The sequence below is a fragment of the Tenrec ecaudatus genome, chromosome 7 (genome assembly GCF_050624435.1).
Source record: "Tenrec ecaudatus isolate mTenEca1 chromosome 7, mTenEca1.hap1, whole genome shotgun sequence".
Lineage (NCBI taxonomy): Eukaryota > Metazoa > Chordata > Mammalia > Afrosoricida > Tenrecidae > Tenrec > Tenrec ecaudatus.
Window position 1 is genome coordinate 45,759,903 of NC_134536.1, and position 288,358 is coordinate 46,048,260.

The following is a 288,358-nucleotide window of genomic DNA, read 5'->3' on the forward strand; positions in this document are numbered from 1 at the left end:
AGCAAAACTCTCTGGAAGAGGTGCAGGCAGTGGTGGTCTCCAGCCAGTTGGCACCGGTTTGGCAGAACCAATGCGTAATTTTTTTTGCTGAGTTCAGCGAGCTGGTTGTTAAAATCTCCCTTGTAATCAGAGTTCTCTTTAATGTGGAAATCACAAATTTACATTCCTGATTCTTTTTTGGATTTCATACACATATTCTTTGAGTCCATACTAAGGCTCATGCTGTTTCTAGGTATTAAAAACTTAGACAGAACTATGCTTAATTTATTCATTTCATGAAATTCATTATACTCTTCATGAAATACCACATTTCTATGCCCTTGCACTGGTTACGTCAGTGAACGAGTTACATCATAAAGCATGAAGAGGACACATGCCAAACAATGCCACACTCTCCTTCCTCGGAGCCTTTCCCCCCCAAATTCCCATGAGATATTACGAGTGAATTATGCAGTTCAATAACAACATTGACACAATTGCTGTGAGTTCAGCAGAAGCAAAAGGGTTTTTTCCAGAGACGAATGTAATATGCTCAGAGAAGAGAAGTCACCTGTTTCTAATACCTCTAACACAATGACTATTGTCTAATTGGCCCACCTTGAAAGGAATGGGATCCTAGTCCTGCGGTGAAAAGATGGTTCTGGATAAATTACCCGGTCGGAGGTGCTTGGGTAAAAGTGAAGAAGATTGCTGGTGAGGATGCTGCTCAAGAAGCAATATCGAAATATCTTAAATAACAGTTCTGTTGCTTTTTGGTCAGGTATTATTTAACATTTTAACACTCTTCTAACATCATCTAGGTTTGCGTACCTGTTTTACTGTTTTTATTTAATTATTAACTGCATCAAATAATAAACCTTTCAGAAGATCGTTTCTTAATACTTTAAACAGTCGTTAGAGCAGCACCGCAGTTGTTAAATTATTTGACTTCCCCACTGGGTGCAGCCAGATGTTCCTGATGTGAGGATGGGGAGCCTTCCTCTCACGTACTCTGAACACGTTATCAGGGCGCACCGACCCCCGAAAAATGACACCTAGTTTGGGAAGGTCAGCCCGAAAGAGACAGCTCCTCTGAACATGAGTGGACACAGTGGCAGCAACAGTGAGCTTGCACGTAACGACTGTACGGTGGCAACGGGCTGGCGGTGTGTCCTCCTGCTGCACAGAGGGTCCCTATGAGTTGAGACAGACTGGACATCACCTAACCATGAAAATAACCACTAATTGAGAGTGATTATATCTCTACGTATGCATAGATAAAACTGCTAGTATCTTTACTGTTTAAATTTTTAAAAACCACACACAGACACACCTACACAGGTATAAAGAGAAACTCTCCAAATCATATAACTAAAGAAGAGATCCCACTGCAACTTGATGATTATTACTTGGGGGGAAATATCTTTCTCTTCTCTAGTTTTCCAGCTTATCTAAAACCAGAGCATCTTGCAACTTCTCTAACAACACTAGCCAGTTGGCCCCATGTTGTCATTTGAACTGAATGACATCCAGGTGATCTGGGAAGAATACAGGAGTTTTTAATTGCTAAGAGGACGCTGGGTAATTTTTCTTTTTTTCTCTGAAAAGGGGGAAGGTAGGCCAAACAAGGTTGGGAACCTAAGCACAGGATGCTGTGCAGGTCTCTAGACTCGTGGAACTTGTATTGCACCTGTCCTGACACCTTACATTGGACTTTTCCTTTAAATAAACTTCATTTCATTAAAGCTAGTTTGATTTTTATTCATTTATCTTTCTTTCTTTCTTTTCTTTCCTTCCAAACACATGAACTCTTAATTAAAGAGCAAACAATATTATTGAACTCAGGTAAAGGTGACATCATGAACTTTCTACCAAATTCCAGCTCCAGGAATTCAGTGAGTAACCATGACCTTATCTTAAGTTAATTAAAATGTCAACACATCTTTTTTGGCTTTCTCTAAGAAATGTTGCCATCTGTGCAGCTGTTAAGGTCTCCACTGACATGCATGATCTAGGAACCAAAGTCTTACCTATGACAGCTTCCTCCCCTTTCAGCGGGCCAGGTATGGGGCAGTAGTCACAGTCCCCCCGCCCCACACACTCTCATTGACAAAGCAGCTTTGCTTAGACGCATGGACTCCTGAGATAAGGTGGGAATGTTGCTGCCGGCTGCTAGGCTCTGGTCTCTATTGGATTCTGAAGACAGGTCTGGTAATTAATGTTTGATCTTTCAAAAGGTTTATTTGAAAACATTCCTGTACGTGCTTAGAGAAAAGCCCAGGGCTTCTGACTAACCCAGGAGCTGGATGATAATGAATATCTCTGCAGAGACCGACCAGAAATTTCCTGCAGGACTGGTTTCCCGGAGAAGCTTTGGGGGATGGGGAGATTTGTCCAGACCCCACAACTGTTGGGCTTGTCATGAGTAGCTGTGTTTTTTTATTGACTCTGGGAAATGAGAGATATGTCATCTACTAACATATGGAGTTGGGCTCAACATGCCAGGCCCTTCAGTCAAGGTTGGACTGCACAGGCCAAGTCAGAACCCTGGCCTCCTTTGGGTCATCTGGCCATAGGGGGCAGTCTGCCCTTATGTGTCTTCCGGTTGCTGATAGGAGTCCCTGGAAGGTTATGACCTACTGCCAACCTCTAAAACCAATTGTGCTGTTTCTCAAAACAAACAAACAAAAGACAAAATAGTCTGACCCAGGTGAAATACAACCTTATAGTTCAAGGATGTGTCTTGCATATAAAGTTCTGTTAGAGACAGGTCAGGACAAGACAAGATTTTGATGCCCCGAAGGAACTCTTCAACAGGCCCCCAATAGCATTGAGCTATAAACTAAGGACTGTCCATTCATTCTGGCCTTGTGGAAATAAAGGCTCTCTTTGCTGGCATAAGCGCCTTCTTTAGCAAAATGAAGGGGCCTGGAGGGAGGGAGCAGGGGAACCAGAAGATGGCGAGGGCTTGGGGTCAGCTCTTTCTTGGCAGAATTGCCAGGCCGAGAGCACATTTGGGAAGGGGGCCTATACAGCCCTCAGGTACTTGCTACTTGCTCCTTTCTGTTTTGTGCATTTGATTACCTGGCTTCTCTCCCTGATTAGAATATCAGCTTCTCTCCCTTATGAGAATATGGGGTTTCACTTTGACAGCCTCATATTTCCGAGCACGCTGACTTGTCCTCAGTAGAGATAAGGCGAATCCACAGCTACGATGAGAAAAGGTCCCAGAAAACAGGAGCTTAGGACCCGGGCCTGAATGCCACACTCAGGGCAGAAGAAGGAGAGATGGGGTGTCTACTCTCATAGAGAGTCACAGCCTCGGAACCCCCCGGGGCGGGTCTATTGTGACCTGCGCATCACTGTGAGTCAGTCAACTTGATGGCAGCGAGTTCTAGAGAAGTGAAGAATGGCCGACACTCAATCCTCTCTGGGAACCATCACACCGTATGAGGATGCCTTCACGCTCTCTGGGAGGGAGCCGCCTCTCTCCTCCTTCCCAGGACCCAGTCCTCTTCCTCTTCATTCCCGGCTTAATCCCAGTAAACAGTCTAAGGAATTGCTGTCAGGCTGCCCTGATTGCACACAAGCACCATCTTTGACTTGAAGCAGCTTGGGAGGGGCCCCACAGCCCTGACTACAATCGGGCAGCACAAGCATCTATTGTTCTTGAATGTTTGGGTCTGTCTGAATCATCCCAAAATATAGTTGGAGACTCAGACAAAGGATCTCTTTGACTCCAAGACCATTACCTTCTTAAGGGAAGAAGAATAATTTTGTTTTTCTAAACCACATATTATGTATCTCTTAATTCCTCTTATTCTGTCCTGAAACACACAGACAGGTAACCTGGATAGTCGGAGATTTATTCAACTCACAAGCTAACCAGTGAGACGGCCACCATTTCATGGATGCTGTTGGAAAGATGGAACTTCTGTATCAGAGCCCCACAGAAAGCAGCAGGAGCATCATGATTGGGTTGGGTCCCCTTGGCCCCAGTTCCACAGGCAGAGGGGCCCAGGCAGATATGTCACACACGGTGAGTTTGCTTCAGACCTAAAAAGTTCTAAGCTGAGAATTGGGATCCGGTATAAGAAGCAGTAGGCAAATCTTTCTGCTCTTTGCTCTGGAAAGAGACACTGTTTAATTATCCTAGAAAGTAAGCAAAGCTGACTTCTACTCAAAAGGAAGACACCATCTCTACTTTCCAGGGCCACTCACCATAAAGAGCTTAGGAGAAATCATCGGGGGTATGAGAAGGCTGTTTGTGAAAAGTCCCCAAATGCAAGAGCCCGGTGAAGAACTGTCTTCCTAGGTGGTCTTTTCTCACATTTGGAATGAAGACACCCCGTGATGCAAGATGTTAAGGCTCTTCCTGTGTCCACATAGTTGATAGGGAGAGATCTGAGCACCGAACAAACGCAAATCTCTCCGCTGGCAGAGATGGTGTTGTCAGCAAAGTTCAGAGAGGAACTAAAACACCCTCTTTCTTCCATCCAATGTCCCCCAGAAAGCCTCACAGATGGGCGCCTGGGTGCTTACTAAGAAAAGGGCTGACTGAAGCCCCAAGTCTGTCGTCATCATACCTCGGCCTCTCTACTCTTGGGCCCGGGGGGAGTCCAGAGTGGCCTTGCGACTGTCCATTGTCTCCAGTAGGAGCTGCACGACTAATGTTTATTGCACGAGGTTTAAAACATTCAAGCTATCAAATTGTCTGATGCTCTTTTCATGATGTCGGTCATAGGTGCCCCCGCCCTTTCTATTTTGCTTGTGATGACAGTCATTTAAGCCATTATCACCACACATGAAGTCTACTGACATCTTAGCTACATTTCAGCTTCCTGTCGGCAGTTGCTGTCCTTACTACCCAACCGATACGAAGCCTCAAATGAGTATTTTGAACACATTGCTGTCATCATATAAAAACTCAGTTCAAACGGCACTCCACAGAGCCCGTTGCTCCCAGCCTAAATTAGAACATTCCGATGCCAGCATTCAAAACGTGCTCCAGCGGGTTGTGGGAGGTGTTTACAACTAAGCTGCCAATGACTGTCCCATCAAAGTCTCCAATCCAGCCGGGAAGCCATACCCAGTGTCCTCCCACGTGATCTCCTCAACCCCTGCTTTTTGTCCTCCTTCATTATTCTCAAAGATAGCTGCTCTTCTTCCTCAATTTCCTTCCCAAGAAGCCTATCAAAATGTAAACAACAGGAGAGTCACAAGTGACAAACAGTTTGTGTCACTTAGTTTTTACTAAAATGTTCATGTTTTTCCATTCTGTATACATTGTTACATATAGTCTAAACTACATTTTAAATTGGAGCAAGGCAGTAAAAATATATTATTACAATTAATGTGCATAAAGAAAATGCTTCAGATACTGTCCTGCAAACGTTTATTACACTTCTTAAAATATGAAGCACACACAAGTCTCCACTATTAATAGCAATATTTTCTAAAGCTGCAGTTTCATTTTCTAGCTAAAAATAAAATCCTCCTTGTGATACTCAGTCTGTGAATATACTAATCAGTTAAGTGAAGATTTTACGTTTATCAAGTCTTTTATCTGAAGATGCTTCTGAGGTTTCAGCAGACTTCTTATACTTCATCTCTCTATTTGTTTTTCTTTTTTAATATACTGTTTTGGTGAAAATCCAAATAGATGTTTATTTATTTATTATTTATTTTATTTAATTTTTAAATTATTTTTAAAATTTTTTAATTTTTTTAATTTTTATTATTATTTTTTATTTTTTTAAAAATTTTTATTTTTTTATTTTTTTAAAATTTTTTTAAAAATTTTTTTTAACCCCTCATCAAATAGATGTTTATTAAAACGACTCTATTCTCTAAAGAAAGATTTGTGAGAGACAAAACCTAACTTTGGCTAAAGATGGAAGTGAGACGGTATCACAGACAGAAAGCAACAAATATGTGTAGCTATTCCTTTCCATCTCACTCAATTATGGGCGCAACACAACAGTCAACTGACAACAAGAAACATAGCTCGACCTGAACTGCTCAGGGGAACACATTGGGGAAGGTCCCCCAAATTCAATGCTATATTAAAGACAGTGATACTTATACATTATCCAGTAGTCAGCTTATTACCATGGAGTCCTGAAGAGTAACCAGTGTCAAGTAGTTCAAACCAGCAAAAGGTTTGGGGAGAGACATCAGCTCTATAGTCAAATTTGTGGTTAAGAACTCCTACCATCCTCCATGGATATGAACCTCTGAGAGCCTGGACTGACCTCATTCACTCAAAGCTTCCTGGGTCCCAGGGACAAACCAAGTCTTTAGATCAGTGGTTCTCAACCTGTGGGTCACAAACCCTTTGGGGGCCAAATGACCTTTTCACAGGGGTCGTCCAATTCATAACAGTAGCAAAATTACAGTTATGAAATAGTAACAAAAATAATTTTATGTTTGGGGGGTCACCACCACACGAGGAACTGTATTAAAGGGTCACGGCAGTAGGAAGGTTGAGAACCACTGCCCTGGATGACCTTAAAGATGTTGATTGCTATTTGGGGTGATGGGGATGACCTGCTTGCTCCGTGGAGACAATGATACTGCCCAGGAGACCAGGGGAGTAGCTTTTTTTATAGCAATATTTCACTGGGTGGACGGCAGGAAACTGCTCCTGCCATTGCATTAAGGCACAAGCTGAATTACCGTGCAGGCAGCTGGCCGCTCCCCAGGATGCCAGCGAGATGGCATCACAAACAGACACGCAGCTAGCTGCCTATTTGACAGGTCATCCTATTCCGAGCTTCCACCCTTGGTTTTTGGAGGTCCAGAAATTGAATCTGACCAGTTCATATTGTGGTGATTGGACTCCTGAGTGTTTTCCTATGAATGAATCTCCCAGAAGATTGATTTTCAAGGACGCCAAATATCTATGGCAAGTTCTGTGCTCTGCACTTCCTCAGAAGAAAATCTCCTTGAGAAACCAAATGAAGGTCAAGCGATTACTTGATAAGCATGAAGACAAATAGAGTTATATGATTCCGTGACACTGTAGCGATTAGTATGCGATATTGTAACTACACAGTGTATTACCTGTCTCCATTTTAGAGCAAGAGGTATTTTATTGATTGTACACCATCACTTTATTAATATCACATGCTTAATTCATATTTGTGGAGTAAATTAATTCACATGTGCACTATTAGAATGTCTAGCGGATAACTGAAAAGTCCATGCTTCAAGCCTACCAGTTGCTCCCCAGAAGAAAGCTGTGGCTGTCTGCACTTGTTAAGAGGCACAGCCTTGGACACCCGGCAGGACATTGCTATTCTCTGGTATACTAGGGTTGCTAGGTTTCGAAATAAGCCACCTGGTAATGGATTATCTTATAGTAATGAAATAAAATGACCAAGATATAATACCTGTAGAATAGCCAATGACAGAGAATATTGATCAGCACAGAGAAGTATGAGGGGGTACCCCCAAAGCTGAAACGCCCCCTAAAAATTTATGTATTTAAAATTTTTTTACTAAACAACGTTATCACCTTCAAAGTATTCTCCATTTCACTTAATATATTGCTCAAATCTGCAATTCCATTCTTGGAAACATTTTGCAAACCCATCTGGTAAATGGCTGACAGCTCTCCCCTAGTCTTTTTCTTCATCTCCTCTAAGTCATCAAATCACTGTCCTTTTGTGACCCTCTTCATTCGTGGAAACAGAAGTCACACAGAGTGAGGTCAGGTGAGTCAGGTGTGTGGAGCAAGAGAGGCATGCTGATTTTGCCAAAAACTGGTGCACTCAGATGGCCGTGTAAGCAGGTGCATTGTCATGGTGGCAAAACCAGTCCCTCATCTGCCACAAATCAGGCTTTTTAAAAAAAAAAATAACACACACTGTTATGCAATCTTTTCAGAATCTCTATATAGAAAGCTTGATTAACAGTCAGACCTGGTGGAAAAAACACCACATACATTACGAGTTGGCATTTTCGTCCATTCAGGAAGTTGATGGACGTCCAGGACAAGGTTTGCCGTCAATTGCCATCTCACCTTTTTGAAATGAAAAGACCACTTGTAGACTAGAGTTTTTTCCATACTACTGTCCTTGTCAGTTGTGTTCAACATCCCAACAGTTTTTGCAGCATTTTTCCCAAGCAGGAAACAAAATTTCACAGCCACATGCTGTTCTCTTCAATTGACCATCACAAAAAAACGAGGTTCAGGTGAAACTGCTTTTACAAAGGAATTCACTGTGACAGAGAGAACCTTCCCAGGTGATGCCACTGGGTGGGGAAAGTATGCACTACAACAGCTCCGCTCTGCCCAATGCAGTTCTGTTTTGGTTTGGTTTTTTGGGGGGGTACTCCCTCATATAGCACCTTTACTATCTACCCCTCTATTTTTATCATTATGTACAGCCCACTACGACTCTATTAAGTCCGAAACTAGCCTTAAATGCCCTATCTGCTTGAGTTGGTGTCTTTAAATGTCTAGATTGGTTAAAGTGTAAAAGCTTCTCTGCTTTTGAAAAGTGACACGTAGGTAAATTGAGAAAGATTAAGATGAATTAGGATGTTCAAAATATAGCAAGTGACCTTAGAAAGCTAGTTTCGTTTTATAATAAAAGACATGTATAGCTGGAGTCTATCCAACATTCCAGCAAGCTGAACCTTTAAATATACCTGGGACTGTTCATCATAGAACAGTACCTTGTCCTGTCAGCGGCTATGTTGTATTTTCCAACCTCTGTCAATTTATGTAGTCAGATTTTATCAATACAAGAACACTTTAGTTGATTTTTTGAAAAGACTGTTTTTGAAGTAAGCCAAGGGAACAAGTATCCGAGGACATTAGGTTTTCGGAAATGAAAGCAAGAGAGAAGTTTAAGTTTCTTACAGGTGGTTTGCTTGTCAAGCTCCTCCAGGGGCTGGTTCCACAGGTCAACGTTGGTCCCTCCTGGAGAGTAAGCTGCTCAGACCTGAGCTTTTATTCCTCAGGCACAGCCACATGACCTGCCCCAACCAATGGTGGCTGCCCTGGCGTTAGCATTACAATCACCATCCTCAAAGCCACAGCGATAAACACTAAGTCAAGTTTCAATGCAAAGAAGTAAAATAGTTATCCCAAATCTTCTTGACTTTCTCCTGCCTTCTACATTTCAAGTATAAAATTTAAATATTTGTTAGCGCCTTTCGAATTCAAATAATTATCTGCTACCTTTGAAAGGCATATAGAGGTGTAGAGGCTAAAACCACAACAAGACCCACACCAGTCATAGCCACACAGCACCCATGCATTTGTGAAAACAAAGCAAAACAAATACTCATGAAAACAAACTCTAGCTGATGTCAATGAGGGATGGACTCTGGGGACTTCCTTCTCTGAACTATTCTCACCCTGCAGGAGGAAAACTAATACAAACTGTTGCAAGAATGGGTATAAACAAACCATAATTAGCTAGAGCATCCGGGTCTTTCAATACCCCTTCTTTGCACATCCCCAACCCAACTTCATAACAACCACTCCCCGCCCCGCCCTCTCACACATACATATTTAAATGCGTCTTTCATGGCCTTGGAAAGGAAGTCAAACCTGATAAAAGGTACACCTGCAAATGACACATCCAGTCTTGGATTTTTGCCCTGAGTGAGAAGGGAAAGAAACTCGCGTATTCCATATGAAAACTCCAGGGTAATCAATTATTCTGAATTTGAATTCATTAAAAAAGTAGCATTCACTCAAAAAGAAATCTTTTCATCTTCTTTTACCCATTATGTCACAAATAGACCTGAAAATTCGATCCTTCACTCATTTCATGACCCAAGTTGCCCTGAGACACCCAGGCTATACTATAGCCAAGGCTGTGGGTTTAGTTTCCCATCCCCTTCAGCCCCGACATTGTGCTCTCAGCACCACAGGGAGGCTGCCTTTCCCAGCTAGGTCTTTCCTTGAGTGCCGCTGGTCTTTGTACAGTCCTGGCTCAGCCTTTAGGGTTAACCAAGGAAAAATATTCAAGCTATTCCCTTGATGAAAAATGATAGCTACTCTGACCACAAAGAAGGAGGAAGGCAACATTTTCCCAAGATGCATTTGAAGAAAGGGGCAAATGTGGAGAAAGACCTTCTACATCAACCTGAGCGCTTCACGGTTCTGTCTTCCTGCCATCGAGTCCCTAAGTGGTGCCAACGGTAACACTCTGGGCTGCTAACTGGACGTTTCAAGAGCCACGTTGAAAGACTTGACCTGCTTTTGAAAATCAGCCTCTCGTTCACTGACGCCCCCAAGTGACCTTTCTCCAGGACGGGTCTCGCCTGATGACCTGTCCAAAGTGAGACGCAAGCTCCCGTTGTTTCTAAGGCGCATCTGCCAGGGCTTCGGCTGAGACACGTGACTGTGTCCTGGCCGCCCAAGGTGCTTCTGCATATTCCTTGCCAGCCCCACACTTCAGGTACATTCAGTGATTCTGCAGCCTTCTGTAGCCGTTGCTCATCAACTGGATGTACTTTTGTCCCTTTTCTGATTTCAAAAAAAATTCATTTTATTGGGGGCTCGTCCAACTTTTATCACACTGATTTTTTTTAATGTAGAACTTTTCAAAAGAAAAGATTCCATTTCAATGTTTGTGGTTAGGGCGATGGCAGTCCAGTGTTCAATGTGTTTTCAACACACGACTGAATTCAGAACTATTAAAAGATTGGCGGCGCAAACCATCCTACCAAGTTATCAATGGAATCCATGAAAAACCATGGAAGCAAGAAGAGGCCCCAGTCCTCTTGGAAAATACTTCATAGCAAAACAGAACATTGCAAGTCTGCAAATAAATTGACTGGAAACCAGAGCAAAGTAACCAATGAACTTGAAACTGTATGCTCCCTTTACAGAATGTACCACCTGAGAAGTGTCGCGGTTTAGCGATGGGTAAACTTCACAGTGACTGCAGGTCCACAGCCAGGCGCCTGTGTTCCCGCTAAGCCTTCCCCACTAAAGAGTGCACAGGAATGGCATGGAGACACAGAGCATGTGTGACTTTCAAGAGCTTCCTGTGTTTTCAAAGCATTTCCATGTCGCAATCATGCTGAGGTTTTCATCTTCGATCTTGTATTTCTAGTCTCGTGCGATGTTGCTGCCATCAGGGCGGTAGAGTTGGCTCCAACACAGAGCAACCAGATGGACGTGAGACAGAAGGAGGCACGCCTGGTCCTGCGCCATCCTCACAGTCGTGCCTGTTTCAGCCCATTCTTGCTGCCACGGTGCTGCGCCGTCTTGTCCAGGGATCTCCCTCTTGGTTGGCTCTTTGCTTTTCAACTCATGCCACCCGTCTCAAGGGTATGATCCCCTCTGAGAACTTGTCCACAGTTCATGAGATGAAGTCTTGCCGTCCTCACTTCTAAACCTAAAAGTGCTCAATTCTAGCACCTGTCGCTGGAATACTGAGCAAGCTACTCAATGCCTTCCCCTTTATAGCTTTATTTGACCTGAAATAAGTCTCTCTACATCCAGAAATTAATATGTGACTTTTTCTTGGTTATACTTTTCGTACGAATATAAACATCCAGTAAATGCAATGGCACCCCATGAGGTGCACCTTTCAGAGCACAATGTGACCTTTGTTCGTAACTTGTACCTGAGCCTAAATTGGGGTGGTCCAGGACCACAGGGGGGCCATGCTAAGGAGCTCATCCCTCTGTAAAGCACGGAAACCCTGTGCTGGGCCCTATTTTTATTCATATTCTGTGTGATTGTGATAAAACTGTAGCTATAATCTGGTCTATTCTCCGTGAGGTTCTCTGAATCTTTCCAGAGAACGAATGACTCACGGGGCAGTGAGAGTCAGCAGTGACCGCTAGCTCCTAGTTAGGCAGCATGAAAGAAAATGTCTCTCTCCGGATGAGCCCTGAGCTAGGTTTCAGAGGCGAGGGATGGAGAGAGAGTAAGCTCCTAGTGAGAAGCTGGAGAAGTGGGAAGCTTAGGACTCAATTCATTTTCACATTTGGGGGATTGGATTCATGCTGACCTTTACTGTCCTTGCAGCTAGCAAGGAAGGTAAGATTGGCCCACCATGCCTCCAGTTTAGTGTACATAGACATCTAGCAAAAAAAAAAAAAAAAACACCCAAAAAAGCACATTTTAATTGCATTTTTTGTTAAAAAAAAAGTCAAACCTAGACTACAAACCTTCAATTTGTAGTTCAATAAACCAGTAAGTAGTTGGGGTTTCTTGGTTAAACATTATAAATTTATTTTGTAATCAAGGAAAATTTCTCTCTTACTAGACCAGATTTTATTTCAAGGCAATTTCTAAATTCTATTTGATTTTTGGGGGGTCTCTTGAAGGGCCAGAAGAATTCAGCCATATGACTATGTCCATGTGTTCTTTGTTCTAAAGATGAAGGAACATCATAAACTTCAGCCAATCTTACCATGGAGATTTAGCTTCATGGTCTCAGAAATACTGATCTCTGGGCCAGGGAAGTCTTTGTTGTTTTACGCATGGTAGGATATTAATCATCATACCTGGCCTCTACCCACTCTGAGCCGTAGTCATACTGCAGGTTCGATATGTACTATTTCAGAGGAGATGGTATTACTCTGAGAAATAGTAATTATGGGTGCTCCAGGTATTAGACAAGAAAACAGCTGTTCACAGAGAGTCAGTGGTCAAGTTGAGGTCTCTTATTTTTTTCTCTGTTCAGTTGACCTCCATGTATTCTCAGCCTTCCTAGTTTTGGGAGGAAAGCAACTTCTTTGTCGTGCTTGGTTCGTACTAGATTTCCCTTACAGCATGCATCCAAGTAGGGTGCTGCAGGAGTAGAAGCAGGGTGGCCACTGCGAGTGAATAGAGGTTGAAAAGGAAGGGGGGGAGTTTGCAAGGTTTCCATTTCCAGTGAAAAGATGGAAAATCACTTATCAAACCTTGTCGTCACAGATTTCCAAAGCTACACCCAAGAGGTGAAGGGGAAGGTGCCTGGGAGACAGCGCACAGAAAACTTACACTGCCTCCAAGTGTCAAGAACCTTCCAGTGACAGCCAGGCTGGGGAATGGGGACCCACTAGGAACGAAGATCTTGTGTCTCCAAAGGCAGGCAGACCGTAGAGCTCTCTGGGAGAGCAAACCTGAGTTAAAGATCACTCCATCAGGCAGAGAGCTGGGGTCTTGGCTTGAAGCCCAGGGTTTTGTGACCCTAGTTCCTGGCAGGGTTCCTGCCGTGTTGAACTTCCCTGATCCTGGCCTCTGCTTACATAACTGGAGCCAAGGACTCATTCGGGGCTCCACGGTTTTCCAGTCCCTTGGCTTGCCCCACACTGACGTAGAGCAAGATGTGTGCCAAGTCTTACCCATGTGGCCTCATGTCAACCCTCCTCTGTTGGGATAACATCCTGCCTCCTCATTGCCTTTTATTTCCTTTTTTTACCGTTTCTTGTAGCCATTAGTGAATCTATATCCAGTGGACACTCAAATAAATACCTTTTGTGGACTCTTTGGAACTCAATGAGGCAACCTCTGCTTTTAAAGCTTGTTATTATTGTTCTTACGTGCTGTCAAGTCAGCCCCAACTAAAGGTGATCCATTAGTTGACGCACAACTAATCACTAGCTGGTTTGTTTTTAGAGATAGATCACAAGACCTTTCTTCCTCATCTACCTTAAGCTGAAACCTTTTCTACATAGTCCCATTAAAACTATGGCACATGAGGGTTCTCAATGCAGTGGTGGGACTAGAACCTGGCTCTCCCACAAGAAAGGGAAAGTGCACTGCTAAGCCATCACTGCGTCCCAAGTAGGTTCTGCTCGTGGGGGCCCCACGTGTGTCAGAGTACAACTGTGCGTCATTGGGTTTTCAATGGCTCAGTGTTCAAAAGTGAACTGTCGGGCCTTTTTTCCGGAGCACCTATGGATGCCTTTTCAGGACTCCAGGGACCTGAGATGGGGCTGCCCCTCACCTCTCTCCAGTGCAGTCAACTTCACTTCCCTATGGGCTGCGAGTACTCCTCCGGCAACGGTGCACACATACTGGCTTATATAATCAACCAAGGGCTTGGTGGGCTAGCACCTAAACACTGAGTCACTGTTGTTGTAGTCGTTAGGTGCCCTTGAGTCACTTCTGACCCATAGATCATGTCCCTCTGCACCACAGAGAGAAACACTGCCTGGTCCGGGGCTATCCTCACAGTTGTTCCTACGCTTGTGCCCACTGGGTCAGTAGGCGTCCTCGCGTGGAGCTGGGGCCACTCAGTTCTACGGAGCAGGCCCGGACTTAGATTGACCCTGTGTAACACACAGCAAAGCACTGCAGGGTCCTGCAGCCTTCTTGCAATTGTTACGTTTGAACCCATTGCTACAGCCACTGTGTCAATCCTTATCATGGATCTTCCTCTTTTTCACGGACTTCTTCTTCCCTTCGCTAGAGACTGGTTTCGCCTAATAACGTGTACAAAGCATGTGTGACAAAATCTCACCATCTTTCCCTGTAAAATGCATTCTTGCTGCACATCTTTCAAGATACAGTTGTTCGTTTTTCTGGCAGTGCGTTGTTCTTTCAATATCCCTCATCAGCACCGTCATCCTTTGCTTTCCCTATTGACTGGCCGGATTTCACGTGCGTATATGAGATAATTGAAAATACCAGTGTGGGCAGGCACACGTCAGTTCTCAAAATGACATCTTTGCCTTTGAACAAGGCATCTTTTTGCAACAGTTGTTGGGATTTCTTCACTGTTGCTTCCATACAGGTTGATTACGGATCTAAAGGAAGTGACATCGTTGACAACTTCCATCTTTTCTCTGTTTATCAGGATGTAGCTATGGCTCTGTTTTCTTTATGTTCCAATACAATCTATCCTGAACGCCTTAGTCTCTCATCTCTGGCAGTGAGTGAGCATTGTTGGTTCAAGACTATTCTTTGTTCAAGTATTCTTTGTTTTAACACACAAGGTTTTATGGTCTCGATCTCAGTTTTTCCTTACTCCCCCCCACCCCACCACAATTAGCTATGGAACTTTTTTTTTTTCACTTTTATATCCATTATTATAAGGTCCCATTTCCCCCAAACTTCCCTGTCATAATTCTAAATTTAAAATAAACCAACAAAAACTCCAAACTCACTGCCATTGAGTCAATGCCAACTGATATCCACTCTATAGGACATGGTAGCACTTCCCTTGTGAGTTTCTGAGACTATGACTCTTTATGGGAGTAGAAAGCCTGGTCTTTCTCTGGAAGAGTGGCTGGTGGTTTCAAACTGCTGACCTGCCCATTAGCAGCACAACACATAATCACAATATCAAATGCCTCTGCATAGTCAAGAACACACAAATAACATCTTTCTGGCATTCTCTACTTTTGGCCAAGATCCACCTGTTTCCAGCAATGACTCGCTCATTCCATGTCCCGTTCTGAATCCACCTTGAATTTTTGACAGTTTCCTGTCAATGTACAGCTGATTCCATTTTCAAGTTATCTTCAGCAAAATTGTATTTGTGTGCAATATTGATAATATTGTTCATTTCCACATTCTGTTAGATCACCATTCTTTGGAATGGACACACATATGCATCTCTTTTGTCCATTGGCCAGGTACCCTATCTTCCATATTTCTTGGCATAGATGAGTGGGTGCTTCCAATGTTTCATCAGCTTGTTGAAACATTTCCATTGGTATCCCATCTAGGTTTCCTGAAACCTTTCTTTTTGGCAATACCTTCTGTATCATTGGTGCTTGATCATATGCTACCTCCTGGAATGGTTGACAAGCAGTGTCTTATGGCCTTGAGAGTTATGTAAATTAGAGACTGTGAAGAGAAGGGAATTACTATGATGAAAAAGCGAAATAACTCCAGCAGTTGGCAAATTCAAGTGATATTACATAAGAAAGTCTGGATAAAGCACCTCTCTATTCATACTCATCAAGAGGCTATTCATAGAGAGAACTTGATGGAAATACAAGGGCAACGAGCTCTTAGCCCAAGGTTTTGACAAGGATGGACGAAACTTAGATGTCATCAAGCACAATTACCAATCTGCGTTCAGATCTACATATAAATGAAATAGACATATTTCATAAGATATATACATATATATAAATGAGATGTAACTTTACAAAGCATAAATGAGGGTGGGGCCATCTTTCCTGAAGGTTAGTGATGGGAGGTTCGCTTCATGGCTGCTCTGATACAAAGCAAAGATGGGGCCAAATGTCCTTTGGGATATCCTAGAGACATTTCTTCCCCCCTGACTGACTTAGGAATGTGACTCCACTCTTGACACCAAATCAACTGCTCTCGGTGGGCAGACCCACTGCATAGCGTTTCCCTAATCCATAGAAGACGACTCCCATCTCTTCCTCTGGGTGAGTAGCAAGAACTTAACCATGGCACTGCCCAGGATCTTTCTTTTGCCACTAAGGGGGAGGAATGCCCCTGCTGGATCTGCTACGACTTGCCTCAAGTCTTTAAGCAAGTCTTCCTTTGCTCCTCTGTGCACCTGTGACAGTAAGGGCTTCAGGATGTTGTACCCACATATCTGCTTAGGTACCAAAGGGACGATCGAGGGGGAGAGTCGAAGATTAAAGTCAGATATGGAAGACACAAATAGGAGGAAATGCAAGTTCCATTTTCATAGACATTTGTCATGCAATAGTAACAGACTCTGATAAACACTCATGTATACATTACCCATAAAATAAGCATGTCATGTCATTAAACGACATGTATTTTATATAACCTAACAAAACCCAGAATTCAATAACCACAACATGGCATACACTTCTTAAAAAATAACTCAGTCGTGAACTGAGGCACTATCCTAGATGATAATTATTTACATTCCTTTACTTGTAGGGCAACATACCACAGCTTGCTTTTACATTGGAACTCCAATTAAGCTCTTACTTTATTCAAACATTAATTAAAACTTTGGACTTGCCCCAGATGTTCCTATGGGTAACCTAAGTTTCTGTTGGCTCTTATCATCTCTCTGTGGCAGTCACAAAGATTAAAAATAGTAACAGAGAGGATTTAAGTTAAACTATACAAAGCCCTAAGACCCACAACTCTGGATTCCAGGAAAGCTGATTGTTTCTTGTTTTCCTGGGTCTTTGATGATTCATACCTTCAAAGACAAATTGAAGGCCAACACCCCAGGCAAACTGATATGGAATCTTGAATGTCAATCTTGTGTGTCTGTGTTTTTACATCCCACAGGTAATGTTGAAAAGCACTTCTTTAAAATAACATCATGTCAGATAATGTAGGAGTGAGACTCATCAGGAAAACAAAAGTTTCCATTTGGAATCAAACCATCATCAATCCCTCCTCCTATCCTCCTACAACAAAGAGGACTACATTGAGAGTACCCAGGGAAAGGGGTGGCTTTGGAATAGTTGTGTTATCCTTGACTGATCATTTGTTCGCATCTTTTATGCTTCTATTTAAGTTCTATCTTAGCACAGCAAGCGGCATACTCTACTGTGAAGATTGGCTCTTTTAAAAGATTTTCTTAAACCTACATGGATCAAGTGGCCAATATAATAGTTCATTATGGCAAAAAAGTCACTGTCCAGTGAACAGAATGGGAGGGACAGGAAGGGACAGTGAGGTGGTCCTGAGTGTTCCCTTCGTCCTTTGTTCAGAAATCTCGCTCCTCGGACAAACAGGAAAGGAGCAAGCACACGAAGTAGGAAAGCTTGGCCTTCTGTGGAAGATGTCTGTAGTCAGCAGCACAGGGCAATTCATCCATTTGGTAAGCTAGATGGGTGAAGAGCCAGCTACATGGAACCCACTGGCACTCTTGTATACTTCCAGCATCTATAATGCCGTGCGAGTGGTACCATATATACTTGTGTATAAGCCGAGTTTTTCAGCAATGTGCTGTCCTATGATGTGGATGGCTCCAATAAGCAGAAGCACCCGTAGTGATTCACTTACGCCGGCAGCTGAACTGATAAGGATGTGTCTGTGGCTGCGCTCCGTCTCTCCCCTCTGGTCTCTGTGTTAATTCACATCCTGCATTTCCTACCCTAGGCTTATACTCGAGTCAATCAGTTTTTCTTGTTTCCCAGGTAATATTTAGGTACCTCGGCTTATACTCAGGTGGGCTTATATTCAAGTATATACGGTATTTATACTGGGTAGTTACCTTTGCAGGAGAAACACCGGCTCTCTACTGTACAGAGTTACTGTCTTGGAAATCCACAGGGGCAGTTCTACCCTGTCTGATAGGGTCACTAGGAGTGGCCATCAACTCGATAGCTGTGACTTTGAAAGTTTTGAGATTCCTTTATATTGTCTCAATTTGAAGAAATTATACCATTTGCTTAGTTTTACACATACTGTAACCCAGCGGTTCTCAACCTGTGGGTTGCAACCCCTTTGGGGGTCAACCAACCCTTTCACAGGGCTCACCTGGTTCATAACAGTGGCAAAATTACAGTTAAGAAGTAGTAATGAAGATAATTTTATGATCGGGGGATCAACACAACATGAGGAACTGTATTCAAGAATCACGGCATCAGGAAGGTTGAAAACCCCGGTCGGTGTAACCTTTTCAAATTTTCTTTTGATACAAAGGAAAGACATTAAAGCCATGTTTTGATGGAACTAGAAATGAATGTTTAGCCTCTCTCTCCTTCATTGGAAAAGCCAACCTCAGGGCTCAAAGAAACATATCCAACCAGTGGACAATGGCAGCAGCCAAGCACCGAAGGACAATTTATTCAGCAAAATTACTCACTAGGAAGCAAGGCTTGTAATGTCATTTAGATGGGGAAAAATTTTAATAGATAAAATATAATTGAACAAATAAGTGAAGTAACCCATGTTGTCAGGGAATGGTTCAATTGAACAGAAAGTATTAGTTATAGTTTGGTAGATGATGTCAACCCTCTTATGATCTTATGAGGCATCATCTCTGGGATGGTGACTAACGTGTGGCGTCGGAGACAGCAGGGCCCACACTGCTTCTTTGGTCCACTAACACACCGTACTGAGCGGAAGAGTGCTGCTGTCACACTGAAGGCTCTGCCACACTGACTCCCCATCCTTCTTTGGCTGCTGAAGGGACTCCCAAAGGTCACATACTTCAATATTGTTTTACAGAGAAGGACTCAAGGTCTATGCCACAGGTCCCCAAACGTAGTGGGCCTAAAGAAAAATTAAAAGTGACTCAGCACTTCCTGGCAATTAAAAACTTTTATACCATAGTTTAAAGCCCAGGATAAAGTGTAGGCAGGTGTTTCTGCATCTCCCCCGGATTGTCCCAAGGAGTCCTGGCAGTGCAAAAGGTCGCACGTTGAGCTCCTAACCACAAGATCACTGGGATCCACCAGTCACTCTGAGGGGGAAATGAAGCTTTCTACTCTTGTAAAGACTTCGAGTCTGAGACGCCCACAAGGGCAACTCTACTCTCCTATGCGTCAGAATCGAGTTTCCGATAACCCCAGTGACCCACAGGGGGCAGTATCACTCATTTTGGGAAACACTGGTCTATGCAGAAAGTGGAGCACCCAGGACAAGAGCCTGCTTCATTTAAATTGGTTACAAGTTTGAGAATTCTCTATTTTGACAGCTCTTCAAACCAAGAAAAGCCTATTAATTTCTGCCATTCACAAAACAACAGCTGGTAGAAATCGTCCAGATTATGACCAATATAGTTCTTAGCAATTATTTCCATTCTGGAACTTTCAGTTACTTTGAGCTGAAATATCTTCAACTATAGACTAACATGGCAGCTGTTTTAAAAACAGGGAGTACCATCTATATTAGGGTACTTTGTTTCTAGTCTAACTTGAATATTTTAGTATTGGATGGAAAAATCTATTAAAAGAAGAAAAGTGGTGGGGGAGGCAGATTTTAGGACATTTAGGAGTAGCTATAACTGAACGTTCTACATCTCGACATATTGTTCTGCTGAGTTCTCTCAGCTATGAATCAGTGTTGCTTTTATTTACATTATTTTCTGTATTTAGGAAATACAATCAAGCTCTGATAATATCAGATTTAGAACTACTTTCAAGAATGAAAAGGAAATAACTGTGAGGTTGGTAAAAAGAATCTCATTGAAAATTACCCAAGCAGAGAGAGGTTGCTAACCCTAATCTCCGCTCTTTGTCCCATGTGATGAACTACTGTTTGCAAACACCCACAAAATTAAGGGCGTCGACGCAGATCACTGGGGAAACCAAGTTTAGATTTTAAAAACAATCAAATGAACAGCTGGGTATGACATTATCCCCCCTAGTGGATATCTAACATGTTCCTTCTACAGACTTAAATTAGACTTCTCAAAGATGATCTAGGCAGAGTGCATTTTCTGCCTTCTTTTAAAAATTCCTTACCTAAAGCCATTTAGGTATAGCACATTTTCTTTTCTTTTCACAGAGTCTGAATCTGTTTTTCAACTACTTCTACTTCAAATGCCTGCACAGAAACTGCCTTGACTATTAGGACCTGCCCAAATCCTGGGTGAGGAGCCACCGGTGTACTAGATACGGTAACCAGGAGTCAGAACGAACTCAGGGGCAACCGACCACAAAGGCACAGACATTTCTACTGGTTCTAGAAAATTAATTTAGCAGTTTGTGGTAATTATCATATATGCGTATACTTATTTTTGTTGACTTTGATATAGGGGACACTTTTTCCCATTTGAATAAACTTCTTTCACGCCTAAATGGGTAAGGCATCCAACAATGCTCAGGGCAGCAGTGAAACCAACTGAGCAGCCTTCTGTTTATACCAGGATGACTGGTCTTGTGATTCTCCCGAAGGCTGGAGGAGAGGATTGTGCAGGGCATCTACCACAGCAGGATTGACCCCCATTCCAGTGGCTTCTGGAGAAGCATTACAAGGCTTTGTCTGCAGCTAAAAACGCCTTCAAGAACGCCCTCCACATCAGCTGGCCTCAGTAGGGGCCACAAAATGAAGTGCAACATCTCTGGGTCTGGACTTGACCTCCCTCAGTGCAGCCTCACCAGCCCGGTGGGAATGCCTCTGATCAGATGCCAGGAATGTGGCTTTGACGCAGTTCTTCATTACATTTCAAGCTGCAGGGCGCTGCCCAGTTAGTGCGTCAGGAGGTCAACTCAGTGGGCTGTGACCAGCATTTGTAAAATGATCTATGATAGCAGGAGTCTGGTGGAACAAAATGTATCTGTTTTGTATCTAGCAAGCACAAGGAAGAGTTCGTGAATGTTTCTCCTCAGTTATAGTCACTCTGTCTTTCTCTGTATCTACCTATGAACAAATGTATTTACATATATATTAGAACAAACACATTTTATAATCACATGTGTGTGGATATGTGGATACATGAGGAGCTTTGAAAAGTTCATAGAGAAATGGAATTAAAGACAATGTTATTTTCCACAAACTTTTTGAAGCCCCTTTCTATACACACAATTGCATTTGTTTGTGTCCAGGTTGAAAACCTTTGAGAAACGCAGTTAAGAAGGATATCTAATATTGTTTAACAATGAAACAAAACAGATCCACTGCCACCTACTGATTCCGATTCATAGCGACCCTGCCAGACAGGGGACAGCTGCCCGTAGGTGTCCAGGTCTGTAATCCTCACAGAAGCAGACGACACAGGGTTTTCTGTAAATGGATTCAAACGGCCCACTTTTGGGTGAGCAGCTGTTCTAAGTTTGCCGACACCATCCCAGTGACTCCCTCTTTCCGACAAGGTCAGAGCGGGATAACAGCGGAGGGAGGTCACGTTGAGCAAGACACAGCTGAGGGAGGAAGAATAAGAACTGCATAAGGAAGTCCGACCCACTGAAGTATTCGAGTGTGCCTTCCCACTTGAAGGACAAGCAGACACTGTGGGCACATTAACAGAGAAGAAAGGCACTGGAAAGTTTCCATTTGGCCTCTGGTTGGTTTTATTTTTGTTGGTTTTTTAAAATCCGCTGTGGTAACTTGTTCCAAACCCAGCCAACTGTGTATGTTGGCAGGAAGTACAATATACCTCAGTAACTGTGGGCTACTTATTCTTATTTCACAGGTGATGTCCGCAAACCCAGCCACCTTCTCAACCAAAACACTAAAAAACAAACCAACCGATCTCTATGAATTCATCTTAAATATAAAATGTATCCCCACGCCCTCGCCCCCATCTTGGTCTACCTTCTAAGACTTCTAAAACTTGTTGGTCCTCAACATCACAAAAGTCTTGGTATAATTTCTAATATTTGAGAGGATAGCTTGTTTTCTCCTCTCTGAAGATGTACACAAAAATAAAATGCATCAGAATATTTCTGGATTTAAGCTAAAACACAGGACTTTCGTGTCCTCTGGTAGTGTGTGTGTGTCTCAAGCTCTGGTGAGGTAGCAGTTAGGTGTTGGGCTGCGATCTACAGGGTCAGCAGTTCCAAACCACCAGCAGGTCTGTGGGAGCAAGACTGGGCTTGCTACTCCAGTAAACAGTTATATCTTAGGAGCTCCCAGGGGGGCCCTGTGAGTCAGCAATGATTCGAGGGCAGTGATTGGGTGTTTTGAGTTGGCGGGGTGGGGGGTGAGGTTGTTAGGTGCCATTGAGTTGGGTCTGACTCCTGGTGTCCCCATGGATCACAGAACAACACGCAGCCCCATCTTGTGCCAACCTCAAAGTTGCTCTTCTGTGTGAGCCCACTATTGCAGCCACTGTGTCAATCATCTTGCCAAGGGTCCTCTTTGTTGCTGCCCCTCTACTTTACCAAGTAGCATGTCCTTCTCCAGGCACTGGTCTGGGTACAAGTACATATATGATGCTCAGTGTAGAAAGCTTTGCCACTCAAGTTGCAGCCCATCCGTTCATACATGATGGGGTTGATTGTAAATAATCTGTATTTAAATATCGATGTCCATGATCAGTGGATGGCTGAGCACAAATTCTCTCAGTAATGTACTTGGCTAAGTCTTGTGGTACCTTCAGAAAAAGGACACTTCTGTCCCGTGGGGGGAAGCCCAGGCTAATAACAAACATTTAGCATAATTCAAGAGGACAGATTCATAAATCACTGAGCATCAGCAACAAGCTGATGGGCAGGCTGCCCACATAAAGCAAGTTTCTAGGTGGATCGAGTGTTTTCAGGAAGATCAGGAAAATCTCAAAAACGAATTGAAGGCAGAGAGGTCAGTGCAGAAGGTAATGACAACTGGTTTGGGGGTTTCAAAGTGGTGATCTTGATAGATTTTCTTAAAGGAAACAAATGTATCTCTGGGGCTTATTATGAAGAAGTCGTAAGGAACTGGAAAGCTGCATTCGTAAGAAAAGGGCCAGGAAATTTGCACTGAGGATTGTTTTAACATCGCAACCATCCTGTGAGAATCTTGCTGGACAAGTTCACTTCATCCACCTTCCCACTCTAGCTTGCCCTTTCAAACTTTTTGCTCCCCAGACTCAAAGAACATTTTAAAAGATTACAATTTGAGTGTCTCTTGGATCCCCAAATGTCTGCTGTGACCTGGTATAAATTGCAGGGTGCAGGCTTCTTCAGAGAAGGGTGAGAGAGATTGAAATACCATCTTCTGAAACGTGTCGACATAGCTGGAGGCATGTAAGGAACATAACCTCACATTTCAATATTTTTGTTTAAGTTTTCTATGGTTTGCAGCAATACTTTTTGAATGACATGCAGGTATATGCACACTTTTGGAGAGAATGGATTCACATATAATTTTTCCTGAAATATTTGTATTGTTTTAGTTTTACAGTTAAGTTTATGCAATTTAAAAAGTATTTTTCTTAATTAATATGAAATGAATTCTGCTTATAATAAGAATAGCAAGCGGTATAGGATTAAATCTCTTTTATTTCTAACAATCAGCTGGACTAGCACCTATTTACATAAAGCATATTTCCCAGTGAAATGTATATGCTGAAAAGTTTAACATTCTAAGATCTATTGCTGATTACACTTTAATATTTATTTCTAATATTATTGGACAATAATTCAAGACTGTGATCTGTAAGATGTTTTGAATTTGATTAGATATTTTACAGCACAAACATGACTGACTCTCTGAGAAGTTTGTGGCACTAAGGGGCAGGAAAAGGACATGAGCGTTTATCTGGATTCAAGAGGACACCCTTATTAAATCAGCGTGCTAAGTGAAACACTCATGACCTCTCTGTTTTCCCCTACTACCCCCTCAGAGGTCCATTCTGACTCACGACAACACACCACTACTAAATGGGTTTATCAAGCAGTTCTCCCAGAAGCTGTAGTAGCTATTATGCACAGGTGCTATGCTATTGAGAGTTCCCATTTGTGATCTAACAATGGGCCTCTCCTTTCTGGTCCTTGTTCTTTCTAATAGGAGTGTCTCGGTTGGCTTGTTTCCTCTTTCTCTTCCTCATCTTTTAGCTAGCCCACTTCCTACCAGCATGTAAAATATACTTTTTAAATAAGCATAGTTACCTATGTTTCTATTAATTAAAAAAATTTAGTGTTTTCATTTTAATTTAATAGTCTCTCTTTACATAGGGGGACTTAATTCTTTTTACAATTTAATGTAACACTGGTGTACTTGATATTTTCATTTTTTTTTAAAGTGTTTCATGTTTACGATTTGGTTTGCTTTGTTGGTTTCCCTTTAATATTTTGCTGGCTTGGTCAACTTTCATTCAGTCCTGTTTTTGCTTCATTAACTTAATAATTCTTGTCTTCCCCTCACAAATAGTTGTATTAAAATCTTCTGAAGCAAAATGCCTGAACAGTAGTAATGAGACAAAATCACATCGTTGTCCCTCATGTAAAACCACCGGAGTCCCTGCGGCCTCTCCAGATATGTCGCTCTTCCCTCGCTCTTCCCTGAGCTCAGGGGCCCTCTGGGTGAACGACCTTCCTCTACTGAAGCATCTTGGCAGCTGGCCTCCTCGGAGACTTGGGTTTGGACAGTCTGCCGCCTCCCCGCGGGTGTGAGACCACTGTGGGATGGACACTGTATGTACTCGGCCACTTTGGTTCCCCAGCCGGGCACAGTCCAGGAGGCATCATTTGTCCGTGGCTGAGATCCCAAGACCTCGCTGCTAATTGCATGGTGTCAAAAGGCGTGGCCCATCCATTGTGCTGCTGTAGACAGGAGGGGGCATGCGATATCCCTTTGGAGATGGGGCTGATTTTAGCAGCAATGACTGCCTGACCCTGATGGCTTCCTAGCGCTGCTGCGGCAGCAGCAATGTGGGGACCCAGTTCTCCTGACTAGCTTTGGAAGTCATTCCTGAAGGTTCAACCTCAACTCTATTTGATCAGCAAAACAAGCATTCTGAATCTGTTTAACGCACTCGGTGATCAGCTCCTTCTTGATGCTAACCAATGGCAGATTCTGCCCAACTCTGCCGGCTACTTCTCCCTCCCCACAGCGCCGCCAGGTCTGGCTGAGACAGTAACAAGGTAGGAACACTGACTTTCCACAAAGTTTAATTTTCAAAAAGACCCTCTATATCAACAACCCTTACTGAGCTGTGTTACATTACACAGTCCCCAGTCAAGTCATTAACCACTTGCATTTCACCAACATTTGAGTGTCAATGAAGTTGCCCAAAATTGTGCTACACATTGCAGGTAAACAAAAAAAACAACAACAAAAATCCAAACCGGCAAAACTGCTCCCTGCATTAGCCTCTGGCACCAATTTCATGAACATTTTCCAGTTTTATTCTTACTCACTCTAATGATGTTAAGTTTTTTGTTTTCATAAAAAGTACTTCCTTTAAGATCTTACTGTGGGGAATCATTTAGAGAAAGGTCAACTACATCATCACTTGCTTCTACTCAAGACGCTTCACTAGACATGCCCCAGATGCCTGTGATCGCTTCAGGCATCAAGATGCTGTGACCTGTAACTCCACACTCTCTTAAAGCACGCCTTTCCACGCTGCTTCTGGGCCTGCACTGTTCTCCCTGCGCCTTTACTCTTGCTTTCCAATATTCTTATATGTTTCTTCCAACAGAAGAACAGTTCCTGTATTAAAAACACAAACATGAGTCGAATTGAATTCTACTCCTGGTGAGCCCTATTTGACACAGCATGATTACTCTGCCGAGTTTGTGTGGGTCTCATACTCACGGGTGCAGCCTGCTGGATCCTTCTACTGTAGTACCTCAGGGTGGCCTCCAATGGCCAATTTTTAGGTTTGGTAATCAAGCACCACCCTAGGACAAGATTCGTTATATTGGACATTTCTTTAAAAGGGGGTGGGGGGGCCTTGTTGCTTTGGTTGTTGTGTCTTTCAAAGGGTCTGTTGAAGTCCTGACCCACCCACCCCCACCCCCAGGTACTTATGCAGGTGATCAGACTGGAAAATAGGAGCTTTTAGGGTGCAATTCCGATAAGGCCATATCAGACTGGGTTGTATCCTCATTCCAATGGCTGATGTCTTTATAAGAAGCAGGGGCGTTGGAGACACGCAGCTAAACATAAGGGATGAAAAGGAGATGCTGTCACCTAGTGTTGGGGTGACCTTGGGGAGCATAAACTGTGGGGTCCTAAAGTCAGGAATCTGTAGAGCTATCGACCTCTGATACCTAAGCCAGTTCTCCCACCATCTCAACTCTTCAGCTTTTCCTCAAACTTACTTAATGTCCCTTCTTTCAGTTTTCTCCAGAAATAAAGAATACTTTAAGAAGCTGCATCTAACTTCTGGAATATCATCACGCATTGCCATGGCGGGTTCCTGTTCTTTCTACCTTCAGCCAACTCAAAAACCACCCCCGCACAGCTTTCTCCAGACTATTCGACAGGGTGCCATTCCTCTGCACCTCACCCTCTCTGCGAAGGCGGCTCCCACAGCACTCTGCTCACGGCTGCAGCTCACGACTCCTGAGAAAGCAGCGTGTGCTTTTCTAGCAAGAAAAGTGGCAAAATGCTGGCCTTTAGCTCGGTATACACACCACCCTTCTTTCTCTCTGCCTGTGGGTCCTTTTGATGTTTGCACATCTGCATTACAGAAGTCACGGGTTGCTGTTTAATTTCTTTTATGCCGTACCTAGCTGATGGACAAATATTGGCTTAAGCAAGGTGCCCAGGAGAATCAGCTGCTATGTCTAGCTGCCTTCCTCATGACCTTCGTTCATTATGGCTAACTGGTTTCTAGAAGGTGAAACTGCAGAGGAAATATCAGTGCCTCCCTCTAGCCAGGGATGTCCCCGGTGACCTTGCCCAGAAGAGCAGATTCCGAGGCAAGGACTACACAGGAGCTCACTGGGGAAGGATGATCCAAGGCAAACGTTCCAATGTCTGGTCCCAGAATTGTCCTAAGATCCCAGAGCTGTGAGAGTCTGTCATCAGTTCTCCTGGGAAGCTGGACCTCTGAAAACATGGGGGAAGGGAGAAACCATCCAGAGGCTTGGGGCGTACAGCATGTCAAGATAAATTGATGTGGCCTAGATGCTTATAAAAATCAGTGCTGACAAAAGAGAGTATGTGTTCTGATTCCTCATTGTATCTGCAGCATCTGTGCAGTGTCTAGCACCCAGCAGAGGCCCCTCATGTCTACAAATAAACTGAGAGCATCATAAAATAGCTTGCCCTTGGATCTAGGTTTTCCTCACAGCTAGTGGTGAAGTCTTGGTTTGGTTTCCTTTCTTTGTCTCTCCGGCAAATCGATGTGTGCATCCTAGAGGAGTCCAGCCAGCGGGCCGTTTGAACTCTCCAACTGCGGCGTTGTCTTGCTCCTCTTGTCTGTCTGTTACTAAATCCCCCTGAAGAGCTAACTCATTTTCTGACCTCTTCACCAACCCACTGCTGTTAGAGTCCATTTCAACTCATAGGCACTTTATCCATAGGTCAGACTAGAGCTAATTCTTCAGGATGTTGAGCCTGTACAGCTTTAAAGTTTTAGACGTGATCGAGGAAGAACATGCTCAGCATAAAAAGCTGAAAGAATTGACTGAGAATCAAACCTTGAGTTGAAAAATGGAAGGATCCCATAGGCACAATTGTGACTGCTGAAGAGGCATCAAAAGAAATGCGAGGGGCACTCAGAGCCTGTCTTGAAAAGAATCAGTAGATGTTCAACCACGTCAAGAGGTAGTGTGTGATCAAGAGCCATCGGGGCTGAAGGCAGAAGTTCAAGTGGCACTGAATGTACTAGGAAAAACAAGGCCTGAGAAATTGACCAAATACCAAGTGAAGTGTTTCAACAAGCCGATGAAGCACCGGAGGCGCACACTCACCGAGGCCAGGAAACTTGGAAGACCGCTACCTGGACAAGCAACTGGAGGAGGTCCATCTTTGTGTCTATCCCAAAGCATGGTGGCCCAACAGAGGACAGAAACTATCAGCTAAACCATGAGTACCATTGCGAAGAATGGGAATTCCCCAGTGCTTTATTATGTGCATGTGGAATCTGCACCGGAAGCAAAAGGCAGTTGTGCCAACTAACCTCAGGAAAGGTGTGTGTAAGGGCGGCAGGAGGAAATCTTCTGAGAAGCAGGGCTACACAAAGAAAAACACAGCATCCGGAATGAATGAAGACTTAGGAACCACCTTCTGTGTGCTGACGGCACGCCTTTCCTTGCTCCAAGCCAGGAAGACTTGAAACACTTGCTGATTCAAAAACAAAGGCTAGAGCCTTTAGTCTGGATGGCAACTCAGTACAGAGAAAACACAGATCCTCACAACTGGACCAATGGACGTGACGGATAAATAAATGGAGAAGTGAATAAAACGATCACATATTTTATTTTTCTTGGATCCACAATAAATGTTCATGGAAACACAGTCATGAAATCAAATGACTTATTATACTGGGCAAATCTGCTGCACAAGACCTTTTGAAGATCACGGATGTCACCTTTAGGACTGACCAAAGCCATGGCATTTTTTTAGTCTCTCCAGTGCATGTGACAGTTGGAAAACGAGTTAAGGACAGCTGCAGAAAAAAGCAAGGCCTTGGACTTATGGTGTTGGCAAAGAATCCTGAAGGTGCTGAGACTGCCAGGAAAACAAACCACCCTATTCTGCAAGAAATGGCCAGAATGCCGCTCCTTCGGATCAAGGATGCAGAGACTTGGTCTCATGTACTTTGGACGCATTGTCAGGAGGGTCCCGTCCCTGGATGTGATGCTTGGTAGAACAGAGGGTCAGTAAAAAAGAGGAGGGCCCCTAAGAGATTGGTTGACACCGGGACTGCAACGGTGGTCCGAGACATAGCCACCCTGTGAGGGTTGTACAGCCACCCTGTGCGGGTTGTACAGCCACCCTGTGAGGGTTGTACAGCCACCCTGTGAGGACGGTGTCGGCCCAGGCTTTCTTCATCCTGTTGCACATAAGGTCCCGATGAGCTGGAACTGCCTTGAAGACACATAACAACAGCCAAAGGTTGACACAACCAGACGACATCATCTTACTCCCTCAGAGCAGCTGGAAGTTTGCATCTGCTGACCTTGAGTTTAGCAATTCAATGGCTAAACCACAATGCCACCGGTGGTGCTTCTTTCTGACCTCTTACTATTCCGGCAATTGGCCTTGGCCTACTTATTTATGCTAGCCATTCAGAACATAGCTGATCCTGTTGGCGACTGGATTCCTCAGCGAACAAATGACTTCAGTAGGTAAGTAAACTAAGTATGCCACTGTCCGCATTGCCTGATGAATCAGACTGCAATCAGATTTTCCCCTCTCCAGTTTCCTAAAGAGAGAAAGAAACTGTAGGTTTGAGCCCAATTTTTGAGATGACTGTAGCCCGTCATGTTCCCCTCTCTTTGAGTTCTGGCTTTGTAATCTGCACCTGAATAAGCTCTGTGGAACCTGCCTCCTTCACTCCATCAGAAAGCACGGTGAATACTCGCAGTGGGACGCACTGCAAAGCACTCAGCAGATACAAAGAGCTAGGTAACAACGCGTCCTTTGGCTGTGTGCAGTGGGCCCCCAGAGAAGGAAGCTGGTGTGATTCTGTTCCTTGATTTGATATAATTTTGAGCACAGAAATAGAAAACATTCTTCTTACCTGAATGTATCATTTGAAGAACCAGGAAATAAATAACATGTTTTATACAAAGGTTAAAGTCCCATTTCAGGTTTTCAATGATAACTTGAATTTTCAAGGGTGGGGTAATTATCCTCTCCTTTATCTTTTCTTGTCAAGAAAGAACTGAACTAATATATATAACTATTATTAAAATTACTATATAACTATAATAATTATATTGTAAATATACATTAAATATTACACACCACATTTAGTGGACATATTTTTACAGGCTTTCAGGATGTTCAAAGTAAGTCAAATTTTTACTCAATTAGAAGTGATCGACTCTGGTTGGCATTCACGATGTTCAAGGAATCACAGCGTGGGATTAGTAATTCTCAGGGAAGACCACTTTCATAGAGATGGGCCATTGAGAGGGTAACAGCATAGAGCTGCCTTTGTGGTCCTCCCGCCTGTGTTTCACAAGGGCACCCAGTTGGCTTACAATGTAAAATGTGACTAACGGAGAGTTACAGAGCAATAAACTAGGGCTTTCCGGCAGTTACGAAAGAGGCGAAGTGAACTGGGAAATGCTACGGCTCCCACAGCCTGGATGTTACTGGCTCTTCACCTTACAGAACACAAACTAAGGAATAGCAATAACCGTGGCTAGGGACTCATGATGAACAAGTCGGGGAGAACAGCTCAGGGGTAGGTGGAGAGCAGGGTTCCCCAAGCGGGTGATATGGCCCCTGAGGTTGCTTTATGGCCCCGGGGGCGGGGGTGGGCAGTGAAAGCAGAAATGTACACTTTATCCCTATTATGGGCCACGGTACAAAAGTTCTCAATTGCCAGGGGGAAGGGAGGAGGGCTGCGTGATTTTTTTTAAGGGGGTGGTAGGCCACATCAGTTGGGGAACCTGTGGTGCATTCGGGAGTACACAGACCCCAGGAGAAAGCGACTTCCCGCCCCAACGCCCTTCCTGGACCTGACTGCGCAGACGACCCTGCGTCCCAGGTCAACACAGGCCTCCCAGGAGCCTGATGTTTCCTAGACGCGCCGAACAATGAGACAGTGCATGGTATCGAAAAAACACGATTCATTTTCAATAAACTGCCATCACGGTATTTCCACCCATGAAAAGATCACTGGCATATGTAAACGATTTAATGGGAAAAATAAAAAGGGAAAAGTTTTAAAATGATGTCCAACGAGTTTGCAGCTACCTTGAAGAAAGGTGTGCCTTAAGTACGCATTCGGTATTGTGAGACGTTGAGCACCGTAAATGATGAAAGAGCTCACACTGGCCCAAAGCGTCACAGAGACAAGGGGAGGGGGAAGGGTTTGGAGGAAATTTTAAAACTGGCGATCAACCACTAATACGATGGAGGATTCCTATTTGGCCACGGTGTCGTTTCAGGTTCGTTGTGTAGCAACGGTGCCGATCGCATTTTCGTTTTCAGAGCTCCACAGGCACGTGCGGATGGTCTTCCCTTTCACGCTTCGGGAGGAAGCCTCAGCTGTGAGCGGACCGGAACCAGTGTCTTTGGGCTGCAAGGGTGGCCATGTACTCTACAGAACCTGTAGGCGCAATATTTGACCTCTTAAAAAGCGTTGCTTCCTGAGTAGGAACTATTTCTATTGCTATCTTTTAAGACCCAAAGGGATAAAAAAAAAACCCAATTAGGTGGTGTGGGGCCCCATAGGGTTCCCTTTTGAAATCGTGCGGTTGTGGATATAGTACGTAGACGTTCAAGCAGCCACCAAGGACCCCACCGAGAATCTAGTTAGCAGGTCAACCCAATTGCCGATCCTTGCGCGACTTCAGTTACATTCAGGAGGACACTTTCCCTGCTGGAAAGAAATCTTAGTTACCTAGTTAGGGGATTGTCTCTGTAAATGGTGAACTTTTTTGTTTTGAATCCCAGAAATATTTAGAATTTACTCCTGCACCTACATGCCACATATCTCTTCAATTTATTTTTTTCTCTCAGCATTTATCAGCACCTAGCATACTATATATTCTACTTAGTTTTGTTGTTTACTATTTGCTCATTTCCTCACGTGTAAACTAAATGAGGGGAAAATATTTGGGGTTTTTTTTCTTAGTGTTTCGCTAGAGCCTAGAACAGGGACAAATGGAGCCTTGGTGGCATCGTGAATGATGTGTCGAACTTCTACAACAAGACCAGAAGTTTAAACCCACCAGCATCTCTGCCAGAGAAAGACGAGGCTTCTGGCATCCAATAAGATTACCACCCAGGAAATCCAAAGGGACAGGGTGGCCCTCTAAGAACTGACTTGACGGCAGTGAGGATGTAAACAACAGTGCCCAGCTTAGGTTATAGTTGAAGAAAGAAATTAATGAATGTGAATAAAAGAAAGAATGAACACAACTTACAATCAGTGTTGTTGTGGGAATGTATCTGAATATTTGGCATTCCATGTTACACTGGAAATAATTTGGTCTATTGAGATAGTCTCAGTGTTACAACTATAATTGAAATGTTTAATCCGATAATTGATTTAAATGTATCTTTTGAAGTAGGAATATTATTCAGTTTATAAGTAATATTAAAACATTCAAGAGAATTATGGATTTATTTAATTTTAATTTTTAGATTTATAAGAATTGCTTAAGTATATAATAGGTGTGTTAGTAAAAAAATTAAAGTGGGACTAAAATAAAATTGAGTAAATTAAATTTATATATTACTTGATATCATACAATTTGAATATCATGCAATTCAAAGGTATTTATTTTTAAGCCACTAACATTTGCTAATTTTACTAATTAGGAGAAAGATGAGGATGTCTGTTCCCATGAAGATTTATGGGCAGATAAAGATTTATCCACCTATTTGTCAAGATCAACTCAATAAGAGTGAGGTTGGTTGTTGGTTTTTCATTTTATTAATAGGATGTTCAAGCTGACTTTAAAAGTATAAGCTCTCTCAATCTTTAACTTTAATAAATAAAATACTCATTTTTAAATTAAATTAATTCCCAAATAACCTTTTAAATAAGACATCTGTATGAACCACTGCAATGTAGGGTAACAGGTTAAAGACTGGTTCTGGGGAGAATCACAAGTTTTCAAGACAGAATACCTGAATGTTTGTTCTAGCGCAGGGGTGTTGTTGTTTGTGCCATCAAACCTGTTCCGATCCATAGCGACCCCATATACAACAGACCTAAACACCGCCTGGCCTTGCACCAGCCTCACACTTGTTCCATTGTTGCAGCCACTGTGTCAGTCCATCTCGTCGGGAGTCTTCCTCTTTTCAGCTTCCTTTCTACTTTACTAAGCATAATGTCTTTCTTTGGGACTGGTCTCTCCTGACAAACTGTCCAAAATATGTGAGACAGGTCTGCTTCCAAGAGAGATTTGTTGGTTCTTTAGGCAGTCCGTGGTATTTTCAATATTCTTCGCCAGCACAATAATTCAAATGCATCAATATGTCGTCGGTCTTCCTTATTCAGTGTTCAACTTTCATATGCATACGAAATGATGAAAATACCATGGCCAGGTGTGCCTTCGTCCTCAAAATAGCATCCTTGCTTTTCAAAACGTAAAAGTGGTCTTGTACAGCAGATTTACCCAGAGCAACTTTTGATCTCTTGACTTCAGTTGGCATGAGCATTAGTTGTGAATCTAAGAAGACAAAAATCTTTGATATCGTCAATCTTCTCTCCATTTACTATGTTGTTCCCTACTGTTCCAGTGGTGAGGACTTTGATTTTCTTTACATTGAATTTTAATTCATACAGAGAGTTGAAATCCTTGATCTTCATCAGCAAGTACTACAAGTCATCCTCACTTTGAGCAGGGAAGGCTGTGCCATCTGCATATATTCAATTGTTTGTAAGCCTTCCTCCAATTCTGATGCTGTAGTCTTCTTCATTTAACCCAATTTTCTGCTGATTTGCTCAGCATACAGATTGGATAATTATGACGAGAGGATGCAACACTGATGCACACATTGCCTGACTTTAAACCTGGCAATATGCCTGTGTTCTGTTCCCACTCTTCCTGGTTCATGTGCAGATTCCAAAATTGAGCACAATGTGTCGTTCTCAGATTCCCATTCTTCCCCAGTATTCACAGTTTGTAAGGGCCACACAGTTGACTGCCTCAGCATAGTCAATGAAACACAGCCAATATCGTTATGATATTCTCTCCTTTCTGCTCAGATCCATCTGATGTCAGCAATGATATCCCTCGTTCCACGTCCTCCTCTGAATCGTCCCTGAACTTCTGGCAGCACCCTGTCAATATACCGATGCAACCCATTTTGGATGATCTTAAGCAAAACACAATTTTCTGATGTTCAAGAGGTAGCATACGATGAAAAATCAATGTTTTGGAAGGAAAAGGTTTCCCAAGGACACAGGGATTCCACTTTGAAGACTAAGGTGAGCCTGACCCAGCCCTCATATGTTCATTATAATATTTGGCTTTATCTTCTCGAGCTGACCTTTGACATTTTCTGCTCAGCTTGTTTCCTTCATCAGTTCTTCCATGTGCCTTAGCGACTCTTGGATTGAGTTAGGTTTTATGTTCCTTCATCATTTCTTCCATGCGCTTTAGCGACTCTTGGGTTGAGTTAGTCTCAGAGGCTCTTCTGAGGCCACGTTCATCTTTCTCTGGTGACTGTGTTTATAATGGCATCGAAGCTCTGTCTTTAGTGGTTGATGTGCTCTGGAGCTGTTCCAGAAATGCAGATGGATGGACTTACGGTCATAATTTATAGCTTGCCGACTTGTTTTAATTTTCTTCAGCTTCAACCAGAACTAATATGAGAAATTGATGGTCTGTTCCACAGGTAGCCCAGGGCCTGGGTTTAGATGCTCATGTTGAGCTTCTCCGTTGTCTCTTCCCACAAATGTAGTCAATTTTGATTTCCCTGTATTCCATCTGGAGAAGTCCACATGTCCTTTGTGCTATCGAAAAGGGGCATTTGTGATGAAGAACTCATTGGCCTTGCAAAACTATATTATGCCTGTGATCTCGTTTCTTTTCTATCACTGAGACTATATTTCCTAACTACTGTTCCTTCCTCTTGGTTTCCAACGTTTGTATTCTAATTGCCAATAATTATCAATGCATCTTGGCTGTGTGTTTGATCAATATCAGACTCAAGACAGTCTTATTCTTCAATTTCTTGAATTCTACAAAGTCTTCATCATGAACTTTAGTGATTAGTGCATAAATGTGAATAATAGTTGTATTGATTGGATATTCTAGGTTATATTTGCAAAGATAGATAGATCTTGAAATGTCCTTTTTGATGATGAATCCAAGGTCCTTCTCCTTGATCCTGTCACTCCCAGCACGGTAAGCCAAAGCATTTCCTCAGTTTTTAAAATGGCCAGTACCTTTTCATTTCAGCTCACTAATTCCTAGACTACCATTTTTTTTGCTTTTCATTTAAATTTTTACAACTTCCAATTTTCCTAGACTCATACATCTTGCATTCTAAGTTGGGATTATTAATTGATGTCGCCACTGTTTCTTCTCCTTTTGAATGATGCTCCATCAGCAAATGAAAGTCCTGAAGGCCTTATACCCACAGGCTTTACTCCATCTAGGTCATGGGGTCACCACTACTTGAGACAGCAGCTCTTCCTTAGTTAGGCTTTGAGTGTCTTCTGGCAATGGAACTCATTATCTGCCACTAGCTCCGACAATATTTTGCTTCTTTTGATGAGATTCTCAGTAGCTGACAAGGTTTTCAGCTCTGTCCATAACGTGTTCCATGGATAATTCTTCAGAGGGGGTGAATCCTATTCTTTTTCATGGGCTGTTCCTCCTCTGGAAGCTCTGCTGAAACTTGTTTGCTTTGGGTGACCCTGCTGACATTTTAAATATTGGTGGCATAACTTCTGTCACCACACCAGCACATAAGCCACCATAACAGGACAAACAGGTAGACAAGTAATAGAGGGAAGAGGGGGGAACTTTTTTCTGCCAAGGGCCATTTGGATATTTATGTCATCATCAGAAAGCCATACTGGCCAAACATTTCATTAACTTGACACTAATGTGATGGCTGGATCAGCCTGGTGGTCCCCAGCCCGTTCTAGGACTTCCGTTTATAAGTTATTAACCTATGTTTAAGTTCCCTGATATTCCAGAGCGCTTCAGCCACAAAATGAGAAGACTGCATTGAATCACTTCCAAACTTCTGGCCCACTCTAAATTCTGATGCTATTCTTAAGGCCATAAAATCAATTCAAAATGCAGCAGGAGTTGAGAAGAGAGAGGGTTAATTATATTGAGAATATCAGGAGTTCATTGGCAATAGTCTGGGAGGCGGCTGACAAATTGCAGCTAGCAGAAATCACACTCACTGTGGAACAAACTGTTTCAGAAAGGTCTCTAACACGAGAATTTGAGATCGGTCTCTAACATGGTATTGGAGAACAGAGAATCAGAGGAAATATTCTTGGTGAGCTAGTCATCAAGACTAGTCAAAGTCATCTGCGCTTCAATGCTTATTGTGGCACAATTCACCATCACAAAGAATTGGAAACAATCTAAATTTTCACGGATAGATGAGTGGATTAGAAAATGCTGGCATGTACACACAATTGAGTGCTATGCATCACTAAAAAGCACTGATGATTTCATGAAGCACATTGTCTCATGGAAAGAGTTGGAGGAAATTATGCTAAGCAAAGGTAGCCAATCACAAAAGGACACATACAATATGAGCCCACTGAGGTAAGTAAACTCAGCACAGTAGGTATAGAAAAAAAGCCACTTATCTCACACTTTACAGGCTAAGGTACAGGCAATTGGGAGGGGGCAAGACCAAACCCAAGGATGCACATGTCATTCCAACACAAAGAATGGGAAAAGGGGTGGGGGCAGAAAAAGGAGGGGGGAAAGAGGGAGATATTGGGGGGAGTGTGAGCACAAACCCTTCGAAGCCAAGTCAAACCTTGAGGGCATTGTAACCACATGGAGGAACTCATGAACAGAGAGGTCTACAGGGCCAGCCCAAACAAAGCCAAACTAACACCCCTTCCCCCTAGAAGTGTGTGCTACAGAAACAACCCTAAACCTACAGGTTGGGGAGAGGGGCTGGTCTGATACACCTGTAGAGAAGCAAATCAAGAGGGAAAAAGTGAGAGCGAGGGACTAGACCCCATAGTGGCACACTAAGCACTGAGGATGACGTCCCTGCACGGAGCTGCTAAGACACAGAAAAGACTGTCAAGCTGACCACAGCTCCAGACATGGTGTCCCCTTGCTGGAGCATGCTGCACTAGGAGGACAATACTGGGAACACATGGGAGGTGAGTCTGGTCTCACACACACACACACACACACACAGTGGGGTGAACCAAGAAGGGAACACAACAGATCAGCAATGGGAGCAGAGCAAAGCCACAAAACCCCTGAGGAGCCCCCCAAAATAGACTTGAGGCTAGGAGAGGCAGTTTCAAAACCTCCAGGACCAGTTGGGAGATAGTCATAAAAGTTAGCAGACAGACCTGGAATTATGTACATTTTTCATTTGTTTTTTGCTAGTTCTTTTTCTTTTTTTCCCTTTTTATTCAATCTTTTGTTTTCTTTTCGTTTTGTCTCGATTATTGTTGTTTTGACTAGGCATAGGAAGCAAACCAGAGGAGAAAGCAATGGGACTGATGGTTCCAGAGGGACTTGGAGGGAGGTAGAGGTGGAGGAAAGGAGTGGTGAGCAAACAATATCTTAGACAGAGGAACAAATAGGGAATTAAAAGTAGCAATGAGGAGGACATAGAGAACCTGGTGGTGTTGAAGCAACAGCATTCTAGCTGAGAGGAATTACTATGAGGCAGAAGAAGGGGAGCATAGTGGTGGGGAAGGAGGAAGGTAAAAGGAAATAGGAAAGATCTAGGAAGCAAAGCTATGGTATAAACATAGGTGTTCATTTATGTAAATACATTAACTCATTAAAATGGATGTATTGGTCTATGTACGTATGTTTATATGGCAATATATGAGGAAGTGGAAGGACTTTGAGCCTCTGCTCAAGCCCTCCCTTGACACAAAAACACTTTGTTCTAATACCCTCCCAACACAATCACTGAAGACACAGTGGGTGCGTAAGAAAATGTGGTGAAGAAAGCTGATAGTGCCCAGCTATCAAAGGATATCACATCTGGGTCTTAAAGGCTTGAAGTTAAACAAGTAACCATCTAGCAGAGAGGCAACAAACCCACATAGAAGAAGCCTACCAGTCTGTGTGATCACAAAGTATTGATGGAATCAGGTAACAGGGACCAGAATGCACCCCCACCCCCAAAAAACATATTGTTGAGGACAAGGGGGTTGGAGCAGAGACCCCAAACCCATCTGTAGACAATAGGACATCCCCTCGCAGAAGAATCACAAGGAAGGGATGAGTCAACCAGGGTACAGTAAAGGATCGATGAAATACACACTATTCCTCTGGTTCTTTGAAGCTTCCTCACCCTCCACTATCATGACCCCAGTCCTGCCTTTCAGTTCTGGCTAGACGGGAACATGTACACTGGTACAGATAAGAGTTCACAACACATGGAATCCAGGTCAGATAAACCCCTCAGGATCAGAATGGGAGTATCCATACCAGGATGGTAGGGAGAAGGTGGGGAGGGGAGGAAGGGGGAACCAATCACAATGATTGATGCATAACATTCCCCACTCCACTCCCAACAGGGGAATCAACAACAGAAATGCGGGTGAAGGGAGACAGCGGTCAGTGTAAGATATTAAAATAATTTATCATTTTTAATGGGTCATGATGGTGGGGGTGGGGATGGGGGCGAGAGAGGGAAAAAAGAGGAGCTGATACCAAGGGCTCAAACAGAAAGTAAATGGTTTCAGAATTATGATGGCAACAAATACACACATATGCTTGATAGAATTGATATATGCAGTGTTATAAGAGCTGTAAGAGTCTCCAATAAAATGCTTTTAAAATAAAAGACTGACCAAGAGACCATTTCATCAGTCTGTGGATGACTATATTTCAGAGTTCATAAAGCTGAAGTATCAGCAGAACCCTTAACTTATCTGTTAGGACTTTGGAGGTTCTGCATACCACAATGACAGTATTTATCCATGCTGCCATTGAGTCAGTTCTGGCTCATAACCGCCCAGATAGGGTTTCCAGGCTACAAATCTTCATGGAAGTAGATAGCCTCCTCTTTCTTTTTTTTTAACAATTTATTAGGGGCTCTTACAACTCTTATCACAGTCCATACATATACATACATCAATTGTACAAAGCACATCTGTACATTCTTTTCCCTAATCATTTTTTTCTCTTTTCTTTTTTTTACATTTTATTAGGGACTCATAAAACTCTTATCACAATCCATACATATACATACATCAATTGTATAAAGCACATCCATACATTCCCTGCCCCAATCATTCTCTAAGCATTTGCTCTCCACTTAAGCCCTTTGCATCAGGTCCTCTTTTTTTTCCCCCTCCCTCCCCTCTCCCCCTCCCTCATGTGCCCTTGGTAATTTATACATCGTTATTTTGTCATATCTTGCCCTATCTGGAATCTCCCCTCCCCCCCCCCTTCTCTGCCGTCCATCTCCCAGGGAGGATAGCCTCCTCTTTCTACAGCGCAGGGGTTCTCAATCTTCCTCTTGCCAGGGCCCTTTAATACAGCTTCTCATGTGGTGCTGACCCCACAACCATAAAATGATTTCCCTTGCCACTTCATAACTCTCATTTTGCTACTGTTACCAATTGGGCAAGCCCTCTGAAAGGGTCATTTGACCTCCAAAGGGGTCGCTACCCACAGGTTGAAAACTGCTGCTCTAGGGGAAGAGCTAATGGGTTTGAACCAAACTTGCTTGAAGCAAGCTGTCTAATGCTTACCAACCGCATGACCAAGTGTCCTTTTACAGACAGGCCTTAACAAACAATGCATTACCAGAATTATTATATTTGTATTTAAGTTACATTTCTCTTAGAAGGATATGCCTTTAAATTTCACATTCCTACTGGCAACTTGCTTTAAAATGACCTTTACTAAATTATTAGTATAAGAACAATGATGACTCAAATATTTGTCTCCTCCATAGTATGATATTTCTCTAGGCATTTTCCGCTGGCCTAAATTCTCAATAAAGCTAAAAATACTCTTCATGGAAAGGTCAGTAAAATTTCTAGATAAATGGATTCCTACTCATCAATATTTCAAATTCTAGCAAGCTACAGCACAGAGTTGGGGAGGTAGAACTCCAGGGAAAGACATCTGCATTTTTCAAGTTTAGTTCAGTAACTACAGGCAGCATGTAGAATAATTTTTTAAGCAACTCAGGAATATGAATGTTTTATATTAATCCATTTTGAACTAACTAAGTAGAACAGGCTCGGTACTTTATGATAGGAGATCATGCCCCAATTTATTGTAGCTAAGATGTTTGTTAGTCAGGGTAAAAGAATTCTTTCCATTACGGTGTTTCCAACCTGCAGGTTTCAATTTCACGGTAATGGAGCAAGCTGGTGGGTTTGGACTACCACACTAACTCCCCAATGACGAAACCACAACGCTCTCAGGGCTAGGAGCTTGCTGCTGTTAGCTCCTATGCACTTTACAGAATGAAGCACTGCCTGGCCTTGCACCAGCCTCACAAATGTTCTTGTGGTTGAGCCCATCCATGTAGTCACGGGGTCAATCCCCCTTGTGATGGGGCCTTCCTCTTTTTTTCTGTCCCTCTACTTTACCAAGCATGATGTTCTTCTCCAAGGACTAGTCTCTCCCGACTACAGGTCCAAAGTTCATGAGATGAAGTCTCTCCTTCCTTGCCTCTAAGGTACACTCTGGCTGAACTTCTTCGAAGACAGATTTGTTGGTTCTTTCGTCAGTCCCTGGTACTTTCACTATTCTTTGCCAGCTCCGCAATACAAATGCACTGATTCTTCTTCAGTCTTCCTTATTCAGTGTCCAGCTTTCACATGCATATGAGGTGATGGAAATACCATAGCTTTGGTCAGGCGCACTGTAGTTGTCAACGGAGTAGAAGGTTGTTTATAGCATTTCTTGGGGGGGAAGTGGGGAAAGGATCACCTTTAGAAACATCTGTATGTGCCCTGTTTTCCTCCTTAGCTCCAAGCATCTTCTTTCTCCTGCTCTATTTCTCTACGCCTTATCCTTTGTGACTCTTTCCCCCCTTGCTCCCTAGATTCCCCTTTCCTCTCTCCACATCCTCTCACACACCCTTTCTTAAGAATAGTAACTTAGTTCTATCCTAGTTTCCAACTCTCCTTTGATATAAACTAAATATTATTATAAACTAAATATTAATATAAACTTAAACTTAATATTGCCTTTAGGATTTTAAAAAAACCATTAGACTGAAGATATAGCTTTGATTGCCTTCAGTAAAGGCTGGATATTCCAATGACCAGGACCTACTTTCTACCAAAGACAGTGGGGGCCATAAATAACATTTTTCCCAGCACATCTTTAAATTGAAATAATTAATTTATAATGTGCAAAACAGGAGACATGAACAAATTCTACCAATGGTGTAAGAAGTCACATGTGAATAGTGTCCAGTCATTTAAGCTTTTCAGCTGGGCAACTCAGCTTATACACGCATACAGCCCCTACATGCATCATTTCCATTTCTCAACAGAGTTTTAAATTCTAAACCATTGGCTGAATCAATGACACTATCAATAGAATTATCTTATGTTTCAAGGGGATGACTGATGATGTCTCTAAAGCGAAGCAGAGGCATATATAAACCATAGACCAATGCAAGGATTTGGGGCTCCCACTTAATTCCAGTTGCAATCTAAGAACAATTAGTTCTTATGACACGACCCTTCTCCATGCCCCCCCTCATGAAGCGATCACTGAAGCTAGGGTGCGATAGCAAAATGTGGGGAAGAACCCAGATGGTGCCACCTCTCAGAGAGAATAACATTTGGGGTCTTAAAGGATTATTTTCAAAAAAGAGACATCTAAGTGAGGCAGAAATTAAGTCGACATGGAACAAGCACAGCAGAGCATGTGTGGGATCCAAGAATTGTAAATAATAAAACACCAATCAGCAGGAGGGAACGGGACCAGAAGTTAAATTCTAATCACTCGGTTTGCAAATGACTAGGATGGCAGTGGAAGCCCAAAATCCATTTTCAGAGTTTCCACGTGGAGTATGCCGCCAGTGACTCCCCTCTGACCAGAGGCCAGAGATGAGATTAGCCCCTCTCTCAGACAGAGAGCGTTGTGCTCGGTATGAGTTCGTGCTTTCTGTGTTTCTGTATGTGGAATCAGGATAGGCAAAACTATAGAGACAACAATAGATTAACAATTACTTAGGGTAAAGAACTAGAAGGCAAAGACATTTATAGAGGTATAAACATAGGCATGTACATATGCAAATATATTAATATATAATGACAGGGATATAGGCCTGTGCATATATATATTAAGGATCTAGGAAGCAGACTGACATTGCACCTCTACTTAAGTACTCCCTCCACTCAAGAACACTTGGTTCTGATAATCCAGCATTCTGTGATACTCACCTTCCCAACACGATCGCTGAAGACAATATGGGTGAATAAGCAAATATGATGAAGAGAGCTCATGATTCCCGGCTATCAAAACATATAGTGACTGGGGTCTTAAAGGCTTGAAGTTAAACAAGCGGCCATCTAGTGGGGAAGCTACAAAGCCCACATGGAAGAAGCACACCAGTCTGTGTGATCATGAAGTGTCATCAGGATCAGTTATCAGGCATCAGAAGACCCAAAACAACCACACCGATGAGAATGAGGGGGGTCAGAGTGGAGACCCAAAGCCCATCTGTAGACAATTGGGCATCCCCTTACAGAAGGGTCACAAGGAAGGGACAAGTCAGCCAGAGTACAGTATAGCACCGAGGAAACACACAACATTCCTCTAGTTCTGTAATGCCGCCCGGCCCCACCCCACCACCGCCTCCATCCACTATCATGACCCCAGTTCTACCTTACAAACTGGACAGATTGGAAGAAGCACAGCAGAGCATGCGTGGATCCAAGAATTGTAGATAATAAAATACAAATCAGCGGGAAGGAACAGTATCAGAAGTTAAATTCTAATCACTCGGTTTGCAAATGACTAGGATGACAGTGGAAGCCCCAAATCCATTTTCAGAGATTACAGCTCTGCACACACGGAAACCAGGACAGACAACCCCCAGGAACACTAATACAGTAATGGGAGTAATGATACTATGAGGGTAGGGGGAAGGGGTGAGGGGTGGGAGAGACAGGAGCAACCAGTCACAAGGATCTATGTATATCCCCCGGGGGAGGGGGAAGGACAAACAACAGAAACGGGGGTGAAGGGAGAAAGCAGATGGTGTAAGATATGAAAACAATAATAATTTATAATTTATCAGGGGTTCACGAGGGTGGGGGAGAGGACCTGATACCAAGGGCTCAAGTAGGAAGAAAATGTTTGGAAAATGATGAGGGCAACATATGTATAAATGTGTGGATTGCTATAAGAGCTGTAAGAGTCCCCAATAAAATGATTTATAATAATAATTAATAATAGTGACCTAGGAGCATGTCAAGGGGTGTTCGTAGTTGTGGTAGTTACATAATCTGTTGTCAACTTGAGACTTAAGGGTGAAGGGGTGGAGTTTAGCATGTCAATCAGGTCGCAGTTTGACGACCTCAATGGAGGCGCTAAGGAGATAAATTTCTTACTGGACACATGCTCACTCTCTGTGAGACATTCATGTTGGAAGACACATGGAGCTACGCTAGAGCCATGGAGCTGAAGGAGCCATGTGGAGACCCCTGCCAGTGCTCAGATGCTTCCACTGCCACTGGATCCACAAGACTTTCCACCCAGTGGCCTGTGATCTTCCTGCATTGAGCATCATTGCATGTGTTTCATGAGTCTGAAGAGGAATTTATAGATTGGTATCAGACATATGGGCTAATATTGGACTTATGGACTTGGTCTGGACTGGGCTGGGATGTTTTCTCAATACTCAATTGCTCTTGTATCTAAAGCTCTTTCTTATACACACGAGTGTCTATGAATTTGTTTCTCTAGTCCACTCAGATTAACACAGTAGGAAACAGAGAGCTAACCACAATGCGTATGAGAAGAAACCTTTCTGAGATTGATTGTGGGATGAATGAACAACTCTTCTTAGTATAAAGGAATACTTCATTTGTATGATATGTGAATTATATGCCAATAAAACTGTTTAAAAAAAGAAGTCACACGTACAACCTTGAGTTAACAGTATCTTGTATAGGACTCCACTGATAGTTTCCACCCCTTAGATGTTAGCGCAGTGGAAGCAGTCCCCTTCCACTCCAGCGCTGTCTGGAAGAATCTACCTGGTCTCCTACTGGCATGTCAACCTTCACCGCTCTCCCAGCCGTTGATACGCTGAGCCTATTGTTGCAGCCACTGTATTCATCCATCTTGTTGGGGAGCTTCCTCTGTTTCCCTCCCCCTCTCCTCTACCATCAAGACGGGCTTCTCCAGAGACTGGTCTCCCTCCTGGGGACGTGTCAAAAGCACAGGAGATGAAATCTCAACCTCCTGACTTCTAAGGAGTATTCTGGCTGTACTTTTTTCCAAAACATATTTGTTTGTTCTTCTGGAAGTCCACAGTGTATCTAATATTCTTCATCAACATCATAATTCAAATGCATCAATCCCTCTCTCTCTAAAGTGTAAAAGAGCAAAGATGTTCATTTGTGTGCTAAGGTGTACTTGACCTAAGCCTTGGGATTTTCAATAGCCTCAGAGGCCAGCAAAAGCAGCGCAGTGGATAATGAGGAGCTCATTAGAAGGTTAAAAGTGCATTTACATAGAGTTTTAGGCTTGTAGGTATATTAATACATTTAAACTGGACTTACAGATTTGATTTTAGTGTTATAACTAACTACAGAGCTATTTTTTAATAAAAGAAATTAATTTCTGATGAAACGCTGCACAAAAAATTTATAGACAGGCATTTTGGTGTCACCTCGTTGTGACCTGGTATAATCCATACCCCTGCACTCCCTAGTGACTCCACTGCCAGAGGTGTCGGATAAGTCTGCCATTACGGACTAGTTAGTGGCTACATCCAGACAGGGAGCCAGGCCTCCTGGAGGGCAGCCCAGCGGCTGCTCCATCCAGTCACTTCCTCTAATGTCAGGTACGATTGTCAGAGGACAACAGAAAATAAGCCTACCTGCCCATAGCGGGGGCGGAATTACAATCAGGACATTGCAGACCATTCCTTGGACCACGTGCCTGACTCAAAGCAGAAAGTCCTTTCATTCAAATAACTGAGCCAGACACAAGCTTTGGAATCAAGGGAATAAAGACAAGGAACAGAGCACAGGTAAATGGGAAAGTTGGTCACTCTCTCCTCTCCCTAGTTTGTTTGTTTGTTTTATCTCTGATAACTTACTTCTACCTACACGCAAAGGTACAGCAAGCAAGGCTACCCCGGGAATCTGAGTCCTGCTGATAGAAAGTAAGGGTTGTACTCCATAGTCACAGTTGTAGAAGAGGGTTGGTCTTATCAGTACAGAAAACGCAGGCTTACCTATTCTTTTTTTAGTTGGGAAGTGGAGAGGGAGTGGAATCCATTTTTCATTTAAGTACTTTGTTTAAATGATTTCCTTTCCGTTTATTTTTGCCACTCAGATAACTATCTTATACTGAACTAAGACTTTCAGAAAAACCTCATGGTTTCAGGAGAGACTTGCAAGGCACCAGGAGACTTTCCCGAGACATAGAGAGAAAGAGACTACAGTTGCATACATTCACTCAAATATAGATTGCACCCCAACTTGTGTACAAGTCTGCTCTAGGTCCTCTGGAGTAAGCAATGACCAAGGGGAAAACTATCTCTGACTTCAGTCAACTTCCAGGAGAGGGAAGGGAGGAAAAGATTATAATCAGTAATAATAGTAAGTAAATAAAGCATGTAGTGTGATGAAAGGAACTCTGGTTACACAATGGTTAAGAACTTGGCTGATAACTGAAAGGTCAGTGGTTTCAACCCACTAAATACTCCCCAGGAGAAAACACCGCAGTCTGCTCCCATAAAGATCACAGTTTAGGAAACCCTGAGGCAGTATTACTCTGTTACACTGGGTCTCTCTGAGTCAGAATTGGCGTGGGCACGCAACAATAGCATAGCTCATTAGAAAGGAAGAGTTGCTAACAAGACAAACAAAGCAGGAAAGGCTAGGGGGTGTCTGTGTGCCTCTGTTTAGCTAAGTGTGGGGTGCAATTTACACAAAGGACCCAGGGGAGGTCCATCAGGAACATTTGCAAGGTCTAAGGCGAAGGCCCAGGGAAGGCCCACAGTCTCCCACACAGGCTCCTGCACTGTGTTAACTTCCTACTACTGAGAAGCAAATTACCACAAGCAGCCATTTGGAAGATACGTTTATTATTTCAGAATATCTGTGCGTTTGGAGTCTGGGTACAGCTGATCTGGCTTCCCGGTTTTGTGTCTCACAGGGCTGCAATCCAGGTGTCAGCCAGGACTCACTCATCTGGTAGCTTCACTGCAGAAGGATCCAGTGCCGAGCTCATTCAGGTAATTGGCAGACTCATTCTCTGTAGCCGTGGAACTAAGGGCCCTTTTTTTTGGCTGGCTGTTGGCCATGGGCCACCCCTCAGCTCTCGAAAGCAACTGTCGTTTGTAGATGCCGTCTTCACTGCCTCACCGTAGGGGCTTCTCCCACAAGTCTCTTTACTTCATCGAGCCTGAGAGGAGAACTCTATTAATGTAGCATCATCATGTGATATCCAGTCTCCTCTTATAGCCTACTCAAGGGAGCTATCTCCCTGCCTGCTGCCATATTGTATTGATCAGAAATAAGTCTTAGGTCCTGCCAGCAAGGGATGAATGCCCCTGTCACCTCAGTGTCATGCGTGGATGGAGACCTTATATATATATGTGTGGACACACCTCACCCGTGTCTGCATCAGGATAACCTGGAGGTTGTGTTAAATCACACTCCCAACATTTCTGACTCAGTAGGTCTGGAGTGGGGCATATTGATTTGCATTTCTTACAAGACTTCAGGTGAAGTGTGAACTCTTTGAGAACCAATACTCTGGTGGCTATGGTAAGCCACATCCCCATCACCCACCTCAAGACAGCGATCTCTCCGGAATAGGAAGATCGTGTGAGCATAACCAGCCCATGGAAGGTGTCTACAAGCCTAGAAATACATTGGAGACTATTTGGGGAGAAACTTCTGGTGTTCCTGGTACCCAGAGCCTAGTCTACAAGAGAAGGCACCGGTTTTAGCTGAGTTCATCGCCTATTCACTCGAACAGTAGCCCGGTAAGGAAGGGCTGCAGCACATCCATCTGTAGCAAAGACTCAAGACAGGGTGAAGAACTGTGAAGTGCCTGAAATTTTGCCCCACTTCCAAGCTAACCAATTAGCCTGCTATAGTTTCGTGGATGTTATCAGAAGACACAGACTGCTGGGTCACAAGCAAAAGACAATTTACTCGGGCAGCATTAATAGTCGTTTGAGTGGCGTTGCTATTCTAGTTCCGGCAGCAAGGTGTGCTGAGGGGCAGGTTGCACGCACTGTGGGTACATTACGGAGAATCGCACTGAGGTTGGGAGGCCTCAGTCTTACAGAGGGACTGGTACTAAATCTGTCCACTGGCCCCAGAGGGAGACATTGTCTTTCTTATCTGGGAAGGTAAACAACTCTGCTCCTAAGTTAGACAGTGCCTATCTTCTAATGTTGCCTCTGTACAAACTTTATGACCATATATTGTTGTTGTTAGGTGATGCCCAGTCAGCTAGAACCCAAAGGGACCCTATGAGCAGTAGAACAAAGTAAGGCCAGGTCCTGTGTCCCCTCACAATGGTTGTGCTTGGGTCCAGTGCTGCAGCCACCGTGTCGATCCATCTCATCCTGGCTCACCTTTTCCATGAATTCCCTACTTTACCAAACCTGATGTCCTTCTCCAGGCATTGGCTGCTCTTGATGATAGGTCCAAAGGACGCGGGATGAAGTCTCACCATCATCACTTCTAAGGAGAATTCTAGTTGTTTTGGGTGCTTCTTCTGGAAGACCATGGTAATTTCAAAAGTCCTCACCAGCAGCAGAATTCAAATGCGTTCATTCTGCTGACGTCTTTCTTATTCCTTGGCAGGCTCTCTCGTGTATGTGTGGCGATTGGAAACACTGCAGCATCTTTGTTCTTTAACACTGTAAATAGGCCTGGTGCAGCAGATTTTCACAATGCAACACATCCTTTAATTCACTGACTGACATTTCTACGCACACTGTGAGTCCAAGTAAAAGGAAATCCTTGGCATTTCTCTTTTCTCTGTTTATTACTAGATTGCTTATTGGTCCAACTGTGCTTATGTCAGGTTGCTAGTAAATCTTCCTCCAATTTGAACGTCCCATTCTTCTTCACATGGTCCAGCTGCTCAGATTGCGTACTCTGCATACAGCCTGAATACGTAAAGAAGAAAGATACAACTCTGGCACCACCTTTCTGGTTTTAAAACTGCACAGTATCCCTTCTCAGTTTAAATGACGGTCTCTTAGTCCATGTACAGGTTCTCCTGAGCAAAATGGAGCATTCGAAAATTTCCATTCTTCACAATGTTATTCATAGTTTTCTATGGTCCACATAATCTTTACATTGTCTATAAAGCACAAGTAAACACCTGTCTGGTGATTCTCTGCTTTCAGTCAATATCTACCTATTAGCAATGATCTCCCACATGCCATTTCCTCTTGTGAATCCAGTTTCTTTTTCAGGTAGCTCCCCGCTGATGTACTCCTACAGCCATTTTTTCAGCAATCTTCAGCAAAATTTCACTTATATGTGATATGAATGATACTGTTTGATAATTTCTACATTCTATTGAGCCAACTTTCTGTCTTCCAAATTGCTTGGCATGAACTAGTGAATGCATCCAATACAGGGTAATTTTGCTGAATATTTCAATTGATAATCTGTCAATTACCTAGAGCCTTGTTTTCATTAATATCTTCACTGTTGCTTACAGTTTTTCCTTCATCTCCTCAGTTCTTGAAATGGTTGAATATTGACTTTTTGGGGGGTGGGGTGGGGGGGGTGGGCATGTTTTTTGTATTCCTTCCATCTTCATTTGATGTTTCCTGTATTATACAATATTTTGACTATAGTATTCAATATTGAAACCCAGAGTTTTGATTTTTTTCCTTCAGTTTTTTCAGTTAAAGACATGCTGAGCGCAAGTTCTTATTTTTGCTTTTCTAACTCTAAATCTTTTCACATTTCATTACATTGCTTTACTTTGTCTTCTTGAATGGTCTTTTGGAATTGCCTATTCAGCTCTTTCACTTCATTTCTTTCCTTTGCTTTAACTTCATTCAAAAGCAAGTTTAATAGTCTCATCTGACACCCACCTTGTACTTTTCTTTCTTTCTTGTCTGGTTAATAACCCTTCGCTTGCTTCATGTATTTGTCCCTCCACGCTTTTGTCATTAGCGCTTCGTGCAGCAAATCTGGTCTTGAGATGGTCTCTAAGTTCATGTGAGACAGACTCTCATATTTTGCCTTTCTTGCACTTGTCTTAACTTTCTTCAAGATCAACCTGGACCTGCATATGAGCAATTGACTCTGTTCCCCAGTAAGCCTTTGGGCGTGCTATGCATGATATTGAGCTTCTCCATCATTACTACCTGCTGCTCAAGTTGACCTTGTGTGTTCCAGCTGGTGAGGGGTAGGCGTGTAACTGCCATTCATGCTGCTAAAAAGGAATTTGCAGTGAAGAAATCATTGATCTTGCAAAATTCAACCACGAGATATCCAGCTTTGTTTCTATCACCAAGGACCGATCCTTCTTATTTTTTTCCCCCAGCTTTCACATCCCAATTACCAGTAATCATCAATGAATCTTGATGGCATGTTTGATCAATTTCAGACGGAAGAGGTTGATAGGATTCTTCATTTTCTTCAATATTGGCTTTAATAGCTGATTCTTAAATTTGAATGATAATTCCATTAACGGGTATCCCTTGTAGGCATATAGACAGCCCTGTATTTAAGATAAATGTCAAAATATTATTTTTGATGATGAATGTGATGCTATTCCTCTTCAACTTGTCATTCTAAGCATAGCAAACTGTATGGTTATTTTATTCCAAATACCCCAAATTAGTTCATTTGAGCTCACTGGTGCCCAGGATACTGATTTGTATATGTTTCATTTTATTTTGTGGTGACTTAGAATTTTCCTATATTCATACTTCCTACATCCCATGCTATGATAGCCCACACTTTGGTATCAAACACTGCTCTTGATCTGCAATTCAGCCGATGTAATTCAGCCACTCGCATAATGAGACTCTGGACCTGGTTCTCAGCAATGTCAGCTCTTTTACTAGAGGAGAGAAGGATCTCTTTCGTAGCACAGGCAGAAGCTTTTAAATCTGTTAGTCGGCACTTGAGGCGTGCTTCTGAGGCTCTGAGACCATCCCTCTCTTTAATCACACTTTCCATTGTAAGAAGGACCAGTCAACCAGCTTCCCTATACTTGTCATCCTGACAAAACTCCTGGAAAATAGCAAAGATAAGATCACTCAGAGCCTCTCCTTTAACCAGCACCTCATCTATCAGTGGTGATACTGTAGATATTAGCTTTGATATTTCACACCATGGATTAGTAAGAGTGGAAGATTTATCCATGGCTTTGGGTCTAGAAATAGCATTATCAGTACTGTTAAGACTAATCAGGCTGGAGAGCCAATTTAGGAAGCCCATATTTATGATTTTGTTTCTCTAAAACCACTCTCAGTACCATTGCGTTAGACAGGGTTCTCTAGAGAAACAAAACCAAACGCTAATAATTTTATATATATTTATACAGATAGATAATATAAGAGATAAACAGTTATTAAATTATAAAGCAGTACAAGTGGCTCAGTGCAACACACTCCCATGAGACAGTTGTGAGGCACTGGCAGTCCTTCAAGTCTTGAGGGCTGCCAGATAGTCCTCTGTAGAGCAATGCAGGCTATCCGGGCACAGGCAGCAAACAGCAAGGCAGGTCACCAAGAGTCAGCCAGATGACAGGGTCCGACAGTCTCCAGCTCAAGAGATGTAAGTTCTAATTGTGTGGCAAAGCAGGTCTTAAAGGAACCTCAAATTGCAGCAACACAGTCCATGGGTTAGGTGTCCCACAGGTAGCGTGGCTTGCAAATTGAGGCACCGAACAAGCAAGGCAGCTGCACACTGGTCCAATGATCAAAGAGCAAGAGACAAGAAAGGAAAGGCTCACTGAGTCATTTATCTCTCCGCCCTTCAATTAATCCCACATGTATTCATTGGCCATGTTGGCACAATAAATGTTAAATATCGCACATGTTCTGATTATTGATGGGTGTTTGTAACTGGTTTCTCATTTTGAACAGTGCTCCATCATTAAGGCCGACTCTGCTTTGAGGAGGCAGCTCTTCCCCAGTTTTACTCTGAGTGCCAGCTAGCAGGAGAGGTTCATCCTCTCACGCTGTTCCATAGTTTTCATAAGGTTTTCAGTGGCTACATTTTCAAAACCGAGCCACCTCCTTTCTCTTCCTAATTTGTCCTTTGTTTGGAAGCCAAGTCCCTTGGAACCAGTTTTGTTTTGTTTTTAAATATTGGTGGCAAAGCTTCCAGCATCACAGAAACCGAAGCCACTGCAGTACCACAAAATGACAAAACAAGGAAACTGACACACATACACTTAGAAACTTAGAAACCGACTTCGAAATATAGTTCACAGAAAATTAACTATTGGCATCTTTACTCACATCACACGTTGTGCAGAACCTTGAGAGACACGTGGAGAATTGCCGTCCAACAAGAGGGGTTAAATTGCTAGATCTAAGAGTATTGCCGGACAGGCACATTTGGGCAAAGAAGCAAAGACAGTGAGCAAGCTAGTCAGGAAGCTATCTGGGAAAGATGTGTGAGGAAGTGGATCCGTCTGTTTCCACTTCCGGGAGATGATTAGGAGAGGAGGGCACGGAAGCAATGCCAGAGGAAAGGAAGAGTACAGGTCACACCCTTCTAGATCGCTGCAGGGAATGTCCTTTACCCCGAGTGGGAAGGTGAGCATGGAGAGAGTTTCGAAGGGAGCAGTGGCACGAGAAGTTCTCAGTGGCCACTGTGCGGACAGGAAGGTGAAGGCAGAGCAGGAGCAAAGCAGGGAGGCCAGCTGGCCATTTTCTGCAGTTATCCATGTAGGAAACTTCTGCAATCATCCAGGTGAGACGGTGTTACCCTAGACCAGGAAAATCACAGAAGAAATAGTAGAAAGTTGCCCAATACATAGGGTTTCCGAGATTGTAGTATGGGAGGAAAAACGGTGGACTTTCTTCCACCGAACAGCTGGTGTGTTTGAACCACACTGTTGCCAGCTAGCCACGTAGCTCTCCGCTGTCAATGCCAGCCGAGCTCCACTGAGCAGGTAAAATCCAGTCATCCCCGGTGGGGCAATCGAATGTGCAATGAATTCCATCACCAGGTCTGCTGTAAGTAGCTAATCCATTGACAGGAAGTTTCTTCTGGGGTGTGGCCTGCTTTGAATAGATCTGGATGCTATAGAAAAACTTACTTTCTTTTTGCTAATTCTGATTCCTGCATCTGGCTTCCCTTATTACTTCCAGTTATTTGGGACTTAAGCCTGATGCACCACCTGCCAATCGCCAGCAGTTTGTCATCTCGCTGCTGATTTGGGATTCATCAACCCCTGCAGCTACATGGGTCAGGAGAAGCCTCCAGCCTGACATTTGATCCTCTGTCTTGGAACTTGCCTGCTTCTACAATTGCAGGAGCCATTTTAATATATGTAAATATATTAAAATTAATGCATTTAAATATTAATATATGTCTCTGCTATGGTGGAGTTGTCGAGTGAGCATTGATTAGCCTGGGAGAAAGATGAAACTGTCTGCTCTTCTAAAGATTTCCCGTTTCAGAAACCCTATCCATGGTGGAAATGAGTCCGAATAGACTCGATGGCAGTAGATTTGGGTTCAGATACATATAAAAGGGTCACTGGCTTTGCTTCTCTAGAAAACCCAGCCTAAGCCAGCAGCTCTGAGCTCATCCATGTACAGAAGGATAATCATGGAAAATCCCCAAGTTATACAACAGCCAGAAATTCTGAAATTGAGAGATCTAAAGAAATCCACTCCCCACTCCTATCCCAAATTGTCTTCTTATTTTGAATGAATCACTTCCGTTTCCAGGACTCATGACAAGTTGTTCTTGCTATTGAGCCACAAAAGAAAAATTCATTTAGTAATCCCCAAGAGGCTGAAGAGGAGTTGATATTTTAGATTTAGGGCAGGGAGCAGGTGACTTGTGTAGGGCCCAAATAAGCACTGGCAGTCTGAAGGTGGACATGCATTTCCAGCGTACAGTACATTATCTGGCTGTAACACAAAGAGCAACATGTCAGGTGTCTACCTTGGGCGCAGGACTCAATTTGTCAGTGACTAAGGGGTGTTCTTGGAGATTTGTGGCTTTATTCTGATTTTTTCACTTCCTCTGCATCAAATGCAGCACACCCACCTAAACAACTCACTCTATAAGACACTATTTAAAATGCATCTTTCCTTAGGGATATAAACCTCCCCTTTAGCCAAATGAGATTCATTAAAATGGTCTGCTCCCCCCAAAAAGACAAAGAAAAAAAAAGGTCTGTTCCTTCCCTGGTGCATTAACATGATTTTAATTTCATGCATATATTTAAAATACATGGCATTTTATTTCATAAACATTTAATGAAGAGTAGAATGAAAACATTGAGAAGTATACATTTTGGAATCGTGTGTGTGTGTGTCTGTGTGTGTGTTCTTAATTGCACCCTACAACAGTATATTTAAAAGATAGCTCCACAGAGATGTTGGGGGCATCCAAAACCCTGATAAGGCAACGCCTCCAGACATGGAAGAGGAGAGCCAGCCAGAGCAGTGATGGAAGTCCAGACCCTCTTCTCTTCCCTTGGCCTGAGTGCATGGCAGTTTAATACAGAGACTGCCATGGAGCTTGGGAGCAAAGCCGTTCTCGATGTCTACCAATTTAATGAAGTAGTAGGTAATGGGAGATGATGGGGAAATGTTTAAATGATTCAAATATGTTCTAAAAGAATCATCATCATGTTCACAAGATTCTGAAAGTCTTCTGTTAGTGCATTCAGTCAGCATTGAATTGGATTTAGATCCTACTTTTGGAGAGCAAGCACACAGATCTTATGCTTTTTATGTAAAGTCCTCATTTTTGGACACATAAATACCAAGTGGAATAATGTATTTTAACCATTCCATGTTTTCTGAACTGGCTCTCCCAGCAGTTGTTGGTAGTGCTCGCTGTGACTGAGTTTTTCTTGAATCGTAGGGACCCTACATTCAACAGAAGGAAACATTAGCATCCATAAAGCTTCCTTCTAAATAAGAGTCCCACCAGGATGGCCATGTGCCACCTCAGCAGTTTGAAGAGCCACACAGAGGGAGGACCCTCAGATCTTTGCTTCCAGTTGCTGGACGGTTCAACTCAGAGTGAACCCCCGTGTCTCAGAGTAGCTCTGTGCTCTGTAGTTTCCAAGGCTATTCACTGTTTAGACAGATTTCTGGACTTTCTGTTGGGGCAACTTGGTGGATTAAGAAGCTATAGTGGCACTGTGGTTACGAGTTGGGCTGCTAAGGTCCACAGTTCAAAACCACCATATGTTCAGAGGGAGAAAGACTGGGCTTTCTACCGCCGTAAACAGTTCCAATCTCACAAGGGCAGTTCTACAGGGTTTCTGAGTCAGCAACGATGCAATGGCAGTGAGTTTAGTTTTTGTTTTTCGTTGGTGGGTTGGAACCATTGACATTTCGATTAGTTATTGAACAAGCAAGAAATCATTCATAAACTCCTATATTTATTGAAAAAACATGGCCTATGTCAATTTTATTTATTTTTGTCTTTGGCACTTGCCCCCAGCATATATGGAGAGAGAGAGAAATATTATACCTAAGCTCACAATCTGGTCCAAGATGGGCCTGGAATCAAATCCGGTCTTACTCAATTTTTGAAGCCTCAATTTCTCTGTCTATAGCATGAGTTGAAAATAATGTTGCTCCCTCACTAAGTTATTGATACTGTTTTTGACATGTACCAAAAAGAGCAACAGCAAACATTTACATAGCACATGTGTCAGGTAATAACTTGAACGTTTTACGAGCATTAACTTGTCTAATCCTCATTGTAGTCCCTTGGCATCGAGAATATTGTTATCCCATTTGACATATAAGGGGACACCCCCCAAAAAACAGAAATTTTCCCCACAGCTATGTATTTAAGTTTAAAAAACACCTTATCACCTTCAAAGTACTCTGCTTTACACGTAATACATTTGTCAAATCTTCAATTCCATTCTTGGAAACATTTCGCAAACTCATCTGTTTGGATGGCTGACAACACCTCCCTCATTTTTTCCATCACCTCTTTTATGTTATAGAATTGCTGTCCATTCATATCCCTCTTCATTCTCAGAAACAAAAAAGTCACATGCAGCGAGGTTAAGTGAGTAAGCTGTGTGGGGCATGAGAGGGATGCGTGCCATAAACTGGAACACTGAGATGGCTGTGTGAGCAGAAGCATTGTCCTGGTAGCAAAACCAGTCCACCCACAAATCAGGCCCTTGTTTTTGTCTCACACTGTTACACAATCTTTTCAGAGCCTCTAAATAGAAAGCTTGATTAACAATCTGACCTGGTGGAACAAACTCCAAATGCACTATGAGTAGACATTTGTGTCTGTGTGTGAAGTTGATGGGCATCCAGGATGAAGTTTGTCATCAATCGACAGACATTTCATCCATTTTGAAATGAGAAAACCACTCATACACTTGAGTATTTTACATAGCGCTATTCTTGTAAGCTATGTTCAACATCATAACAGTTTCCGTGGCATTTTTCCCAAGCAGGAAACAAAATTTCACACCCGTGCACTGTTCTCTTAAATCAGCTACCACACACAAAAAAATTTCAAGTGAAACTGTTCATGAAAAAAATTCACTGACCACAGAGAACCTTCCCAGGTGATGCCACTGGGTGCACTAACTCAGAGTGAATTGCTCAATGCATACTATAAAAGCTCAACCCAGAAGAGCTTTTTTCTCTCTTTGGTGGGGTACCCCCTCCTATATTCCATGGCCTTCTGCTAATAGTTTAGCACTTAATGGTTTGTGTCACCCAAATGGTTATTATATCATTTACATTATAAGTTATTAGATCACTGGAAACATGAAAATGCTGTTTCCTTGGGTTGTCTGTTGCTTACAAAATAAGAATCTGAGCCTTTTGTTATGAGAAGGGTAAATTATTCTATTGTTTTGTAACAGAATACCATATTTGTTTACAAAGCATGAAATAGGCTGACATGTAATATAATATTAATAAAAATAATATAATTATATGTGTTTTCCAGAGCTTCATTTTTCCCCCCAAATTTTATCTATTTGCAATTTATAGGTGTGTGACCTCTTCTGACTTCACCAGGGGGAAGGAGAATCAAGCTCATCAGCCCCAGGCTGAAGGAGTTCAGTCAGATGCCTCCACTCTTCTGACCAATTCTGATAACAGTTATCCTTCCCATGACACTTCCTGCTTCTAATTTGGGTTTAGTAATTCACTGTAATGGCCACACAGAATTCAGAGGCAATACTAATCATGACAAATGTTATCAGGGATGTAAATATGGTACTTTGATGAGATGAACATGTTCCTTAATGTAAAGATTCTTTAATGCAATAAGCATGTTCCTCGATGCAAAGATTCTTTAATTCCATGGTAACTTTGAACATTTGCATACATAAGTAAAGTCCAATCGAGAGCAAGCCATAAAATTGCAGCAATTTACACCAACCCACCTCATCAAACATCTTTGGTTGGTCAGATTCCGTTCAATTCTGCCCTAGTCATCCTAGCTAGTTCAAATGGGTACCAGCTTCAAACTTGGGATTCCACACACCTCCCTGTACTTCCAATCAGGTGGTCTCTTCACTCTCTCCCTTAGCACCTCACTCCATAGCAGCCCCAGGGGCTAGGTCAGTGCCTGTGAGCACAAGTGTTCACACAACTCACTAAACTTCTGATCATCCACTCCCTCCTCTTATCTCTCATCTCTAGCCTCTGTGGATCAGATCAACAGTGGGCAATGGAGCATGTCCAAACTCAGCCCATCTCTTTGCTGCTTCTCCCAACTGTACTCAACACATGGTTCCATGTGATAGTCAGTGAGCTGTTTACTAGTTTCTTTTAACTTTTAGTCTTAAAAGGGATTTTCTCTGATAGGCACAAACTTTTCCTGTCTTAATGCATTTAGAAGCAAATCATTTTCTTAAAATTCAAAATGCCAAATGGTCATTTTCCCTCCACTGCAGAACTTTCCTTTGTATGTAAATCTCCTGTTTTCTCAATTTTTTGAGTGTCTGAGTGTTTTTTCAAATCCATATGTCCTGATCTGTCTCCAAAGGTTCAGGGTAGGGCTCAGCTTTCTCCCTAAATCCTCATTCTCTACGCACAGGCTTAACTTAAAATAAAGCCTGCTTCTTCGGGACAAGTCCAAACTCCCTATATCACCTATCTTATCAAGTTAGCACTTAAGGAAATTTACAAGCTCTCTGTAATAGTAACAACCAGCGTGGCTTCCATGCCTGGCTTTTGCCACAAGCCATTCCAGAAGCTACTTTTCTTCCTTCGTTTCTGCCTCTCAGTTATTACAGATAACCACCACCAAAGTAACTTTATTAAAATGAAAAGTTTTACTTTCCATGGCATCTTGGAGTCCTAAGGATGCAGTTCACTCTGGCTCTTCTTTCTGGATGGTATTGAGATCCCCCCAGAGCTGCTGAGATTGTTTCTGTTCTATCCAGCCAAGAAAACAACCAAACTCACTGCCATCGAGTCAATGCTGACTCATAGCACCCTCTGTGGGGTTCCAAGACTGCAACTGTTTACAGGAGTAGAAAGCCCAGTCTTTCTCCCAAGGAGCTGCTGGTGGTTTTGAACTGCGGACCATGAGGATTACAGCTCAACGTATAACAGCTACACCACCAGGGTTCCAGCAAGATGGCAAAATTGACTAATACCCTTGTTAGATTCCCTAAGTTTTATAATCATAATTAACCTAATTATCCATCACAACTGAATTGTATATCTTCTCCTTCCTCTTATCAAGACTCATCAGGAAAAGAGCAATATGTTCATGATCAATGTTCATGATCCCACCCTGTTCAGTGGAGAATACACAGGCTATGGCTGTTGTTATTATTGTTGTTAGGTGCCAACAAGTCGGTTCTATCTCATAGTGGCTTTGTGTACAACACAATAAAACCCTGTGCCCTTCCGCACCATCCTCATTTAACACTGCATTTATGGTTACGGCCATCATTACAGCCACCGTAGGAAACCAGCTCATCAAAGGGCTTCATCTTCTTTACTGCCTCTCTGCTTTACCGAGTATGACGTCCTTTACCAGGGCTAATCTCTCCTACTAATGTATCCAAAATACGTGAGGTGATGCCTTTTCATCCTCACTTCTAAGGAATAGCTGGCTGCACTTCTCCCAATTCAGATAGAAGTCCATGATACTTTCAACATTTCCCACCGAGACCATAATTCAAATGCATCAATTCTTCTTTGGTCTTCATAATATATTGTCCAACTTACACAAGAATATGAGGCGATTGAAAGCACCATGCCTTGGGTCAGGTGCATCTTAGTCCCACCGGTCATGGTGGGAGACACAAACACTGTTAGAAGAGTCATGCTAAGTATTACCCTGCACAGCACTGTGTAAACTGGCTTAAGTCCTTTCTGGAACAAGTTCAGGGTAGCTAAATTGACAGTGAGCAAAGTTCAATGTAAAGCACACATGCCATTCTTCTTTCAGTGAGACTTACAAACAGGTAAGGTTAATTTGGCCTTATTTTATAGCATCCATGGACCTCTGGTAAATCCTCCTGAGAAGACTGTCAGATTATGAAAAATAGCCATCAGAGTAGGTTGAATAATAACCCGCAAAGATATCAGATCTGAATCCCTGAAAGGTGTAAAATGTTGCTTTATATTTAAAAAAGGGGCTTTTCCAAAGGCACTAATATTAGGAATTTAAGATAGGGGGTAGAAGATCCTGGAATACTCTGGTGGCTCTAATGTAATCACTATGATATTTATCAAAGAAAGACAGTGAGATCTGAACCAAACAGAAGTGAAGAACGCAGAGTAACCACAGATGCAGAGAGTGCTGTGATATGTCTATAAGCCAAAGAAGGCCAGAGCACCAGCCGCTGGAAGAGCCAAGGCATGGATTCTCTCTCTAGAAGCCCGCAGAGCAGGTAAGGCGCTTCCAAGACACCTGACATTGGCTCAGTGATGTTGATCTTAAAACGCTGGACTCAGGACTGACAAGAGAATACATTTCTGTTGTTTCAGCCAAGTTTGTGGTCATTTTTAATAGCAACCGTAGGCAACTAAGAGTCATTAGATTAATTATATAGAAGTGTTTCAAGAAAGGGAAAATGCCTTCTAGCATTAGAGCGATTGGGAAAGGTGGAAACAGCCAAATCAATTCTACTTAGACTAAAATATAATATATTAAGAGGTAGTTTAAAAGAAACAGAAAGCGTTTTTATTCTGAAGGGCTATCGTTGACTTCATGATGCTGTGACACTCGTAACCAATTAAAGCAAATTCCTCCAGCACCAGTGAAGAAAACTGGAAATATGGTCTCCCTGTGGCTTTTCCATTCCATACTGTTCTCCAAGCTCTCTTTGTGGATCCGTGGATCCCTGGTTGTATGCTGGGTCGCTAACTGCAAGGCCTGCAGTTTTAACCCCCTAGCTGCTCCTCAGGAGAAAGATGAGGCATGCCACTTCCATAAAAATTTACACTCTCAGACACCCACCGGCGTAGTTTGGCTCTGTCCCCTAGGATCCAAATCAACTCGAGAGCAGTCAAGAAAAAAACCTTTCTGTGGTTTTCATTCTACCAACTTCCTAGAGTATTTGGTTTCTTTTCTGGAAGTAATCTACTCTTTTATAGTGTCAAAGGAGATCTTTGCAGAATTTCACATATGGGAAAGTTTTCAGAACCCTCTGCTGCAGTTGTTGACTTAGATTTACATATAAGGTGCAGAGCAAATGGGTGGTCCCCCTTTGAAATTATGAAGGAGTAGCCCATCAACAGCTGTTTATTTTGACTCTGTTGTAGGTGATTCCCTCTAGATTATCTCTAGAGGTGAATAGATAAAGTCAGTCATTATCACTCTTGATAACTTTAAAGTAAACTCTGCTCTTCATCAAAGTGGAGCCGCTGTGGTGGCATCCTGGTTACACGGTAGGTCATTAACCACAAGGTGGTTTCCAAACCACCAGGCACTCTCGGGAAAGATGAGGCTTTCCACTCCCATCCAGAGGTGCGATCTCAGAAACACACACGGCAGGTGTACACTGTCCTACACATCACACTGAGTTGGAATCAACTTGATGACAGTGAGTTTTTTTGGTGTGTTAAAAGTTCACTCCTTGAGAAGTCACCTATCTTGGAATCTAAGAGGCAGATATTCTTTATGCAGGAAAAAGAAAATTGTGCCAAGTGGAAAACTGTTCCCTTGAAAACAACTATCAAAGTTTTTTTTCAGCTATTAAAGATTTTGTGTAAAAATCTTTTTTAATGGCAACACAAGAGAATTTTATTAGAAACTTTAAGTAAAGTTTTATTGAAGAACGTAATAGCCTGTTGCTTACATGACAGAGAAAGAAAAGGTAGGAAGTGAGGTAAATGGTGTCCATCTGGTTGTACAAGTCGGAAGAGGGAATCATTCCAGACACTCACAAGCTATTTTTATTTCACTTCTTAAATATTGAATCTTTTCAGTTTCCTCCTTCTGTCTTATGACCACCCAAATCAAATTATTTGGAGACCGTTTTAGCTGTCTTTTAACTAGTCCTTTAAGGAGACCTGGTCGCAGAGTGGTGATGAGTTGGGCTGCTAGCCCCAAGGACAGCAGTTCAAAACTACCAGCCGCTCCTCGGGAGGAAGATGAGGCTTTCTACTCCAGAAAAGGTTTACAGTTTTGAAAACTCACAGAGACAATGCTACTGTGTCCTGCAGGGTAGCTGTGAGTCAAAATTAACTGGGTGATGGAGTTTGAGGGTTTTTAGTAAAGTCCTCTGTACTCCCTCTGGCCCCATCCAGTCATTAGGAAGGGAAAGAGATAGACAGGGGTGATCGGAAATGGAGATGAAGGTTGAAGCTGTAGCTTTCCTCTGATAACATGAGCTTTTGAGTTGGCTGGAGTGCTTCCAGCATCCGTTTTCCTCCCCTTGATCTGTGACACCACCAAACATCTGTCCGTTTGTCATATTGGTGGCCTGTATGTTGCTATGCTGCTGGAAGCTTTATTACTATTTCAAATGCCAAAAGAGTCACTCATGGCGGGCACTTTTCAAATGAGCTTCTTTCTACACTACAGCAAATTAGGAAGAAAGGACTGGAATATTAATCAATAGATCATAATGGAAGATCAACAGAGCAGAACAGAATACCATCCTATACAGTGATTGAAAGCACTCCAAAAACAAGCTCCACAATAATGGAGCGCAGCATCCCTAGCGGCAGGAAGCTGGTGCAGGACTGAGCCTTGGTTCTCCATGTTGGATGTGGGCTACCCTGTTCAGGGCTGACCCAACGGCATCTTCACGAGGCGGAGCCAATGGCTTCCTCCCCGTGTCTGTTTCCTTTCTGTAGAATGGGAATGAAGAAAGGAACCACATCATGGGACTCGTTTTAAGATGCAGTGAGTCAACACACGAATGCATTGAGGACAGACACAGGGCCACAATACACGAGGACTCTGACTACTCGTATGACGCTTGCCTACTAGATCGAAACTTGTGCAGACTCACACTAAACTATGACTCCTTTCAGCGCATTGGATGTGCTTTACATTTCAGGCATCAAATAATAAATAAATGTTTATTGCTTTCCTAGTGAAATATGTATTGGCATAGAATTCATCCATCAATTTAAAGGGTGTCATTCAAATGGTTGTTAGTACAATCAGAGAGGCCACCCCCAGCATCAATGATTAAAATAGGTGAAATCTGAATGCCCCTTAACCATCACCCCTCAGTCTATGGATCATACAGTTTTAGAAAATGACTAGTCTACTTTCTGTCACTGTATATTTGCCTTCCCTAGGCATTTCATCTAAGTTAAAGCACACGATGCCTGGTCTTTTACGGCTCATTTCTTTGACTCAACATCGAGTTTTCCAAATTTAGCTTTGGCACAGTGTGTACAAGCCATTATTTCTTCTTATTCAATTCTGGGTTTGATACAAATAGCACGTGCCTTCTGTGTTTGCTTGCAAGCACACCCCTCCCCAGGAGGCACTTGTGCAAGCCCTGCTATGCCAAGTTTTGGTTTACACGTGGCTGGTAAAAATTGGCATGCCACTGTACGGCAATACCCACAGCCCTCCCCAGCCAGAAGAGGAAGCAGTTGTCTGACGCTTCGACTGTAAATTTTATGAAGCAAATATCAAGTCTGCTTTTCCTGAGACAGCACCTGGCAAAGGAAACCACTGGGCTCTTTCAGCAATAAAACCAACCACTACACTGACTCAGTGAGCACCGTGGCTCTCAGCCTGTACTGTGTGGATGAAGGTTTCCTGTCTGCTGCCCGGTTTCTCTGCCTGGGAAGAGATTCCGACCTGACTGGTGTGGAGTCACCAGGGCCAGAATGTAATTCAGACTCTCCAAGGATTCTAACGTGCAAGTCAGTCTGCCAAGCTCCAGGGGTCCTCCTACCTGTCTGAGATGTCCGCCGCCCACCTGCCTCTGCTTTTGAATTCGACTTCTTGTGTCCATCCTTAGTCGCATTCACTTCTATTTAACCAAAGCCCCAACTCACTGCCATCCAGTCTATACAGAATTCTAGCGACCCTCTATGCATGGAACTGCAGACCACAGAGGCAGGGGTTCCTACTCACCAGCTACTGCGTAAGAGAAAGATGAAGCTGCTGATTCCCATAAAGATTTAAAGTCCCGGAAACCCACAGGCCCAGTTCTACTCTGTCATGCAGGGCTGCTGGGAGTTTCCTACTGAGGCAGTGGGAACTTGGGTCTGTAGCTCTCTGGGCAGGCGACTGACCGAAGAGAGCAGCGGGAGGCCCAGGCTATGGGTGCTTTAGGCCCTTCCACCCTAGTCCTTCCTTCAGAACCTAGAGGTTTGCTTCCAGGGGGCGAATGCGCAGGGTCACAAAAGCCCAGGTTTAATTTATATTAAAGGCAGACTACCCTACGGTGCAGAGAAAAGGTGGTGAAGAGGCTCAACTCCCTAACCCATCTCTTCTGGGTGGCCCCCTGGAACCGAGTTTCCTTCCTATGCGTCTAAGGAGTCATCGCCACACATCTCTGCCCCATTCCACAGTCTGTTGAGGCCCCCTTTGCACGACTCTTTCAGGTGTCCCCACTCTGGTCCGGATGTGAACTCCCCTAGCCCCATAAGAGCAGTGCTGTATCTCTGCCAGGGTCTTGCAATGAGGGGCACAGAGGTTGCACTCTGAGCCAAGGAAATCCGGTCTGCGGGGGGGAGGGGTGTCCTGTGGGACAGTCACCCTCCTTTGGCCAGGAAGCCAGAGGCCCAGGTCTCCCAGGAGCCACCCCTCCGCATTCAGCCCCTTCACCAGCCAACTTCAGAGCTGCGGGACTCGAACCCGCGACCATAACAAGAGAGGTCACACTCCTTCCCCACGCCTCCCACGACAAGGGAACCCAACCGACGCTACCTCTGGACCCGGCACAACAAGTCCTTCGGGTGGGCACCCGCGGGCAGCTGGGCTGAGTCCGGGTGCCTTTCCTGCCGAGCGACCCCCCGCCCCCCACCCCGGACTGAAAGGGCTCCTTCACTCAGCCCTTGCCCACCGCCAGCCCCGCGTGGCAGGAGCGGGCATCTCCCCCGGGGGCTCAGGCAGGAGCCGAGTGCTGCCCGGGTGGCGGTGGAGCAAACTTGGCAGCTGCGGGCACCGCTCCGTGATGTGCGCCCCTGACCCGCTTCCTGGGGGCGATCGGCGCCCACTCACCTTGTGCCTGCGCCTCCATCGCGGCCGCGGCTGGCACTTCGCGGAGCAGCTGGCAGCGGTGCCCGCGCGCAGAAGGCAGCCGGCCCCGCCGCTGGCGCGCTCCTCCGGGCCCGGGAGAGGCGAGCGCGGCGCCGAGGGCGTGGGAAGACGGCGGCGGTCGCCTGGGGCCTCTCCGGGGACCTCCGCCCCTGGCTCTCCACCTGGCCGGGACCTCGCGGGAGACGCGCTCGCCGCTCGCCGCCACCTGCCGGCCGCTCTGCGAAGCGCGCGCAGGGCGCCCGCGCCCGGCCCGGGAAGTGCCAAACCCACCTGGGTTGTGTGCGCGCGCTGGTAAAGGAGCGCAGGAGGTTGGACTGACAAGACACTCGTCCAGCCCACAGGTGGGACCTTGAACCTGCCAGCCCGGGAGGCCAGACTTGGTGGCGGTGGCGGTGCTGGGTGCTCTCATGTTGGTACTGAGCCATTGCAAGTCTATGTACCACAGAGCCCAAAGGGGTGATCCTACACGGTCCTTGCAATCCTGGTGCTTCGGCCTAGTGTCGCAGCCCCTGTGTTCAGGTTAAGAATCTTCCCAACCCTCTGCTCTACCAAGCATGAGGCCCTTTTCCCCCGGACTGGGCAACAGGTCCAAAGAATGTGAGAGGGAGTCTGGCCAACTTGGATTCAAAGGACCATTCTGGCTGTGTTTCTTCCAAGACAGATTAGTTTGCTCTTTTGGTAGTCCATGGTACTTTCGATATCCACCGTAACTCTTCACAGGAGTGGAACATTTTTCTCCCGTTTTAAATGAAGTAGTAATTACAGAAGGAGAATAATCAAAAAAGGCCTCATTCAGCTCAGTGATGTGACTAATTAAATCACCCTCACAAAAGAGATATGTCGTTCATATTCATATAATTTAAGATGAATGCGAGACTCCTCTTCCCGCACAGCCTCATCTCGGTTCCCCACCTGCAATCATGTTTCTTTACAACCAGAGTCTCTGCTGCGGCATTTATGATGGAAGGCCACAGACACAAGCACAGGGTACCTTGCAAGAAATGAATTTGCACCTAAGGGCTTTTTCAGCCACACCTTCCGTCTGCCTTACACATCAGTTTTCACTTCGCCTGGGGCAGCTGGGCCTGCCTAGCCATGGGTCCTATGGAAGAAACCAGTATTCATTCGTCTCTGTGGCAGAACAACCCATTGTCTCCACCTGAGCACACAGATGGACCATATTTCTCAGGCACTCTCTTTTCCTTGGGTGTGACTGCATGAGTGAATTTCAGTCACTTCCAGGCCTGGTCAATTACGACTATTGTTTAAATGGGGGGGGGCAAGTCTCAAATGAATCTCTGTGTACCTTTTGTTCTTGCTTCTTTTTGAAATAGAGAAGCTCTAACAAAAGGCAAACGGTGTGAGGGGCTAGAAGATGAAAGGGCCGCCGATGGAAGGCACGTGACCACTCATTGCTCCTGCGGAAACTGATCCTCAGCAACCAAGTGGATTCACGTGAGGGAAAGGCGTTTTTTTGTTGGTTGGCTTGTCTTCCAAACATTGAGATTCCAGCGAGGTGTTAGTTGTTATGGTTCCTACCATTACTCACCCAACTGATAGCAGTCCTTCTGAAAACTTGTGTTTGAAGACACCTGGCTTTGTTTGGAGCAACTGTGTGGTCACAAACAGCTAGGTGCTAACCAAAAGGTCCAGTGGAAACTGCTGTCATTTTGTTTTTATCGCTGCCAGGGCTTTTTTTTTTTTGGGGGGGGAGTTGTTTTTGTTTTCACTTAGTGCCCAGGAGATTGTGGTAGTTGGGCCTAATTTCATTTGGGGAAGATTTCTGATTGGCTCATTGAGGGTCCAGGGCCAAATCTGGACCACTTACAGCCTCACATTTTTTGTAACTGTGTGTGTGTGTGTGTGTGTGTGTGTGTGTGTGTGTAAACATACTCACTGCCATAGAATCAAGGCTGACTCATGGCAACCCCTTGTGGGTTTCCAAGACTGTAACTTTTTACGGGAGTAGAAAGCACAGCTTCTCTACTGAGATGCTGCTGGCGGTTTGGAAAGATGAAGCTTTCTACTTCTGTGAAGATTTATAACCTCAGAAACCTAAAGGGGCATTTCTACCTTGACCTGTAGGGTCACTATAAATCACAACTGACATGATGATGGTTACACACACACACACACACACACACATTCTCAGAGTTATCATGACTGGTTTAAGGCGCCCCCATGGCCCAATCTGGAACATTGAGAGTCAGTCCTGCATCTTTGGTAGCTGTATCACATATAGCATATGTGTATGCATGAACTTGGATGTAGTAAAAACATTATTTCTTAGTGTGCATGACGTTCAATAATCCTTCATACATCCATCCGAAGCGGGTCCCTCCAACTTCATGCAAAACAAGAACAAAACAAGCAGCCATCCAGGCAGCCTGACCCTTGAGGCTTCACGTGCATCAGGGTCGAACCACGCTCCGCGGGACTGGAAAGGCTGTGAGTTTTAGGAAGCAGCTTGCCATAGGCTGGGTCTTGGTTAGTTACTCTTGATTCGTTCATTTCATTTAAATGAGCCCTGTTGGTGCAGTGGTTAAAGCACCCAACTGCCAACCAAAAGGCTGGAAGCCACCAGCAGCTCCCAGGGAGAAGGATCACTGCTTCTGAAAGGATGGCAGCATTGGAAACCAGGGGGCAGACCTCTTCTGCCGGACAGTGCGCTGTGAACCGGCACCAACCTGGCGGCAGTGGGTTTGGGTTGGCGTTTGGAGTTTCCCTGAGGGGTAGCCATAGCCTGAAAGAGAGACACGGGCACAGACTAGGGAAACTGGGCAAGGAATTTTGTCAGGGTGCCTCCAAGACTGCAACGTGATAGGAATTTCTCTCTTACTAAGGACCCCTGTGCCCCAAACCACTAACAGGATGCTGCTGCCCCCCAGGTTCAAATGTAGGTGGTTTTCCCTCCTAACTGCCCTGTCCACAAGCCAAGCTCTAGCGTGCTGAGGGCCAGGTAGTGAGGCCCTACATCCATTCCTGTCCCCCTAGTGGGGGATACTTAGAGGGAGGGGTGGGTAAAACGGGGAGGGCGGGGCTAAAACGCCAGCCTGACAAGCCCCGCCCACCAAGCCAACATTCCCTTCCCTCCAGTTTTCTTTGGAGGCCTTCCTTAGAGAATTTGAGGAGGAAGGCACTATCTTGGTATGTCTTCGTTTTCTATAATCCGTCTCTATGTATTTACTCTAAAAACCGGGTAGTGGTCTGGATTTATTAGTCTATAATTATCAAAGTTGAGGGCTTTTTGTTGTCATTTGGTTTTGGTTTTGGAGAGAGAGGGTTTTGAATAACGGCACTACCTCTGCTGATAGGAACATACATAGATTCAGATATAGATGAAGATAGTTATCTTTATAATGGGAAATGACTTTTATGTAAAATAGAGAGATAGATATAAATAAAAATGTCTGTTATTTGTCTCTTTTAGTGGAGCCTCACATATTTACTTGATTATGGGAAACTCGATCATGTGCATATTTTTAAAATTATAGTCGTCGCCATTAGAATTGAACACCAAGAGCTGGGCTTTTAAATGGCTTGTGGTGATACTGACCATGGTGTGTGACGTGGATTTAATCGGTCAATCGCGTTCAGAGAGCTCTCCCTTGCCCTGGTTCTCTCTAGCCCGGAAATTAAACACCGGGCCGGCTGACGCTCAGCTACTCACGTAGTTAAAAATAGTTCATGACTTTCTAGCTTCAGTCATCTCACCTTCACCTACACTCTGACTCATTTTCCTTATTTATAAAATACTTGAGCGACTCCCTCCTAAATCATCATTTATAATAATGAAAATCGTTACTCGTTCAGAACGACGTGTTGAACATCTTCTCTGTGCCAGGGGTATAAGAAATGCTGAGGTGAAGACCATGCGCTCGTGACCCAGGGAGTCCATGGACTGAGGAAAGGGCCGAATGGATGGATTCTTTATGAAGCAGTCATTGTGTCAAGTCTATGTCAGGGGCAAGCCTGCCGTACCTGTGAGAACCGAGAAAGAACAGAAAGGAAAATGTCTGAGGCTATTTATCTCATCAGTTAGCCGGGTAAGGTGTGAGCCCTCAAACAATGGCTTAGCCAAAGGAGAGCCTTATGGAAGGTGACGTATTTTAAAAGGAAGGCTTTACATTTGATATCCTTCCTGCTTTTCCTTATCACGCATGATGGTGAATTTCTCTAACATCTTGAAAGCGGGGTCAAACAGCTTGCTTTACCCTCTTGGTCTCCATCTCCGTTGCTCCACATGGGAAACACTGTGCACTTATTTGAATGAAATCTTGGTTCACTCCTCCAGAGTGGCTCTCCCTGCCAGATGAGGATGCAGTGAAAACATAAAATGTCCAAGGAGATGGTGCATTCAATAGCCCTTGCCTCACTAGCTCCAGGTCACTAGCAACCTCAGGTGCTCAGGGTGTCCCTAGGAAGCTGCCAAGGCACAGGAAGGAGAGGATGACTACACAGGGACCAGAGAAATATTCCATCCTGATCCAGGATCTCACGAACAGATTAAAAGGTCTATCTATAGAAGATAGGCTGGATAAACTATCCAGAAGAGAAAACAATGGGACCAACGGTTTCGGGGGGACATGGGAGAGGGAGAGGCGGGGGAAAGGAAGTGGTGTTAACAAACCCAGAGAGAAGGGAACAACAAGTGATCCAAAATCAGTGGCAAGGAAGGTATAAGAGGCCTGGGTAGGGATTGATCAAGAGCAGTGTTACTGAGAGGAGGTACTAAAACCCAAATGAAGGTTAAGCAGGATAGTGGGAAAAGAGGAAAGTAAAAGGAAATAGAGGAAAGAGCTGGGAGGCAAAAGGAATTTATAGAGGTCTAAATACATGCATGTACATATATAAATATATTTATATATTATGATGGGGAAATAGATCTATATGCATGTATTTATAGGTTTAGTATTAAAGTCACAGATGGACATTGGGCCTCCACTCAAGTACTCCCTCAATGCAAGAATACTATGTTCTATTAAATTGACATTCCATGATGCTCACCTTCCTGACACAATCTCTAAAGACAAATGTGTGCATAAGCAAACATGGTGAATAAAGTTGATGGTGCCCGACTATCAAAAGAGATAGTGTCTGGGGGCATTAAAGGCTTGAAGGTAAACAAGCAGCCATCTAGCAGGGAAGCAACAAAGCCCACATGGAAGAAGCACACCAGCCTGGGTGGTCACAAGATGTCGAAGGGATCAGGTATCAGGCATCAAAGAACAAAAATCATATCATTGTGAATGAGGGGGAGTGCAGAGTGGGGACCCAAAGCCCATCTGTAGGCAACTGGACATCCCCTTACAGAAGGGTCGCGGGAAGGAGATGAGCCAGTCAGGGTCCAGGGTAGCAACCTTGAAACATACAACTTTCCTCTAGTTCTTAAATGCTTGCCGCCACCACCACCTCTCACACCCACTATCATGATCCCAATTCTACCTTGCAAGTCTGGCTAGACCAGAGGATGTACACTGGTACAGAGAGGAACTGGCAACACAGGGAATCCAGGACAGATGATCCCTTCAGAACCACTGGTGAGAGTGGCGATACTGGGAGAGTGGGGTAGAAAGGGGGAACTGATTACAATGATCTACACATAACCCCCTCCCTGGGGGATGGACAATAGAAAAGTGGGTGAAGCGGGACATCGGACAGTGTAAGATATGACAAAATAATAATAATTTATAAATTATCAAGGATTCATGAGGGAGGGAGGGATGGGAGGCAGGGGAAAATGGGGAGTTGATACCAAAAGCTCAAGTAGAAAACAAATGTTTTGAGAATGATGAGTGCAACAAATGTACAAATGTGCTTGACACAATGTATGTATGTATGGATTGTGATAAAAGTTGTATGAGCCCCCAATATAATGATTTTTAAAAAGTGTATTTAGATTTTTGACTCCATTAGATCCCTCCTCTGAGAGAGAGAGAGAGAGAGAAAGGGGGGAGGGGTATTTATCCTCCTGGTCCTTGGTGTCTACATTTCAAGACAACGGACTATGGGAGGTGTTGATTGACGCATTCTTCCCTGGTATCCACTGTCCAATGCATTTTAAGAGTCGTGGTTTCCCACCACCTGAAGGGCTTTTAAATGTTTGGGGTCTCTAATCCTACCCCCAGATATTCTGATATAAGCTCTAGATAATGTTAATGTACTGACAGGATTGATAACCACTGTTTTAAATTTTGTGCACACAAAGGACTTGGAGCCTTGGTGCTGTAGTGTGTTGCACATTGGGCTGGTAACTACAAGCTTAGCCGTTTGAAACCACCAGCCTCTCTAGGGAGAAAGATGAGGTTTTCTACTCCCATGAAGAGGGACAGTCTTGGAAACCCACAGGAGCAGTTCTATCCTGTCCTATGGGGCCACTCTGATGGAGGGGAATAACCCCAAACACAAGCATAAATGAATCTGGATCAACTAGAGTCACCATCAAACAAGTTGAGGAGACAGTTATGGGAAGAAACACAACCACTTCATGCTTATCCCTTCAAAATGTGTGACTAGTCAATACATTGATTACATGACATAGTTTTTTTAAAATCATTTTATTGGGGGCTCTCACAGATCTTATCACAATCCATCCATCCATTGTCTCAAGCACATTTGTACATTTGTTGCCATCATCATTTTCAAAACATTTTCTTTCTACTTGAGCCCTTGCTATCAGCGCATCTCTCCCACCCCCCCCCCCCGCCCTTCGCCCCCTCCAACATACAGTGTTTACAGTACTGAAGACTTATTGATCAAACGTTTTTTCTCTAGCTTTCTCCAACATTTCTAGACATTTCACTGTATTCATAACTTACCCAGAGGAGTTTAGAAAATGTACTTGACATAATGACTTTGTGCTTTTAGTAGTTGCTTGTCAAGCCAGCTCAATGCTTGGTCAGCCCCCGCAGACAGCAGGCCAGCGGGCCCAGGCTGCTCTGACTTCTAGCTCCCTGGCGTTCTCCAGTTCACCAGAGGATGGCCCCTGAACTTGGACGAGCTCATGTCCCAGCCTTACAGTGAACATTCTGCTATGTGATTGATAACGTTTTAATGGACTAACATGTGGAAGGAGATGGACCGGTCTTTCTCCGCAGGGCATCATAGTCTCAGGCACGGATGAAACTTGTCTACCCTGCTGGCGTGAGACAGGCTGCGGCACGACACGCTTCCAGCATCATCACGGCCTGCGAGCCCGGTCCGCAGACTGACTCAACTTTACTTCTTTAGACTTTGAAACGTTGACACATAGACTGGTTTTTAAATAGCAGTCTCCTGAACTACACTTCATTCTTGAAACATTGTTTTTACACTTCATTCTTTTTCGCCTTCGAATACTTAAATGCAGGATTTCCCAACCTCAGCACTCTCAGTATGTTTTACTGGAGAATTCTATGTTGTGTTGTACTATGGTGAGCAGCCTCCCTCGTCTCCACCCACGGTGCACCGACAGCATCGCTTCCAGCCCAGCCATGATAATAGATATGTCCCCAGATAGAGCCAAGTGTGTCCTGTAGGTCAAAACCCCTGTGGGGACAACCGCCTCACCTATTTCACTCTCTCCGGCAAACCTCTAACTCATGAATAGAAAGGATGGCCCTGCACTTTTGTGTGATGATGGCTATATGCAAACGATCTCTTCTGTTGTTATGTTGCTTCTTGCTCTGTTTTAAGCCACCTACATAGTACCAAGCAGGGATCGTCGGGTTGTCATCAGCCACTCGTTATCTGCTGTCTGACAGGATGACATTGTCAAAGCAAACTCCCCAAAGGGCTTTCCCCTTCACCTAGAGAAGGCTGGGCACGCGAAGGCAGAACCGCCTGCTTGGCTGTGGCTCTGTACGTCGGCATGAACTAAGTAACCGACGTCCTTCCTGATTGGGGGCATGTTGCCGATCCACATCAGCTCTATCCAGGGCTACACTGGCTTTAAAGGGACCAATGTCAAGGGTCTGTCTTGCTTGCACAAAATCAATGGCCATGGAAGCAGCAAACATGAGCTCAAAAGATGGCGTTGCTCTGGGCAAATCTGCTACATTCAGGCTTTCTTCAAGTGTTGGAAAGCAAGGATGTTACTTTGAAGATGAAGGCGTGTCTGACCCAAACCTTGCTATTTTCTTTTGCCCCATATGCATGTGAAAATTGCATATGGAATAAGGAGATCAAAGGGAAAAAATCAGTGCATTTGACTTGTGGGGCCGGTGCAGCACGGCGAAAGGACCCTGGAATGCCAAAGGACAAACACGCTTGTCGTGGAAGAAGGACAGCAAGGACAGTCAGACGTTGTCGCCCATCCTTTGGCCATGTGGCCAGGAGAGGCCGGTCCCTGGAGAAGAGCATCGCGCTGGGTAAAGAGGAGGGGCAGTGAACAAGTGCTACTGACTGACAGTAGCTGTAGCCTTGGGCTCAGGATGGGGACAACTGGGAGAACAGAGCGGGCCAGGCAGTGTTTCGTTCGTTGAACGTACAGTAACTATGGGCCAGAACTGACTCGATGTCGCCTAACAACAACCATGACTATGTTCCCGGCACCGTTTTTTTGGTTTGCTTTTTCCGCTCGAGAAGGGAAAGAAGGAGGATTGAGAGAGCATCAGGTCTGTGGGCATGTGGTTGAAACAGAATGTGAGGTGGTGGTAGGAGAAGGCGCTCAGGCCTGCACCAAGCATTTTATGGTGAACAACTGGTTTCCTTTGCTCTTGCTAGGTCAGCTCCAACTCCTGGTAAGGCTCTTTTCAACAGAGGGAATCCCTCCCTGCTCCTGAGCCCTCCGCCCAGCCGCCATCAGATCTGAACCCAGAGCTGCAGCTGTTCTGCTTGCCCAGGCAGCTGCCTGAGAGCGGTCCTCTTTTTCCTTGGCGCTCTACTTTTCCCAGCGCTATGGCATTCACCCTGGGTGCCTCTTGATAGCATGTGGAAAGTTTGAGACAGAGTCTCTCCGTGATTCCTTTCGGTACTAACATTTGTTAACTTATCCCTCAAAAAATGAAGGGAAAAGAAAATCATTGTCCAATAATCAAAAACTAAAGGCATTTGTAAAAACACAAATACCCTTACCCCCCCAACACACACACAAATATTCAAAGGAATTCTATGGATAATCAACAACAGACAGCCACCTCAAATGATCATGCAAGACTTTATGATGAAGATACCAAAATTTGCTCTATTCTAATATTGGCTCTTTTCCTGCTGCTTCCATCTCGTGCGTGCGTGTGCGTGCATGTGCTTGCTTGCTTGGTCCTAGTGGTGTAATTGGACTGATAACTGCAAGGTCAGCAGTTCGCAACCACCAGCTGCTCTGTGGGAGAAAGACAAGGCTTTCTACTCCTGTAAAGAGTCACAGTCTCAGAAACTCACAGGGGCAGTGCTACCCAGTCCTACAGGTCACGATGAGTCGACGTCAACTCAATGGCTCTGATTTGGGTTTATTTGGCTTTCTTTTATGACGTTTCCATTTTAAAATGTTCAATTCTTTCAGTATCACTGAGGGAAAAAGAAGGCCAGCACAGGACATGGCAGGACAATGGGACCAAGCAGCTCCAAGGGAGAGACGGGGCAAGCTGGATAAAGAGATAGAGGTCTCTACCACAGTGTGGATCTCCTCCTAGCCTGGCTTTTGTCATTTGCTAGAGACTCTCGCACTGACTTTGTCAAAGGTGCAACCAAATGCCAAATCGCACTCTCTGCTATGGAGTCTGCCCGACTCACAAGGACTCTGTAGCACGCAGTAGAACTAACTGCCCTTCATGGGGTTTTCAAGGGTGTAAATCTTTACAGCGGTGGACCGCATCATCTCGCATCTGCTGAGAGTGAGGTCTAACGGCCAATTGTCGTCTCCAGTTGGTTACTGGGTGCTTTAGCCACCGTGCTATTGGCGCTCCCTGAAATATTCTGAACTTGGTTTAAAATAAATTGGACAGATAATACAAAAACAAAACAAAAAAGCACAATTCACTGCCATCGCTTCAATTCTGACTCGTGGTAACCCTAAAGGACGAGGTAAAACTGCGCCTATGTGTTCCAGAGAATGCTGCTCTTTACCGGAGTCGAAAGTCTTGTCTTTCTCACATGAAGTGGCTGGTAGTATCCAACTGTTGACCTTGTAGTTGGCAGCCTAATGTGTAACCACTCTGCCATCAGGGCTCCCGACAGATAGTGCAAAACCATCATAAAAACCATGTGGCAGGTCGATAGGAAAGAACCGCGTAATGCTTCTCTGTAATACATTATTACTGTGTTATGTTGAGTGCAATGTAAACAAGGCTTACACCAGCTCAGTTTAAGTTTGTGGTTGGAAGGAAGAAATAGCCCTAATGAACATGTTGGGATTTTAACCTCCCCCAGAAAACTATAAAACTCAGGGCTTCACGTTTTGATTGTTAAATTTTGCATAAAAGCTAGTAGAGAAAATTTACAGAGCTGTTTGAAGGAAAACATTCTCAGGAGCGCTCTCTCAGAGGGTTTCGTTTTCTGGAAACTTCATGATGAGTGACAGGTGAAGTTAAACTTCTTCATAATTGATCATTAAAGCACAGGATTCTATTTCCCAAGAAAACTTTTCTGCAAAAGTCAGTGGTTAAATACTTACCTTCATAACACTAAATATGCCTGACAACAAATCTGAACAGCTATCAAAAAGATGATGTGATCACATCATGAGCAGTAGAATATATTTAATATATTTAACATTGCACTTGGACTCGAAGAGAATGATTGTCATCTATATGCCTACAAGAAAAACTAGTGAGTGCCACTATTAATCAGACATGCACGAGCCACTAAGACTGTGATGAAAAACATTGAAGAATTCTACCAACTTCTTCAGTCTACACTTTATGAAACATGAACTCAAGATGCACTGATAACTACGGGTGATTGGAAACAAGAGAAAAGACCAGTAATTGGGAAATATGACCTTGAAATAGAAATGTAGCTGGAAATCACATAATAGAATTTTGCAAGACCAATGACTTCTTCATTGTAAACAACTTTTTCAACAACATGAATGGCCACTGTGCACATGAACCTCACCTGATGGAATCTAAAAGACAAGAATAATGGGAAAATACAAAGAAGCCATTCAATAGCATCAGCCTAAACAAGTCAAGGAGTCAACTGTGGAAGTGACCATTAATTGCTCTTCTGCAAGTACTGAGTGAAGCCAAATAAAATGAAAACAAGTAGACAAGAACCAAAACCTGACCTTGAGTATGTAGAAACCACCTAAAGGAAAGATTTGACCAGTTGAACCCTAATGACTGATGATGGAAGAGCAGAGGAGTGTGGGTGGACATCCAGGACATCACACATGAAGAAAGTATCATATACTTGAAAAGGTAGAAAAGAAAGAAAAGACAAGATGGATATCACAAGAGGCTCTGAAACTTGCTCTTGAAGGTAGACTAGAAGAAGCAAATGAAATAAATCATGCAGGAAGAGATCTGAGCACACAATTGCTCACCAAGATAAAGCATTATAATGAGATGTGCAAAGACTGAAAGTAGCAAATAAAAAGGGAAGAACACACAACATATCTCAAGTTGAAATAATTTAAGAAAATTCAAGTCTTAATTGTGACACTGAAGGATTCAGTGAGCAAAATATTGAATATAGACGATAGAAGGATTACGCAACCACAGTACCAGTCCACATTCAACCATTCTGTGAGGGGCACATGGTCACGGACCCAGCTTTATTGAAGGAACTAGTGAAAGACAAGACCCCCGGAATTGATGGAATGCCAATGGAAATGTTTCCAAAAGCTGATGCAGTACTGGAAGCACTTGTTTATGCCAAGAAATTTGGAAGATAGCTACTTTGCCTATGAAGTTTAGAGATCCATATTTGTGCCCATTCCAAAGAAAGGCAACCGCAGAGAATGTGCAAATGATAGAACAAGATCATTAACATCATATACACACAGAATTTTACCGAAGATAAATAAAAAACGATTGTACTAATACCTCAATAGAGAATTTTGGCATAAGTCGAACCAGATTCAAAAGAGGACATGGAATGGGAGCGAGGATTGCTAGCCTCACGTGGATCCTGACTGCGATCAGAGGAAACCAGAAAGCTCTACTGACTACGCCAAGGCTTTTGACGCTGTGAATCATAACAAACTATGCATAGCATTTTGGAAAATGGGAGTTTCAGAACACTGTTCATGTGAAATGTGTACACGGACCAAGAGGCAGTCATTAAACAAAAAGGGGGGGGTTTAAAATCAGGAAAGGTTTATGTCCAGCCCACATCCTTTTGCCAAACTTATTCATACGGCGCTGAGCGGATAATCTGAGAAGCTGGGCTTATGGAGAAGAACGAACTGTTAGGTTGAAGCTCATCAACAACCTGTGATGTGCAGATGACACAGCCTTGCTGGCTGAAAGTGAGGAGAATTTGAAGAACTAATTGATAAGGATCAGAGGCTTCAGTGTGGATTTACAATACAATACAATAACACCATGATAAATCGGGCCCAGATTGAAGGTGTCAGGATTTAATTTTTTTGGATTCACAATCAATGCTCATGGAAGCCCCTGCCAAGAAATCAAAGGATGTATTGCATTGGGCAGATCTGCTTTATAAAATCTCTTTCAAATGATAGCGAGCAATGATATGACTTTGAGGACTGGTGTGCCTGAATATAGCCTTGGTGTTTTCAATAGCCTCATACGCGAGGGAAGGCTGTGCAGTGAAGAAGAGAGACTGGGGAAGAAGTGGTGAACTTGAACTATAGTGCTAGATAAAAATATTGAGGGAACCGCGGAATGCTGGAAGAAAATGAATCTATCTTAAAAGTACTACGAGAATGCTCCTTGAAAATGACGATGTTGAGACTTAATTGCTTAGACTTTGAATATGTTACTGTAAGAGACCAGTTTCTGGAAAAGACAACACAGAAATCCACCCATCACTCTGGGTGTGTGGAGGGACAGTGAACAAGGACGACACTTCGGGCTGGGATTGACAGGGGCTGCAACAGTGGATGCAAACGGAACAACAGCTGAGAGATGGCACGGGGCAGGCAGGGTTTCTTGTGGCTTACACTACAGTGCATTCGATTTGAAGGCATCAAACTTCTTGACCTGATGTCTCAGAAATGATGAGCCTCCTTCACACTTGCCAAAGTGCTTGTAGCTTCTTTCCATTCAAATCATGGTCTATTTTTTATTCCACATTGTGCTCATCTGAGTCAGCCAGCAGCCTCTAGCTGTTTTCTCCTTCAAATCAGAGGCAGGCTATGAGGAGCATGGTCTTTCTAAAACACAACTGTAATCATATCATGACGAGGTTGAGGAATTACAAGCGTTACATCACCTCAGGGCACTCCCCCACATTTGTTCTGTCTAGTAGTATATGTATGGCTCCTAAAATAAACGAAAAATCAGACATTAAAAAAACAAGCAAACAAACCCATCTTAAGATCAAACATGTGGGAGATTTGTGTATTCTGAGTTTTACAGCAGTCTGGCATAAACCTCCTCCCTGAAAGATGGACAACAGAAAAGTGGGTGAAGGCAGACATCAGACAGTGTAAGATATGACAAAATAACAATAATTTGTAAATAATCAAGGGTTCATGAGTGAGGGGGAGTGGGAAGCAGGGAGGGAGGGGGAAAATGAGGAGCTGATATCAAGGGCTCAAGCAGAAAGCAAATGTTTTGAGAATGATAATGGCAACAAACATACAAATGTGCTTGATACAAGGATGGGTGTATGGATTGTGATAAGAGTTATAGGAGCCCCCAATAAAATAATTCAAAAAATAAATAAATAAGACTTTTTATTTGTTTAGCTCACCATTTCCCAAATTTGACCAAAAGCACACACACATGCATAAGCAGGGATGAATGTGATGGGGACACAGATTAAAAACTCCGGAAGCTGTATTCTAAAGTATCTCTTTTAGGGAACTAATGACCTTGTGTAAAAGAAGTTCATGGTCCTCCACAGGACCCAGTTTGTCTTCCCCGGTACATGGCTTACCTCTCTTCATTTCCTGTCCACCTCCTGCCACCACTGACTTATGCTCTGTAATCCAGTTATTTGAAATGACTTTGTGGTAAGTGAATTTACACCTTTTTCAGTCCCTGTTGGGAAAATCCTTTGTCCTTGTCTCCATTAAGTTAATTTCTCATAGTTTTTTTAAAAAATTGTTTTAAAAGATCATCTTCTTTTTAAAACATTTGTTAACCTTTCAGATCATGAAGTTCAAAAAACTTTCCCCAAAGTAAGGCATCCTGGTTGTGCAGTGGATGACACATGGAGATGCGGACAATAAGGCAATGGTTTGAACGTCCTCACTCCCAGGTGGGAAAGGTGCGGCTACCTGCTCCTGCAGCCTTAGAGTCTCAGAGAGCCAAGGGGGCAGGTCGCGGGTAGGTGAGAGTGGGAATCCACAGGATGGCAGGTCGCGCGCGTGCGTGGTTGTTGTTTATTTTTAAGTAGTAAGTATGTATTTTAAAGTAGCTATCAAAATGTATTGTCATCATTAGGGGCTGTCCAGTCGGTTCTGATGTACGGCAGCCCGTGTGCACCAGGGCGAAGCGCGCCGCACCACCGTTCTTTAGGTGAGCACCTTGTGGCGGGCCCGTGTGTCACTCTGTCTCCTTGAGGGTCGTCCTCTTCTTTGCCGGGTTTCCATCGATCACATCAGAGCTTTACTCTACATGGGTCTTCACGTCGATCCGCTGACATAAAAATATTAAATATTTATTTGGCCATGGCAAAAATCAAAACAAAAGTCTGGCACGTAGTGATCCTCCAGAACAGAGCTGAAAGATCCTGCAGGTTCCTGGAACTGTAACCATTATCGACGCTCGCGGTGGGGGTAGCTATTGGGTTGGAACTGAGCGCCTAACCACGGCCTCATCGGGGCTCCTGCAAATCAGCTTGGGGAACACTAATCTAAATGATTGGTTTGTGCTCTCCAACTGATTTAAAATTGCAGTTCCCAATATGAACACCAGACGGCGCCAAATCACCAGAACTTTAAATAATAAGCAAGTTTCTAGGCAATTTACTTACATCAATTTATTCTTCACAATATCCTGTGAAATTAGGTATTTTTACCTCCTTACCTCAGATAATAACAATGAATCACTTTTATTGGCTTTATTTTGTTCTGATTTGTTTACATTTAATGTGGCCCATGTTTTTATATGGATCGTCTCAGCTATAATTTGCAATTACACTTGAATGAGGTTGTATCATATCACTTATTTGTAGTTGAAGAATCTGAGGTTAGAAAGATTGGTTTGGTCAAGTTTAAATGATGAGCCAATTAGTGGTGAGGACTTTTCTCTGAAAGTGGTTACTGTTAGGGGCCACTGAGTCACCTGTGATTCATAGCAACCTGTGGGCAATGGAACAAGACACTGCCCAACCCTGCATCATCTCACAATTGTCGTGCTTCAGCCTGTTATTGCAGCCATGGTGGCCATCCGTTTCCTTGAGCGTCTTACTCTTTTTTCTGACCCTCCATTTTGGCAAATCCAATGCCCTTCTCCAGAGACAATTCCCTCCTGATGTCCTCTCCAAAGGACCCGAGATAAAGTCTCTCCAGCCTCACTTTAAAGAAATATCCTGGCTGCACTACTTGCAAAGAGGTCTAGTTCTTCTGGTAGGGAGCTCATTGCATGGTCAGCATCCCATCATTCAAGCCAGGAAGTCCTCTTGTATCTCTTAGTCATTGCCAATTACCATAGCTCAAGGCACCAATTCTTCAGGCTTCCCTACTCATTGTCAGCGCAATGATTGCGAATGCATACGAAGAGGCTGACCATACCGTGGCTTGAGTCACGTGCATCTTACTCCACCAAGTGACATTTTGTTCTTTACCACAATAAAGAGGTCTGTGTATAAGACATGCCCAACGCACTGAACACAAGCCAAAAACACACTGCCATCGAGTCGGTGCTGAATCCTAGAGACCCGCTGGGCTCAGGCAGAGCAGAAGGGTCCCTGTATGTTTTAAGGCCATAACTCTTCGTGGGAGCAGAAAGAGCCATCTTTCCCTTCAGAGAAGATGGTGGTTTCAGACAGACCCTGCAGTTGCACCCAACTCCGAACCGCTACACCCCTAGGACCCAGGGCAATAACTTGTTTCATGGCCTGGCTGCAGCTTCTTGAGTGTGCATTATGAATCCAAGGGAAGTCCTTGATAAATTCAATATTTTTTCTGTCTACCTAAGACAGCCTCATATATGAGGGGTTACCAAAAACAAAAAAACAAACAAACCAGAATTGCACTGGGCAGTGGGGCTTTTGTAGTAACCATTTTCCCTGCTGGGTGAGCATCAAGCAACTTTCTCTGAGACAGTGAGGTAGTTTATTGTGCCAATCTGGCTGATAAACACATGTGGGGTTAATTGAAGGGCAGAGGGATAAATGGCTCAGTGAGCCTCGCCTTTCTAGTTGTCCAGTCTTTTGCTTTGTGATGGTTACACCAAGGTGCAGCTGCCTTAGCAGTTCCCTGCTTCAGCTGGCAAGGCTGACTTCCTACAAGACATCCCCAAGGAGAAGTCACATGGACCTACCCTGATGCAGCCCTGGGTGCTGGAGCAGCCATGTGGAGACCCCTGCCAGTGCTGAGATGTTTACACATTCACTGACTCGGCTTTTCTCCTGCAGTCGGCATCATTGTGTGTGTTTTGTGAGATGGAGGAGGACTTTGTGGACTGGTGTTGGACATATGGGTTAGTGGGTTAATGTTGGACTTGTGGGCTTGGGGAGCACTGGGTTGGGATAGTTTCTTGATACACACTTAACCTTTATATAAAACTCTGTCTTATATATGAGTTTTTGTGGATTTGTTTCTCTAAAGTACCCAGATTAACACAGTGGTGTCCCCTTGTGAAGGTTCTCTCTGGTCACAGTGCATTTTTTCTTAAAAACAGGTTCACTCAAAGCTCATTTTTTGTGATGGCCAATTTAAGCCCACAGTGTGGGCCTGTAAAATTGTGTTTCCTGCACAGGAAAAATGCTGCAGAAACTGTTGTGACATTGAACACAGCTAACAAGGACAGCACTGTGGGAAAAACTCGTGTATGAGTGATTTTCTTGTTTCAAAAAAGGTGAAATGTTGATTGATGACAAACCTCATTCTGGATGTCCATCAACTTCCCAAACAGAAGAAAATGTTGACTCATTGTGCATTGGGAGTTTGTTCCGCTAGATCAGACTGTTAATCAAGCGTTCTATTAGAGATTCTGAAAAGATTGCTTAACAGTGTACCACAAAAATGGTCTGATTTGTGGCAGACGGGGGACTGGTTTTGCCATCAAGACAATGCACTTGTTCCCACAGTCATCTCAGTGTAACAGTTTATGACACAAAACAGCATGACTCTCTTGGCCCACGCACCTGACTCACCTGACCTCACCCTGGGCCACTTCTTTTTGTTTCTGAGAAGGCAGAGAGACATGAAAGAACAGTGCTTTGCCCACATAGAAGAGGTGAAGAAAAAAACGAGGGAGGTGCTGTCAGTCATCCAAACAGATGAGTTTGAAAACTGTTTCCAAGAATGGAATCACAGATTTGACAAATGTATTAAGTGTAATGGAGAGTACTTTGAGGCTTGAAGATAAGCAAGTGGCCATGTAGCTAAGAAGCAACAAAGCCCCCATGGAAGAAGCACACCAGCCTGTGTGATCATGAGGTGTCTATAGGATCAGGCATCAAAGAACTAAAAATCATATCATTATGAATGAGGGGGAGTGCAGAGTGGAGACCCAAAGCCCATCTGTAGGCAATTGAACATCCCCTTACAGAAGGGTCGTGGGGAGGAGATGAACCAATCAGGGTGCAGGATAGCACCGATAAAACATACAAATTTCCTCTAGTGTTTCAATGCCCGCCCTGCCCCTCCTCCCACCCCCTCTATCATGACTCCAATTCTGCTTTACAAATCTGGCTAGACCAGAGCATGTACACAGGTACAGATAAGAGCTGGAAACACAGGGAATCCAGGACAGATAAATCCCAATATTGAGAGGAGCCGTTGATAGTAGGACCAATATTAAGGGTAGCCATACCAAGAGGGGAAGGGGAAGGTGGGGGGAGAAAGGGGGAACTGATCACAATGATCTACCTATACCCCGCTCCCAGGAGGATGTACAACAGAACAGTGGATGAAGGGAGACATCAGTCGGTGTAAGACATGAAATATATATTTCCTGTCTTGTTCCACATTCAGCCACTGGCCTCATTTTAGCTTCTGGTATTGAGCTCACCATTGTCGCTTCCCATAGAGACAGCCAATGTGACCTCTGTGTATTCCATCTGGAGAAGGCAGTCCACAGGTACAGTCACCATTTATGTTATTGAAAATTATATTTACTCTGAAGAAGTTACTGGTCTTGCAAAACTCTTTCATGTGATCGCCAGTTTCATTTCTCTCACTACGGCCCTACTGCTCCTTCCTCTTTATGTCTAACATTGGCATGACAATCACCAATACTATTGTGTCTTGATTACAATTTTAGGCTGAGGAAGTTGGTAGAATTCTTCAATTTCTTCCTCAAAACCTTTTGTGGTTGGTGCTTCATTTGAACACTAGTGTTATTAACGGGATTTTCTCATATGTGACTGGATAATGTCCTGTCACAGAGAGCGTTATCCTCCACGAGAGATCTTGAAATGTCCTTCTGACAATGAGTGTAAGGTCATTCCTCTGGAATGTGTCATCCCTGGCATAATAAGCCATATGATTATCTGGTTCCAAATGGCAGCACCAGTCCACTTCAGCCCATCAATGGCTGGAATATCCATCTTTATGCCTTCAATTTTACTTTTGATCACTTCCAGTTTCCTAATATTCCTACTTTGCATCTTCTAAGTTCCAATTATTAATAGATGCTTGCAGCCTTTTAGCTCCTTTTGAGTCGTGCCCTATCAGCAAATGAAGGAGTCTAAGGCATTGCCCGTGCATCAGAGGAGTTGACTCTACTTTGAGAAGAGAGCTCTTCCTCGGTCATATTTTGAGAGCCTTCTGACCCGGGGCCTTGTCAGACAGCACTGGATCTGGCCATATTCTGGTATTCTCCATCAGGTCGCCACTCTCTGACAATGCTTCGCTGCCACTCATAAGGTTCTCTGTAGCTCTTTCTGCAGAAGTGGAATTGGAAGTTGAAGAAAATTTAAACAAGTTCATGAGACTCAAAATATGACCTGGAGTCTATCCTTCCTGAATTTTGAGAACAAGTCAAGTGTAGATTTGACTAGTTGAGCACCAATGACAGGAGACCTGAGCTGTGGGATAACATGCAGAACATCGTACACGAAGGAAGCAAAGCAGCAGTAAAACACAGGAAAGAAAGTGGCCATCAAAGCTTGCTTATGAATGTAGGCTGGCGCAAGCAGTGGGGAAACGGTGAAGTGGAAGCACTGCACAGAAATGCTCCAAGAGCAGCTGCAGAAGACAAACTGAAGAGTTATCCTGAAATGTGCAGAGTGGAGCTAGGAAACCAGAAATGAGGAGCAGGCCAGCATATCTCAAATGAAAAAATGCAGGCCTCAATTTGAAATAGTGGAGGATTCTGTAGACAAATGATTGAATGGTATAGGAAGCATCAGAAGACAATGGAATACACAGAATCACTGTGCCCAAAAGGACGAGCCAAAAATTTAACCACTTCAAGAGGTAGTATGCGATCAAGGTAGCATGTGTTTTTGATCGCATGCTACCTCTTGAAGTGGTTAAATTTTCTAAGAAATTTTGAAGTGGTTTTGAAGTGGTTGAATACTCTAGGGAAAAGTCCAAGCTGCACTGAAAGCATTAACAACAACAACAAAGAAAACAGACTTCAGGGGATTAATGGAATGCCAATTGCAATATTTCAACCAGCTGATGAAGTACTGGAAGTATTCACACACCTATATCAAGAAGTGTGGGGCTTGGTTGGTGTGTGTGTGGGGGGGGGGGGGCGGAATGAGCTGACACCAAGGGCTCAAATAGGAAAAAAATGTTTTGAAAATGATGGTGGCAACATATGTACAAATGTGCTTGACACAATGGATGTATGTATGGATTGTGATAAGAGCTGTAAGAGCCCCCAGTAAAATGATTTTAAAAAATAAGAAATTTGGAAGCTAACTGACTGGAAGAGATCTATATTTTTATCCATTCCAAAGAAGATTGATCCAACAGATGCTGGAATTATAGAACAATATCTTTCATCACATGCAAGTGAAAATGTGCTGAAGATCATCCAAACACAGCTGCAGCAGGCCAGTGACAGGCAGCTTTCAGAGGCTCGGCTGGATTTAGAAGAGGTCTTGGAACGAGGGCCTATCATGTTGATGTCTGATGGCTCTTGGCTGAAAGCACAGAACATTGATATAGAGTTTTCCGTTTGTATTTCTGTCTTCAGCTACGGATGTTGTTGTGGTTGTTACGTGTCAGTGAGTTGGTTCTGACCCGTAGGGGACCTTATGCACAGCAGAACAGAACACTGCCCAGTCCTGCTCCAGCCTCACAATTGCTCCTGCTTGAGCCCCTGGCTGCAGCCACTGTGTCAGTCCGCCTCCTTGAGGACCTTCCTCTTGTTTGCGGCCCCTCCGCTGTACCAAACACCATGTCCTTCTCCAGGACCTGCTCTCTCCTGACCACATGTCCACAGTATGTAAGGGGAAGTCTAGCCATCCTTGCCTCTAAGGACCACTCTGGCTTTTTGTCTTCTGAGACAGATTTGTCTGTCCTTTTGGTAGTTCATGGTACGATCAGTATTCTTCCCCAGCATCACAGTTCAAAGGCATTGATTCTTCTTCGGTCTTCCTTATTCAATGTCCAAGCTTTCACAGGCAGTTATAGATATACATGTGCAATTGGAATTTCGGGTTCATAGGGGTGTTCTAGGTTCATTTTTTCTGAGGAAAATCAAACTGTTTTTCTGCAGCAGGTACACATTTCGAATTCTAACTAAGCAGCTGGCCAACACCTACCATTTTGTTTGTTGGCTTCATTGCCATTCTAGGAGGGGCACAGTGGCACCTCATTGCAGCTGTGCTAAAGAAGAAGGTTCCCAATAAGGAGTTTTGCTACAGTGTCTACGTGAAGTGCCTGTGCAAGTGCTTTGCCCTTTTTTTGATTGGGTTGCCTTTTTAATATTAAACTATGGAAGTTTTTATATATTTTAGATCAGGGGTCCTCAAACTTTTTAAACAGGGGGCCAGTGCACTGTCCTTCAGACCCATTGGAGGGCCGGACTATAGTTTAAAAAAAAAACTATGAACAAATTCCTATGCACAGTGCACATATATTATTTTGAAGTAAACGGGGCAAAAACACCCGATGGGCCAGATAAATGTCCTCGGCGGGCGGCATGTGGCCTGCGGGCTGTAGTTTGAGGATGCCTGTTTTAGATATTAGATGTGTGTGTGTGATATACATATACTCTTATGTGTATATATGTATATAAACACATATGTGTGTATGTATTCATTGCTCCATAGGAGTATATATATGTTTTGTCAAGGAAATGGTTCACAAAGTTGTAGAGGCAGGCAAGCTACAAGTTGATGGGTCAAATGATTTGTGTAGCTACAGGGTCGATGACCCCAAGGGTGTCAGAGCAGGTGACATGTCTGGCTGCAGGTAGGCAGGGTGTTGACACTCCCAGGATGGACATGCGATATGGCAGGCACTGACTCAAGTCCAGTGAAGCAGAGGTTGACAACCCAGGTGCAGGTCCAGACCAACCAAAAGCATACAAGCTTATCCAGAGTCTCTATTTGTACTGGAAATAGGTCATACCCTCCGGGGAGCTCATCACCGGGGCTGACGTGTTAGCTGCCAGACCACTGAGGACCCTGGCCCAAGCAAGTGGGTCACACAACCTTTAACTATCACATCACAGACCCTTATCAGATAAATAATTCCTGAACATTTTCTCCCAATCTGTAGATTGCCTTTATCAATTTTGATAAAATCTTTCGATGAAAAAAAGTATTTAATTTTTTATGAGGTCCCACATATCTATTTTGCCTTTGTTGCTTGTACTTTCGTTGCCATGTCTGCAGCTCTTTCAGCGAGGCACTTGGAAAGGACTGGAAGGTCACCTACACTATGCAGTCTAGTTCTTGACTATCTGGTACGTTTCCTGAGTGTACCCAGCCAGCCCTTTTGAGGTTACATATTGGGTTATGTTATTTTTGGCTTAGGTTTGAACTATTTAAGTATGGTAAGGCAGCTACTTCTGATGGATGTATTTTTATGTTTCCCTTTTCTTTCACATAGCCAAGAACAAAAATCTAATACTGAAGCATGTTTATAGTTCTCATTCAAATAAAATGAAGAAATACTTTAACACATAAAATCTCAAAGATAAGACAAACAAAAGGAGAACATCTTCTTTGAAACTTTAATAAACGTTTCCAAATACATAACCAGCTAAATGAAACTATATTTAATCTAAATTACTTCTCTATAAAAGTATAATTTGTTAGTCCCCAGTTTGAAGTGTAGAACTTGTGTGAAAAAGAAACACCTGTACAGAGTGAGGTTTTAGAAAGTATAGAGTAAAGAAGAAACAGTTACTCGCCATCTTATTTGAGTGTAGGAACTTTTTGCATGTGTGTGACTGTGGGTATATAAACTCTAAATGCTAAATTAAAACCATTTCAGTGAAGTATAATTTATGATCAGCTCATATTTACGATAAACAACATGATGAGTTTCCACATATGTAAGAAATCACCATCACTATCAACTTATTGAGCATTGCCAGCACCCCAAAATCAAGAACCCTTTTAAGAAAAGAAAGAAAAAATTATCTGTACCTTAACACCATCGTGTAGTTCGGAAAAGTACTTGGGATGAAGATTGTTATCCTTAATTGGCTTACATGGAGGGGGCGTGGTGATGAAACGATGCCTTTTGAACTGCAAAGTTAGAAAAAGGCACGTAGCAGAACATGGGGCGCTCTGTTTGGTAAAGAGTTACAGTTTCAAAACCCCTAAGAAGTCGTTCTCTTCTGTCATCGGATCGCTCAGCAATGGAGTCAACGAGATGACCGGCGGTTTGGTTGGCTCCCTTGGGAGACATGGCCATTTGGGAATAGATTCCAGGTGGGAATCTCCACTTGGCTGCACTTACTTCCTAATTGTGCTCCGGTATACAACCCCAGCTAAGAAATGAGAGCACTGTGATTTTTCAGGCCAGTCTTAATTCATTTACATAGAAGATAAGCAGTAGCAATAATGTTCTTAAGGGCTCTTAGAAGACACGAGAGGCATTTGAAGCTGGTTTCTAATGACCTGCTAATTGTCCCATCCCGATGTTTAAAGTGTTCTTTAACCCGCTCATTGTCTCCCAGTGGTCTCTTAACAAGCCAAGTCTGCTCTCTTTGCAGAACTAACACTAGTCTAGCAGGAGAAAAGGTTGGTGGGCACAAAGGAAGGGGAGGTGAGAACATAGGATCAACTGATCTTTTTTTTAGTGCTTTTCCTTTAACAAAACCCTCAGCACCGAACCACATAGGACATATTTAAGAGTCATTATGAAGCAACTCGGAGGCTAATGGAATGACTCGGAGGGCCTCTGGTGCTCCAGGAAATTTTGCAATGATGTGTGTGGTGTGCAGTTCACAGAGTCCCTCCTGGGAGGACTGAATGGTCCTAGCAACCGGCTAGCAACATGACTCCCAGCGTGCTTTGAGCTGCCTTTCTTCTGGTTGCTCAGGATTCTGGCTGCTGGCCTCCTGGAGTTCATTGCTGCCGCCTGCCTTCCCTGCAGAGCCAGCTGCTTTTTATGGTCAGAGGAGATAAACAGAGGCTCACGAGGAGATCTATTTCTGGGTGTTGAAAGGGCCTCTGTGTGTTGTTGGCGGAGGAGAAATCACCCCACTTTCCTCACGGAATGCTGGGATGACTTCTCGGGGCTCTCCTCCCCCTCCTCGCACTTCCTGTGCCCAATTTCAAGAATAGATTGGCTTAGAGAAACCAAACAATCTCTTGACTACAGCCTAGGAGCCCTGGTGGTGCCCAGGGCTAAGCACTGAGCTGCTAACCGCAAGGTCAGCAGTTGGGACTCACCCGCTGCCCCATGGGAACAGGATGAGGCTGGTTGGCATGATTTCTCAAAACCTTGAAACCCCCCAAGAGCAGGTTGACTCTGTCCTACAGGGACATGATGAGTCGCCATCAGCAGTGCGCCTATTTTGCTTGGGTCTGTAGAGGAAGCCGAGTTATCCCCCCGCCCCCCCCCCCCACACTGCAAGAACATTCTTTGAGAGTTACTGCTTGAGGGACAGCAGAGACTACGACTGTGTGGCTGCTCTCTGAGCAACATGGAACCTCACAGGCCTTTCCAATGTGGAACTGCTAAAGTCAAAGTTAACTTTGGAAGATGGCAAAAGGTTATGCTGGCGGTGCCAAAGTTCAGACCTACCGTCGCCCAGTCGATTTTAACTCACAGCCACGCGATAGAGCACGGCTGCCCCGTCGGGTTCCCCAGGCTGTCCGTCTTTATGGGAGCCAGCTGTCCCAGCTTTCTTCCATCCATAGGCGGGGAGCTTAAACCACAGAACTTCTTGTGAGCCGTCAAACCGCTTAACCCGCTGTGTCACCAGGACTCTAACCACCCCCCCAAAGCAAACCAGCTGCTATCATGTAGATTCTGATGCGTAGCCATTAGCCACGTGCCCAGTCTTCCCCGCAGCGTCGTCAAGCCTCCTTAGCAAAGTTGGCTTTCTTCCAACTTCTGGGTGGGTTCCGTTCACTGATTTTCAAGCAGCTGTCCAAGGCGTCACCGTGTTCATCATCTAGACGCTCTCTATGACTTAGCATTGGTAGTGCACTATACGAAGGAGACACGCTGGGCTGTATACCATAAAGCCAGCAGTTCGAAACCACCAGCTGCTCCATGGGAGAAACATGTTTTCTAAGTCAGCCTTGGAGACCCTCAGAAGCAGTTCTACCTTGCTCTTGAGGGCCTCTGTGTGTTTGAATGGACTCCCCAGCAGCGAGTTTGACTATCTCAAAGTCTGTGAGACAGCTGGGCCACTCCACATGCAAAGAAGGAACTTGGCTTCAGAGCACCTGGCACCAGGCCACCTCTCCATGCCCAAGCCCTGGAATCCTTAGCAAGGCCTTTACACACCTGAGCTAGGGCTGTTTTCTGTACCCTCCCCGCCCTGTTTCTGACATCTCAGATTCTTGGTTAGGAATGTAAGTCAAGAGCAAATCCCCCATCTGCTAATGTAGCATTATGTGAAAATAATGCTTTACAATAACTTAGTTAAAGGGGGTAGTGGAACCACATGCCAATAAATTATACACTTTAAAGATCTTTTTCACTATTATCAATGACTTAAAGAAAATGCATGAGGCATAATTTTATGAAATATCTAAGATTCATTTTATAAAATAAGACTAATTCCTGAGGGGCTTCTCTGCTAAGGTTGAGGTAAACCTCCCACAACTGATCCCTTCCACTGAGCCCCGAAAAAGTGAAAACAAACAAACAAACAAACAGCGAACTGAACAGGAAGCAACACCAGGCAGATTGTAGAGTCAAAGTGTGCAGACAGAAGCAGCCCACGTGGTGGGAAGTTCAACAGGATAAAGTTTTCATTCCAATTCAGAAAAGTAAACGTATTGTTCAGATTATATTCTAACGAATTAGACCTCACGTTGAGAGCTATTGAGACTCCTTTACATTAGAAAGTTTGCTTTTATTGCAACACAGCCCACGTGGAAGCAACTGTGACGACATTCCCACATTTTCTTGTCTGATGCTGCTGCGCTTACACTGGGAGCAAGCAGCCAAACATTTTGTAAAGGCAGAACTGTACCAGTGGTGGAGTGACTGAATATATCACAGCATGATTTCCCTGTACCATAAATCTGTTGCTGTCCGGTCAGGTCCAAGTCAGGATAGCCCTCTCGGGGTCCTATGGGGTTTTCAATGGCTCGTTTGGGGGAAGCAGATCTTTGGGCCTTTGGATTAGGAACCCATTGTACCACTAGGAGACGTTCAGGCGTCTGGCTTGCCTTTTCTTGTATGCATCTCAGGCCACCGAATGGATGGGACTCAGAGGAGGCTGCAGGACAGTAAAACTGGCCCTGTGGGTCCAAGACTGTAACTCTTTACAGGAGTAGAAAGCTTCACCTCTCTGCCTCACAGTGCCTGATGGTTTCAAACTGCTGACCTCGTAGTTAGCAGCCCAGCTCACAATCCAGTGCTCCACCAGGGATCGTGCTCTAGGTTATTCTGACAAAGAAGACAACATGGGTTCCCAACACCCTGCGGTGCTTTCTGGGCTCTGCCACAGCCTTCCTGAGGGCTCCTACCATCCTTGGGGTGGTTGCAAACTTCCCTGTCCTCCAGCACATTCCTTTCAAGGAAGAGGGCATTTCATTCCTTCAAAAAACATTTGTTGAGCCATTGACACAGTAAATACTGTTCTGTTTGCTGAGCAATCGCATCCCGGGCATTTTAAATTCCCAACCCTGGCCAGCTCACTGCATTCTGATTTTAGAGCGAGGACGCTGAGGCACAAGAGGTTAACTCACTTGCTCCAGGCTCTGGAGTCAAAAGGTAGAGCTTACATGTGTACCTGTCTCTCTCCAGTTTCAGTGTCTGCCGTGTGCTATCTATTGTGTCTAGAGTGTATACAGAGAAAATTCTTAGGGCACACTGATACTAAACAAATCTCGCTGTGTGTTTGAAATTCAAATTTAACTCGGTGCCCTGTGTTTAATATGCTCATCATGGTAGGGAGGACCCCCACATGACCACCAAGGAGTTCACCTGGTGTCGCCTTTTCTTTGTCTTGTGTATTTCAGAATTCATACACATAAGAATCCAAAGCTGCTAAAAGAAATCTGTTGTCCAAGAATCATTATATTTTGTTTTTAAAGACAATGCTATTGGAACAAAGGAACCAGGGAAGGTTGGAGGTTTCCTCCCTCCCTTGGGTTCCTTGATCTCTTCCTTCCTTCTTTCCGATTTGACCTCTTTCCTTCCCTCTGGGTAAAGGGCATAGGAAGGTCCAGGAACTTGTAGCCAAAGTGCCTGGGTAGGTGGTCTGCTGCTTGGGAGCTTGGGAAGCGCCCCGCTCCGGCCGGAGGAGACGCTGGGTCTGAGGACCACAGTGAAAAGGCGCTGGTTAGAGAAGGTGTCAGACAGTTGGCTCACACAAAGCCACGGGGGCTTGACTGGGCCTGATGGAGCTGGAGAAAAATTACACAGTTGAGAGTTTAACTATCTTTAAAAGCAGCTTGCACAGATCTGAATAGTAATCACACTCTCCTGGTTTAGATTAAACATGTGGCTGACCCAATAGTGCAGCACAAATTGGTGAGAGAATTCGAGACAGAAGTCCCCTTGTCCTAAACTTTGACCTAATAGAAAGCCATTGGTTTTAAACGCCCCCTCCTCCACCCATCAGTCATTCCAATTCATCGAGACCCTCTGCGACAGTGTAGACCTGTCCTTGTGGATTTCCAAGACTGTAACTCTTTTCAGGAATAGAAAGTCTCATCTTTCTCCAGTCCCGCCCCCTCCCCCCCAACAGCTGGCGGTTTCGAACTGCCAACCTTGGAAGTTCACAGCCCAACTCCTAAGGACTATGCCACTGGGGCTCCCCAAGTCTTTCCACTAGCCCTACCTCCTATGCACATGCCATGTTTTGTTTTGTTTTTTTAATGACACAGAAGGGGCCAATCATAGTGTGGCCCCAAGACATATTTCATAAATAAAATTGAATGAAATTTCAGCTCATGAATAAGCCACAAAATAACCAAGATTGTTCCGGTGCTTTCAGACACACTGCTTCATGTAGGAGCCCAACCCATTTCCCTGCGTCATTGGTTATCATTCCCTGGGTTCCCTTCTGAAATGGTGGCACTTTAAAAGAACGTTTGTAACTTGTCTCTAAGGTCCCTCAGCCCTGACCCTAAGGGACCGGGAGGGGTGGGCTTGGGGAGGGGTGAATCCATTTGTGAAGATTGTAAGGTTTTCCGAAGTAGCAAGCTGTCTTGTTGTAGTGGAAAGAATATATAGTCTTTGGGATTGGAAACAGATGGGTTTGAAATTCCCTTCTGGCCTCCCTGTCCTCACCTAGAAAATGGAGCGAGTGCATCGGTAACTCCCTGTCAAGAACGTCCCACAAGATAATGACATGCAATCAGGTAGGTGTCTACAGGACAAACTTACTCAGAAGGAAAGTCCTCTCCCCCCGTACCCCCGTCCTCTCCAGGTCCATGTGTGGTCCGTGGTCTACCGTCTTCGCGTTCTCCTGGTCTTTCTTCCCTTTCCGATCAGACGCTCAGCTTATCAACCTGCACCGGGATAGTGAGCTGGCAAAGGGAAACTGTCAGCAGGACTCTCCAGACAACAGGTGGTAAAATATTTTTTTACCTCTTCATTAAACAAACAAGCTAACAGAAATGAAATAAATTCCATTTCAGAAATCATTCCTCAAATTAAACAAACCCGTACTAGCAGGTACTAATAGTGACAACACCAGGATCATGCTGCTTGCCACCCTGGCTCTGCTCCCCAGAGGAGACTCGCTGTGGGGTGGGTTGGTGAGGAGGTCCCTCCTGGGGCTCAGGTTCCGCTGAGGTGAAGGTTCCACTGGGGCTCAGGATGCTGAGCAGGGGCTGGGGGCACCCATCGACCCGCTGTTGCCCCCTCTACACCCAGACCCAGGGAAGTCAGCACCCAGCAATGCCCACCCTGAGGCAGAAACCAGGACCCTTCCCTAAGACAGGCGTCTCTGGACCCAGGACCCAGGATCGCCTTGGAGAACAGTCCCTGGACCCACAGTGCCTTGAGTGAGGGGCCGCTCTGCTCAGGGAAAGATCCCATCGTGGAGCCTGCAGGAGTCTCTTCGGGAAGGCTTCTGCCTGGCCCAGGGCTTCTCTTCTTTAGAAGAAAGCAATCCTGCTATTTTTGTAGTTTTGTTTTTAATGGGCACTGGGGATTAGGAAGAAGCGGAGGCAGTTAAATTAAGAAATTGTATCTCCCTCTTCCTGTAACTTTGCTTTTTTTGTTTTTTCCTTTTCTGTGGAATTCAGGATTTTCCCAGGGCCAGTCCCTGAAGAGGAGCAGGCAGGAACCTGAGCTTGAATGACGGGCTTGCTCCGTCTTTCCTGTGCGACTTCAAACAAATCACTAAGTGTTGCTTAGCTTCCGGTTTCGGTGTGGGTCCCCTCACCTCTGTTCTTCTGCTCTCTACATTTGTAATTTGAGGGTGAGCATATCAACACCACGGGGTCACTGTAAGGATCACTTAGGAATGCATGGGAAAATGTTCACACATTTATGCTAGATAAATATTTGTTCTGCAATCCTCTCAAACACCCCCTCCTCCCCCCTCCAAATGTAATGAAGACGTGTGAGCGGAGTGCACCAACAGCTGAGCTGTTGAGCACAGTACTGGAGGATCAGAAGCCCAGCTTTCCCTTGTCTGTCGCAGTGCACTCTGCTCCTGGCTCCCGTGTACGAATTCCAGTCCGGGGGGTACCACACGTTTGGAGGGAGACCCAGTTGGAATCCCTAGGCTGTGCCATTCCCGGAGCTGACTGATCGTGGGCCGTTTATTCTGCAAGCATTTCAGTGCCTGTGATGTTACAGGGGACACAGGAAGAGCATGGTCCCCCAATTCATGGAATGCATGCTAAAATGGCAGCTATGCAATCTGTTGTTGGGGTGAGGCACCATGGGGGTGCTTCCCTTCCCAGGGCTAGCTCATCTTCAGTGACTGGCCTGTGGAGGCCTATAAAGGTTCGGTCCAGAGGCTTCAATTAAGAACATATCTTGGCAGGGACTTTCTAGCTATCCAGATTCTCAGGAACAGTTGAAGGTTTGGTGGGGACATCGTTGTGGGGACTTCACTGCAGCCCAATTCCTCTCACTGCCTGTTTCTTGCACCATCTCCACAGGTGCTGATTTCGAGAACACCAAATGCCAGAATCGCTCAGCACGTCCAACCTGGGTGAAGCACTCTGAAACTAGAAGGGCAAAAGGAACATGAGAGTCATGGTTTCCATCTCATGTTTGCTTTGTGCACATATTGGGCCAAACATTTGTGGGTAAGGGTGTAAATGAAGAAAATCGCTACCATAGTAAGCCTTCTCTCTTTTCCTTCAAGCCTCCTGCTTGCTGACCACCCTGAGAACTGCCAGAGCCCTGCCATGTTTTCATCGTCCTTGGATCCACAATGCTCTGCACCCACCAGCCCGTGTCTCCTGTGTCCTGCATCGCTGCATGCAGCTGCATGAGTCTGAAGAGGGATCTATGGATCAGTATCAGACTCAGGGACTTGAGTTGGATTGGGCTGGGATGCTCTCTTGATATATAACTACTTCTTGGTATGCAGTTCTTTCGAATACATAGGAATATCACTGGATTTTTTTCTCTAGTCCGCCCAGCCTAACACACTAGATTCTATGCAGAATATGACACCAGGACCAGAGGAAGGCTTATTAGCAATCTGCGATATGCTTGCAGAAAGGAGGGACTGGAAGCGCTTGCTGATGAAGATCTAGGATTGCAACCTTCAGCACGGATGACAACTCAGCGGAAAGAATGGTGTCTGTCACGTTAAATTCCCAAAAGTGACCTCTGGGTGCAGTTCTGCCCCGGCCTCGGCATTTAGCATTGCGGGTATTCCAAGCTTGTGGGGCTCATCGTGGCTATATTTGCATTATATGATAAGTAAGAATATTAAAGATTTTTCACTAAGTGCATATTGGCACTTTTCAAAAGTGTCCATTACAGTTTTTTTGCTTATTGGCTTTTTTTCTTATTGAGTTATAGGAATTTTTTCTCTTTGGGGTGGAAGTCCTTTATTACACATATTAGGAAGCTTCAAAATGTCTGTGGGAAAATGGAATGAGAGGATGGTGGAATTTTTCATGAACTCTTTTAAGCCCCTCATATTTCAGAGGTTCATTTCCCCCTTTCATGGTCAGGGCTTTTTGTGGCCTGGCTAGGAAGGTTTTACCTCAGAGGGTGTTGCATTTGCCTGTGAAGTATTCTAAAACAACCTACTAAATGTTACCTGACAACATCTAGTCTTCTCCACCTTTTCTTTCTCTGCCTTCCATATAGAAGTCAATGGATTCTCTCTAATCAGTATTTGCGTATGGTAGAATCTGGAGATGAGATATTGCTTTTACAATTAGGGAGGCAAAAATGAAACAACGAGAATCATTGAGCCTTTCATATCAATTCATCTAGGTCTCAGAGCACACGGTTTATTAAAAAGTCCCCACCCAACAGTATCACCTGCAGCGTCATAGCCCTGGAGAGAAAAGCCATTTCCTGGGTCCAGCTGGTTCCGTCTCTTTTAGTGGTTTCTGCTTTCCCCGCTTCTGCTAGTCTGCTCGCGAGACAGCAGTCACCAAGCTCAATCAACCTTCCACGTCCACAGCACCTGCCCCTGTCTCTCTCATGCTCCCGCAGGACTGTGGGCTCGATCTCCTCTGCTCTGTGCTCTTTGTCCCCTCCAGGCCCCAGCAGCCTGTTGCACCCCACCTGCCAAGAAGTGGTACGCCCGTGAAGTGATTTTCTTTTCATTCCTGCCACCCTGAAGCGATTGGAAAGAAAGACAACAGCCTTCTCTTTTAAAAACTTTTATTAGGCATTGCTAGATGACATTGCATGATGTGCCAAGCACACCATGTGAGTAAGCAGCACGCCATAGTAATCCATACAAGAAAACGGCTCAAACGGTGACAGTCAAAATAGTTTGATTCCCATGAAAGTTTTCAGCCAAGAGAGATATTATCTCATAATTAAGACTACTTTTCCATTCGAGATCAACCAACCGAAAACAATTTTAAAAGCCCAACCACAAAAAAAGGCCATAGGGACATATTCACAATTCCAAAATTTGACTCAGAGATACAAGATATCCACCTTTCGAAAGACATGCCCCTAAAATTGCTTGCCAACCTTTGGGGTGCCTTTACCGCCAGCAGTAAGTGACAGTGCATGTCCTCAGGAGCGCGACACGGACACACACATCCGCCGAAAATTCTTGAGGTAATAGATTTTTTAATTTTCACTGCTTACAAAAACAAACAAACAAACAAACAAACAAAAAAACTGTTCATTTTCTGGTCCTGTCCAGCAGGACATATCTCTTGGCAGGATTCTTTTTCTTCAAATATTTAAACATATGTGCATATACAACCTGTCTTTGCCATTTCTAAACACATGGTTTAACTATTCATCACACATTCATCGGGAGAGGGTGAGTTATAAACTATAGTACACGGAGAAGAGAACCAAACCAGCATTTTGTATACAGTGAAAACAAAAGGCACCGACCAAAGAGAGCTAAAGAGCAAATTGTACAGAATGACTTGGTGTTGGAAAGCCTGCTGTCACACGTAACTAGCAAACACCACTCCAGCCTCTATGCAGAGGAGCATTACAAAGACAACATTACGAACACAACATTGCCAAGGACAGTTGTAAGAAATGGGCCAGCTCCTGAACTATCACTGTTATTTATTTTTGAAGCTACTTTACTTTTTGTGTGTGTGGTAAGTTTGTCCTAGAAAGATCTATAAAGTCTGCTAGCCATTTCAACTCATTACAAACTTGGATAATCAACATCCTTTTCTGAATTTTAAAGAAATTTTGGTAATAATGGCTTCAATTCCTAGTGTTTAGTGCCTTGTTCTTTTTTAATACATGTAGAAAAATGTTGATTAACCTGATGGTCTAGAGCCTGATGGTCTAGAGATAATAGAGTGGATTAAGCACATAAGTACAGCGTATACACACCCCTCAAAATAGACTGTGTCATTAGCATTTTAAATAAAAGAGAGAACACTCACAAAATGTATGGCTCCGTAAGATAATAAAGTCAGGTGAAAAAATAAGGCACTAAGAACATAGATAAATGTTATATATATACTCTCATCGCACAAAGTATTGTATGGAAGGTTTGGGACTATACATTAGTGCTATGGAGATATAGGAATAAACACTAAGTTTACCTGGCTTTTATTCAACAACATCTTCCATTCTCTTCTGTACCACTGGGACACAAAATGACGGGGAACGTGCACTATGCTACAAGCACAATTCAGTGAAGTAACAGCATGAAACTGAAATGCTGTTGAAGAAAAGTTGATGACTCTAATAAACTAAGAAATTAAGATTTTAAATATTCCCTATATTCTAACATTTTTATCTCCATAGAATTCTTTTTCCTACACATATTCAAGAGATTCTACCCAAGGACATTAATATTGGCCATTTTCTTTTACTTCTACTTTCTCTCAAAATAAATCCATAATGATTTCTTCCATACAGTTTTATGAGGTAACAAAGAATAACACTACTAGTGAAATGTAGATCTTTCACAATATCATTGAAAAACAAAGAAAATTAAAGTCGTTTCGACCAGGTTCATTTAAAACATGACATTATTTGGAAAATGTCTATATATTTCATGGGGGATAAAAATGTATGCAATGAACTGACATAATGAACAAGATCTGGTACAAACTAGTGGTGAAAAAAATCATTTTTAAAATTAAGAAATTGTTTTTCATTTTCTATTTTCACGGGAATATAATTTAAATGAGATATACAATGGTAATTGAAATAGCTTACAATTGTTTCTTAGAAGTACAAGTTTCTGGATATTCAGCAAGCCCAGATCAAATAACCAGTGTTTCTTATTAGCATTTTATATTCTTTGTGGGAAAAGAGAATGTGATTTATCTGCTTGTAATTTTGCAGTAGGATATATGTATATAAATATGTTTCACGAAAGTGTCTGATACTCAATTTTATTTAAAATATAAACCACCTCTTGTGTCTTTCAGTCATGTGTTGCGATCATTTAATTACATTTTAATGCAACTGTTGTTAATGTTCCTTTTACACATTGTTTTTTGTGGTCTCAGAATTTACTAATTAAAATAGCTTTTTATGAGCAACATGATTGTCAGTTCTCACATCCAAAGTCTGTAACAGATTGTCCTTGGCATGGTAAATAACTATCTATAAACCCATTGTTCTAGATTTCATCCAGAATACAAAGAAAGTTGCTTTACTTTTAGAAACATCAGTTTAATATAATTATGATGAAAATGATCAAATATCAAAAGTAAACTACTGCAGGGTCGCCATATGGAATTCCAAAACAGTATTTCTTTGAAGTTGATAAGAAAAAGGGCTTGTAGCCAACAGCTAAAAAGAAAACTTTCTATCAGTTTTCTTTATAAAGGAACACAAACAATGCTAATTTTATATAGATGGGAAAAAATCAGATGTAGTAGAACTGTATTTGGACATAGAGGGAATAATGCGTTAGCAAAAATTCACTTGTAGGATTTGGCTGGATTATTGAAAATATTTCCCCAGCTTATGTTTGATGCAAATCTCCATACATTTGCAGCACAATTTCTGCAATTTCTGGGTCCCTTTAGCAACCAAGTTTGACTCGTCTCTGACCTTTCCTTGTCAAATCCTAAACCGATCCTAAATAATCTTATTTTCTTCCTAGTTGGAGTGTGGTTTTCATCTAAATCATATCAATGAACAAATCGAACAAGTTATATATTTCCAAATGACAGATGACTTCTCAAGAACAAGCCTAATGTCAGTTACATTCAATGCTATCCACTATTGATTATCAAGAAATTCAATGATGTCTCAAAAGCATGAAACTAAATCCAACTCCAAGGTCATATTGTATGACATTTTGCTGAAACAAGGCCATAAAACATTTATTTAGCTACTTTGGATGAATCATGAATGACTAGAGGTGCAAGGAGATGGATGTCTATCTCTCTGGTTCTTCTGTCTAATGAGCCAAAGACAATATTGATCTTACAATATTCATATACTAACTTGTGAAACTTAATGTTAAAGGATTATTAGGCCCAATGAGCCATTTGACCTCATCACATTCATTTATTTCTTGAGAGCAGGCTGGGCAACTTTCTCGCATCAAGGATGAGAAAGTGTTTTAGGCACTCCCAATGCCCTTCAAATTTTCAGGAAAATCAAGCCAAGGTAAATGATGCTCATTCCCAGAGTTAAATTATGGTGTCTTTTCAGTGTTCGAATTTCACATCATTAGAATCAAAGGGTGAGAATTTATTTTACACTTGAGTGAGACAGGATGAAGCCTGGGGATGCTAAAAACAAACAAACAAACAAACAGATAAGGTGATAAGGAAATGGGTGAGAAAACACAAATATGATGTTGAGGAACGTGTGTACCATTTCCCAAGGCCAGACGATGCTTTAGGTCTGACCGATAGAGTGGAGTGATAGGAAGGTGGCAAAGACCTGAAGAATAAAAATATGTTCTAGACTAATAAAGCTATAAAATCTAAGTGATATAAAGTTTAACATACCTAATAAAATACACTTTAAAAGGCAAAAGAAGGTATAGGGAGGGGGGATGGCGGCAATGTTTTGCATATTAAAAAATAACTTATTGCCTTTAAATCCCTATTGTTACTATGCTCAAAACAGCTATTTCCTTTGCTCAAACAAGGAAGAGAGTTTATTGTGCACACGACATGTTTCTACAATTGGCAATATGAGAGGAGAAGGCTTTAGCTAACCTTCCAAATAAACTTTTTCAAAAGTGTCTTGTATTGTGACTGTTACTTCGATTTGGGTGAAGGGAACTCATGTTCAGGCTTCATGACAGTGATAGCCATTCAGTAGGTTACAGTTTGGAAGGTAGACTATTAGTTGGGTCCACTAAAACAGAGTCACAAAAGAATTCCACTGCATTGAAAAGTTTCTATCGCATTATTTCAGATTAATCAAAGAAATGACTACGGATATATATAAGAATGTGATCTTGGGAAGTGATTTCCCAGAGCAGGAGTGAAACACTGTAAATTATAATGATTGTGCACACAGAATGAGTTGGTGCCGGTTCTTGGTGTAGGTTCGAGATACCATGGTTCCGGTTAGGAAGAGGCTTTAAGGTTTCATGAAATAACAAGAAGCAGTCAACACTTTGAGCAGATGTCATTCATCTACTATCTTAGGCAAACATTCCGACTGGGTTGCTCGGTGACGTGAGTAGCGGTTGTTATGTCTCTGTATTGATCTCCAGCACTACTGTAATTTCAGAAATTCCATGACTTGTTTTTCAGGTATGTTTTTCTTGTTTAAAATGTTTCTGCTCCCCTTCAAATGGAAAGAGGTGGCACATTTTTCCTAACTCTGTTATTCCATTTTCTCCATTGAAATATCCACACATCATGAGTTGCCTTAACTTTGTCGATAAGTTACTTAAATGGCACAGCTATTTTAAAGTGCATTATTGAATTTTAAGGCTCTAGCACAGCTAATAACAGACAAGCAAAAAGAAGCTGAACACGGGACACTTTACCTTCAACGACTGGCACAGATGCTAGCCACATACACAAAAGGATAAGCACACAATCCCACGTGCAGACTCCCATCAAGGCCGACGTGTAACTTAAACAGCAGGCCCTGGGAGAACTGGGACCCGACAGAACTGCCTCGTTTTATCAGGACTCACAAGTAGTCCACCTTGGACCACGTTTTTATCACTGTTAGGGGCAAATATTTTTAGCTTTCCTTCTCTGACAGGCTCCCGCCTTCACGGGTTTCATTGTAAAATTAAAATAGAATTGGCATTTGGTTTGAATTTTCTTAATTTTGCAATTAAGAGTATGTCAATTAATGACCTGGGTCACTAACTGTCTGACTTGATCGATTTAACGGGCAGCCAGAAAAGTTTCTTGGAAGGGAGAAGCTGGACTGAACCCTGGGCAGATACAGTCTAAGTGGCCAGCAGCCAGGAAGGCATGGGTCAGCGTCCGTGTTCACCCACCCCCTGGTCTCTCTTCCTCTCCAGTGTTACAGAGAGGTGGATAAAACGAGGCAGGAAGGGTTACCAGAGACCGAAACATTTACGGTGCTTTGTTGACAGTTTGGGCCACTGCAGTAGGGGAGTGATAAGCCACGTTCGAGGGGGCTCTTACTTGGAAGTTGGATCGAAAGATAAAGGCTCACCTGGGCCTCTAGGCCTCGGGAGATGGGAGGTGGCAGAGGACTGAGCATTTCCTGACGGGTACCACTGAATCCTGAGTTACAATTAAAGACAGCATGGTGTAACCGAGTGGTACTTAATGACCTGTGCTTGTTTTCCCGTCTATTCTAGGAGGGCACAACAGCACCAGGAAGCCCACCTGTGGTGGCATCAGGACATCATCTGCGCCGAAGGTCAGCCTCCTCCCCTCTTCTTACCTCATAGACAGATTCCCAGGGCACTACTGGGATTCATTGCCAGCAAACGTCTCCCATGATTCCACATTGATCAACATGCCAGCAAGCCCAGGCTTACCTAGAGTCCAATTTTTATTTTTCTACGATGTTTACGTTTAATTGCTAGCATACTGCTTTTCACTTTCGCTCATTGGTATAATCCAGATCCTCCGCGGAACAACATGCCTGAACATGGACAGTCATTTTTAACATGACAAACATCTTCTGTGTGCTGGACTGTGTCATTTAGATCTAACAAGTTTTAAAACTAAGCAACCCAACATTCGATGCAGTATTTTTCCCTCCTTTAGAGACATCTCACAGTATTTTATTTTTGTTGGAAAAAGAGTAACTTTACAATTTTGGGCAAGGCATTTATTTAATCAAGCAGTGGGAAAATTATCCTGAAGAAGAGGCTTTCTTGACAGATGGATGCATATTCCTATACCCCTCCCCGCGCCTTCTCCAAGAGAAGGCTATCAGTACATTACTCTGATCTCATTCACTGAGAATGCATTAAAATGTGGCTACAAATATCTTATGAAAACCAAATTCAAAAAATCAATGGAGATGCTCACACAGGGCACAAAACTATACGCAAAATATCTTCACGGGTGCCTTGTTTGTAATAGAGAAATGTGTGTGTGTGTGTTGGTGGGGGGGCGACCAAAGTCACTTTGTATTCCATAGGGGCTAATTAAATAAATGAGCACACTGCCCTACGAGGCAGTGTGCAGTAATTTACAAAAGAATGAGGTAATTCTATTTAAAGTCCTATGGTAACGTGTTCACTGATACATGACAAAATGAAAAAGAAGTCGCAAGATACTACGGGTATTAATATTGTACCAGCATGAAACGAATGCACACACAGACATGCACAAGGACAGGCACACACACACGTGCAGAGAGTGTCTGAAGCAACACCTACCAAACCATGAACAGTGGCCACCCCTTAACAAGTAATGGGTGAGTTAAGCGGAATCTGTTCTATTTTACACTTCTATGGTTTGATGTTATTAAAGGAGTTTGTATTACATTTAGAATAAGAACATGTAAAAGTGTTAAGCCTTGGATAAAATGATATTTATGTATGGGCACACATCTTTTTCTAAGATAGTTTCTAGAATTTACTCCAAAAGTAACTTTTATAGTTTCACCTTCAATATTGGCACCAATATAATCTATTTTATTTTCTTCTTTTTAAGACTTTGATAATGCTTAGTAAAACAAAAATTTCACAAGTAATGATTTTAACACATCAGCAGGGAAAGACCAAAATGTACGTCCATGTGTAACGAGAAAAACAAATACATCCTTTTTTAAAATCTATGAATATAAAAATGAAACACCTGTCTATCGCAATGCTCACTATTCTTAAGCACTGATAGAAACAGCCTTCACTGTTTGATAACAGACACCAGAAGTTTTCTAAATAATATATATAAAAATACCTCCAAAAGATAAATTATTTAAAGGAATAAAAATCCCTGAGTAGGCCAAAGACAACAGACACAATAAACTAAGAAAATAGATTATCTAGACCAGAGAGCATATTATTCAACCAGTTGGTATAAATGTATGTGGCACATGTATTCATATGCAGTTAGGGAATATTTTCTATACATACATATGTATAACATACATGTACATATTCACTAAATTTAGCATTATGTTCAAACACCACCAAACTAAGGCCTAAGTCCAGGAAAGATATATTTACAAAAAGTACTTTATAAGAAGAAATACATGGATTTAGGCTAGAAAGTTTCATACTTAGTCTTTACACTAGAGCACCTGGAAGAGCCACTCAATAAATATTTGTTGAATAACAGAAAGACGGGTGGATGTATAAAGGAATGCAAAGATGACTCTTTGAAACTAGAGCATCATTCTTTCTTAAGTTATACTTTGGAATATAGGCTATCTCCAAACCATAAACGGCACACCCTTCTTTAACTGAAAGTAGACAACTGAAAATTGTCTAGAAGCTATGGTATAACGATTCTAGTTATTATCCACAAAAAGAGGAAGCATGCTGGCATTTATCTATGTGAGTAAACTTCATAACAACAGACTTTTTAGGTCAAACAAAAGTGACAAATATTCTTAAAGTCTAAAGCCAAACAAAGAAATACTGTCCGTGTTGATGCATGTTTAATCACATGACCTATTCCAAGCCAGACAAGGGTGCCGACAAATCAACGCTACCTCTACAGCAGAAGGATCGTATTCAGGATTTGGACACAAGTGGAAGCGTTCTTCATGGGGTTTTCTTCTGTCCTGCTGATGAACCTTGGGGATGACAACGAAGGCTTCTCCACTTGGACACTTGACCGGTCCTTGCTCTTAAAGGCTTCACAGCTTTACAAAAACTTCCTGAAAACACTTCCTTCTTTTTTGGGGGTGGGGATGGGGGAGGGGTTTGTTCTCCAAAAAGCAGTTTATATTTTAGATATACCCATGAAAACAGAAATAATTGTTTTTCTCTTTCCATAGAAGATATCAATAGGTTTGAAAAGAACACTTCAGAAAACCCCTTCCAAAGTACTATTTACTTTTATGAACAACTCCAGGATAAATAAAGAAGGGAGTAGACAGGGAAAAAGGCGGGGCATTCAATAATGTCAAATGTTGACCTAAAGCAGAATTATCAGTAATTACAACCCGATAAAAAAGTTCAATGGAATAGGGATTTGTTTGAAGACTGAAGCAGTTCTCCCTATACCAAAGTTGCTTTTTTAATGAACTAATTCCATGGAAAAGGATTTATTCATAAAGTGAAGTGTGCATGCCACTGTATGAGAAATCTGAAAAGACCAAATGCTCTGGGCTTGAGAATTTCCTAAAAGCAGCCGATCGATTTTGTCAGTAGGCAAAGTTTGATAACCCTTGGATGGCATTGCTGAAGTCTGTGTGTGTGCATAGGTGCGATAAAAAGAGAACAAGAAATAGAAAGGACCAACATCCAAATAGCCTGTGTCCTAAATTGACTTTAATTCAGCATGTCACCAGACTATGCCCATAGAGGAACCATCATCTTTAAATAGCTCTATAAACAGGAAAAATAGTGTAGAGGCGTGGAACTAGACAAGCACGAGGTTACTGGTCTAGTTTAACAAAGATATTTATATACACACAGTCACACCCTACACATAGATACCTCAGCAACTCACGGTTCTTCTTATGAATTTAGTTTCATTAGTTCCCTTTTGGGCATTGAGATGTTTAGCAATTATAGCAAATATAGCATCAGCAATTATAATTCATCAGAACGGATGAATTATAGTGTTCAGGCCACAGATGAAAACAGGTGCATATGGTGAACTTCATCTCCGGTAAAATGGCCTTGCTTATTGGTACAGATGGGACCTCAGTTATACACACTGAAGGTCACAAGATGGACTGAAGGGAGGTTCAGGGCTCCAAGACAGTCCAAGCAATACTCAGGTGAGCTCTGGACAGACCGTTCTGAGGGTAACTGATTCTGAATGAAAATATTTTCTTCAAAGAACCACGAAGAAGGTCAAAGTTAGGATACAGATGCTTATAGATTATGAAAGTGACTTTTTTTTAAAGCAGCAATCTGTACTGGGAAAGGGATGGGACGCCATGTTGGGAACGCACCGTAGCTAGAGGCATTGTGGTCTGCAGAGAGCCAAGGGAAGACCAGATGGCAGCAGGTTCCTCAGTGGTTTCCAGGTAGGGCTCACATGTGGGTGGACCCTTCCGCATAGCTCCTACCCAGACCGGCATCGTTCAGATGCATGCATCTGTGTTTTACCAGTGCATACCTGTCCGTGACCGTTTTCTCTGTTTTTTACAAAGGCAATAGATAGGAAATACAAATAAACCTAGGGTTTAAAACAAAGAGAGAGAGATTAGAACTCAACAGGAGGAGAAATGTTTCCACTTATATATTTTCAACTTTCCATTTTGCTATTTGTACATTACTATTGTTAAATAATCCTTACATGCAATACATAAAAATGAAAAGAGAAGAGATACCTGTTATGAAATGTGTTGACTTCTAAAAGATTTTATTCTTTATTAATGATGTTCCATTGGCACGCCCTCTCTGCACTGTTAAGAACCTTAGTGATGCCAGTTTGAACATAGGATATTATTTTCGATCACAACATCAAACCATAACTCTTAGTCTTTCTTAACTCGCTGTCATCAAGTCAATTTCTAGGCACAGTCGCCTACAAGATAAGGTGGACTTGCCCCTGTGGTTTTCTGAGGCTGTGACTCAGTTTACAGAGTAGAAAGCCTCATCTTTCTCCTGAGGAGCACCTGATGGGTTTTGAACTGCTGACCTGTGGCTAGCAGCCAATGTGCAACCCACTCCACCACTCCTTCAAGCCTTCATGATTAGTCACAGTCATATGATTTTCACATTATGATGTCTACACTACAGGTTCAGGAAGCCCAACATATTAGTTAAGAGTCAGGCTTGATTCCCAGTTCCCAGTCAGCTTTGATATCCTCAATTGTAAAACCCAGACAACAATGGTATCTAAAATGGTATCATAAAGTCCTGGCTCACTGCAAGAACTTAAATGCCAGATATAATTATATCTTTTCTGCCTTATTTGCCAAATACGCCTATGAAAAATCTTTCTGCCTTATTTGCCAAATACGCCTATGGGAGAAAAAAAAGGGAAAAATCACATCTGCTACACTGAAAATTGATCAAAGAAACCTTTATCTGACACAATTAATGTAAAATTTGCTAAAGCATTGGTTCTCAAAGTGTGGCCCTTAGACCAGACACATCAACATTCCTCGGGAACATTTTAGCAACGTAAATCCATAAATCGGGTCCTGCCCGAGCCCTAATGAGAGAAACTGTGGTACTGGCTCAGGAAGCTGTGCTTCAAGCAGCCCTCCAGGATTCTACGGAGTAGCAGACTGTGGAAAGCACTGCTGCACGACACGCTGTCCCACTCACTGTACAAACACAACTACAAATCACAGGACCCAAAGTGTCAGTGGTAGTGTTCACTGGGACACATTCCATGTACATCAAAGGGATCTTTTTGGAGCAGACCAAAAGGAGGATCAGAGTACTCAGGAGCTCTTCTGATGCTCCAATCTTACTGAAAGTTAGAACATCTGGGTCCTGGTCTATTCGAGTCTTTCATTAATAGTATTAATGAGAATAATAGTATTAGCCTGTACATAAAGAGTACCTGTGTAGACTGGAAAAAGCGCTACACAAATCCATCTGACATGAAGCACACTCCGAAGGATTTGTGCAGCATGTCCTGGGGGTCAATTCACAAGGCCATGTTCCTCCTAATAGGTCTGTTCCTTGAAAGCGAATATGGAATAGAAACCATGTCCACTTAATCATTTAACTCATATGACTGTACAATATGCTCCTATTGCATAGCATTAAAAAACTGGGATACGCTAAGCATTTCTTACCGATCACAACTGCGATGGCCCCCAGGGCCAATCCCAGAACCAGGAGCAGAGGTGCAACGCACAGCTTCCCAGCTGCAAAACAAAGGGAAAACCATTGAAAGGGCCTTGAAAGCCGCGTATAAAATAATGTCCGCAGTGCCTGTTTAAACACCGCAGTGTGCGCTGCTTTGAAAGACGGCTGTTTATAAGGAAGACTCTCTTTGCTAAGGAAACGTGTCCGATGAATGGGCACATTAACCAAACGTGGACAGCAACAACTTATCCTTTGCAAACAGGAAAATTGCCCCAGGACCATTTCTCTCGGAACGTTCAGGTCACTTCTGCTTGTGAGTTTCCCGAGTAGAGCCTACTCTGCACACAAAATAGACAGCTAGTAGGTGTGACAAGGGCTCCACTCAAACCCACACCTGGAAAAGCGACTTATAAGTTACGGAGCCAAAGGGAAATTAACGTGAACACGGAACAGACTGAATTACAAGCGGCACACTCCGATGGCTAGAGGAAACACTATGGATACACACACAACAGGTATGAGGTATGTACTGCTGCAAGCTTTCCAAGTGACTCAGTTGCTCACATTTTAAAAGGGACACTTATGAACAAGGATACTATATGCTGACGAGGAGGCCGTGTGTCAGCACTCTGCATTTTCCCCCAAACGAATAACTGAGCAGATAGGTAACAATAACCAGTCGCTGCTGAACAAAGTAAGGAGAAAAGAAATAGCACCCAAACTTCGTAACTTTTATTGACAGTAAAACTCTGATCTTCCGAAAAGCCAAATCCAATGCTACCAAGTGAATTCTGACGACAGGACCTGAGAAATAGCCACACCGCGGCATAACCAAAACACAGCTAGAAACGGACGCTGCAGGAGACGCGCCTAGCTGCTCAACGATGAAATGGAACCTGGCTCCACACACTAAAGACCGTGACTTGGAATAACCAATTATACAAAGTTAAAGAAAGCGGAGTGTAATGCAACCACTATATTAGAAGTTTGTCAGAACGATATTAACTTTCGTACTCTTAACGAAGTCTTTGGAGTCAAATTATCAAAAGCATATAAAATATAGTTGTAAAATCTAGCCCCCAACCCATTTCCATCTAGTGTATTCCTATTCCTCGTGACCATACATGCAGTTCCCCCAATGGGACATGCTGTCCTTTCGGAGTGAGGCCAGAGCGGGGACGGGGACAAGCTTGGGGTGCAAAAGGAAGATTTCCACACTTAATGCTGCATCATGAGTTACAGTAGCAACGTTTTTAACCGCCCGGGATTTTATTCTCTGAAAAGGGGGCAGTAGCCAAATAAATTTGGGAACCTATGCTCTATAGGGTTTCTGCAGCTATAAATCTTTACAAGAGCAGACAGCCTCATCTTTCTACCACGGAGCAAGTGGTGGGTTTGACCTGCCATCTTTGTGGTTAGCAGGCCAAAGCTTACCTGACAGCCCCACAGGGGTGCCTATCTCATCCCCAAGATCACTCAAACACAAAGCCTAACCACAGGTTTATACTGATACTTTCACCAAGGAAAAATTCGATTAAGTAATTTTAAATCTCATTGGACAATTCCATTTGGCACCCTATTAAAACTAGGCTTAAGGGTTTCGGAAGCATTGGCTCTCATATTTAAAAGAATCTATTTTCCTTCTGTACATGTGTCTCAGTCTGCTCTTTCACATTCTTTTCTAACAACTTCCAGATACATTACACGTCAAAAGGAAGTCTGTAATTGGGTTTCTTGTGGTCATAATAAATCAGGGTTAACCCCTACTTCTTCCTTGACAGTTTCCTAACTCAAAAGGAAAGCTTGGCTTATTTGAGTCTGTTTACCTCAAAAGCAAATGTTGGTTACACAGCTGTTCGTCGTGCAAGCAAGTAAGAGAAACACGAAGTGAGGCATCAGCGACAGTCTTGAATCTACTGAATGCTGCTGATTGTAGAAATCATGTTTAACTACATCTTGGTAAGGGCTTTTATAGAGAGTATGTAAATGTTTAAAAGCAATGCCACTGGTTTCCACATGCTAAAATTTATTAGAATGTTTTATCTTTCACATAATGTAAATTTACCATTAGCTTCAGTTTTGTTCTAATCAACCACAGTGTGACGTTTCAAGTGGTTCGAGGGAGATTTCAAAGCAGTAATAACCTAGAGACAAAGGTGAAAGCCAAGCCAAGCACACTCACTGCCATCAAGTCAACCCTGACTTGCAGCGACATTACAGGACAAGGTAGACCTGCCCCGTGAGCTTCTGAGATGGAAACTCTTCACAGGAGTAGAAAGCCTCCTCTTTCTCCTGAGGAGTGGCTGGTGTTTTGAACTGCTGACCTTGCAGTCAGACCCCTAAGTGTAACCACTGTGCCACCAGGGCCCTGGAAGAAAGGTAAGCAGACACATACAAATGTTTTAATGAGGTAATTGCAGAAAAATAAACGGAAGCACAAATATGGATGATGTGAAAAAATTATATTCTATATAAATTCCAAATAGGGCATGACACAAAGGTCACACATCTGGGAGGTGATGCTCTGTGCTGTGGGAGAATTGGAGTGAGGAATGAAAAAGAGCCAACGTATAAACATTACACTTGGATAATGAAACGCCTGTTTGTATGCCATAAAGACATTTGACATTCATTCCACTGGACTGCCAGCTCTAAGGTTGGCAGTTCAAAACCACCAGCTACTTCGAGGAATAACTATGAGACAGTCTAGTTCCATAAGGAGTTAGTCTACGAAACGCACAGGGCCAATTCTACCCTGTCCTATAAGGTTGCTATGAGGCAGAATTGCCTCCAAAGCAGTGAGAGTGTTAGTGTGTTCCATTAACTGTCAAATGGTTATGACTCCTGGCTCACCAGGCCATGAGGACGATGTTCCTAATTAGAGCAGCCAGTCCACAGAGAGGAACACATGGCCGCCCCTATATGAGACAGGACGCCCCTCACTGACCCATAGCCCCACAGGGGACAACACCAGAGACAAAGTGTGGAATTGCGCCCGATCTGATCAAGCCACACCAAGGCAAAACACTAAGGGGTGCAACAGAACAGCAAGGGAATGGAGTTGCGATGTCCCCAGGGAATGCTGAAGGTGGACTGTGAGGCCAGGGCATGGAGCCCCAACAGACTGGACTGGAAAACACTCCTAAAGGTCAACAAACAGTCCTTGAACTAACTACAAGCTTTTCTTTCTTGTTATGTTTTGTGTGTTTTTTTTTTTCATTGGCTTGTTGTTGTTTTGTTGTACACTGTTGCTTGGTTTTGCACTGTCTTGTTTCTGTGCATGTTATTATGTCCGCTGGTCTGTCTAAATAAGATAGGCTGGATGAAAAATCTGGAGGAGAAAACAACAGGACTGACAGTTCCGGGGGGATATGGGAGAGGAGGAGGTGGTGGAAAAGGTAGTGGTGTTAACAAACCCAGGGACAAGGGAACAACAAGTGATCCAAATCAGTGGTGAGGAGGGTGTGGGAAGCCTGGTAGGTCATGATCAAGGTTAATGTAACCAAGAGGAATTACTGAAACCCAACTGAAGACTGAGCATGATAGTGGGACAAGTGGAAAGTCAAAGGAAATAGAGGAAAGAGCTAGGAGGCAAAGGGCATTTATAGAGGTCTAGATAAGGACATGTATATATGCAAATATATTTATATATGAGGATGGGGAACTAGATATATGTGTATATGTTTAAAGATTTGGTATTAAGGTAATACTAATACTCCCTCAATGCAAGAATACTTTCTTCTATTAAATTGGCATTCTATGATGCTCACCTTCCCAACATAACCACTGAAGACAAAGCGGGTGAATAAGCAAATGTGGCGAAGAAAGCTGATGGTGCCTGGCTATCAAAGATATAGTGTCTGGGGTCTTAAAGGCTTGAAGGCAAACAAGCGGCCATCTAGCTCAGAAGCAACAAAGCCCACATGGAAGAAGCACACCAGCCTGTGTGATCGTGTCGAAGTGATCAGTTATCAGGCATCAAAGAACAAAAAATCATATCATCGTGTGCTCACCTCCATGATACAATCGCTGAAGAAAAATGGGTGCATAAGCAAATGTGGTAAAGAAAGTTGATGGTGCCTGGCTATGAAAAGATAAAATGTCTGGGGTCTTAAAGTCTTGAAGGTAAAGAAGCAGCCATCTAGCTCAGAAGCAACAAAGCGCACATGGAAGAAGCAGACCAGCCTGTGCGATCACAAGGTGTCAAAGGGATCAGGTATCAGGCATCATCAGAACAAAAATCTTACCATAGTGAATGAGGGGGCGAGTGCAGAGTGGAGACCCAAAGCCCATTTGTAGGCCACTGGACATCCCCTTACAGAAGGCTCTTGGGGAGGAGAGGAGCCAGTCAGGGTGCGATGTAGCAATGATGAAAAATACAACTTTCCTCTAGTTCCTAAATGTTTCCTCCCTCTACCACTATCATGATCCCAATTCTACCTTGCAAGTCTGGCTAGGCCAGAGGATGTACACTGGTACATATAGGAACTGGAAACACAGGGCGGATGATCCCTTCAGGACCAGTGGTCTGAGTGGTGATACTGGGAGGGTAGAAGGTGAGTGAGTTGAAAAGGGGGACTGGATTACAAGGATCTACATGTGACCTCCTCCCTGTGGATGGACAACAGAAAAGTTGGTGAGGGGAGATGTCGGACAGGGAAAGATATGACAATATAATAATTTATATAGTATCAAGGGCTCATGAGGGAGGGGGGAGCGTGAGGGGAGGGGAAAAATGAAGACCTGATGCCAGGGGCTTAATTGGAGAGCAAATGTTTTGAGAATGATGAGGGCAATGAATGTACAAATGTGCTTTACACAATTGATGTATGTATGGATTGTGATAAGAGTTGTATGAGCCCCTAATAAAATGATTAAAAAAATAAAATAGAAAAATAAAATAACATTTACTTCTCGTTAACAAAAGGGTAATGATTAATATGAAAGAGAAATATAATGCCTGATCTATCAATGACAACGTCACAGTGTATGTAATTCAGCTAGCAGGGCTCTGGGATGGATGCTGGTGTCACCGGTCCAGACCACAGCATGATGACTGTGCTGCACATCCTCCGTAAGTGAGCATGTGTAGAAGACATTAGGTGGGTCCAGTTAATGTGAAGACAAAGATGACAGTGCCGCTCTAGTTAAACATTTGAAAGACTCATGACCAGAATTTTGCAATGTAATCGCGACTTCATTTTCAGAAAACCAAAATCTGCTCCCTTATATCAGTGATGCTCTGCCAAGACATTTATATTTTTCATTTTGATTTCAAAGGGAGACTATCTCCTCCACTGTTTTTGGAAAAGCCCTCACTTGGAACGGGTGCTCAGAATTCTCATGGCTCTTAGATTTCTCAGTTCTGTTATCACTACTTGTTTCCCAAAGGAGTATCCTGTAAGTCCTGTCAGATACTCACCACAGACTGACCCTCGAACTAATCTCCTTAAATGAGGTCTCTCTGGGAGGTAGCGGTATTTGCATCCAAATATACTGAGGTTTGAGGTGTGATCTCCAAAGAATCGGAGCTGGCGATATCTCTCCCCACATCGATAACAGAAATTAGTGTTGCACTGTGAGCAAGTCATGTGGTCACAGCCTTCAGTTCTCTGGATGTGGATCTGCATCCGTGGAAAGCGGAAAGAGAAGGACATGTTACATCATTTTAAAAACGGTACAACACTTTTGAACAAGTTTCTAAATAAAATCCTTGATAAGTATTTCTGAGGCTGTCGATTGGGTTATAACCGACAACTGCAATTTTATTTGTACGGCACACTTCCATGTGTTCAAAGTTGGATAAATGCTTAGCACTCAAACTTTTCGCTTATTTTGATCGACACAAATAAAGCTCATAGAAAACTTACTTATCTTCCCAGACACACATCCACCTCAGTGTAAGGTGCAGTGCAAAATGCTGTCTAAGTACATTTTGAGCATGTTGGATCAGCAGGAGCCAGGAAACTTGGGGATTGGAAGAGCTAAAGAGAATTCCTTGAAAGAAGGAATGAATGCAACACTCTTTGAAGATATATCATGGGGGGGAGGGGGGGCGGGATCTCTCGTTACCAAAGGGAACAATTGCATATCGATGTGTGCCGAAATACTACCTGGGCTTCTAAATCTAAGGTGATTTGTCGATGTTTGAAAGACTACACAAAGCCATCTACACCACTAAGCAACTACCTTCCATTGTTGCGATAATGGCAGGTAACTGCAGCCTCGCCTCTAAGGCAGCAAGGCCTTTTATTTTGGAGCCTACCGCATACGCAACGTGGCAGTTCCCTATGCAAATGCCACCATCAGGGTATTGCTCCCGAAGAGATCATTGGATCCTTGACTCGGAACCCCCAAAGACACGGTACATAAAATGGAGCCTCCATTATCTCCAGTGTGCATTTTCTCTTTGCTCAGGTGAACAAATATTAAGGAGAACTTTAAAATTTACCCGCAAAATGATTTGGTTGCATCCCCTCTCTCATGTGATCAAGGAAGTGTACATTAAAACAGGTTGACCTAAAAGCGTGCTCCCTTTTCACTCTACTGTAGGGACTTCAATACATTCAAGTCACACCTCCCTCACTTAGTCCACAGCTCAATATGTGGCTTTCCACCTACTTTCCTCTTTTCCCATCTAAAAATATGAGAAATCAAATATATACATAATGTCACATCAACCGTCCTGATTGTCTCCCTCTTCATGTAGGCTGATGCTATCTGGAAAGAAGTGCCTTCCCAGGTAAACACCGGTTGTTGTGAGTCAGAGCCAATGTGATGGCACCCTCACTATCAACAGCTTCTAGTCAAGAGCACTGGAGCATCATCATTTGTTCAACAGAAGCAAAACTTAACTTTTCCTGATATGGTGACCTCATGCTCTGAACATATATTTATTTTTCATTTTCCTGACACTGCAGGTAGAATGAAGTCCGGTTTTGTGAGGTTGAGACCATATCTAATCTGAGGTTTGAAGGGTTTTCTTGAAGAGAATGATGGTAAATGAAAAATACAAATGAGGCGCTAGTCTGAGAAGGGTTTTTGCAGTCTCCGAGGTGTCAGCTTGTTAATTTCCTGGAAATCTACCCCAAGTCACACATTTTTCTTCTGTTTTGCTGCATGGTTCTCAATGATCTATGTCAGTGGTTCTCAACTTTTCTAATGCCGCCATCCTTTCATACAGTTCCTCATGTTGTGGTGACCCCAACCATAAATTATTTTTGTTGCTACTTCACAGCTGTCATTTTGCTACCGTTATGAATCAGGGGACCCCTGTGAAAGAGTCATTAGACACCCAAAGGGTCGTGACCCATAGTTTGAGAACCATTGATCTATGTGGTCATACTCATTTAGCACAGTAGGTGGCATTAAAAAATTAGAGGTCTTTGGGTCTCCCCTCTACACCTCCTCCTTAGAATCGGTATGATTGTTTTGGGTCTTCTGATGCCTGGTACCTGGTCAACACCTCATGATCACACAGGTTGGTGTGCTTCTTCCATGTGGGCTTTGTTGCTTCCCAGTTAGATGGCTGCTTGTTTATCTTCAAGCCTTTAAGACCCCAGATACTATATCTTTTGATAGCCAGGCACCATCAACTTTCTTCACATTTGCTTATGCACCCATTTTGTCTTCAGCGAACATATCAGGAAGGTGAGCATCACAGAGTGCTAGGTAATTAGAACAAAGTGTTCTTGTATTGAGGGAGTACTTGAGTAGAGGTCCAATGTCCATCTGCTATTCTAATATTTCACATATATGTATGCAGATTTATGTCCCTATCATTATATATAAATATATTTATATATGTATGTACCTGTATTTATACATCTACAAATGTCCTATGCCTCCTAGATCTTTCTTCTATTTCCTTTTACTTTCATCTTATTCCACTATCATGTTCGACCTTCATCCAGCTTTCAGTAATTCCTATCAGCTACCTTGCACTTGATCAAGCCCCCTACCCAGGTTTTCTATGCACTCCTTGCCATTGAGTTTAGATCACGTGTTGCTCCCTTATCCCTGTGTCTGTTGCTCACCCCTTCTTTCCCCCCACCTCCTCATATCCCATGTCCCCTGGAACCATCTTTCCCGTTGTTTTCTGTGAGGACCTAATGCTCAAGGAAATATGACGAGGACTATATTCCCTAACTTATAACAGAAGGAATCTGGAAAGCTGCTATTCCACGGTAGGAGAGCTGCCACTTTGGTAAGTTAAAGGTAGAGTCCAAGTACATCATTCTGCTTTAAATGTTCCCACAGATTCTGCCCTTAACAGCTAGGCTGCCTTCAAGTGAGCACATGGCTGATTCTGTCTCCTTATAGACACAGACATCCTTTTGCTCTCTCTTCCTGCCGTGTCACCCAACCCCCTTCACACCTTCCCCCAATTGCAGGAATTAGGTTTGCTCACTTGTGAGCTCAGGGACCTTCATGTAGATACCACCTACTTTGTGAACATGTACATACTGAATACACATGTCTTAAGGCTACTATAAATGTCCCAAGATAGTAAAGACTCTCTCTTACTTCTCCCAGTTCCACGTGGATCATCAAGAGGAGCTGAGGTGAGCATGCTATACCCTAAAATGTGTCTGACTCCTTTATTGTATTCTCTCTCCAATCCTCTGTGACTTTATTATAATCTTTATTATTACAGTACATTTGCACCTTCTGGCCTTTCGGTTGTTGGAGGATGGTTTCCTCTGACAGTTTTCTCCTTGAGATAATTTATCCTGTCTATCTTATATAGATAACATGAAAAAACAAAAGCCTATAAATAGTTCCAGGTCTGTCTGTTGACCTTTATGAATGTTTTCCTATTGAGTCTGATGGGATGCCAAGCCCTGCCCCTTAAGTCTATTTCTGAGATTTCTTGCGGGCTTCATTGCTTTGCTGCTCTGTTGCATTCCCTTTGGATTTTGCCCTGCTGTCTGTGTGATAGTGGTGAGGGGGGTGTTAGACTGGAAACAATCCCCACACTGTCTCCAGTGTTGTCCATCATAGTGCTTATGGGTCAGTGAGGGAACACCGTGTCCTAGGGTGGGGCTGGCTCTACCTTCCTCTCTGTGCACTGACTGCTCCAAGCAGGAATATCATCCTCTGGGCTTGGCGGGCCAGGATGCGGTTTTCTCTCTCTCTCTCCTTCCCTCTTAGTTTGCTCCTGTGTGCTCTGAGCAGACCCGCCCCTCTTTCTGAGCTGTAGCTTCAGTGCTGTCCTCTGTAGCACATTCTTCTGGGGAGGGGGTTCACATAGCTTGGATTGGGGCTGACAATTGGACACCCCCTCACAGAAGGGTCACAAGGAAGGGACCAGCCAGCTAGGGTGCAGGATAGCACTAATAAAACATACAACATTCCTCTAGTTCCTGAATGTTTCATTCCCCCCACTATCATGCTCCCAATTCTACCTTACAAATCTAGTAAAACCAGAGCATGTACACTGGTACAGGTAAGACCCTCAACACATGGAATCTAGATAAACCCTTCAGGCACAATAAACCCTTCAGGCACAATAATGGAAGTAGTGATACCATGAGGGTAGAAGAAAGGTGGGGGAAAAAGAGGTATCTGAGTGCAATTATCGACATGTAACCCACCAACCCAGAGTTATAAACAACAGAAACATGGGTGAAGGGAGAGTGGAGAGTATAATATATGAAAATAATAATTCAAAATTTATCAATGGTTCGAGAGTGGGAGGGTGGAAAGGGAGGGGGAAAATGAGGTGCTGATACCAAGGGCTCAAGTAGAAAGAAAATGTTTTAGAAAGGATGATGGCAACATATGTACAAATGTGCTTGACACAATCGATGTATGGAATGTTAGAAGATCTTTAAGAGCCCCCAGTAGAATGATTTCAAAAATAGAACAAAAAAGAAACAAGGGGACAAACTCTTACTAAACCCTGGAACCGTTTCTGATTCTTCTTTATATCACCGAACACTCAAGAGAAAACACGCTGGAAAACCAAAGTTTCACTTCGTACATGTTCAGTGGCTAGACTCTGCATTGTCTTTAGTCTAAAAATGGAGATAACAAAGCTGCTTCACACATTTCCTGATAACATGGCAGTGTCACAGGTGACCTAGAAAGGAACGCGGACTAATACTGAGTTAGTGCCTTTTCGGTGCCAAGCATGGAACGTGGATTGGCACCTCTAAGCCCTGTAGCCAAACCAGAAGATGCGCGTTCTTCTTCGCAGCCAGAGTGCGGAAAAGTGAACTGCTCAAGCGACAGTTCAAGTGCATGGAACACACACGTCTCTTCAAATGCTAACTGTGAACCTCTGGGGAAGGCAGAGGGCAAGGGTATTCGTGTTAACAGCAAACTACTTGTGGCAGTGAAGTCCCACAGACCTGCTTTCCCTGGACAAGACACAGATAGATGAATCTTTGCACCTTTTTGCCATGTCGGGCCACATCGTATTTTTCATGATTTCAAAATGATAGCAAAACGTTTCCTACAGGAAACCTATCTTAATACATTGACTAGATGGCACGACGTTTGTTTTTGGTTTTCTTCGCTGACATTTCAATTGCCTCCACATTTCTTGTAGAGTTTTCACTATCACTTAAAATCTGCTTGTAATATTGCTTCGTGGGCTCCTAAAAGCATACTTGTTTCTTTTAAATAATAAATAATAGGTCACCATTACTCAGAATTGATGTCACGCAGTGGGTTTTTTTTTGTTTGTTTCTATTTTTGTTTTTAAGTCTAGCAATCCGGACAAAGATGAAACGTTCTAGTGCTGCAAAGATTTACAGTCTTAGAAACTCCCACTCTACTCTGTCCTACAGGGTCGCTAGGCGCCCGTGTGAGAGAATGTGAGTGAATTTCGTTCGGTCGGGCTGTGTTTCAGCGAGTCTGTCACTATGCTGTACTGGGGCTTGCATGTGGCCGTGATGCTGGAAGCTACGTTACATGGACGGCCAATGCCGGCAGAGTCCCTCACAATGGAGACGGATGTGGCGCTTCTGAACTAAGACGACCAAAATAACCTGGTCATCCACTTTCAAAAATCCTGGGCATTGGGAACGTCATGAATACGAGCGAAACACTGTCTGCTAGGAGAAGGTGGGCCTCCCCTGGAAAGACACTCGAACACAGACCGTGGGAGAGCTGCCGCCTCAAAGTAACGACACATTACAATTTTTTTTTCCTCTCAAGCTTTACTGTGAAGTAGGTGTGGGTTTCTATAATCGGTCATCTTTTCACATTCAGCAACTTTAACAAGTTAGGGAACCCCATCCCCCCGGCTTGCCCCGTTTCTTTTAGGGTTCCCCTTTCGCCCCACCGACCTTCTTATAGGAGAGTACCTCCCTTCTCCCTAAGTCCCGCTGGTCTCTATCTCACCTTCGCTACAGGACCAGACTGTGTTGATGATGGTAGCTGTCGGTGCAGGAGGTTTTGAGATCAAAAAGTAGAGCCTATCTTAATGATATGGATGAAGTACAACTTTGTGATCTTCATTTGCTGGCACGCTATGACTACAAATGAGAAGAACCAGCTGAAAATATTCATTAATAATTGGAATGTGAAATGTATGAACTATTAATCTAGGAAAACGAGACGTTGTCAAAATGAAATGGAACACTTGAAAATTCATAGGCTAAGATTAGTGAGTGGAAATGGGCAGCTATTGGTCATTTTGAATATGGTCTACTACTCTGGGAATGGCATTTTGAAGATCTATATACATGTATGTATGTATGTATATATATATTTTCCCCCAATATGTGGATGCACTTTGAGCTCCCACTTTCCCACAAGCCCTAGCCCAAGGACAACCAGTTCTTATGACACAGCCTTTTCCAATACTCACCCTCCTGAAGGCGCCAGGGAAGATAAATGGGCACTTGATCAGTGCGGTGAGGGGAGCAGTTGGTATCAGCTCTCAGAAATAGTGTCGAGGTTCTTAAAAGCTTGGGTTTCTTCCAGGTCTGTCTTGATTGCTCCAGAGTCAGTCAATTCCCACTCTACTTCATTCCTTGTCAGATTCATGCCACCAAGCAATAGAGGATTAATAAAAGGGTATGTCCTTCAAGACAAGCAACTATTGTGAACAGATTCCCATCAGGGTAATTGGGTACGCACACTGTTGAAATGACTTTGATAAATTTAACATCCAGAAACTTCCTGGCAGCTCCACTCAGGTGCTGATTTAACAGAGCACAGAGGGGAATCCTTTGTCTGCAGAGGTGCAAGGTTAGCCATAAGCCCTCACCAGCAGTGGCAACTTCTTAAACACAATCTTTTGCTGAGATCTCTAAAATGTCTCTCAACTCATTGTCATTTGCCTCAAGTTTCTTCCAAAGTCCCTTCTTCATACGTTTCTACAACTGAGTGAAGGAGTCGCTGCTTCTCGTATTCTTTCTTTTCTAATTTTTTTGAACTTTCCTTTGAGGACACGATGCCCTTTTGCATCGGATGTCATTCCACTTGCCTCCTGATTTAGGATCCTGCATCTTGTTTCCAATCACTTATGTCAGGCCAGACAGGGACCCATCCTCCTCACCCCTCAACATTCTTTTGAGAACATGTGTAGCCACGGGCCTGTCTCTTCTCTGAAGGCTGGATTCTCTGACATTAAAGAGTGGATGCTTCAATCCTCTTGGCTTTCCATATGCAAGCCTGTCACCTGCACATTATAGGTTGTTAATGAGCCTTTACTCAATTCTGATGCCTTATTCTTCTACATATAGTCCAGTTTCTCAAATTAGGCTTTCAACAAATAGATGGAGTAAGTGCCATGAAAAGGTATTACCCTAATATAAACCTTTCCTGATTTCCAACCTTGCAGTATACCCTTGTTCTGTTCAAATGGATGCTTCTTTGTGTGTAGGTTCTGCAGGTGCATGATTAAGAGTTCTGGTATTCCCATTCTTCCCAATGTTGTCCATAGTTTGACAGGATCCACACACGGGAATGCCTTTGCAATAGTCGAGACAACACAAGTAAACACCTTCCTGTTATTTCTGCTTTCAGCCAAGGTCTACCGGCATCTGTCCAGGAGGAAGTACAGCCAGGATTCTCCTTAAGAGCATCAATGCCAAGACGAGTCTCGTGGACTGTAGACACACTGTCAGCAGAGACCTGCTCCTAGAGAAGAAGACCACGTGAGGTAAGGTGGAGGGTCAGTCCCACAGAGGAAGACCTGTGAGCAGGTGGGCCGACATAGCGGCTATTGCAATGAGCTCAAGCATCACAATTGTGAAGAGCAGGCAGGGTTTGGTTCTGCTGTGCATAGAAGGGTAAGAATTGTGGTGTGGGTGCGTATCTCCAAACCGAATCCAGGAGAGGAAGCAGAATTGTCTGGCATGTTTTTCTTGACTGTAATCTTTATGGAAGCAGATCACCAGGTCTCTCCCCCAGAGAAGTGCTGCGTGGGCTCAAACAAGCACCCTTGCAGTGAACAGCCAGCTTCTTAACCATTGGGCCACCACGGTTCCTCTTCACACACAAGGATAAGTGCTAGCAAGTTCAAACTTTTATTTAAAAGTTCCCCGGATCCAAAATTTTCTTACATCAAAATATAAGCATTAAAAATAGGTACAAGAGGTGTATGAGCCCCTAATAAATTGTTTAAAAAATAGGTACAAATTTTTTTTAAATAGGTGCAAAAACCCGACTGCTTTATTCTGTCTTCAATTGCCGTGGTACTTGAGCACACGCGAGCTGAAAGAGGCACCACTGAACGGTAGCGGTTCTATTAGTTAGGGGCATTATTGATTTTTATGACATACACACAGGTAGTGTTCATTTTCTAACTATTTAATCTCAGGGTAGTAAGCAGGTATTAAATTTACTTATTATACAAACGAGGCATTCAATGGGTTATACTCTACATTCTAGAAATTATGTGTCACTACAAGAGTCTAGCTCTTCTGACAACTAAGACTTTAGAATGGACTGGAGAAGACTAGAGAACACAGGCAGCGATAACCACTTGTGGCAAAACGGGTTTCTTATTGTATGTAACTTTTGGCACAGGTTTTTTGTAAACCGCGACAGAGATCCCCCTGCCCTCCCCTCCACCCACCAGTGAGCTCCGAGGCTTGTTACTTTTGTCCAGGCTGATTGGCATCTGCTGGGGAAACTCTACACAACTTAAGCTGTCATACTTTTCGTCTGGCCTGGGCTATGGCCTGTCCTCGATGGGCTCTCTTAAATACATTTCAGGGATTAGTCATTATACTATGTAAATGAAATGGCTAAAGACTGTGCCAGTGAAGTGACCGTGGCTTAGTATGCACGGTAAGTGCCTTGCGGCCCACCTGGAGAGGATGGATCAGTTTGTGGTCCTGATGGGAGGGCTTAACCTTAAAAAGGAGCTTGTAGCCAACTCCACAGAGATTGACAGAGAGAGAAAGGAGACTGGTCAAGAAAGGTGAGAAGAGAGAAGAAACAGACAGCTGGGAGGAAGCACTTAAAAAGAGTTATGACATGGGCCAGTAACCATGCCACCAATATGAGAGGCCCAGGAGAGGCCTTGCTCGGAGTCGGTAGCGACAACAGCGGATGGCAGGGAGGCCTCCTAAGGGGTAGGAGGAGGGATATGTGTTGCAGATGCTGAGAGAAGCCTATCTGAGCTGCACCAACCAGAAGGCTGACCTGCTGGGGCCCAGGGAAGCGCTGTCTACAGAAGCCAAGTGGGGTCTCAGAAAGAGCATGCAGGGCCTAGAGAAAGGCCTGTGTGAAGAGGGGAGGAGGGGCGCTCTCCTGTGCAGGTGAGTCTTGCAGACCTCACCTACGTGCTTCCTGATTCCAAGTTGTAGCCTGGTGATCCAGCTCCCAAGTTGTGCCTTGTTATTTCCTTAAACAAACACTTAGTTGTGAAGATGGTCCATGCGCTCGGTGCGGCCACTGCAGCTAATGATCAGATCCAGAAGAGAAGTAGAGAGTATCGTGGGAGGGATGGCTGCTGTCAGAAGCGGTAACGCTGCCTCATAGGAGTCAGCCTTGGGCTGATATTGATTCTGACCATTCCCCCGAAGTTACACAGTTTCTGACCCTACTCCTATTTACAGTGCCGCTCCAAACTTAGGGAACTCACACATGCTAGAGGCCCTGTGTGGTATATCCTCTCACCACACTTCTTCAATCTGTCTGCTGAGCAAAAACCAGAGAAGGTGGATTATATGAAGAATGCAGCATCAGGATTGGGGGAAGGCTCATTAACCACCGTGGTATGCAGATGACACAGTCTTGCAATCTGAACGGGACGAGGACACGAAGTCCTTGCGGCTGATGATCAAGGACTGCACCCTTCAGGATGGATTCTCGTGCAATGTGAAGACCAAACGCCTCACAACTGGACCAATCATGACAGAAAAAAGACTGACGTTGTCAAGGATCTTGCTTGGATCCATAATCAATGCTCATGGAAGCGGAAGTCAAGAGATCAAAAGACAAGTTGCATTAGATAAATCTGCTGCACAAGACCCCTTTAGAGTAGTGAAAAGCAAGGTTGTTACTTTGAGGACTAAGGTGTGCCGGACCAAAGCCATGGTACTTTCAAGTGCCTCATTTGCATGTGACAGTTGGACATGGAATCGGGAACACAGAAGAAGCATCCCTGCGTTTGAATTGGGTGCTGGTGAAGCACGTTGGAAGCCCCAAGACTTGCTAAAAGGACAAACCAATCTGTCTTGGAAGAATATAGCCAGAGTTCTCCTTAGAAGCTTGGATGGCAAGACTTCATCTGACATGTTTTGGACATATTGCCAGGAGAGACCAGTCTCTGGAGAAGGACGTCATGCTTGGTGAAGTGGAGGGTCGGTGAAAAGATCAAGGCCCTCTACAAGATGGACTGACTCAGGGGCTGCATTGATGGGCTCAGGCAGAGGCACAACTGTGAGGACGGCGCAGGGCCAGGCAGGGCTCCATTCTGCTGTGCACAGGCCACTGTGGACCAGAACCAACGTGATTGCATGTGATAACCTGCTAATATCATGAGTTTTATCACAAGAAACTTAACAAATAAGATCTGGATGGTATTGGAACACAGCATCTTACTACCACATATGAGTTTTCATAGAACAATGTATGTATGATAACTAGAGAGGGGAATAACAAGTAGTAAATGTATTTTTATGTTGCTTTTGATTATCATTATTCTGGTGTTAATGTAACAATAATGATAGGAAAATTCAGAACAACATTTTTCAGAATTCAGCACCACCTATTGCATCTTGGTCTTTCCTTTAAAAATAATAACAAAACCCATAAAAATTATTTTCCTGCCACCTAGAAACAAATGTATTGATGAAGAATAAATAAATGTACCTCATAACCTATTAATTTATAAATATATCAATCACATTTTAAAAAACACCCTAAAACTCACTGCCATTGAGTGGATTCTAACTCACAGCAACCCTATAAAGCAGAACAGAATTGCCCCTTTGAGTTTCTGAGAGTATAAATTAATACAGGAATAGACAGTCTCGTGTTTCTCCCATGGCGTAGCGGGTGGGTTTGAACTGCTGAATTTGTGGTTAACAGCACAATGGGTAGCTCAGTACATCACAGGGGCTCCTTATCAATCACAGTGGTTATATATTATCCCAAGGAAATACATTATTTCCTAGTAATTTATCTATACTCCATCTCCTCTAAAATGGACTAAAAGAGATGTGAGATAGAAAAGGAAAATCGAGTTGGTCAGCTACAAATCAACTAGCCAGCTGTGACTATACTTCTACACAATGCAAGTTGTTTTCACAAGTATTTCTTTTTCTCTCACATTAAGGAAGAGGTGATTCAGGGAGAAAATATCTGAGGGTATCCAGCTCTCATTTTTATAATAAAAACAAAGTTACCTAGTTTATAAATATTAACCTCAATTCTGCTTTAGTAAGTCTATTATTCTGAAAAACACTAAAGTTTTAACAAACAAGAAAAACTAAGCCTAGGTTATCAATAAATGAAGCAGAATATTATTAGAGAATGAGTAGGCAGCCTTTTTCTGTAAGCTAAGCATCTCAAGAGAGGGCAGATGTATACACCTATTACGTTACATTTTACTTATTTTTGAGATGATGAACTATTTCATACTTTTTGTAAAGTACAGATCACATACCAGTAACACATATATGCATCACCTATATTTAATAATGTTAACACACAATGGTTATTGCAGAAAATTTTATTTTCTTTATAGATTTATCTAGGACAAAGATGTGGCTTTATACGCCTATAAAGAGTTACAGTCTCGGAAACACAAAGGGCAGTTCTACAGTGACACATAGTTACCAAGAATTGGCATTGACACAATGAATAAACCGAATGATAGATTTATCTATCCTGAATGCTATACGCAGAAAAAACAAAACATTAAAAATCACACTAACAACAATAACACAATAAAACAGAGAAAAAGCTCATTCAAAAAGAAAGTAGAAAACATTACAAACCAGAACCACAGAAGGAATCACCAGGGGGATCAAATGGCAAGGTGCTGAATTTGAACCCAAGCGCATCTGCAGCAATGCACTTTCTAATGCACTCCGAACAGCAAGACTGCTTTCTGAACGTCGTCAGAGGGGATTCACTTTACATTTATTTCCGTTAAAAAAAAGTGAAGCAAAAACTTCTTAAAGTAATAAACATTCTTTATATCCAGTCTCAGTCACAATAAGTATTGTTTCTTAACTTCAATTTCCTCCTTGCTTTAAATATGTGGTTGTTAAGTGATGTCAAAGTTGGTTCTCACTCCAAGCAACCGTATGCAAAACAGAACAAGGCACTGCCGCATCCTGTGCGGTCCTCACGATCTTTCTGTGAGAACCGCCCATTGTGGGAGCCCCTGGGTCAACTCTCTCCTTGAGGGGCTTCCTGGTTTTCATTCATCTTCTGCTTTACCAAGCACAATGTCCTTTTCCAGGGATTAGGGCCTCCTGGTAACATTCCAAATAACACAGGCGGTCTCGCCCATCCTTGCTTGTAAGGAGCATTCTGGCTGTAATTCTTCCAAGGGGGATTTGTTTGTTCTCCTTGAAGCTCACAGTACTTTCAATATCCCTTGCCAGCACTATAATTCACATGCATCATTGCTCCTTTGGTCTTCCTTATTAATCATCTAACTTTCACATCCATTTGAGGCAACTGAAAATCCCATGGCTTGGGTGAGACACACCTTAGTCCTCAAAGTGCATCCTTGCTCTTTAGTGTTGGAAAGACATTGTGCAGCAGATTTGCCCAGTGGAGTGGGTCAGTTGATTTCTTGACTGTGTTTCTGAGTGCACTGACTGCCAATCTAAACAAAATGAAAGACTTGACAACATCAATCTTTTCTGTTATTAGGATATTGTCTATTGGTCTACTTGTGAGGATTTTTGTTTTCTTTAAATAGCAATACCACAATTATTGGCAAAAGGGCATGAAGGTGTATCCATTTGGTTTGAAAGTGTCTTTCTAAATACATACATAAAGGAAACAGAACTATGACCTCTATAAAACGAGACATTAAAAATTCAACAAAATGAGAAAATGTGATACATACATGATGGCCAGATAAAAAGCACAGGAAGATCTCCTTAGCACCTTCCAGAGAAGGCCCAGTACGAGGGATCTCCTGCCCGTTCTGGCAGCAAGAATCGCAGCATAAAGATAAACAGACCCAGGTTTCCTAAAGTGGGAGAGCAGGGCCATCTGCTGACAGACTGGCTCCCCTGGACCAGCAGTAGGAGTCACCGCTATGAGCCCCACCCTCTCGGCTCAGTCGATCTTTCAGTCCCTGAAGCAACTAAACAAGCCAACCCTTTCACCTCACTGGCCTCAAAGACATAGATCTGCTTTGTCAACTTGGTACCTACCTTTAACTTTTCTTTTTTCTTTCTCTTTTACCCGTCCCTACCTCCTTTTTCCTTGTTTTGGGCTCTGTTCTCCTCCCCCACCATTTATCTCACTTCCCCAGTATAACACATGGTTAACAATCAAAGTACAGGTTTCTCACAGGCAGTTTTATTTTTTACTTTATTATTTTTTTGTTTCTGTAGTTTGTTCAATTACAATATGCTCATATTTTCAGATTCCTTCCCATTTCCTCTTCTAATGCCTTCTGGTGTGGCTGACCCTCCTAGGAATGCCCATTCTCCCAAGGTCCAAAGAGGCAGTTGATATTCTGATCTAACAACCCCCAAAAGGGCTTCCCATCAGCACCTCTGATTGCACCAACACGCCTACATTCACACTGCCATACCAAAATTAATTAGCATCCACACCCGGACTACACCTGCTCTTTCGACCCTCCTCTCCCTGCAGCTCCACTAATGAACCCTTCCTTCCCTTTTTCCTTGTGTGACATATTTCTATGAAACCAATTAATTCTGATTACCCTTCTTAACATATATTTTCCTATTATTTTTACAAATGTGTAGGCATCTCCAGACAGCTGCTTATCATTAATATTATTTTATTTAATTCTCCCTTTTCTTGCCCCTCACCCTCCTTAATTACCCATCTTTATCTCCCTTTCTCCATCTCATTACTATATTTTGCCAGCGCTTATTATATCCCTCCCATGTCATTAAATAGAGCCAAATGCCTCTACAAAACCAGCAGCTCAAATACCAGTAAGAGTTGAGGAAACTGCATGATGATGAGGAAACCGCAAACACAGTAAACCAAAAAATTAAAAACCAAACAATTAAAAAAACCCACCCAAACCCAATTGGGTACCCTGAATAGGAGGCCTTGAAATGACCAGGTACAGAGTTCAGAAGAATGATGTTCAGGTCCTACGAAGACATGTGGGAGCACTTTAAAGAACAGTGTAAGAAACGAAAGGAAAAAGTAACCCCCCCAAATCCTTCAACCAAAGAATTCCAGAAGACAAGCACTGAGATAACAAAATTATCCTATGTGTTAAGAGATCCTCAGAATAGAGTGGAAGAAGAAAATTGAATGCAAAGACAACCACTGTGACTAAAATCTACACAAAAACAAAAATCAAATAACAACCACAGAAAAAAGTTAAGGAACCAAAAGAAAGCATGAGAATTATATGGGATACTATCAAAATAAAAAATTTACTTTTCATTGGGAGTCCAGAAAAAGAAGAACCCAAAAAAATATCTAAAGAGAAAATTGTAGGAAAAAGCATAGAATTGCACTGACATCATAAAGGAGGGGGAAAAACCATTGAAGAGGCTGAGAGAACCTCAGCGTAGCTCCTCAAAAAATGACATCATGACATGACACAGCCAAAATATCCCATTAGAAGGAAAAGGAGAGAATCCCGAGGCAGCTAGAATAAATGAAACGAACAGTCACCTTCAAAGGAAAACTAATAAGGATAAGCTCAGACTTTTCCATGGAAACTATGAAGGCAAGAAGACAATGAATGACATATATGAAAGTCTGAAAGAAAAAAACTGCCAACCAAGAATCCAATCTCCAGAAAAATTATCGGTCAAATAAAAGGGAGAAATAAAGTTATTTCCAGACAAAGAAAAATTACAGGAATTTGAGAAACAAGGCCAGCATTATGAAACTATTTATTAGATCACTATGGACAGAGAACCAACAACAATAGCAGGTAAAATCAATAGCACCAGAAGAGATAACACTACTCAGAAACCAATATGATAAAAGCAAATCAAAATAACAGATATATAAGAACAAAGACATCAATTAAACTACGGGGAAAAGAAACCAAACAAGAACACAGCAAAATGACAGCAATAATCCCGAATATATCAATAATTGGTGAATATCAATGGATTGAATATGGCAATCAAAAGACAGATAGTAGCACACTGGATTAGAAAACAATAATCATCTATATGCTGCAAACAAGAAACACACTTTAAACTCATAGACAAAAATATATTAAAAATCAAATGATGGCGAAAAATCTATCATGTCAATGGCAACCATAAAAAGCAAAAGTAGCAGTATTGAACTCTGAAAAAATAGATTTCAATGTGAATAAAATGAGAGGCAAGAATGGATAGCATATATGATTAAAGGTACAATACACCAAGAACATATACCCTTAACACACATATATGCACCCATGAAAGACCCGCAAAATACATCAATCAAATGCTCAGAGTTGAAAACAGAAATAAACAGCTTGACAATAATTATAAGAGACTTTAACACACCATTTTCAAGGGAAGATAGATCATCAGGAAATAAGCTTAAGAATGATATAGCCAAACAGCTTGACCTCCAACACCTATACAGAGCATTCCACCCAACAACAAATAATATCCATTCTTCTACAGTGTACATAGTACATACTCTACAAGAGGTCCAATGTTAGTCCACAAAGCAATTCTCAACAAATTCAAAGCCATTGAGATCCCATAATCTATTCTCTCAGATCACAGTGCTACAACATTGGAAATCAACAATAGAAGAACAAGGACATAAGGACAGACACATGGACACCGAACGAACTACTACTTAAAAACCACTGGGTAACAGACCCCCAAATGGCATAAAATTAAGAAATTTCTTGAAAGAAGTTATAACAATAACACATAATATCAGAACTTTAGGACACAGCAAAGTGGTTACCAGAGGGCAATTTGTAGCAATTGAATAACACATGGGAAAAAGGGGGAAGTGATCCTTAACACCTACAACAAATGTTAACAAGGACAACAACATAGACCCCCAACAACAGAAGGAAAGGAAACATAAAGATCAGAGCAGAAGTAAGTGCATTGGAAAACAGAAAAGCAATAGGAAAAGGCAATAAGATAAGAGGTTGGATTTTTGAAAGATTAACAAAATTGACAAACCATTGGCAAATGTAACAAAGGAAAAGAAAAAGAAGGTGAAAAGATCTAGAATTAAGAGATCAAAAGGGTGACATAACACAGATCCAAATGAAATAAATAGAACAAAACAGAATACTATGAAAGAAAGTACTCCAACAAGTTTGATAAAGTAGCAGAAATGAACAAATACCTGGAAATGCATCATCGACCCAAACTAAGTCAGGTTGATGTAGAAAACCTGAACAGACCCATAACAAAAGAAGAAATAGAGAAAGTCATCAAGACATTTCCAGCCAAGAAAAGTCTAGGACCAAATGGTTTCACAGGGGAATTCTACCAAGTATGCAGTGAAGAGCTGTCACCAATGCTAGTAGACTGTTCCAAAATACTGAAAGGGAGAGCAAACTCCCAGACTCATTCTCTGAAGCCAGCCTAACCTCCATATCAAAACTGGCAACAAACCCACCCACACAGAAAACTGCACACCAACATCCCTTATGAACGCAGACAACAAAATTCTAGCCAGTAGAATTCAACAGCATATTAAGAAACTAAGTCACCATGACATATGGGATTCATATCAGGGATGCAAAGATAGCTCGACATTTGAAAAACAAGTAATGGAATCTACCAGATAAGTAAAACAAAGATAATGAACTACATGATCTTATCAACAGTTACAGGAAAAGCAGTTGACAATATCTAACACATATGCTGCCATCATCATTTTCAAAGTATTTTCTTTCTACTTGAGCCCTTGATATTTTTATGTAATTAAATTTCATTCTTTTTCATATTTAAATTGCTGATTTGTGGGAAGAGAGACTTAGAGTATAATAAAAAATAACTGAATACTATTTTCTTATGATCTCAACTATAAAAATAAAAGTGTTTCGTGGAGGGAAATAGAATCTTAAAGTCCAACAATAACAGAAAGTTAAAACAATGCAAGACTGTTAAGTCATATGCAAAGAAAAATAAAACCATTTACCTAAAAATGTGTCATATTGTCGTTGATTAGCCCCTGGTACTAATTTGTTAAAGCACTGTCAAGAGAGGGTTATTGGACCAATATAAGCTGACCCCACATGGCCATACCTGAATTATTCACATGTACAAAATCAATCCTTTCGTGGCTAGACACTATTTACACACAATTGGAGGTGGTTGTCAGGGAAAATTTACAACAATATTCACTGATATGCCAGTTACAGGTTAGCTGGAAAAAATGTATCTTAATACAGAATATAGGGTATTACAATTCAATTATCTTGGTATAGCTGTTTTCTGCTTCTTCAAACACCATGAATTTTCAATCTGAAGTCCTCAGGGTACCAGTGTGCTTGAGGGAGAGTGGAGTTTCCGCATCAGGTCTCACTGGTGCCGCTTTGGAGCATGGTGTGCGCAGTGACAAGCCAGGATTCAACGCCCAGTGTTCTATGGCACTTGGCCTGCATCCCTAAGATAAGTCCAGAAACTAGGGCCAATGTGGCGTATTTGGTGCCTATTACCAGGGATACTTTCTCCTTAAGGTCCTTAAAAGTATTTTTAGTCATTTCCCCCCACTTGGAGCTCAGTTCTCTCACTTTTTCTACCAACAGTCATGCACTTGTGCTCCTCCGAGCATGGAGGCGCCCTATCCTCTTCTGATCTGACTAGCCCACCAGTATCCCTCATCCCTCTGATGGGATCAAGGACAATATTAATGGAAGATTTTTATGCCCAAGGGAGATGAACAATAAGACTCTCTACCATATATTAACAAAGAGGTCTCTAAAGGGAGGCACAGGCAGATAAAAAAACAAACAAACAAAACCACACAGATCCAGGAGTGGGTTTCGGGCTCGCATTAGATCCTAGCTCCAACATAAGAACAGTTAGTTCTTACATCATGGCCCCGCTCGATACTCACCCTCAGTAAAGGGACACAGAAGACGTGGGTGCTATGTCAAGGTGTGATGAAGCAGTTAAATGGTGCCCCGCTATCGGATAAAATGGCATGTGGGGTCTTAAAGGCTTGTTTCCTAACAAGCAGCCATCTAAGTGAGATGTCCACTAAGTCCACAGGGGAGACCCACACCAGTATCAAGTGACTGAAGGATTGGAAATCACATAAGCCAAAGTCAAAGGGGGGACCAGTGTCAGAGTCTAAAGCGCGAGAGTCTGGTTTGCAGAAGGATATAGATGACAGTGGGAGCCCACGATTCTTTTTTGAGGTGTCCACAGGTGATAGCCTCCACATCCTGTGATCTCCCTCTGCCCAGAGAGAGGATGGGAAGAACCTGGTTACCAAACAGAGTGCACTGGAGAGATGACTACAGAAGATCCAAATGATAGATCTGACTTGAACAATTAAGACCTTGTCAGTCCCCACTCTGATGCATGCTGGGCCTCACCTGGTCTTCAACATGCTCCTGTATCATTTTGTTTTCTGTTTATTCATATTGGGGTTTATCAATATATTTTTTCATTGGGGGGTACTCTTGAAATTGGTTATGTGTCTTTCGGTTTTTTCAGTATTGGATGAGCCCATAGAGACAGCACGTAGAACAAGGGTTTCTGGCAGGGGGGCGGGGGTGATCGGAGGGCGGGCGTAAAAGGGAGCTGAGTTCAAGGAGTTAAGAACACAGAGAATGAGTTGAGATTGATTGTGGTGGCTATTGTACAATAGTGTTTGATGTGATTGAACTATGAAACAATACGATATCTGTATTAGTTCCCAATAAAATGGCTTGGAGAAAAAAAAATCTTAAAATGGTACCTGAACCCCACTAGAAAGAAAGAGGGTTCTCTACTTCAATGTAATGATGCAGACTGATTCCTTAATAACCCCTTTGTGTTCAGCTATATATAAGGTAATCCCTCACAGACAAAATATAACAAAACAAAACAACTTTTTACCTATTACTTCCAAAGGACACCAGCATGTCTGCTTTCTCTTAATTGTTTACTTCTATTTATTATGGCTGTGAGAAATTATTAGTGTACCTAGTAAACTTTTGATAGTTGACTGTTTTTTTCTTTTTATACCTCAGAGCCCATTTAAAGTTAGAAGATACAATTAGAGTAATGCATGTTTTTATGTATTACCTAAATCCATTCAAAAGTTCATCTATGTACGATGTAGTACAGTATTGTTCATTTGTTCATTCAGTATTCCATCTTAGAGCCAGGCTAACAAATAATTTCTTTTATAGCTTTATAAACAGATATAGAGAGCATTTTTGAACAAAATGTTCAGTAAAATGTTCTAACAGCACTAGATCTCCTAAATTCCCAGTGGTCTTTATTTGCTTTGATATTCAACCATAGCTTCCAGCAACCTGAGTAGGGAAGAGGAAGGATTAAGGCCCCGTTTTCTATTTGCTCTTCAATGGAATAAGAAACAAGTGCACTGAAGAAGTCCGAAGACATAAACAGAGTAATTGTGGATGGGAAAACAAACAACATTTGAGCTCAAACATCTTTAGAGACCATTTGTAAGAGAGTCCAGTAATCAAAACTATTCTTAAAAAAAACCAAACACTTTCTATTGCTAAGAAGGGAACATGCTATTTCAGAAAACTCTTTTTGCATAATATTTGAATGTAAGAACTCGAGTCATTGGTTGGTGAAAACAGGTAAGAGCTTGGTAATAGTGGAAAGGTTAGCAGTTGAAACTCAAAGAGGTGCCCCAGACACCTTCTGCAAGGTCACGGCTTTAAAGAGCAAGTCTCCTCTGTGCACACGGGGTTGCCAGGAGTTAGACTGGGCTCCGTGGAAACTGGCAACAACATCATTATGTCTAGGACTGCTACAGGGATCAGGGAGAGTGAATCTGGACATATTTGTGCTCATAATGGGCTTAAGACTATATGCCTAGAATTTCAGGTTAGTTTGGATACACAATGACTCATTTTTAAAATTCTGATCATTCAAATTTGCTAAAATATCCAGGGAAATAATTTATAGAATCCTGGGTCCAATTTGACAGCAGTTTTAAAAGCATATTTGGGGAAAAGGTGGGAGAACATGTGGAGTACATATACATCCATGTATAATTTTCTAAAGTGAACTCTCAAGAAATTTCAAATGTCAACCAACCCTCAATTAAAAAAATAGAAAATCTTAAGTTTTTTCTGGTAAACGTATTTTTTGCTAATTTTCCTATGAAAATTTCTCTTCTATCCCTGGTTTCTAAACATCTAGATCTCAGTTCACATGGCCATTCTTGTTCATTTTTTAGGATCATAAAGAGAAAAATTGGATACATAAAATATCTAGGACCTCATTTAACTATTAGGTTCCACTTCACCAGATTTCAAAAAGCAAACTGATCATTTAATTTAATTTAATATCATCCTAAAGTTCTAAGCAATGACAGATGAGAGGGAAGAACAATGGAATTCATGGATTCAGAGCCTGCAAATCTGGGAATTAGTAATGATACACGTTGAAACCTAGAAACAGAATTTTAAAACACAGGTACCCAAACTGAGTCTGTCTACCACCTTCTTCTCAAGGAAAAAATAATTACTCAGCACCCTCTGACAATTAAAAGGTTTTTTACTATAGTTCATACTCCAGGATAAGCATGGGTATCTGCTATTGCATCCTCCCCTCCCCCAAGATCCTTCCAGGGCCCCTTAGGGGGTGGTATCGCTCACCTTGGGAAATTGCTATAGAATGATTTTCACACTAGGTTCTCCTTCTACACATACCTCCAGTTTTAAAATAGAAAACTGAATCTTGACACTTTAAATTGATAGTCCCATTAGCTTTGGACATATAATGCAGATAATAATAATATATCTTATTTATATATAAAATCTTTTTATACTAAAATGTTTTCTGCCTAAAAATGGAAGCAAACATTCTTTTTCTCCTATCCACGCATAAAAATCATAGATATAATTAACTTCATTGAGATACAATGTAGATAATTAAAATATATTATATATATAATTTTCCTTTTGTTATAAAATATCCCTTTTCCTAAAAAGGACAGCAAATATTCTTTTTTTCTCCTCTATATGCACTAATAAAATCATAAGTATTGACTTCAGTGTTATAACACTTATCCTTCAGTGAGATCCAAATTACACATTTCTCTCATCTCCCACCAAATGTCGGCTCACCTTGCACTTTGGACATTTCTGGGCGTTCCTTTGCCCATGCTCGATCTCGCTGGCCCAGTGGCGCAATAATTTGTCTCCTTTTTTGTACTCCTTGCAGTTAACGCCTTCATGCCAAGGAGCATGGCACTTAAAACACCAAACAAATTGGCAGGTGGGGCACTGGATCTGTGTAAGGAAGAGTAAAATTCAGTACCGATAAACAGCCTGTTGATTTCTTAAAGAATAAGAATGACAGTGCTGGTAGGATATCACTAACAAGTTATAATCTATCCACATTTATAGTATCTTCCCCTCTACAAGACCGTGCCAACAACGGGATATAAATGTTCTGGTACTGAAGGAGGTCAGAATTCATTTGACAAGATTATACTGGAACTAAACACTTATGACCTTCTAGAAATCAATTTGACCTTAAAAACTGCTCAGACGGAAGCAGAGTCAAACCTGCACACTCACAATGTCCCAAATCCATGTGCTCCGCCTTCTCTTTAATTCATTACGCCCTTGAACCAAACTTTCAAGCATCACATCACTCTTTCTACCAATAACTCAATTCAATTTTGTAAAATGAAGATATTACAGATGTTTCGTTGAATGAGAAACACAGTAACACATAAACTATTCTCCCAACCTTTTCAATGAGAGGGCAGTTCAAATGTTAGCTATTCCTGTTTAGCATCAATCTTCGTAAGGTCAATGATAAAATAACACATTTTAGAAATAAATCAGTATGGTGACGCTGTGGCAGGTTCAAGAGACCTTCACAGCTTCACTATGCGAGGGGTATGAACAAGAGAAAGAGAGTGCTCATTGAAAACATTTGTCTTCCTTTTGGCCCCTGGATGGAAGGTATTTTTGCTAACAGTTGCCCTTACTTTGAGTGACAGCAGAGCAATGTATCCATTCACGGTATGTCCAGTCTGCACTCTCAAACATACGTGCACAGCTTGATTAAAGTGAATTAATACAGTCTCATTTTTCAGTGCATTGATAGTTGATTATTCTACTCTTTTCTTCTACATACTACTTCATATAAATGAATTTATTGACTACATTGGAAAGAACAGTTAGAATTTATTTTCATAAGCTACATATATCACAACTTACTTTTTTAGAAAGCCACTTAAAAAAAAACAGTGGTTTTCATATATGGATTAAATGAGCGGTAATTTGTAACAGTTTGGTTTATAAATCAAAATACTATCATTTTTCACTTACATCAGGTAAAGACAATGCTTTTCCCATGCAAGTATAAAATAACAAAGGTACTTTTGCTTTTATAATTATGTCAAAACAAACAGCATTTTTTCCCATAATATTTAAACAATCGTTAGGTGAACTTATTAACTAAAATTCTGGTATATTAAAATACTTGGACTGAATGTATTATATATTTACATACACTTCTTTCAGTCTCAAAATAAATTCTGCAAAAGTGGTAGAGAAATCACAAAGATGGAGAAGCTAAGGCTCAGAAAGGTCCATTGACCTGCTCAAGAGCACATGGCAAGGACAGGCCAAGGAGGGATTTAAACCTGACTTGAAAGTCAGCATTCCTTTCACTGTGCCAAAATCCTTCCTCGAACTAAGCTGCATTCGTTCTTTGGCAATTAAAAAATTTAAATGTAGACGTCAATAAAGGTCATATAGTGAAGTTATCCAGAAGGCCCAAATTCTAAATTGCGGTCAGTTTAAGGTGAAAAGCCCTCAGAAAAACTGGGAAACTACTTGTTTAGAGAGAGAGAGTGAATCAATCATTCAAATTAACCTTGTCTGTCTTTCTAATCATGAGCAGTAAAATGAGTCATTTGTAAAGTAAGGAGGGTGAGTGAAAGTGGATGAGATCCAGATAATAAAAAAATATAAACTGTTTATTTTCCATGCCACTGAACAATAAGGAGTAGATATAAATATCATATGCAGCCTTCCTTTCAGTGTAATTGATGAAAGAGGGGGAAGACATCTGCCATTGTATCACATGGACCCAAATACTGAACTCATTATTCTAAATCACTACTAGCCTGTGGTATTGTTAAATTAAAAATAATCTTTGGTTTTTAATCAGTGTTAAGGATAATTATATGAAATGAATCCAAGAGTCAAACACTGCCATTGAGCCAGTTCTGAGTCATGAACAGAAGAATACAAGTGTACACAAAGGTGCTTTGAAACTGGGATTCGTGTTATGAGTGTCGGATATTAATGGTCCAAAGATCGTTTCAACCAAGTACTGAAGGGTTACACCATGGATCTTTAATGAAAACAATTAGACACCATCCTAGGGAGAATCAGACATTTGGTATACACACCAGGGCCTCTGGCTTCCCACTTCTCCTAAGTCAACAACTCGACCTGCTGCAGAACCTGCTCGCCCATCTCCCCCAGCAACTAGACTTGAGGACAACCTGAGAGGAGTTTGCCTTGCAAACTCTCGATTGAAGATGAAAAATGTAAATTCATGCCTGAATGGTGCCCATCTCTCACTGAAGACATGCGTGAAAGAATTACTTAGGATTAGAAAAATGAAAGGTCCGGCAGCAACGCCAACAACCTTGGTACCCCCGAGGTGGCCTCTGATTGTTGTCTGAATGCTGGCGTTTCGATCTGAAGAGGCCAGGTGACTCCAAAGAGCTGAGTCACTCTGGTGGCTGATCCGTGGAGCAGGGAACACAGACGTTGACCTTTTGTGTTAGAGGGACTCACACCTAACAGAGCTGGTGTTCCAATTGCCCAGGATGCCTACCCACACACCTGCTGATACTGCTTTTCTGTCCTTCTGACTCCCAGTGGAGCCTGACAGGAAATCTCACTAACAGGAACCTGACCACAGCCTGGTTGCTTAAAATTGGAAAGGGCCCAATTTACACGATCCGATCAGTCAACTGAAATCTTACCCACATGGAACACTCCTTCCTTCGAGATACCTTCACTGTTCCTCCCAGCATATCTAGTATCTTTCTTATCAAACTCACACTAAGCACATCTCCTCTCTGGCACACAGACTTACCCAGGGCAAAAGCTTTGTCTCCTTCATCCCGTAGATTCTAATTTGAGTCGCACACAACTTCAGGCACATGGTGGGCACTCGTTAAATTGTTTGGGAAATGAATGATTTTATGTACAGTAGGTATACACAGAAGCTAGCATACATGAATTCAGAGAATAAAAGAAAAAGAGGGGAAAAAGCCTCCACCAGCCAATATATCTAATTTATGACCAGTGGCTGAGAGGCTGAGATGGCTATCACTACTCCTTAGATAACCAGATGATGTCTAGTAAATAATTTATCCACATGACACTTTGCTAGGCATCATGATTAATGTGCAAAGTCTTCTATACGAGGCAGGGTTGCAAGTGTTTCAAGGACAGAGAGATCAGAGTGAGCAATATGAATTAACTTGCCCCAGAAAACAAGAAAAGTAAGAGAACTTTCTATTTATACTTTTGCCTTCTTTTTCATGTTTTCCCCCCAGAAATCTGGGCTATACTGATACTGACTGACAAGTTAAACCAACCCGATTGACCTAAGCAGATGGTATCTGCCCTGACAGTTCATGCCCAGAGAGGAAATAGTACACAAAAGAAAAACAAAGGCTCCCAAATGAAAAAAACAACAACACTCAAGATAATTATTATTCTTCCTTATATTCCATATACTTATATATATACATATATATTTTTTAAATAAATGACCAAAGTACTACTTTTCAAATTAAAGGTCTAACAGCTATGCTTTATGTGTAACACAAATATATGAGTTCAAGTGTTACCAATAGGATTGGTTTGATTAGAATTTCAAGTTAAGGCAGATACTCAATAATGAAACACATTCTTGAATTCATTTTCTCATTCAACAAATAGGTATTAAGCACCTTCTAACTAGCAGGCGTTAATGGTACTGATTTTAGATACAGAAAAAAGGATGAAAATACTTGTCCTTAAGGAATTTACAAGCTAATGGGGAAGACAGAATCCCAAAGAACTATACAATTCTGTAACGACGGAGCGCATAGAAGCTTGGGCAAGCAGGTGATATAGGACGAAGCGCATAGAAGCTTGGGCAAGCAGGTGATATAGGAGAGGTCTTTCCGGGAGGGCTGGGAGAAAGGGGCACAGAGAAAGTGATCTTGAAAGGTGAGAAGAATGCCACCGTGGCGGAGGTAACACTTCAGCTGGAGAATTCAGCCAAGCCGCCAGTTAGAGGCAAGCAATCTGGAGAAAACCCACTGCCACCAAGCATGCTGACTCGGCTCACTCACTCAGGGCCATCAGGAGATAGCACTGAGTACACTTGCCCCTTTCGGTTTTGGAGATTTTAGCAATCTGCATGGGAAAAGGCAGTCTCTCATTTTTCTACTGTAGAACAGTTGGTGGGTGACTTATTTAATGTGCTTCTTTCTACTGGCCAAAGTCTCTCTCACTAAACAGCCTTTCCCTGCATGGGGTCTGGTAAGAAGCGGGGTAAAGAAACTGATAAGATTCGCTGGTGTGTAGCTTCAGCCAAGATTCCCTGGAGTGTCATATTGCTGTACATAAAATGAGCCCTCTGAGATGTGCAAGGAGGGAACTCATTACCTGCAAGAGCCAGGAGTGGAATGCATTCTCTGGAACCTGCTGGATCCAGATGACAGCTACATCAGAGGAGCAACAGCGAAACCAGGAACTAGAGCAGGACAGTGATGGGTTTTCCCAACCCATGGAGCACCTAAGGCTGAGTGCTTTTGTTCACAGGAGGCAGACTTGCGGAGTGGGGTGCCTCCAGGGACTTAATTTGGGAAGCTGGGCTTGCTGACCCACAAAGCTTGAGCAGAATGCCTCCGGCAGAGTGGTGTGCCCTCTGGGCATTGGTTAGATACCTTGATAGAACTTTGTAACATGTCTTGATAAACCACCCAACTGCAAGCATTTCTCACCGACATTACAACATGTCGACTTCCGTAACAAAGCCCTTCAATCACGAATTTTGTTTGGGAGTTCTGCGTGGCCCTTACAACATTAGAGCCCACAGAAGTCAAATAGAGCCTTTTAATGAAGAGCGTCCAGAACCACCACTCAATGTTGCAGCTAGCAGCCCAAGGTTTCCCCAGCAGCTTTAGTGTAGCCGAACAAAATGCCACTTCAAATGGCTCAATACTAGTCACGGATCCAAATAGTCTCACATTGTTGCTAGTGCCGTCCAGATGGTTCTGACCCACACAGCAGACACTGCCTGTCCTGCGTCATCCTTGCAATTGTTCCTGCGCTTGAGCCCAAGGTTTTGTATTAGGTTTCCTCTCCTCCTGTGTGTCTCCCAAACTACAGGACAGCCAGCAGACACCTTATAGAAAACACGGAAAGCTAAACGACTGTCAGATCGGGGCCTGTCCCAAAGAGGTCAATAGAGTAATTAACCGGAAAATCACATATTTAGGACATTTTTTCAAGAACCAATGGTGTTTTTCTTGGCGAGGAGATCTGAAGGAATGCAGGGGGCTAATGAGAAGGGAGAGAGTCTTGGTGCATTGTTTCATGTATGTTCAAGGGCACATAGCTTGCTCCTTTACAAAATCAAAATTCTAGAAAGCAAGAGTAAGGAGCCCTGGTGGCAAAATTATTAAGTATCAAAAAATGTGTATCGGTTTAACCCTAACACAGCAGCTCCATGGGGGAAGACAGGTCATTTGTCCCTGCAAATGTGACATCCCAGAAAAGCCCCTGGGGTAGTTCGACGCGGCCATCTGGGGTCCCTCTGAGTTGGAACACACTCGCTGGTCCTAACAACAACAACAAAGTAGGAAAGGCAGCAGAGGAAGGGCAAGTCTGACTTCTTCCCTTTCATCGTCTTCCCTGAGATTCACCGCAGACCGGGCTCTCCCTGAATGGCAGTGCTTCTCAGGGCCCTGCTCCCTTGAACACAACCCAAGTGTGGTCAAGGGACCCTTTCCCCGGTTTCCCACAGCACAGCTGAAACACAGCTGAAAAATAAGAGCGAACCTTTCCCAGAGGCTGTGCTTCGAAGGCGGACTAACACGAACTAACAAGACACTGCATATACTTGTGAATAAGCCGAGGTTTTCAGCACATTTTTATGCAGTTTTTTGGGTAACATTAGGTGTCCCGACTGCGATTCAGGTCAGCTTACACTCGAGTATATAGATGGTTCTTTATACTGAGATACAGTCCTTACTCATAAACATAACCTTGTTGACGTCCACGAATATTGGTTCTGACATATGTAACGCACTACGTATTACACAATACATTCACCTCTGTGCAGTTAATTGGGAGGTCTAAGCTTCCAGGGCAGCATGACAGTACTTAGGAATGAGGGTTTGTCCTTTGAAGAGGCCCAGTTCTCTAATTTTAGAATCATCACATCATGCAGATTGTCTTACTCTTAACCCCTGGGGCAAGAACCCCTTTTCAGGATTTATGGACTCCTCCTCTCAATCTAGACAGCAAGGTTTAGAGAACCATCTGACTCTGTTGCTCACAGACTCACTTCTTAATAGATGAATAGAAAAGGTTCTGGAAGGTTCTGCCCTGAAAGGTGTCGTTCATGCACCCTAGCCAAAGCAAGTGGTATCATGTTCCTGTCACCAAGACAACCTATTCGGAACACAGTATTTTTATGGAGAGTCATTTAATTATATGGCATGCAAGAAGAAATGGGAGAGTTCTTCATGATCAATAGACAAGAACAGCAGAGGAAAAAATCTGCCTGAAGGTACCCATGAACGGACGGGTGCTTTCACACCTGGGCTTTTTGGAAATGTCAGGCAGCGGGTCCAGAGGAAGCAACCTCTTGCACAAAGGAAATGTCCAACAAGCGTCTGATGGCCATCTAAGAGGTTTATGGCATGTGTCGTGACCGGTGTTCTACTCCTTTACCGCTCTGCAGGGTCAGTAGGGAATCTGGGAGGGCAGGGATACACAGCAGCCTCTTCTTGGTATAGACGATGACTGGGCCCAGTGGCTAACCCCGCGGTCTGAGGTTTGAATCCATTCAGAGGGACCATGAAAGAAAAGTCTGGCAACAGCGATCTGCTTCCAAAAGTTCAGGCACTGAACCTGAGCCCCCTCGACCATGACACCTCTGCGGCTACCGTGCCTAATCGGCTAAAACAGCCGATGAATTCCAATATTGGACAGTTTGTTAGAAGTCTAATTAAAAATAAGGCCTCCAAAATGTTATGGTTAATTTATATACCAAGCTAGCAAACAAACAATCACTTTAGCCAAGCACTTCATTAATAATCAGCGAGAGAAATACACTCTAAGTAAAATGCCATAGGTCTACATCATCTTTTGAGTGTGACAATTTTTCCCCCCAACAGTGACACATAGAACACAATCTTTATTCTATGCTGGCTTCTTTAAACCAGGCTAGACGAATCCATGTTTATCGCTATCATAAATCTATTCGGGCAGCAACCATTTAAGAGGCTAGGTTTGTTTTCTATGGTGTCGTGACACTGACGACATGTTGAAGCTGAGGAGAATCAGTGCGTGTGGTATGCTAGACGGCCCTTGGCGGTGGGGGTGGGGGGAGCGAGGGCTGCGCAATCGGCTTCTCAGTTTGTTGTAAACAGTGCCGATTTAAAGTGATGGAGTCAGAAGAGCACACCAACTGCATTTACATTGGAAAGCTTCACACGTTTTTTACATGTGGAAACAGATTTTTAAATCCTCTCTAGCACAGAGGCTTAAACATATTTAAAGTAAACCCATTAAGAACAACAAATCTATTGACTTAGTTGAATCCTCAGAGCCATCTTTTAACCAGATGAGGAAATAATATATGTAGAAAGCGTTTTAAGATCTCGACTCAGAGGCCTTTTGCTTCTAAAATCACGTCAAAGGTATGTGGCGTGAATGTAATTCACTGCACTTGAGTATGTGAATTTGTTTCCCTTTGTGATAAGTTAAAGCACCATTCAGTAAGTCATCATGAACGCTATTATTAGTTTTGTCACAAGAAAAGCAAACAGAATATTACCTTTAACATAGTCCCTGTTGATATGCTTGCTCTCCAACTCTGTCCAAATCAACATGAAAATATTGGTGTATGGCAGCCCATGAATTGAGAGTTTAAATCTAGTTTTAATCCAATGCTCTGGCTCACATTTCCCATCTTGGCAATTTCAGCATTTCCATGCTTCATTGAATGTGCTATCTCTTCATAAAGTTTTCCCACTCTCTCCTGTCTCTCTTCTCCTATGGTCTCAGCATTTTCTACCTACATAGGCTATGATTGTTATTCATGCACTGACCCAGAGAATAGTTCCTTTGAGAAATATATTTTGATTGCATATTCTACCAGGTATGGGGCTGGCACATGTTATTAACCTAGGCATGGTCTCCTAGAGACCACGGAAAAGGTGCTCTAAGCAAATACACATCGAAATATACCATAAACTCTCAGATGGAATAAGTAGTATGGAGGAAAGCTATGGGTATTATTAATTTGCCTGTCTCCAGGCACAATATCTGGAGAGCTACAACCTCAACATTTTATTTTCCCACTACTACCTTGTTTCCTAGAAGCATCGATGACCTAGTTGGTTACACATTGGGCTGCTAACTGCAATGCCAGCAGTTTAAACCCACTAACGCAGTGGTTCTCAACCTGTGGGTTGCGACCCCTTTGTGGGTCGAAAGACCCTTTTACAGGGGTCGCCTGAATCCTAACAGTAGCAAAATTATAGTTATGAAGTGGTAATGAAAAATAGTTTCGTGGTTGGTGTTTACCACCACATGAGGAACTGCATGGAAGGGTGGTGGCATGAGGAAGGTGGAGACCCACTGTCCTAGATACTCCACGGGAGAACATTGAGAGTGTCTGTTCCCATACAGAGTTACAGTCTAGGAAACCTGCAAGGCAGCTCGACTCTGTCCCATGGGTGGCTATGAGTTGATTCAAATGCAGTGGGTTTAACTTGTTCCTTGTCCTTGTATTCAGCTGGGGTTGAACTAATAATTTACGGGAACTATTGAGGTGAGAAATTACATTTCTAATTGGAATCGAGCTTATGGAGATAGGATAGTAAGAATTCTCAGCATTATGACAAAACTTTCAGACCAAAGCGACAGGTACATTATGAATGAGAGTCTAAGTTCGACCAAAGGCAAGGATGTCACCATAGACATCGCTCTATTCAGGAATGCACTCGTTCTGTTTGATGTAGTCTGTTGGACAACTCTCAGAGCACACGCAAAGCTCTATTGACTCAACCTTTTGCCAGAGGGGAGCTGTTAGCTGAGGGATGGCAGGGTAACAGGCCATCTGTGGGTTCTTGCTACTGCTTGTCAAGACTCACTATTTACCCTTTTCCCACCAACTAAGTAGGAAAGATTCAGCGAGTAGCTTTCAAAAAAGCTAAACAAACAAATACGCCAAATAAGATATGTTAGAGCTCAGACTTGAAGTAAGAAACACCCAACAGTATTTTCTGCTAGAAAAGATCTATGATACTTTCAAGGCAGTTTAACATATAATATTAAGTATTTCTGGATTGACAGCAGAAGCCATAACAAATGCTCAAAAATCTTGAGCATCTTGAATCAAGATATTGTAACTGAAAGACTAGAAAATGAGTCACACTGAAATAGCATTACAAGAATTTTATCAAGATACAAAACTCACGCTCAGCAATAAACCATAATATAAAACAATGCCAAATTGCTCTGACACGTTAGGCATTAGCAACTACCTTTCTTTTTCGCTTTCTCTTGGCTTTTTTCAAAACCATTTTCTCGGGAGTTAATACAGATATCACATGATTCCAGAGCTCAATCACATCAAGCAGTGCCCTACGATTCCAGTGCATCCGTTTCAAAAAATTATTTTCCTTCTTGAGCTCTTTGACATGAGCTCCATTTTACTCCACCCCCATCACTACCGTGCCCCTCAGAAACCGATACTCTACTTTCTGTCCCTGTAGGTTCTTCAATCCTGATTTAATGTATTGTATGCAGGTACCTGACTTCTCTACTCTTAAAGTTAAGATAAACCACACCACTTTGCAGTGGGTTCTGTTGCGGGGAAATCTGAATTAAAACCAACAAACAAAGTATGGCAAAAGGGAAGAGGCCAAATGTTCGCCAGACAGATGCAGACGCACACTCTGTTTGGAGCGCAACATCTGCCGGCACAAGCATCACAGCTGGGGGGCTGGACACCCAGAGCGATGCTCTCCTTGGCCAGGCAAGAATGGAGAAATAAACTGGCCAGTTAGCATGAATGAATGAAAATGCTGACAATTGCTAGATAAGTACACATTAAACAAAGTAAGAATCTGGGAACTGTTTGAATCACTCCTGTAATGTGGCGCCAGAGAGAATACAGGGAGCATGGCTGACAGATCTTCTTTTCCACAAAAGGAGTGCCAGCAGCCACCGTCTCCAGATGCTTTCCTTGGGCTGACCGTGGGCCTCCGTGCTCCTTCACGCTGAGGCTGCCAGCCCTCACCAAGGGGTTCAACCGCTTTGGCATCAGCCGTGTGATTGTGCATGGAATTCATCCTCTCCTAAGAGCACATTTCCTCCTTGACTTTTTCTCATCAAAGCATAAAGAATTGAGTCTACTGAGTTTGATATCTGGGTCTCTTTGTCTCCAACTTCTCTTCACACTTACAGACCAATTGATATGACATGTTTGTGGAGTCTGACCTGTGAGAAATATTGTCACAGAAAGTATTTGTTCCGTCCAAAATTATACACTCAACCTGTGTGCACTGTGATATGTGATGCACATAATTTTGGTGTTATTGGATGCCATGAGAACTATACTGTTTGATCACTGTCTAAGTGTACCTTGAAACTCCTTCTTCTAGCATACCATAAAAACAGTATTTAAACTACTTACTATTTCTAATCCGTTTTAAAGGCTGCAAATTCTAAAACAGTGTATGTAGGAAGTGGGCAGTACAATGCTTACATCGTTCTGCTGTCTACCTGGAAGTCAGAAGTTTGAGCCACCATTTGCTGCTTGAAAGAATGACAGGGCACTTTGCTTCTCGAAAGATTAAAGCCAAAAACACACACCTCCTGCCACCGGGTCCGTCTGCGCGCACAGGGTTCCCGAGGCAGCCACGTCTTTAGATTTAGTTGTGTGAGCCACGGCGCTGGTTTTATACTCTCCTATTTGCCTTTTGTTTCATTTTCTTTTTTTAAAATCGTTTTATAACTCTTATCACAATCCATACATACATCAATTGTGTAAAGCATATTTGTACATTCATTGCCCTCATCATTCTCAAAACATTTGCTCTCCACCTAAGCCCCTGGATCAGCTCTTTATTTTTCCCCCTCCCTCCTCGCTCCCCCTCCCTCATGAACACCTTGATAACTTATAAATTATTTTGTCATATCTTGCCCTGTCTGACATCTCCCCACATGTATATCCTCGTAATCGGTTCCCCCTTTCTAGCCCACCCTCCCTGTATGCTCCCAGTATCACCACTCTCACCACTGGTCCTGAAGGGATCATCCACCCTGGATTCCCTGTGTCTCCAGAGCCTACCTGCACCAGTGTCCATCCTCTGGTCTAGCCAGGTTTGTAAGGTAGAATTTGGATCATGATAGAGGGGGAGGAGGAAACATTTAGGAACTGGAGGAAAGTCGTATTTTTCATCGTTGCTACGTCGCACGCTGACTGGCTCGTCTCCTCCCCGAGACCCTTCCGTAAGGGGATGTCCAGTGGCCTACAGACGGGTTTTGGGTCCCCACAGCGCGCCCCCCTCGTTCACTGCGATATGATCATTTGTTCTGATGACCGAGGCATCTGCTGTTACGGAAGCAGCCAGCCTCATCTGTCTCACATAGAGCTTCTGCTGGGTGTTGAACCCCCGACCGTGCAGCTGGCAGTCTAATGGCTTACTCAGTGGTGCCGTCCCAGTCACAACCTTGAAAGTCACGTAGGTCTGTTCTTTTCTGTGCTGTATACTCGTTAGCCACGGGGGCCCACTCCACAGCAATGGACTTGGTTGGGATCTTTGTTGCTGTTCAAACGTGGCACAGTCAGTATAGACAGGCATGCACCATCTGGGGGCCCTAGTGGCGGAGCGGGCTACACAGTCGGCTGCTAGCCATGAAGCTCTACGCTACCCAGAGCTCTCTAGGAGAAAGATGAGGCTTCCTGCTCCTGTAGAGAGTTAATGTCTCGGCAACGACAGGGGAAGTCCTTCACTGTCCTGCAGAGTCACTGTCAGCTGAAGTTGTAGTGAGTGATGGATGAGTCATTTAGGTGGCTGGATGGTGTAGTGGGTTATGTGTCGGAATGCTAACAACAAGCTCAGCAGTTTGAAACCCCCAGTTACTATGTACAGAAAGATAATGCTTTCTACTCCTATAAAGACTTTCAGTCTTGGAACCCCAAAGGGACAGTTCTCCTCTGTCCTAGAGGGTTTCCATGAGGCAAAAGGAGCTCAATAGCAGTAAGTTTGTTTTTTCTCAAGTTTGATATTTTTAATGCATTACTTTATATAAGCTTGACCAATATTTCACCACATCTACATGCATAGTCCCAAAAGGTTATACTGAAGATAGAGAAAAAGGGATAGTAGGTATACTTTGCTAAGTGCTGAGAGCCAGTCTATCTCTCATTAGCTCTCCAGTCCCTCAGCTGGCCCAGTCCTAGAGTAAGCAGTATCTATTAGTATAATCACGTCAATTCTGACCATGGTCATCCCATGTGTGCCAAGTGAAATGGCCCCATCGGGGTCTCAAGGCTGACTCCTCAAAGTAAATGACAAGGCTTGTCTTTTAAGGTGCCTCGGTGGGTGGGTTTAAACTTCCAACCTGTCAGCAAGTGGATGAGTGCTTCATATTTATATCAATCAATCAAACAAAATTTACATGAATTAGGGACACACATACACATACATAGGTATGCATATATGCAGTTGTGTGTATGTGTATTTGTATATACATAATAATTTTCTAATTCAAAATAAAGCATTGGGGAAAAATGATAAATTCTAAATTGCATAGTAAATATTTTTCTGTAAGAACACTAACAAGCTCTTCTCAAATGACTTACTTCGTGCTAATATCATTAACATATACATTGTGATAAAAGAGCTTAAAACAATCTAAGCATACTTGAGTCAAAAATATATTACCTCCATATTCAAAACCATCAAGGTACACTAGAGTTAGATAATTTGTAACACCAAAAGGACACTCTTTACACACACCATGAAAGTTTGTGTTGATAGTTATGGCTGTATCAAAATGGCATATTTAAATTAAAAGAGAGGGAGGGAGGGAGGGAAGGAAGAAGGGAGAAAAGGAGAGAGAGAGAGAGAGAGAGAGAGAGTGACAGAGCAAAGCACTTTCTAAGACCAATTACTCATGAAGAGGTTCGGACTGAGCTACAAGCCCTGTGGAGCATCGCGGCGGCGGCAGAGGCTCTGGAGAACTGGATCTGCTCTACCAGCCTCTCCCATACCCTTTCCCCAGCACCCCCTTGAGCACTGCAAAGCACTCTGTGTGGATCAGTGTTGTTTTCATTCATCATATTGAACTCCATTGCAGAAGATGCTTCTCACCTTAGTGAGACCTTTTCTCCGCACCTCCCAACCCCCAACCCAAACCCAGTGCCATGGCATCAGCTACCACTCACAGTGATCCTATGGTGTTTCTGAGGCTGTCAGTCTTTCTAGGAACAGAGAGCTTTCTCTTTCTCCTGTGGACTGGCTGGGGGATTTGAATGGCCAACCCTGTGGCTAGCAGCTGAACACGTTATGCCCTGTGCAGCCAGGGCTCTCTCCCAACTTAGGATACTGCCTAGCATCGCTAGCACTTTTATTTGTTGAATAGAGGAATTAATTGCATTTAAAAATTTTTCACTAGTTCAAACAGGAGCAGAGGTGACACACTGTTATCTAAAAAGAGCTAAGCTTACACTAAAAGAAAGAGAAACACACACAGACGATACAGCCTTAGGATGTATCTAGCATTTAGTAATAACAGTCAATGAGAAAACTTTAAGTCCTTCATGATACTCTCTCTAGTTAGTCACCCAAACCATACTTACTCAAAATCATAGCCAATGTATACTCACCTTCGGCTCTGGTAAGGGGGAGGAAGCCCATTTAATGCCCACCACAAGATGGTCTAATTTGGCTGCTCCCATCCTGGCCATTTAACCTACAGCTCTGGTGAACATGCTTACTTTGTATTTGCTTTCTGATCTGGAAGGGGTGGGAATGTGTCCTTTTCTCTTGAAGGTGGTAAAGTGCTTGCACTGAGGACATGGCTTGGTGCTGGAATCAATGCGGCCGAGTTCCAAGAAGTACTTATATTTGATGGAGTCTTCGTGTGTTAGGTTGTAGACGACAGTTGTTTCTTCCAGGAATTCAAAACACTCGGTGATAGGGCATTTGATTTCTACCTGGCCAAGTTGTACCTGCATGAAAGAGCAGATAGAAGAATGAGAGAAAGGGAAGAAATAAGGTCACCACTTTTGTGACTTTTATTTAACTTTTAGAGTTGTTATAGCTTATTTCTTGATTACAGTAAAAGATCATTTGATCACCTGGCCCCTAAGATTCCTAAAATAAATAGCAATGACTCTGGTATCATAATAACTCATCACTATACTTTCAAAATAATTGATAGAGCATTAAGAACTTTTCTGATCATTATATGTGTGTACTTAAATGGACTAAGCCACAAGCTCACCAGAGAAATAAATTATCATTTTATGTTTCCAGACACTGCAAGATGACACTACTGAGACAGCCCAGTAACTATAGGAACAGTTAATTTTCAAACTTACAACACATTACAAAACAGTCTCTCAGCACTAAATCTGAGGTACATTTTACCTCTTTAAATACACACAGCTGTGTGTGTGTGTGGTGAGTTACTCTTTGGGCTGTTAACCACAAGGTCAGCAGGTTGAAACCACCAGCTGCTGGTCAGGAAAAAGATGAGGCTTCCTATTCCCTTACTGAGTTAGTCTCATGAAGCCACAGAGGCAGTTCTGCCCCGGGCTATGGGCTATGAGGAACCAGAACTGACTTCATGGAAGTGAGGACTGTCACAAGGAGAGGCAGGAAAGCCACCGATGGCACACAGTCACACTCCTTTCTTCTTCCCTGGAGCGAGTCTGACATTTGAAGAAGAGAAAACACATCTTTAATAAAAAAGGAACACTGCAAAGACTGAGGCCGGAATGAGAAAAAAAGATCTTTGAGAAAAGGGAAACATCACCATGAAGGACAGCACAAAGAGTAAACTGCACTCATACCGAGTTTTGTACTAACTCAGGTCTTTATCAGACACAAACGTTGTATTAACTCGGGTCTTTATCAGACACAAACATTGTATTAACTTAGGTCTTTATCAGACACAAAGTTTGAAAATGTAAAAAAGCTACTGGCTGGGGTTTAACACCAAAATACATGCTCTGATAATCAACGGAAAGAATCTGGCTTTGCATAATCAACGTCCCTGTCAACATGTACTTGTTCGAAGCAAAACTGGCTACAGCTCTTTATGCTGCCGTTCGACAGAAGGTGACAGGGGGTTTTCAAACCTCTGCCTATTTGTTTTCTACTGTTGACGAGTCTGCTTACTGATTTTATTATACTGATCAATCTGCTTACAGATTTCATCGATTCACCACAGCTAGTGTTATGATAGTGCTACAACTCAAATTATATTTCTATATCATGTTAGTTATAGCCTGACAGAAATGATCAGGATTTTTTTTAAAGTATTTATTCTCAAAACCATGTAAAACACAATAAGGAACTGGCTTTGTGATGTATAAAACTTAAAACATTTAAAAATTAATACACATTTGATCTGTCAACATTCTGCCCACAGTTACCAGTGTGGCTCTGAGCCAGGTGATGCTTTAGACAGTAAAGCGTCCTAAGCGTCTGTCCATAAAGAGGCCATCGTGGTGCAAGGTTGTGAGCACCCTCGACTGAGTAAGAGCAGGAGGTGGGCAGAACACCCGGGGAGCTCAGCAATGCCCAATTCAAGACGTTCTTAGAAGTTAAGGTTCAACTGAGAGCTCACGCTTTGAGGGCTGTGTCAACGAGGCAGAAGACAGTCTGAGCAATCAGACACGGCAGCGGGGCAAAGGCCTAAAAGCAGGAGAGCTCTAGAACAAAGCTTCCACATCTTTCTCACAGCCCCGAGAGGTTCATTTGCTTACAGACACCCCTCAGGTACGGATACTCTCGTTGACTTAGAAGAAGCAGTCCGACTTTACTCGTAAAGAACGATGGTGCGGCTTTACTCGTAAAGAACGATGATGGGTATAAAGGCACTGAAACCACAGCAGGAGGGCAGACCACAAAGTCATTTCCGGAGTCTGGCCGTTCCTCCCCAAGAAAATAGGAAACGATCCCATGACTGACGATTTACTTTCATTCCACATAAAAGCACGTGACCCTTGTTTATTGTGTAGCAACACAAGAGGTTGAATGCATGACTCCCGGTGTGGGACTCCAGCTTGTTCGCCTAGGAGTTTATTTATTCTATCTAGAGAAATGGTCCTCAGAGGCAGCAGTCCCACAACCACCGGGAACAGTTCGGACACAGGCAGAATGGAATGCAGTTTAGGGACTAGAACAGCGGTTCTCAACCTGTAGGTCGTGACCCCTTTGGGGGTGGACCAACCCTTTCACAGGGGTCGCCCAATTCATAGCAGGAGCAAAATGACAGTGATGAAGTAGCAATGAAAATAATGCTATGGTTGGGGGTCACCACAACATGAGGAACTGTGTTAAAGGGCCGCGGCCTTAGGAAGGTCGAGAACCCCTGGACAGAACAACCCAAGGCAATTCTGGAGGCAGGTATTTTCTTACTCGCTTAGGAGAGGAGCTCATTACACCGCCACATTGGGACACTACCCAACGGCCATCCAAGTCCTTGCCCAATTCAGGAGTTCTTGACTTGGCCTGCAATCCGATTCCTTCTCCGCAGAACACACAACTTCCTCGTTTTCATGCTTTCTGCATTGACTATTCTACAAATTCTTTCTAAAAGTTCAAGTACCCCCTACCCCAACATTCTGAGCCAAGGACCTCATATTTTACTGAAACAAACAGACATGCACACACACGCACCCAAAACATAGGAACAACAAGATTCCTATTACCCGATGTCTGTCTGCCCCTACCATCTCTTCTTTTTTATAGCAGAGGGCCTAAATCTACTGCCAGGACCACTTTAAAACTGTCTCTAAAAATGCTCCTGGAATTTCGAATTTACTGGCCCATTCAAAACTTACAGCATTTCAGTCTCTGGTGGACGGAGAATCATCGGCCGTTAGAACAATTACTCACAGGCATTTCGGTTACTCAGGTTCTTTATACTATATAAATATAGTGTAATGTAGCATCCTCTCAGCTCCTGCATGTCTTTCTTCTTCAGAATAATTTCTTCATAAGATCGCGAGCAACCGGCCATCTAGCTCAGAAGCAACAAAGTCCACATGGAAGAACACACCAGCCTGTGTGATCGAGTGGTCCCAAAGGGATCAGTTATCAGGCATCAAAGAACAAAATATCATATCATTGACTGCACACCTCCATGATAGGATCGCTGAAGACAAATGGGTGCATAAGCAAATGTGGTGAAGAAAGCTGATGGTGCCCGGCTATCAAAAGAGATAGTGTCTGGGGTCTTAAAGGCTTGAAGGTGAACAAGCGGCCATCTAGCTCAGAAGCAAAAAAGCCCACATGGAAGAAGCACACCGGCCAGTGCGATCATGAGGTGCCAAGGGACCAGGTATAAGGCATCATGCAAAAAAAAAACCCCAACGATATAAGTGTGTGTATGTATGTGTATATATGTGTATATGTATATGTATATATATACCATATTAAATGAAGGGGGAAGTGCAGAGTGGAGACCCAAGGCCCAAGTGTCGGCCAATGGAGATCCCCTCATAGAGGCGTTTAGGAGAGGAGATGGGTTAATTAGGGTGCGAGGTAGTACCGATGAAGAACACAGCTTTCCCCCAGATCCTGGATGCTTCCTCCCCCCAACTACCATGATCCGAATTCTACCTTGCAGGCCTGGATAGGACAGAGGCTGTACACTGGTACATATGAGGGCTGGAGGTACAGGGAATCCAGGGTGGATGATACCTTCAGGACCAAGGGTGTGAGGGACGATGCTGGGAGAGTGGAGGGTGAGTGGGTTGGAAAGGGGGAACTGATTACAAGGATCCACATGTGACCTCTTCCCTGGGAGAGGGACAGCAGAGAAGGGGGGAAGGGAGACTCCGGATAGGGCAAGATATGACAAAATAACGAGGTATAAATTACCAAGGGCACATGAGGGAGGGGGGAAAGGGGAGGGAGGAGAAAAAAAAAGAGAACCTGATGCAAGGGGCTTAAGTGGAGAGCAAATGCCTTGAGAATGATTGGGGCAGGGAATGTATGGATGTGCTTTATACAATTGATGTATGTATATGTATGGATGGTGATAAGAGTTGTATGAGTCCCTAATAAAATGTAAAAAAAGAAAAGAGGAGAAAAAAATGATTAGGGCAAAGACTGTACAGATGTGCTTTATACAATTGATGTATGTATATGTATGAACTGTGATAAGAATTGTATGAGCCCCTAATAAATTGTTAAAATTAAAAAAAAAAGATCGCGAGCAACAAATAAACATGACTAAGTGAAGTACATTTATTCAACAAAGATATACTATTTAAAAAAATTTTAAAACATCTTAGTATCACAAAAGTTAGTATCACTTTAATTTAGCATTTTACCATTACTTTAGCAATCTGCAATGGTTTTACGTTCTGGGTGTCACATAAAATAATAGTACATCCTACCAATGACCATGTGTTGAATATAAATGAATGTGCTTTTTATGGTCCTGAGATGGACTTTGGAGAGTTGAAAAGGGAGAGAAACACCAGGTTTCTGTGGAAGGAAATGGACGATAAATAAGGAAGCAAGTAAATAAGCATGACAGAGTATAACCAGTGAAGTGAAGAAACTACACATAGAGCAGAGGAGAATTTGAGCTGAAAACTGCAAAGGGCCTGTCATGAAGAGAACTTGGGGAGACTGCAGGCAGAAGAAAACCCAAGGGCAATGGACCCAAGGCAGAAAGTGCCCACTGTGCCTGGTTCCAAGCACAGAGAAGAGTGAGTGAAACATACCCTGGGTGAGGCAAAGAGCAGAAAGCCATGGAGGCGGAAAGCCAGCAGGAGTCAGGGATAGGGAGTTTGGACTGTATTCTACTGTCAGTCTGACTCACTGACTGGGCTTATGCCCCAGTTTGCATTTTAAAAGGTAACAGTCAGGTCATCCTGGCGAATGGACTGTGAGGGAGCACAGGCAAAGGAGCACACTGGATTCCTGATCGCTCTTCCTGATAGCAGCATCCAACAGCAGGAACAGATGCCCGGGAATGGACGAGCAAGAGGTGATCTGGTACACGGTATATGTTGGAAGTGGTACCAATGAGATTGGTGATGAACTAGATAGAGGGGTAAATCAAAGACAACGCTATGCTTTTTTACGCTAATGATATGAGTGGAAAATGTTCTTTATTCAGAAGTTTCTAATAAAATACAGTGTATGTGAATATTTTATAGTTGATGGAATTATTTTCTACAGTTTTCACAGTAACAAGAATAGAATATATGTATTCATATAGATAAGTTAATAGTTTTTATTTCCTCTCTCTTTGTATAGCTATATAGTTAGAGATATGAGTTTATACACATTGCGGGGAAGTGTGTATATGTGTGTGTGAAGTAATATAGAAGATCCAGGAAATAAACATGATTCTTGGCTTCAAAGCAACCAATAGTATAAGATTAAATCAATACTAACAGCCTTATCGACTAACTTGGGATGTGCTGGTACTAATTTATTTAACATTTACTCAAGGAACGGTTCACATTTTTTATTCTGGATCATTTTAAACATGATGAAAAGTTAGCAGCTAGGGATTATGAATACCTTGAATAATCACTCTGTGGCTTCAGCAATTAGCAACTCACAGGCAATCTTGTCTCCTTTCGGCCCTGAGACAACATACATCATGTCAACTCATCTCTATATATTTCTGCATAGTTCTTATTTTTAAAAAGTCTTTTTGAAAGACCCCTGGTGGCATATAATATTTCTCCCCAAATTATTTAATATCAAATTAGCATTTTAAAAATGTTTTCTAACTTCTGTCTATAAGATTACATGTACTTAACCCTAAAACAAATGTACTTACACTTAAAACAATGGTATTTGAAGTTTCTGTGTGTTCAATCCTGTGCTATCATTTGTATCCCCAAGAAAAGAAATACACTCGCTGAACAAAAAAACACGTCCATTCTTGTAAAAGAAATTACTTAACTCTAAAGCAATCTCCAAGGGTGTCAGTAAGAGACATTATCATCACTTAATGCTCAAACTACATGGCTAATTTCCCGCCTGGGAGAACTGAATGCAAAAGCAATTTGGTGGCTCGGGCACCGGGGAGCTCCAGAGAAGTGGCAGGTTAGTTAGCTAACTCCTCCAAAGAGAAAGCATGGCGTGGGTCTCAAAACGCAGTGTTATCAACGGTCTGGTTTTATACTTTGATCTTGCCTTTAGGTTCTGATGTTCAATATTTACCTTTAAATGTCAAATGCTTACGTTTAAGTATTTTAACGTATGCCTTGACAGTTTTGCTTATTAGATACCAAGGGACTTCAAATTTCCTTCTCTTGGCAGAGATGAGAATAATATGACAAAAGCAATAACTATGATCATAAAACACACCGAGTATCTTCCACATGCCAACCATTGTTTTTTACATTTCCCTTACATTACCCCCTTATGAAGTAGCAGAGTGGCAGATTAACTTTCAGGCTCAGAGCTCCCTCACATTGCTCACCATTACAGGGAGTGGCTCCTCGGCTGACACATGCTTTGCTGTCTACTCAAAGATGATCTACAGTGCTCGATGCCGTGGGCATTTAAGAGGTTGAGAAACATTAAGCCCCAAACTCCAGGCATTCTAGCAACCCTAGGAAATATAAATAAATGTATAAATAAATTCACACTCATCGACGAGCTTGTTATCTAACATTTCGTACGTATGACAAAAGTTAAAACAACCTACTCTCCATTTCACACATTAGCGACTGAGCAATGTCTGGCAATACTGCTGCATCGAAGGGTTGAGGTTTTGTATCGACGGAGCTGGATTGTGATTCCAAATGGACTCGTAGTTGTGCAACGATGTGATCTGATTGTCTGTTTAGGAGGTAGTCTGCATGCTTGCATAACCCAGACTTCAGCATGACCACCTGGTCTTTGCAAGTTAATTCTATGGATAAGTGAGGAGTGGATCTAGAAAGAAAACCATGCCCAGGAACATCATGTAAAAGTGCTAAGTTCCACACACCAAGAGAAGGGACACCTGAGAACCGGCCAGAGGAAAAGCATACTCCCTTCCGAAGAACACTAGTACAACATGTATATGACTGCTCAACATAAATATAAGTAACAGAAGATAAAATGGTATTTTCAAAATGCTGAAAATATACATACAGTTTCAACATGGATCACATGCTTAGTAAAGCTCACTGACATTTTCTGAGAAAAGAGATAAACTAAGTCACCATCAGCAAACAATTTAGCCAGAAGAAGGCAATCCTAGACAGCAGCTTGATGATGCCAGCAGGAAGAAAATAATGAAATTGGCATATGAGTAAATATGAATAAATATTAGAGATATAGAATGATAATGTGTAGTGTTTATCAATAAAGTGCACAATTACACAAAAGTTTAGGTAGGGTCTTTGAATTGTCATCAAAAAAGTTCAGTATTTGCTTATTCTTTTGGTATTAATTGCTGTCAAGTTGGCTTTTAAGAAACCAAGAAATCATTCTGCAATCTCGAGAGGAACACTATAAGACTAACAAAATCTAGTTAGCTTATTGACGCAGGAAACTTATATGAGGGGTACCCCTTCGCGCCAAGAAAACCCAGAATTGTGCTTGGCACAGTGGACTCTCATACAACACATTTTTTCCCACTAGGTGAGCATGGATACACTTGCTGTGAGTTAGTGCACTCAGTGGTATCACCTGGGAAAGCTCTCTCTGGTCACAGTGAATTTTTTTCATAAATGCAGTTTCGCTCAAGTCTCGTTTTTTGTGATGGGCAGTTTAAGTGAACAGTGTGCAGCTGTGAAACTTTGTTTCCTGCTTGGGAAAAATGCTGCAGAAAGCATTGTGATGTTGAACACAGCTTACAATACTTATAAAACACATTTAAATAGATATACCATGGAAACAATTATAAAGATGAACCTTGTGTGACAGTATTCATATCTACCCAAAGTAGATTTTAAAACAAAAAGCATTATAAGAGTCAAGGAGTGAAATTTCATGACAATCTGTAGGAAGACAGATCAATTAATTCTAAATTGTCATGTACTAAGTAGCAAGACTCCAAAATATAGAAGGCAAAAATTGACAGACTGATAAGGGAAAAGAAAGCCACACAAATTAATCATAGTATGAAATTTTCACATAGAAAATAAGAAAACTGTAAGGATATAGAAAACTAGAGTATAAAAATGTTGACTGAATTGATACATATGGTACATACATGCCCACATTTCTTTTAAGTACATAAGGATGTGTGGCCGTCACATAATCTGTCAACTTGCCTGGAGGGATAGAGGCTAGCCTGGCCATCAGACCAAAGACAACAATGCCTCGGTGGGGGCATGGCACTCTCCTGAGGATTCTGGGAATTCCTGTCTTTCTCCCTGGAGGTGGGACACACACTCTCCCTGAAAGAGATTCCTGTTGACAATCCATATGGAGACTCGCCGATGGAGGTAGAGCCCTGCAGGTGGAGAAGACCCACGGAGACCCACGTCAGTGTTGAGACGCTTCCACTGCTACTGGATGCACAAGACCTTCTACCCATTGCCTGTGGTCTTCCTGCATTCAGCATCATTGCATGTGCTGCATGAGTCTAATGTGGAATTTATGGACTAGTTTCGAACATTGAGGCTAATAACGAACTTCTGGACATGATCTGGCCTGGACTGCGAATGTTTTCTTACTATATAATTACTCTAACATAAAATTCTCTCTTACACACGAGTCTCCCTAGACTTGTTTCTCTAGTCTACCCAGACTAATACAGGATGCTGACAACAAACTGAAACAACCGAACAACAACAAAACCCTTTTTGCCATTAAGTCTGTTCCTATTCTTGGGCATAGTGTATGTTGGACTGCTGCTCTCTGAGTCAGCATTTGAAACCACCAGCCACTCCATAGGAGAAGAGGCGGCTTTGCCGCTGGCAAAGATCTACAATCTTGGAAATCCACAGGGGGAGTTCCACTGGGTCCTGTGGGGTTTCAATAAGCTTAAGGATTATGTATAAAAGTGAACATGCGTTCAGTTGAAAAGCAAGTCTCAAAAATTAAAAATGATTAGAATGAGACAGAATTTTTTAAAGGACAAAATGGATTTGATTTAAAGTAAAATTAGTAGAATTTAGGTATACATCAATAAGAAGAAGATAACAAAGATAACTATTTTTTAAAATATGAAATTATACAGCATGTATATCAATTATCCAGAAAATAACTAATTATTTTGAATAAAATGATAGCATATCAAATTTGTGGCAAGAGCTCCAGTTATTTTAGGAGAAAGTTTCTAGCCTTTAGCATCTATATTTTAGAAAATACAAAAGGCTAAAACACAATTAACTAAGCATTAATCAAGTTAGAAAAAGATAAGCAGATGAAACAATCTAAGGCAATAAAAAAGTAAAAGTGATGATAAAAATCAGAAATTAGTAAAACAGAAGCCAATCACTCAATAGAAAGTATCATTGAAGTCATATATATTCACTACAGATAATACAATGATTTAAATTCTAAAACGAGAATATTCTTAATAGTATTATATTAATAAAGTTGACAATGTAGATGGCAGCATGACTTGGACAGATAGTTGGAAAAACTTAACTTAGTAAAACTGGCACAGAAAATATGAAAAACGTACATTTTAAAGAAATTGAATTCATAATTATAAACATTTTCACATGGAAAATGTCAGCACTAACTGCCTAGCTCGTCAATTCTACCCAAGCCTTTAAGGACAACAAAGAAAACCCCGACTCTACACAGCCCGTGTTAGAGGGCAGGAGAGACACAGTGGGAAGGGAGTGGGTCACGACACAGCTGTGTAATGAGCCCTGCATAACCTTAATGCCAAAACCTGGTGAAAGCACGACAAGGAAGAGAACTATTGAGCAATCTACTTCGTAAACATAAATGCAAAACATTTAAAGTACTACTATGCAAAACTGAACAGTACATAATCAAGTTGGATTTATTCCATAAATACAAGGTGGTATACCATTGACAATACAATTACCACAATTCACACGTTAATAAAATAGAGTACTGTGCTCCTTAAAACAGAACAAACACCTCCAAAGATCAAAATAATCAACAATTGAAACAAAAATGGAAATGCAAATAGGCAAGGAAACCAAATGTGTAGAAAGAGAAAATCTACATGGGAAAGAATGAGTATGTTCATGGATTGTGAAGAATGAATGTAACCATTACCACTGAGTAAACAGCAGAATGGTTGGATGAGAACCTCTAAACTGCTGTGTAAACTCTCACTGAACATATAATAAACATTGTTTAAAAAAATAAACAGAAAAATCATAAGGCTCTTTCAATATATAAAAAATATTCTAAAAGACAGGAAAATATTTAACAACTTTAATATTTATTCATAGAAAACTATAAAAATAGATGAAAATTTAGGAGGCATTTACAAGAAACCATTGCAAACATTATATTCAATGGTGAAATATTATAAGACATTATAGAAATGAGGAAAGCATGTCAACGTTATTTTTATGCAACACTGACTTGAGGTTACAGTTAATGAAAGACAAAAATAAAAGAACTATAGGTAAAGAAAAGATATGTTATTATTTTCAAGCTACATAATTGTATATGCAGAACTGCCCAACTAATCTACAGATAAAGCATTAGAATTAAGAAGTTAATTATGTAAGCTCCCTGAATAAGTCAATATGCAAAATTAAATGTATGTCTACAAACCTGTAGCGGTTAGAAAGTAGCAATTAAGAAATAATAGGCTTCCGGTTCAAGGTGGCTGACTGATCACAAGGAGTGTAAATCCCTTTTCAACAATCAGGAGAAAAACATCTAGAAGAACAATTTACAGCAATTAACACAGATATGAAAAATGAGGAAAAAAACAAAATCAGCAAATCAGCCCCTAACCCAGTAGATTTAATAGCTAGAACAAGATCAATAACACAAATTTCAACATTCAGGAGTAAAGAAATCATAAAGATTAGAATAGAAAGAAATAATTTGAAAAACAGAGAAACAATAGAAAAAATCAACAAAACAAAAAGTTGATTCTTTGAAATATTAACAAAATTCACAAACTCCTAGCAAACTTAACAAAAGGAAAGAAAGGGAAGATTCAAATACCAAGAACTAGCTATGAAAAGGGCGCCCCACACAGATTCAAATGAAATGAAAGGACATTCTACGACAGCCAATACGCCAACAAACTTGAAAACCTCGATTAAATGGACACATTTCTAGAAATACACCATCTACCCAAATTTACTCAAGGAAAAGCCTCAGCAGAATCATAAATATAGAAGAAATGATCCAGTCATTAAAATTTCCCAACCAAAAAAATTCCAGGGCCAGACAAGTTAACCAGGGAATTCTACCAAGTATGCAGAGAAGAGCTGACACCCATTCTACGGAGATAACTCCAGAATATAGAAAAGGACAGCAAACTGCTGAATTTTTGCGGGGGAGGGCGGGGTGCAACCATAACCCTGATACCAAAACCAGGCAAAGAATTCACAAAGGTAGAAAACTGCAGACTACTATCCCGTAGGAGCAGAGTTGCAAAAAATCTCAACAAAATCCTTACCAATAGAATCAAGCAATGTACAGAAAAGTAATACATCATGATGATCAAGGGAGATCCAAACCAGGTACTCAAGGATAGTTCAACATCAGAAAAATAGTCAATGTAACCCACCATATAAACAAAACAAAATTAAGAACCACATGATCACATAAACTAATGCAGAAAAAGCATTTGACAATACAGAACTCCCACTCCTGGTAAAAATAAATTAATTTTTTTTAAAAAAACACCTCACCAAAATAGGAATTTAAGGGAAACTTCTCAACACGATAAAGGCCATAAATGAAAACCCAATAGCCAACATCTCAGTTAACAGGGCAACACTGAAAGCATTTCTCCTATAATTTGAATCAGACAAGAATATCCCTCATCACCACTGTTATTCAACACTGTTTTGGAAATCTTAGTTAGACCCATTTAATGAACCCCTCCCCTCCACACCACACACACACACAAATCAAAAGAATCTAGATTGGCAAAGAAAAAGTATAACTTACTATTTGCAGATGATATGATTTTATATGTAAAATAGTTGGAAACCATAAAAAGATTTGTCAATGTGACAGGATACAAGATTAACACACAAAACTCAATCAGATTCCCATACACTAATGAAGACAGCTATGAAAAGGAAATCAAGAAACCAACATCATTTACAATAGTCACACAAAAGATGATACACTTAGGAATAAACCTAATCAGAGAAACAAAAGTCTTGTACAAGGAAAACTACAAAATGCTACAAAAGAAGGAAAAAGAGAGACCTACATAAATGGAAGAAAATTGCATGTTCCTGAATAGGAAGGCTTAACATTGTGAACACGTCAATACTATCCAAAGCAATGTATAAATACAATGCAATTCTAGATCCCAAACCCATAATTTAAATAAATATTAATTACTAACTTTATTTGGTAACAGAAGAGGCCTAAAATAAGCAAAGAACCTCTTAAGAAGAACTAAAGAGAAGACTTCTCACCACCCAACCCCAAAACCTAATACATAGCCACAGTTGTCAAAACACCTTGGGACTGACACAATGTTACGTCTACAGACCTATGGAACAGAACAGAAAACCTAGAAATAAATTATATAACCCACCTATCCACAACTGATCTTTGACAAAGGGAAAAAAAACAACCATTAAATGGGGAAGGGATCATTTATTCAAGTGATCCTAGCAACACTGTACCTCTATCTGCCAAAGAATGAAACAAAAGAATGAAATTGGACCCATATCTCACCCCATGTGCCAAAATGAACTCAAGATGGTTGGAAGACCAAAATAAAACACACAGAGCTACATAGATGACCAATGAGAAAACAGAAGCAAAGTTAACGGCCCTGTTGCAAATCAGCGGCATACTATCAAACGTAATGAAGGAAGTACACACGGAAGAGAAAACAGCTAATGACAACACACGTGTGTGCATCAAAAGAGAATGTAGGGATGGGAGTGGGGGGAAATCTAGGAATAACACAATGTACAATAAACTAATCTCTAAAATCTACAGAAAACTGCAAAACCTGAGTAAGAAAAGCATGCGAGCAAAAGACACGAACAGACAGTTCACCAAAAATAACATCCAAATAACTAATAAATGGGAAAAAATTCTCACAAACTTTAGCCATTCAGATGATGCAAGTCAACAGTGCTGTGATATCAGCAACAAGGATGGTCCAAGTTAATACGACGAAGAAAGGCATAAACAGAAAACAGGAAGTGCTGAAGACGATGTGAAGAAATGGGAACGCTCACACACTGATAGGAAGGTCTCTAAGGATGCACCTACACTGAGGAAAGCATTATGGAGCGACTGCAAACCACTGGGAAGAAAAATCCGACAAAATACGACAAATAAAAATACGATCCTAGCAGAAACCTCTGTTGGGTACATACTCTAAAGAAGTAAGAGGCATACGCAGTCATATGAACTCCCTGTAGTATATTCATTAGCAAGAAGTCGGAAACAGCCCAGATGTCCAATAGAAGAATGGATAAAAAACCTGCGCTCGCTTGTGCGCTCTCACTCTCTCTCTCTCTCATAGGAGGTAGGTTGGAAAATACAAGCTGACTATAAAATAGATGTGGAGACTCAAAACATAGATGATACTCGATCTACAAAAACAAAGTAATAAGACTTGTTCTACCAGATATAAAACGAATTGTAAAGCTACAGTTATTCTAATCTTGTGCCACTGGGATGGGGAAAGACAGCAATGAAACAGGATTAGGCCCAACAGAACACTTACATAAGGACAGCAGATGCACCGGCAATAGAGCAGTGAGGGCTTTTGTTCTTCTCAACAAATAGTGCTGAAGCAAGCACATATGCACGAAAGAAAAAAGTCTCAACTTCTATCACAAAACAGGTGGATTTTAGCCACAAATATGAAATGTGAAAACTATAAAGCTTTAAAGGTGGTAAGAATATCCTTATGACTTTAGGACAGGGAACAAATTTTTTTACATGATACTAAAACACTCACCCTAAAAGCAAAGGCTCACAAATTGTTCTAAATAAAAACTAAACTTTCTGTTCACCAACAGATCTTAAGATTGAGTTAAAAGACAAGCAAGAGAGAAGGTATCTACTTATAGTATATAAGCTATAATGTTTTATATATATGGAAATTATAAAGAACTCTCCAAAACATTTTTTTTTAGTTGGACAACTGATCTAACAAAAAATGCCAAAGGAGTTACCAGGCACTTCACAAAAGAGCCTACTCATCCAAATGACCAACAGACATGAAAACGTGTTCAGCTCCATGAGTCACCAAGGAGATACACATTAAAACCACACAAGGCAAAAACCCACTTGCCATTAAGTTGACTCAGACTCATCAAACAAAAACCTCCGTTACTGAGTCAATTCTCTGACTTCCAGCGCCCAGTGGACCAGGGTAGAAGCACCCAGACGTTCTCAGAGTCTGTAACTCTTTATAGGAGGAGAAAGCCTCATCTCTCTCCCTCTTAGCAGCTGGTAGTTTCCATCTGTTGACCTTGTACTTGTAGTTGGGTGCCCAGCGACCACTCTACTACACTTCCAGGGCTCCTTTCAGACTCCCTTAACCCCTGTTAGCGTTTCCAGGAGGACTAATCTTCCCTGGAGCAGTGGCATCCTCACCCTCTCAAGAACCCCAGGTGGGTTCAACCTGCCTACTCTGGGTTACGGGCTAGCCCGCAGTGCCAGCAGGGCTCCTTTATTAAAGCCACAGTGGCTTGTCATGTACAAAGAACTGAATGAACTTTCAAACTGCATAAACATTCATGTGAATGATGCTTAAGTGGTTAAAACCATAGCCACACAACCAAAGTGGTGTTATATGTATACAACCACGTCAGACGCCGTTTTGCACGCACAATCGGACCTGATGTGAAACTGCCTCTTCCCCTCCTTTCAGGCTTCCTTATCCATTGGTGTGATATTTTTGAAATCCATTTTTTGAATAAAGTCATACATTTTCATAGTTCAAAAACCAACGTGTACAAGGCAGATACACTATTAGCAAGTTCTCCTACAACTGTCCTGGTTTCTTTATCCACCCTTTCAGTGTCGCTTTAAAACTGCACCAAGAATGTTTTCATAGCATATACAAGCAAATACAAATATTTTTAATTTGGTCCTTTTGCCCAAATGTTGACAAATTATATTCCCCTTGTTTTGCTTATTTGACAATGTATTTATGAGGTATTTTCATATTGATATATTAAGTGCTTCTTTGTCATTTGTTTTATTTCCAATAAATCCTTGGTATTCCACTGTAATGTAACAAGTTTTATTCGCTCACTGATAAACATTTAGAGTATTTCTAGAATTTTGCTATGGTAAATGATCCTAAAATGAATAAGCTTACACATAAATTCTTCATCTGTGAACAAGCATGGAGCAAGATATATTAATTACACAAAACTGCTGAATTAAAAGACATACACTCACATTTCTAGTGGACAGTTTGAAATTGCCCTTCAGTGGTATTTAAGCCGGTTTAAACTATCACAGTAAAGATGGCAGCAAGGACACAAAAAGGAATAATCTGTAAACACAATAAAATTCTATCCAATAGGGACTTTGAAAGGGCAACTGATTTTTCTGTCATAATTGTTGGAATTATCAATGCACCCCTTATCTTTTCTCTCTTATTAGGTGGCAGGCAAACAATTTTTTTGGTTTCTTTGGTAACACGTAGATGCCAATCAAGCCCTAAAGAATAGTATACAGATGCAACTCAGTGCAAATATCTGAGCAAGTAGCTAGAAAGACATATTCACAATGCATGCTCAGATCCACAGAATAAGCCTGTACATGCTTATGCATTTAGCTATGATGAAAGTTAGAAAGACAAAATTTGTAGACCAGACCAGGTAGGTGTCTAATTACACTGTTAGTGATCTGAAAGAAATATTTTGAGTCGACTTTGTAGGAAAGCCATCCACTTTGGTTTTGCATCCAGCTTCTTAGAACCATAAAGCCAAAGCTATACATGGGTAATTGATGAAAGGAGCCTGAAAGGGAATCAGATCCAGGGTTATTTATGTACCTATACGTTCAATTTCAGTTAAAAATGGCAAGAGAAAATTCAAATACTAGTTTAAGAAAGAAGTCAAAGTTTTAAAGTTATTTTACCAAGCCCATAAGAAACCTTTTTAATCTTTTCCACTTAATTGATTTCTACGCTCGGCCTTCAAAATAAAGGGAAATCACTCTATTTTAAAAGTGATCAAAAATCAAACAAACAACTGGTGGTTCACTTATAGAAAGCAACGGTGACCTTACAAACTATAGCGACACCTTTAAGCAATTCTCAGAAAAGTAAAATGACAAACCAATATTTTGCAAATAAAAGGTGATTTTATAAGAATTTATGATGAAAAAGAGAAATGCCCTAAGTATGGGTATATAGGTTATCAAATTCAAAGGAAAATATTACAAAATAAACATGTTATCCAGAAAATGTAATCTAATAGTTCCCGACATCCGATTCCTATACACAAGATGTTTGTGAATATCTCTGGGGTCAGATCAAATGTGCGTACCCAGTCTTCCTTGTTAGGAAGCTTCAAATACTTGAAGATGGTTATCCTGCCCCTTCAGTCTTTTCTCGGATCCACTTCATTAAATGTTTGAAGTCTTTCCTTCTTCCTTGCTTTGTGGTTTTTGGAGTGTGACGCCCAGAAACCAAAGCCATCGACCAGGAGTGGTCTGGCCAGCAGGGGAACAGGATCAGCCTCGTCCTCACCCACGACCTTGCCTTGCAGTCTTCCTTCCATGGTCCTTGATTTCCCCCCAAGATAAATTACTACATGCTTATTGTAACAAGTTTTTTCAAACAACTCAATATGAAGAGATTATTGCAGACGGAGTCACAGGCGACTCTGTCCTCCCTTCTTGTCCCTGCTCTCAAGCTACATCATCTTCTTGAGTCTGGGTGAGGGAGAGGACCTGGGATTGTGGCTACCTCAGGGCCTACTGCAAATGTAACCCAAGAAGATACCTGATTCTCTCTGCAAGTATATGTGAACGTGTTTCCTAAGACTGTAGGGTCTGTCTTACTGAGAGACTCTCTCCTTCTCTTGCTTATTCTGAGGAAGGAAGGGGTCAAGCTGGGAAAGCCCCATGGCAAGACATTGTGGAGGGCCTCCAGCCAACAGCTAGGAAGACACTGGGGGCTCTGGCTCCTTCTGTCTGCAAAGAGCTGAATGCTGCCAGCAAACACTGGAGCTTAGAAGTGATTTCTTTGCCAGCTAAGTCCTGAGTAAGACAGCTAGTCTGCACAATCTGTGAGCCCCAGGAGCAGAAGCCGAGGCATGCACGGGCTCCTGGCTCACAAAGAGTTACTTACCATGGTATTTGAGACATTAACTTTAATAACCATATGATTGTGCCACACTCGATAAATAACAACAGGTGTGTAAAGGCCAAGATAGCAACCTCTAATCTCTGTGAGTCCTATCATCATCACTCCTACCAACCGATCTTATTAGGTTTGGGCATTATAGTTTTATATAATAACATTAGAGAGACCTTGCTTTTATTTAACTTATAGTAGTCTTAAAAGATTAGACAGACAGTAGTCTCAATAGCCTTGGGCTAATCTATTATACAAGACTTCTTTCAAGAATGGTAAAGCAAGGATGCTACTTTGAAGCATACTTTGAAGGTGCACCTGACCCAAGCCCTGGGGTTTTCAATTGACATCTTACTTGTAAGGACTCCTGTGGCTGTACTTCTTTCAGGACATGTTTGTTTGTTCTTTTGGTGGTTCACTGCACCATCATTCAGATGCATGGATTCTTCTCTGGTCTTCCTGACTCAATGTCCAACTTTCACATGCATATGAAGCAATGGAAAATACCATGGCTTGCTTGGGCCAGGCAAAAAGTAACACCCTTGCTTTACAACACTTGAAAGAAGTCTTGTGCAACAGATTAACCCAATTCAACGCATCTTTGGGTCTCTTCTAACTGCTGCTTCCACGAGCATTGATTGTGGATCTGAGCAAGACAAAGTTCTTGACAACTTTAATCTTTTCTTTTTTTTTTAAATTATGTCACTTATTGGTCCATTTGTAAGGATCTTGGTCCTTTTCACATTGAGCTATAATCCATTCTGCAGGCTGCAATCCTTGATCTTCCTCAGCAAGTGCTTCAAGTCCTCCTCACTTTCAGCAAGCAAGGTTGTGTCATCTGCATATTTCAGGTTGTTAATAAACTTTCTTCCAATCCTGATGCAGAATTCCTCATACAATACAATTTCATGAGTTATTTTCTCATAATACAGATTGAGGAGCAAGAGTCCTACTATCAGGCAGAGAGCATTGTAATTCTGATTATGCAGGATGGAATTCAGTACAGACCAGTTGTCCTCCCTCTAGACACGGCCAGAATTAATACTGGGTGAAAGTATCTCTTAGATGTCCCATGATAGAAATTTCTTCGCTGGGTTTTTGAACATCAATGGGAGTCTTCTCCTTCTTATGCATCATTTGTATTTGTGCTTTTATTCTAATATTTTCTTATCCTTACCACTTTAGTGTGATTTGTTTTGCACTGTTCTGTTAGGTTCTCAGCTGTGAAGCACAGGAGGAATGGGTGCTTGAAGATATAACGGATACAAGTGTTATATGGGATGCAAGGGTGGGGGATGGGCGACAGGAAGGGAAGGGAGCACTGGAACTGATAGCAATTGCACAGCTCAGTTTGAAGGCCATTCAACCATGGGGTGGGTGAAGAGGAGAAATGCTCTAAGATAGATATAGATGTGATTGCACAACTCCCCTGGATGCGACTGAATGATTGAACTGTTTGATAGTATGACATGTGAACTATGTGCCAATAAAACTGTTGGGGGAAAAATACAGATTGAATCTGTATTATGAGATGATACATCCCTGACATACAACTTTCTTGATTTTAAACCTGTACCAAGTGCTCCCTTGCTGTGTTTAGATAACTGCCTCTTGATCCATGTACAGGTTCCACATGAGCACAATGAAGTGTTCTGGAATTCCCACTTCTCAAGGCTGTCCACAGCTTATGGTAGGGTGGTGCTGGTGGTTGGCAACCCAGCTTTGTCCTAAGAAAAACAAACCAGCAAGAAGCCCACCCCGCCACACACATGCTGTCATCGTCTCAGATCATTTCCAGGAGGCAATGTTCTTTTTCATGGAGCTGATGTCAAAGCTTTATTGTAATTTTAAAATATCCACACGCATGTGCTTGTCAATGATCACCAAGTAGTAAGCTTTGGTGATAGCGACTTAGGAAAGGGAAACAAATAGGGCAACACAATCCTTCCCTATAATCACCCTTGTCGTTTTTGACATTTTAAAAAAATACATGGTCTATTTTTTTTTTTTTTAAATCCACAGTCATTTAATGTTGGTTTTTTTTTTCCTTCCCCCTACAGGCTTTGGCAAGTACCAACAGTTTCTTAGATGTTAACCAGGCTAACACAGTTATCTAATTTTTTTAAAAGCTATTTCAAAAGGGTCATTCAGGCCCAAACAAAGTTATCTTTGTGTCCCATCTAGGAATAGACTGCTCATAACCCACAGGTTGTTAATCCAGTAAAGAAAAAAATGTAATCATTTTCTATAACTTCTATTCTCTATTTCCAGAAATAGGGTACTGTTTAGTGGAAAGTTACCAAATTTTCCTTTATATTTCCCAGGAACAAAGTTCATGTGTGATTCTAAATGAATAATATAGGTAGGTTTGGTGTTGGGTGTTGTTTTCTCTTTATATGCTTGGATTTTATCATCAAAATATAAGTCTTATTCAAGGAATTGAACAATTCTGCTGATGAGAATAATGATAGCAACAGGTAGCTTTGATTGTTTTTATTGTTTACTACATATCTGGCATTGTTGTGAACACAATCATGAGCTACATTTCTGATCAAGACCCTATTCTCATCCAGAAAGCATCCTAAGTGGTGTAAGCAGCTAAACGCTGGGTTAGTGACCGAAACCTGGTTGTTAGAGCTGCACTGTAATAAAAATAAACGTAAACGCATTGCCATTAAGCTGATTTCCATGCAGTCCTACCCTCGTGAGACAGAGTACAGCTCCATTCAGACGAATGCTTCATCTTCTCTTCTTTTGAATTATGTATTACGGTAAGGATGAGCGTTTACAGAACAAATGGGTTTTCCACTCAACAGTGTCTATGCATTGCGTGTTGAGACCCGGGCAGTAATCCCCTCAATGCAACAGCATTCTTCTCGCTTCCTCCGAGGAGTCCCTACTCTCCATTCACTCATCCTTCCTGCTCCTTCCTGCTTGGACACTCTGCTGCACAGCAAATGCTACCCTCTGGGTCTGTTACGGGGCCTTGTCCTGGGAACCATATCCCACCCCGGTGTGATTACTCGCTTCCTGGCCCTGCCTACTCTCTGACTGAAGGTTGAGACCTAGGAATGGTTTCAGTCCAAAGTTTGAGGGGTATATAAGGATCACAATTTCTAGGTTTTACCAGTCTCTATGAGACTATTCATCTGGCCTTGTAAGTCATCTTGAATTTGAATTTTGCTTTATTTCCCCCCCACTCTGTTTAGAACTTTCTATTGGGATGGTCACCACTGTGTTCTGCAGGGTAAGTCTGGCACCATCGGTACAGGCTATGATTCATGCGGTCCATTGATTTTTAGAAGTAATCACTTCCTGCATCTTGGATTTTCTTTACTCTTCTTTGCTCTGAACAAAGAGAGACCAATGGTTGCTTCTTAGAAGGCCGCTCACACACGTCCGAATCCCAGGGGCTACTGATACCGAGGAGCTGGGTCTTTGTGAGCCGATCTCAGCAACTCCCAAGACTGTGGTCCTACATCCTCAAGACTAGTGACGCATCCCTCGAGCGTTTGATGATGGCTGGCTCTTTGGGAGCGTTGCCCCCAGGTGCTCCACTGCGGTGTCCTTGGTTATACTTGCAGCTGTACGCATGCCCGTGCAGCCAGGTCTCCTTCCAGCACAGCTATCCTGATGGTTCTACTTCCCTGTGGAGATTGCTTGCTCCGACTAGCATAGAGATGGGGACGTAACAGTAGTCATCTTTGCTGTCATTCACTATCGCATACTTCCTAATTCCTTCCTTTGTCTTGGCTATGGTGTTCTCCCTGCCCTCTTCGTGTACAGAGCCTGCCACACCTTTTCTAGACATCAGCTGGTTCAAACTATCAGACTTGGGTTGTCAGCTGAGCTGACACTTTGGGTTCAACCACTGTACCACCAGAGATTTTTGGAAGAAAATCCTGGTGGTCTACCTGTGAGAGGTCACAGCCTTGAAAACAGTTCTGTTGTGCAATATAAACGGAGCAATGACTCGGCAGTGACTGGCCAGGGTTCCAAAGAATGGAAGAGGAGGCCGTCTGTACAATGCCCGGAGGAAAGCAGAGGCTACAGTTTATCCCAAGCCAGTCACTGCCACAGTCTGGAAACATAGCCATTTTGCCACTGCCAATGGCCACACCTAGAGCTACTCCGCAAAACAAGTCCCTGGGGTAATCCAGAAAGGTTGCTAGTAGAGCCCCCAAATTCCCCAATACTTCCTCCTAGGCAGGGATTGCCCCCTGGAACATGATAGGCAGAAAGCCTTGACCTGCATCTGTTTCTTCCAGGGTCAGGCCTGTGGACAAAAGATGGTCTCCACTCTTGTCTGACCATCACTGACCAGTAATCCCTTCTCGGGCTCCTCTGGACTACCCTAGACTGACCTGTAAACATACTGAAGTTTCTACCTTCTTCCTCAAAGCCTCACTCCCCACTTCTCCTTTCCATAGGCAACTATGTATGTAATCAGCAACTTCACACGGCTTGCCTTTTGGTGTAGAAATTCCATGGTGCAAAATATGGTGTGGTCATCTAAGAGTAACTTCAACTTTTGTTCCTACCTATAAGGAATGTACACTTCTTTCCATCCTTCCTTCCTCTCTGAGAAGAAAGCGGATTATTCGATGTTCTCAACACAAAGGTTTCCACTTGCCTGTTCAGGGCTCTCGCCTGTCTTTGGTAACTTCACATACGCACATAGACATATAAGGGTAAGTCCAAAGATATTGCTACTGGAATTCCTGTTCAGACAGCCACAATTTCAAAAAAAAACCATAATCAAGCATATTTCTGGAGTCAGAGGTGGCTGCAGACAAAGTTCTCTCAGCGAGAATACACTTGTCTTAGTCTTGTTGAGGTATCTTAAAAACACTTCAAAGAAAACAGTGGCGTCTGAGAGCATCTGCTGGACCGACGAAGCTCAAGGAAGAGAGGCACTCAAGTGGCTACAGCTCTGGCTCTTTCAATGCTTTCAAGCTTGATAGAGTAATCTCGATAGATTCCCCGCACACAGAACGGTCATGCACACTTATTATGAGGAAGCCTCAAAACAATTAAAAACTGTACTTGCGAGGAACAGGCCACCATCATGACAATGTACTTGTTCACTCATCAAGGGTCGCCAGGCTGCTCTATGAGAATGTTGTCCTGAGTGAAAATTAGCAAACTTTACACTTTCACACTGTTTTTGTTCTCAAGACTCAAAGAATATTTAAAAGGAATGGGAGTTTTGTTCCTTAAAAGTACCCACACTGCTGATAGGATGTGGTGTAGACCAGAGTGTAGCTGTCTTTGTGGAGGGATTAATTAACCCACGCCAACCCACTGCCAGAGCTTCATTCCAATCACAGTGACCCCTGTAAGGCCGGACTGAGCAGCCCCCTTGGGTTTCTGAGGCTGTACGCCTTTCCCGGAACAGGAAGGCCCCTCTTTCTTTCTTGGACCGCCTGGTGGGTTCGAACCACTGACCTTTTCGTTAGGAGCCCAATAGATAACACTACACCACGCGGGTTCCTTTGAGGAAGGGTTTTAGAAAGACAAAAAAATACCCACAGAAATGTATGGAGGCTGTGCGTTGAATCAATGGCTTCCCATCGCGATATATCTGTTTCATGAATGTCTCTATGACTTTGCAGGGTGTCTTTGGCACACCCTCAAGTCTTTAGCACCATATAAGCAAAAAGGACCCTATATGCCTTACTCTCCGTCCATTTTAGCTTAGCTAAGTAAAACATGGACATTCTTGTCTGTAGCTCTACCTTTAAAATCCCACTACAACCTGCCTCACCTCCTTCATTTAAGCCACTCTGAAAAATCACTGTCAGTCTTCTGGTCGTGAAATGCCCTTTTGAATCCCTACCTTACTTGCCTCCTCTGGAGCCGGTGACCGCCTTGACTTTAACTTTGGGCTTGTCCCCCCCCCCCCCCGTCCATCACATTCCGTAGAGCTCATGCACACGGCACCTTCCCTCGATGCCCTTTGTGGATTCTTCCCGTGCCCGTTCCGGAAGCTTCTTCCTCCTTCCGGAGTCCTTTTCTCACAGACTGTGCTCATGGAGGAATCTCACTTCAACGCCATCTCTCAGGACGGAGCTGGGAGTGCCTACATGAAAGCCCTCCTCCGTGACCCTGGCGACAGACTGCAAAGTCATCAATCAAAACCAAGCTATCACCTCCCCATCCATCTCCCCAGAGGCTGCCCATTTTCCTTATCAGCGAAGAGCAGAGAAACCAGAAATAGTGTCACCCTCATGGGCTTTTCCTCCGTCTCATGCCCCTTCATCCAGTCAATCAATCGACAAATCTTGTAGATTCGACTTTATTAACACATCAAAGAGCCATTCCCATCTTTTGGTCTCTCTCGCTACTAGCGTAGTGAAGGCTGTGGACCACTCTCTAACGATTGTAATCACGACACTGCCGTCATAGGAGCACAACAACCATTCCCTATGACAGCGGGAGAACACCGCCGTATGGGACATGGAGTGCTTTCCTGCATTCCGATTGCTATTCTCTTCACAGACTAGCTCTGCCATGCCCTGCCTGGCCTGTGGGCTACTGCGCACACTGTCCCTTCTCTCGGGAATAACTTTCACTTTGTTTTTCTCGTCTAATTCCTTCTGGTATCACCTCACAAGACACATCTTTTTGGAATCCATGACTAGTCCCTTACAACTGCATGTCCAATATCTTGCTCACCGCCCAGCACTGCTATTGAGTCCATTCGGATTCACAGCCATCCTGCAGGGCAGTGGTTCTCCACCTTCCTAAGGCCGCCACCCATTAATACAGCTCCTCAGGTGGTGGTGAACCCCCAACCATAACATTATTTTCGTTGCTCCTTCATCACTGTAATTTTGCTACTGTTATGTATCAGGTGACTCCTGTGAGAGAGTCATTTGACCCCCAAAGGGTCACCACCCTGTTGTAGGGCAAAGGAAAGCTGCCCTTGCTGGGTTCCCAAGACAGTCAATCTCTACCGGAGCAGGAAGGCTCCTTGTTGGAGCTTCTCCCATTTGAATGCGCTTATAACTAATGGGCACCTACAACTCTACCACGGGGCAGATGCCTCCAGTAGGATAGATTTCCAGTATTAGAATTTTGGATTGCATTCAACTGTGCATATATAATCACTGTAGGGTAGCAGCAAATTTATTATTGCTGTCATTAGAAAACGAAAAGAAATCATGAAAACTGTAAAGTTTGTCTTTAATCTGATAAGCAAGATGGCAATGTTATTTTTTATTAATTGCAAGCTTTAAAAGTATGAGTGTTTTTATCTGCTATTTTCCCTTTTCTATGAATTTTTCAGCCATGTGTTAACTTGTAATAGTTTGATCCTCCATATATATTATACAGTATTGAGGGAAATTATATAATATTCTACGTGAAGTAAGATTCATTTTCAGCAAAGCGAGCCAACGCTGCAAGCCTTTTTCCAGAATCCTACCCTGAACAGACGCTTGCTTGGCAGCCTCCTTGCAGTGATTAACATCAGAGAGCAAGGCAGTTAAAAAAAGGAGCCCCATCTCACTTGCGTGAATCACGGTTTTGCGAAAGTCCCAAACCATCTGGACGACTGGCTCCAGTCCTCCAGTTTCAGAAAGACCTGCCTCAGAGTGTAAAAGACAAGTGGGTTCCTGAACTTCAAATGCTGCTGCTTCTTTGTGTTCCTGACTCTTAACTCACTTCTCATTCTCTGTCTTTTAATAATAGAGATTGATTTAACTCTCTCAAGTCCTTCTTCCCTGGTTTATATACTTCACATTAGCCAAATGCCACCTTTTATTTAGCGGGATCCTAGGGAGCACCAGGGGAGTGCTCGGCATACAGTAAGCATTCAGTAGCTGTTGAAGTAGATAATCAGTGCCTTACCAAGAGTTTGCTCCCAGGCCAGACGGCGTCTCTAATTGCACTGGCAGCTGTTTATCATTATGATGTTTACCCTTATGATGAACGACTCTGGCCACGGTCGTCCTGTTGCGGGATGCCTAGCACAGGAAACTCACACCAGCAGACCTCAGATGAAGAGAACAGGGGCCCTGGTGCTGTAGTGGTTACTCACTGGGATGCTAACTGCAAGGTCAGCAGTTCAAAACCACTAGCTGATCCACAGAGAAAGATGTGGCTTTCTATTCCCATAAAGAGTTACAGTCTCAGAAACCCACAGGGCAGTTCTACCGTGTCTTACGGGGAAACTTCAAGTGGGCATGGACTTGATGGCAGCGAGAAGGCAGGTAGGATTCATTCCTAGCACTTTTGGGTCCTGGATTGGATTTAAGGCACTGCTTGCTCTCCACAAAGCTAATTGAGCTATTCAACAACATCTGACATTAATTTGAAAAGCCAATTGAGAATACATTATGATTTTAATGAGTAAAATTTGGAGGAGGATTGGTTGTTGCCCTAATAAACAGATGGTGACAGGTGACTGTCAAAGGGAAAGGAAAGAGGAAGGTGCAAGCGAGGGGCACACCTGAAGCCCTAACTTAGGAAGATGTTCATTCTAAAATCCCAGTCGTACTTGATTGCCTCTCAGGGTAAGACAGCATTGCTTCCAGAGTTCCAGTTCACATATTCATTTTCCCTCCATACAAATGTCTTTGCAAACAGTAAATGGCTAGATACAAGCTCACTCAATAATACATTTTTTCTTAGTTTTGTTCGGGTGGCTTAAAAAATGATACTTTTGTGCCATGGAAAAGAGCAATTTTAAGGTCAGGATTAATATACAGTATCAACAAAACTACTTAAGGAACATCAGTCATTCAAACTCTCAGTAAGTTTATTTGAATGCTGCCCCACCTAGTACAACAGGCTTTAGATGGATCAAATGTATTGAGGAAGGTAGGGAAGACCTCAAAGAGGGAAAACTGTCAACTCCCTTGAGAGAAGAAAGTGTGGCTGAAGTCTAATGGTGAAAAACAATAGTAGAATTACTATTATGCCAAGAGTTACGGAAGTTTGTAACTCAAGTGGTTTGGTGATTTCAATTTAAAGTATGCATCTAGGGCTCAGGAAGGTGCCCCAGGGTGCAAAAAGCAATGCCCAAAGTCTAGCTAGCTCAAAGAGTTGAGCTTCCGTCAATCTCGGAAGTAATTCCAAAGTTAATGAGGATTTTAGGAATCAATTCTAACTGGGGATGAATCTTGAATTTATCAATACAATCCAGAGAGCAAGGTCCAATCCAAACAGGCTTTTGCAGGGCCTTTTGATTCAGTAAAACTCAAGGCAGGGCCTTTTGATTCAGTAAAACTCAAGGCATCTGTTTTTAGCTATTCAAAAATTATAATCATGATAGATTTTCTCAAAGGCCAATCATGCAGCTTATTAGAAAAGAAGTTTTAAAACTGAAAGCTAACAAGCTGGGCAAAAGGCCAGAAAACAGGCATTAAAGAAGTGTTTTCCATCGCAGCAATGCACCTGTCAAGTCTTCAGGGTAGCAGGCTGCTCTGAGAATGTCCCGGGAAAGCCTTACTTCCTGCACACTGTATCTCTGTTCTTACCCCTTCAAGAGTCTATTATGTTGTTCCCCAAACTCAAAAAAACACTGAAAAGGAATATGATTTGAGCCCTTTAAGAATGCTGTTCTCATACGGGCCAAAGAGCTTAACATGTTTCAGGAAAGGGACCAAGAGATGGAAACACTGCCCTCAGAAGCATAGAAACCTCCCCCGGGGCTATTTCTAGAGCTTCACGTTTTAATGTTTTATTTAATATAGGTTTCTGAGCTTTTGTAGCAATATTTTGTTTGTTTAACCCCATATTTTCAAAATATTAAACTAGGATTATGAAGACATATTCTACATTTTAGGAGATATGTACACTGTCTTCAATTCCACACCAGGTTTATTTTTATAATCCAACATCTTCACTGAGTCCTATTATTTGAAAAGAATTTACTTTTTTAAATCATGTATGGCATAATCTAGCCTTCAAGTTATTTCTTTCCAGCTTTCTATTACGAAACATTGCAATTCTAGAGAAAAGGTGAACGAATAATGAATACGCTCATGTTCCCTTCACCTGAAAACATTTTTCTACATTTGCCGTTTTTCTCTCTCATACACATAACATAGATAATTGAACTATTATTATTAGGTCAGCCATTTAAATAGATATATTCTCTTAATCTCAACATAATGATCTCATTGGGAAAATTAACATGGGAAATATTTCTTCTTAACATATGTTCCTTACTCATATTTCCCTAAGTATACCAACAATGTTCTTTATAGCTGATAAAAAAAATGACAGAACAAAATTCAAGATCCAGAAAACTGTTTAGAAGCAAGGAGAGTGAGGTTCTGTCTCATTTACTTTGGGACATGTTAGCAGGAGGGACCCTCCCCTAGAGATAAACATCATTCTCGATCAAGCCAGCAATAAAGAGGAAGCCCCGCAAAAAACAGGCGGACGCTGAGACCCCAGCACTGGGCTCACCGATGGAACAGCTGTGAGGGGCAAGACCATGCAGCGCCCCGTGTTCTGTTGGACACGCTATCCAGGAGGCAAGCCGCCGTGATGCCTGCTACCAACTCCACAAGGGAGCTAATCAACAACTTTTATATGTCCTAATCAAAGATGAAATAGTTGTCGTTTCTCTTCCAAAGGTTTTGATCTTACTTTTAAAATAATAATTAAATAATAATAATTTATGTCACTAACATTTTAAGAGATTCAGGCCGGCTGTTTTGTAGAACGTCCCATATCTAGGTGTGTCAATCACTTCCCCATGAGTGGAATATTTTGGTGATATACAGTTCCCATTACATCAAATCAGGAAGCACATTCCTTCAGTTCACTCCATTAGAACGGCGATACATGTGATAACTTGTTTGTGATAATATCTGCCAGATCTCTCTTTGTGATGAACATGCAAAACTGTAGTTGATATTTAGACGGTGACGTCACCTTGTTTCCCAGCCACGTTTAACCCACTGGTCTTACCAGCCAAGGATGAACCCTCTCAGGATCACACATTGCTCGGAGGGACGGCAAAGTGGTGATTTTTCTAATTCTAGTATCCTCTCTATACTCATGAGCTAACATCTATATAAAACCAATTTTTACTCCTTTATTTAATATGTTACACGGAATTCAAGGTTTATTTATTCAGTTATATTCAATCTATCACCATTAAACTGTCCAAAATTAGGCCAGCGGAGCCTCTTTAAGCTAGCAAGTGAATCCTTCTTTCCAGTCTACATTAGTTAGAAAAGTTCCTACATTAATTAGAATACAGTCTACATTCGTTAGAATAGTTCCTTGGTCTAGACCTGTAATCAACAAGTCTGCTGAGGAATTTTGTTTGATTTGGTGGGCAATGAATTTAGAAATCAAGATTCAAGTTTAGATGCAGTTATTTCTACTGAGGATCACTGCTGCCGGCCTCCCTATTGGTATGATGATAGCTTTCTGTCATCCATTGAGCTTGAACATCTCTGCTTACTTTCTAGTCTTCCTTGTTCTGTGCAGTGAAGAGAGAGGGGATTCTGCTTTCTCATTCATATTTTCAGATAATCATGCTACTATTATTCCCACAACTCCTCCCTATCCTCCTACCCCCAAGATTGTGCGTTACCCTGTTAACTGCTAGTTTTGATAGCTCTTGCTTGAGTCATCTCAGCTTTAAGTAGCTCTGCTGATTCACTTGTCCCTCAACCCATTTTCTCTTCTTCTAGAACAAGAGTTCTCAACCTGTGGGTCGTGACCCCTCTTAGGGATTGAACGACCCTTTCACGGGGGTCACCTGAGTTATAACAGCAAGAAAATGACAGTTATGAAGTAGCAACAAAAATAATTTTATGGTTGTGGGGTCACCACAACATAAACTGTATTAAAGGGTCGCGGCATTAGGAACGTTGAGAACCACTGCTCTAGAAGGTCTAGATTTCTGGTCCACTGCTTCACCACCTCCACCCACCCACCCTCACTTGTTCCATTGTCCTTATAAGTCAAAGCCCAGCCTCTGTGAAGGCGAATGGATTTGGAAAGCCTTCAACAAAAACAAAGATGTTATGCTTTCAATGAAAATTCTTGTGCTCAAGGAGATCTGTGCCTGAGATTACACAATGAGCTCATTGACTCAAAATGAGGTCTGAATTAAGTAGACTTCTGGGGAACAGTTATAAATGATTCTAAATTGTTGATGCTATACTCGGAGCCCCTGAATTTTAATCAAGTCACCTGATTGTATTAAAATGAAAATAATTAAAACTTTCTTCCTATGTCCGGTAGAAGGCTAAAACTAAGAAATTACTGAAAATAGTACATAAAAATATCAATATAACAGTAGCTTGTTGTTCCGCAGTGCCTTTAATTAGCACGAAAGACAAAGAAAGACGCAGTCTGTCGCAAGAAAGACGCAGTCTGTCGCTAAAAAGAGCATAAACATTTACTCTTGAATAGCCAATGTTAGAAATGGCTATTGGTTACACTTGTAGCAACGTTTAAGTCAACCTATTGTGTACTCTTGGAAGGCTGCATTGAAGGAAACATATCTTTCATGCATCAAAGATTTTGATTAAAGGCAATGTGCACTAATCTCTTTTATAAAGTGAATGAATACTTCCCTGAATCACTGACTTTGTAACTCTATATTCTTTATTTGAACCTTTCAACACTGTCTTAATTCATTTAGAATGCTGGGCTTGTGCCAAAGTAAGTAGTGAACACAATTTGAATGGGAAGATTAAAATAACCGGTACTCACACTGCTGCAAATACAGCTAAGATTGAATACCTTCCCCCAAAGAGTCAATAGCATCTCAATACATATCATTAAAGAGGCAATTGCATCCCTATTTTAATCATAGGATTATATGCACTTGAGCTTGAAGGCCTGACACATATGACGCTGTGCCAACTGAAATGCAGATGCTTCCCATCACAGCACTGCTGTATCTGTACGCACTCAGCTCCCTGTAGACTACGACTAAGGGACACTTTCTCAGAATAACATCAAAATTGCTCATGGTAAGAGGGAAAAAGACAATAAAGCCCCATAATGCGGGGAAAAGGACAACTGAAAGGGTAACTACTGCTTAAAACAACACGCCAACCATTCCCAGACTTAACTCTGCTTCTCAGTCCAAAAACAAACAGACAACCGCGCGGTGAGCAGTGAGCTCTGTCCAATGAAAAAAAAAGCATGGCCAATTCACTGATTTTTAACACAAAACATATTGAATATACCATGGGAAACAGTTTCATCAAAAGTAGTTGTCAAAAAAAAGGCCTTCATAGGGCCATGTCTTTTACATGATTATTCCTTTTCCGATCATGTGAAAACATTGGAAAACACAGATACAGGAGAGACATGGTCTCCCATCCCTTGGTCATGCTTTCAGGAGGGACCAGTTCTGGGAGAAGGACACCATGCTTGGAACAGCGGGATGGACTGACACAAGGCTGCAACAGGTGCTCACGCACGCAGTGACTGTCGTCAGGATGGTGCAGGACCTCCTCACAGGGTTTGCTCTGCTCTCCGGAGTAGCTACAAGTCGGAGCTGGAATGGAACTGACGGCGCCTAAGAGCAGCAGCTACGCATGCATACACCCATGCCCATACATGTAACTTTCTAGCTATGTAATCATGGATATCTAGATCTAGACCTACAATTTACATCCAATAGGAATGACGCTAGGCATACTATGGTCACCTGGTGATACCATTTTTCTTTTCTACAATATTCTAGAATGACTACAGATTAATGCCCCACAATTTAACAAATCTAAGCCATTAGGCATCTAGAGTCTTCGTGTGTTTATCTACTACATGTGATGATGAATGTGCTCATGTCTTTTGTATGTTGGTCTAATTTTCTTAGACAAATTCCTTTAAAATTGCTAAGTTTTGAATTAAGAACTCTGAGAGAGACGGCTGATAAATGAATGCCTAACTTTAAAACCAATGCTGCAATTCAATGCAGAGATTTTTCCAGGGGTGTACAGGTAGGTGATCCTAAATGTGTAGCTTTCTGATTATATGACTTCAGACTACATAGCTGCATGTCCCTTTGCTGTCTTTTCTAGAATATCAACAATTTTAGCTGGCCTAATAAAAATTAAGACAACATTCACTCAGATACCAAAGCAGCTGCTGTTTGTGTGTGGAACTGCTAAGCGCTGTTTGGTGAAAGTATAAACTTCAGGCAGTCGGTTGTAAATGGCAATGCCTGTGGCTTTCCGTGACAAGTGCCTTGCTGGTATGGTTGTGAGGAGACCGGGGGTGTGATGCATTACAGGTTGAGCTGCTAACCACAAGGCCGGCAGTTGGAAGCCCCAAGCTGCTCTGCAGGAGAAAGAGGAGGTTTTCTGCTCCTGTAGCGATGTACAGGCTCTGACTGCCAGGGCAGTTCCGTAGCTTGGTTCTGAGTCAGAATGGAGTCTGGGTAGATTTGGGTAGTCCCAGCACTAGTTCATCTCGGTTCAGAGATGGTCTAACCACGACCGTGAGCAGAGCCAAATGATCAACATGCTGGTAGCTTTCAATTTGTTCAAACAAGCACCTAGCTGAGTCTCTAATACTACACTCTAAAATATTTAAGAGATGACCTTGACCTGAAATAGTATTAATTCTTCATTCAAAAAATGTTCCTTTTATCACAAATATGGGCTCTTCAGAAAATTGTGCTGGAGAAATAAATAGAGCTATATAACACTTACCATAAGAAGGCCAAGAATAAAACCAACAGGAGACGTTTACTTATCTTTGATAATGATTGGCTAAACGATCTCGCCTTATTTGGAAGCTGATTTTTATGTCTAGTTAGACGATACAGTTAGATAAGATTGGGCACATTTAAGATGGGATGCTACAATGGACATAAAGAAGGATTCACCATATGCCACTTCATGCATCAGAGAAGCATCAAACGATTCCATTATAATGTTAGGTAAAGGGAAAGCAGACCTCTATGACAATTATGATTGGACGTCTTACCCTGGACCCAGCTTCCTCACCTATGGGGACCCCATGCTTTCAAGGATTTACGGAGCTAATCCATGAAGGCACTTAGAGTGTTCCTTGGAATGCAAAATAAATTTTAAAACTTGTTAGTCATTGCTATTATTGTTTTAAAAACCTGTTTATACCTATTGTCAGAAGTATATTGATAAGGAGATGAGGGCATAAAAGGGCTTCTGGTTTATTCTGGTCACTACATATTTCAGTCAGAACCATTGATTCTTCACAAAGTACATTGTGAATGGTGCTACATGTCTGCAGGAATAATACTTTCTAGAATTTGTAACATCATATTTGCTCTGAACTTAATCATAGTTCTCATTTATAAAACAGAAAGACCACCATTAAAATCTTACAAACTAACTTTGTATAACTTGCATGCATCGTTTTAAGATGTACACTAATTTGTCTCACAAATTGATTTTCTACCTTATAAAAATAAATGGTCACGTCCTACCAGGCCTCCTACACCCTCCTCACCACCGATTTGGATCACTTGCTGTTCCCTTGTCCCTTGAATTGCTAACACCAACATGACTTCCTTTCCCCCTACCTCCCCCTCTCCCATACCCTACCCTCCGAACTGTCAGTCCCATTGTTTTCTCCTCCAGATTGTTCATCCAGCCTATCTTATTTAGACAGTCCTGTGGAGATAATAACATGCACAAAAACAAGCCAAACAAAACAAAGCAACAAAAGAAAACAAAACATCATCTACAACAAAAAGCTAATGACAAAACAACAACAAAAGCCTGTAGTTAAAGGACTGTTTGTTGGCCTTTAGGAGTATTTTCCTGTTGAGTCCGAAGTTTATTTTTGGAATTTCCTAAGGACTTCGTTACTCTGTTTCCCTTGCTGCACTGTTGCATGCCTTCAGTGTTTTGCCTTGCTGTGGTGGGATCAGATCAGGCGCCATTCCCACACTGTGTCTCCAGTGTTGTCCCCTGTAGGGCCATGGGTCAGTGAGGGATGTCCTGTCTCATAGTGGGGCCGGCCACATGGTCCTCTCTGTAGATTGGCTGCTCTGAGTGGGAATATCATCTTCAAGGCTTGGTGAGCCAGGACGTGCTCCGTAGCAACCCCATCTTCATGACATGTCCCTCTCCCTGAGCTGCAGCTTCAGTGCTGTACTCTGAAATAAATTCTTCTGGGGGGAAGGGCAGCTGTCCACGTAGTTGGGATTGGGGCCAGCTCCTCAGATCCCTGCACTGAAATCCAGTCACTTTTTATCTTAAATTCCAAAAGGTTCACTAATTTCTTTGCAGGACTATTTTTTATTCAGTAAAATAAACTCAGTTAAAACACTGAACACAATTTTCTATAGATTCTACATAAAAGCATTTACATCAGTAAAACAGAAATTGGCACAAGCATTCAAATCTGCAAAACACAACTGCTCCATTGAGCTGCTTCATGAACTGCTTGTTTAGAAGACAATTATGCTAACACAGACATTTACTGTCTTACTCTACCTTCCTACATCAAATCAATTCATTCATTATAGTTAATTAGCACATTACAATGTGAAGGCTCAAATAAACTAAAGTTGAACATATTTGAGCACAAATACACCAAGAGTAAAATAGATAAAACATTATTATGCTCCTGCAGTTTCTAGCTCAGCTTTAAAAAAAAATTCCATTCAACACTGAGTCAGTTCTGACCCACAAAGAACCGAGAACTTCTTCACTGCCATCGTTCGGATGCCGAGTCACAGCGGCCCGACAGGACAGAGGAGAAGTGCTCCTGCGGATTTCTGGGACGGTGAATCCTTAAGTAGAAGCCTCATCTTTCTCCTACGGGGCTGCTTGTAGTTTTAAACGTGGGGTTAGCAGCCTATGAGTAAGCCTCTACCAGGTCTCCTTAAGATATACAAACCTGTAGCCCTTCACAGTACACATCCAGGGGAGCAGCTGGCAGGTTTGAACTGACAACCCCAAGATCACAGCATCATCTAGTCTCCTGGAGTCCCATGTTAAGAGGAAATGGTTTATAGTCATACTAAACAGCTCAATGCATATGACTTAACAGCACCACCCTCACTGTTCTAGAGCAAACACGATGAGTTTAAGAAAATGTTGATTTCAGTTATAAGAAGTGGATGAGCTACAGATATGTGGGTACTTAAAAAATTCATGGAAAATGAGATTCAAAGATAAAATAAAAAGTGCATGCATACACACACACTCAGAAGAAAAAAAGATAATGGAATTTTTCTATGGGTTTTCAATTCCTTCATATCCTAAGGTCCACAGAGCCTAAGCTCTGACAGTGGTGGTGGGTAACTTCAGACCTTCCTTCCCGTTTGCTCCATGAAAGCCAAATCTGTGGGCATAAAGACCTGCCTGACCCTCCCATGTAGCAGGAACAGAATGCAGAGCTTTCTGGACATCAGCAAAAGTAAGTGAAGGGAGACAAACATGAAACAAGATACTATTTCCTGACACTGGTCTACAATATCTGGGCCAACATGGGAATCTGAACATTTTAAAAGACCCTACCAGCTAAGTATAGGAAATTAAATTTTGAGGAGTTAAACAGCTTTTGCAGAAACTTTGCCCAATGAATGTGCCTAGAGATGGAACGGAGATCTGCCTGCAGTTTCTTTCTGACACTAATTACGGACTCAATGGCATCGCTATTTGTCTCTTCCAGTGGTGATCGGACAACAGAAGTCCAAAAAAGCAAGCAAGAAACAGCAAAGTCACACAGCTACTAGCTCATCTAATTAGCGAATAAGCTGCCAGCCACCATGCAGCAGTCAAACCTGTCACGATGCCCAGTGACATGAAGGTACCTTTTCATAGCAAAATGCCCTCTTTTGTGTCTTTCTTTTTCTTACTAAAAAGAATTATTTCGAAGAGACTCATTTCTGCTTCTAATAAAGGGAGAAAACTCTATCCTTGTAGGACTTCCAAAGTGCTTTCCAGGAATCACAAGGGCTCTTGGCACAGGCAAAACCAGTGCGTTCATCTATCGTCATCCACTTCTTGCAATGGATTCTGTACATGGATAAGAAAAGGACCAGTTACACACCCTTCTGGGTTTTCCTCTTCTGTGCCTCTGCCACAATAGTCCCATGAATATAGGAGAGAAGAGTGGCTCAAAGCCAAGAACAAACGTCCTTAACGTATGCATCTTAACACTTCTGCTTAGGGAAGTCTACTACTTCGATGTGAATTAGTGTGATCACATCCATGTTAGGCCAACAAACAAAAAGAGCTACCTTCAAGTCGATTCTGACTCACGGTGAACCCACATACGTCAGTACACCTGATCCCTTGGCTGATTTTCCTGAAGCTGCTCTGCAGCTTTTCTTTGGAGGGATCTCTGAGTGGGCTCAAATTCCAATCTTTGGGTACATTAAATTTTGGACCACTCAGGGACTAAGGATGCCCTGACTCAAGCCATGCTATTTTCAATCATGTGAAAGTTGAATCGAATGCTTTGTATAAGGAAGACTAAAGAGGCACAAATGCATTTGAATTGTGGTGCAAGAGAAGAACACTGAAAGTACCACAGACTGCCAAAAGGAGTTCAGACAGAATGCTCCTTAGAAGTAAGGGTGATATAATATTTCATCTCACATCATGGGGATATATTCCCCGGAAAGACCAGTCCCCGGTCATGCGTGGTAAAGTGCAGGGGAAGTGAAAAAGAGAAATGCTCTCCAGGAAATGGGTTGGCACCTTGGCTGCAGCAATGGGCTCAAGCACAGGAACAATTGGGGCTGTCATTGCTGGCACCCAATGGATCTTGGCTGGAAGCAGAGAATACCGGGGAGATGCCTTCCTGGCTTCTACTGACTATGCAATGGCACTCAACTAACTGTATGGATTTACCCATGAGACCCCAGGCAGTGTTCCATGCTGTTGTGCGTAGGGCCAGTGCAGGACCACACCCCCTCAATGGCACCTAATAACAACCATCAGAACAGCAGACACTTTAAAGCAAAAATGAGGCCTAAAAATACACCATGAGCCATTATGTCCACACTTGGTTTTTCCAAACATCCAGGAAGCAGTGGAGGCATTATTTTCTATTATTAAATCAGGAAAGAAACACTATCAATGATAACACTCATGGCTAAGGTCAGGAAGGCAAAACCGATACTCGCAGGCATTGTTAAAAATCACTGCCATTGAGTCTAATCTAACTCAGCAAACCTGGAGAGACTTTCTGAAACGGTACATCTTTACTGCAGCAGACACGCCATCTTCCTCCTGCTGGGCAGCTGGTGGTTTTGAATTGTGGGTCTTGTGGTCAGTAGTCCAGTGCTTACCTGGCCGGGCCAGGCATTGTCCATGTTAGATTAAACTGCAAATCTTCCTGGAAAGTAATTTGGTGACTTGCTTTCAAAATGGTGGTCTGAGCATGGAAAAATCTCTCCACAAGCCATAACACATAAAAATATTAGATAAACTCACTCCCTCCTCCCCTACACACCTACCTAACGAAGCTTGACACCCAGAGAGAACGTGTAGGCCCCAGAAGAAAAGAGCTCACTCCAAGATAAGAACCTGACCATGGCTAGCAGAGAGCCATTGGAGAACGGGCATCAGCACAGTCCCAAACAGAGCTAAAGACCGAAGCCACCAAGGACTGCTCCATTCGCAACGGTAAACACCCCACCAAGAACAAGAAGTCTCACATTAGTCCTGGCTATGACAGGAATCCTGGTGGAAGCTGGTTACTCAGTGGATGGCTAACTGCAAGGTCAACAGTTCAAAACCACCAGCTAACTCCACAGGAAAAAGATGAGGCTCTCTACTCGTGTAAAGAGTTATAGTCTCAGAAACTCACAGGTGAGTTCTACTTTACCCAACAGGGTCACCATGAGTTGTCATCGACTTGATGGCAGTTAGTTAGAAAGTTTATGTTTGCTTTTATGGGTACAAAGAGAGTGATTCCAATAACTGAAGTCCAGGACTGTACCAGGACTCATGGTTATGGTGTCTGCACTCTCCTTACCCATGCAATTCAAAAATCCCAGCAGAAAGTTGATATGGTGACTAATCTGGGACTGGTGAATGATTAACCTGTTTGTGGAAAAGCGAAAAGTTGAAATAGAAGACTCAGTTGAAACTAAAGTAGTTCAAATTGAAAAATGGAAGAATAAAAACAGACAAGAATAGGGCTATATTTTTTAAAAGTGGAAGGAAGCAGAAGGTCTGAAAATGAGAGTTATTGAAATAAGTCAACTGAGAAGGTGATTTTAAGTCAGCCAGTTTGTCGGGTAGCTTAGTGTAGGAACTGGGGCATCTATTGCGCATGCTCAGATGTTCAGTCTTGTGGCCAGGAGGGGCAGTACACCTGGATTGGCCCACCTGGGCCCAGTGAATTCAATTCAGCCAATGGGGTTGACCAGGGTGGTCCATCACGCCTCCCCGAAGTATAATTGGAAAGGGCAGGATCCCGGAACCAAACGCGTGCCTTTCTCAAGCAGCTTCTAGGCAGGCAGATGGGGTGAGGGGCCCTGCAGGTGCCTGCCTCAACCTGAACATTTCCAACTCTCATAAAACTCACTTGGATCACAAACCAGGCTTCAGCAAGAATTCTTTCTCCCACAGAGCCAAGGACCAAGTTCTAGCTCTCCCCCAGAGATCTAACAAGTTGAAGGCAAAATCAGTGAACTGGAAGCTAGGTCTCAGAAAATTATCGAGTTTTATTTATACATAATAGAGTATAAATATTAAATATAGTGACATATCAGTTATCAAACGATTTCAAGCTCTAACTTTCTACCAATAGAACAGTAAAGTTCCAAAAAAATTGCTCAGTGTTCATAACTTTGTTGAATAGTCAAACTGAAAATGTGACTTGAAAAAGCCTGTAAAGGCCCCTAGTGAGTCACATGTCATGTCTTCCTTGGACACAATGGGGTGACAATTCAGTCCAAGTGCCACTGTCAATCAGACAACCTAGAGCAGTGAAACATTAATTGGTGTACATTTCTTGTGCTTTGTTTGCATAAAATATCATAACCATGACTCCAAAAGAAAGTTGGTGATACCAGCTGTAAAGCTCAGAGGAAAAGTATGAGAACCACAATAAAGTTAAAGAAAGAAATCAGTGTGAAATTTGAATCAGATCACCGTTTCTCTTGATTTGGTCGCTAGACACAACCTGGCTAAGTCAACATGATCAACATTTTTGGGGGTGTGTGTGCAGAAGTGATTAACCTAGCTGATGTGGGGAAAAGTACAAAGTTGCTAACTACGAAACAAAAAACCTGATCACCGAACAGGTTGAAAAGTTACTGTTAGTCTGTATAAACCAGAAACAGTTAGATGGCGATAGTGTACACAAGGCAAATGATATGCAACAAGGCTAAATGCCTCCATAGTGATTTAAACATCACTGGAGAAATAAAGTATGACTTGATTTTCCATTTTTTCTTATGAGAAAAATATGTTTAGTGATTGAACTTTATTTTGGTCAAACAAAAATTTGGAACAAATTGAGTTCAACAATGGAAGAATCATTATAAATGCATACATTAAATGATTGTGTTTATCCTAATAAAACAAATTCAAATATGAATAATCTATATAGAAAAATGCTAATCATAGAGTTCAATTTTAATAATCTAATTAAAATCTGGAAAAAAATTAATGTCTACTGGAGACTTATGTTTTATATCTGAATTTATTAACATTGAATGCTTTCATTAAAATTAATCATAAAATCTTAGAAAAAAACACAAAATGAATATGAAATAGACCTAAGTAAACAAAAGCAGGATAGAAATACTTATGCAGTCATGGTAACTATGCAGCATATGGGGAATAAGAATATACTGGAAGTGAAACAGCGTGATACCAGTGGCCGCCCTAGGGCACTGAGGTGATATGCTTTTACATTTTCGGTAGCCTCGTAATTAGTAGTTGGATATCACTAAACCTGTATTAGAAAATTGCTCTAACTGAAATTTCTCAACTCTTACATCCTATTCATGAAACAGAATTTTGGAACCTCAAATGAAAAGTTCAGTGTAAGACAGAAAAAAATAATAATAATTTATGAATTATCAAGGGTTCATGAGGGAAGGTGGAGGAGGGAGGGGAGGAAAATGCAGAGCTGCCACCAAGGGCTCAAGTAGAAAGCAAATGTTTTGAGAATGATGATGGCAACAAATGTACAAATGTGCTTGACATAATGGATGGATGTACGGATTGTGATAAGAGTTGAATGAGGCCCCAATAAAATGATTTTTTTTTAAAGAAGAAAAGCTCAGAGTTTCATGTTCTTTGTTAACTCCAACATAAACTGTAGCATCGAGTCACTTTTTTGACCCTTCTTTTCATTCACATTTTAATGACCAATAATTACCAACAATAGGGGCAAAAGCCATCTCAGCGAAAGCAGGGTTCCCCAGAAGTGCTCCAGGGCCTTGTCCAGGTCATCTGCAGGAGCAGCCGCAGACAGTGCAGACCTGCAGGGCCCACAGCACTCCGCCTCTCCTGGGCCTGACGGTGCCTCAGAAAATACCAACTGGATTAATAATCCATTACTGGTACATATGAAACAGCCAGCATTGCTTAGCTATTTATCAAAGCTGTGAGTCACAGGACCAATGATCTTTACCTAAATATTAGATACTAGCCCCAAAATCATGATAGAAATCAAGCACAGATCTCCTATTAATAATAATTTCCTGTAGTTCCCCACTATGCTCTATTGTTTTTTATGATCCTACACTATTAAATCCTAAGTATGTTCTTATGTTTTACAGAAAAATCACAATTTAAAATCTGTACTGAAAAAATGTTCTACTAGATACAGACTAAAAAGAGTAGAGAAAACAATCGCCTAAATTCAAATTCACTATGTAACATGGTATGTGAATTCCCAGCACACAGCTTAGAGAGATTTTTGCCCCATGATTACATCAACATGATAGATGGTTAGATTTTTCTTCAAAATTGCAAAAGTTTGGATTTAAGGGGAAAAGCGTTCAAAAAGATTTTCTAGAGCACCTTTGACGGATGTTACTTTGAAGGGCACATGGGCCATGACCACCTGAGCCTGACAACGCCAGCCAGAGCCTCTTATCGCTGGAGATTTTCCCGCAGAGATCACGTTTATCAATCTTTCTGCTTCCTCATCATCACAGAGGGGTTTCGCTGAATGCCCTTATGTTATGCAAGAAATATCTATCACCGAATCGCAGAGTCAACATTCTGCATGGTTTTGTTTTTTTTATCCTTTGATGTCCTAATATGCTGATGCTTCAGTGTCAAGATGCTTCAAACACTGGCCCGAGTGACCCCGCGTTTGAGGCCGAGTTCACAGGCAGTTCTTTCCATTGCAGCTATAAATCCTACATGTGTCTTTTGAAAACGCACTTTTTCCCACTGTTGTCAATCACAAGGGTGGGGGAAGTGGGGAAGGAACGCCTGAATACTTTGTGAGACACGTTTATTGAGAAATAAATCAGAATTAACCTTACAAATGTGCAGAAGTCCCTGCCTTTGTGGATATATTCACACAGTTTCATTTTCCTCCTCCTTTTCCACAAAAGGCTTACAGTCAACGCAGTGGAAGACCATTCAAAATGCCTTAGATCTTGACAGAAACGCAGGAAAAGAGAAATCTTATTCTATTCCTACGGCGCTAGCATGAGTCAGAGCGCTCCCTTACCTGCCTTGAGAGGTAACTTACTCCTCAGGCAAGAAAATCATCCTTACTATCTTGAATTTGCTAGCCGTTCATTCGCCCTAGGGCTAAGACCTTCCGCTGCTGCTTTTATCTCCCCTCACCTTCCACTCCATCCCTCTTCCCAGGAGCTACTGTATCAGGCATGGGAACACACATCTGACTGGACGTTGGCAGGTAGGGGTGCAGGCTCAGAGGAGGAAAGGCCCTTTTCAGGGGGGTAGCCTGTAGGAAAGAAGAAACCTCTGCCAATGGTGACCTTTCCGGAGCCAGCCGGCTGCCCGTTCTTAGGGCAACAACTGGGCTGTCCCTCAGTCAGGAGGTTAGGTTGGATGTGAGCCCTAGATCCCAAAAGAATTGAATTGGCATGGCTTGTTGCTTTTAATAATTGGCTGTGAATTGTTTTTACATTTATCTAAGAATCTCTTACTTGATTTCCTCCCCACAAAAAACTAAGAGATCACGACACTTTGCACAACAAAACATTAATTCACCATTAAGGAAAAGAGCAGAATTTAAAAAAGTTAATTTAAAGAAAAATTTTTTTTCAAGGGCAGAGTCTTGCCGAACTTGACATCATTTGGCTGCTGAGTAACTGAGCAATTAGATTAAGCACAGATGTTCACATCAATTAGCTTGGCGTTCTCCTGACATTCCCTCCCTGACTTCGCTGAGGCTCAATTCCTTCTTCAAAAATCATTTGCCTCAAGGAGGTTTTGAGAATTAAGGGACACAGTATAAGCAAGATCCAATACTCACAGCTACTTTAAAAATGTTTATTTTTTTCCCTTTGCTACACTTACCTTTTGAGGATGATGCTGTCTACAACTGTTGAGAGTTTATTTTATACTAGTTACTGTATCCAATTATTGCAGAACTCTGAGGCACAGAGGAGTTAGCTTACTTATCTAAGGTCACAAGCCAACCAGCAGCAGCGCTGGAATTTTAATCCATACCAGTCTGGCCCCAGAGCCAGTGCTGTTTCCATTACGATCTGCTTCCTCTCTTATCAGTTAGTATGGGAACATGCAGCCTCTTGATTTAGACTTGAGTTTGAACAAAACTATCTAGAGAAACAATAGAATTTTGCATTGTTTTAAAGAGGTAGACAGTTATGTATTCAAGTACTTGCAGAGAGACTTTGATGACAGATAGAGAAAGATACTGAACTGTGCACCAGGAAAAGATGAAAGTCTGAGAATTGTTTCCTTGCAATCAGAGCAAACGGGTCTAACTGCCAACACCAATCACTAAAAACAGGGTCTCCACCGCCTTTGTACGTCTGACCATGAGCGTGCAATTAGATGGTGAGTGGGGGTGCTTCCTGCTTCCCGGGTCAGGCCATGGGATCTTTGGCCATCACTATTGTTAGCCGTGGCTCAAACAGCACAACTGTGCAGGTGGCACCGGGCTGGGCCATGTTTTCTTCTGTTGTCTACTGACCCAGGGGCGCTGTGATTTGGAACCGACTAGAGGGCATCCAACAATAACACTATCACACCAGAACTCTGGTATCACAGTGGCTAAAGTTCCTGGCTGCTAACCAAATGGTTTGCAGTTTGAGCCAGCCTTCCCTCTGAGGGAGAAAGGCGTGGCAGTCTCTCTGCATAAAGACTACAGCCTCTGCTCACCTAGAGGGCCGTGCTTTTGTTTTATAGGGTCACAGTGAGTCAGGATTGACTGGCAGCCATTGGTTTGGCTTTATTATTAAGGTACTATCCCTGACACATCACCAAATTTATCACCACACCATCCTGAATGTTCTGATTTACTTGTTTGCTTTGTAGAGAAGGCTCAAATTTACAGCACACCAGGGTAGCAACGTGTCAGTCAGCAAGACCCTCTTTCAGGGCAAGCCAATAGAACCAAGGAGAACCCTCCATCATGCATGCTGTGTTGTGTTGTTGTTTTGTTTGGTTCTTAAATAACCCAACATGAAATATTCCACTCTAAGAAGAGTAGCAAGTTTCAGAAGCCGGCACCAAAACCATTGTGGATGCTGGCAGAAAGCAGGGAGGAGGAGAGAGGACGCTGTAAGACTTTCAACAGGAAACCGCAGGGCTAGAATCAACCAGACAACGGAAAGCACAAAGGGAAAACCGGTGACCACAGCAGGAGCAGATAATAAGGTCCAAAGAAATAATAAACCTTAGGATGAAAGTCAAGGAAGGTATCCAGATTGGAAGGAGATGAGGAAATGAAACCAAAACAAAGCCTGCAGAAGCAAGAGATTCCAGTGAGTCCCGTGGGGAGGTGGCCAAAAGAGCATTGAGACACTGAGTTGGAAAAAGAAGTGGGACACTAATTCAAAGAGCCTTGGGTCAGTTAGAAGCCTGTGATGAGGAGGATTAGAAAGCTTGAGGTCATGGTTTCCTTAATCCACCAATAAGCACATTGTTCCCGTGCCTGGAGAAGGGAGGCTAGATTCCTCAGCCGCCAACAAGCGTCCTCACACTCACTAGCTACAGACAAGACAGAAAGACACTTCATTCAGAAACTCACTCCACCAAGATGTCCTGGGAGCGTTCATCAAAGAAGGCCACATTATGAATTCTGATGACCCTTTTCAGTATTCACTTTCTAACTACCAAGGTCAAAATAACTAAACATATACCATCCACTAGGATTTGGGGGATTGTAAACAATTCCGTAACATGTGATCTTATCACATGTTAAGAAAACAGCAGCACTTTAAAATAGACCTGCATGAAATTGTCCTAGTACTCACTGCGAGATGGAAACGGTAACACTAGAGTCCTGCCTCGGAACGCTTCCTCATCTGCCAGCTTGATGACGGGGCTGACACTTGTTCTTCAGCTGCTGTGCATTCTTCACTTATCATTGCTCTGAATCGTACACTCAGCATTAAAAACAGGATCATCGTTTGTTTCCCCCTCTCAGCATAAATAACCCCGAATCCAGGCACGGATGCATGAAGGATTCCAATATCATGTTTTCGTATCACAGAAGGTGAACATTCTACACTTTGCTCAAAAGTGTAAAGGGACAGTCAAGACAAGTATGTAAGCTCTGGATTAATAAGTAATGATGATCATTTAAATTTTAACTTCATATCTTAATACTCAAAGGACATATTTGTAAGAATGACCAGGAAGAAGTTTACTCAATTATTGCTGACATGTCCTTATGTCCTATTCTAATTTCTAGTTTGAGCAAAGAATAAGAGAAGCTGGAAATATGACGAAAAACATGGCACTGGGATTGGACTTCAGCTTGTTAGTAGCCTATGCTATGCAGACGACAACCCTGCTTGCTGAAAGTGAGGAGGACTTGAAGATTACAGCTTTCAGTATGGATTATAGCTCAATGTAAAGAAGACCCAAATCCCCAGAACTGGAGCAATAGGTAATACATGGATGAAGGGTTGAAGTTTTCAAAAGTTTTGTCTTGCTTGGACCCATAATCAATGCTCATGGAAACAGCAGCTACGATCAAACAGCACATTGCATCGGGAAGATCTGCTCTACATGACTTCTTTAAAGTGTTCTAAAGCAAGGATATTACTTTGAGGACGAAGGTACACCTGACCCAAGCCATGGTATTTTCAATCACCTTATATGCATGTGAAATTTGGACATTGATGCTCACCTTCCCGACATGATCACTGAAGACAAAGTGGGTACATAAGCAAATGTGATGAAAAAAATCTGATAGTGCCGGCTATCAAAAGATATAGCATCTGGGGTCTTAGAGGCTTGAAGGTAAACAAGTGGCCATCTAGCTCAGAAGAAACAAAGTCCACATCTAAGAAGCACACCAGCCTGTGTGATCACGAGGTGTCAAAGGGATCAGGTATCAGGCATCAAAGAACAAAAACTCATATCATTGTGAATAAGGGACAGTGCGGAGTGGAGACCCAAAGCCCATCTGTAGACAACTGGACATCCCCTTACAGAAGGGTCATGGGGAGGAGATAGGCCAGTCAGGATGCAATATAGCATCGACGAAACATACAATTTTCCTCCAATTCTTAAATGCTTCCTCCTCACCCCACTTCTACCCAATTCTACCTTACAAATCTGGCTACACCAGAGGATGTACACTGGTACAGATAGGAACTGGAAACACAGGGAATCCAGGGCAGATGAACTCTTGAGGACCAGTGGTGAGAGTGGTGATATCGGGACGGTGAAGGGAAGGTGGAATAGAAAGGGGGAACTGATCACAGGGATCTACATATAACCCCCTCCCTTGGGGATCGACAAGAAAAAAAGAAGGTGAAGGGAGACGTCGGACAGTGTAAGACATGACAAAATAAAAATAATTTATAAATTATCAAGGGTCCATAGGGGGTGAGAAGGGGGAAAATGAGGAGCTGATACCAAGGGCTCAAGTAGAAAGCAAATGTTTTTAGAATGATTGGGGCAACAAATGTACAGATGGGCTTGACACAATGGATGGATGGATGGATTGATTGGTTGTGATAAGAGTCGTACAAGCCCCTAATAAAATGATTTTTTTAAAGAAGAAATTTGGACATTGAGTAAAGAAGACCAATGAAGAATTGATACATTTAAACTACGGTGCTGGTGAAGAATATTAAAAGTACCATGGACTGCCACAAGAATCCACAAATCTGTCTTAGAAGAAATAAAGCCAGAATGCTCCTTAGAGGCAGAGATAGCATGGCTTGTCTCAAGCACTTTGGACCTGTCATCAGGAGAGACCAGTCTCTGGAGAAGGACCTCATGCGGAGTAAAGGACAGGGGCTGTGAGAAAAGAGAAAGGCTCTGACCAAGATGGCTTGACAGCCTGGCTGCAACAATGGGCTCAAATATAAGAACAAATGGCAGGGAGGTGCAGGATCGAGTTTTGTTTGGTTTGTTGTACACCGAGTCTCTCTGGGTTGGAACCAACTCAACAGCACGAACCACAGCAGCAACCATTACTAGATGAAAAAAAAAAAGTTATCACATCTTCATCCATCAGGCTTAAGATGTTGACAAGGAGTGGGATTAACATGGGAATCTTTGTGCCCAAGTTTTCGTTAGATTCTGTATTCTCAAAACTAACTCCAGAGAGTCTAAATCAGTGGTTCTCAACCTCTGGGTCGTGACCCCTTTAGGAGTCGAACAATCCTTTCATAGGAGTCACCTGATTCATAACAGTAGCAAAATGAGTTATGAAGTAGCAATGAAAATACCTTATGATTGAGGAGGTCACCACAAACAGAAACTGTATTATGTGCTTGACACAATGGAACTATGTATGGATTGTGATAAGAGTTGTAGAACCCCCAATAAAATTATTTTAAAAAATTTTTTTAAGATAAAGAACAAAAATGTTTGAGATGTATGTTAAAATTCAAAACAACTTCTGAATCTAAGGATTCAAGAATTTTATATTAAAATGTTTTTGCTATTATTGTCATCCATTGACTACTATTGTCACCCATTGTCATCATCCTAGGAAGAGGGCGTGGGCTACGAGTCAGGTGCTAACTGAAAGGTCTGCAGTTGGACTCCACCAGCCGCCCCGCAGGAGACAGCCGGGAACTCGGGTACCAGGAAAGAGTCATTGCCTTGGAAACCCACGGGCAGTTCTGCTCTGCCTTATGCGGTCACTATGAGTCAGAATCTACCCGCTGGCAGAGAGGTTTCTTTGAGACCCCATTCAGAACTACCCATTCCCATTAGTGAACCTACTCCTGAACTGTAACTAAACCCACGCCCCTCAGGTCGACTCCAATTCATAAGAACCCTGAGGATTTCCAAACTGAAAATTTTTACGTAAAAGATAGCGTTAGTTTTCTCAAGGTAGATAGTGGGCTTGAACCACCGACCTTCTAAATAAAGAACCCAAAGGTTTACTCCCGATGCCACCAGGGTTCTTATGATGTACTGCACTGGTGGAAACATTTTTAAAGCCAATTTTCAAAACAAAATATTTTTCAAGTGATTATTCATATCCTATGTCAGTTACATAGAACCCTTTTTTAGTTTCTAGAGTCTGAAATAAATTAAAATACCTATTTAAGATCAAGATAAAAAAATTCACGTGGCAAGGTTTCACACCTACAAATTTCCAAGGGCAGAGTAGATTATGAGTTGGGCTGCTCACCACAAGGTTAGTAGTTCAATTCCATCAGCTGCTCCAAGGGAGAAAGATGAGGCATTCTGGCCCTGTAAAGATTTACAGCCTCAGAAACATCGCATAGGTTACTTTGAGTTGAAAATGATTTGATGGTGGTGGATTTGGGCTTAAGGGGTTAAAATAAACATGGAAATGCAGACAGCAAACATTAATCAATGTCACCCAGTATAGCACCCAGAGCAGCACAAGGCTTGTGTGCGTGAGTTAGTTTCAACAAAAATGATTCTGCATTACTCTCAACTGATCCTGTTAGTCTGTAGAAAAGCTACTCCTGGTGTCCTTAGTTTGCATGTATTTTATAAATGTGTTTCTGTTTCGTAGCTGCAGAAGAGGTGTAAGCATAAAGGACGTGGGAAAGCATATCAATATATCTGTGCAGATTACACTGTTTGGTTGACACCAAGGAGAACATGAGTTTTTCCTTTTAAACCTATATCAGTTTTAAGAAACACGGCTCCATCTTCCCGAGAGTCTTCGCTGTTTCATCTGATGCTCAGAGCAGCCCTGGGCTTGAAAGTCCCCATTTTCAAGGTGAGACTAACGTAACGCAGTTAGCTAGATTGCCTGGCCTACCTTCAGGCTGTGACAGAAATGCAGTCCACAACCTTAAAACACACACACACACACACAGTGCCTTTTTCTACAAAACCACACAGTCAACTTGATAACCTATCAGTGAGCTTAATCGACAATTTTAAATGCTGAGGGGGGGTGGGGAAAGTTGTACGGCTTTGCTGTTTTTCTCAAAGCAATGGGAGAGATGAGCAAACACACACACACTTGTACGTACTCACGAGGCTGAAAGCATCCAGTGAAACTGGAGAGGAGATTTGAGTACATCAGCTGAGGAGGCAATAGTCTGCCCGCTCTAAGTGCCAACTGCCACGCGCACCTGTGGTTAGCCATTGCTATCACGAGCAGGCTAAAAATGGCACTCCGCCATGAGGAAATTGAAAATGAAATATCCCAAGACCAACTATTCTCAGAGCTTCACCAGGAGACTTAAAAGCAGAGTTAGCAGGAGCCAGCAGTCCTTGCCGGTCCTTATCGTCATACCCAGTATGTTCTTCCTTGTGTATTCATGAGAGCTTCTACAGCATCTGGAGGCTCGAAGTGGTGTTTAACATCAACATTGCTATAAATCAACCTCATGTTCCAGACTACATGTAAAGGGGTACAGATATGTGAAAGATGCACTTATCCTTGAAAATAATGAGCAGGTAGCCAGACTCATCCAAAGGAGTCGATCTGACATGCATTTAAGCAACACCTTACATTTGTTTTCCTTAATGAAAAGACAGAAGAACACTAAGGCAACAGTGAGTTACACACTGAGCTGCCACCCACAAAGTCCACAGTTTGAACCCACCAGCCACACAGTGGGGGGAAGATGAGGCTGACGTCCACTCCAGGAAGATTTTAAAGCGTGTACAACCAAAGGACTAGTTCGACTCTGTCTTACAGGTTCATTTTGAGACAGAATCAACTCCATGCAGTGAACTGAGTTGTTGAGTTGAATTAACCAAAAAAACCAAAGCAGATTCCTTGAAGGATATGTTGAAAATAATTACTAAAAAATTAATATGGATGACAGTAGAAATACAAACAATGTGTGTGGAAGAATGGTAGAAAAAATGAGAGATCAGGACAAGTACAGATCCAGGTAAACACTTCTTTATCAGTATTCATCATACACACAAGCATCATTCAGCAACATAGAGAAATGGAATTCTGATACATTTCGTGGCTTGGATGAACCTTGAAAAGATTGTATTAAGTGAAGAGAGTCTAACACACAAAGAGACAAATAGGACCTCCTTAGATGAAGCATCTAGAACAAGTAAATGCACAGAAACAAAAGTAAACTGACTCCCAGAAGCTGACAGGAGGCAGGGCTGTGAAACTCCCTGCTTTAGTGAAGACTGAAATTCTGATTTGGGGACAATGATGTTTGGTGGTGTGGTAGTCACTGTTGGGCTGTGATCCTCTTCGTCAGCCATTCGAAACCGCCAGCAGCTCACAGGAGAAAGAGTGGGCTTTGCACTCCCATAAACAGTCACAGTCTCAGAAACTCACAGGGAGTCACTGAGTCACCATGGGCTCCATGGTAGTTGCATGACATTGTGAATGTAATTACTGTCACTGAATTATACGCTTAAAAATGGTCAGGATGGCACGTTTTATACTACACACATTTCACAATGAAAAAATGTAAAGCAATATGAAGAAATACAAAGCAAGTAATATAGATAAAATAATGAAAATTTTGTCCTGTTTGCAAGCTTTAAAAATTCCTAATTTGAAACTTTATACTTTCGAAGCATTTGTCCCAATACTTAATTTTATAGACCAACTTAATACTCTTTTTCTTAAAGAATGTCTTCACAATTGTATATATTTTAGATTTCACAGAACTTGGATCTACTCCCAATTATTGATCTTGTCTTCAAGAGAGCAAGAGCAGTAGAATGTTGAATGCAGAACTTGGATTGCAATGAAATGAAATGATTGCAGTGGATGAAAACAGTATTATAAAAAAGGAATAGAAAGAACTGCAACTGGGTGAAGATACTTTTTAACACACAGAACTAACAAAGGTGCATCGTTCTGGGCATATGAAAAATAACATCTATGAATCAAAGCGACAACCCAAAAGACAGAAAATGAGCTCAGGAACTGAACTAACACGCCAAAGTAAACACGAAGAGCCATCAAAAATAAGGAGATGTCTATAAACCATAAAAATATTTCTCACATCTATGAAGTTGGTAAAACAACAGCAGAACACTACAAAGCACTGTTGAGTGTGAAGAAGCACACCACTGCGGAACAGGAATTCCTGTCCTGGGTCTCAATCCTTGGAAATGCTTGCATATGGACACTGTCTTTAAGAGAAAGCACAACCCCCTCAAAATGGAAATAATTCAAATTTTGAAGTACAAAAGTAAACTGGGATATCACCATACAAATAATTACAAAATAGTAATGCAAACAAACTGCTGTATCATCTGTCATTATGGATGAATCATAGAAAATTGATTTTGAATGAAAGAAATCATGGGGTTCAAGAATACACAAAGTATGCTTTCACTTCAATAAAGGTAAAATCTGGAAAAACAAAATATTTTTAGGGACACATACATTTGTGTTATAGCTATATAAATACACTGTTCAATAAAATGCAGTGTATAGATTAGCTCTGTGGAAGAGCGTTCAGACTTCAAAGATACTATTGTTCTATTTCTCATACACAGTAATGGATATATGACTGTTCCCTTTATCACAGGTTTAGAACTCTGCCCATATTGCTACAAAATAAACGCTTTTGTAAATACAACATTCCACAAAATCAAAGTTGTAAAAAAGATTAAAGGAAGGTAATTAAGGCACAAAACCAAATCCACTGTCACTGAGCCATTTCCAACTCACAGTCACCTGACAGAGGGGCCCAAGACCGTGTGTCTTTAGAGGAGCAGCCAGCCACCCTCATCTTTTCACCGCAGAGCACCTGAGTTCAAACCACAGACCTTGAGCTTCACGGGCCTACATCTAACCGCAGAGCCAGCAGGGCTCCTGAATAGATGCATCTGAGCCTCAAGATAGTATAGCTCGACAGATTAACATCCACCTACTCAGACGCAGACATCGTTGCAGAAGCCGGAAGAGCAGATGGATGACTTCCGGGCTGTACCAGGAAGTGGAAAAGAAGTCGCTGGATAAGCGGACCTGGCCAACGAGCAATACCCCAGAGTGGAGGAGTGGCTTAGGGAGCCTGCGGCCCAAGAGAACCAAGATGCAGTTCCCTCTTTCGTTTCATGAAGAGAATATAAACTTTCTAAGAAGCCCTGGAGGAGACCTGAAGATGGTATGGGATAAGCGTTGAACTGCTAACCTCTAGGTCAGGGCTTCAGAAACACCTGCTGTTCCATGGAGAAAAGATGAGGCTGTTCTGAAACGTTTATAGTCTTGGAAACCCTAAGGAGCCTTTCTACTCTGCCTGTGGTGGTTACACACTCTCCTGTCAACTTGAGTAGAGTCTAGTCTGTCAATCACGTCACAACTTGATGACTCATTTGGAGGCGCTGTGGAGATCGAGAGCTCACTGGAAACCAGACCTACTCTCTCTGCTTTCCCTTTTTGGCTGTTGAGACACTCTGAGAGCTGGAGGAGACACATGGAGACCAGCGCCACTGCCACTGGATCTACAAGACCTTCTACACACTGGACTGGGATTTTCACGCATCTGGCATCATTGCACGTGCTGCGTGAGTCTAAAGAGGAATTTAGGGACTAGTATTGGGCATATGGGCTAATATCAGACATATGGACTTGATCTGAACTACGCTGGCATGTTTTCTCAATATACAATTGCTCTTTTATTTAAACCTCTTTCTCACACACACACACACACACACACGATTGTATAGCTCACGATGAAAATGTAAAGAATAAGCCTCAAACATTTCTTGACTCACAGAGCTATAATCAAGAGTCAATAATAATTTTGTTTCAATTATTTCTTAACTATAATGTTTAAGTTTTAATATCCGCGTACCTAACATAATACTTTTACACCACAAATCATGAAGAACATACAACGAATGTATGCGCATGTTCCAATGTTATCTCTTCTCCCTCAGTGAGCTCTTAAACCATGACGCTGCCAACAGTCACCGCAGAGCTATACAATTCAGTCAGGTAACAGGCGTGTAGTTTTTTCAAGTATAATTCTTACCGCTCAAAAGTTAAAAATCTAACTAGTAAATTAACACTATCCATGCCCTATGGTTGTATGGCTAGCATTTAAAAATCTGAGCGTTGACATAGAAGCAGGGTGTAGAAACTTTTGCTAAGTACCCCGAGGAAAGCCATGCTTGTCACTCGGCTTTGTCTCCCAGTTGGCAGCAGCACATGCAGATGGGCTAGACTAGAGGAAAGAAAGTCTGCAGATCTGGAGTCTGAAGCTAGGCATGCTTCAGTACATCACTTACAGATTTGTGAATTATGACATTAATAATGGTATTAGAAATAGGAACATGGATATTGAAATTTTCCATAAGACACATATATGCCTTCCTTTCTCTCTTCCACACACATTCCTTTATCTATTTTTATAAGGTTGACATTTAAAAATTACTTTTCCTTTTTCTATATGCTTTTTACCTCCTCCCATCATGCCCTCCCTCCACACATCAGGTAGATGTCATTGGTGCAAAAAAAAATTACATTTTTCTATGACTTCTAGTGACTCCCCATTGCCTGCTACCTGAGGTGGTCAAAACTCCTTTTCTTAGATTACAGAATTCCTTACAGAGCTTCCTTCCTGAGTCGCCTTCATTTCACTGGGAGAGCTATGTTCTGGTCACCGTGGTTCTGCCAAGCCTGGGAGATTCTGGACTCAGCCCCTTCTTTAGCTAACTAAAGCCTACCTGGGCTCAAGTCTTACCTGCGGCCTCACTTTTCCTTTGCAAGTCTTCCCTGATCTTTCTAGGTATGGTCCACTATCAGCCACCAGACTGCATTGCACTCTGGGCTGTAAGACACGTGCTGTTACCTCGCTACCCACCTGATCAGGCTCTCATTCCTCGACATAAAAACGTGGCACATTCATGTTTGCACCAAAATGTTTGGAATATTACCCGAAACACCTAGAAAGCGCTCGCTATTTGTGCAATTGGGGAATACGTTTATTCTCTAATATTCCCTCCATTTCTTTGTCAGAGAAATGAAAAACTAACCTAATACTAGTGTATGGATGGCCCTATGAGACAATATAAATAGTACTAACTGGAAGGAGAAAGAAGGAAGCAGAAGACCAATGCTTATTACTGCTAACTTCCTGCCACCTATTGTTCTAAGCATCCTCTTTATGTCGATTCATTTAATCAGGAAACCCAACATACAGATTACAAACACTGATTCCTGGGCCCAATCCCTGTATGGCTGAAAAAGGAATCTCTTCTGGTGGGTGCCTCATGTATTTCTGATCTTAAGTCAGATTTTGAACAAGTGGTCTGAAAGTAAGGAGCCAACGAATGTTTATATGACAGCATACACATTTCTCACCTTGAAATTCATTGTTATGAACTCACACTATTCTATGATGCTTTAAACATAGGCCAATAATTGTGGTGGGCTCTTCTTAGTATGTGTTGTCAAGGCCATTTCAACATATAGGGTCCTTACAGCCTAGAGCACACTGTCCCTTATGGTTTCAAGCCGGTAAAATTTATGGAAGACCCCACATCTTTCCCCTATGGAGTTGTTGGTGGATTGTAAGAGCCTACCTTTCAGTCAGCCGACCAGGGCTTAAAGACTGTACCACGGGAGCTTCCAATCCCAGCACAGTCAGAGCCGGTGGCAGCTGGCTTCCAGTCTAAACGACAAAGTTGTCTTCTGTTAAAGTGAAGAAATTAGCAGGCTTCTCAGTGTCTTTCAGATGTGCAGCTATGACACCATCAGAGGTAAAAATTATTTTAAGTGGAAGATGCTGGCCAATTTTAACAATTATGTTTAAATGATCCAATCTTCTAATGACTTTGGAGCTTGCTAACAGATTCTACCACACCAAAGAATAAAATCCTCCTGGACAATTACTCTTTACAAAGATCATATAAGTCTGCAGTTTTACCATTGAAAAGTTAATTTCTTACCTTCCAACACCTAATTCAAATTGAAAGCAACAACAAATGTTCATCCCTTAGTATCCAAAATTTGACTATATAAACCAGAACGAGCTCACATAATCTAACATTTTCTCCTTGTCATCAGCAGGGTATGCAGTACATCAGATGGCAGCTGTAGTTGGGGTTAGGTGCCTTCAAGTTGATAGCAGGCCCTTAGGAGCCTCCGTCCTCTGACAGCAGGACGCACCGCCCCGCCAGCTCCTGCATCACCCTCTCAGGGGTCTGACGAGTCTGACGCAACTGTTGGAGTCACAGCACCAACCCATCTCCTTCAGGACCTTTCTCTGTTTCCCTCCCCTCTTCTTTACCGAGCACGATGTCCTCTCTTCCAGGAACTAGTCCTTCCTGATGACATATCGAAAGTACAGGAAATGAGGTCTCGCCACTCTTGTTTCTAAGAAACTTTCTGGGTATACTTCTTCCAAAACAGTTTCATTAATTTTTTCTGTCAGGCCATAGCTTGTTCAATATTCTTCACTAACAGTTTTTTTTTCTTCTTTGTTGTCCATCAACTGCGTATATAAGAGGCCACTGAAAATACCATGGCTGGGATCTCAGTTGCATCTCAGTCCTTAACATGAAATCTACTTAAAAAAAAACAACAAAAAAACAACTTTTCCTTCGATCTCCCTTTTGATTCATTTTTAATTTGTTATAGTTTTTAATATTTCATGCTTTCTTTCTGTGTTACTTTGTTATTGTTATTATATTTGTTTTTATCTGTGTTACTTTATTTGTTTTTATCTGTATTATTTTGTTATTGTTGTTAATCTGTTCATTTGCTTTTCTCTATATGAACTGCAGGATAGGTAAATCCAGAGGTAGTAACTGGATCAATGGTTTCTTGAGGGCATGACAGGGGAGGGGGGTAGGAAATGAGTACAAGAATGTGACTTGTACAACATGGTTTGATGCGATTGAACTACTGAATCATACGATATATGAATTATATGTCAATAAAACTGTTAAAAATATTTTAAAGAGATCTTTTGCAACAGATTTAGCCAATGCAATTATTTTGATTTCTCCACTGTTGTTTCTATATTTACTGATTGTGGATCCACGTAAAATAAAATCCTTGATAACATCAAACTCTACTTAGCATGATCATTGGCCCAGAATAAGGATTTTTGTTTCCTTCACATTTAGGTGTAACCATAACGAAGTCTGTAGTCTTTGACCTTCACCAATAACTACTTCAAGTCTTCTGCATTTTCATCAAGTTATGTCATCAGTACATTCAAAGTTAATGACCACTGAGCTCATGCTGATATCTGTTCTTGATCTGCTTCAGCTTCTCATACAGATTTAATACGTGTGATGAAAGGAGTTCACCCTGACATACACCTTTCTTGATTTCAAATCTTACAGTATCCCATTGTTCATTCTGAATGACTGCCTCTTAGAATATGTGTAGGTTCTGTATAAGCCCAGGTCAGTGTGTTGGAATTCCCACTGCTCACAATGTTATCCATTTTTTGTTATGATCTAAATAGTCCAATGTGTTTACCTGTGGCAATAAAACATAAAGTGACATATTTCTGGACCTTCAGTCAAGATTCATCTGACAATAGTGATATCTTCCATATCTTCTGCATCTGGCTTGAATTTTTGGCAGTTCCTTGTCAATGTACTGCCTCAACTGTTTCTTCAGTTATCTTCACCAAAATTCTACTCATGTGTGATGTTAAATGGTATTATCCAATAATTTCTGCTTTCTGTTGAGCCATCTTTAGGGGAAATGGGCACAAATACTTGGTTAGTGGGTAGTTACATAAACTGGTGTCACTTTGAGGATTAAGAGTATAGGGGTGGAGTCTAGCCATCCATCAGGATATAGCCAATGAGGCCTCTGTGTGGGCCTGGCCTTCTCCTGAGGATTCTGGGAACTCCTGAATTATCTCCTTGGAGGTGGGAAATAGTCTCTCTCTCAGTTCACTCCCTTGGAGACTCTTTACTGACAAGGCTCACTCCCTGAGAGATGCTCTACTGACAAGACACATGGCAGTATGCTGATAAGACGCCATGCCCTGGGAGCTGGAGAAGCCACCTTCACTGGATCCACAAGACTTTCCACCCTGTGGCCTGTGATCATCCTGCATTTGGTATCATTCCCTGTGTTTCTTGAGTCTAAAGAGGATCTAACAGATTGGTATCAGACATATGGGCTAATATCAGACTTATGGACTTCATCTGGACTGGGCTGGGATTTTTTCTCAATATTCTCAATATTTAATTGCTCTATATATAAACTTCTTTCTTATATACATATGAGTATCTATGAATTTGTTTTTCTAGTCTGCCCAGACTAACACAGTTAGCCTGATAGATGTCTTCGAAATGTTTGGACACAGATGAGTGAGTACTTCAGTGAGGTGTTCATTTGTTGAAAATATCAATTGGTATTCCGTGAAACCCTAAAACCTTGTTTTTGGTCATTGCCTTCAGTGAAACTTGGATTTCTTCATTCAGTGCCATTGGTTCTTGTCACACACTACCTTCCTGAAACAGCCAAAAGTCAAGCAATTACTTTTGGTTCAGCAACTCTATGTATTAGTCCATCTTCTTGTGATATTTCCTGCGCCATTCAGTATTTTGCCCATTTTCCTACAGTACTTTCAGCTTGAAAAATGCACAGTGTGTTCTTTCTTTTTGGTTTTCTGACTCGAGGTCTTTTCACATTATAATACATTACTTTGTCTCCACAAGCTGACCTTTGAAATCCTCTGTTCAGCTGTTCTCTTTCATAATTATTCCAATTTTCTGTAGAATTGTTGTGTTCAAGAGCAAGTTTCTGAGTCTTTTCTGATGTCCCTTTTAGTCTTTTCTTTTACATCTTTTTAAGGACACATTCCCACCGCCACCCGCCTTTCTTTTTTTTTTGGCTTCTTTTCCATGTCTGATGTCCTTGATGTTATCCCACAATGCATCTGGTTTACAGGGATGAGTGTTTGATGTGTTGGATCTGTTCTTGGAATGGTCTCTAGATTTGCTGGGATATAGTCATGGTTGTACTTTGAGTCACGTGGGCTTGTTTTGATTTTATTCCATTTCAACTGGAAACCGTAGATGAGCAATTAATGATCTGTTTCAGTCAGCCTAGCCTTGTTTTGACTGATGATACCAAGGTTGTCTATCATCTCTTTCCATAGATGTAGTCAGTTTGATTCTTGTGTATTTTATCCAGTGAGGTCCATGGATAGAATCAGCCTTTATTTGGAAGGCATAAATGATAGGTCTTGAGCAATTCTGTGCTGCAACCTCAACCGTCATTTGCATAACACCACATCCCGCAATTGCGGAGCCTTCCTCTTTGCTTCCAACTCTCACATTCCACTGACCAGGAACTACCAATGCACGTTACCGATACCCTCACTGATTTCATATTGCAGATATTGATAACATTTTCTCCTCTCTGGTATCAGTGGTTGGTGCATACATCTGGATAAGCCATGTGAAACGATTGTCTTCGGAGAGTATGAATAGCATCCTATCACTTACAGTGTTACGCACGTGGGAGAGATCTTGAATCTTCCTTTTGGTTATGAATATGACATTCTTTCAACTTATTCCTAGCACTAGAGACCATATGATTGTGAGACTGGATATATAATGTCCAATCCAGTTCATTTCAGCTCATTAATACTTAGAATATCGAACTTCAGGCATTCTATTTCATTGTCCACACATTTTCCAATATCCATACACTGCACATTCTAAGTTCTTGATTGGACATGGCATACATCAGGCATTCTATTTCATTGTCCACACATTTTCCAATATCCATACACTGCACATTCTAAGTTCTTGATTGGACATGGCATACATGTATTCCCTAGTCTTTTTCTTCTCACTTTTGAGTCATGCCACATCAGCTTCTGAAAGCTTTACTCAATCTATGGCAGTGACATCAACTCTGAGCAGGGTGTATCTTAAGTGGCTTCCAATCTGCAGGGCTCAGCTCCCGGCACAGTATCCAACAGTATTCCACTGCTACTTAGTCAGGTTGTTATTGGTCAAGTCTACAGAGCGAGATTGCCAGGTCTTATTTTCTGTCTTACTTCAGAGGCTCTGCTGAAATTTGTCCACCACAGGTGACTACTGCTGTTTGCAGAGACCGTGGCACAACTTCCAGCATCGAAGCCACACAGAGTGACAAAGTGATGGATGAATGAGGGAGCTCTCTCTCAAACCACCCACCCAACAAACAAAAGCAAACTCACTGCCCCTGAGTTGATTCCAGCTCATAGTGACCATCCAGGACAGGGGAGAACTACCTCTGTGGATTTCTAAGACTACATTGTATCCCCACACCATTAAACATGAAATGTCACAAAGTATCATATTTCAAACCTATTTTTTAAACTAATGTTCTATAGTTTCATGTATTCTCCTGCTTCAAGCCACTGTGAGAGCTTTGGCCTTTCATCTGAGGACTCAAAGTAGAGACATGTGACATCATATCTGACATTTAAAAATGACTTCTCTTGAGATGATTCTATAATTGTGCAAGTGTTTATGTAAGGAGATTAATTATGATCCTTTGCTGGATTCCTAGGGAGAAGTAATGATGCCTTTGCTCATACTGGTGGCAGTGAACAACATGAGAATGTCAAGATGGGTCATATAGTTTTAAAGTCTTGCTGATGGCAGCACAAGAGAAGCCCCGTGGGCTAATAAGTGGAGCTGCTATGTACAAGGATGGTGCTTGAAACTGAAGACATGCTCTGGGACTAAGGTAAAGTCGTCTCTTCTGGTAAAAATTTAGTCCCTGAGAGTCAGAATTGATTCGATGGCTGTGGGTTGTCCCGTCGCACATGAACTATACAATGTGGTGTGACAGAGCTAACGTGGACTCCAAGGTTTTGTGTGAGAACATGAAATGCTCTGGATGCAGGCAGGCTTACCAGGAAACACTCTTTGACATTAAAATCCCAGTGGAGATGAGTTACGCAAATGAATAAACAAGTCCAGAGTTCCGTGGAAAGCAGCCTGAGCTGGAAATCAGATGATCCACGATATGCACAAAACATTTAGCAGGAATTAGATGAGAGCAACACGAGAATGAAGCTAATGAGACAGAATCAATGCAAAGAAATCACTCACTCAGAAGCTGAGAAACAAAGACATATGAAAGGAAAGGCAGCGTGGAAGAAAGAAAATCAAGACCATGGTGTCCAGGAATCCAAGTCAACTCCAGCCAAGAAATCCAGGGAAAGAGCAACAAAACACAGACGACTGTGTAAATAATCCGAGCACGATGGTGAAATTGAAAGAGCAGTGGGTGCGTGCAGATTGGTTACCCGCAGTCGGAGCCGCGCTGAGGTGGCGGCAAGAAGCGAGGCAGAGAGCTGCACAGCAGAGGGAGTACAGAGCACTGTCGCAAACAACTGGGTGATAAGGAAAACAGAGAAACGTTACAATCACTGCAAAGGAGAAAGCCAGATAAGGATTTTTGCTTTTCTTCAAATTGCTGCTTTCCTTCCTTCCTTCCTTCCTTCCTTCCATCCTTCCTTCCTTCCTTCCTTCCTAACTTCCTTCCTTCCTGTCTCCCCCTTTCTCTCTCCTTTCTTTCTTTCTTTTCTTTTTTTTTAGGGAAGGAAACAGTTTGTACGCTGATGAGAAAGAGCCAATAAAGGGTAAAATTAGTCTATACATGTTAGAGATCAGTGACGAGCCAAATTCGCTCTGTTGCTAATTTGAAGCAACCTGTGGACTAAAAAAATCTGCATGGTTCAGAGGAAAAATAAGAAGAAGAATATTTCATAAAATGTGAAAATGAGAATAACCCCAGGTCAGTGTTCACACACAGGCTTTACTAGAACATAAAGTCACACTCTTTGTTGATGTACTGTCTTCTCTGGCTCTGTTTACAAACAGACACACAGGTACTACTGGACAGTTGTCTGAGGAACAATGTCGATTTTAAAGTAACTGAAAAATGAATCTCTATGAATAGTCTGCATGGCATGGCTACTGACCAGTATCTTAAAAGAAATTGAGAAAACATTAATCCAGAGCAACCTGAAGTGAAATCTAAGAAGCTGTGTTATTAATGATGGCTGACAAAAATGTGCGTAGTAAGAAAAGGCTTGGTCTGATGCGTTTTCCAAAGCTAGTGAAAGGTTTAAGTATTAAAAGCCCATTGTATTTATCAATAAGTGCTCTGTAAAATACACTAAAATGTACTACCATATATGCTCATGTATAAGCTGAGATTTTCAGCACAAAAAAGGTGCTGAAAAACTGGGGTTCGGCTTATGCACCGGTCAGTGGTACCCCAGCGAGGTGTAACATCTCACTGCCCTTCCCCAGGTAACAGGATGAGTGCCCGTTATCTCACGGGTGATTGTGTCATTCAAAGCCCCGCTGACACTGCAGGGCTTTGAATGTTTGTTTACTCACATCTAACCAATCAGAGCCGTCCTATAATGTGTATCTTTGAATAAGCCTTTTAAAGACCTTGTGCGAAAGATGTGGCACGAATGGATGTCATCTGGTCAAGCCCAACTAACAAAAGAAGTAAACCTCATGAAGCCTGACATAGAGTTAATAGCAAAGTGGATTCAAGATGCATGGGAAGACATTCCACAAGACATGGTGCGACACCATGCCTTCCAGAAAGGTAGTGTTAGTAATGCTATGGATGGCAGTGTAGACTGCGCTTTGTATGAAAATGACAGCAGTGATGGTGATGACGGCGATCTCAGTGAGGACAGCGTCTATGATGACCTCACACCAGCTGAAGCTCTGCATTCGGATACAGATGATGATGAGGAATCCAGTTTTGAAGGATTTTAATTCTTTACAGTTTAGCTTAGTTGTTGATTGAGCTCAGGGAATAATACTCTTAAGGTATCATTGTTGATAACTTATTGTTTTTGTTGAACCTATTTTCCACTTATTGTGCTGGTTTACTAATGTTAAATGACTTGTCCTTTGATTTATGTTTTTTATTTAAAATAAATATTTAAATACATTACCCCACTGATGTATCAATTTTTAGTAATTTTATTTTCATTTGTTTTCATTATTGAAACTCACCAATAGCTTCTGCATTTTCCACCCTAGGCTACTCAAGTCAATCAGTTTTTCTGGTTTCCCAGGTAATAATTAGGTACCTCGGCTTATACTCGGGTCGGCTTATGTTTGAGTATATACGGTACAGCGTCAACAGTGCACTTCACGTACTGTCAGGGCCATAACCATGGCTTCTTCCTCTGCTCATTCTGGTTATCTCAACTGATTATCGCCTCATACAACAGAATAAACCAGTGACTATAGGATTTTCCTGATTATAATTTGAAAGAAGCAAATTACTAGGTCTTTTTCCTACAGCTCCCTGAGTGGATTCAACATGCCGACCTTCTGGCAACCCACTGAACGCTTAGTGACGTGCCACTAGCCTTCCTGTAAATTTCACTACTTCTATTAACTTGTCAGAAATAGATGTTGAATATCCTGACTTGCCCTAACACATAGCAGTTTGAGGAGTTTGAAGCAGTACAGTTTTTAGTTCAAGGTCAGATTACTTTTTATATTTTCTGAAAGAGAAGTAGCTTCAACTAACTAATGGCTCTAGAAATTAGCTTTTGATGCATACTTTAGAATGTTTCTTAACTACCTGGAGTCACCATGAACTACAGCACTTACATGCAAATGTTTTACTGCGGTATCGTCGTTTTGACAAAAACTAATGCCTGAATCACAGGTAATGCCAAGCTCATTAGATGCACTTTCTCATACTGTCAAAAATAAAAACAAGAAGGAACATCTCCATGCCCACCCAGACACATGCAGCAGACAACATTTTCTGAGATCAAATTCTTAACCGTGTTTTTCTGAAATTTGTAATGCTGAGGCCAGACCCCAAAGTCCACATCTTGTGGCATTTGGTTTGTATGAAATATCCTTTATAGGCAAGTCTATAGAGACAGACAGAAGACAGTGGTTTCCTAAGGGATGAAAGAGGGGAAAGGCAGCCGGGAGTCACAACGAACGGTTATGGGGCTTTGGGGAGATATAAACATGTTCTAAATTTAAGATAGTGGTACATATGTCCGTGAATAATTAAGAAAACACTTCAGGATTCTATGAACAAAAGAAAAGAATATATGGAGGGGGTTGACTTACTCAGCATAAACTCAACAAAGTCAAGCTTTGTTTGAGCAGCTACCTAATCAGCATGCTCTACTGAAAACAAAGAGAAAGGAAGATCGCAATCAAAATAAAACAGTCGTTGTATGTTTCAGCCATCAACACGGGCCTTTTTCCCACTAAAAGCGAGGAAGCGGAACTGACACCAGAGAAGAGCACAGCGACAAACGCAGGAGTTACGAGCCAGAAATATGCACAGTGAAATAGAACTTGACTGGGAGGGCACGGCAGTCACCCAAAACCATTGTTTACACTAAGGATGAGAACAAAGTAGAATTACCAAAAAACTCAAATAACTTCCTCCCAGAACTGAGACTGGCCAGTAAGAACTTCGTTACCTCTGGGAAAAGGAGAGTGGGGTCCCCATTTGGGGGTCCCCGTTTGTTTAAATAGCGATGAAGCCTCACTGCTGAACATCAAAGCACAGATGAAGACATAATGTGTGCGCACAAGGGGCCTGCACATGCACGTGTGCGTGCACAACAGGGGGCGGGGGCGGGAGGGGGAGTCATCCCCCCAAAATTCTCTTTTTCAAAGGTATGCATTTACTTTTTTTTCTTTTACAAAACAACCTTAACCCCTTCAAAATACTCTCCGTCACACACAATATATTCATTATTCCATTCTTGGAAACATTTTAAAACTCATCTGTTTGGATTGACTGACAGCAGCTCCCTCGTTTGGTTTGGTTCTTCCCTCCATCTCTTCCACATCCTCAAATCGCTGCCCTTTCATGTCCCTCTTCATTCACAGAAACAAAAAGAAGTCACACTGAGCAAGGTCAGGTGAGTACGGTGAGTGGAGCAAGAGAGGCATGCTGTTTTCTGCCAAAACCTGGCACACTGAGATGGCTGCGTGAGCAGGTGCATTGTCATGCTGGTAAAACCAGTCCTTCACCTGCCACAATTCAGGCTTTTAAAAAAATTTTTTGCCACACACTGTTACAGAACCTCTAAATAGAAAGCTTGATTTACAGTCTAACCTGGTGGAAAGAACTCCAAATGCACTACAGGTCAACATTTTTGTCCATTCGGAAAGTTGATGGACATCCAGAATGAGGTTTGTCATCTCATGAAAACCATTCATACACTGAGTTTTTCCAATAGCACTGGCCTGATCAGCTGTATTCAACATCACAACCGTTTCTGCAGTATATTTCCCATGCAGAAAACAAAATTTCACAGCTGCAATCTGTTCTCTTTAATTGGCCCTCGCAAAAAACGAGATTCAAGTAAACCTACTTTTACGGAAAACTTCTCTGCAACCAGAGAGAACCTTCCCAGGTGACATCCCTGGGTGCCAGTTACTAGATGCTCCCCTAGCCAGTTACTCAGAGCCAGTTACTAGATGCTCCCCTAGCAGAGGAAAAAGGGCGGGGGAAGCATACTGGTTCGCCCAGCACAATTCTGGGTGTTTTTTGGGGGGCGGGGAGTTGGGGGGTACCTCCCACATACATATATATCAATTTCTTTGATAAAGTAATGCTGATATTTAACCATTAACACCTTTTTTAATCAGTGACTTTTATATGACTTTTATGTGGTGCTTCTGGGACCAAATAATTTAAACAAAATAAATCACAAAGCCATTTCAGGTTCATTGCAAAGAGAATGAAGCTCAACCAAAGCCAATGCCATACAGTGTTTGAAAGACAAAGATCGCAGCTGGAACTTGGGGTAGACAACTTGAGACATCTTGACAGACTAAGGTTGCAAGGACCACAACAGCATTCCTCTGCACAAAGGAATGCACGCCCAACACCTTTTAGAGGCAGAAAGCCAATAGATGACAAAACTTGAGACAGAACTCCCTCCACGGCTTTTACATCAGTGCACCTTCACTGATGTAAAAGCCACCTTCACTACTTCTCTTCCTCATTGTGTTTCTGCTCTTCCCAACTACAAATACAAAACACCAATACACCAGAAAGGCTATTTAAGAGCTTAAATGAAGTGTTCAATGGCTTCCCATCATAGGCCCATGTCTACCTTTGACCATCTCCAACCAGGTTTCCCTTCTGCTCCCGGGGTTGTTGCCCTATCTTAGGGGGGAAAGATACTCCATATTAAAATACATTTTATAGAGACCACTTTATTAAATCATAAACAAGACTAAGGCATGCCGTCTACATGAGGGAGACCATCAGCATGAGGCCAACTGGCATTTAAAGAACTCGCAATGTGACTAAATTATAAACTTACTGCCACCAAGTCGATCCAGACTCCTATGTGACCCTAGAGGACCAAGCAGAAGGCCTCCTGTGGGTGTCTGACACTATGAATCTTCACAGGAACAGAGACCTTGTCTGCCTTCCCCGAGGAGTGCCTGGGGCTTTTGAAACGCTGACCTGCGGTGAGTTAGTAGTCCGACACACAACACACTCCACCACCAGGACTCCTGGGCTAGATGATAAAGCATGGAAAACAAAGGAAATCTGTCACAAAATCATGCCTGGTGGCAAATGAATTCATCACAGTCATAGGTGGGACGAGAGAAGTGGTGAAGGGTCGATGGTTGGGATACGAACCCGACTGTAGCTAGGAAAGCTCACAAGGTAGGTTCAGAAAACTTGGACCACCGTGGCAGGGGTAAGCCTCATGGCCATGGAAACCTGGTTTCCTAATCTCCACCATCCAAGCAAGATTCTGAAGCTCAGCACAAGCAGTCTCAGCAAACCCTCTGCCCGAGCGAAGAGCTTTGACATTACCAGGGCCAATGGTCAGAGAGCTCAAAAGGGGGCAAAGCTATGTGAGGACTCAGAGTGAATTTAAGGCCGGCACCTGGGTTCCTCTGTCAAGCCTCTCGTCAGGTGTCGTTGAGTGGGTCCTGATTCACAACTCTCAGTGCCATTGAGCCAATGTCCACTCATAGCTGCCCTAGAGGACAGGGTAGAATCGATTCACAGAAACCATATACAGAACTGAACAGAACACCACCAGGCCCAGCATCATCTCACATTCACAAGTCTAGTGCTCAGAATTTTAGCTCTAAGCTAATAGTCACAACTTTGCTACCTTCATTTCGGTAAACACACCAAGGGCGTGCCACGTCCCGCCTGGTATGGCTCTGCCTCTGCATCTTTGTTCTCTGACTCTTGCTCACCATTCAACTCTGAGCTCTCCACCTGTGTCACACCTACTGCCCATCTACACCCCTCTTTCCAGGCCTGCTCACTTGCACACGCTCCCTTCAGTTTGCAGTTGCACTTCTGAATGCATTTGCGCTTTCTCACTCCACTTTACTTCAAGAACCGAACCAGCCATTTGTCAATTGCTATTTCGTCGACAACAGCCAGACCTCAGCTATTCCCTACTTCAATAAAGATGGGTTTCTCTTCATGGAAGCACTCAATGGTCAGTATCACAATTTATGACAATTTAGCAATAAATCTCTTAATATTTTTCCTTGTAGCCCTGCTAGCATAAAGGGTTACTTGCTGGGTTATTAATTGCCAGGCCAGCAGTTCCAGTCTACCAGGAGAAGGATGACACTGTGTGCTCCGGCAAAGATTTCCAGCCTGGGAACCCCCCAGGGGCTGCTGTCTTCTGTCTATAGGACCACTCTGAGTCAGAATTACCTAGAGAGCCAGGACACTTGCTGCATTTCTTGTTGTTGGCATCTTTTCCCAGAGAGCTTACCTCTCATCTACTGAATCTCTTAGTTTTCTAATGAGACAGTTCATATGAGGATATGCAGCCTCTTCTCATGATGGTTAGCATGCTGCTAAGGAAATATCTCCTTCTCAGGAAATATGCTTCTTAGGATAGCTTTGCTCTCCTTGCCACCTCTACCCCTGATGTTAGTTGCCTCAAGCCAACTGAATACTAGAAATCAGATCAGCTATAGCTACACTACAGTGCAATAAGAGTCTCGGCCAGTGGGAAGGAGGTTTCTCTATAGAAAAATCTCTATAAATCACTAACTATTGAACAACTGTTCAATTTAAGTCCCCCCACACCCTTCCCCCTCCCCAGGTGGTGACAAAATGCATTGTAATTCACCCGTCTGGTCTCAGCTACAGTCTAATGCTCCCAGGCAGACACTTAATGACATGACTGTACAAGGCTCAGGGGAGTTTTGGCCACCGAGCCCCATGTTCCTACGCAGCCTGTGAGGAGACTGTGCAAGGAACCTTCGTCTCATTGGTATCCCAAGGAAACCAACAGTGTCCTGTCCGTCCATCTCGATGCTAACAAGCCCAAGGGACCCTAGAAGGGAACAAGCAAAAAGCTCCCGTTTTGTTTTTAGCATCTTGACTTTCCTTTTTATCAATTACATAAAAACACTTTATATCACCAATAAAACAATTAGTGACGATTATGTTAGAAATAGCTTCATTACTTTTTTAAGTATTTGTTCAGCATTCGGTGATATAGTATTTCTAAGGTCAAGGGTTCAAATTATTTCAACACTTTGATTTAATAGCTGTTGTGCTACATAAAGAGATCATCTACAGGCACAGGGATTAATCAAATGGAACAAGTACATTGTTGCCTCTCTATCACATGGTGCTTATTTTTTTTCTCCCACCCAATAGTTATGCACATATTTTTGCTGACATTCAGCCAGTAGATTTATATCTTCCTTGATGCCAATCAGCTCTTCTTGTAACCAATCAGGGGAACCGAGCTTAAACCAATGGGTTTGTCCTAACAAATGGGTCACAGTTTCTAGCAAGCTCTTCAACTGGGTGACTTTCGGAGTTAGAACCTTCTCCTTTCAAGTGTTGTAAGTTAACAGATATGCTAGTGATGTCAGAGAGGCAGACATGATTGAGCAGAAACTATTCTTTGGAAAGCTTGGTAGCAAAGCAAAAATATATGATAAGTGTTAGGGGGGAGGAGATTGTTATCCTTCCTATGTTTTCTTTACAAAATCTCTTTTAAGCTTTCCCTTTGTCCCAGCTCGAAGGCCTCCGTGACTCACAAGACGTCACATTGAAAACTGCCAGCAGGGAGACCCAAGGGTTCGCTCTCCAATTTAGAGGAATCCCCAAAACACACACGCTGACCAGACACGGCTACATTTCAATGTTTATCAGCTCGTTCTCTTTGGACACTCCAAGAACCCCTGCCTTGACCAGACAGCACCCACCATAGGCACCACGGACATGTACTTCTTTGGAGGATTCTACCCCGTGGTGGTCACAAGAGAGAAAAAAAGTTAAAAATAATACTGGGCTTAAACAGCAAGCTAGTGAGACGCAGGTTTAAAGCGAGCATACTTGGACTGATACGTCAAAGACATGAAAACCCTGGTGAACTATTACGCACAACGGCTCGTTTCACGTGCAGTTTTCAGCCCTCAGGGGGCAGAGGGAGGGAGAGCTCTCGTCACCTGACTTGCCACGTGCAAGTCTGAACTAACGAGCAAGCGGAGTGGACCGCGGCCTGTGATCATGGACGGGAATACGCAAGCCAACACTGCAAAAAGGGAAGTCATTTGCTGGCCGGCCTGTAATTATTCTTTGAATCTTACAGTAGAGCATATTATTGAGGCAAATAGCTTAGACAGATTTAAAAAGGGATTAGTCATTCGCATGAATGACTAAATCCAGCATCTAGTTACCCAAGCCAAGGGGGTGGGAGAGGGATGAAAAGGGAAAAAAAACAGGCACATCATGAAGCGATATCCCCCAGCTGCGTCAAGGTATAGTGATTCTCAACCAGGAAACAGGAACATCTATGTGCTTCTGAAACTGTAAAGCACTACCTAGTCCAGGGGCAGCGCCCGGGCTGGCGAGCCACGGGCTCTCTCATGATGCTCCTGTGGCTCTGAAGTAACATTGAAAAAATGTAAATGATGGTATTCAGATAACCGTGATTTCATGTGTTTGTAAATATATACTTACGGCTCTCTGACCATTTTTAAATTGTTGTCAGGGGCTGGATTGGCTCTTCAGCCTCAAAAGTCGGCCCACCTCTGACCTAGTCAACTGGATTACTTAAGTGGACAAATGGTTAAATGCTTGACAAGTAGCCAGGAGAAGGGTAGTTCAAACACAGCCTCCGGCACGCTGGAGCCAGACCTGATGCCCGATTCTGGGGCATTCGACAGTGCTGCGTGCTGGAACCCCCGCCAGCAGCTGGCAGCAAAACTCCAGCCCATACGCTCATACTAGAAAATCTCCCAGGCAAACTAGAATTTCACACGCAATAAAAATCCAGCAGAGGGTCAAATTAGCACATTAAACTTTTGGGGTGGCTGAATTCTAAGGCATTTTCAGATAGAATATTGTTACAGTATATGCCTGGGGACGACTCTGTCACGGCAATTCTTTTTATTTGTAAAGATACTGCTCGATTTTTAAACAAAATATTGATCACAAGTGAAACTCAAATTTTGATATAGTTAAAAGAAATTAGATGACAGAAAAATTGTTAAGTGATATGAGTGATCAAGATAATTAGCAGCTGGGCCTGATCTTGCTATTTCAGTTACAATGGAATTATCTAAAATACTACATTTTAAAAGAGAATAAATAGCCTTCATGGAAAAGCATTTTTTCTTAAACTAAGGAAATCTGGAGAGGAAGATGGGCTTTCTCCTCCCATAAAGGGTCACCGTCTCAGACCGACTCTCACAGGAGCAGTTCCACCTTGGCCTGCAGGGTCTCTGTGAGTTGGCTTCGACTCAGAGGCAGTGAGTCTGGTTTTGAGCCTGAGTTTCAGGGAAATCTTGAAGGATATCGTACTTGGCAGAGGGTCAGAGAAAAAGAAGTGATGACTCTAAGCATGGCACAGATCCAGGTAGTATTTCCTGCCATTGTCCACAGGGTGCTATGCTTTGGAACTGATTCTTTGTTATCTAATAATGACAAGTGAATTATTATTATTATTATTATTAAATACTCAAGAATAAAGTGCAAAAGAAATTCAACACTGAAGTGTACTCACCAACAGACTAATACAAATTAGAGATGTTTATTAAATGATGGATGATATATGAAACATGTTTTTTCTAAAAGATGAAATTCAGGCTCAAAAAAATTTTTACTGCCTAGATTAATGACACTACTTATTTTTGCCTGCAATATTATGCTGTGTTCGGGCGCTATGAAGTCACTTCTGACTCACGGCGACCCTGTGTGCAACGAAACACCCTGGCTTATCCTGCAATGCCCTCGCAGTCATTCTTATGTCCGAGCCCGCTGTGTGGCCACTGTGTCATCCTCCTGGTGGAGGCTCTTCCTCCTTTAACCAAGCACCATCTCCTTCTCCAGGAAAGTGTCTCTCCTCGTAACTGTCCAAAGTACATACTGTTACAAGACAATTCCAAGTTACCTGACAGTCACATGAGTAAACTGGGGCCCATGCTCCATCCCTTTATCCCTGGGCAAGTTCGAGACTGCTATGCCCAGTAGAAATTATGCTAAGTGACTTCCAAGGCTCGGGCAGAAAAGATAACATGTATTCAGTTGGTCCCCTTGGAACACTGGCTTATGGGGGAAGCCTGTTTTGAAGCAGCAAATCCCACCTGTCTGAGATTGCAATGCGGGCCAGGTGGCATGCAGGCACCCAGGTAGACTGCCAGCATCGGCTGCCGGCCAAGTGAGTAAGGGAGCGAGCCCAGCACCTAAGTACAACCACAAGAGTATGAGTAGACCAGCTGAGCCCGTCCCAAATTCCTAACCCAAAATGTCATGATCAAGTTAAAATGGGCCCCCTGAAGCCACTAAGTGCTGGAGGAATTTGTTATGGTACAGTAACCAGAAAAAGGTATTAAAATTAAAGTAGCGACAACATTGTGACAAGTGAAATCCCAGGATAAAGACTCAGGCCAGGGCATTCTTGGGCATAGCATTCCACAGCACTTAAAACAAAAATATATTCTTGGGGGAAAGCATCACATATCTTAGTACTTTCTCCTAAAGAAAATATAGCTTCATTCATGTTCAAGCTCACTCACTCATTCCATAACTACATCTTGAGTGCCAGCTCTGTTCTGGCTCCAGTAGGAATTTAAGATGGCTTGAAGAGTCCTCTGTTGGTATATGGTGGGGCAGCTCAATGTTCAAAGATCAAATCATCACACAAATCTATGGTGCCAGAAGGGGACAAGGACAATAGCAGAAGAATAAAGATATCAATGAGGGCATTCATGGAGGAATGGATTCAGTCTAGACTTACGAAAGGTTGAGATCATCAGGACCAGGGAAAATCACCCCAGAAAAGGCCACAACAGTTGGAGAGAAGAGCCCTAGAGCAGGGACTGAAGAGAGGACAAAGGCTCCGATCGCAGTAGTTTTGATCAGAGCAATGGGGTGTTCTTAAAGACAGACAATGAGACGCTGAGGTTTTATTCGAACATACTATTCTGGCTATTTACTTTGACAATTCGTGTATCAACAATTCACATACCAATGATACACTACCAGTCTCTGGTGTATTAATTATTTATGGAATAAATCAATCAATCTACTTATTCCATGCCTACATCATATCATATCAAACACAAAAACTGTCATCGAGTTGATTCAGATTCAATAAAGATCCTATCAGACAGAGCATGCTCCCGGGGGTTTCCTGGACTATCAGCCTTTCAGAGAACAGCCAGTGTCATCTTCTCCCTCAGGGTGATTGGGGTGTTTGAACCACTGATCTTGAGGTTAGCAGCCCAATGTTCAGCACACGATGCCATCCAGGCACAGAAACTAATCAGCAAAAAGATGAAGAAGATCTCTACCAGCACCAAGCTTTATAGTCTAAGAGGAGTGTTGGGCACCCAATTTCAGTGTCATCAGAAGAGTCTTACAGGACGTCTGGAGGATTATCAAAGAATGTAAGAAGGCTGCTTAATGCTTGTACAGGGGGGACAAGAAGATTTCTCACAGGAAGTTGAGACTAGAGGAATGAACGGGGGTGAGAGAGGCAAAACACGAGTTTGGGAAGCAAGCAAGAAAGAGTTGCTCTGAGAGGAGGCCTCATGTCACCATAGGCAAACATTCACATCTGAGAAAGTACGCAACTCTGAAGAGCAGCCAGGATACTCATGGACATGTAAATTCTACAATACCTATAAGTGGCAAGTCTGGGTAACATGCTCAGACTTGTTACAGTGTAGAAAATGGTCAGAACTGTAATGCTGGGGCTATGTAGGAAGCTGTTGTTGGGATCTAAGAAAGATTTGGTGATGTATGGGCAAGGATAATGGAAGCAGGAAAGAAGAAAGCAGACATGTTTTGAGGAGGGACTGTGCTCCACCGTGAATTATCTACCGTGTGCCTTCTAGCCACAGTGTGCCTTGCTTGCTGAAAGGGAGGAGGACTTGACAGAAGTGCTGGAGAAGAGCAAAGATCGCAGTCTTTAGCATAGATTATAATTCAGAATAAAGACCAGAATTTTTACATCTAGACTAATAGGTCGCATCAAGACAAATGGAGAAAAGATTGAGGTTGTCAAGAGTTTTGTTTTGCTTGGATCCACAATCAATGCTCACGGAAGCAGCAGTCAAGAGATCAAAAGATGAGTTGCAGTGGGCAAACTCGCTGCACAAGACCTCTTTAAAGTGTTGAAAAGCAGATCTTGATATGATTCAACTATTGAATTGTATGATGTGCAGTGTCAATAAAACTTTAAAAAAATCAAGGAGGTTATATTGAAGACTAAGGTGCACTCGATCCAAGAAAGGCTATTTTCAATAGCCTCGTGTGAATGTGAAAGTTGATCTCTGAATAAGGAAGACCGAAAATGAAGAGATATGTTTGAATTATGGTGCTGGTAACGAATATTGAAAGGACCATGGACTGCCAAAATAACAAACAAAACTATCTTGGAATACTTGCAGCCGGGAAGTTTCTTAGAGGCAAGGATGGTGAGCCTTCGACTTCATACCATGTACTTAAGACATAGTGTCAGGAGAGACCGAATCTTGGAAAGGACATCATGCCTGGCAAAGCGGAGGGGCAGCAAAGACGAGGAAGGCCCTAGAAAAGATGGACCGACGCAGAGGCTGAATAATGGGCTCAGCCATAAGTTCAACAGTGAGACTGACACAGGGTCGGGCAATGCTTTGCTCTGTTGTATATACGGTTGCTATGGGAGACGCTGGCTTGACAGCACCTAGCCACAACCACAGTCAGTCTTTGTAACTGTCACCGCGTGACTAAGTAGCTGTTGTTAAGCACTTACAATTCTGTTCCCACTTATAGTGACAGTCAACACAACAGAACAACACACTGATCATCCAGCACCATCTACACACTTGCTACCATTGCGCCCACTGGTGCGGCCACTGTGCCCACCGAGCTGGTTGAGGATCTGCGGTTTTTCACCAACCATCTGCTTCGTCACACCTCAGATCCCCTTCCAGGAACTAATCTCTCCCCGCAACAAGGAGGATGTGAGTGAGGCTATTGCTCAACATCCTTTCTTCTGTCTAAGGAGGATTCTGGCTACACATCTTCCAAAAACCGATTTGCTTGTTTGGTTTTTTAGACAGTCTGTGGTACTTTCAATTTCGCCACAAACCCCATCATTCCAAAGCACTCATTCTTCTCTGGTGTTCCTTCTCCATGGCCTAGCGTTCACCTGCCCATAAGGTGAACGAAGACACCAGAGTGAGGCCCACAGTCATCCTCAAAGCGACATACTGACTTTCTAACATTTTAAAGAGGTTGTGTGCAGCAGATTTAATCAATGCAATATACCCTTTGATTGCTTGGCTGCTGCTTCCTCGGCATTGAGTGTGGAGCCAAGTAAAATTCCAATTTGAATCATCTGTGTTGATCATAATGCTACCTATTGGTCCAGTTGTGAGGATTTTTGTTTTAATTTCTTCACCACTAGCTGAGGCAGTTACATAATTTCATGCCAACTTGGAATACACACCTGTAGGGGTGGAGTCTAGCCTGTCAAGCAGGTCACAGTCTAATGGAACTGCTTGTGGGCATGGTCTTCTCATAGGAGGGTTCTGTAACCTCCCCCTCTCTCTTTGCCTTTGCCCTCCAGTTGGAGAGTGGCTCTGTGAATGGTCAGAGCCCTGTTTGCTGCCACTGCCATTACCTCCACAAGACTTGTACCCACAGGGCTGTGATCGCCTGCAGTTTGCATCCTTGCATGTGGCTGCATGAGTCTGAAGAGGGACTTAGAGACTAGTGTCAGATTTATGGACTTGAGTTGAACTGGGCTGGGATAGTTTCCTGATATACAATTACTTCTTGATATAAAGCTCTTTCTTATATGAAAATAATAACAATCTATAATCTATCAAGGGGCCACAAGGGTATGGGGTAGGGGAAGAGGAACTGATCGAAGGGCTCAATGGAAAGTAAATGTCTAATTGGGTCTCCAACTCAAGTACTCCCTCAATACAAGAATACTTTGTTCTATTAAACTGGCATTCGATGATGCTCACCTTCCCAACACAATCGTTGAAGACAAAGCGGGTGCATAAGCAAATGTGGTGAAGAAGGTTGATGGTGCACGGCTATCAAAAGAGATAGTATCTAGGGTCTTAAAGACTTGAAGGCAAACAAGCAGCCATCTAGCTCTGAAGCAACAAAGCCCACACGGAATAAGCACACCAGTCTGTGTGGTCACCGGGTGCTGAAGAAATCAGTTATCAGGCATCAAAGAATAAAAAAATCATATCATGTGTGCTCAATTCCCCATAGGATAGCTGAAGAAAAGTGGGTACATAAGCAAATGTAGTGAAGAAATCTGATGGTGCCTGGCTAATAGCGTCTGGTGTCTTAAAGGCTTGAAGGTAAACAAGCGGCCATCCAGCTCAGAAACAACAAAGCCCACATCAAAGAAGCACATCAGTCTTTGTGATCATGATGTGTCGAAGGGATGAGGTATCAGGCATCAAAAAACAAAAGATCATATCATTGTGAATGAGGGTAAGTACAGAGTGGGGACCAAAAGCCCATCTGTAGGAATCTGGATATCCCCTTACGGAAGGGTCATGGGGAGGAGACGAGCCAGTCAGGGTACAGTGTAGCAACGATGAAACATACAACTTTTCTCTAGTTCTTAAATGCTTCCTCCCCCACACTACCACTATCATGATCCCAATTCTACCTTACAAATCTGGCTAGACCAGAGGATGTACACTGGTACAAGTAGAACTGGAAACACAGGGAATCCAGGACAGATGATCCCTTCAGAACCAGTGGTGAGAGTGGCGATCCTGGGTGAGAGGAAGGTGGTGTAGAAAGGAACTGATTACAGGGATCTACATATAACCTCCCTGGGGGACGGACAACAGAAAAGTGGAAAGGAGACGCCAGACAGTGCAAGATATGACAAAATAATAATTTATAAATTATCAAGGGTTCATGAGGGAGTGGGGAGCAGGGAGGGAAGGGAAAATGAGGAGCTGATGCCAGGGGCTTAAGTGGAGAGCAAATGTTTTGAAAATGATGAGGGCAATGAATGTACAGATGTGCTTTACACAATTTATTTATGTGTGAATTGTGGTAAGGGTTGTATGAACCCCCAATAAAGTGATAAAAAGAAAGTAAATGTCTAGAAAGGAATGAAGGCAATATATGTACAGATATGTCTGAAATAATTGGTGTATGGATTATAACGAGAGCTATAAGAGCACCCACTAAAATTATCTGATAAAAATAGCTGTAAAAACAATAGAAGAAAATAAAAAACTGTCTTATACATATATGAGTGTAACTCAATTTGTTTCTCTAGTCAACCTGGCCTAACACGCTAGCTTTAGGGGTTGGTGCACAACTTTGAAAAATATTTGAATTAACTGGACTTCCTTGTAGGAGTACAATTATCCTATCACAGTTAGATAGCATTGTATTTCACAATAGATCTTGAAATGTCCTTTTGATGATCAATGCTACATCATTCCCCAGAAATTTGTCATTCCCAGCAGAGTAAATCATGTAATTGTCTGTCTCAAAATGGTCAATACTAGTCCATTGCAGCTGACCAATTCCTCATATATCAATCATTATATATTGCACTTCATTTATGATGACTTCCAAAAATGAAACCTCATTCAACTTCCACAGTATAACAAACTGACAGATGAGGAAATGACTAAGTAGGACTATGGAAATGTGAGGTGCTTGTAGCTCAACAAAGAGATTGGACAGCTTGCTCACAAAGTAAATAGGGTGCCTATAATATTTTTTATGGGTAGAAGCATGCAAACAAGGTATCTGGGACCCTAACTTGGGGATTGTTTAGTTTTTACCACCCCGTTAGGGGAGATCTCACGATCCCCAGGAGGAAAAAACCAGGAAGGGAGCATGTTGATGGGACCCCAGATTCCTAGGCTACAACCTCCTGACCCAGAGGCACAGAGAGAACTGGAACAACTTGCTGAGTATGATGAATTTATGAGACGCAGTGGCAGAGCAATGTTGGCAACAGAATCAGGACGCCCGTAGGAGTCAGCCCAGCATTCTGGGTTTCTGGGTTCCTGGATAAAGAAAGCTGAGTGCCTGCAGGCACAAGGCTTGCTGACTGAATGGGGAGGCACTGAGTACTTCTCACCAGAGCGCAAAGACATCTGGGGCCATTAAGAACAAGACAAAAGCCAAAGTGCTAAGAGGCCAAGACCCAGAGAGGGTTTGCCTTAGAGTATGCTGAGAAGACACTGTCCTGCTGCAAGAGCTCTATCCTGAGCAATTTAGAGTCCTGAGTTGTAGCCTGTAACTTTCCTTACAAAGGCTCTAGTCATGAGTATTTTCTGGGAGTTGTGTGTGGTGTGACCATCAAACCGCATTCTTGACCCCGGCAGTAGAGTGAGCTGACAGATTGGCAGTTGGTGGAGAAATTGGTAAAAAGTTTGGAGGGTGGTGTCAGGTCTGTAGTTGGCTTCCCAGGAATCCGCCTTGGGCTCTTGATGCTGATAGTGATCCTCCTTCCCATATATGAAGTTAGATTAGATGAGAGTCCGCCCCATGCCAATTTTACAAAATGACAACACTTGGTGATTTATTAGATGGAGATGAGGAAGAACCCAGTGAGGACTCTCAAGTGTCTGACTTGCGTCAAATCCATGTACAGAGGAACCCCAAAGGAGAAGCAAGGCATAGGGGATGTGCACAGTGGGACTTCATTTTAGACGCTAAATTTAAGGTAGCTGTGATGAGAGGTCCAAATAGAAATGTCCCGGAAAGAGAAAGATCAATGGCACTCAAAGTAAGAAGATTGGTCTGAGCTAGAGAAAAGCATGTGAAAGTCCAGAGAAATGAAATGTTCTGGGAAATGACAGAGTGGGGAGATGACCCCACCACTAGTAGGTAAAGTGAGAAGGGAAGAGGGCTTTGATAGGACGTGTGAACACCCCATAAGAGATGGTAAAACAAGAGAAAGCTGTAATGAAAACTATATTTTAAAAGAAATAATTGTCAAGGGAGTCAGGAGAGTTATGAATATTCCCCTACATATGCTCCCATTAAAGTATAGCAGTATATCAAATTATTGCTCTTCTGAATGGACTCCCTCTTTATTTTCTTATATGAAGACCAGAGCTGAGTTTGGTAAAAGTCTTTCACTAGATCTGAGGTTGGGTAGAAACTTCCTACTTTTCAAAAACATGTAATCACTTTCCAATTCCTTTTTGGACTGCAGGACTTGTGGTTTTGTATAATGAAAATATTAATTTAAATAAAAAGGAAAATATAACTCACTTAAAAATAAAACAATATTTTTAAGAATGTAAAAGGACCATTAACTTTTTAATGGAAGCCTGAACTTATATCTCACATTGCCATTGCTTTATCTGACATTGGGCGAGTTATTCAACAATGATCTAGCTGTCTGGAATTTCCTCATCTAGCATGATGCTACCTGTTTCCCAGGAAGCAGGAATGGAATTATTGAAAACTCACTGCTTCACATCTGCTCCTCCAGTTCCCTCCACAGTTCACTCCGTAGGAAAGCCAGCTCCACTACTGCCAATCAGAACAGCCCACTCATGGTTGCCAATGACCTCTTTGTCGGGAATTCCAACTCTTTCAATCCCCATCTTGCTTGAGCTCTCAAAATCAGGTGACACTGATGATTATTCCCGGTTTAAAAAAACAAACAAAAACACTATCTTTGTTAACCTTCTGGTAACCATTCTAATTTGGTTCTCTCCTTGCTTGATTGATTCACACCCTTTCGGATTCCTTGCTGGTGTCTCCATTGCCCATAGGTACTGTACTAGTTGCCCTGGAGTGAATTCTAGTTGCTGAGCACCTCCTGGGCTCACAGAAGAATTGCGCTCCATAGGGTTATCAGTGACTGGTTTTTCAGAAAGCAATGGTCAGGCCAAGTCTTTCTCTGAAAATATCTCCAGGTGGATTCAAACCTCCATCCTTTTGTTAGCAGCCAAGAGTGTTAATACCAAGTACAACACCAAGGGAGAGCCTTCCCATTTCTAAACATCTGTGTTCCCAAACTCAATCTCTAATCTGATAGCTTTACATATCACCTCTATACCAGCAAGTTCCAGTTTGTATCCTCTGTTCAGACCTGTCTTCTCAATTAAGTCTACTCAGCATCCCTTTATGAATGTCTAGATGGCATTTCAATCTTGCCACATACTCTTGATTCCCTGTTAATCTAGGTGTCTTACAGTATTATTATTAGCAACTCCATGTTCCTAATTGTTGAAGTCCAAAACCTTTCTTACCCTTTCCCCCCACCCCCCATTCAATAACCAGCAAATTCTCTTGGCTCTATGTTCACAACATATTCGAAATTCAATCACTAAAATCATAGTTTCTTCTATCAATCTGATCTGAATTATATCATCTCTCCCCTAGGTTATTACCATAGTTTTCTGATCTTTTTACTTCAACTGTTACCTCTTGTAGTATCAGCCCCACTAAGTCAGCTCTTTTACAGTTTAAGTCATGTCTGGTGATCTTCCCATTGCGCTCAGAGAAAACCAAATTCCCTATGGGCTTCCAGCTTACCTCTGAGCTCCCAGCCTAACTTGGAGGTAGGTGTCTTCCCAAGCCCTAACATTCCCTACCCTTCAGTCACATGATTTCTTTGACATTCCTGAACATCTCCATTATGCCCCTGAGCTTTAACATTGGCTGCTCTGTCTATATCCCCGTGGCTTGTTCCCACCCTGCTGACACGAAGATCTCTGTTCCAAATACACCTTGTAAAATAACCCTCCCGGACAATTCTCTGAAACACTACACAACATATAAAGAACTCCTTCCCAGTATGTTTATCATTCTTCCCTTGTTTCCCATTCCTCAGAGCTCTCATCATCTCCTAACGTATTAAACAGTGCACTGATGTTCTTGCCCAGCTCCTCCCCAGTCTACTCTAGAACCCCATGAAGCCAGCTCTCCCCAGCCTACTCTATAACCTCATGAAGTCAGCTCTCCCCAGTCTACTCTATAACCCCATGAAGCCAGCTCTCCCCAGTCTACTCTATAACCTCATGAGGCCAGCTCTCCCCAGTCTACTCTATAACCTCATGAGGCCAGCTCTCCCCAGTCTACTCTATAACCTCATGAAGCCAGCTCTCCCCAGTCTACTCTATAACCCCATGAAGACAGCTCCTCCCCAGCCTACTCTATAACCCCATGAAGCCAGCTCCTCCCCAGCCTACTCTAGAACCCCATGAAGCCAGCTCCTCCCCAGCCTACTCTAGAACCCAATGAAGCCAGCTCTCCCCAGCCTACTCTATAACCTCATGAAGCCAGCTCTCCCCAGTCTACTCTATAACCCCATGAAGCCAGCTCTCCCCAGTCTACTCTATAACCTCATGAAGCCAGCTCTCCCCAGTCTATAACCCCATGAAGCCAGCTCCTCCCCAGCCTACTCTATAACCCCATGAAGCCAGCTCTCCCCAGTCTACTCTATAACCCCATGAAGCCAGCTCCTCCCCAGCCTACTCTATAACCCCATGAAGCCAGCTCCTCCCAGCCTACTCTATAACCCCATGAAGCTAGCTCTCCCCAGTCTACTCTATAACCCCATGAAGCCAGCTCCTCCCCAGCCTACTCTATAACCCCATGAAGCCAGCTCTCCCCAGTCTACTCTATAACCCCATGAAGCCAGCTCCTCCCCAGCCTACTCTATAACCCCATGAAGCCAGCTCCTCCCAGCCTACTCTATAACCCCATGAAGCCAGCTCTCCCCAGTCTACTCTATAACCCCATGAAGCCAGCTCCTCCCCAGCCTACTCTATAACCCCATGAAGCCAGCTCCTCCCAGCCTACTCTATAACCCCATGAAGCCAGCTCTCCCCAGTCTACTCTATAACCCCATGAAGCCAGCTCCTCCCCAGCCTACTCTATAACCCCATGAAGCCAGCTCCTCCGCAGTCTACTCTATAACCTCATGAAGCCAGCTCTCCCCAACCTACTCTATAACCTCATGAAGCCAGCTCCTCCCCAGCCTACTCTATAACCCCATGAAGCCAGCTCCTCCCCAGCCTACTCTATAACCCCATGAAGCCAGCTCCTCCCCAGCCTACTCTAGAACCCCATGAAGCCAGGGGCTTCATCTCCAATATCCACAAGAACTTCTGGAATGCCCTAATTCTTGAGAATGACCTCTAATTAAAATTAAGATGAAAAGATAACCACAAATAAATGCTCAATGATCATTCTTACTTATGGAAAACCTGAGGATTAAAGTGCAATTACTTCAGAATTGATGGGCCAAATAATTGTAATAAAGTTCAAAGAGAATGACATAAACTGGGCCTTACCTCATCTCAGAGTCATTGAATTTCTGGTCTAAGACAGAACTTGATTTGTGAAGGTTCACTCAGTTATCTTACAAAACTCTCCTGACAAAGTAAAGCTAAGACAAAATACTGATATCAGGGCTTGGGGAGGGGGGGTACCCCTTGAGGCATGCAAAGCTATCAAGATAGAGTACCACTAGCACACCCACTGTACTTGGTATACGAAACAAACCGAAAAACTCACTGCCATCAAGTCAATACTGACGCATAGTGGCCCTATAGGACAGGGCTGAACTGCCCATGAGTTTCCAAGACTGTATCTCTTTAAAAGAAGAATAAATGTATCTCTTTACACAGAAGAATAAATGGTGGTTTTGAACTGTTGGCCTTGCTGATTTCAGCCCACCTCATAACTAACTAGTATGCTATCAGGGCTCCTGCTACTTAGTATCCAGGTATCCAACACATGGTTGGTGAAGGCCTGAATGATATACTGACAAATAAATAAATCTATTGCAAGAAAGTTTCTGCATTGTCCATCCCAAACTTAGTAAAAAGCTGAAAGTTCGCATTCCATTGCTTCTTTGTGCCTCTTGCATCAGGAATAAGAAGGAGCTTTCACGAGTGCAAGCGCTGAGCTGAGTTTTACTCCGGTGACAAAAAGAATCACCCTGCTCAAGGTCTCCATCGACACAGTAGGCAAATAGGCCTCAGAAAGTTCCGGAAGATCGCGTAGGCAGTGGAGCCTGATGCAGGGCTCCTCAGGGTAGCCTCTTCTCTGAAGCCCTGGAGGGGAGACGGCAGGCAGGGGATGGGCCCCCATGCCAGCCCTGCCCAGCAGGTTGGCTCCGAGGCTTAGCACTCCAGAGGGGTCCTCTGCAGGAATCCAAGGCCAGTTAAAATTCTATTTCAATTCGCCCGAACCACTGATTTCATTAGAGGAGAGGAGCGGGAGGGGGAATGTGATGAAATGCCAGGGAGGAAGCACAGCAAAGAATGGAGTTGAGGCACAACACAGAGGACAAGGAGGGAAAGCGCGTGTTCCCACCTGCCCCTCTCAATGTGCCAGGGGCTTCCAAACAGTCCATGGGAATAGTTTATGAGCTTTTCCCCATTTCCCACAGGCCTTTGGAGGTCCCGCTGTATGTAAAGCTCTAAAAACGTGTGGGCGACACAAAAAAAGAAGCATGCCCATGTCCTAATGCTCACCTTCAAATGTGTCGAGTGAGTTTAAAGCAGTCTCCCATTATTCTTTACAGTTTCCAGAGCTGCCAAAAGACGCCTGGCACAACAATTCACTGCTATCAAGGGCAATCCTCAGGAGAGCAGAGAGCCTCCTGGTTCTCCTGCAGAGCAGCTGGCGGGTTTAAGTCACCAGCCTTGCAGCTAGCAGCCCGACGCATTAACCACCTCGCTACTAGAGCGACTCCGGCAGGATCAAGCTCACTGTCCCGGGATGCATTCTGACGCATAGCAGCCCCATAAGGCAGAGCAGAACTGCCCCTGCGTGGTTCTGAGACTGTAATTCTTCACAGGATTTGAAAGCCTTCGAGGCAGGGAGTAGTTTCAAACTGCTGACTTTGTGCTTAGTACCCAACTCATCAGTCACTACCCCATCAGGGTAAGGCAAATCTACCCGTGAGAGGGTATGTGAGTTCAAACACCTATTGGACCCGATGAACTCTGTACAAGTGGGGTCTCCCATCAGTCACAGTAGATACACTAACCATTAACGACAACATCAACATTAGACTAAAACATTTCTAAAAATATTCCAGTTGCCTTAAGGTCTAAAGGAAAAACCAAGTCACCCTTTTGCCCATGAAACTCTGAATGACTCAGAGATTAATAATAGGATCCATATGCTTTCACCCCTAGGTCACCGACTCCAGGGTGACTGTAAGAGACCCTGTAGGACGTCACCATCCTCGCAGCTGCTTTGTTCGCCATCTGTAGAAGCGCGGTGCTTGTCTCTATTAATACCCTTCTGACAGGTGTGTGCATTCCAACTTATGGGCACTTGCCAAGGCGCAGCACTTTGAAGCTGAGTGTTGAAAGCCCCCGCAGCTGTTCCCTTAGAAAGCTCCGGGGGGTGGGGGGAGGGGTGCAACACACTCTTTTCTTTAAAACACCAAATGATAATGTTTTATAACAGATTTTTTTAACCTAAAATCATAAAGGAAAGAGATCTGTGGAGAATTTCAGAAGTGACTGCAATATGAAACTAAAGAAGCAACAGAATCGTTCTTGCTAGTAAACGCACTGACGCACTCAGGATCAAACCAGACAGGAAGATGACCATGGAGGAGGGTTCAGTGGAACTTACACACGTTAACAGAGGGCACTGTGGAATGTGCTCGTCCAATTACTTAACGAGGATTTATTCCCTCGGCCTACTGGGGGTAAGCCAGTGTCACATCCAAGGTCTGCCCTCTACTCCTGAGCCTCCAAACTCCGCTATCACACGAAAGAGTTATTGACGGGATCCATCAGGCCAATCCTTCACCCAGGCAGTCAGGGGCTGCACGGGACCCACTGCCTTGGAAAGCCATTTCACTCAGAGAGCTTCCCCAAGCCACAGTCACATGGAGAACTAGAGGGAGAAAATGTATGCTTTGAAAAACAAAACTATTACTTTAAAGTCACGCTATAGAGGGATTGATTCACTGCCAAATCCAATTGTCTGTACTTCCATACTAATGACACCTACTCATGAGACATTCAGTCCAAGGCACTAATGGAAAGAGACTTATCCCCAAGCCTCCCTTCTAAGCACATGTCTTCATTCAAAGAACCCAGTATCTCTTTTTAGATGAAATTTTATGTCGCCAGGGAAAATCCCCAGTCACATGAATATGCATTTCTAAAGCTTGCATAAAATGCTTAATAATGGCTCTGTCTTATCTTCTAGACAAGAGCGCTAGTAGTGTAGTGGTTACACATTGGGCTGCGATCCCCATGGTCAGCAGTTTGAACCCACCAGGAGCTCCTCAGGAGAAAGACTGGGTTTTCTCCCATAAACAGCTCCAGTCTTGGGAATCCACCAGATTCACTATGAGTCAGCATTGACTCAATGGCAGTGAGCTGGGGTTTTTTTTTTTTTCTTAAATGATGTTCAATAATGCGCAAAGTATCTGGGGGCAAATATAAAATAAACAGTAAACAAATAAACAAAACGAATTTATATCTCTATTTCAAACACATCATTTTAAACGCTTACGGAAGCCCTGCCCAAACAAATGTGATAGATTCACTTCTGTCACACCTAAGAAACCTTACAAGTAATAAAAAATTCACTGCCATCCGTCAAATGCAACTGAGAACCACTGTGAGTGACTGTACAGAGGTTATAAGGCTGTAAACCTTTCTGGGAAGCAGACAGTCTCATCTTCCTCCCACTGACCATTCCTTTGTGATCAGGTTCAGGAGGGCACAATGCAGCCTGATTTTGTTTTGCTTCAGAACTGGTGGGTTATTACAGCTCGGTCTACAATTATGTTTCACTCGGGACATCAGCACCGAGAGGTGACGTGTGATGGAAACACAGGCATGCAGGCTCTCGGGAAAGGAGATGGCAAGAAATGGATGGAATGGTGCTGGGAAGGCCACCTGGTGACACTGGATTACAGTCCTGAAGGCGGGAGGGAAAGAGGACATCCGGAGGGTGTGCCAGGCACGCAGAAGAGCGGGTGTGAAAGTTCTAAACACGGCAGCGTGCCCACAAGAGTGACTCGGTTTTGCGATTTATCATTTTAGATAGTGTATATATGTTTTTATCTCTAGCATAATGATGCATTAATAATAATAGCACCCATTTGTTATTATATACCACTGAATCTACCTCAAATTTTTCACGTACTAGGCTTTACAACTTTTGGTTCCGAACTGTGAGTCAGATGTCCCTAACTCAGGGACTGCCTGTATTGTTACTCTTGCTGTCTCGTCATAGGCTACCTTGTTTTGTTGTTGGGGACACATCTGCTCACACAGTGGCTTCCTCGGAGTAGACCCCATGGGCTGGTATTGTCTGGCCCCGGCCCCGGGGCTGCACACAGGAAGATATCAATCAATCCTTGTTTGATGGTGAGGTCAGAGAAACCACCACTTTGGCAGCAGGCACTGCTGCTGTTCAAGCACGCATGGTTGTGGATAACACGCGGGAGAGGCAGCATGGTGTCTCTTACACAGGCTTTCGGACCCTTTCAAGTACCTTGGCCGAATGACTGTTTGTGCAGCAGTGCATTCTAAGGTTCACCCAGACCCAACCCCGGGGAGCCACAGAACCGAGAGGAACACCCATCGCAGCTTCCTTCCACCAAGTCTACTAATCACCTACTATGCGAGGGGACCTCATCGTGGAACAACCAGGTACGAGGATGCCCAGACCATGTCCACCCAGCCTAGCAAGACAGACATGAAGGAATGACACGAGTACACATAAATCCCCTGGAAGTCTTTGGAAAGTCCTTAAGTGGTGCCTGAGGGGGGAGGAGGGTTTGAGGTGAAGCTAGGCAGAAAGACTGGCACTGGCACAGACAGGATTTTGAAAGAGGACGAATGGGCCCTAGGCTAATCAGACACGGGATCAAAGGGCCTCTGGGATTGTGCAAAACACTGGCAGCGAAAAAACACGCGGAAAAATGCTGGAGAAACTCATTAGACATCAGTGAAGGAAGGCCGGTCTCCTGCTCTCTCTCAAACTTTCCAAGAAAGGGGCGAAAGCGAACCCTTTCAAATATCAAATAAGGGACGGGGACTGCGGGTTTGGTCAGCAGAGCTTGTTTTGTTCAGTCCTCGCTGGCTCCCTCGCTTCGTTGTGCTCTTTCTGTTTTGTTTCCTTAATAAGAAATAAAGTAGCACGCTGGCTTACAACTGCAGAGAAGAAAAGTACTTCAACTTCACTGTGTAAAAAGAAAACTGAAAACAGGGCTGTGGGCCAAGGAATAAACCCGACTGGGGGTGCAGTGAGGGAGGACCCTTGGCTGGCTAATAAATAAATAACATTCACAAATAAATAACCCCAAATCCAAGTGTCCAGGGTCTGAAACCTCAACCTCAACCCTTGACAAACTCCGTAGACACGTAATGCATGCTCACTATTTCTTTGTCTCTGGGTGACCACACGAGTGAGCCGCTCGGCTGGCACTCCTTTGAAGCAAGCTCTTGCTTGCCATTCTAGGAGTGGAAACAAGTAGGCGACAAATCACACGGTACCCTGCTCCTTCTACGGCCCAACCTTCGCCAAGTTAAAGCCCACTCCACTCCACCAGCGACGAGCCAACTCACACAGTGAGAACAAGGTCCGCACAGCCGCCACCAGGGAGATGTGAGCACCCGCTACAAGACCTCGGGCAGGGCGGGCATCTCATCGCCTCTTCCTGTGGGCAGGGAGCTCACCAGAGGGCCTTCCTAGGCTGGGATGTGGGACCAGAGGGGCTACATGGGGGGGGGGGGTGAAGTTACCTGGGCGCTCAGGTAGACTTTGAGGCACTCCTCGCACACGGCCTTCTTGCAGCAGGGCAAGGGCTTGATGGGCTTGTCCTCCAGGCACACCCGGCACATCAGCACCATGAGGGGCGCATAGGGGTCCCCTACCCCACTCAGGCCAGAGAAAGGAGGCGCGCCCAACAAGCTGGGCACCGAGAATGGCTCCGGCGCCAAGTAGAACTCCAGCTCAATGCTGCCGCCGTCGGGGGACAGGGGGTCGGTTGGAAGGGAGAGCCTGGGGCTGGGGACCGGGGAGGGGGGGCTGGGGGGACCAGGCACCGGCAGTGGAGCCCAAGGCGGTGGCCCGGTTGGCGCGGGCTGCTCGCAAGTGGGCAGGTCATTCTCCACGCAGTACACGGAGCAGAGGACTTGTCTCTTGGCTGGCAGTGGGCGCCGCTGGCTCGGCCGGTCCTGGACCGGCCCGTCGGAGGGCCCGGTGCTGGTCCTGGGCTCTGGCTTCTCGCTGGGGGGCGCCTCGTGCTGTTCATCCCCTCCTTCTTTTAGGTCCCGGGCTTCCTCCTCCTCCTCGCCCTCCTCCTCCTCTTCCACTTGCAGTTGCAAAGTCTGGGGGTTGAGGGGCCCAGGGAGCGCCAGTCCCGCGGGCTGCCAGGGAGCTGGGCTCTGCCTCCCACCCAGGGTCGCCTGGCTACGCGCGGGCTCCGGGGCGCAGGCGTCCGCGACGCCCGAGTCGCTTCCGCAGCCGCTGGCGTTCGGCTCGCCAGAGTCGGCGCGCGACCCGGCTGCCCCGGCGCGGTGCCCACGCGCTCTGGGGGGCTGCGGGGAGTCGGCGGCGTCAGCGGCGGAGCCCCGAGCCCCCGGGGCCGCCCCGCCGCCGCTCACCGTGCTCTGCTCCTCGCCCATCGCCGCCCGCGGCCCGCACCGCCGCGGCCCATCCAGCCGCTGGGACCCCCCCCGGGACCCTCACCCGGCGCCGGGGGGCGGCGGGGGGCAGCAGCCCGGCTCCACTCGCAGCTCCGCTTCTGCTTCCGGGTCTCTGCTCCGAAGCCGGGACACTCCGAACTCCCTCCGGGGAGCCTCGCTCGCGGGCCGCCCAGCGCGGGGAGCCCGGCCGGCCGGCTCGGGCTCCTCCTCCGGCGCGGCCGGCACCGCCTCGGGGCACCGAGGGCCGCTCGCTCCGGGCGCGGGCGCCGGCGGGCCCGCCCCGCATGCAGGTCCCAGCAGGGCCGCGGCCCCGGGAGCCAGGGCCCGGCGGAGAGGTCCCCGGGGAGGCGCGATCAGCCCCGTGCCATCCCGAGCCCTGGCTGCGGTCCGAGCAGGAGGGGCCGCGGCGGGCGGCGGTCAAAGGGGCCAGGGGCCTGTGGCGCCGCGGCGGCGCGCGCCGGGAGGTGCAGCCGGGGCGCTAGTGAGCCGAGGCCCCGAGGCGGGGGGAGAGGCCTGAGCAGGCGACCTCCCTCCCCTCTTGCTTCACCTAGAGCCCTCCTCGCCGTCCTTCACCCCACCCCTTTGGCACACCTCCCCACACGTACGGGTGCGCGCACACCCTCCCGGGCACATCCCGAATGCGCGCGAGCTCAGCCCGGAGATGCGGGAATCACAGCATCACCTATCCTGTTCAGGAGTTTGCAACAAATTATGATCCGAATCCCCCTTGTGCTTAAACAGAAACTCGGGGTCCGGGCCGATTACTGGTGACAGGATTGGATAAGGTAGAACTGCTCAAAACTGTAACTCTTCGTGGGAAGAGGAAAAGGTGGTCTCAAACTGCTCACCTTTGGGCTAGCAGCCCACTAAGTAACCACTATGCCATCAGGACTCCTTTGTACCTAGAGGGCACTGAGAAACTAGATAGTACCACAGACTGTGATAGTTTAGGAACCAAACAGCAGCCTAGAGCCTATCTTGAGAGACTGTGCTTTAAATGGATGAAGCACACTCGTGCGGCGAAGGACTAGCCTCGTAGAAGGAAAGAGTTAACCTTTGCCTCCAGATCCTGGACACAACATCTGAGCTCTTGGAATGCTTTGACTGATAAGGCGGCCTTTGTTTATTGAGGACATTGGGCCACACGAGATAGTCTATACTGACAAGGTGATTTATGGTGGGGGAATTCGGGATATTGGGCAACAGACTGGCTTCTGGAAGGGCTAGAGACTAACCTCGAGTCTGGTGACCGTTACTGTCTACTTGCTCGTCAACACCGAGACACACAGCTCAGGTCCGTTCCCCTAACTGGCAACATTCTATGCAAATTAATAAAAGATGGTGGTCCATATGACGTCACGGAGGGAAGGCAATAGTCAGCGCTGGTCCTGGCCTCCCGTGGAGCCTGCCCTCTGAGCTTTTGCCCTTACTGGTTTTAAACTATCCTTTCACTGTAATAAACTGAAATTACCAGTAAACAGTTTTTTGTGAATCCTAGAGAAGTAATGAACCTGAATTTGGTTCTCACTCACTGCCATCGAGTCAATGCCGGCTCATAATGACCCAATAGGACAGGGTCGAACTTCCCTGTGGGCTTCCAAGACGGTAACTCTTGAGGGGAGTAGAAAGTTCTTTCTCCCATGGAGCAGCTAGTGGTTTCGAACTGCTGGCCTTGTGGATTGATGCCCGCCAGGTAGTAACCACTAGGAATCTCAAAAACATCAGCACTGCAGACATGGACATTCTTGATCCCAGTAATGCAAGAAGAAAAACAGTTTAAAGAGAAAATGTCTTACCTTGTTCTTGTCACACAAGAAAGTTGGTTTCTTTAGAGACAATACAGAATAACAAGTGGTCACTTTAATTTATGGGTTATGTGAAGACAAAACCTAGCAAGAGAACAAAACAATGCTGAAAATTTTTAAAGGGACAGCTCAGTCATTCAGCTGCATTCATTTAAAACCCGTGGCAAATAATTTTATCCATTTATCTCTTTAACACACTGCTACTTAGTTGGAATAGGAGAACCCAGCTGCCTTTGGGCAATGTTAAATACCACAAGCTATAAATATTTTCTCAATTTAAGAAAAATCCTCAACATGCAAATATCTTTATAAGCGTTTGATTCACATCTCCCTGACTCACGTTTAATTTTTCTTATCTTTGTAAAATCCTGGAGCTCTTCTTTTGAGCTTCGTGGAAATGATGGGATACAATGGGGAGTAGACTGAATTTAGCAAACTGATATTTGTATTCTCGTACTATTTTGCTGATAATTGTCTATTTGCCGGCATATGTTTAGGCTTCACTTTTTACTTTTATAAAATGAACAGATGTAACTAGAGGACTTTAGCGTTTAGTTCAATGCCAACATACTCATTTGAATTTTACCAACAGGCTTTAGTCATTGCTACATGCACAATGATGTGCTACACATAAAAGCCAAAATTAAACCCATAGAGTCTCCGTATTGGGTTTCTGAGGCTATAAATCTCACTGGAACCAGACAGTATCATCTTTGTTCCCCACTTTGACTGGTGAGTTTGAACCGCCAAGCCTCCAAATAACAGCTTTATGCCTAACTCACAGGGCCACCAGCTTATATATAAGTGGTGAAAAATCTCAATCCATGTCTTAAGGAATCTTGCAATTAAAGAGAGAGACATATTCTAAACCATATTGCCAGTCATATTTTGTCAGTCGCTGTCACAGATCTATAATGTAAACTCAAGACTATGGGAGCTGTAATGCAGGCTGGCTTCTGCCTCGCTGGACCACAGAAAGTTTCATGGAGGGACTGTATTTGTCAAGAGTGAATTGTATTTCTACAGGTGGAAATTAAAAAGGGGCCTTCAAAAATGGAATGAAACGATCATGGAACGTTTCCATGTAACTATTAAAGGCCTCTCATAGTCCTGGGTATCTCATCTTAAACCACCTGTGGAGAAAGAACAAGTAATGAGACAGGAAGGAAAAGCTCACGCACGATTGTTCGGGAATTAGTACTAAACAGTCCCATTTGCCCATCCTCTACGCTAGTCTACCCTCTCAGCCTTTGGCCGCTAGTCCACCAATGGCTTCATTGGTTCTTGGCTTCAGATGGAATTCAAGGAAGGAAACGCACTAGCAGGTGACCAAAGGGTTGAGGTTTTTATTTTCCAAGCACTCACCTGGCCAAGGCCTTGCATTTTTGTCTGCTTCACTCTGGTCGGGGCCACCGGGACTGCCCTCTTTGGGTTCAAAGAGTTTCCTTTCAGGCCAAGTTGCCAGTCCCAGGGCACTTATTCAAGTCCTATGAAACCCATTTCATACTTTTGTATTTAACCCTCTTATGAAACTCCTACTACCAAGTTTATGTGCATCACATTTTCTCTGCAGAAGTTCCAATATACAGATTTGATTGCCTTGTAATTATCTGACCCTATTTTGTCTGTCTGTCTGCTGAGATATTTGACTAAAGATCAATAAAGATCTTAATTTTGAATAAAGATCACTTGGTAGTTGAAGAAAATACAGACACGTGCTTCCCACACACTCTGAAAGTAACATGATCCTCTGAAACCCTTCATGTCTAGTGTGGTAATGTAAAATATGCTTCACTGGAAAGAGAGGCAGGAGGTTCTTGTTAAGTGGAGACATGCTGAGGTCTGGACTGGGAGAGACACCAATGGCCATCTGCCTCCCAGAGTAAAATCCAATGTCTTCCTTAAAGCTTTGCCTAGGATGTTCCCTCCCCGTACATCTCCACCCACACTCATTCACTCCACTGACTGACCGGCCTTCTACACCTCTTCAAATGCTCCACTCCTGCTCTCACTTCAAAACCTCGTCTCCCTTGTTCCTTCTGCCTAGATTACTCTATTGCACGCATGGCACCGCCGTGATGTGCATGGCTTTCTTATGACCTCTACAGTGATTGTCCCTTGTCATAGGGGCTTTTTCTTAAGCATGCTATCTAGATAAAATATTATCAGCTCCAAAACTCCTTTACAGGTCATCTCTGTCCCTTTATTGTATTTTCCTCATAATAACCACAAAAACACATGGTTATGTAATATTTTTTTACTTGTTAATTAACTTCCCCTTCTGTTTTTTTTTTTATTTTTAAAGAAAAACCTTGTTGACCTTTATGAGTGTTTTCCAGTCAAGTCTGATGGGGTGTCATACGCTGGCCCCAAAGTCTATTTTTGGTATTTCCAGGGGACTTCATCGCTTTGTACCCCTTGCTACTCTGTTGCACGCCCTTAGTGTTTAACCCCGGTGTGGTAGGGTCAGATCAGGCACATTTCCTGCACTGTTTCTCCATGTCGTCCCCGTTAGCGCTATGGGTCAGTGAGGGACGTTGTGTCTCGTGGTAGGAACGGCCCTATGGTCCTCTCCCTGCATTGGCTTCTCTGAGCAGGAATATCGTCCTCCGGGTTTGGTGGGCCAGGACGTGTTCCACTGTCTCTCCTTCCTTCTTCGTTTGCTCCTGTGTGCTCTGATCAGACACACCCCTCTCCCTGAGCTGTAGCTTCAATGCTGTCCTCTGAAGTGCATTCTTCTGGGGGGTGGGGGGCTGTCCATGTAGTTGGGATTGGGGCCAGCCTCTCAGACCTCTCTATTGGTCCCCTGCTTCATGTTAGTATGTTATATTTACATCTTGGAGCACCAGGTTGAAGTCTGGTCCCTCTCTCCCTCTCTTCAGCAGACTCACGTATTTGTCCTTTTGTGCTTGGCTTACTTTGCTCAGCATAATGTCCTCCAGTTCTTCCCATGTGGCGATGTGCTTCATGCATTCATCACGGCTTTTCGTGGATGCATAGTACTCCATTGTATGTATGCACCACAGTTTTTTAATCCACTCCTCTGTTGATGGAAACTTGGGTTGTTTCCAACTCTTTGCAATTGTGAACTGTGTCGCAATGAACACTGGAGCACAGATGTCTGGCCGTGGTTTGTTTCTTGCCTCTTCTGGGGATATGCTCATTAGGGGGATTGCTGGATTGTATGGTAGCTCGATTTCCATTTATTTTAGATATCGCCAATCCGATTTCCATAATGGTTGTACATACCTACAGGACCACTGACAGTAGACGGGAGTTCCTATCTCACCATAGTCCATCCAAATCTTGTTACTTTCTGAATTTTTGAATTGGACTATCGTGGGGGGTGTTAGGTGGTATCTCATAGTTGTTTTTATTTGTATTTCTCTTATGACTAATGATCAGGAACATTTTCTCATATGCTTATTGGCCATTTGGATTTCTGCCCTTGTGAAACTTCTGTTCAGGTCCTTTGCCCACCTCATCAGAGAGCAATTAGTTTTTTCTTATTGTAAACTACCAGAGTACTATAGGTTTTAGTAATAAGGCCTCTGTCTCACGTGTCATTGCTAAAGAAGCTTTCCCAGTCTGTGGGCGCTCTTGTGACTCTCGTGGTGAATTCTTTCGATGTGCACAGGCGCTTTATCTTCGGCATATCCCACTGTCAGTTCGTGCCTCCTCTGTGTTTGCGTCCTCCCCTATTCCTGAGAGCCCTCCTTAAAGTTTTCAGATCTATGAGATGACATGTTTTATCTAGTTGTTTCTATTCTGTCCTCGGTGGCAAGGGTTGTGCTTGACACCAAGTAAAACTGTTCAATAAAACTGTTGTATATGGTAGTGACCATCAGAGATAGGCTCTGTGAGATATGATTGATTTACTATGGTAACCAAGCTAACAAAGAAAGCATTAAATATGACCCAAGGGTTTGTTTTGTTTTTGCATTTGAAACCTTCTAAGTCTGACTTTTTGAAAGTAATTTTTTTGCCTTTCTTATAAAGCCAAAGATTTGCTAACACAGTTTAGTTAATTTTTCAAGTTTACACTTTGAAAAGTGGTTCCTTTTATTCCCAGTGCCATTTTTAAAGCCCACTGTTGGTCACGGAAATCTCTGCAGTGCCTGTGAGAAATGTGAGTGGGTGGTGACTCATAAGCATATTTTTAAGCTTGTGTTTCTTATTTTCGTTTTGTTGTGCTATTAACAGATTCGATTTTGTCTGTGGGCTGTGGGTAAAATTTCTAGGGCATTTTGTGTCACCCTTTCTCTGAACTTCATGTCACAGTGTTATTACGTCTCGTCGGCTGCTTCTCGGGTCCCTTCTTTTCATCGCAGCGAAATAAGTCTGGGTGCTTTTCAGACTATTCAGCCCCTTCTGGGATACACAATATTATTATTTGATTTCTTGGCTCTGCTTTTAGGCCCGAATAAGAGAAATCGTGAGAGCACAGCTCAGCATGGCTCTATAGCACAGGCCTTCCGACATCTATGAAACCGCTCCACAGAATGCCAGTGTTCCCAAGATGGCATCTACAGATGGCACGCACTCTGCCGGAATATGGAGATGTGACCTGCTGACCTCTACATTGTCATACTGAGTCATGGATCTGACAGACCACTCCGTCTCTGTGACGCGGAGAATAAGCTACCATATTCACTTAAGAATAACCTTTTTAACTTCCTAGGAAAATGGTGTCATGCAATGAGATGACTAGTGTTACCAGTGTATGATAAATCATTGTCGATGAAGTAGAATCAAACAAGACTTGAATCCTGGGCAAACTAGATTCTTTACTTGCCCCAGAAAACATCATGGCTAATAAAGTATTTTAAAGTCTAGACATAGCTCTTATCTTTTTCTATTTGTTGCATTAGGGAAGACTCAGGGCATATAAACAGTAATTTTTAAATGTACAAGAGCCATTTGAAAGAAAGAATACTAAATAAAAGTTACATATGAGAGCCAATAGAGAAGTTCAATATTTGCCAAATATTACATGTTAAAGTCACATTATTTTTTAAAGTACAATTATAGCATATTCTCTGGCTAGAGAGGGAAACGATTGTTTGTTTTATGGTATTTTCTTCTAATTATAAAGCAATCCAATTCTTTTTTGCTAAGGCTGACTTTTGAAAAATAGTGCGAAGTAGATAACGTGTGTGTTGATGTTTCTTCTACCCTGCCTTGTTCCTGTTATAAGTATGACTTGAAAATAATACTTCCCACCATATTAATTTGGCAAAATCCAGAATTTTTCTACACCATTCTGCTACATCAAAGACAATCTAACCTAACAGAGCCAAATCAAACTATATTCGTGGCCATCAGGTCACAGCAACTGTATAAGACTAGACACAACTGTTTCTGTGGGTTTTTCCAAAACAAACATCCGTATGGGAGCAGAAAGCCTCATCTTTCTTTTCTGGAGTAGCTAGTGGTTTTGAACTGCTGACTTTTCAGTTAACAGTCCAACACATAACCACTACAATATCAGGGCTCCAAATAACTAGTTTATTACCCAGCAATTTCACTCCAATGTATATGGCCCTGTAATAGTCTGGGTACTTTAGAGAAACAAATCCACAGAAAGTCATGTAGAAGAGAGCGTTTTATGTAAATGCTAAGTGCGTATCAAGAAACTATCCCAACCCGGTGCTGCCCAAGCCCACAAGTCCAATATTAACCCATTAACCCATATTTCCAACACCAGTCCACAAAGTCCTCCACCATCTCACAAAACAGACACAGTGATGCCCACTGCAGGAGGAAAGCTGAGTCAGTGAACGTGTAAGCATCTCAGCGCTGGCAGGGGTCTCCACATGGGTACGCCAGCACCCAGGGTTGCATCGGGGGAGGTCCATGTGGCTTATTCTTGGGGATGTCTTGCAGGAAGTCAGCCTTGCCAGCTGAAGTAGGGAACTGCTAAGGCAGTTGCACCCTGATGCAACCATCAAAAAGCAAGAGACCCAAGAACTCGAAAGGTGAGGCTCACTGAGCCATTTATTCCCGCCCCCCTGCCCTTCAATTAATCCCACATGTGTTTATCAGCCAGATTGGCACAATAAAGTAACTAATTCAGCCTCCAAAGAAAGCTGAAACTCGCACAGGTATATGAGCACACCATTGTTCATTACAGTGTTATTCACAGTAGCCCAAAGATAGAAACACCCCAAGTGTCTGTCTATTAACTGACGAACGGATAATCAAACGTAGTCTAGCCATGCAATGGATTATTACCAGATCATAAAAAGAGATGAAGTTCTTTGATAAGGATGAATTTTAGCTGCGTTCATTATACTGAACGATGTAACTTAGACACAAATAGACAAATATTACATGATCCCGCTTATATGAAACATTCAAAATTGGCAAATGGCCAAGGGATAAATGTTTATTAGTAGGTACTGCTGCTGTGGATCGCCGTTAGCTGGATGGGAGTGAGTTAGGTTTGGGTTTTGGAGGCATAGGTGGGAGGAGGAGAGGAGGGTGGATTCTTTAAAGAGTACAGGGTGCCTGTTAAGCGTTAAGAATTGTTTGTGAAAAAATTAGTAAGCAGGTAGTGGTGATGGTTGCACAACACAGTGAATGTAATTAATGCCACCAAATTACACACATAAAAATGAAAGAAAAAAATCCGAGCCACCTCCAATTCCCTCAGTCCTTAGTGATTTTCTCCAAATGACAATAGAGAATTATGAGAACCAAACTGCTACAGGATGATTTTCAATGCAGTTTAACGTGTATTATCTTATTTGCTCCTTCAACAACAGTATACAACAGGATGGCCTAATTTACAGAAGCTGGTAAACCATGGCTCGCAACCAGAAAGCTTAAAATGTATGTATCTGTTTGTTTGTTTGTTTTGGCGGGTATGGGGGGGGGTGTTACATTTTAAGGGGCTCTTTAAAAAACAAGAATATGCAATAATATGTGACTTGCCCTTTGGGCAAGCCTAAACTATTTATTACCTGCCACTTTCTAATCATAATTTCTCAAATGTAGATTAATATTTTCAGTCATCTCATACAAAAGAAAAGGTGGGCACTGAAAAGGGAAACCAGAAGAACAGATACATTTGAATTGGGGTGTTGGCAAAGAGTGTTGACTATATCATGATCTGTCAGCAGAACACACAAATCCATGTTGGAGAAGCAAAGCCATACAATTTCTGAAGACACAAGCCTGGGGAGATTTCATCTTGCTTATTTTGGCCACTTAACTAGGAGGGACCAACTGCTCAAGCATGCTCGGTAAAGCAGAGGATCAGTGAAAAAGAGGGGGCCCCTCCATACGATGGACTGACCCAGTGGCTGCAACACTGCATTGAAACATCACAACCATTCTGGAAATGACGGAGAGCCAGGAAGCATCATTTCATGGTGCTTGACTCAGGGCTCTGAGAGGATGAGATGGCTCCCAACAACTGCAGCAAAAGAGGCAGAAGGCTAAAAGCCTTTTGATTTTAAATCTATCTTAAATGCCAAGAAACATTTTCCTTCCTACCTGCTTGCCTGCTTTCTTCTTTCTCTTCATTCTACCATCCTATCTTCCTTTTTTTGGTGAGGGTGGGTGGGCAGGGGGAGGTGTCAGAACCATTACTCCCTCTCACTAACCATGGTCCTCAAACTTTTTAAACAGGGGCCAGTTCACTGTCCCTCAGACTCGTTGGAGGGCCAGACTATAGTTTGTTTTTTTTTTAAACTATGAACTAATTCCTATGCATACTGCACATATCTTATTTTGAAGTAAAAAACAAAATGGGGCAAAAACACCCGGCGGCCTGGATAAATATCCACTGTGGGCCGCATGTAGACCCCGGGCTGTAGTTTAAGGACCCCTGCCCTAGACCTTGGTGAAATACCTACATACTTATAGAGAGAAGACAGCGAATAAATAAGACAAAGGGGACAGGAAAAGGTAAAGACATGGGGGAGTGGGATTTAGAGAGCAGGGATGAAACAAATGATTCCCAAAGAGAAAAGGCGGCTCCTTTGCCTTGCTCTCTCTGATTTCCCTTACCCTCTCTGACCGCACGTGCCAATAAAAGCAGAAAGATCAAACTCATGGGGGGTCAAAGAAAATAAATGATGAGCATTTCAGAATACTGCTCATAGAACTCTAGGAAATGCTTAGAAGACATTATCTAATTCATATATATCTCAACAATGGCCTAGGTGATAACAGATCTCTGATAGAAAACTCAGAGGTTTGAAGAGTCAGTGAACAGATCTCAAGGAAGCCTGAGTTGCTGGAGGAGAATGTCTTGGGGGGTGGGGGGGGCAGGGTAGTGGGGGTGGGAATGTAAGCCACAGATCCTATGTATTAACTCCATCACAATCTCTGGCTGACCCTGAACCACACATGCCTGGGGCAGACCACAAGTTTAATTATTAAGGATAAAATAATTAAGCTGAGTTGCAAGCTGCTACAAAGAGACAGAACTAGCAGTCTGACCTGAGCCAAATTAAGTGCCTGCTAAAACAAACATACGAACAAACAAAAACAGTATTTCAGAGAGATAGAATCAACAGTTTCTATAACATATCCTCTATAATGTCAAGGATAATGTACGAAATTACTAGACAGGAACAACAAGGTAGATGTGAATCATTCTTAAGAGAAAGGGGGGAAAATCCACAAAAGTCAAACGCAAGATAACCTAGATATGGGGTTTAGTCTTTAAAACAGAAAAAAATGATACGCAGTAAGTAAAATTGGAAAACCTTCTTATAATAAGTAAAAGGATGGAAAATCTCATAAAGTACAGAAAATATAAAACAGAACCACAGGAAATTCTAGTTTAAAAATAAAGTACTTAAAATAAAAATTACTTTACATGTATGGCAGAATGCAAATGACAGATGAGAAAGTGCAACTCCAAGATAGATCAGCTAAACATGCTTAATGTGAAAAACAGAAATATTTTTACAATATAGTGAAACCCTCAGGTAGTCATTGGGCGGAATCACAGTCACTATATATACGTAACTGACGTTCTAGACAGAGCAGCACAAAGAGACTCTGGGATGAGTCTTTATTCTAAAACACCAGGTCCAAAAAGGTCACCAATTTTGTAATTAAAAATCACAGCAAATTCCAAACAAGAAACATATGAAGAAAAAATATCTTCAATAAAGAGAAATGACAACTTATCATAGTTAAATTGCTGAGAATCAACTATAAGAAAAAATTTGACATAGCCAGAGAAAAATAAAATGACACAGTACATCCAAGAAAAACTGATCCAGATCATCACTAACTTTATAACTGAAACAGTGGAGGCAAGAAAACATTGGAATAACATTTTTTAAATGTTGAAAAACAAAACAAACCTGTCAACCCAGAATTCTGTCACCCTTGGAAGAAAATTAAGAATAAATGTGAAATGAAAATATGTCATATAAAAGAAAAGTTAAAAATTGCCACTGGTAGACCAACCTGCACTAAAAAAAAATTCTTTAGCTTAAAATTACTTAAACAAAAATCCCAAGAAAGAAGTGAAGAGAGTATCAGAAATTTTTAAAGCATACTTCCTTATAAGTCTAAAGTGTTTACCCTTACTAGTTCTGTATTAATATCTATATTCACATTGTATTGAAAATCATAATTGGTGCAGTGGGGTAAAGGAACTCTGGGAGCCTGGGGGTCATGCATTGGGCTGCCTCACTTGTTACTTCTGCTCCGGTAAGAGTGCAAGTGTTCCTCGCTAAGAACACACTCACACACACACACATTTAAAAACAGACCAATTTACAAAGTAAAGCAATTTCCATCTATATTAACAGAGTTATTTCTCAGGAGTAGAACATTTGACTGCAATTCTACATTAATATACACTTAGCAAATCTTCAAATTAATTCCAAGAACAGAATCCTAAGATTGTCTTCAACCCCCTTAGCAACTTCCAGATAAACATAAAATAAATTATTTATGAAAATGAGAGGAAAGAGCGATGTGGACTTCAGCGTTTTATATAGAAGTTGAGATTTTATCTAGAGCTAACACTTGAAAAGATGGGATGTGGGGAAAATGTAGACAAACCGGCTCTCTGGTAGAGAGAGTTCCTGAAAGAGATGGACAACATTGTTCAGTAACAAATGCTTCCTAAATTTTATCTACCTCTCTATGGGATTTTAACCATGAAAGCTTAGACTATATTCTACGTTTTAAAATGTACGTGTTGTACTAATCGCATCTGTGCAACTCTGTGAGCCACTTTGGACATATATCTTCCAGCATAACTAAGTCATCTTACACTTCGTTGTGAGCTAGAAGATAAGTGATCTATGAAACAGATGGTGTAAGTCTAAGACAACATAGTATATGTCAGAGTAGTCATCTCATGGACCAGCTCAGTGAAATCTTCCTAGTAGCTCTAACCATCACGTCCATGCTACTGTTTTTAGTTACATTTTCTTAGAAACATAACAAGGAAAAAATCCCCTTTCTGCCCTGGAGTCAATACTGACTCATAGTGGCCCTAAAGGTCATGGCAGAATTCTCCCGGGAGCGGAACAGCGAGTGGTTGCAAACAGCTGATCGCAGCCCAAGGGGTACCACTGACTGGGCTGCGTGTGGTATACTCAACTTTAGAGGTTCAAAAATTTAATTCTGTGCCCATGAGCATTGATTGTAGATTCCAGCAAGATGAAATCTTTGACAACTTCAACCATTTTGCCATTAACCACGATCTTCCCTATTGGTGCAGTGGTGAGGATTTTGGTCTTTGCGCTGAGTCTTAATCCGTACTGAAGACTGCAACCCTCAGTCTTTATCAGCAAGTGCGGCAAGCCCTTCTGACTTTCAGTAAGCAAGAGCGTATCATCTGCATATCGCAGGTGGTTGCATTCTTCTTCGTATAATCCAGCCTCCTCGTTATTTGCTTAATATACAGATTAAATAAGTATGGTGACAGGACACAACCCTGATGTACACCTTTCCTGCCTTTAAGCCAGGCAGTGTCCTCTACTTCTCTTCGCACATTGATCCGTGCACCACTTTCAAGTCAGCACAATGGAGTGTTCTAGAGTCCCCTTCTTCTCTAGATTATCCGTCATTTACACAGCCGGATGCCTTGGCATAGTAAATAAAACACAAGTAAACATCTTTCTGGTAGTCTCTGCTTTCAGTCAATATGGATCTGACATTAGCAATGCAAGAGGGGTAAGAAAAGTCACATTAGAGTTATAAAAAAGAAGAAAAAACCTATATGTCACCTTACTATTTGATCCAAATACCAAAAATCTAGGAATTCCCATCAAAGACACCCAATTGCTGAAATTCTTTTCTAGAGCACCTCGATTGCTGGCCTTCACGTTTCTGGAAAGGTGATTGTAATTACAGGATGGCTTGGTGAGGAGCCTGGTGGCTAAAACACTCGGTGGGTAACAGAAAGTTCTGTTTTCAGAAACATTTACAAGTTTGGAAACTATACAGGGCAGTTCTACTCTGTCCTATCTGGTAGCTATTAGTTGGAATTGCCGCCCTAGTTGTGGGTTTGCTGTGGGTTTCAGTGAGAGGAGGATTATAACTAAGGTAGTACAGATTGGGCATATATACAATCCAGGTTTTTTGAAACATCCCTTGGCTATAAAAGAATACAGTTCTCTAGTGATCCATTTCCTGTGCCTCAGAAGATTATTAAGCAATGGTATAAAGGTCATAGGGGGCTGCACCTGACCTTCTCTTACATCACAAATAAGAATCACGATCGTCATCACGAGCTTCCCAATATGAGGCAGGGGTCAGACATGTCTCCACTCTTTTTCCTCCTTTGCCAATTCTGATACTAAGCATCCCTCTCCCAGAATGCTCTACTTCTCAGCTGGAATCAGTAAGTCTGCAATGGCCACACAAAACTCACTGTCATACTCATGATTATGGGTATTATTAGGGAAATTAACAGGTTACAATCAGGATCAGACATTCTCAGGACACAGTTCTTTCAATAAGGACAGCCTCTTTACTGTGCTAACAGGGAAACCTCTCTGATCTTTGCCTCTCAGTCACATGGCCTCTTGACCTCTGCCTCTCTAAGACAAAGTTACAGAGCTTGTAAGGTCTCTCTCTCCGGCCGGAATTCCAACCTCAGTCCTTGGCTCCGCACGAGAAAGATTTCACGCCGAAGCCGGGCTCGTGATCCAAGTGAATTTAATGAGAGTTAAAGGAAGCTTCAGGTTTTACGCGGCACCCATAGGATTCCTTTGGCCATGCGGCCTGGCAGACTGCTCAGGGTCAACCATGGATCTCTCTCCCAAGTTTCCTCCCTCAAAGATGACCAGACAAGACCAGACAAGCCAAGACAAAAATTCCTTCTCCCTCTTGGTACCTGCCTTTTCAAGGGTTCCCGGGGGAGGTGTGGTGAACGACCCCCGTGTCGATCCCATTGGCTGAATTGCGTTAACCTGGCCCAGGTGGGCTGCTCCAGGTGTAACGCCCATCCGTGCGCACTGGCGGGGAAAATCCAGCTTTGTCCTTTGCTGGCTCTCCTGGGCATGCGTTAATGGACTTCCCAGTCGCTGGGCTAAGCTGCCTAACAAGCTCTTTTAGCATTACTGGCAAATGCTCAAGGGGCATTCTACCTGGGTACTCCACTTCACCACAAGCCTCAGTCCCAAAGTACTCAGCTCTAGGTCCTCAGGTCAGCAAACCTAGCTCCGCAGTTAAGTATCTGAAGGCAATCTGCTTGACAAGCAAGTCTCCTACCCACAGGCACTCAGTTTTACTTATTACCTTTGCTGGGAAACACACACACTGTCTGTGCTCTCGCTCTTGATTCTGATGCTGTCTCTCTTCTGCTGCTTTTCTAGCTACAGCTTTCTGCTCGGGATGAAGGAGGCTCAATACACAGAGACTTCTGGTCCCAACAATATACTCCACTCCTGGCTCTACTTCCGGGCGGGGGGGGGGGGGGGGGTCGTCAGATCCTGCTTGCTGCTTCCCAAAGAGCTCCTTTTTCTTCCGAGCATGATGGCAAAATTGACCAATCCTGTTAGAGCTCTACACTTTTACAAGCATAATTATCCCTGTTAACAATCAGTCACAACTGAATCCTATCAACGCCTTCTCATCCCCAAACCCATCAGGAAAGAGGAAATGCAGCCATTCGTTATGGTGCCAGCCAGGTTTGGTGGCAATTACAAAACCTGTGACTGGAAGAGCCAGAGAAAGAGGGGACGCTCCACTCCTGCCAAGATTGGCAGCTTCTGAAACCCCCAGGAGCAGTCCCGCTCTGTCCTGCAGGGTAGCTATTGACTCAATGGCAGTCCGTTTGATTTGGTTTGGGGAGAAGAGGCACATTGCATAATCCACTATACCACAAGAGTACTGGATAAACATGGGAAAATATTGTGGTTTTTGAATGTGATTACGCCTTTTCTTGATTATCCCATGTTTTATTTGTATATTTGTGTTGTTGATTAAAGGCCTATCAGTCGATAGCTATCATAAGTTGTTAAAGTGAAAATTCAGACCTCTTATTTTTACAAATGACCCACATGATCTGACACATATGTATTTCCTCAAATTCAGCTCAGTGTCCTCTTGAGAATTAAGCTCCAGGTCTACTGATGATTTATTTATTTTCCCCAACATTCCAAGCTCATTCCTAATTCAGGGTCTTGGCCCTGCAGCTTCCTCTGTTTCAATGTATGCAGCCCCCCCTGCTCTTTTCTTTCCTAAATTCAGGTCTCAACCCACCCAAAACTCCTCCAGAGTTTTTTTTATCACACCACTCAAGCCTATTTTCTTTATAACGCTCACCACTGAACAAAGTTATCTTTTAAAAATTAGTTTCACTTATTTGTTTGGTGACGTGTCCATTTGAATGGAAGCTCAGTAAGAACTCAGTAAGAGTTTTGTCTACATTAGTCACTGCTATAAAATCAGCCTGAGCGCTCACAAGAATGCCTGAAAGAGAATAGACCTCAAAAGTGTTTGTGCGATAAATAACTACGCATGAAAGACAGTTGTCTTCCTCGCATCTCCTGTTGATATGTTGACTTATTATTAGAGTCCTAGTGATCTTTGAAGTTTATAATCTCACTTAGCTTTCAAATTTTTTTAAATCATTTTATTAGGGGCTCATACAACTCTTATCACAATCCATACATACATCAATTGTGTAAAGCACATTTATACATTCATTGCTCTCATCATTCTCAAAACATTTGCTCTCCACTTAAGCCCCTGGCATCAGGTCCTCATTTTTTCCCTCCCTTCCGCTCCCCCCTCCATCATGAACCCTTGATAATTTATAAATTTTTATTTTGTCATATCTTGCCCTGTCTCCCAGGGAGGAGGTCACATGTAGATCCTTGTAATCGGTTCCCCCATTCCAACCCACCCTCCCTCTATGTTCCCAGTATCGCCACTTACACCACTGTTCCTGAAGGGATCATCCGCCCTGGATTTCCTGTGTTTCTGGTTCCTCTCTGTACCAGTGTCCATCCTCTGGTCTAGCCAGACTTGCAAGGTAGAATTGGGATCATGATAGTGGGGCTGTGGGGTTTAGCATTTAGGAACTAGAAGAAAGTTGTATTTTTCATGGTTGCTACATCATACCCTCTCTGGCTAGTCCCCTCCCCCCGAGACCCCTCTGCAAGGAGATCTCCAGTGGCCTACAAATGGGCTTTGTGTCTCCACTCCGCACTCTGCCCTCATTCACTATGGTAAGATTTTCATTCTGATGATGCCTGATACCTGATCTCTTCAGCACCTCGTGATCACACAGGCTTGTGTGCTTCTTCCATGTGGGCTTTGTTCTTCTGAGCTAGATGGCCGCTTGTTTACCTTCAAGCCTTTAAGACCCCAGATACTATAGCTTTTGATAGCTGGTCACCATCAACTTTCTTCACCACATTTGCTTATTCACCTGCTTTGTCTTCAGTGGTTGTGTCAGGAAGGTGAGCATCATAGAATGCCAATTGAATAGAAGAAAGTATTCTTGCATTAAGGGAGTACTTGAGTGGAGGCCCAATGTCCTTCTGCTACCTTAATACTAAAATCATAAATATATGCACATGGATCTATTTCCACATTCTCATATATAAATATATTTGCATATAGACATGTCTTTATCTAGATCTCTACAAATGCCCTTTGCCTCCCAGATCTTTCCTCTATTTCCCTTGACTTTACTCCTGTCCCACTATCATGCTCCGTTCCCACCAGGGTTGTAGCAACTCTTCTTTGTTACATTACCCTTGATCACACCCTACCAGGCCTCCCACACCCTCCTCACCACCAATTTAGATCACTTGTTGTTCCCTTGTTCCTGGGTTTGTTAACACCACTTCCTTTCCCCACACCTCTCCCTCTCCCATGTCCCCCTGGAACTGTCAGTCCAGTTGTTTTCTCCTCCGGATTGTTCATCCAGCCTATCTTATTTAGAGAGACCTGTGGAGATAATAACATGCACAAAACAAGACAGAGCAAAACCAAGCAACAATTTACAACAAAACAACAACAACAACAAACCAATGACAAAAAAACAAAACACAACAAGAAAAAGAATACTTGTAGTTAGTTCAAGGATGGTTTGTTGGCCTTTACGAGTGTTTTCCAGTCCAGTCTGTTGGGGAACCATGTGCTAGCTTTCAAATTTTATCACTCACTAACCTACTCCGTTAATTCTTGGCTCTTCAGCTAATTCATTCATTGTGGAGACCAGCTGAGTGAAAGTGTTCTTTTGAGGTTAGGACTCTCTTTGTTTGCTTGTTTGATTTTCAACTCTGAACAATTGTTTTCTCAGTAATGAAAGTATGTTGATTGGTCAATGGTCATTCAAGAACTGCTGGAAACATGAAATATTTCTGCAGTAAGGAACAGGGCATCAAATTGAGCTTTACCAACATGGGGGTAAATTAGAGAGTAGCCAGGTCTGATGGACAGCTGAAAGCAGAGGGAAAGGAAAGGACAACATAGGCCAGTGACTCCGTGAACGGAATGTAGGAGATGAAAGAAAAAGGAAAACAGAAGAGGATCCACCTGGTAGAGTAGTGAAAAGTGGGGAAGTAGGGTAAAAATGAAGATATAAAAATTAAGGATTAAAGGCAATACATTTAACTAGAAGAAATAGTTCCTCTGAAGCAGTAGGACCAAAGCATGATTAGAAAGTGTTCTGGAAGAGTTTGAGTGTCGAGCCATATATATGGTATAAAAAAAATTCTACCTTTCCTTCCCTAGTAAGCAGAATATGCATAAATTACTGTGATTCAATGAAATAAATAACCTCACCTGGATATCCAATGACTGTCCGTACAACTGTGCTTCTAGTGCCTTAGATCCACTAGTCTTGAGTGTAATTGGATACGGGTGTTCTCTCTTTGTTTCCCGTGATCTGGACACAGGGTAGAACTGTCCCTGCGTCCTCTATTGACATCTTTATTCCTTTCACTCATCTCCTTTTTGATAGTGCACCTCTGGACCACATCCAAATCTTTCAATCCAAAATATTTGTTCCTTATCAACATCCATGATTTAATTAAAAACACACAAAAAAAACCCCAACTCTTTCTCATCCAGTCATTTCTGACTCCTAGCGACCCTCTAGGACAGGGTAGAACTTCTCTGTGCATTTCTGAGACTGGAACTCTTTAGGGGAGTAGAGAGCTTCATCTTCTTCCACAGACTGGTGGGTTCAATCAGCTAACCTTGTGGTTCGCAGTTCAAATCAAAATTCACTACACTACCAGGGCTCTTTAGGTGGTTAAAAAATAAAATCAGCCGCCCATAGATCAGGTATCTCCGTAGGAAATATCCCTAAAGGACTCCGTGTTCACTTTCTAATAAGCTGTGGTATTTCGAGTCTATCATGACTAATTTGACTAATTGTTTGACAGCTCAGTGCTCTCACCGCAAATCCAGTTCAGCTGGCATTTATGGTTTCTGTGTTCTTCTCATGGCCCCTTCACAGTGCCACGCAAGGGCTTGGCTGCTAATTGAAAGCCAGGTGGTTCAAGCACGGGCTGTGAGCAGCTCTGGGAGAGGACGTGGAGATCTGCTTTAACAGGGACGACAGCGTAGAGAACATGATGGGGCAGTTCCGCTCCAGAGCAGTTGCTGATGTTGGGTGCCATCCTGTTGATGCTTCGTCATGGCAACCCCATGGGGCAGGCCAGAACTGCTCTATAGGACTTCCTGCAGCCCCAAACCACCAGCTTCTCCCTGGACAAAAATGAGGCTTTCCACCCCGTAAAGAGTTAATAGTTTCAGAAACCAGTAGGGGCAAGTCTGCCTTTTCCTATAGAGTTGACATAAGTTAGAATTGGCTCATTTTTTTTGTTTCTGTTTTAAATTGTGTCCTTGTCTAATCTTTGTGGAAGCAGAATACCAGGTCTTTCTTTCTTTTTTATTTTTAATAAATCATTTTATTGGGGACTCTTACACCTCTTACAGAAATCCATACATCCATCTTATAGAGCACATTTGTACATACATTGCCATCATCATTTCCAAACCATTTTCTTTCTATTTGAGCCCTTGGTATCAGCTCCTCTTTTCCCCCCATCCTCCTCCCCTTCCCACCCTCAAGAGCCCTTGATGATTTATAATTATTTTTATACTTTACACTGCCTGTTGTCTCTCTTGACACGGTATAGGGGGGGCAGGGTTGTACGTCCATCAGTCATTGTGATAGGTTCCCCTGTCTCCCCCTTCTCCCCCACCTGCCCCACCCTCATGAGGTCGCTATTCACACTCTTGGTCTCATGCCACCAGGGCTCCTTCTGTTCAAGAGGTAATAGCGAAAATTATTTTGCCCAATTTTATGTTCTTTGGAGAGCTTTTTTGTTGTTAGGAACTTCTAACATAATTTATGGAGAGTTGCAATCACAAATAGAAGAATCACATACTTGGAGCACCTAATTCAAAAGAGAGAAACATTTTGTACAGTGGTTTATCAAAGTATGCTAAATTTAGAACTAAATGTTTCCATAGTATTATATGACAATGAATAGGCAGAAGAAAATTAGAATCAAGAAATAAATGAATTATAAATTATTAAATTAACCAGCTTCTTATTCAAGCGAATGTTGGAACAAATTAAGAATAAGTCACTATACTATCTGAATTACAACATGTGTAATTCTCAATAGAATAGCTATTATGATCATTTCCCGCTTTTATTTCTTTTCATTTGTTTGAAGGCTTATTAAGAATTTGACATTTATTTTGAAAATAATTTAGACTAGCTATATGATAAACATGATTTTCAGTTGAAATATGAAAATTTCATAATATTAATAACTTAAAATTTTATTAGCATATAATTAATTTAAAGAAATATAATCAATCTGCAAGGATACATGGATGACTCATATTTGCTATTATGTTTCTCTTTCCCTTCTATAAAAGCTCCAGAAACAGATTAAAAACAACAATGACAACACAAACAAAGCCCAGAAAGTGCTAATACTTACATGAGTATATGAAATAAAACTTTCTGTATCACATGAGATATAGAATCTATTTGCATCCTAACGGAATTCACTTCATTCTGCAAGGCTTCTCTGTTAATTATAATACGACTGTGAATAATGAGCTAGAAGCTCAATTTCAATAAATTTTAAATGATATAACTAAATTCAAAAAATTATCTTTGAATAATAAGAAAAAGAAATATAATTTATGGACCCATACCTAGTCTTATGAATAGCTCATACTCATGACATATAGTATACACTAAAAAAATAAACCAAAAATCAAATTGATTCTTATTCATAGTGCCTCTATGTAATAAAGTACGACTTCCTTAATAGGGTTTCCAAGCCTGTAAACCTTTCTTAAAGCATCAAAATTCATACTCACTGTCATAAAGTGAATTCTGACTCATAGTGCCTCCACAGGACAAAGTATAGCTGCCCCAGTGGGTTTCAGAGACCGTAACGTTTTCTGGGGATAGAAAGCCTCATCTTTCTCCAGAGAAGTGACTGGTGGTTTCGAACTGCTAACGTTGTAGTTAGCAGTCCAACATGTAAACACTATACTACCAGGGCTCCTTTTAACAAACTAGACCAGCAATTATAGTTGGAAAGCTCACAATGTTATAAATAAATTTGAGATCAGATTTTTCTCAAACTTTTTATGTTGTATGATCCCTGTGGACAATGAAGGGGCCGAAAAAGAGGGGAGAGTTCTGGTAGCCTTGTCCCTTGTAAGTATCAGAATTGAGAGGGCTGAGGATCCTAAAATTGAAAATCTATTCCCCTACTTCCAGCTGATTATAATACATTCTCACTTGCATTCTGAAGTAAAAATCACTATTCTAAGCCATTGGCACCTATTTATTTCCCAAAAGATTTATCAGCATAAAATTCATACAATGTAACATTCGATAGTTCAATCACATCAAGAAGACTTGTACAATTTGCCAACTCAATCAGTTTTAGATTATTTTTCTTCATTCTTGTATTCAGTGTTATTAGCTTCTCATTTCCCCCGCAACCTCCTCTCGTTACTGCCTATGTCGTGGATTTCATATACAGAAAAACCTTTAAAAACCAACAAGAAAAACAAAGTGAAAATGGATAAAACTCTCAATAGAAAAGAAAGCAGAAAACATTAAAGGAGTAGAATAAATGTAAATGGATCATAAGGGAGGGTAAATGACAGGGTGCTAAATTTCCACATAACTGTGTCTGCAACAATACACTCTCCAATACATGCTGCGTGTGAGGAAGGCTATTCACAGTCCTGCTCCATGGTCAGAAGGATTTAGCAGGGGCTAACCCCATATGCAATTCTCTTTCACTTTTTTTTAAACTAGAGTAGATTTTAAATGGGTCAAAAGGGAGATCACATGATAAGATATTACGCTTTGACCTAACTACATCTGTCATAATCAACTTTACAATATTCTCTGCCTGATAAAAAGGTTACTCACATTCCCCAAGTAATCGCTAGAACCTTACTTAATCCATGTGTGGACACTGCAAGTGGATTGTGGCTTCCACTGCCATCCAGAGCCTTCTGCAAACCAGGTGTTCACAATTTGAGCTCTAATATCATTCCCTTCTTCAGGTCTGAATGATATTTTTTACAATCTTTGGATCACACAGGCTGGTGTGCTTCTTCCATGTAGATTTAGTTGATGCCTGGTTTAAGACCTCAGACAACCTTCTTCCTGATAGCCAGGCAACATCTCGTTTCTTCACCACAATTTGCTATAGCACCTGTATCTTCAGTGATAGCTTCAGGAGGTTGAGCACCCAGCAGTGCCATATCATAAAAACTAATTGCTCTTGCAATGGTTCTTGAATTAGCTGCAAGTTCCAGATCCATTCAAGCACCTATAGTTTATGTATGCCTCGCATTTTATGTTAGAGAGCATTATCAATCATTCCTGTGGGGCATCACTTCCACTGCCATCAATGGAATGAGGACTCATTGCGACCCTGTAAAGCAGAGAACTATCCTTGGGAGTCTCTAAGCCTGCCAGCTTCACAGGAGTAGAAAGCCCAATCCTTCCCCTGTGGAGCTGGCTGGTGGTTTCAAAGTACAGGTGAGGGTTTCTACTCTCATAAAACAATTACAGTGCCAGAAACCCATAGGAGCAGTTCTACCCTATCCTACAGGGTTGCTGTGAGTTGGCATCAACTAGATGGCAATGAGTTGAGTGAATCTGAGTAGCAGAGTAGTGAAGCCAAAGATGGGCAGTTTAAGCTCATCAGCCACTTTGAGGAAGAAAAATGTGGCATCTGCTTCCATGAGAATTTCATCCTTGGAAACATGCTGGGGCAGTTCAATGGGGCCCTACTCTGCTCTGGATGCCCACTAGGTGTCTGGAGTGACTTGACTTGATGGCAATGAGTGTTTGCTTTTAAAATTGGTGTTGGATATATTTTCAAGGTTTCTAATAAAAGTAATCATCATATCATATATTTCCTTGGTTTTCCTTGTAAATACATTATTTTTCCTTAATATTTCCTCTTTACCTTAAGATCCAGCTGGATCTCATTCTGTCAAACGCACCTATGTTTTCAAATTGTTTTTCCACACTTTGAAAACGTTCACAGGACTCTGCAAAGAACCTTGAAGTTCTTGGACAACCACAGCACCACCAGGGACACATGTGCCTTCATTGAGAAAGCTTCATCTAGAATGCAGTCTGTGCTTGTGCTTAGTTCCTTGTCTCCTGATTTATGCTTTTATATCTGATCTACATTTCCTATGGTTTCACATCATTTCATATTTTCCAGACATGCAGTGAGCATTGCTTCATTTCCCTTTTTGCTGATGCTGAGCAGTTGGCCATTTTAATTCTCCTTTGGCTAAATCTGCTGTCACTGATAGCTTTTCTTTGGCGGAAGTCCAGCTTTTGTAGTTTGTTTATCACAGAGGCAGACGAAAATGAAGAAATCAGATCTCAGTTGTGGGAGATCGATGGCGGTCTATTCTCTTCTTAAAGACCATGGGAGACAGAGAAAGGTAGCAGACCTTGGAGCGAGGTCCTCTTTCCCATTCTTTACATATTCTAGAATCTGGATCACTGGAATGGCTGCGGAGGGCGTGCCATTTCAGGGTTGGGAGACTTGGCTGGAACCCAGACCACAGCTTTGAGGAGCCTACCATGTCATGAGCATGACTCATCATGACAATGAAACTGCTCCACTGACAAATGCCAGTTTTTAGCAGTAACTAGCCTCTAAGCCTTTCCCTCCAGCAAGGGCAGACAGTACCTTGCTAGCAGTCTGTCTGGGAATAATAGTTTGCATAGCCTGAGGTCTGGACAAAGGCCAAATGCAAGCCTCTCTAAAACTGCAAAAGAACTCACTGTCTTGCAGAATTGTGTCTACAGACTCACATTTCCATTAGACTGGAGGGCCTCCAGGTGTTTGCTTAAGGAAGTCATTGAAATTCAATGCAAATTTAGGGCAGCTTTTCAGGAGGAGAAATCCAGCCTTTAGAATTTTCTAGGCACAAGTTGTCAGAATTCATTATTTACATGTGAAATATATGCTTACGAGTAATTAAGTTTTAACTTTTAAAAATATAAGTTCTTTTGAATTTTGGTATGCCACTTTGCCTCGAATATGTAACAGTGAATACAAAGAAAGATGCAAGTTCAGGAAAAATTGCATACGTGGTGATGATTTGTATTCCAGACAAATGTGTTTAACTATGTCTCTGTAGTCAGCATATGAATGCAGACAAGTTCTCTCAACTTGTCTCACTTGTCGTAGATTTTTTAAAGCGTCTGAAACAAAGTCCAATAAAAATAGTTGGCTCCAAGAGGATCTGTTGGACCAGTGGACACTCAAGGAAGAGAGGTCAGGTCAGAATGTAAATATAATTGCTTCTTCTTCGTTTTTAATTTCAAAGCAGCCCTCTTGATGGATTTTCTTGGACGACAATGACAAGAGTTTCTTATGAAGAAATTTTAAGAAAATTGGGACCTGGATTGATGGGAAAAGACATCAGGGAAGTTGTGCAGAGATGATACATTGTTTTTGGAAGTGTGTGGCTCGAGATGGAGGAAATGTTCAGAAATTCTAGCTTTACTTGTAAATATCTTTGTCTAATAAACGTCTCTGATTTTATAGCAATACTTTTAGACTCACTGAAATGCATGCATCCATATAGAAAAAAATTAAAAGTTAAGAGACTCATTTGAGAATAAATAAACAAATGATTTAAACACTAGCAATGTCTGGTGGCATAGGCGGTGATGAGTGGGGCTGCAAATAGAAAGGTTGGTAGTTGGCACCCACGTACTCTGAAGGAGCAAGCTGGGGCTGTGTTCTCCTCCGAAGAGGCACAGCCTCAGGATCAATGCAAAGTGGAATGTTGGTAAACGTATCTGTACAGTAGAACCCTGGACCTTGATGTGCTAATCCGTTCTAGAAGGAGCGTTGAAATAAGATGCGGTCAAGTTCTGAATCAATTTTTTTTCCCATATGAAATAAATGAAAATGGGTTAATCCATTCTTGACCATCAAGTTTTTACCATAACCTTGCCTTTTTATACAAAACATTACACAGAAATTTCAAAGTAAATAAGAAACACAACATTTAAAAAGTTTATAACAATGACAGTCTGGCCCATACCTTGAGATGGATGAGGATCTGGATCTGTGGACGAGGATGTGGAGAGGAGGATGGAGAGAGAGTCATCCCCTTCCATCAAATCAACTGATAGATGGTTTTCAGGAGGGTTTGTTTGTTTGTTTGTTTTTCTTTGGCATTTTCCAATACGAGCTGGCTGGATTTTTCTTTTAAAAAAGCTGTCTAATGTGGTCTGCTGTTGGTGTTTCCTTAACTGTTTCCTCAAAGGGTTTACTAAATTATCATCAACAATATTGATAACATGGTTAACCAGTTCCATATCATGATTCTTTAAAAAAAAAACAACTCTTAGTGCCCATGGTTTTTTCTCTAAAAAGATTCCAAAAAGCCACAATAACTAAGAAAATTATAGCAAAACGCTTGGACCACAGCCGCAAAAAGGTTTAAACAATGCGTATAAACAATGTCAACTAACATGAACTGGTTTTGTTTGAAAAAATAATGTGCAACAGGTTGGATTCTGATGTTTTGTTCGAGCTCTGATGCAAAATTTCCTTGACATTTCACATGGAACCCGGTTATGTACTGATGCCTTTGAGTACCAGGTTATACTGTATTTAAGATTCAAATGAAAAAGCTATAATTTTCTACTTGATGCCTTTATTTTGTAGATGAAGAAAGCAAGGTTATGAGTGGGTCAGGAATTTATTTGTCAACTAGCTGGTAGGGCTCAATTGACTGTCTGGCTTGATCTAATGCTAACTAAACTATATAGTAAATATTGTGTATTGAAAATAAATTCCTTTAACGGTAATATTTGTAATCTATTAAAATATAATCATTCAATATTAACCTAAACTTGTTCTCTAATTGTACTTAGCTCAACTCAGGCCATGCTTGCCTTGTTCCTCAGTCCAGACTCTGTGAAATTTTTATAACTTTCTATGTTACTCAAAGATATAATGTGAAATCATCTAGATCAGTGGTTCTCAACCTTCCTAATGCTGTGACCCTTTAATACAGTTCCTCATGTTGTGGTGACCCCCCCCCCAACCATAAAATTGTTTTCATTATTACTTCATAACTGTAATTTTGCTACTATTATGAATAGGGTGACTTCTTTGAAACGGTCATTTGACCCCCAAAGAGGACACTACCCATATGTTGAGCACCTCTGATCTAGATATTCCAGCCTGGAAGGCCATCGGACATCTCTGCCTGAAAGATCATTAAGATGTCCAAGGGAATTGCCCAAGTATCATATACATTACTTGTTTTATCTGGTGACTTGAGTAATGAAAAGTACCTGGAAAAGTATGTGACTCCTCTCAGTGGGTATTCCAGAATGAAAACATAAACGTCTGTTCTGATCCTGTGTATGATCCCAGTAAGGCAGCCTGCATGGTTGCTGGACTCTGCACTGGTTTCACATTCTAATAGCCTTCTCTTTCTCTCAAACTTAGATTGGTGATTTTGACTCTACTGCCCCAGGGTACAAACCTTTGCTATAGGTAACAATATTAAAACTTATTTTAAATTTCCAACATTTTCATTAGAGGGCATAATTTTTAGATATATAATTATAAGTACCTCCCACTAACCTTCTCATTAATATATTAATATATGCATCCTAATTAAGCATTTGAGCAAATGCACTCATATACATATTATTTATTCTATAGAAAAAGCTCAGAGGAAAAGCTTTATTGGCATAACAATTTATTGGTTTTTCTTTAAGATATCAGCCTAGCATATTTAATTCCCCCAAATGTCATTTTACTCTAAGGCACACTAGACTGCTTCCTGGGTATAGATATGTATTTACTGTCTTTTGAAAGTGTTTTTAGAGAGAAAGAGGAGTTTTGTTCAGAACAAAAATACATGCTTGGGCAAAACACAGTGAAACAGAAACGAGAGAGAAAAAGAAAACCAAGGATACATCGTTAGTTTTTGTCATCAGTGGTTTAATGAAACTGTAGATAGCTCTTTAAAAGCAAATGAGATCAAGCCTGTCTCTTGCTCAAAATTGTTCAATAGCTTTCCAAAGCCAAGTAAAATAAAACCCTCTCACCATGACCTACAAAAATCTACTTTCCTGGTAAAACAACCCTCTTCTCGTACTCCACTGTGTGTGGGCACCTTGGTGCTTTATCTCCAAGCTCATTTCCTTCTCTTCCGGCTGCTTTTCTAGGTTGTCCCCTTTGTAACTCAGCTGACTCCTAGATAACAGTTGTCTGTGCAGATATTGCCCATGAAGAGAAAATTATTCCCTCTCTGAAATATTCTTCTATACAACTTTGCCGCTCTGATAACTTTACTCCATATATTTCCTTGCCCAGCATTATCACTTCTTGTTCACTTCACTGAGTTGGTTCTGACCTACAGTGATGCTTTGTACAACAGAACGCATACTGCCTGGCCCTGCTCCTGCACCATCTCTCTTATCACTACCTGGGATTTTATCAGCTACTCTCTGTATCACCAAGGAGAATGTAAACTCCATAAGGGCAGAAACTAGCATTTTGTGAGAACAAATGTACTTCCCTTTATGCACAAATGACGAGATTTCTTTAGCATGCACTGTGACCCCACATTATGTTACTTGCTTTACATGCATTTTCTTTTTATCTTCACAATAAACCTATTGGGGAAAAGGTACTATTTTCATCATTTGCAGGTGGGAACTCGAAGCTTACAGAAATTTAAAAATGTACCGTGAGTCATACAGCTATTCAATATCTGCAACTGGATTAAAACTTGGATATTTTTGACTTAGGTTCTGAGATGAAAGTAATAAGAGAAATGATATTTTCAAGGGGTAAGTGACATAGCCACTCATACATATAAATAGAACCAAGGTAGAAGGTAGGCATCATGACTCTCCCTACACCTGTCGAAGACACTGTGGGAGTAGCAACATAAGGAGTTCTTTACACAAGCCACTTCACAAAAGCATTGTGGATGGGAAAAGGACTGTGTTGTCTAAGGTAAACAGAGCTGAGCACATAGTGAGATATTAATAAATAGTAGTTAACTAATGTAAAAAAACTATTCATGTTAGTGCCAAGTCAAGTACACTATGGAATGTGACAGTTCTACATACTCTTATAGAATCACTATGGGTCGACATCGACTCAATGGCAGTGAGCAAGTGAGTGAAATTAATTTTATTTTTATTCTCTTTCATCAAATATGTTCTTCCTTCTTTAACCTGCATTTCTTTCTGTCTTTCTTCTGTCCAAAGTTTCAGTGTTTTTGTGGAGGTAGGAGAACAACAAACCCATTGAGAAAAAGCTAGAAACATTTCCACTGAATACAGGGACCAGACAAGGATAACCCCTATCACCGCTCTCATTCAACATCATGTAGGAGGCCTTAACTAGAGCCATCAGACAACAAAAAGAAATCAAAGGAATACAAGCAGGCAAAAAAGAAGTGAAACGCTTGTTATTTGCAGAGGATATGATCCTATATATAGAAAACCCAACAGTCTCCACAAAAAGCCTATGGGAAACAATAGAGAGATACGCCAAGGTAGCAGGATATAAAATTAACGATCAGAAATCATTAGATTCCTGTATACAAGCTAAGAGCTACAAAAAATACATTAAGAAAATATGCCATTTACAATAATCACACAAAAGGTGAGATACTTACAACTAAACCTAACTAAAGAAACAAAAGACTTATACAGAGAAAACTATAAAACATTACTACAAAAAACAAAAAAATACCTACATAAATGGAAGAATATCCCTCATTGATTTTTAAGCAGACTTAATATTGTGAATATGTCAATGTTACCTAAAACAATGCATGGATACAATGCAATCCTGATCAAATCCCTAAAGTATTCTTTATAGAATAGAAAAACTAATTTTATATGAGTAGGCAAAAGACCAAAGAAAAGCAAATGGGAGGCCTCACACTACCTGACCTAAACCCTACAACATAGCCACAGTACTCAAAACAGCTGGGTACTGGTACAGGGAGATATGTGGATCAGAATAGAAAGTCCAGACATCAATGCCTTAGCTTACAGGCAACTAAGTGCGTTGACAAAGGACCGAGAAATAGCCAATGAAACGAAGACAGCCTTTCCAACAAATGGTGCGGGACAAACTGGATTTCCCTATGGAGAAGAAGGAAACAAGACCCATATCTCTCCCCATGCAAAAACAAACTCAAGATGGATTAAAGGCTTAAATGTAAGCCCTAAGAGCTATCAATATCATTAATGAGAAAACTGGAACAAACTTAATGGCTCTCTTGCAGGGCATACACACACTACCAAGTATAATAAAGGAGACACACACAACAGAAGAAAAAATAAATGACTGGGACATGCTGAAAATACATCACTTATGCACATCAAAAGACTTCAAAGGGTTGCAGGGAGGAGACAAAGCAGTCAGAGTGCAGTATAGCACCAATGAAACATATAACTTTCCTCTAGTTCTTTAATGCTTCCTCCCCACACAAACCCCACTATCATGATCCCAATTCTACTGTACAAATCCAGCTAGATCAGAAGATTTACAATGGTACAGATAAGAACTGGAAACACAGGGAATCCAGGACAGATAAACCCTCAGGACCGATAATGAGAGTAGTGATACCAGGAGGGTAAGGGAAATGTGGTAGGAGAAAGGGGAAACCGATCACAATGATCTACATATAACCCCTTCCTAGGGGACAGACAATAGAAAAGTGGGTGAAGGGAGATGTGGGACAGTATAAGTCATGATAAAAGAAAAATAATTTATAAATTATCAAGGATTCAAGAAGGAGAGAGGGAGAGGAAGGGAGGGAAAATGAGGAACTGATACCAAGGGCTCAAGTAAAAAATTTTGTTTGAGAATGATGATGGCAACAAATGTGCTTGACACAATGGATGGATGTATGGATTGTGAAAAGACCTGTACAAGCCTCAAATCAAATGATAAAAAAAAAGACTTCATCAAAAGAGTAAAACAAGAACCCACCGATTAGGGGAAAATATTTTTACCAACGTTACATCAGACAAGTGTCTACAGAACTTTACAACAGCTCAATAAGCCAATAACAAACAACCCATTAAGAAGTGGGAAACAGGATAGCATCAATAGTGAGAAGAAGGCAAACATAAACCACACATACAACACAAGTGGATAAGATAGGTAGATAGGAAAATATCCAACACAAAAGGTACAAGATGATAGCACAAAATCTACAGATGGATGTAATAATACTGAATATCAATGACCTGAACAAAGGCATTAAAAAGCAGATGCTACTAACCCACCCAAGGGGAGGGTATTGTTTATATCTCCACAGGGAAAGTGGATCCAGACTTCAACCCAGTGTCGCAAGGCGTGAATGCAATATCCCGGTATGGAGTAGGGAACCAGTGGAGAGATCTGGGAGGCTGGTCCCAGCACCCAAAATTAAGTGGATTCCTGCCCTTCCCCCAAGAAGAATTTGTTTGAAAGGACAACATTGATTCTGCAGCTCCGGGAGATGGACATATCTGATGAGAGCACACGAGAGCAGATGAAGGGGGAGAGGAGACAGTGGAACACAGCCTGGCCCACCAGGCCGTGAGGATGATGTTCCTGATTAGAGCAGCCAGTCCACACAGAGAACAACATGGTTGGCCCCACTATGAGACATGATGCCCCTCGGTGACCAAGGGCGATACAGGGGACAGAACTGGAGACACAGTGTGGGAATTGCACCTGACCTGATCCCACCACACTGAGGCAAAACACTGGAGGAGTGCAGTGGAACAGCAAGGGAATGGAGTGGCAAGATCCCCAGGGAATGCTGTAAGTGGACTTTGGTGCCAGGGCGTGGTGCCCCAACAGACTGGACTGGAAAACACTCCTAATGGCCAACAAACGATCCTTGAACTAACTACAACCTTTTCTTTCTTGATGTGTTTTGTTTTGTTCTTTGTCAGTGGTTTCTTGTTGTTTTGTTGTCTGGTTGTATACTGTTGCTTTGTTTTCCTCTGTCTGTTTTTGTGCATGCTATTGTCTCCACAGGTCTGTCTAAATAAGACAGGCTGGATGAACTATCTGGAGGAAAAACAACGGGACCGACAATTTCAGGGGGTCTTGGAATAGGGGGAGGTGACGGAGTAAGGAAGTGGTATTAACAAACACAGGGACAAAGGAACAACATGGGACCCAAAATGGTAGTGAGGGGGGAGAGGCAGGCCTGGTAGGGAATGATCAAGGGTAAGATTACGTAAAGAAGAAGTATAGCTGTAACCCAGGTGGGGATGGAGCATGGTAGTGGGGCAGGAGGAAAGTCAAGGGAGATGGAGGAAAGAGCTAGGAGTCAAAGGGTATTTATAGAGATCTAGACAAAGACATGTACATGCAAATATATATATGAGGATGGGGAAATAGATCTATTTGTCTATATTTATAGGATTAGTATTAAGGTGGCAGAAGGTCCTTGGGCCTCTACTCAAGCAGTCCTTCATTGCATGAATATTTTTTTAATTAAATTGGCCCTCTACGATGCTCACCCTCCCGATACAACTGCTGAAGCCAAAGCGGGTGAACAAGTAAATGTGGTGAAGAAAGCTGATGGTGCCTGGCTATCAAAAGAGATAGTGTTCAGGGTCCTAAAGGCTTGAAGATAAACAAGTGGCCATCAAGCTCAGAAGCAACAAAGCCCACATGGAAGAAGCACACCAGCCTGTGTGATCACATGGTCCCGAAGGAGTCAGTTATCAGGCATCAAAGAACAAAAAATCATATCATTGGCTGCACACCTCCATGATACGATCGCCAAAGACAAACGGGTGCATAAGCAAATGTGGCGAAGAAAGCTGATGGTGTCTGGCTATCAAAAGAGATAGTGTCTGGGGTCTTAAAGGCTTGAAGGTGAACAAGCGGCCATCTAGCTCAGAAGCAACAAATGGAGTGGGTATTGACCCAGATCAGAGATGAAATCAGGGAGGGGGGAAAAAAGAGGACCTGATACAAAGGGCTTAAGTGGAGAGCAAATGCTTTGAAAATGATTGGGTTCTAGAAACCAATGAGAATGAAAATACGACATACCAAATGATTAGGGCAAAACTTGTACGACACAGCACAGACATTTATCAGAGGAAGGCTGATAGCAATAAATGCACACATGCAAAGAGATGAGAGACTCGTGGATGATATGCTGGCACAAAACTTACACCAATTAGAGCAGAGCCAACAGAACAACCCTACTAATAGCACGAGGATAGATATAATAAAATCAGAGGTCAGATACAGGAGAGGGAAAACAAGAAAACTATGGAAAAAATTAATGCCGCTAAAAGTTGGTTCTTTGAAAGAATTAAGAGAATTGACAGACCACTGGCAAACCTAACCAAAGAAAGGAAGGGACAAAAGACATTTGTAAGGATGAGAGATGAAACAGGGGACATTACAACGGACCCTAATGAAATCAGTACTATGAAGGCCTATACTCTCACGAATTCAACAATTTGGAAGACATGGCCAAATATTTGGAAACACAATCCCTCCCTAGACTATCCCAGATGGATGTCAAGGCCCTCAACAGACACATAGCAATGGAAGAAATAGACAAGGTAATCAAGGGATTACCAAAAAAAAATCCCCCAGGCCAGATGGCTTCACAGGAGAATTCTGCCAAGCATTCAGGGAACAATTGACACAAATCCTACACAAAATCTTCCAGAACATAGAAAAGGACAGAAAACTCCCAAACTCTTTCTATGAAGCTAGTATAACTCTTGTACCTAAAGCAGGCAAAGATACCACAAGAATCAGGAACTACCAACCAATATCCCTAATGACCTTTGATGCAAAAATCCTTAACAAAATACTGGCTAATAGAATACTAAAGCATATTAAAAAAATAATTCACCGTGACCAAGTGGGATTCATACCAGGAATGCAGGGATGGTTCAACATACAAACGACCATCAGCATTATTCGCCATATTGGCAGGAAAAATGATAAGAACCACTTGATAATATCAATAGATGCGGAAGAAAGCATTCAACAACATCCAACATGCAGTCCTGTTTAAGATACCTCAATATTATACAAGCCATATATAAAAAACTAACAGTCAATGTGGTAGTTAACGGAGAAAAAACTCAAACAATTCCACTGAAAAAGGGGACCAGACAAGGATGCCCCTTGTCCCCACTACTATTTAACATCATACTGGAGGTCCTAACTAGTAACATAAGACAAAGGAAAGATATTAAAGATATTCATCTAGGGAAGAAAGAGGCAAAGTTATCATTATTCACAGATGATATGATTCTAAATATGGAAGATCCCTTAAAGTCCACAAGCGGGGTGTTGGAATCAATAGAGGAATATGGCAGAGTGGCAGGATACAAAATCAACAAACAGAAGTCTATTGGCTGCTCTACACATCAGACAAGATTACAGAGAGAAAATTAAAAAGGTAGTACCCTTTATAATAGCCAAGCACAAATTGAAATACCTAGGGATATACCTGACTAAAAAAATGAAAGATTTGTATGAGGAAAATTATAAAACACTACTACAAGAAATCAAGTGTGACATCAACAAAAGGAAGAATATCCCATGCTCATAGATTGGCAGACTCAACATAGTAAAGATGTCAGTTCTGCCTAAGGCACTATGTAAGTTCAATGCTGTCCTGATACAAATACCACCATCCTTCTTCAAATAATTGGAAAAACTGATATGGAGGATGAAGAAGTCCAGAATTAGCACAGAACTTCTCAAGAAGGACAAAGTGGGAGGTCTTGCTTTATCTGACTTTAGCACATACTATTCAGCCACCGTAGTCAAAACAGTGTGGTACTGGTATAATGACAGATATTCAGACCAATGGAAAAGAGCTGAAGACCCAGAAATATAAACATCAACATACAGGCAACTGATCTTTGATAAGGGCCCAAAATGTATCAAATGGGAAGCAGATGCTCTATTCAATAAATGGTGCTGGAAAAAAATGGATATCTACCTGCAGAAAAATGAAGCAAGACCCTTACCTCACTCAATGCACAAGAATAAACTCAAGGTAGATCACAGACCTTGAGATAAAACCCCAAACAATTAGGGACATTAGTGAGGGAATTGGGTCAAACCTTATAACCTTGGCACAGGGAATACATAGGTTATCAGAAATAGGGAAGGATACAAATACAGAGGAGTCACAAATAGACAAGTGGGATATACTGAAGATAAGACACCTGTGTACATCAAAAGAATTCACCAAGAAAGTAATAAGAGAGCCCACCGACTGGGAAAACATCTTTAGCAATGACACATCAGACACAGGCCTTATTACTGAAATCTACAATACTTTGCAAGTTTACAATAAAAGAAAAACTAAATACCCACTGAGCAGGTGGGCAAAGGACCTGAACAGAAGTTTCACAGAGTCTGAATTCCGAATGGCCAACAAACATATGAGAAAATGTTCCCGATCATTAGCCATAAGATAAGAGAAATGCAAATCAAAACAACTTTGAGATAACACCTTACACCCTCAAAGATAGCCCAATTCAAAAAGTCAGAAAACAACAAGTGTTGGAGGGGCTGTGGTGACGTAGAAACTCTCGTCCACTGCTGGTGGACCTGTTTGTATGTGCAGCCACTATGGAAATTGATTTGGTGGTTTCTAAAACAGATGGATATTGAGCTACCATATGACCCAGCAATCCCCTGACTGGGCATATACCCAGAAGAGAAAGAAACAAACCAAGGCCAGACATCTGTGCTCCAATGTTCATCACAGCACAGTTCACAATCTCAAGGAGTTGGAAACAACCCAAATTTCCATCAACAGATGAATGGATTAAAAAAATGTGGTACATACATACAATGGAGTACTGTGCATTGCTGAAAAGCAGTGATGAATGCATGAAGCACATCGCTGCATGGGAAGAACTGGAGGAAATCATGCTAAGTGAAGTAAGCCAAGCACCAAAGGACAAGTACAACATGAGTCCACTGGGGTAAGTTTATTAAAAAAAAGAAAAGAAAAGTACAAAAGGGGCACAGGGAAAAAGCTACTATATACAAACACTTTAGGGGTGAGGTCCAGGTATAATGGCAGGGGTCAGACCAAATTCAAGGGTACATATGGTAGCCAACTAAAAAGGAGGGAGGAAAGCGGTGGGGTGAGGGGGAAGATGTGTGGCGGGGGAACAGGGCACTGATACACCCAAGGGGAGGGGATTGTTTGTGTCTCCACAGGGAAAGAGGGACCAGACTTCAATCCAGTGTTCTGAAATGTGAATGCAGCGTGTTGGCATGGAGTGGGGAGTCAGTGGAGAGGTCTGAGGGCTCAGCCCCCATAACAGCTACTTGGACAACTGCCCCTTCCTCCAGAAGAATTTACATTAGAAGATGGCCCTGAAGCTGCAGCTAGGGGACAGGGATATGTCTGATCAGAGTACATGAGAGCAAATGAATGGGGAGGAAGAGAGAGTGCAGCACATCCTGACCCTTCAAGCCTGGAGGACAATATCCCAACTCTGAACAGCCAATGCACAGAGTGGACCCTATGGCTGATCCCACTGTAAGATACGCCGGCTCTCGCTGGCCCAGGGCCTATGGGGGACAACACTGGAGACTCAGTGTTGGGACTGGCCTGGACTGACGCCACGACACAGAGGCAAACCACAAAGGTGTGCGGCAGAGCAACGGGGAGAGCAGAACAGGGAGCTCCCGAGGGAATACAAAGGGTAGACTCTGGGGCCAGAGCATGGCACCTCATCGGACCTGAATGGAGGACACGCCTAGAATTCAAAAATCAGGCCTTGATCTATTTACAGGTTTTTCTTTCTGTTTTCCCTTTTAATTAATTTATTCTTTTATGGGTCATTGATTTTCATTTTTGTTGTCATCACTGTGTTCTCATTCATTGCCTGTCTTCCTATGTCTTGTTTTTTGGTGCATATTATTATCTCTATAGATCTATCTAGATAAAATAGGCTGGATGAACAGTCTGGAGGAGAAACAATGGGACCAATGGTTCCAGGGGGACATGGGAGAGGGGGAGGAGGGTGAAAGGAGGTGGTGTTGACCAACCCAGGGACAAGGGAGGAACAAATGATCCAAAATTAGTGGCAAGAGGGTGTGAGAGGCCTGGTAGAGATTCAGCCAAGGCAATGTAACAGAGAGAAATTATTGAAACTCAAATGAAGGCTGAGCATGATAGTGGGACAAGAGGAAAGTAAAAGGAAATAGAGGAAAGAACTAGGTGACAAAGGGTATTTATAGAGGCCTAAATATAGGCATGTATATATGTAAATATATTTATATACGATGGTGGGGAAATCTATGTGCACATATTTATAGGTTTAGTATTAAGGCAGCAGATGGACATTGGACCGCCACTCAAGTACTTACTCAATGCAAGAACATGTTATTCTATTAAATTGGCATTCCATGACGCACACCTTCCCAACATGATTGTTGAAGGCAAATGTGTGCATAAGCAACTGCAATGAAGAAAGCTGATGGTGCCCTATCAAAATATATAGTGTCTGAGGTCTTAAAGGCTTGAAGATAAACAAGCGGCCATGTAGCTCTGAAACAACAAAGCCCACATGGAAGAAGCACACCAGCCTGTGTGACCACAAGGTGTAGAAGGGATCAGGTATCAGACATCAAAGAACAAAAAATCATATCATTGTAAATGAGGGTGAGTGCAGATTGGAGACCCAAAGCCAATTTGTAGGCAACTGGACACCCCCTTAAAGAAGGGTCACAGGAAGGAGATAAGCCAGTCAGGGCACTGGGTAGCAACGATGAAACATACAACTTTCCTCTAGTTCTTAAATGCTTCCTCCCGTTGCCCACTATCATGATCCCAATTCTACCTTACAAATCTAACTAGACCAGAGGATGTACACTGGTACAGAGAGAAACTGGAAACACAGGGAATCCAGGACAGATGAACTCCTCAGGGCCAGTGGTGAGAGTGGCAATACCGGGAAGGTGGTGGGAAGGTGGGGTAGAAAGGGGGAACTGATTACAAGGATATACATATAACCTCCTCCCTGGGAGATGAACAACAGAAAAGTGGGTGAGGGGTGACATCATACAGTGTAAGATATGACAAAACAATAATAATTTATTAATTAACAAGGCTTCATGAGGGAGGGGGAGGGGGAAGGAGGGAGAAATGAGGAGCTGATATCAATGACTCAAATAGGAAGCAAATCTTTTGAGAATGATGATGGCAACAAATGCACAAATGTGTTTGACACAATGGATATATGTATGGATTGTGATAAGAGTTGTAAGAGCCCCAATAAAATAATTTAATTAAAAAAAATGCTGGAGTGGCTCTGGAGAAAATGGAAAAACTATACCCTGTTGGTGGACTTGTAAATACATACACCACTATGAAAATGTTATAGTTAACACACCCGGGAATTTAAATCCCACACGATCCAGCAACAGTACTATAAGGTATCTAGCCTAAAGAAACAAGAGATTCAATAAGAGTGGAGGTATGCCCTCCAATGTTTGTAGGAGCACAGTTTACCACAGCAAGAAACTAGAAGCAGCCCCAATGCCCAAAAGTGGAGAAGATGGAGGAAGAAACAACGGTACACACACACACCATGGAATCCCGTGTATCCCTAAAAATCAGTGATGAAAGCAGGAAGCACCACACTACACAGAAGGATCTGAAACCACTATGTTGAGTGGACTTGGTCACAATAGGACCGATATCATGTGAGTCCACATTAAGGAGAAATACTAGTTAAACATATCTTCAAGACCAACTCCCAATCACAGGGATAGAATGCTTGCCTACCAGCCAGGAGTCATAGATCACCCCCATTATATACACTTCATAAGAACAACCTCAAAAAAGAAGATCTCACATTGTCTGGAGTCACTCCTTCAAGAAGGGGGAAAGGCAAGAACACCATCAACTTGATGCTCTATAACATTGAGGCAAGGCTGTGAGAAATCAACAGGCCCTCCCCAGGAATGAGAGGAGAGCCTTACTGGAAAGTCCAGTTAAGAACAGGGGAGCCGAGCATGTACATTTCCAAAGAGGCACTGCTATTTCTGTCGGTGGGAAGGAATGCTAAGCAATAATTGTTGGGAAACTAAGGGGAGAATAAACCTGGTGTACGTTCCAGGATAGATATTGTGAATATGTTTCTTCCCAACTCTCTTCTATGAACCATAGACACTGGCCTTCCAGGGCATATGGCATCCCCCCGAGGACCACACCGGAAGGATTTACGTGGAAGTCCGGCTGAATGAACTGAGCCCTAACTCAAAACTACCTCTACCCTTGGGCAGCTTTGCCCCCAGACAGAGATTGTTGTGAACTTAATTATGGTGGCTCAAACCGTGGCATAATATGATATTGGTCAATCAACCTCCCACTTGACCCAACATGAATTTGCTCTAGGCTCAAGGATTTCTTGCTTTTTCCACAACAGAAATTTCTTCTCTGGTTTTAAAAATATTGTTGGTGGTCTTTTCTTTCTTACTCTATATTTTTATCTTTTTTATTATTACTGTATGCACTTGAGTATAATCTGACCAGAATATCAGCCGAGGTACCTAATTTTACCACAAAGACTACATTAAAAATGTGCTGGAAAACTGATCGTATACATGACTATATATGGTATTGTTGTTTTCTCTTTCATTTTTCTTTTTTAATTGTTTCTGTTAGGTTTTCCAGTTTATGAAGCACAGAGGAGTAGATGCATGGACAATAAGTAATGCAGCGGTTTATCACGCAGGCTGTGATGAATTCCACATTTCAGAAAACCTCACAATAGTGAAAACATATGAAGGGGAATTTGGGAGCAAATAATGAATGCAGGAGGGGTGGAGGACCCACTAAACTGATTTTGATGATGTATATAGAACTGTTTTTAAAAGCAATTTAACTAAGCAAATATATTATATATCAATATTATATCAAGAAAACAAAGAAGAAGAAGAAGAAACCAAACTTGATCAATGGTTACCATGAGTGAATGAGCAAGAGTTTTTGTTTAACGGGCATTGGGTTTATGTTAATGGGGGTGGAATAATTTGGAAGAGGACATCAATAATGGTGTTCAACACAAAAAAGTATAATCAGTGGCTCTGGATTATACATACAGAAATTTTTGAATTGGAGAATGTTTTATTGTGTATATTTTTGCCACGATTAAAAATGATTACATGAATAACGAGAAGTACAAGAAAAAGAACATGTCCAAAATGTGATTGTGGTTATGATTGTGTAACGCTTCTTGATATGACTGGAATATTGAATTGTATGATATATGGATGAAGTGCCAATTAAAATGTCAAAATAATAATCATAAAGTCACTGGGAAGTTGCTACCTGATTTCTGGAATGAGTGTGTTTTCGTAGTGATACCTTTGGAATCTTCAAGAAGCATGGGGTAAATTAAAAAAAAGAAGCTTGGGGTACACCTTTCAAAGACTAAACCATAGCAACACAGAAATTACAGCATCAAATACTACAGTCACTAGATTGTAGGACTGGGTTGGAAATTGGGTCTATTTAGGTTGAATACTGTTGTGAGCTGCTGTTGAGTCCCCCCCCCCCAGTACTCCTGGCAACCCCTATATGCTAGAGAGTAGAACTGCTTCCTCCCTGTAAGCTTTATAAGCCCTGCGTGCCTGATCTGCATCCCATGGACCTGCTGGGTGGATTTGAACCACCAGTCTTTCTGGTAGCAGCCAATCACAAACCATTTTTTGCTACCTACCTAGGCTCTTTGATTGAATAGAACTGAAAGTTTTCCTGAGTCAGCTTTCTGCTTAAACACCAAGATGATGAACTCATTGTTCCACTTGAAACACAACCAGATCTTTTACCTCTTATGCATAAATAGAAAACCAACAGTGCAGATTTGCTAAAATTAACTTCACTGAATCAAGTTTCCTATGGAATAAACCAAACAATTGGGTGGCTTGCTAGTCCAGATATGGTCTCAGAGGTGTCTGGATAAATAATGTAGTGAATAAGAGACAGAGCCAGGGAGCAGACCACAAGGGTGCATCTCAACAAACCAAAAATACTTTTTTTAATGGTCCGCACAGAGTATTTCTTGTCTTTAAAAGCCCTACTGAAATCCCCCGAAGTGTGAAATACAATTTAAGTTCGAGTTTTTCAGGTGATGGAAGTTGTCTGTGTGAACAAACACACGGTTCAGTCGAACCTGCATACAAATTCCTTAGTCTGCTTGTCGGTGTTTGCTCTTGCTGCTTTCGAATGGTCTCATGAAATCACACTGTCGAATGGCGAGGCTCCCTGTTTGATGTGCTCATGCCACAGAGACCCACGCAGGCCGTGATGAATGCCACGTTTGAGAGAACCTCACAGTAGTGAAAACATATTGGGCCACATTCAAAAGGAGATTGAATGAATCCCCTTTTCAAACAGTTTTTGGTAGGTGGAAAGGAATGCTGAGGTGTCGCCTCTAGAATGACAGAACTACAGATGTCTCATTCTCTGTGGAAAGCTGCGCGGTGGCTGAATTTCATCACATGGGCGGAAGGGAGAGCCACAAGGAGCATGCTTCAAATTGCCCTGAAAAAAGAAAGCTGGCAAAGCCAAGCCTGCCCTTCTGCAGTGTGTTCAGCGTGCCAAGTGAGAAGCAGCCCCCCTATTTCCCTGAGAACCCCCATTGTGAGCTTTGCTATACCTCCGCACTGCCAGAAAGGATTTCTTCGCACTGCAGGACACAGGCAATGGGTGCAACTCAGTTAGTTTTCTTTCGCCGCACTAACGATAGATGCCTTTGTATTGAGAAGTCATGATTCTTTTTGCTTTGAGTGGATTTATAAAGCCAGTGGGTATCAGCGCATATAGATGTGTTCTAAGTTGGATAAGATGGGATTTTACAGAAACATAAGTGTCATCCAGAATGGCATATATGGTAGTGTCTGGATAGTACATGTAAACTGAAAGACTAATGGCCACTCCTGGGAACCTTCTATATGGGGAGCCAGGAGCATGTGGAAAGGCTGGTATGTTCAATCCCTTCACTGTATATCAGGGTCAGGCTATTAAGAAACCTCTAGCAAGACAATTGCCTTTAATGTAAGTTAAATGATAGGGTTGGAGAACCATCTTTCGTCTGCTTGGCCATTAACTGAAAACGGAATGATTCCAGGTTGAAAGCGTCAGCAGGTAAAGTTGGTATGATACAACACATTTGTTTATCTCTTGAAAGCAAAAGGGTGGCATGTCACAGTCACCTTGCATTCTTAGTCATAATTATACTGCTTTGAGACTTGCATTTCATAAGTGATTAAAAGCTTTAAGGATCTCCATTGATTAAAATCATTAATGTGTGTCCTTTGGTAGACTTTGTTTATTTGGCAAGTCTACTGAATTTGCATCAAAAAGACAGTTCTAAACCATTACCATAATGATTTCCTTGGTAGTTTAATGGCTTAAGATGCATCCACCCCCTTCCTACCCCCCCGCCCCCCGCCCCAAAGGAGTTTCATGTTTAGTAACTGCACATTATTAATATTACTCCTGGCCATTTACTACAAAACAAAAAGCATTTTAAACCCCAAATATTTAGTGTTCGCAATATATTTTAAAGAGCAAAACTCACTTAATTGATAAATACAATCTAACATTGTTTATAGCTCCAAGAAGAGAACCTAGTACTAAAGAAAAATGTTTTCCCTAACGTGTTTGCAATATCCTTCACACCGGTAACTGTATTTACAAACCATCGTGAGAAGAAAACCAAACATATGTGGAGAGTAAATTTCATTTATCAAGTATCTGCGTGGTCTACTGAATCTCAAAAAGGAATGGCATATGTTTCCAATGTTGTTAACTTTTTCCCTCCTGGAATTGTGTCTATAGGACCCCAGACATGTAAAATAAAATACCATATATACTCGAATATAAGACGACCCGAGTATCAGCCAAGGTACCTAATTATTACCTGGGAAACCAGAAAAACTGATTGACTCGAGTATACGCCTAGGTTGGGAAACATAGGATTGGAATTAGCACGGAGACCAGAGGGGAGAGACAGAGCGCAGCCACAGACACATCCTTACCAGTTCAGCTGCCTGAGTAAGTGAATCACTACAGGTGCTTCTGTGAATTGGAGCCGTTCAAGTCACAGGACAGCTCTGATTGGTGAGATGGGAGTAAACAAACATTCAAAGCCCTGCAGTGTCAGTGGGGCTTTGAGTGAACGGTGGAGGGACGGCAGTCACTCGCGAGATGTTATACCTCGCTGGGGTACCATTGACCTGTGCATAAGCTCAACCCCAGTTTTTTCAGCACACGTGCTGAAAAACTCAGCTTATACACGAGTATATACGGTATGTTGATAAGAATCGACATACTATATTTGGTGGTGTGTGAGAAGAGTGACCAGATAAAACAAGAAAGGAGGCTGCTCAGACATTTTTCTTAGCCAGAAAAGTAAGCACAGTCAACATGGAAAGTGCCCTGAATGTAGCCCTGCAGCATTTAAAGAGACAATAGGACCTCACAGTAATGCTACATGTAACAGACTTAGTCTCACTTCTACCAGTGCAAGGTTGGGTCTTATCCAGAAAGTACTATGCTGACATATCAAATAGATTGATTTTTAAGAGCTCTCACCTCAAAGACCATGCCTTGGTAAAATCTAAAGATAAGCATAATAATAAATTTATTGTTTTATTATTTGAAAATGTATAATTAAGCACTATAACCAGTTGCCATAAGATGATTTTATAAGTATTAACATCTTTGATGCTAGGTTCTTCATACCAGGTGTGGTAGTTATGTAATCTGGTGTCATTTTATGAAGGAAGAGGTGGAGTCTAGTCTGTCAATCAGGTCACAGCTTAATGACCTCATTTGGAGGTGATAAACAGGGAGATAATCAGCTCACTGGAGGCCAGATACATACACTCCCTGTGAGACATTGCTGATGATGGAGCATTGCTGATGCAGCCAGAGCCCTGGAGCTGGAGGAGTCATGTGCAGACCCATGTCAGCACTAATGTGCTTCCATTGCCAATGGATCCACAAGATGTTCCACCCACTGGCATAATTGCATGTATTGAGTGAATCTGAAGAGGAATTTACAGACTGGTATCAGACATATGGGCTAATATCAGACGTATGGACTTGATCTGAACTGGGCTTGGATGTTTTCTCACTATACAATTACTCTTTTATATAGAGCTCTTTCTTATACACATTTAAGTCTCCCTGGATTTGTTTCTCTGCTCTATTCGGTCTAACTCACAAAAATATACAATTTTGGTCAATTACCAATATGAGGAAGGTAGTAAGGATACTTTTTATTTATATTTAAATCCATACATCATAGCCATCCCCCCCCCCAAACAGATGGAACCTAATATATTGTTCCTTAATGGGTACGTACTATTAAAAATGAAAATTAGGTGCAATATTTTGGTAGGAAGATAACAGAGGCAAAATTTGCTAAGTTATACTTTCTCATGCCAGCACAATGATTTAAATCTATTAAAGAATACATTTAGTAGAACAAATGGAAAAGCTTATCATAAGAATTTTGAGAGGTATCTGAAAAAACAAGAGACTATCAATTTCTGTAATTAGTGTCGGCTTCAGTTACACTCCTGGCTCAAAAATGAACTTAAAATATCAGGAGTTAGAGACAACTTATTAAGAAATCATTTACAGACAATCATTATTTTATCCATAGATACATTTTTTGATGGGCTTAATAGTGCAAAAATGAGCTTTCCAAAAAGTGGCAAAGTTTAGACAACTACACTTTTAACTTTTAACCTTATAGTTCTGTGGAGTGATCTTTTTAAAACAAGCAATAATAGTATTTTAGCTTAACACATATAACACCATGTTGCAGGCTGGTACAAAGGGTTAGTGAGTGTTCTTGGCTGTTAACTGAAAGATTAAAAGTTTTCATCCACTCAGAGGTACCTCCGAAGAAGTGCCTGGCCATCCACTCTTCACAAACCAGGCATTGAAAGCCTCCAGGAGCACAATTCTACTCTGATACACACGGGATCACATAGGTCAGAAGCACTGGCAATGGGTTATTGGCTATTTCTTGTTGGAGCTGTTTATCTAAAGCAGCCCTCTGAGATGGGTGCTTTCTTTCGCTGTATTCTTCTCTGAGACACGGAGAAAAGAAAGGGATAAGAGGACGTAGTTTGAAAGAAGGCATGTTGTTATCTTCATTCCCTTTGGGGGCCATTACAAAATACCACTAGGTAGTGGTTTTAAGGAACAGATGGTCTAGAGCAATGGTTTTCTCAACCTTCCTCATGCCGCGATCCTTTAATACAGTTCCTCATGTGGTGGTGCCCCCAACCATGACATTATTTTCGTTGCTGCTTCACCACTGTAAGTTTACTACTCTTATGAATCAGGCGACCTCTGTGAAATGGTCGTGCGACCCCTAGGTTTAGAACCGCTAGCCTAGACAGAGGCTAGATCTCTGAATCAGAGAATCTTCTGGGTTGACTTCTCTGAGAACTCTGAGAGAAGAACCATTTGCCAAGGCTTTGCAGTGGCTGCCAGCAATCCTTGGCATTCCTCCGTTGCTCGTAGATGCGTCTTCACATGACATTGTCTTAATGTGAGTGACTTGTTTCTTCTTCTCTTCGCTCCTTTCAGATCATACTAAGATCCACAGTATGCTGGTATGCCCTCCTCAACTGATAATGAAAGAACCCCCCCCCCCCAATTTCCCCAACAACCTTTGTAATATTCAGTTACAGTGGCTAGGACTTCAGCACAGCCTTTTGGAGGACATGATTCAACTCCACTAGGGCTCCTGACAGCACAGTTCAGGCAGAGGTCTTTCTCTAAGAGGGTAAATGAAAACAATTGTGGCGTGGCCAGGCCAGTGCATACACTCATGGGTTTACCCCAACAAATTGTCCTCTAACATGTCTCTGTGATCAGTAGGTGACTGCAGACAAGCTCCGCACACTGCATGCATACACAGACACACACGAATAAAACTCATGCAAATGGCATAAAAAGATAATGGAATTTTTCCATGAACATTTTGCACCCCTTCACACATGTATATCTGCCTTGGGAATATCCAGAATTAAATGCTGGGCTGCCAAGCAAAGTCATGGTCAGTATTGTCCTTCCCTTTGGCTGCCATTACAACATACCACGAAGTAGTGGCCTTAAAGAACAGATAGATGGTCTAGAGCAGTGGTTCTCAACCCTCCTCATGCCGCGACCCTGTCGTACAGTTCCTCATGTTGGGGCGATCCCCCAGCCACAAAATTATTTTTATTGCTACTTCATCACTGTCAGTTTGCTACTACTGTGCAAAGCCACCAGCTGCTCCGAGGAAGAAGGAGGAGGCTGTCTGCTGTCATGGAGACGCACAGGCTCGGCCCCCCTTCTCAGAAAGCCTAGGGGCAGTTCCACTTCGTGGTCACTGTGAGTCAGCTTTGTTCAATGGCTGTTGGCGGTGGTTTTGTATGTACACACATACATTTGTATCCTGAAAGAATTTGACAAGGCAAGTTGCTGTCGTCCTAGTCTGACCTCCTGTCTCCAAGAAGACCTTCAAGCAGCGCCGCACATTAAACAGTGTGGAAGATGCGGGGTTTATCCCAGAACAGCATCCTACCCAAGTCCCGGCGAAAGCAGAAAGATACAAGGGAGAGAAGCAGCTTCCTGTACTGGGTAAGACCAAGTTCACGTCCACAGGAGCCAGCTTTTCAAAGTCATACGGAGGCCAACCAGGCCTTCTTCCTGCTGGTCCCTGGTGCGCGGGTCCACGCCGTGCCAGGGGACACGAGCCGCGGGATGGAGACGGCTTCTTATGCACCGTCTACGCCCGACCAAGACCAGCCCGACCATCTCCTCCAGAATTGCGACCCCTTACGGCGGGAAGAACAGGGATGTTAGCTAGGGGATCCATCAGCTCCTCCAACCACCGGCCCTCACAGCTGCGGTCTCCCGCCCACTGGGCCTTCTCGCGAGTGTTTTTCTCACGCAGTGCGGGTCTTCAGCTAGAGCAAACTACTATTATTTAACCCAGGGTCTCTCGTTCTCAGATGTTACGTTTACAAATAAAGTGCTTTGACTTTTAAGTTGGCCATAAAATAGTTATTCGAGTTTAAGAAAAAGAGTTAACAATCCGTAAGAATTCAAGACAACATATTATGGAGGCCAAATAAATGTGAGATGACCTAAAGATGTCAGGGTCAACAGAGCGAAAAAATGAAGTCTGGATAGTCACAAAGAAGGAGCTTCGGCTCGAACTGAATCTTGAGATGACTGATAGATTCTTCCAGTTAAGGAAAGATAAGCAGGAAAAAAAAATCAGAGGTGAGCTTTACACAGGTGCTACAAAAAGACAAAGGAGACGCAGGTGTAGTAATTTCTGCCACCGTGAAATTTACAATCAAACTAAAAGATTACAAAGGAAGGGGGGGAAGCCCTAACATGTTTTTAAAACCTTGCTTCATAGGCAATGCTAACAACGATTGTGGAATATCTGCACCCCATGCCCCGGAAGCATTGCAATGACTGACTGTGCTAGTCTTCATTAAGGTGGGAAGGACTAGGAAGGAAAGGGGTTTGAAGAAACAGGTTGTTGTTGTTTTTTAAATCATTTAATTGGGGCTCCTACAACTCTTACCACAATCCATACATCCATCCATTGTGTCAAGCACATTCATACATTTGTTGCCATAGTCATTCTCAAAACATTTTCTTTCTACTTGAGCCCTTGGTATCACCTCCTCATTTTCCCCCTCCTTCTCCCACCTTCCCTCCCTCCTCCCTTTCTCACAAACCCTTGATAATTTATAGATTTTTTTCCATGTCTTATACTGTCTGATGTCTCCCTTCACCCACTTTTCTGTTGTCCATCCCCCAAGGAGGGTGTTATATGTAGATTATTGTGATCGCTTCCCCTTTTCTCCCTCCCCCACCCCCCCGCCTTTCCCTAACCCTCCTGGTATCACTACTCTCATTATTGGTCCTGAGGGTTTATCTGTCCTGTATTCCCTGTGTTTCCAGCTCTGATCTGTACCCATGCACATGCTCTGGTCTAACTGGATTTGCAAGGTAGAAATGGGATCATGATAGTTGGGGAGAGGAAGCATTCAAGAACAAACTGAGGAAAATTGTATGTTTCAGTAGTGCTACACTGCACCCTGACTGGCTCGTCTCCTCCCCATGACACTTTTGTAAGGGTCTACAGATGGGCTTTAGGTCTCCACTCCCCACTCTCCCTCATTCTTAATGATATGATTTTTTGTTCTTTGATGCCTGATACCTGATCTTATTGACACCTCGTGATCACACAGGCTGGTGTGGCGTGCTTCTTCCATGTGGGCTTTGTTGCTTCTGAGCTAGATGGCCGCTTGTTTACTTCAAGCCTTTAAGACCCCAGACACTATATCTTTTGATAGCCGGGCACCATCAGCTTTCTTCGCCACATTTGCTTATTCACCCACTTTGTCTTCAGCAATCCTGTCAGGAAGTTGAGCAGCATGGAATGCCAAGTTATTAGAACAAATTATTCTTGCATTGAGGGAATACTTGAGAAGAGGCCCAATGTCCTTCTGTGACCTTAATACTAAATCTACAAATAAATGTGCATAGATATATTTCCCCATCGTTATATATAAATATATTTACATGTGTACATGCCTGAATTTCGACTTCTATAAATGCCCTTTGCCTCCTAGTTCTTTCCTCTATTTCCATTTACTTTCCTCTTGTCCCACTATCATGTTCAGCCTTCATTCGGATTTCAATAATTCTTCTTGGTTACATTGCCCTTGATCAAGCCCTGACAGGCCTCCTACACTCTCCTTGCCATTGATTATAGATCACTTGTTTTTCCCTTGTCCCTGGGTTTGTTAATACCCACTTCCTTTTCCTCGCCTCCCCCTCTCCCATGTCCCTCCAGACCATCAGTCCCTTTGTTTTCTCCTCCAGATTGGTTAGCCCACCTATCTTATCTAAATAGATCTGCAGAGGTAATAATATGTACACAAAGAACCAAGACAGAGCAAAACAAAACAACAACAAAAACCAATGACAAATAAAAAGAAAAGCCTGTAAAAAGTTCAAGGTCTGTTTGTTGACCTTTAGGGGTGTTTTCTGGTCGAGTCTGATGGGGTACCACACCCTAGCCCCAAAGTCTATTTCTGGAGACCTTGTTGCTCTGTTCCCTTAGTGCATGCTCTTAGTGTTTCGCCTCAGTGTGGTGGGGGTCAGATATGGTGAAATTCCTGCACTGTGTCTTCAGTGTTGTCCCCTGTAGTGCTATGGGTCCATGGGGGATGTTGTACCTCATGGTGGGGCCGACCTTATAGCCCTCTCTGTGCATTGGCTGCTCTGAGCAGGTATATCGTCCTCAGGGTTTGGTAGGCCAGGATGTGCTCCACTCTCTCTTCCTCCCCCTTCATTTGCTCCTGTGTTTTCTGATCAGACATGTTCCTCTCCCTGAGCTGTAGCTTAAGTGCTGTTCTCTGAAGTGAATTATTCTGCAGGAGGGTGGGCTGTCCACATAATTGGGATGGGGGCTGGCCCCTTAGACCTCTCTATTAGTTCCCTGCTTCATGCTGGTTTGTTGCAGTCACATCTTAGAGCTCTGGGTTGATGTCTGGTCCTTTTTTTCCTGTGGAGATATAAACAATACCCTCCTCTTGAGTGGGTTAGTGCCCTGTTCCCGCACTACCCATGTCTTTTTTCGAAGAAACAATTTAGAGATATCCTTGAACAGGAATTTCTCGGTCTAGTTTTGACCTTCTCCCTTCAGTGTTGAGTTTGCCCAGTAAGAATAGCTTGACTGCCCATTCTAGAGCAGGTTTTCAAAGCCTAATAAACTATATTTGGAAGAGTTTCCCCTTTTTGTTCATTATAAATGTAACTTGTAATGGGTACAATGAACATAATTACCTCAAGCTAGTTTACATGTAATCTGAGTGCCATTGCAGTCTCCCTTAATGAGGGAATGCAAACTCAGAGGAGAAGGAAAAGGGAGCCAGTCACGCTACCTTTTACTTAAACAGAGCAAGGACACTCCAGGGAAGTTAGACTATTGTCATTCTCATTCTAGTCTTGTTCATGCAGTAGAAATCTTACAATTTAACAATGCTTATTAGCGCTACAGAGGTCAACCCTGATGTATAGGCTGGGGAGGAGTCGCTGCTCAGAGCAGTCAGGCACAGAGAGGACTGTAAGGCTGGCAACACCTTGAGACATGATGTCCCTGCAGTGTAGCATGGCATTACAGGGACAATGTTGGGGACACAATATGGGGAGTGAATCTAGTCTGGCCCCACCTCCACACCCACAGTGGGTCTGAACAAGAAGGCAACATAACAGACCACCGGTGGGAGCAAAGGCAAGAAGCCCCTGTGGAATCCTGAAAATTGATTTCAGACTCAGAGGGGCAGTGACCGGTGGGGAGATAGTAATAAAGGTCAGCAGACAGACCTGTAAGTATGTATAATTTTTTTTCTTTTTTGTTGCCGTTGTTGTTGGCTGTTTGTCAGTTGGTTGGTGTTTTTTCTTTATTGTATCTGTTTTATCTATCTATATAAGATAGGCATGAGAAGCAAGCCTGAGGAGAAAGCAATGGGACCAAGATTTCAGAGGGTCCTGGATGGGGGCTAAGGTGGTAGTGAGCAGACACGGTCATGGACACGGGAACAACTAGGAATCTAAAATTGACAGTGAGGGTGGCATAGAGTTCCTGGTATTGGTGGAACAGCCATAATATAGCCATGAGGAATTACTGAGAGGAACAGGAATGGTGAACATGATAGTGGGACAGGAGGAAGGTAAAAAGAAATAGAGGAAAGCACTATGAAGCAAAACTATTTATAGAGGTATAAACATAGAGGTGTATACATGTAAATATATTAATGCATTAAAATAGGGATATTGGCCTATTACATATACGTATATGGTAACACATTGAGGCAGTGGATTGATTCTGGGACTCCATTTATGTATTCCCTCCACACAAGGACAGTTTGTTTTAATAATGTGGCATTGGGTGACGCCCACCATCCTGACATCATCACTGAAGACCAACAGGGACAACTGTATTTCTACATGCAAACGAATGAACTTGAACCCATACTTCACACCACATATGAAAATTAACTAAATATGAGCAATGTAGGAACAAAAACAATAAAACTCTTAGAACATCATACTGAGTGCAGTAAGTCACACATAGGGATAAATATAATATGACCCCATTCATAAGAAATACCTAAAATAGATGATACATAAAGACAAAGCTTTATCTGTGGTTATAATGGACTGGAGGAGGGGCTCCGAGTCTCTGTGGGTGACAAAACACTGTTGGAAACGATGGTGGTAATAGGTATATAACAAGCTGAGTAGGAGAAGCATCACCGAATTCAACATTTATGTGTTAAATGGCATTTTAGGCTATATTCCTTTTACTGCAGTAAAAGCAAGAGGTAAAGAAGACATGCCAACATTTCTGTACTACGTAATTCACGCTGGCGTTGAGAGGCAAAACATGATGGTGCTGATGTTACTCCATTTAGAAGAAGAGAACCGAAGGTCTGAGCCGCTTTTGCTGAGTGAACTCAGAATATTTTTTTTAAAGAAAATACTTTTTACTAGACAATAAATAGCATCTACAAAAGTTCAAACTATAATAAATATAATGTAAAAGTCAATAACTTCTTTTTCTCAGTCTCTGTCGTAAAAAAAAAACCCAGAACAAAACAAAGCTCACTGCCATGGAGTAGATTCTGACTCACAGGGCCCGTAGAACACAATAGAACTGCCCTCCTGGGTTTCCAAGACGGTAAGTCTCCAGAGCCTCATCTCCTTCCCGTGGATGGGCTAGTGATTGTGAACTACTGGTGTCGAATTAGTAACACATTATATCACCAGTAAAATCATATTTGTCCTTAAGGATTTTTTTCTGTATATATTCCTTTCTCTCATATGGGTGCAGCTAAATTTTTCTCTATTTTTGACATAAAGGTTTATATTTATCTAATACATCTCTACTGGAAATAATATAATTATATGTACTAACGTAATTACAATGCATTATATGTCCTCCCCTTTAAGCTTTAGTGTACTCAACTCAAAGAAGATCAACGGTTAAATGAATGAAAACCAGAGTGCTTAGAAGAGTGAGTGCAGAAATAGGGGAAAAGCTCAAGGAGCGGTGAATGCTATTCTTTGCCCTTGGTCATGTTTCTTCTCTGGCTGCACCTCACTTCAAGAGCATCCACTGTTACACAGGCTCTGTGAAGAGAGGGCTGTGTGTTAGTCATCTGTTTGGCTCCACAGCCTAGAACAAGTCAGAGCGTATGGTCTCTGAGTCACCGGCGATTACTAAGTGAATGAACTCACTCTCATTCTTATCCCTACTGGGCTGCAGTGTGGAGTCCATACATATCTCCTTGTATACGAGAGCTCTTTTAGAGACATTGACCTTATTACCCTCATACCTGTTTTCTTTCCTTCCATCACATAACATAGGTCTTCAATAATGCTCGCTTAAGGCCAGTCAATCCAGAGTTAATCTTGACTTTAGTAGGAGGTAATCTAAAGGAGCAAATTCTAAAGGCCCACAAAGAGGTGGAATGAAACCTCACGTTCTTGTGTAGTTCAATCAGCCTGTCATTATTTTAAACCCAAATCAAATAAACAGTCAAATCCATGTAGCTCATAGTGACGCTACGGGACATAGTAGAATTCTCCATAAGATTTCCAAGTCTGTAGCACATCTTTCTCCCACAGAGCAGCTGGTGGTTTCCAACCATCAAACGTTTGGTTAGCAGCTGAGCATTTTAATGACTGAGCCACCAGGGTTCCTTTCAATGTTTTCAAGTCAGGAATACATTTTTGTGTGCGAATTTTAAAGCTAGTATTTTTTATTTGTAGATTACCAAGAAAGAGAAATCTGATGCACGGTGGCATGGGTAGATTTTGAAGGAAACCCTAATTCAATGAAGTGAATGGTGTCCTGTATTGTTAGTCTCGAGGCCAACCTGACTGTCCACTTCTAGTCCTCTGGATCATGGAAGTAAAAGAACCCTGACTGGGCCTACAGCACAATACTTTTCATTTCAGGTCCACCCCTGCTCTAGCCATGTGATTTCTCTAACAATACCTTGTTATGCTGAATTGTGAAAACATATTTAATATTTTGTGCAATTCTCTCTCAAGGTAAGGAAAGCACCGAATGAACTATGGTAAATGATAGATGTAGTCTCGCCAGCCTCCCTTTGAAGGAGAATTATGGCTGTGCCGCGTCGAAGACAGCTTTATTCATTGTATGGGCAGCTGTGGCACATCCAGTGTTCTTCATCGACACTGTAACTCATCGAGTCTAGTGGAGGTGCAGCTGAATTACTTGGCATAGCTCTCCTATGCATAGCCATGCCACCTCCCATCAAGCGGGGCTCCGAAGGCAGGGATTGTTCAGTTGTTCCGTTTTTGTTGGGTGGGTCATTCTAGAGGCAGGATGGGGAGATGGAATGTGATGACCTACATAGGACTCTTCTTTTAGGTCCCTAGATCCTTGTGCCCGGAGCCTGTGGTTTGGGCAAAGGTGGAGGCGGAAGCCCAGAGAGCACTACATAGACTGGTGGGCTTCTCAGAACAAGTAAAGCTGAGTGTCTGGGTGTCGGCAGTGCCACGAGGAGTTCTGTAACACTTATTTAAGCAGGGCAGTGCCTGAGGACCCTCGCACTTAAGAGACTGAGGACCAATGAGATTCTTACTTGTCAGCAAAACTCAGAACAAGCACTGCAGACAAAAGGACCGAATCCTTAACCTTTCTGATTCTGACATATTATTTGCAAACCACTCTAATTCCTCCAAAATCATGAGCATTGTCTGCGAATTCTGTGGGATTACTGAAAGTATTAAAAAGTAGTAACCAACCCCATAGAGAATTAGAGTGCTGTGGGAGGATGGTCAGTGTCAGAGAGGGTAATGAAGTTTGGCAGGTGGACGTGTTTCTGACCTCTACTTTCTAAGAGCTGGCCTTGTGCTGGTGTGGAATTGGATTCTCTCCCTGCCTATCACCAGAAGGGGTCAAACTTAATACCCATGACCTTTTCTCAATACCCTCCCCCCTCCCTAGACTCTTTTAAATTTAACTTGAATTTATGACAGGTCTCTGTCTATTTAAAGCTACAACCATTTTTGAATGATTTTCAGCAAAATCCTACTTGCATACGATGTTAATTAAAGTGTTTGATAACTCCAGCATTATGTTATATCACATTTTTTGGCAGCAGTATTAATATGAATCTTTTCCAGTCGGTTGGCCAGGTACCAGGGTTTCAGTTTCTTGGCATAAAACAGTTTGCAAACATTTATTGAAACATCTCAATTTCTATTCTTTCAGATCCTGGAAACTTGTATTTTCTTACCAATATCATCAGTGCAGCTTAGGTTTCTCTCTCTAATATCATTGGTTCTTGATCCTGGGTTACCTCCTGAAATGTTTGAATGCTGACTAATTTTTTGACACAGCGACTCTGTGTTACTTCTGTGTGACTTTGATGCTTCCTGTATAATTGAATCTTGTCCACATAGAATTCTTCAATATTTCAGACTTAAATATTCAGGTGTAATATACTCAAAGTCATACTCTGAGTACATCACTGGGGAGCTGTCACATATTCAAATGGATTCAGAAGAGTATGTGAAATGAGGAATTAGCATTGCTGATGTCAGTTGGATCTCAACAGAAGGCAGAGATACCAGAAAGATGTTTGTATTCTATTGACTATTCCGAGATAGTCAACTGTGTAAATCATAACAAATTATGGATAAAGCACAAAAAACTGGAATGTCAATACATTTAATTGTGTTGACATGCAACTTATACGCACCAAGAGGCAGTCATTCAAATATAACCAGAGGATACTGTGTTATATGTATGTGTGTATACTTATGTATATACAGTTATATATATCATATATATGTATGTAAAACATGTATATATATATATTTCATTTCATATACTGTGTATGTATTTGCTGCAAGGATGCCCAAGCTGTAGTTTTGACCTTGTGTAAATGAAAGAGCACCAAGTTCTTTGGGGAAGGCTGGTGGCTACTGTTGCTGTTGCTAAGTGACATTGAATCCATTCCTACTCATTTATGTGAGGCAGGCCTCCTCCCATAAGAGGCAGGAAGTAGGATTTATTTCACCATAATTATACAATTTGTAAGCTAAGAAAATTATCTGAGAAGCTAGACTATGTAATGAAGACTACAACATCAAGATTGGAACAAGGCTCATTAACAACCTACAATATATAGAAACAAACTCTGGTACATCCATACAATGGAATATTACGTATCAAAAAATAATGATAACTCTTAAACATCGCAAGACATTGGAAAAACTAGGGAAAATAATGTTAGCAAACTTAGTCAGTCTTACAAAGATAACTGTTTAATAACACAATTTCTATAAGAAAAACAAACAAAAAGAGAATCATGGTTGTTTATACACCAAAAAACAAGACTTTGGTGAATAAGAGGAGGAGGCCAGGGGTAGGGACAGGGACAGGGGGAGGGAGGGATAGGATATCGAGGAGGGGGGAAGAGGGAGAGGGGGAGGGGAGGGATAGGATATCGAGGAGGGGGAAGAAGGATGGGGG

At 42.5% G+C, this 288,358-nt stretch overlaps 1 protein-coding gene and 1 pseudogene across 5 annotated transcripts; both read right to left on the reverse strand.

Annotated features, from left to right (window-relative positions):
- Positions 1 to 103,395: 103,395 nt before the first annotated feature.
- RNF217 (ring finger protein 217) lies at positions 103,396 to 234,444 on the reverse strand. Of its 5 annotated transcripts, XM_075554601.1 has the most exons (7): positions 233,009 to 234,437; positions 147,715 to 147,948; positions 133,557 to 133,721; positions 112,128 to 112,329; positions 110,953 to 111,032; positions 106,693 to 106,764; positions 103,396 to 105,113 (listed from the first exon to the last, which is right to left on the reverse strand). In XM_075554601.1, the coding sequence occupies exons 1-6, from the start codon at positions 233,891 to 233,893 to the stop codon at positions 106,696 to 106,698; spliced, it is 1,635 nt and encodes a 544-aa protein (XP_075410716.1). In that variant the 5' UTR covers positions 233,894 to 234,437; the 3' UTR covers positions 103,396 to 105,113; positions 106,693 to 106,695. The 5 variants fall into 5 exon arrangements, with proteins under 5 accessions (XP_075410716.1, XP_075410717.1, XP_075410719.1 ...); XM_075554602.1 differs by lacking the exon at positions 110,953 to 111,032 and having other exon boundaries at positions 233,009 to 234,433; XM_075554604.1 differs by lacking the exons at positions 110,953 to 111,032; positions 112,128 to 112,329 and having other exon boundaries at positions 233,009 to 234,439.
- LOC142453352 (phosducin-like protein 3 pseudogene) lies at positions 118,473 to 119,212 on the reverse strand (annotated as a pseudogene).
- Positions 234,445 to 288,358: the final 53,914 nt, after the last annotated feature.

Coding starts and splice junctions, on each gene's coding strand:
- RNF217 (XM_075554601.1), bottom strand. CDS start 233,893: ATGGGCGAGGAGCAGAGCACGGTGAGCGGCGGCGGGGCGGCCCCGGGG. Junction 112,330..133,556: donor AGAAATGTCCAAAGTGCAAG/GTGAGCCGACAT, acceptor CCACGGATGCAG/ATCCACATCCAGAGAACTGA. Junction 106,765..110,952: donor TCGCCCCCTCATTCACTATG/GTAAGATTTTTG, acceptor TTTGTTTTGCAG/CTGGGAAGCTGTGCGTTGCA.